The 276732-nt window shown below is 46.5% G+C and overlaps 10 protein-coding genes, 2 long non-coding RNA genes and 6 other non-coding genes across 76 annotated transcripts in view; 13 read left to right on the top strand and 5 right to left on the bottom strand.

The window, feature by feature from the left end:
- SERPINC1 (serpin family C member 1) overlaps nt 1-4376 on the top strand; it is an 11386-nt gene extending 7010 nt beyond the window's left edge. Inside the window, exons 3-7 of the mRNA XM_064427888.1 lie at nt 776-991; nt 1302-1439; nt 1527-1920; nt 2248-2312; nt 2518-4376. Of these exons, the coding sequence (XP_064283958.1) occupies nt 776-991; nt 1302-1439; nt 1527-1920; nt 2248-2312; nt 2518-2691 (987 nt within the window). The 3' untranslated portion in view covers nt 2692-4376. The remainder of the gene's footprint in view (nt 1-775; nt 992-1301; nt 1440-1526; nt 1921-2247; nt 2313-2517) is intronic.
- Nucleotides 4357-25028, bottom strand: ZBTB37 (zinc finger and BTB domain containing 37). 16 transcript variants are annotated; one of them, XR_010366179.1, is made up of 7 exons: nt 24945-25028; nt 23274-23374; nt 20135-21087; nt 18687-18786; nt 12792-16511; nt 8476-8581; nt 4357-6847 (listed from the first exon to the last, which is right to left on the bottom strand). XR_010366179.1 is itself a non-coding variant. In XM_064427882.1 (5 exons), the coding sequence occupies exons 3-5, from the start codon at nt 21055-21057 to the stop codon at nt 16023-16025; spliced, it is 1512 nt and encodes a 503-aa protein (XP_064283952.1). In that variant the 5' UTR covers nt 21058-21087; nt 23274-23374; nt 24945-25028; the 3' UTR covers nt 4357-16022. The 16 variants fall into 16 exon arrangements, 5 of the variants coding, with proteins under 5 accessions (XP_064283952.1, XP_064283955.1, XP_064283954.1 ...); XR_010366178.1 differs by having other exon boundaries at nt 8481-8581; XR_010366177.1 differs by having other exon boundaries at nt 4357-12935; nt 13824-13948; nt 15944-16511.
- Nucleotides 25029-25057: 29 nt separating this feature from the next.
- On the top strand, nt 25058-51532 carry NPL (N-acetylneuraminate pyruvate lyase). 13 transcript variants are annotated; one of them, XM_064427854.1, is made up of 25 exons: nt 25058-25192; nt 26235-26281; nt 26795-26837; nt 27099-27147; nt 27526-27558; nt 27936-28028; nt 28588-28612; nt 29030-29077; nt 29751-29796; nt 30444-30474; nt 30669-30709; nt 36121-36254; nt 41718-41809; nt 42092-42142; nt 43175-43243; nt 44856-44929; nt 45286-45373; nt 46500-46557; nt 46638-46713; nt 47671-47763; nt 48069-48217; nt 48407-48453; nt 49227-49311; nt 49636-49675; nt 50759-51532. In XM_064427854.1, the coding sequence occupies exons 15-25, from the start codon at nt 43179-43181 to the stop codon at nt 50908-50910; spliced, it is 927 nt and encodes a 308-aa protein (XP_064283924.1). In that variant the 5' UTR covers nt 25058-25192; nt 26235-26281; nt 26795-26837; nt 27099-27147; nt 27526-27558; nt 27936-28028; nt 28588-28612; nt 29030-29077; nt 29751-29796; nt 30444-30474; nt 30669-30709; nt 36121-36254; nt 41718-41809; nt 42092-42142; nt 43175-43178; the 3' UTR covers nt 50911-51532. The 13 variants fall into 13 exon arrangements, 10 of the variants coding, with proteins under 10 accessions (XP_064283924.1, XP_064283925.1, XP_064283926.1 ...); XM_064427855.1 differs by lacking the exon at nt 41718-41809; XM_064427856.1 differs by lacking the exon at nt 29030-29077 and having other exon boundaries at nt 30444-30709.
- On the top strand, nt 25828-25906 carry LOC135305539 (small nucleolar RNA SNORD74). Its single transcript, XR_010366658.1, has one exon. It is a non-coding gene; the product is annotated as a small nucleolar RNA SNORD74 (small nucleolar RNA).
- LOC135305547 (small nucleolar RNA SNORD75) lies at nt 26657-26723 on the top strand. The gene has a single exon (XR_010366666.1). It is a non-coding gene; the product is annotated as a small nucleolar RNA SNORD75 (small nucleolar RNA).
- On the top strand, nt 26949-27030 carry LOC135305527 (small nucleolar RNA SNORD24). The gene has a single exon (XR_010366646.1). It is a non-coding gene; the product is annotated as a small nucleolar RNA SNORD24 (small nucleolar RNA).
- Nucleotides 27368-27444, top strand: LOC135305545 (small nucleolar RNA SNORD77). Its single transcript, XR_010366664.1, has one exon. It is a non-coding gene; the product is annotated as a small nucleolar RNA SNORD77 (small nucleolar RNA).
- LOC135305530 (small nucleolar RNA SNORD79) lies at nt 29613-29688 on the top strand. Its single transcript, XR_010366649.1, has one exon. It is a non-coding gene; the product is annotated as a small nucleolar RNA SNORD79 (small nucleolar RNA).
- Nucleotides 30527-30601, top strand: LOC135305538 (small nucleolar RNA SNORD47). The gene has a single exon (XR_010366657.1). It is a non-coding gene; the product is annotated as a small nucleolar RNA SNORD47 (small nucleolar RNA).
- On the bottom strand, nt 31814-35189 carry HEBP2 (heme binding protein 2). 2 transcript variants are annotated; one of them, XM_064427865.1, is made up of 5 exons: nt 35018-35189; nt 33172-33340; nt 32938-33073; nt 32659-32824; nt 31814-32084 (listed from the first exon to the last, which is right to left on the bottom strand). In XM_064427865.1, exons 2-5 carry the CDS (start codon nt 33244-33246, stop codon nt 31910-31912), a joined length of 552 nt encoding a protein of 183 aa, XP_064283935.1. In that variant the 5' UTR covers nt 33247-33340; nt 35018-35189; the 3' UTR covers nt 31814-31909. The 2 variants fall into 2 exon arrangements, with proteins under 2 accessions (XP_064283935.1, XP_064283934.1); XM_064427864.1 differs by having other exon boundaries at nt 33172-33256; nt 35018-35187.
- Nucleotides 51533-53798: 2266 nt separating the features above from the next.
- On the top strand, nt 53799-91403 carry DHX9 (DExH-box helicase 9). 19 transcript variants are annotated; one of them, XM_064427843.1, is made up of 32 exons: nt 53799-54010; nt 55715-55855; nt 56851-56965; nt 57277-57389; nt 57744-57889; nt 61529-61575; nt 61988-62118; nt 62769-62858; nt 62953-63114; nt 64432-64509; nt 64826-65017; nt 65639-65780; nt 66256-66338; nt 67463-67619; nt 67791-67891; nt 68483-68696; nt 68885-68979; nt 69127-69200; nt 69825-69977; nt 71309-71469; nt 73101-73212; nt 73829-73990; nt 74104-74231; nt 75318-75547; nt 76384-76499; nt 77791-77991; nt 78752-78891; nt 81290-82877; nt 85809-85942; nt 87655-87716; nt 89794-89842; nt 91127-91403. In XM_064427843.1, exons 1-28 carry the CDS (start codon nt 53900-53902, stop codon nt 81373-81375), a joined length of 3681 nt encoding a protein of 1226 aa, XP_064283913.1. In that variant the 5' UTR covers nt 53799-53899; the 3' UTR covers nt 81376-82877; nt 85809-85942; nt 87655-87716; nt 89794-89842; nt 91127-91403. The 19 variants fall into 19 exon arrangements, with proteins under 19 accessions (XP_064283913.1, XP_064283919.1, XP_064283918.1 ...); XM_064427849.1 differs by lacking the exons at nt 85809-85942; nt 89794-89842 and having other exon boundaries at nt 81290-81469; nt 81727-81780; XM_064427848.1 differs by lacking the exon at nt 85809-85942 and having other exon boundaries at nt 81290-81469; nt 81727-81780; nt 89794-91403.
- A 4324-nt stretch (nt 91404-95727) lies between these two features.
- On the top strand, nt 95728-161695 carry LAMC1 (laminin subunit gamma 1). The gene is made up of 28 exons (XM_064427828.1): nt 95728-96232; nt 137873-138177; nt 140143-140273; nt 141666-141832; nt 142735-142923; nt 144863-144980; nt 145080-145178; nt 145284-145420; nt 146235-146357; nt 146445-146634; nt 146829-146941; nt 147912-148133; nt 148208-148396; nt 149714-149959; nt 150250-150403; nt 150829-150971; nt 151663-151841; nt 151976-152132; nt 154410-154615; nt 155010-155089; nt 155424-155561; nt 155742-155886; nt 156213-156362; nt 156756-156870; nt 157202-157401; nt 157613-157771; nt 158270-158369; nt 158748-161695. Exons 1-28 carry the CDS (start codon nt 95842-95844, stop codon nt 159002-159004), a joined length of 4803 nt encoding a protein of 1600 aa, XP_064283898.1. The 5' UTR covers nt 95728-95841; the 3' UTR covers nt 159005-161695.
- LOC135304921 (uncharacterized) lies at nt 161372-163647 on the bottom strand. Its single transcript, XR_010366163.1, has 2 exons — nt 162620-163647; nt 161372-162028 (listed from the first exon to the last, which is right to left on the bottom strand). It is a non-coding gene; the product is annotated as an uncharacterized LOC135304921 (long non-coding RNA).
- A 1741-nt stretch (nt 163648-165388) lies between these two features.
- LAMC2 (laminin subunit gamma 2) lies at nt 165389-183388 on the top strand. Its single transcript, XM_064427829.1, has 23 exons — nt 165389-165984; nt 170188-170376; nt 171008-171137; nt 172018-172116; nt 172556-172692; nt 173138-173260; nt 173372-173561; nt 173913-174025; nt 174315-174533; nt 175316-175495; nt 175935-176168; nt 176376-176512; nt 176797-176947; nt 177054-177259; nt 177515-177594; nt 178042-178161; nt 178890-179034; nt 179247-179396; nt 179861-179975; nt 180063-180262; nt 180813-180971; nt 181059-181158; nt 181367-183388. The coding sequence occupies exons 2-23, from the start codon at nt 170205-170207 to the stop codon at nt 181615-181617; spliced, it is 3411 nt and encodes a 1136-aa protein (XP_064283899.1). The 5' UTR covers nt 165389-165984; nt 170188-170204; the 3' UTR covers nt 181618-183388.
- NMNAT2 (nicotinamide nucleotide adenylyltransferase 2) lies at nt 183339-208671 on the bottom strand. The gene is made up of 11 exons (XM_064427830.1): nt 208414-208671; nt 192569-192657; nt 191769-191836; nt 190980-191058; nt 189703-189832; nt 188996-189076; nt 188841-188885; nt 187977-188053; nt 186613-186714; nt 186316-186383; nt 183339-186215 (listed from the first exon to the last, which is right to left on the bottom strand). The coding sequence occupies exons 1-11, from the start codon at nt 208496-208498 to the stop codon at nt 186113-186115; spliced, it is 927 nt and encodes a 308-aa protein (XP_064283900.1). The 5' UTR covers nt 208499-208671; the 3' UTR covers nt 183339-186112.
- On the top strand, nt 198176-213330 carry LOC135304920 (uncharacterized). Of its 2 annotated transcripts, XR_010366162.1 has the most exons (8): nt 198176-198348; nt 198923-199414; nt 199522-199663; nt 206142-206296; nt 207812-208122; nt 210297-210467; nt 210561-210908; nt 211095-213330. It is a non-coding gene; the product is annotated as an uncharacterized LOC135304920 (long non-coding RNA). The 2 variants fall into 2 exon arrangements; XR_010366161.1 differs by having other exon boundaries at nt 198181-198348; nt 210736-213330.
- A 3834-nt stretch (nt 213331-217164) lies between these two features.
- On the top strand, nt 217165-267742 carry SMG7 (SMG7 nonsense mediated mRNA decay factor). Of its 11 annotated transcripts, none has more exons than XM_064427823.1 (24): nt 217167-217337; nt 237777-237808; nt 239058-239175; nt 240207-240339; nt 243125-243296; nt 244091-244162; nt 244751-244901; nt 245233-245368; nt 247162-247324; nt 248406-248562; nt 250755-250825; nt 250984-251044; nt 251434-251553; nt 251788-252223; nt 255846-255990; nt 257194-257334; nt 257452-257579; nt 258327-258692; nt 260174-260323; nt 262697-262777; nt 263343-263511; nt 264770-264940; nt 265050-265204; nt 265668-267742. In XM_064427823.1, the coding sequence occupies exons 1-24, from the start codon at nt 217309-217311 to the stop codon at nt 265779-265781; spliced, it is 3471 nt and encodes a 1156-aa protein (XP_064283893.1). In that variant the 5' UTR covers nt 217167-217308; the 3' UTR covers nt 265782-267742. The 11 variants fall into 11 exon arrangements, with proteins under 11 accessions (XP_064283887.1, XP_064283893.1, XP_064283885.1 ...); XM_064427816.1 differs by lacking the exon at nt 217167-217337 and adding exons at nt 222670-222773; nt 224353-224510 and having other exon boundaries at nt 257194-257579; XM_064427817.1 differs by having other exon boundaries at nt 217165-217337; nt 248406-248559; nt 257194-257579.
- A 98-nt stretch (nt 267743-267840) lies between these two features.
- NCF2 (neutrophil cytosolic factor 2) lies at nt 267841-276196 on the bottom strand. Of its 2 annotated transcripts, none has more exons than XM_064427826.1 (15): nt 275542-276196; nt 275040-275122; nt 274620-274728; nt 274282-274419; nt 273868-273975; nt 272879-272938; nt 272054-272097; nt 271723-271864; nt 271384-271446; nt 270980-271058; nt 270716-270759; nt 270066-270202; nt 269882-269993; nt 269521-269683; nt 267841-269002 (listed from the first exon to the last, which is right to left on the bottom strand). In XM_064427826.1, the coding sequence occupies exons 1-15, from the start codon at nt 275713-275715 to the stop codon at nt 268905-268907; spliced, it is 1554 nt and encodes a 517-aa protein (XP_064283896.1). In that variant the 5' UTR covers nt 275716-276196; the 3' UTR covers nt 267841-268904. The 2 variants fall into 2 exon arrangements, with proteins under 2 accessions (XP_064283896.1, XP_064283897.1); XM_064427827.1 differs by having other exon boundaries at nt 274282-274416; nt 275542-276194.
- Nucleotides 276197-276732: the final 536 nt, after the last annotated feature.

Genomic DNA, 276732 nt, shown 5'->3' with positions numbered 1-276732 from the left:
CCTGTCATTATCCACACAGCCTGAGTGGAGCAGCTATAACCACATCTCCAAAATCTTCACTTGTGTGCTGCCCTCTGGGCAGCCCTTCCCACTGGAAGGGGAACCTTCTCCATTGAGCCACCCACACCTGCACTCCTAACCCCCCTTTTCCCTATGAAATGGCTGGGAACACCAGGAATACCTTACAAGAAACAGTGCCAAAGGAGGTTCATAAAGAGCAATGTGCTGTGGGATTTTCTGTGCCTTAAAGCCCTGAGGTTGGATAGCAGTAGACAAAAATAATTGTCCTTCCAGCTGGCAGCTGGGAACAGATTAAAAATTCCCTGTGCTGCAAAAATCTACCCTCAAAATGATTACTACATATTCCCATTCCCTGTAAAAATAGATAAGATGTGCCAGAAGTACTCAACAGGCCATGAGAATTCCTCCTGGGAAAGAGCAGCCTTTAGCATTTTCACAGGAGGCTTTAGCACATGTGAGTCCTCCCATGACCTGATATGACCCAAGAGCTGCTTCTAGGCCCTGTGGGTGCAGTGCTCATCTCTGGGGTGTGGTAAGGGGTTATGAACACCATGTTCATTTTAACAGCACTTAAAGGTCTTGGGCTGGTGATGTGTTGATTTTCCATAGATTTGGGTTCCCACACATGGAGGGTGAAGCTCTGAGGGCCTGCAGATTTGTTGCTGTTGAGGCACAGGCTGCACCACCATTTCCTCTGGGGCCCAGGAGCACAAGAGCCTTCTCATGGATTCCCTTTGCTGTTTGGCTTGTCCAGGTCTTTCGATTTGACACCATTTCGGAGAAGACATCAGATCAGATCCATTTCTTCTTTGCCAAGCTGAACTGCCGCCTTTACAAGAAAGCAAACAAATCCTCAGAGCTGGTATCAGCCAACCGTCTCTTCGGGGAGAAATCTTTGGTCTTTAATGAGACTTACCAGAACATCAGTGAGATCGTTTATGGAGCAAAACTCTGGCCCTTGAACTTCAAAGTGAGTTTGACCTGCTCAGGATTTTGCTTTTTTTGTTTGGTTCCACCCCCCCACCCCCAGTCCATCCCTGTGTTTTGCCCAGAAGTGCTTTGCTCTGGGTGTGTGGGACTCCAGTGAAAGCAACAGGGAATCTGGGATGCAGCTCCTCTTGCTTCAGCTCACCTTAACCACAGCCATGTCCCCACTCGTCATACCTAAGCTGCTTGTCCTCCCCCAGCACATACCCTTGTGAGCCTGTCTCCTGCAGAAAGGGTACAAAGAGGGGTTTAAAACCCTTGGCTTAACCTTTTTTTTTGGTCTCTTCCTTTAGGAGAAGCCAGAACTTTCCAGGCAGATCATTAATGAGTGGGTGGCTAACAAGACAGAGAAGCGCATTACAGAAGTGATCCCAGAAAATGGCATTGATGATCTCACTGTCTTGGTCCTGGTCAACACCATTTATTTTAAGGTAACAAAAGCTAACAGAACTAGGGAGCAGCACACTTCCCTGGAGGAGACATGGTGCTCATGTTTGTTTTCCCTGTCTCCTTTTTAGGGGCACTGGAAATCGCAGTTCCCAGCTCCAAACACAAAACTGGATGTATTTCATAAAGCCAATGGTCAGACCTGCCAAGTCCCAACTATGTACCAGGAGTCCAAATTCCACTACGCATTCATCCCCCAGGACAAAGTCCAGGTGCTGGAGCTGCCTTACAAAGGGGACGATATCACGATGCTGCTGGTCCTGCCCAGTGCTGGGACACCCCTGGAGGAGGTGGAGCGAAACCTGACATCGGAGAAGCTGCAGGGCTGGATAGATTCCATGAAGGAGATGTCTCTCTTTGTCTACCTCCCTCGCTTCCGCGTCGAGGACAGCTTCAGTGTCAAGGAAAAGCTGAGGAAAATGGGGCTGGAAGATCTCTTCAGTCCAGAAAATGCCAGACTCCCAGGTGAGATGTGCAGGGTAGAGGTGAGGGGCAGCCATTCCTCCCTAGGCAGGGCAGTAGGTGCAGCAGCACACGAGGAACAAGGACAAGGAAAGTATTGATGTGTTGCAGGGAGTTAATCCAGTGATGGATTCTCTGATAAAGTCCCACCATGGACACTCAGCCCTGCTCTGCATTGAAGACGTGGCAGTTTAGCAGTCAGTTGGACATGAAAGAGGATGTTTTTGTTGTAGAGCAGCCATGCCTTCTGCCTGATCCCAGGATGGGAATGTGTTCTTTCTTGAGCTGTCTCTAAACTCAGTTTCACCTTTGTATATTTTTGTATTTCAGGTATCATTGCAGAGGGCCGCACAGACCTGTACGTGTCTGAAGCTTTCCACAAAGCCTTCCTTGAGGTGAGCCTTGTTTTGTGCCAGCATGTTTTGCTTTTTAAAAAAATATTAAAGGAAAAAAATAGTTCTGAACCTACAGTGTTCACTTCTCAGCAGTCTGGGGCTTTGGAGGGAGGCTGCTCTGTGTTCTGTGGAGGTGAAGGAGGTGAGCCCTCTGCATGCTGCATATTGCCTCTATTTTAATCCCATCTTGTCTCTTGGCTGGCAGGTGAATGAAGAAGGCAGCGAGGCCTCAGCTGCTACAGCAGTCACCATCTCTGGCCGTTCCTTCCCTATGAACAGAAAAATCTTCAATGCCAACAGGCCCTTCCTGCTTTTCATCCGGGAAGCTGCCCTCAACTCCATCATCTTCATGGGCAGGATAGCTGATCCTTGCTCCTAAAGGGGCTGGTAGGGCCTCACTTCTCCCTCCTCTGCCTCGGGAAAAGGGGAGGTGGGGTATTGCCACAAAGTGTGGGCTGCTCCTGGGGTGGTTGGTCTTTCTGTTTGGTGCCAGCTGCAGGGAGGGACTGCATCCAGCTGGGCTGTCCCTGCTCCTCCCTGCCATGTCAGGTGAGGGGCTCACAGGTCACCTCACTGTCCTGTCCTTTGTGGCAAGGAAAGCTGAATTTCATCTGGTACCAGTATTTTGGTGGCACCCAAGTCCAGCATTGCTGTCCTTCCTGTGCCCAACCCTCTGTAACTCTGATCACTTGGTTCATTAAAACCTATAGATCTGTATGTAACAGACTGCTCTCTGAATGCACAGCTTACACTGAGCCACTTCCTAGACTTATTTAAATTCTTCTTTTCCAACAAATGGGGCTCCACACCAGAAAGGTGAGTGGGGCAGCAGCAGCCATGAAACTTGTGCTGGCTGGGCAAGGAACAGCCTTCTGCAGCTCCGTGTGGGTGGAAGAGCTGCCAAAAGCTGTGCCCTGCTTGCCAGCAGCTCTGGTGTGTCCTGTGTGCCCAAGAGCTGAGAGTCACTAGTGGCAGCCTTGAACAGCCAAGGCTTTGAAATTCTTTTTGATTGCTAAGACTTCATCTAACAGTTACTGTAGCAGCAGTGCCCATGAACCACGACAGTGCCCAGGTAAGGAAACCAGTACCTGCAGCTTTAATAGAAATAATTTATTTCACCTGCAAGTTTACTCCAGGAGCTGAGGTCTCCTGGCCTGCTGCCAGTGAAATAGCCACCTCTGTAAAGGCTTCTCTTGGCAGGAACTGCTAGAGCAGCCAAGCAGTGAGGGAGTTAACTTGGATAGAGTGGTGTGCCAGATCTTTGGTCACTGGGTCTCTAGATTTGGAAGCTATTAGGTGTTTGACTCTTTCCTGTTCCCAGTAGGATTGTTTGAGCATCTGTGCAAGCAGTGTGACTGGGACATGGAGAGCCACCTCCTCCATTGTCCCATGGGCCATGGCAAACTGTACACATGTGAGAGGTGTCCTTCAGGGGCTCCTACAGGTACTCCCTGGGGCAGTACCTTGAAAGAAACTGTGATGGGCTGGAACCCTGGGAGAAAAGGGGAAGCATTTTGAAAATAACCAAGAGTTCAGAAAGCAGCTCTTCCTCTCCGTGCCCTCCTCTGGCAGTTACCACTGTGGCTTTTCTTGCTGGATCCCATCTTCTGCCTGTGAACATCACAGAGAGACACACAACCTCCTGTAATCACTCCTTTGCCAGCTGTGCTCCAGGCTGTGGAGGTGAACACTGGTGAAAGAGGAGGGCTGAGGCACTGCCTGGGCCTCCCTAGCATGGCACTGAACCAAAATGCTTCCCCTGCCATAGGCAACTGGGAAAACATCCAAAGCTTGGCCTGCAGCAAGAGCACAAGGCTTGTTCCTCCTGGGGAGGCTGAAAAGGGCTGAGCCTGCTGAAAAGGTGAGACAAAACTCAGCCAAAAAGGACAGAAGCCATATGAGCTGCCAGGAACAGCAGCCTGGCACTGTGCAACTTCTCTCAAGCTGCTCAGCTTAAAAGAGTGTGGAGCTGCCCACAGCCAGGACCAGGCAGAAAATCCACATTGGGTAAGGACCAGTCAGCCATAAGACACAGACAAGGATCTGAGTATTAAACCATTTAATTCTCAAACCACTCACATGCATAATGTTCTTTTACACAGTGTTAAAAGAAAGAAGAAAATGCATTTTTTTAATACAAACAGAATTTCAAGTATACATTTATAGAATTTTCCAAGATTCTTACCCAAGTTGCTAAGTTCTCATTCACATTGTTCTTAAAGCTGTCCAACGAGAGCGCTTTTTGCTAAACTGCTTTCAATGCAATTGTACAGTCCCCTCTACCTTGGTTTTATTTCCCCCTTTCCCAACTCTGGTTCCCCTGCCCACCCCCTCCAGCAGTGCTGGCTGTCCCTGGACACAGTGGCCATGGAGCTTCTGTTTGCCAGAGCCTGCTGGAAGAGGAAGAGAAGCAGTCATGGAGGGCCAGTTTGGAAACAGCTTGGAAAATCACTGAAGAACAGTCTGATATCCACAAGTTACAGCAGGCTTACTCTTCAGCCTACTCCAGACTAGTCTGAACACTGACTTTTTTTTCTTGAAATAAGGACTGCAACCAAAAATAAAATAAAATAATAAAACCAAAAGAATAATTAGTACAGCAGGAAATTTCTTAACTGTGAAAAGTAAGTCTTGAGTGTTAGGACACCTGTCCTAAAAAGGTTTGATTTATAGGTCACTAGTTGAAGGTGACAGCACAATTTCTGTTACAAATGGTTACTCTGCAAACCAGCTCAGAGCAGAATCAATGTGGGACACACAAACTTGGATTAAAAAAGAAAAAAAAACAAAAAAACGAACAGAACTGATGAGGGCTCCATATTCATGTTATGGAAAAAGCCCACAACCCCAGCGACAGCTTTCTCCTGGCTTTGCTGCTCAGCTCAGCTCAGCCCTGGGCTGCCAGCTGGGCTGTAACCGGGTGCAACTTCTGACCTGTTAAAAAACGGGGTTTCAATTTTCTTGACAGGCAAGGGTGGGTTTCTCTTGAAAGATTCCAAAGTCTCCTAACAGCCAGCAGCCCCGGCGGGGCCGCTCCGGGCAGCGCGGGGCCGTGACACCCGGGGGGCTGCTGGAGGTAGAGCTGCCATGGCCAGGCTGTGGCAGCATTGCTCCCCCCGAGCTGTGGCTGCCCAGGAGCTGCCTGCCTGTACAGCTGTGTCCCCAGCCAGCCACAGCTGTACTCGTCTGACAAGTTAAAGTGCATTGCGGCAGAAAAGGGTTTGCTTTTTCTTTTTTTTTTTTTATTTTTTAATTTTTTTTTTTAAAGAGGAACCTATTTAAAGTGCTGTTCTAGTTTGGAAAGGGACTGTTTAGAAAAAAAATGGCACCTTTTTCACATGAGAGATTTGCTCTCTGTATGTGTATATATATATATAAATTTGCAGAGTCAGATCTGCTGACTAATGAACAACGTATAAAAGTGTTTGTATTTTATCTTATTGCTTTTTTTTTTTTTTTAACTGCTGCCTGCTGCCTTGGAGGCAGGAGGGAGATGGATTCTCCTTTACCTTTGCCACCATTAACTGATTTCCCAGTGCAGGAATGTGATCTCACAGCTCCGGCCCAGGGGACAGTTCACTGTCATGCAGCACACAGGAGGTGACAAAGTCCCCCTGAACTGTCACAGCCCCATGGCCAACCTGCATAGGGTCACAGTATGGAACTGGAGGCCAAGAAGGACTGTGGACCCCAAGGGACTCCCATTGCTCCTGCCAGATGCCATTTTCATTAGAGTCACTTTACAAAACAGACTTGCATTTCTGAAACAGAGGTAAGGAAAACAAATCTCTTTAAAGTGAAAGCTTTGCTGCTAGAGTGTGTAGTGTGGTAACCTCAGCACTCCAAGAGAGAGAGGTAGTTACTGTCCTGTGAATACGCTGCTGCTTAATGAGACTCCATTTCTGGAGTGATTGCTCAAAAAAAAAAAAAAAAGAAAAAAAAAAGAGGAAAAAAATCCTGTGCTCTTTATTAAGTTATCCCAGTTAAATCTTTCTGGTGAAGATATACTTGACTATTTCCTCTAAGAGGCTTTTGTATTTTAGAAATTGATTGTCAGTTAAGTTTGTTACAAGATGAAATTTGATTAGCAAATTGCTATACAAAGCCACTTCCCTTGTTAACTCTTAATATTCTCTCTCCCACTACTCAACTATCCATGCCCTGTTTGGGGGTCATATCTTGTCTGCTCCTGCAGTAGGACAGCATTTCCTGCTCTGAGCAGTTTTAATGGAAAAAAACCAAAGTTTTAAAAAGAGCTACAGATATCATATTCACAGTGTTGTGCAGGAAAGGTGGGGTGACACCAGGGAAATGAGGGGAGCTCTGGGGACAATGGGGACACAGCTCATGGGAGCTTCAGCTAGTGTTCAACACACTAAAGGCTTGGGAAAACTGCATTCATTCCCTTCCCTTTTCAGACTAAAGCAGTGCTTTGAATACCTTGCTTCCATTTCATGAATTACCATCTGATCCAGTCTTCTCATCCTTCGCTAACTCTCCCTGCAAGTGCGGGGCACGAGGTGAGGAATGTGTTACTGCAAGAACACACAGGTGCATGTTATTCTCCTCCTCATTCAGCCTCTAAAAGACCTTATTCACAAAGGTCTGGTTTGCCACTCAGGATTGCTCTTGCCTGTCCTAAATGTCAGCCATGTTACCCACCAACACAAAAGAACCATGGCTGATTTGAACAACACCACTCCTCTCTCCCTTCCCAATATTCCTTCCTGGCACTTGCCCTGTGCCAGCACAGCCCTGGAAGCTGTCTGGTGTCAGCTTTCTGCCCAGGCCAGTGCCTTAGAGGGGAAGCCCAAGGAATTAGCTTTAAGTAAAGGGTATGACAAAATTCTACTCTCAATGCCACCCAGGGTGCTTCCCCCAACAGCACAACCCTGGCTTAGGAAATCTTCTAACACATCAGAAAAGTGCCTGCATGCCACCTACACCCTGCATCTCTGGTGGAGATCCAGGCTGCTCTGTAAACAGCCCCTGCAAACAAACATGGACTGAAAGAATGCCCTGGGGCTGGGGACAGCCACAGTGGGGCTGGCGCTTCATGCTCCTTCCCAAAATCCAATCTGTCAGCCCAAGAATTGCACTGTCCACTTCTCATTAGTGTCACCCACTGCTGCCACCCTTGTCCCACTGGCCTCTTGCAGGCAAGAGCTGTGTTCAGTTACCAATGCACAGCAAGGAAGGATTCAAGGAAAGCTTCACAGTAATTCAGAGAGGTTCTTTAGACATGTAAACTCTCAGAAAACACTCTCGGAGGCACAAACCCCCCTATCAAACCAATGCCCAAGACATGTAGATGAATGAGCCAGGGAAACCTCAAGAAACAGCTTTTAAAACTTGACCAAATGGGGAACCAATCAATTGGCATCATCAAGTTAAAATTTGTTTCTCTCAGACTGGTTTTGTGACTCCTCCCCCTGCCCTGGACTCGGTAACTTCTATTGGAATTCTAGCAGAAGACATCCCTGCCCATGGCAGGGGGGTTGGAATAGCATGAGCTTTAAGGTCCCTTCCAACCCAAACCATTCTGTGATTTGAGTAACTAATTTAAACTGTATTTTATCTTTTTATACTGCCACTTTCTGTATTTTTTGTCCAGCAGTAAATGAATCAATCTAACTTAATTTTTCATTTCTCATTAGTTTCACAGTTTCATAGCCAATGATATTGGGTATGACTGCAAAGGTAATTGGAAAGTTTAAATAAATAAGCCTCACTGCAGTATAAAAATAATGCAGCCATTTCACCATAGATCTGAGGGGAAGGGTGTTAGGTACATTATCAAAAACTAAGCTGAAAGTCTGCAAAAAAATTAATGCACTGATTTTTTTAAGTACTGCCTTAGGTAACTGCAGTAAAATAATAAATCAGAGTATGTCAGATTAAACAAGGAACTTACACAGCAGTATTTAAAAATACCTGAACATGTTTCAAAAGCTTAACTGATACAAACTAGGAAGGCCAGTAAAGCTGCCAATTTTATATGATAAAACTAAAAAAAAGATAACAAAAATACAGCTTGGCGCAGTCTAATGGAAACAGGAACTTGGAGGCTGCACTCTCCGTGATGGAGATTTCCCAGCCTCTCTGGACAACCTGATCCAATGCTGTTTGACTGTACTCATGGTGAGATAATGTCTTATCATACCTAACCTGATTTTCCCTTGTATAAACTGCTGCCTACTGCTGCTCCTCCTTCCACCGTGTGCCTCCAGGAAGGGTCTGGCTCCATCTTCTCTGCACCCTTCCCTGAGCTGTGGAGTTTAAATAGGAAAAATTATGTAGGTAAAGGAGAAAGCACTGAAACAAAACCAAACTTCAGTCTTCAACACTTGCTAGAAAACTCAAAAAATGGCACTTTGAAGTCTAGTACTGCCCTTTCCACCCTTCACTTGCCACCCTTCAGTTCCTTCCAATGGCATTTTTGAAATGCTCACAGCAAATCTTGCCCCCACAGGGGACTGAACGATCCCTTTTCCTTCTTACTATTCACAGTCCAGCAAGGAAAACACTGGTGCTGCTCAGCTGTCATGTGCCAGAATAGGCATCTTTGGACAGCTGTCTCACAAGGCAGCAGCATCTCCTGCATGCTCCTGCCCCTGTGCAGGTTCTAAGCCCAGCATTTCCCTGCCCACAGCATCCATGGCATGCCAGCTACATGCACTGCCTCTTCCCAGTGATGCTTTGCTGCTGTTCCACCTTTCTGCCCATTCCCCTGTGTGGTTCCAGTGCCACCAGCGCCAGCCAGGGCTGGAAACAGATAAGCTCTCTCCTTATTTCAGCTCTCTTCAGAGGAAGCAGAGCTGCTGCCAAGCCTGTGGGACATGTTAGAGGTGAATTTGTTCTTAGCACTTGCCAATTCCTCAGAAAGGTAATTACTCCCTGGCACAGAAAAACCAGCAAGATCTTATCTTGGAACTCAGTATCTCTTCCCATTGGTGACAGCAGAACACGTGCCTTCACAGAAGTTATTAACAAACCCCCAACCACTTCTAGACACCACTAAATAGCAATGGCTCATTTCCTAAAACTTTAAATTAGACACTAAATACATCAGTGGCTGGTTTTGTGGTTTCCTCCCCAGCTCCCGGCTGTGCCAGGTCACAGTCTGATTTTTTGTTTTCTCCCCTTTTATTTCTGGCTTTGCCAGAACGTCCTTGTTTTACAACAAAACTGTTAAGGATCATGAAGAACACCTTCAGAAGGTCCTACCATCCAACTTTACTCAGCAAGTTTCAAATCCTTTCAAGGCTGCAACTCACCAGCAGCACAAGTTCTGAAGTCTTACTCCTATCCATGTTTTTGTCACCAAAGACCTTTCAGAATTCCCACCTAAGAAAGGTTCCTCCTATTTCCGAGAGACATAATTTCACAAGCTGTAATACTTTGGTTTACAACTAGATTAAAATATAAATTAAATAAGAATAATGCTAAATGAGTTTATATTGAAACACATTATATTTGTTTCTATATATGTATATACAGGTATGTGTGTGTGCACTCCCTAATGACAGCTAGAGGAAGCAAAAGTCATTCTCCAAAAGCTTCTACTCTTCCAACTAGCATGGTCAACTTATCCATTGCAACAATTCCCTGTGCATAAAAGCTAATGAAGCACTGGAAGGTGGTGCTGGTGACCAGCTGGATCACACAGACATTCAGGAACAGAAAGACAATAAATTATAAGAAGCAGTAGTAACTTGTTCACAGTTGGGATGAGGATAATGTTATGGGAAACCTGAATTGTCTACAGTTCCAGGAATAAAAAGCCAAAGCTCACTGAAAGTTACAGATACATTGCAGTTAATCCTAAAAGCAAAGATCAGACACAAAGAAATGGCAGACATCATGTGGAATTTCTCCCAGCAGCCTAAACTCTTGTACCATCAGATTCAGCAGGAAGCTTTCTAATACCTCCATCAAAAGCAGAATTCACCCCAGGGATGCTCTGATCACTGCCTCCATCTCAGCAATGGATATTTTCCCAAGGAGGAAGATTCCTTGAAACCAACTCAATCCTACATCCAAAAGTAAATGCTCCCAGTCCTTTCTTGATTCCATCAGCCCAAACATCACACTCAATCTCTCCTAGTTCACAGCCTCTGTGTTTTTCTATGTTTGCCAAGCCAAAGCCTTTCAGCAGATGGAAATATTTTAGAGATGGTAGGACTCTTCAGATAATTTTATAACCCACTTGAGTGGGTTTCAGGTTAAGAATAACCTACATTTCTAGTAAGATTAACTGCAGCAAAACTTTGGTCTGCTGCATTTTACTGATTATAAAACAGAACAAAAACAAATAAAAAACCTCCACAGCAAGTCTACTCCAAATCTACTCTATTCCAAAATGTTCTGGTAGTTTCAAGAAGCAGCCAGTATTGTTTGCATAGTTCTAACTTCTATTTGGTTACAAATATATATATATAAATATATATACACATATACATACACAGGTACATATGTATTTTATTTTAAAATATCCTTTGAATGACAGTGATTGAAATAAGGATTCTGAGCTCCTCTTTAGGCCCTTTAACTGCAGATATCAAAACTCTGTGCATGGCTCTCACCTTGTGACAGGAGCAATGCTCACCACTATTATTTTGCTGTGGCAGTGGATCCCAGGCAGTCCTGGCCACAGACTCAGCTCCTAGGGAAAACTCAGAGCCCAGACCCTGGCAAAAAGTCTCCTTGAATTATAGCTTCTTGACTTATAGAACAGCATGGGTTGGAAGGGACCTTTAGAGGCCATCTAGTCCAACTGTCTTGCCATGGGCAGGGACTTTTCCCATCTCCAAAATATTTCCAGGACAGCCTGAACAGCATTTCATGTCACTATTCTGCAGAAACATTTGGATGCTGACACAGCTAAACTGGCAGGCATATCATGGATCAAAGAGGAGAGTTTTCTAAAATTTAAATAATTTTAAGGGCTGTTTTTTGTTAGTTTTCAAGAAGCATGATCCTATCTACCTCCCACACCACCTTCCACCCAAATCAGTTTAACCAGCTGCACCTTTGCAGCTGTCTTCCTATTTATATGTTGGATTCTGCAGGAGAGATGAAGTCAGCAGCAAATAAAAGCTGACAACTCTGCTCTTGCAAAGGCCTTGTTAGGGCTGCATCACCCAAAAGTGGCAGGGACTCTACTCCAAAAGCAAACTGCTTGGAATCACTTCCTGAAGTGGGCATCCCACAGTTAAGTGACATTCCTGCTGCAGAGGTGTGGGACGGAAACGCAGCCACAGAGCTGTCACAAAATGAGAGCAGGACAAGCAGGGAGAGCTGTCCTGTCCATGTACTTCAACCTTGAGCTCACAGAGGGCTGAAATCCTGGCTCTGTGCCCTGTGTGCTGAGCCAGCCCCATGATGCCTTTCAGCTTGTTCCCAGTGCTATTCCAGCTCTGTGTAGCTGTCAGATGGGAACGGGGTCAGTCGCTGCCGACCTCTCTGGGTTTAAAACAGCAGCAGAGATACAACATGCTTTCTGTTCTTCCCAGCACCCAAACTAAACTATACAGGTCACAGCTTGAGGATATTGTAGAGAAGATGTAGGAAAGTCCAAGGACTGAACCTGATGGTGGATAATGCTGAGAGGATGAGGAGGGACTGCCCATTTGCACTGGCTGCTCTGGCTCTCACCAGGCTATCCTGCATCTTACTAAGTTAGCTCTAAGCATGTCCTCAGCCTCCTGCAACAAATTCACATTCCACAAAGCCTCTCATTCATCCCTCTCTAGCTGCTGGAAATACAAAGCACAATTTGTTCTCACATCCTCTCACTGCATTTTGGCCTTCTCCTTTTCCCAGCATCACATCAGTCATCCTCCTGAGACAAAGAGGTTTAGCTTTTCTCCAAAGCAGCAACACAGTATTAACACAATTCTTGCTATTTTCACAGCTATTCACAGGTAACCTGGCAGCAGCAGGGAACAGCCGTGGCAACCATCATGTCACTTGGCTGACACTTGGCACCAGGGCTTGCTGCAGGCTTAAGGAGATAACCACAACTCTTCACATTTGGGAGGTGAGTTCTTTGACAGCAAAGAACTAAGAAATATGTCCACCTCCAAGAAAGCAAACTGTAAAACCAGAGTGTGTTCTCCTTGTTGCCTGAGGCAAGAAATCAAATAGGTTAGTAAGCCCTAACTCTAAAGCAGACAAAAATTTTACGTACAGAGGTATTAAAACAAGAGTTCTCTTCACATCCTCCTTAAATCACAGTTGAAATCACAGTTTTGGCAGAACAAGATGCAGCTAGATGTGGGAATGCAAAGCTGTGCCTCAACCCATCACAGAAGCATTCACACTTGGAAAGTTGGCATCTGATTCTCCACAGCTTTGGTGCAAGCGTAAAGAGCCACACCAACGCAGAAGCAACAGGACACAGTATCATTCTGTTAGGGAAAGCACCTCTAAGTAGCTACACCACTGTCAGAAAATACACATGAGGTTTCTCCATACCGTACAGGACCTCCAACCCCTTTTTTCTTGAACCTTGGTCTCATCTGCACTCAGGAAGTCGACCCTTGAAAGAAATGTTCAATAACGCTTCCTTCAGCACTGGTTCCACTGTCTAGTGCGGATGGGCCTGAACTGGTTTCAGCACTGTTCAAGAAATATTAGACATCATGATTCCCACACATACATACACATCCATTAAATGTACAGAAATAATATCAAAATGATTCCCACTACCATACCTTATACTGACTCTAGCTACAAGCTATAAACTTCACCTCAGCGAGGCCTGGGCAAGAATATTGGCTCTTTTGCATGCAATCAGAAATGATCATTTATACAGTGGCAACCTCTGCACAAAAAAAAACAAACAAAAAAAACCCCCAAAAACAAAAAGAAAAGCAAACATAAAGGAGGAAAAAATAAAAACCTTTCACAAGCTTTGTTTTCAGCCTAGTAAGGTATGAAGGACTAATTTCATGGTTTTCACCAGGCCACTTGAAGTAGTGAATCAGCAAACAGGACACGCTGTTGGCATCCTGCACTGTTTGGATGCTTCTCCGTTCACAGTATTGATACAGTAAAATAAAAACCTGCTCAAGAAACTCACAGCTATGCCATGGGAACAAAGGCATTCACCATTTTATGTCAGCCCTTCTTCACTACGGTTGCCATCTGTCTCAGAGAAATGTTGCTTGTGTAGCAGTTACTGCACCTTCACCCTTCTCTTCACAGCAAGCTTAGCAGGGAAACTTTCCCACTATATTTTTATATAATATATGTATATAAATAATTTTATGTTTTTATAGTTTGGTAGTATTATTTTAAAATTTCTATTTTAAAACACTTAAAAATCTTTTAAGCAACTAAAAGTAACTTTTTATGCTCTCTAGTGTGAACAGGATAGGATTTCAAAATTTTTAACTTTTTTTTTTTTTCATTTTTGGTAACTTCAAAAGCTATGACTAAAGCAGCACATCTCCACTCCTCCCTGCACCTTGATTGCAACAAAACCTACCTTGGCCACCCTCTCACCTCATCCTCTGCCACTGCTCTCTGGCAACCTCACTGTTTTGGTACCGTGATGCTTGACCTTGGCCAGGAAACCTGACGGAGCTGGTTGTTTGGGTGGCCAAACCACTCCCTGTGTGATGGATGCCCTTGACAGGAGAGGAGGAAGAAGGCACAGAAGGAAAACGGAGGTGAAATATCAGTTTTCCTGTTTGAAATGGTCAATGAGATGGTACTTTGCAGGTACCCAGCTCAGAACACCTGCAAAGGTTCCTCTTGTAGGATCACATCCCTGTTACATGTGATACTGGCACCGAGCCCTTTCCCACACACAAAAACACATCAGAGCCACATCTCTTTTTGAGAGAGAGATGGGAGGAACAGTGAGACCCCTCACACTTAAAAAATCTATGTATCAAGGCAAAAATACATCACCCTTCTCCAAATTATTCCCTCCAAAGGGGCAGGAAAATGATCCCAAGTACCAATTTGCAGATGGGGAAAGCAAGGGCTGGAGATGTTTCCATGTGCCCAAGACTGCAGTCAGACAGAAGGCCAAGTTTATTGTCACTTGGTCAGTCTCCTGCCTGTTAAGGCCCCACTCTCACCTCTCATCCAGCTTTCTTGCTGAAGCAAGATGAAGTTTATTTCTTTTTCAATGTCTCCTTGTTCCTCCCATCACCTTAGAGTTCAGAACTTCACCCTTCCTCATCATATACACATTATACATCCTCAAGAGAACTCCTTCACCAAACCTGATATGCACAACCTGTCGTCCATTCCCCCCCTTCATCATGAACAACTTGGCATCAGAACTAGAGAAAACTCTTAAAATATTGCATATTTTTTTAGAAAAAGATGTCAGGATATTTGCACTTATCTGCCTGTCCCATGCTTCTCTGGTTATGAACCACGTAAGCTCGTGCAAACACCTACAATACACACGCAGGCATGTCTCTCCAGGTTTGCTAAACTTGCTCTAAACATCAGAGCTACTCAGAATACAAAAATGTTAAGTCCATGCAAGGGGACAGAGTTGTGATTGCTCTAGGAACCATTCACTTTTAAGTCTCCTGAACTGTTATAAGGAAATAGAGTAGGGTTCTCTTTTCTTTTTGCGTTTCATTGATAAAAAAGTTATCAAACTAGTTTGTAGAAACAGGTTTAAAAGCAACCACCTGCGATTGCTCGGCTGTGACAACAGCATTGCAGTATTCCCATATCCCGTATTGCTGTTCTAAAAGATCAAGTGTGTGTCGAGGGGGGAGCAGGGGTGAAAGAGGACTTTGGTAGCCAGCCTCTAACTCTGCAATTCAGCAACTCCAGAAAATCTCTTCCTAATCCTTGGCACTACCTGAAGCATGGCAGCGCTCCAGCCAGGACCTCAGAGTGCTCTGAGCTCTCCAGATCAGCACCAGCAGAGGACAACCTCCTCTGGAAGATCCCTCCAGCCCTTCTCCCAATGCATCAGAGTCTCATGCAAACCTCACAGCTGCTAAATTCCACTCTCAGTAGCTGAAGTACTTCCTTCACATTTTGCTGACCTCTGGAATACCACTTTGTAGCTGTGCCCACTTTAACAAGGGGCACCAGGGCTGCATGCCTGGAACGAGCAAGCCCAAAGCCCTAAAACAACAGTTTAAATAAAAACGTAAGGAGACACACCAAAATCAGACAGGGATAAATACACTCGGGCAAGGCAGGTTCCACCAGGAGAGTATTTTTGTTTTCTTTGCTGTGGCAGCTACCTGGGGAAGGGAGAAAGGCAACGGCCCCTTGCCCCTGCTCTCCCCTCGAGCGGGAGCAGTGGATATGGCTCTGTGGCTGAACCCGGCACCGCCGGCGGGACGCCCTGCTGGGCCACAGCGCTGTCCAGAAATACAAATGACTGCTTGTCCCAGATCACTACAGAACAGTAAAAAAATTTAAAATCCTGTCGATCCCTGAATAAGAAGTTGATTGACACAGTTGTTCTGTTTTTCTCCAAGAGGAGGAGGAATAAGGGAGAAAAACATTTAACACTCTATGGGTGTGTGTGTGGGTGTGTGAGAGGAAGAGAGAGAAAGAGAGAGATTTTTTTCTATTTTGGCAACATCTTGGGAGCTTCTTTCTGTTCAGTGGTGGCATTGCACTAATTACAGTACCAGCCTGCCGGGTGGGTGCTGACTCTTTAGAGCCAGGAATGGGAAGACGGTCCTTTCTCCTGGGGCTCCGCAGCCGCAGTCAATCCGGCCCGGTTGTGGACACAGATCCCTGGGCCGTCTCCCCCACCGCCACAGCCTCCTCCTGGGGAGGAGATTCCTCCTCTGCCTGCCCCCGGGACGTCACGGTGGTCTCGGGGGAGATGCTGTGGGGCCCCTCCAGGGGCAGACAGCCGGGGTGGTTCTTGCGAAAGTGCTGGTTGAGGATGGCCTGGAAAGGGAAGCTTTTGCCGCACACGTGGCAGTGGAAGGGCTTGTTGCCCGTGTGCTTGCGGATGTGATATTCCAGCTGATCCTTGCGGGTGTACTTCTTCCCGCACATGCGGCACACGAAGGGGGTGATGCCCATGTGGAGCCGCATGTGCCGGTCCAGGCTGCCCTTCTGGTTGAAGGATTTGGCGCAGTAAATGCACGTGAGCCGTGGGTTGTAGCGGAACCAGCGCTCTGACACCTCCTGCTCCCGCAGATACTCCACGTAACCGCTCACTCCAAGCATGGCCGATTCCTCCCCCTGCCAAGGAAATGGCACCGATTTAAATAACAAGCAGCCTAAAACGAGTTGCAGAGAAAAATCAGGCCCGGGTCCAGCCAGTAAGGCACGTGCCAAACCTCAAAATCAGCAGCACTAATGTCTGCAACCTCAAGCACACATTTAAGTGCTTAACTGGGGCCTCGGGGCTGAAGACAAACGAGCAATCAATTAGAAACCACTGCTGCAAAGGCCCCTTCTGCCAAGCCATTCCCTGGATCTGGTGAAGAAAAGACAGCCCTTAACACAAGGGCACTTGGCCACCAATTCAGTTGTGGACCACATGTCAATACTTGTTACTTTTTTACAAATTTCTGGCAGTTTAATTAAAACACTTGGGTGTATCATCTTCTCTTTTTCCTTACTAAAGTCAAAGAAGCCAGTTGATGAGCTTGCAGTAAAACAAAGGAGGAGCAAACTACAAATCATATCTGAAAGTCTACAGGTGCCATTTTACACAGGTATTTATTCAGATGTCACTTAGAGTTCACAATGAGTCACGTTTGCCTGCCTGGCTGTGGAACCCATCCCAGCCTCGTGGCATCGCAGGCAAGGATGTGCCTGACCCAGCTTGCACAGCAAAGACTCCTCTGTGTTTTCTGAAGTCACACAGACAAACAGCCAAGAGCAACCTGAGCCACAAGCCTGGTCTCAGGACAGACACTTCTGACCATGGCATTCAGACTGAGCAGAAACACACTGACTCCAGGATGCTGCTGTGCTGGACATGCACTGTCTGCTCTCCCAGTGCTGCTTCCCAGGGGTGCCACATGTGGAGAAGCAACCAGCAGAAGGGCATCTCCTCTGCAAGCCAGGGCTCTACAGGCAAGAGCAGCAGTGTGCCTGTGCCAGGGGCTGCTGAATCCAGCTGTACAGGCATGGGGAAGCTGTTGAGGACTAAAGGAGATACACAAAGCTCTGCTTTTTCCTTTCCACTCCAGGGATCAGGGGCAGGCTATTTTAGTATGGATATCACAATGCCAGGAGAGTGGAAGTTGATGATACTTCCCCACCGTGTGTAAAGCCTAAGGTTCCATGTTTGAGGCTGTCTCACAATGGAGAAATAAGAGCACCTTTTTTTTAGGCAGAGCTAAAATTGCTTAGTATGTCACATTTCCCCTAGAGGGTTGGTTTGACCTGAAATTTTTGCAACGTCTTCTGAGGACACAAAGCTTTGCAAAACAGGAACAAAAAGATATCTGTCATTTTATGGAAGTGTCTAACAAAGTCAGCAGATAGCAATCTCAATTTTCCCCCACCTTGTTTCACTTGGTCTTACTCAAGAGCAAAGCAGCCTAGTACCTCCTTACCCACCTCCAGCCAAGTCCTCTGCTTACACACTGACACATTCCCTACCTGTCAGGCTCACAAGAGTCCTTCTGCACTCTGCTGGCTGACATGCTTGTGCTACAGTGGCACTCTGACCCTAACTGGATGCAACTAAATTAGACCAAAATGATAAGGCACAGGCATTACTGCTGTGTCCCACTTTGCTGCACTCTAAGCCCACTGCCCTCCCATGTCTGTGCATCTCTCCCTCCTACCCCAAAACTGTGCCCAAGAAAGCAGAGAATTCAGAGCTCCTTTATGTTGCAAAGCCTGCTGTGCAACACAAGTCACTTGGAGAACAGACAGAGACCTCTCTAAAACTCCACAGCTCTTTGACACTCCACCCCAAACGTTTTATTGGTGTAGTGCCTGGAGGGCTTTTGGGACTGGTCTTGGTACCGGCATAGAAAGATTCAGCTGCTGTCACCCTTCTTGCACAGAAGCCAAGCCACACCTCCTCCCTCTGCTCAGGCATTTGCTGCCAGTGTTTGAGGGCAGATCCAGCTCTGCAGGCAAATGGGGTTTCTCCTCAGGAGTTGGTGGCCTGCCCAGAATAAGGGTGGATATTTATGCCCTCAAACAACAAGAGAAAATCCTTGTGTTCTCCAAGTATCTGGCCAAAATCCCAAACAACAGCCAGAATCCATTTTAAATCCTACTTGCCCAGCACATGTTCTCCTGTGAGCAGGTAGATCCTTTGCCAAAGTAAAATGTCCTTGTATCACACACATTATTGCTTGCAAATATAAAATATTACACACTTCATCACCACAAAGTTCCCTTCACCTCCAAGCCAACATTTACTTGCAAACACCTTGGTCTGCCTACCTGGGAGCTGGGCTGCTTAGGCTCGTCCATCCGCCCGGGAGACTCGCTTTTCGATCTGTACCGCTCGCTCACAGCAACCATGCTGCCAGAAGGGCTGAATCTGTGGGGTGGGGCAGAGTGCAAACGGGATGTTTAATGGGCATCACGTCACCACTGTGTTTAGAGCAACGGGTGAGCACCTGTACAGCATCATTTCATCCTCATCAGCTAACACACTGGAAGTGGAACAGTGCAAGTATAAAGGAAAAACCAAATCATACCGGTCTATGGCTTCAATCTAAACATCTGAAAAATAAAACTGAATCATCTGGCTTCCAGTTCAGCAAGAGAGAGGGGTTGCTATCATGAATAAACCAATATGGGCCTGGTGACTCAGCAACTGTACAGCAGGACAGAAACCATTTCTCAGAGGACACCTCTCCTCCAGCACCCTCCTCCTCCATTCCCAGTGTGAAACATAAGGGATGTGATGGACTAGAGGTGGGAAACTGCATACAGACTACAGCACAAAAGGAGATGCTAGAGACTAGCTGATCCAAGGAAAAGGGCTAAGGAAGTAGGAAAGATTGCTCTCCAAGGGCCAGCTCAAGATTGCTCCCACTGATTGATTTATTAAGCGACAAGTGACAGAATATCCACTGCTTCCACGTAGCTATTTCCCCATGGGATTGAGCTAGAAGAAAGGCAGATGTGAAGGGAAACCCTAGAATTACAACTCCCCCAAATAAAATAGACCTGCCCCTTATCAAATCCATTCTCTGGCCTGAGCCTAGGGAAAGAAAGGAAATGCTGGAGTGGAGGAGATGGATGGAGAATCCAAACACAGCAGATTTCACCACTCATTTTCAACAAAGGCTTTCTGCTCTCTCATGTAAATCAAAACAACAGTGGAGGCCACTGGGTTCCCCATTTCAACTGCCTCAGAAGATGTAAACCCAGGGCCCACTGCTGTCATGGACCACTGGGAAGAGCTTGACCTGCAGCTGCTGTCTGGCTTGTTTCTCAGGCAGATCTCTGGGCTAGAAGGCACCAGTGCAATGGAGCTATATAACACATATTGTATATGACCCCATTAATCCAAATGCTGAGTCTGGTATCTACTCAGGCTGAACTGAACATCTTTAAAAAAAAAATCTGACCTCAGCTGAAACACTGACAGGTAGAGATCCTAACCTCTACGAGCTAATTAAATAATTTTCCACGCTAGCCTGCACCTGGAGATCCTGGTCTGATCGCTACCCAGCCAAAACAATATTATCCAAACTGGACACGCTTCCTAACACCAGGTACAAACCCTTTGGCTCTTATACTTAAGATGGCCAAAGGAAACAAAAAGAGGACCAAAGGAAATAGAGGAAATGTACCCAAGTGACTGACCCAGCCAGGTCAGAATCTTGCACGACCTCCTCTTAGAGCCAAGGTGAATAACAAAGTTTAAGGAAACCCACCTGTCGATCTCACTGCTGGTGGGCCTGACCACTTTGGCTCCAGAGGAGCCCAAGGCAAAGGCCTCCTGGCCCAGCGATCCGTGGCCCGTGGTGTCGATCACCATGGCCGTGACCTCCTCGGCGCTGCTCCCGTCTTCTCCCGAGGGCTGGTGCTCTGTCCCCAGCCACTCCTCCAGGTTCTCCGTCTTAATGCGCACTCCTCCCAGCACGCGCACTTCCTCGTCGTTCTGCGCCCCGCGCTCTCCCATGCCCGTCTCCACGTACCACTGTCCCGCCCTGTTGATGCGCAGGATGGGCTCCCTGCCTTCCACATCGGAACTCTGCTCGATTATCTGGGGGCTGGTGGACTCCTCGGGCGGGCTCAGCTCCCGAATGTCCAGCACTGTGCTAACCTGGCCCAGGCGGCTCCCCTTGGCGGCGCTGTGCCGTGGGCTCAGGGAGCGGCTCAGGGTTGGCGTGGCCCGGTGAGACTCGGGCGGTCTCTCCTGATGCTTCGTCCTCGTCTGGCTCAATTCCGCCTCCACCTCGGCCACGTTGATTTTGAAGTGAATCCCCTCGAGTATCTGCGTGCATTTGTCTATGATGTGCTGCATCTGCAGGAAACTGGCAGCTGTCAGGTAACTGATGATGTCAGCCAGCTGCAGGCATATCCTGCCAGTGTAGCAGAAGGAGAGGAGCTGCTCGAACACGGAGGGGTTCTTGATGACGGAGATGGACACGGTGCTCATCTCGTTCAGGGACATGTGGTCCCGGAAGTAGGGGGAGCTGGCAGCCAGCACCACCTTGTGCGCACGGAAAGCCTGGCCCTGCACGTTGACCACGATGTCACACAGCCGGCCCTGCATGCGCAGCTGGTTCAGGTGGCTCAGCACAGAGTTACTGAAGTTGGGAATCTCCAGCTGAATGTTCCCACTCTTCTCCATGGCTGTCCCAGCTGCAGGTGCACGACTCTGCTGGAAAAGATCCTGTCATCAGCAGAGCCAATCATTTGAAATTAGGACTTTTTTCACCTGCTTCCACACAGTTTGAAACATTGGAGTTTTTAGAGACCTTCCTCACCCACTGAACTGCCACACACCTGAAAGCAGCTCTGTCATGAAGGAGTGTGTCTGAGATTGCCTAAAAAAGCATCCCAAAAGCTCACTGATCTCTCCATGCTATGCATTCCCCTGCACAAGAGTTCTGCTCAACCAGTCCCTGACAGACCCCCATTCCCTATGGCTTTAGCCTGCAAAACACTTTGTTCTGCCAGCCTCAATAAAAGCACATCTGCATGTGAAAAGAACACTAAAAATGGCACAGGTATTAAAAATAGGCACCTGATTGCATAATGGATTAAAATTCTCACCACTTGTACCTTCTGAGCATCTTGAAAGGAGAAAGTAATAGGGAAAGCTCCTTTGTAAAACAGGAACTGGGAAGGAGACACTGGGACCTGAATCCTCCTGACTTTTGAAAAGTTGGCCAGCACCCATCTGACCTCAAGTGCTTTGTTAACTTGAGGTACCCATCATATGTGGCACTTCTGACACATGCCAGAAAATATTTAACAGGAGAGTGAAAAACAAAGCTGGGGCCCAGGAGAGCTCAGAGGATCCTCACTCGGGATCACTTTTGTAGGGTCCCAAAGACATCACACTGGTCATCACTAAGTCCCCATTCTGGCCATACCCATGGTCAGTAACTCCTGGACTCTTTTCCAGCTGGAGCAATAATGGGATTGTTCCACTTGGGCTACAATTCCCAATGGTGCTGCAATCCAGGTCAATGTTCACCCAGGCTACACATGGCTCATCCCTTGTTTCCCACCTTGGCTGGGATGTTCCTCGTTGTTCCCACCTCTACAAGAGCTCCTGGCAGGCTCAGAGAACACCTCACAGCCCAGCTGGTGCAGTCAGGGGACCCTTCACCACCCAGCTGAGTCCACCAAGGCTTATCAGGAGATCCCAGAGCAGGGCCAGGCAGGGGGACTGGGGGATGCACCAGCACATCATCACATTTCATTTTGGCAAAGTTTGACAAGAAGCCCTGACCATATATGGTAAAAAGTTGGAATGAATGAAAGTGAGACGTAAACTCATCCAAAAAAAAAAAAAAAAAAAGGAAAGTAAATAAGCTTGCTAAAGTCCACTCATGGCATAAGCAGCTTTCAAGCTGGATAGCATTTGGAATGTGGACTGAGCAGAGTCCTGCAGATGTCAGAACCATTTCAGGCAGGCTGGGAATACCAAGGCTCACAGTGCCCACTCTGAGGAGTCTCTGAATCGAAGGGAATGGCACATGAAGAGCATGTCTGCCTTTGGAGGACTTTTTATTTGGAATTTATGAACATTGCAGCATAGCACATGTCCATATGCCCAAGCAGGCTTTGTGCAAACTTGGCAAAGCCACTTACTAAACATGAAGCTGCAGGACAGCCTGTCAATCTTGTGGAGCTGTGCCAAGGGATTTCTGAGTGGTGGGATGGCTGCGTGTCCCTGGGGAAGTCAGACTGGAGTGCTCAAAGCTTCACAAGGTGCAGCTGAACACTGCCAGCTCTTAGGGCCTTTTCCCTCCTTCCCCTATCACAGAATGGTTTGGGTTAGGAGAAACCTTAAAGCCCATCCAGTGCCACCCCTGCCATGGGCAGGGACACCTTCCACTGTCCCAGGTTGCTCCAAGCCATGTCCAGCCTGGCCTTGGACACTGCCAGGGATCCAGGGGCACCCTGTGGCAGGACCTCTCTACCCTCACAGGGAACAATTCCTTCCCAATATCCAATCTAAACCTACTCTCTGTCAGTGGGAAGCCATTCCCTTGTCCTGTCACTCCATCCCTTGTCCTTGTCTCTGCCTTTCCTGTCAGCTCCTTCAGGCCCTGGAAGGCCACAGCCAGGTCAGCCTGAAGCTTCACTTCTCCAGGCTGAACCACCTGATTCTCTCAGCCCTCCCTCACATCCGAGCTTCCCCATCTCTCTGATCATCTTGGTGTTTCCTCTGGACTCACTCCAACAGCTCCATGTCCTTCCCCATCTTTTGGAGAAAGCAACAAAAGCCACAAAAACCAGGAACCCACAGTGCCCAGGTCCGTGTCAGCACAGCACTGGGAGCAGAACACCCACTGCACAGAACAAGGGGAAGCAGGAAACCCAGCATCTTACCTGGAGTGCTGTGTGTTACATGCAGCAGGAAGGAAATGGGGGTGCTGCCTTCTTTTTTTTTCTTCTGATGTAGTAAGAAGAAAACTTGTTGCCCCCTTCCCCTTTAGGAAGTAAAAAGAAAGAAAAAATGAAGGGAGGGGAATTGGGTTCTCCCAAGAGCAGTTGTGAACATGAAGCTGTGTCATTCTTGGTTCTGCTGGAGGATCTAGCAGCAGGATTAGCTCACCACCTTCCCCAACAGCTGTTCCTAAAGCAGTAAGCCTCAGGGTACACTCTCAAGGAAGGCAAGGGTGAAACACCCCTGCCAAGGCCACGAGCACCCAGGGAGGCAACAGGGAGGCTGAGCTTGGGATATACAGAAAGAGAAGGGGAAAAAAATCATCAGACCTTAACTGCTGTGGTGAGAAGGCAGCTGCTCCCCAGAGAGCCCAGCAAATTATCTGTGAGCTCCTGCTCCAGAGGCAGGGAAAATCCATCTGCTCTTTATAACCCACAGAACTCTGCTCACCCCAGTGCCAAGGCATGTTATGATCCACCCAGAGGCTGGGCAGAGGGAATCTCTCTTTTGGTTCAAACTACCCTGTCAGAGGCTGGTTTCTGCCCCTCTGAGTAAGGGATCTCTCAGAGGTGCTGCAGCTCAGCCCCAGGGCAGTGACATGCTGATTTGTCTCTGCTCTGGAAGTCCATCACCTCCAGCCACGTTTAGCAGCAGCTGAGCTGAGTCAGCACAGGGCACTGAGACACTGCTTTGGTAATGCCATGGCTCACTCTTATCTCAGCAAATGCCTTCCAGCCTGGAGGCAGCCCCAGCAGTGGGTGGGACTCCTGACCCACCAGGTAAGAAGCAGAGACAAACCACCCAGCAGATGATGTCAGCCTGCAAGCTGCACTGAAAACTCTCAGCTTTTGGGCTGACATTTACTGTGACTGGGCAACTTCACAGAATATCCTGAGCTGGAAGGGACCCACAAGGACCACTGAGTGCAACCCCTGGCTGTGCACAGACACCCCAACAATCCCACCCTGTGCATCCCTGGGAGTGTTGTCCAAACTCTCCTGGAGCTCTGGCAGCCTTGGGGCTGTGCCCATTCTCTGGGGAGCCTGGGCAGTGCCAGCACCCTCTGGGGCAGAACCTTTCCCTGACAGCCAGCCTAAACCTGCCCTGACAAAACTCCAGCCTGTCCCTGGTCCCAGAGAGAGCTGCTTGGAATCCCAGAATGGTTTAGGTGGGAAGGGACCTTAAAGCTCATCTCACCCCAGCCCTGCCACGGCAGGGACACCTTGCAGTGTCCCAGCCCGCTCCAGGCCCCGTGCCCCTGCCCTCGGGGGCAGCCCCAGCTTCCCAGTGCCAGGGCGTCGCCACCCTCACAGGAACGATTTCTCCCCAACAAACCCTTCTGGCTGCTCGCACATTCCAGCGGGACTCCAGCAGCTCTGAGCCCACGCACAACTCCGGCGCGGCCCGAGCGGCGCTGCCCTCCCGCAGGCCCCGGCTCCCGGAGCCGCTGTCCCGGCCCCGGCGCCCCCGACCCTCCTCCAGCGGGGCCCGCGGCTCCTTCCCCGCTGACAGCCGCCCGCGGGCCGGCTCCGGGGCTGCGGGGGCGGGCGGCAGGGCCCCCGCGGTGCTGCCCGGGCCGCCGGGCCCGCCCGCCGCTCCCGGCCCTGCCTCACCTGCCGGGGGTGGGAAGGGCCCGCCGCGCCGGCCCGGAACCGAAACGCGCCAGCGCGGGCCGCGCCCCGGAAGGAAACGCCGCGCGGACCGTGCGCCCCCGCCCCGCCCCTGCCCGCGCCCCGCGCCCCGGTGGGCGTGGCCGCGCCGCGCCACGTGACCGGTGCTATATAAGGCACGCGCTGGAGGCCTTCTTCCCTTTCCGCTCCTGCAGCCATGGGGGTGCCGTGGTTCTCGTGTGCCCTCGCCGGTGAGTGGGGGCAACCCTGCCCTCGGGGTGCGGTGCTGCCGCTCCGGGGGGAGGCCTGGAGGCCCCGCGGGTGCGGGTCGGGCGCCGATGGGCGGTGGCGAGGGAGGATTGAAGCGGATTGCGCGGCCGGGCCTGGTCCGCGGCCTAGGCCGCCGGGGGCTGTGCCGCATGGCGGCCCTGGGGACGCACACGGCGGGTCCTGCGGAGCCCCACACGGGTTTGGGAGAGCACCGGCTCGGTGTAATGTGATGGCTCGGGCTCTGGCCTGCCAGCCTGCTCCGCGTGAGACGGGGCCGTGCAGTGTGCCGGGGTCACCTCCCCGCTGCAAACACAAGCGGTAGGTTTGCGTGGGATTGGATTCTTTTAACCGAGCTGGGCTCTAAGGAGCGTGTTTTTGCAGGTAAAGGGGAAACGTTGTGTAAAGTGCAATGGAAGGGTTGAGGATCCCTGCAGAGCTGGGCTGTGTGGGAGGGTTAGGGGCTGGCTGCACAGCCCCAGCGCTGCTGCTGCCTTGGGCAAACGTTCCCGCAGTGCTCGGGCACACGCCCTGGCTCTGCCTGTGCCACTGAGAGCTGCACACCGTGGTCCTTGTGAGTCCTGACTCGGCACATCTAAACAGCTCACTTCCCTTCTGAATGCTCAGCACGTGATGAGAACTATGTTGGTAGGGACATCTGAGAGGGTGATGAATGCCAACATATCTGAGCTGGGCGTGGGATACTTCTGAGAGCCTGATCCGGGAAGGCTGGGACACCACTGGGACTCTGGAGCCGCCGCAGTTCGTGCCTGCCCGGCTGCCCCGGTGATAACACCGGAGTTCATGTAGGAAACAAAGCAGTGCAGCAATCACATCCTGCTTAAAAATACATAGTAGCAATTATTTCTGTGGCCTCAGTTCTTTAAAGAGCCAGCATTTAGATTGCATCAGGGGAAATCTGAAGACTCGAAGTATTTGGGTGTTGCTTGGATTTCTCAAAGTAATATTTGTGAATATTGGCTCTTTTTTGGAAGAAGAAAAACTAACATGCTTTCTCGTTTTCAGTTCAGCATGCATCAGCTCCACGCCGCCTTCCTGTGGCTTCAGTGCAGGTAAATATTGCTTCTGAAATACAGAATTAAAATTAGCCAATGTTGGGTTTGTGTGCAGCAGCTGGACCTGAGTACCAGTGTATCAGGGAGCTGCAGTATCAGCAGCTGTAACTGAGGCATTGCCTGCAGTGTCTTGGCAGGCCTCACTTTTCTGCTGGGACAAGTCATCAGTTTATTTGTCCTGGAGAGTCTTGATGAGGCTGCTGTTCATGAACTACTGCTCATGCTGTAACCAGACTGCAAAGAGTACCCCAGGTCCCTTTTTTCTTACTGCTGTTTCTTTGTTCACAGCAGTAAGTAATGTTTTGGGAAAACTGCCTGGAGTATGTTGTAGAAAATGGGTAACTATGGGGGTTGATGCTCAGTAAATCTCAAAGCCTGTGATGGTTTCAGTGTAAGAGTAGTGGACAGAAGTGATTTCTGAAAACTCCATGCTGAGGCTTTCTCATGTGATTGCCAGAGAGGCTCTCTAGTTCTGCAAACATCTCCATGCAACTCTTTTATCTCTTTCAGATCTGCCCCCAAATGTGGAGACCTCATACTTCCTCTTCCCAAGGTAAGAAATGATCATTGAAAGTTAAATATAAAGTTGTGCTTAGTGTTTGTCTAGACAGCATCTTCTGCTCTGATGCTGTGAGCTTAATTCCTTGTGTAAAGTTATCCCTGGTGCCACAGTGATGACACTTATTTGCTACTCTTGACCAAGAGAGTGATGAGCACTTTTACCACCATTACAGTTTTCTGAGGCACAGCAACTTCAAATTCCCCTTGATGCTTTAACTGCTGAATAGACTGTTCACAAGTTTTTTACTTCTAGGATTTGAATCCTGCACTTCAGAGCGATGCAGAAGGAACATCATCACCTGGTAAGAAATGTGTAATTCATGTAGATGTGTCTTCCACAGAGCTATTAAAACACTGCAGTAAGAAGGATGGCATGTATTTTATGATTCATTTCCACTAAGACCAGAAAAAAATTATACTTGCTAGTATTCAAACTTCTAAATATTTATTTTTTAATTGGGAAAATGTACTTGTCAGAGTAGTCCCACGAGGGGATTGCTTGGTACTGTGGTTGCAGAGCAGATACAGTGATGACTGCATAGTTCAGCAGAATCTGCTGTGTTGAACACTCAAGTGCTTCGCCCCTATCTGATGTATCTGGCTCTTGTGATCCCCCAGTAGGGGCTGTGGGCTTGGGCACAGAGGCTGAAGGGACCTGACTTTGTTTTTTATTGTTGCAGGCACTGGGAGATTAAACTGTGAGCTGTTGCAGGGTAAGTACTGCATTGCTGGCATCTGTGAGTGCTCATTCAATCCCTGCTGTCTGCAGAGGCTGCTGTGTGATGAGTGCATAGTTCAGCTGATGACCTGTGATGACCACAGTTAGTTCTGATGCAGCCTCCTGTAGCTTAGGCTAGTTCAAACAAATCATGTGGGAAGCTGAAGGGGGATACACTTTTTTTGCTCTATGAATGTGTTTTAAAAATTTTATCTCAGGAGACCAGTAAGTGGGTTAAACATAAAAAAACTCAGCAAGATGAATAGAAAGATAGAGTAGGATGTGGTTATGAAGTCAAGCACAAAACTTAGCAGAATAAGGTTAATGAGGTGTTAGTGCTCCAGGTTCTAAAAGTTTCTTGTTGGTTTGCAGGTTGCCCTCAACAGAGGAGCCTCACGTCTCTTGTGTGAGAAACCATTGCACCTGTTACTGATGTGGGTGAAGACAAGGCCTTCCTAATTCAAGGTGATTAACAATAAGCCTTAATTTCTTAGATGGATGTTAATTTTGAATGTGCTGCATTTGAGAGTTTGCTTTTAGAGATCCTTGCAAATTTATTTTGTTCTTCAAAAAGTGTGAGGCAAAGATTAGTACTGTAAGCATTCCTTCAGCTTCCTGTATTTCACAGTAACAGCATCAAATAATTGTGGTGTTAGTAATCTCTAGAATTTTGCTGTTGAAACTAAATTGTGAATGCCACATTACTGTGGCATGGTTTTGCTTAATTTGCATGACTTGGTTGCACAAACCTCGAGTCACTGAACTCTGTAATTTCAGCATGCTCTGGTGTGAGGAATAAACTCTTCAACACTCTTCAGTGTTGAAGAGTGCTGGGGATGGCTTTACAGTCTGCCTTCAGAAGGGGGGATAGGAGTGTTGCAGCCTACTGTAAATGATGTTGAATCAGGTCTCTGATCCCCATGAGGAGGAATCTACCAAACCCTGATACAGTACTTCACTCAAACTGTTCTTAATGCTATAACTTCCTGCTGGACACTGCCTAATACCAAATTTTTCTTTGCAGGCTTCCAAATGTTTCTCATTGTGAGGTAAGTACTTGTTTTTACTTCCCAAGTATTAGGATTTCAACGTAGGCCCATAAGTTTTTAACTGCTTGTCAGCTAGGGGGCATGGGGCCCATTGGCCATGGCTTACATCTCAGCCAAAACAGGAGGATGTTTTAAAGGGGAGCCCAGTCTTGACAGACTGGTGTGCACTAAACTCATCACTGTGAGCTCCTCTTGAAGTTGTTATTAAAAGTATTTGCCCTCTTGCCCATAGCAGCCTAGCCCTGTGGCAGGGCTGCACAGGGCTGACAGTGTGAGCTGCCTGTGTGATGAGATGTGACTGCCTTGACTTCAATCATGGAGGTCTGTAATTAGCTCTATCTGACTGCAGGCACCTGACTTGGGTTTTGTCCTTCTGTACTTGTTTCTGTGCTGTCCTAATGGTTTGCTTTGATGCAGGTCTGATGGAGCTGGGACGTGAGGGACCTGGTAGTGCTGCCAGCAGAAGTAAGTTGCTAACACATGATTGTGACTGGTCAGGACTGTGTGATACAGGGAGTGAGGAAGTTACTGCATCCTGGCTGTTACAGGGATGGCTGCAGCATTAAGCAGGGTTCTTGATTTTATTACCTTTTCTAGGTAAAAAGCCTGGATTTGCCAGCAGCCTGCAGGATTCACTCCCCCCCAAGGTGCTGCATATCTCAAAATAAATGGCTTTCTGTGACTAAAAAGAAATAGTGGTGACCATTTTAAATGTGTAACTGCTGTGGACTACTTGAATTCCTATTTGATGAGAAAAATTCTGTGCTGCCAGGTTGCCACACATTCTGGGCTGAGCAAATGCAGTACAATTACCTGTTATTAAATTTCTTGCTGTTTAAATTTAGTGGGCTCTTGCAGGGACTGGCACTGATCTTGTTTATCTCGATGGTTAGATCAGAGCTCTTAGGTGAAGTAAATAAAGATGTGCTTGGGAGTAAGGTCAGATCCCCCTTTAAAGGGTTTGTCACAGAGATAACACCATTTAGCTGCTCTTGGCATGTACTGTTTGTGATGAATTCTAAGCAATGGGAATCTCTCTGAAAGAGGCTGAGGAGAACTCTTGTGCTGAAACAGTACCCGCATTCACACTCTGAAACCACTGCCAAAAGCATGTTAGTACAATTTCCCTTCTTTGCAGGGTGAAGCTTGCATGGAGTTGGAGAAACAAGATTGATGTGCCTGAGGTAAGTGTAGAATACATGGGGTTTGATAATTCCTGGAATATTGTCTTTGTTCTGAATGCTTATATAGTGGTGCCCAAAATTACTCCTATGAAATACCTGATTTGTCTTCCTTTTATTGTATGTGGCTGTTCTGTGGGCACTACTGTAATACTGCACTCTGGAATTAAAATAAAAACATCATGCTGTGGCTGTCACTTCTCAGAGTTGTTAATACTAATATTTATATTGGCTCTACACAAATTTAGCTCAAGTTCTAGATGATTGCTGTACAAACTTGTTTTCAAACAAACTGGAACACCCCAAACACTTTAAGAAATAGAAGCCATTTTGAAAACCTATTGGACTTGTATTTTAGCTATTTAAAATCATGAAATACAACATTTTTGGGACAGACAGTATCACAAAGCAAAGTAGTAGCTTTTTACTTTGCCTGATTCTTTCAATGTTAGTAATTCTGTATTTCCAGTTAAGTTAGGACTTGTAAGCTTTGTGTATGCTATTTGGGTGTTGTAAGTTGAACTTTAAGATGCCAGCTAAAAGTCAGTTTCCTTTTAGGTAAAAGTTTGGTGAATAGAAATTAGTAGATAAATAAACTTTGCATATAGTGCTGCTGTCTGTTATTCTTAAAGTTCTTCTTTCTTCCTCAGGACAGGACTGTGCTGTTTGCAGCCTTATTGGGTAAGTCCACACAACAGATTAATTGTGTTTAAAAACTTCTGGAAATATTTGTAGCCACTGATGAAATTGATTCTGCCAAATGAGTTACTGTGATATTACCCTTTCCGTTCCACTTCTGTCTGAGGTTACAAAGCTGTTGAGGAGCTTTTAGCAGTTGTTCTGCTGCATATGCTAACTGTGTTTTCTTGATTTAGGTGAAGAGGCAACTCAAACTGGCATATGAAGAATTGAGAAGGTGAGTGTAACTGCTGTAATGATGTATTTGTTGGAACAAGTGATGATAACCTTACCTTGAACTCTCTCACTGAACAGAGATGAAATCTAAGGTCTGAGATGTTCCTATCAAGTGTGTTGTGCTGGTTTTATACCTTATAACAGTTCTTATGTCTGTCTTAATAGGTGGAAGATTGCTGATGAATGGGTTACACTTGCATGAACAGCATTAAAAAAGCCAATGTGTTTTTACCTCACTGGTAATGTTTGCCTGATGTTGATTGGAGTGAATAAAAATCTGTAAACTCTTACCTGGTGTTGTGACCTCCTTTCTGGCTGAAACAACTTCATGCAAAATACCTCAGGCTGCTATATTTAAATTTAAAATGCTTAATTTAGAGCAGGGACTAAACTAGGCTAGATGCTAGTCTTGCAAGTGTCAACTGAGGTGTCAAATGCTGCTGGTGTGCAGGGACTGTATTTAGACAAAGCTAAATAACTTAAGGAGTATTTCAGGTGTTCTAAGGAAAGAACTAAACTTACTACTTGTGTATTTGCTACTAAAGTAATAGTCTACCTGTAATCCTGGTAATAAGTGTTCAGGTGCAGATCTCAGAACAAGTGTACAGCTTGGACTGGTCTTTTCCAAGGGTTCTGGATTTAAACAGCACAACACTTGGTCTTCAAGAGGGGGAAAAAGTTGTAGAGGTGGGATATTGTGATAATTCTAATTTACAACAGTTACTGACACTTATGAGTCACTAAAAGATGTTTCTGCTTTCTAATGCTCAATGGAAGCTTGCTTCTCTGAAAAAATCATTTCAATTCCTCCCTGGTCTCAGGGGTCATGTCAGTATGAGGGAAGTCAGTTTATGGAGGTCAGTTATGAGCTCCCTTTCTGTAACACTTCAACTAGTGCTGTAGCACTTGCAATGAGAAATAAAGCTACATAAAATTCAGCAGGCTTATTTTCACATTATTAGTGCTGCTTAGAATCTTTCAATAGGAGTAAGTTTGTTATGTTTCCCACCCACTCCAGCTGGTAAGAGGTTTAATTACATTTTGGGGATGTTCTTATCCAGAAAAATACTTCATCCTAGACAAAATAAATTGGGACCTTGTGTCCACATGTGAATTAAATCTCTTCTGCACTAAAAAGCCAATAATAAGGTCTGTTTTCATCCAGAGCTGATTAGTAGCCTCTTAATATTACCCCATGGTGTTACTTTTTAAAATACCACACTTCGTTATGCCTGTTGAAGAGCTTGAAGGGACTGTCATAGCCTGCAGTGTAGAAGAAGTCTTCGTGGAATGGTTGGCCTCTGTTTCTTAAGGTTCTGGCCAAGGCATCAGCTTCCTCAGCATACTTCTCTGGGGAGGCAAATCCGCCAAAGGACCTGGTACAAGTGAGAAAAGGAGATGTTTTGGCCCAGGCCTCTGGATTTATTTTCACAGAATGCTCAGACTTGGAAAGCAAGTTTGAGCCCTTGTGCTGCAGTTTGTAATTAGTAGATTACCCATGCAGAACTAGCAGTGAAGCAGCATGGATCTTTGTTTTCAAAGGTAAGATTTAAAACAAGCGCCCAAGTACAAACTGCCCTGTATGTTCTGTGGCAGTTTAGAACTATAGATATATAAAATAATATATAAAATTTAATATATTTAAAAGTGCTGGGAGAGCAGTTTACATGTTACATAAAACTTGTCTTCAGAAGATGATTCTGGAGGCTGCATCTCTATGAAACTCAATGTGATATTCAAGCGTCTTTTAAAAAAATCAGTGTTTCAGAACTTGTTTTTGTGGTAAGACACCCAAACATAAGATTGTCTAAGGGGTGGGTTTTAGCAATTCAAGCTCTGAACAGCAGGGTCTACCCACAGTTTATCATCTTTTAAGAAAGTGTAGCCCACTTAAATGAGGGCAGATCCTGCCTGGATTTCTGTGGTGTCAGCTGTGCTGGTTTTGCTTACCGAACAAAGAGAGCTGCTGCCTTCCGCTCCTCAATGAACACATCAGAGTCAGTGGGCTGGGGGGGACAGTCCTGATGTTCAAATGGCACAAAGAAAGAGATCTTGAAGTCTGTGCAGCCTGATTTCACCAGGCAGGTCACTGGCACAGTCATATCAATCTTCATTTCTAGAGGAAAGGAAAACCAGGTGTCTTAAGCTGCATTTCCCAGCTCTATTGTTCATTATTATTTGTGTTCATGAGCTGCTTTTAATTCTTTGTTCAAAACCAGCATGGCCTACCTTTTTCATTCTTTCCCTGGATGTAGTGGAAGAGTTTCCAGAAGCCCTGGCGCATTGCTTCCTTCTGGGTTTCCCCCCTGATGACTGTGCTCACCCACTTGGCTGTCTCGTACTGGCGCAGTTCGTAGTCCTTTGCCTGAAAGGTAGCAAAAGTCACAGTAACCATGAGATGGGTGTTGGCAGAAATTAGCAGCTACTTTTTCCAAATCAGCATGCAAGTATTGCTGCAGTTACCATTGCCTCTGCTGAGCTCCAGCGAGGGGACTGCAGGTCCAGGGACAGAAATGTTTGCTTGAAGGACTTGATCATCTTGCCGGAGCTGGAAGGCAGACACAGTTCATTGCCATCTCTTACATTAACATGGCACCAGGGCTTTTCAGGTGTTGCTGAACTGGTGGAAGGCCTGAAAAAAGGCTGGAGACATTTAGCCCTGAAGGAACAGAGCACCAGGACCAAGAAACTACCTCTACTGGAGTAAATATTCTTTCAGGATACACTTCCCTTTCTTCTCCATGACAAAAAGGTATTTCCTGGCAGCAAAGTGAGATCCTGCAAGTGGGAGTTGTGTGGAAATCTGTAAGTCAGAAGGACTTCAGTCTGTTTGCTCCTGGATGAAAAAGCAGTAGTGGTGTGGTGGGTGATCTGGTGTTGACTGTACTCTTAACTTTATTTGGCCTCTCATGATAGCTGATGGCTTTCTTAAAGACTTTTAGCCTCAGAGTCCTGTGAATAAATGAGATTTTCTGCAGAACTATTTCCTTGATAGCCTTCACATGGGAGGAAAAAAGGTGAAAACTCAAAAACACTGTCCCAAACAAAGCGAGTGAAAATATTCAAAACCAGTGTTGAAATAATCAGATCTGGTAAAATGCTGAGATGTTAGTGGCTTCCATATATGACTCTTGTTGTTAACCAGGCAGTCTGTAGTGTATGATGTACCTTCTGATAGTCTCTGCCTTGTGTTACATTACAATGTCCTTCACCTGTCATGTCGTGAAGAGCACATAATTCAGTGATTATCTGGATTCTTAGGACATAGAATGTCTTCTCAGACTGTAGCTCAATTACCTGTTTCTTGGGTAATGATGTGAGTTTTATAAAATCAACTGCCTTGTGCTATTTCACTTTCTTGGCTGTTACATCTTGCAGTACCTGGACTTCTGTTGAATTCTATTCATCCCCTTCTGTACCCTGCCTAGAGGTGACTACGAAGAGTTCTTGGCATCTGAAGTTGAAAAGTTTTTATTAAAACACACCATTAAAAAAAGGCCACAAACCCTGGTGGTACTGGGTTCCTTTAGAGTCTGTAAAATAAGTAGTTTGTGGAGCCCCTTCAATGCTGAGCTTTTTCTAGCAGCTCTTTCAGTTGTCACCAGAGATCAAGGGAAGGTCAGAATCAAACAGCTGGATACAGCTGCTGGTAGTAAAGGCAGGTGCTGTTTCCCTGTCCCAGCCTGAAGGTACATCATGTCCAGCAGACCTGACCAGAGTGATGGTCACCAGGGACTGCTGCACAGTTGTACTCTATTAATAGACTTTGTTCGTGGTGTTCACAAATCAACAAAGCATCATAAAGCAGGAATCCTTATTGTTAGAAGCAAATATGAGCAATTACACTGAAACTTCCTACAACAATTGAAAGAAAATGCTGCTGCTTCACACTTGTAGTAGCTACTGGACAAGCTGGCTTCTCTTTCCTGGCTATAATTCCAGCTGCTTCCCAATGTACCTTTCCATAGTTACTGGGTAGACCTCACAGCTCTGGATGTTGTAAGTTTTTGGCCAGTGCTGTCAATGACTGCATGTTAGAAATAATTTTTTTAATTACATAAAGCAAACAGAAGAATCCTCCAGATACAGGTGAATCTTTCTAGATGTACAGGAAAGCTGAACTTTGAAATGTCCATCTATTCATATAAATATGTCTATAGGGTGTTCACTTTATTTTCTGCAGCTGTTAACACATGGGCCAAAGGAACAGGCAGCAGGTTACACTGCAGCATAAGTAAGTACAGCCAGAACATGCCACTCCACAAACCACTAGTGCTGTTAAGGAAGTGGAGAAGGTAAACATACTTACAGTTTCAGTCCTTGTCCTTCCAGCTGTTGCAGTGTGTCCTGTGGAGGCTGCACATCCTCATAAGATGCTGCATGTCAGTGTTTATTTGAGTTTGGGCAAGCTCCTCCCATGCCTCAGCCCTACTGGAGGGGGCTGCTGTTATGAAAACCAGAAGGCTGGAGCCTTGTGCTGCTCTGGGTCTCATTGGAGAGCCCCCACGCAAATGCCAAAGGCCCCACCTACTATCCACAAGGCAACACTGGGACTAGTGTGTGATCTGGCTCCATAAACAGTTTTGCACCCTTGTATAACTTCCCCTGTTTGCCATGGCTGTGTGCCCACTTGTGACAGGGTCAGTGGCAGGTTTTGTGCTTTGGGAGAAAGGATTTCACATAAATAATGTGTCTCTTCCCCCCTCCTGACTTGGATTATGGAGAGTGGTGCTGTACAGAATGCCAGCTTTTCCTTTTTACCACAGGGGTGAAGGGTAGGTAGAAATCTGGCTGCACACTCTGCTGAGACCATCCTCACGAGATTTTTGCTGGCATGTTATGAAAGACAGACAGTGTTCTCTGCTGGCTGGCTGTTCTGAGCGGTATTTGAGGTTAATCAGCCCTCTTAGCCCTTGGATATCTGCACAAAGGGGTTACACAAAGCTATTGTGAAATCCTGTCCTGCTCATAATACACACAGCGAAGCTGGGCTCTTCATTTAGCCAGCTGCAGCTCCAGACATAGTTTGGTACCAGCACAATAGGGCAGATTAAACTGCACAGTTTGTGTTCTGAGAACACCTCTCAGTTTGTCGTGGTTTGTGCAAATTCCTGGCAGCCAAATTCAGCTGAGCTCTCGGGGACATTTTACATCAATAGCTGGGAATGACTTTTAACAGGAAACCCACTTTGCTTGCTGAGAACTTCATCAGGATGCTGTGTGATACACTCCTGTTCAGAAAAGGGAAGTAAAACCATGCCAAAAAGCAATTGTGAATTTATCTCTAAAGCCACAAATCTCTCCAGAGCCACAGAAGAAGTACAGTCATTTGCTACTGGAGTTTATTCGAACAGGTTGAGGCCTGAAATGTGTAACCACTTCTCTGCATGCTTTGTACTTTTTATTTTACAGAGTAAAGTATTTCTCCATTTTACCTGTGCTCTGCTTGGGTCAAACAGGAACAGCAGGAGTGTGTTTGGAGGAGCAGAAGCTGCTTGGTCTTTACCCGGGAGCCATAGGCATGCAAAGTCACGGGCTGGGGTGAGGTGAGTTGTCACCTTACCCTGTCACCCCAGGGATGGAAGTGTTTTTGAATACCTCCAGATATGAAAAACAATACCCAGCAACAATAGTTTGGCAAATCTCTACAAATTTACCCCAATGGTGAGCACTGAGGAATATTGCCTTGGAAGGGTGGCAATAACTCTGTAGATAAGACAAGCCCACAGTGGATTCTCATTTGGTTTCTGAAGCAGAGAGGCCCAGAACAAACCCCCAGTGAGTTTGTGTGTGTCCAGCTGATGTCCCTGACAAAGAGTTGACTGTTCCTGGTGGAGCACCCCCAGGCTGGAGAACAATCCTCAGTGTTTTCCCAAGAGGTTGTTTTCCAGCACTCTTGTTTTTACACATAAACATTGAGAGAACATGTCAACAGCTGCATGAGACAGTAGGGCAGGCATGGGGACATGTATTCTGTTTATATACATTCCAAAACTTAGACAATAGGGATGGGATTATGGTGCAGCCTGACAAATATTATACAAAGTATATAAATCTGACACACAGTACCTCCAAACAGAGGAAAATCAAATACACAGCAGCCATCGAGTCTCAAAGGTTCTGTGACTTTTGACCTCTGTGCAATGTCATAAATATGTGTCTGGGACTTGGCTGGCATTTTCTAGAACAGCTAACAAAGCAGTATTTTCCTATTCTCTTGCCTTAAGGAGCAGAGATGGGGGCACAAGCAGATAAAAGTATGTGGTTTGTAGCTTAATTTTGCTGTCTTCATCTGTGCAGGAACACTCTAATGAACTGGTACGTAAATAATAACTTTGATTGGATAAGGACAAGGACAAGCCTGTGATATGACCACTTGTGATTTCCACTTTTCCTCTCTGTAACAAGACCTTAAGCAACATTCTCCACAGCAAAACTGCTTCCATCTGCTGTGTGGCAGCATTACAGCTGCTGCTGTCACATCAGTGCAGTTGTGTTCTAAGTTACCTTTATCCTAGAGGCAAGCACAGATTGTGTGCACAAGCAGGGATCTTTTCCACTGACCTAATTGTGTCAGGACTAGAGGAACCCAGGAAAAAAGTGTGTTGTTAACAGTGTGGTTAATGATAACTCTGAGTCATGTTCTTGTAGCTGGCAAGTCTGTAGTGTGATGTGAAGGGTGGGGGTGTGAGGGGCAGACAGGGATGTGTGGCCACTCACATATTTTATCAAGTGGTCTTAACACAAAGATCCAGGCAGTTTTGCATTGCTGCTTAAGCCTGTCAGAGAGTCTTTGACAATTATTTTAATTGAAAAGAATCGAGTCTCTCCACATATAAATGGCCTCTACTTTTGTAAACACACGCTCATCTGATGGTGCAGAAGCCTCACTTCACAGCAAAGGACTTGAGCATGTGATGTTACTGTCCAGGGCAGCAGCAGTGTCCTTCTGTGTTGTTAGATGAACTGTAGTTTACTGCAAATTCATCTCCCAAAAGAAGCCTCTTACCTCCTTGCTCTAAAGAAAGCCTCCATTTCATATCATATTCTCACTCCCAGCATGGAAAGTGAACAAGCAGAGACACACCATCTTCTAAAGAAGCAGTTGAATGTGCTGTAGGGCTGTTCCAAGGAGGTTCCTTATTATCCTTAGGAACTGTGGAAAGGAAATCTATGCCATAACTGCAGTGAGGTGGTATTTAGCCATTATGCTCTGACCTTCACATTTCATATCAGCAGGGGAATTTGTTGCTATTGGATTTACCTTCAGCCAAAAGTCATCTGCTTTCTGGAAATGTGCATGTGGATTTTGTCCATGTTTTTGCCTGATTTCAGCTAGTTAGTTACATGTGAAACTACTGCATCTTCCTGCCTACTCAGTGAAAGTGTTACCTAAATCTTGCTGAATGAGTGTTTCTGTGCTCACTTCATCAGAGAACACATGGAACTGGCTGCTCTGGCCAAATAAAAAGCTTCCTACACCAAACACCACTCCAGAGCACTCCTGACTTGGCATTTTCCAGGATTTCTCTGCTGAAGCTCACGTTTTGAAACCATTCCAGGTTTGGGGAATTAATCCTAAGTGAATCCTTGCTTCCAGCAGCCATGAAAAACATTCTTAAACCTTCCTGTCTTCTGCATGGAGCCCAGAGAGAAACTATTTCAGCTGTATGTACTGCTGTATTCGCTGGTTTATTTCTACAATAAGGCTTGTTTTTTAATATGGTTCTGTTCTGGGATCTAGCTACAAACTGAACTCCACAAGCAATTGTCTCAGCAAACTTCAGCCAGTGAAAGAAGTTACTTAGATCCACAGAAACTTCCAGTCCTCTCTGAGTGCTGAGAGGAAACAAATTCATCTTCCCCTACAAATTATCCACATTCTGTTATTGACCGATTTTTCTCAGAAACAAGAACATGGAAAAAGGTAAGTTTTTATCTTAGAGATAGGAATGTCTCATAAAGGGAAAGAGGTAACAGTGCTTGCTAGAAAAAAAGTCTTGACACATATTTATTGCATTGCTGGTTTTGCTTTTTTAAATGGTTTTGAAGAGACTTAAGCCTGAACTGTGACAGAATAGACCTTATTTGCAAACACAGCTCTGAAGAGGCAACAGCTGTGTGGGCAGAAACACAGTGGGCTCTGCATTTTCTTTCTTTGATCCCCCTTCCCAGAGTTTTAAAGTGATCTTTTCCTTCTCTTGTTCGTTACCTGCTTTGGCCCCCTCCTTCCCTTCTTCTCTACCTCTGTCTCATTTCTCAGCCTACTCCAGTCTGTATGCTGCATGGACTGAGACCAACCTGGCAGCTCCTCTGCCAAGGACCTGGGTTAAGCTCCTGACTCTGCTTAAGGGTTGTTCTGAAATTGTGGGAACAGCCCCACGTGTCTGAAAAAGACCCTAATATGCAGAAATTGCCCTTGAGAGCTCAGGATTTCCCTGTGTAGTCCCAGGAGCCTGAGAACACGTCCAGACATGATGGAAACAGGCTCAGAGAGAATGAATTAATATGTTAAAGAAATGTTTTCCTTAAAATAATTTCCACTTCCAAAAAGGCATGAAGAGGTAACTGGATCTGAGGGTTTATCTCCTAAGCTTCTTCCTCCTCTTACTGGCATGAGTGTGGTCCACATCAGAACTCTCCCATCATCTAACAGTGGGGATATTGGTAGTGGATGTGGGGTTTTGGTGGGCACTTCTGTTTTTTAGATGATGTGAGTGAGGCTTTCAGAGGTGGATTCTTCAAGAGCCTGCTCTCTCTCCCTGTCTGTCCCCAGAATGAGCCAGTGCTGCACTCTGCAGCAGGTGGCACTGTTGGCTGTATTCAGAGGTGAGCTTTCCTTGAACAGGAACATCCCTGATCCTCTCTTGGGTGCCAGTGGTGACTTCGGCTCCAGTGCACCCTTATAGTTCTTTCTATTTCCAGAGACATAAATTGGATTATGCTCTTGTTGACTGCTAATGGGAAAGCATCTTAACAGCTAAAAAATTAATGACTTGGCATGTTAAGGCATCTTTCATGTGACAGATACAGCAACCTGAATGAGAGAATTACAGAACTGTTTGTGTTGGAAGGGACTTGAAAGAGCTTATAGTTCTGACTCCCTGTCAGGGAATGTCTGTGTAAGACTTTAGGAAAATGCTAAGTTAGGAAAATCCTCCAGGTTATGCTTAGCTCTAGAACAGTTAAACTGGCAAGTTTTCAGGTAGAATCAACAGCAAACTTAATAATTTAAAATGAAAATTTAATATCCAGGAGGTCAGTATTTCTTTTGATTTTTGCACATTTAGATTGAGAGCAGAGTAAATGTAGGTAGCTAGGTAGATACATACATACATAATATCACATTAACTCCCCAGTTAATGTTCTGAATACCAGCCAGCCATGATGGTATTTAACAGAATTTCATCACTTTAACAGGTACTGGCTTTCTGAATTTTTATTTAGGCTTCACTACTTCATATTTCTCTGGAAATAGACTTGGATCTGCCTTTGAAAGAAAATTATGTCTGGATCCATTTGTTTATTGCAGAGAGAAAGAGGCAAGACTGTAGTGTAATTATACCAAACCAGAAGTCCCCTTGTGAGATGTGATAGCTTGGATGTAAAAGCTGTATATAAGTAGAAAGAACTGATTTGGGGAAAGTAGAAGTAAAGGACAGGGGTGCTAAGTTGTGGTCAGTGTATTGGAAAGTAATGGAAAAGTTAATACAGCAACAACAAAAAGTCTGAAGGAAACTTCTCAGCTCTGAGGTGCTGAGAAGACGTTTAGAAATGCTTCAAACAGATCTCAAGCCTTTCTCAGTTTCCTTGCAACTGCTCTAGAACTCTTTTTTGCAGTTCTGGAATTCCTGCTTAGAGACAGTGCTAAAACTTGAAGCCCTCTAAAACCACTCTGGACTGCTCCAAGTTGATCTAAACATCCTACAGAGTGTTCTAAGCAGCCTTAAAGTCCTGTGAAACGTGCCAGAACTCTTGTAAAGCACTAAACCCCTTTAGCTCTTCTAAACCCCTTCTCAGCCCCTCAGAGCTCCCCTAAACTGATCTAAAGCTGCTCTATATTGCTGTAAGCAGCACTAATATGTCTTTAAATGCAACTAAAATGCCTTTAAATTTCTGCTGTACAACTCTCAACTCCTGCAGGCGGCTTTAAAATTCCTCTGAGGAGCTCAAAACAGCTCTAAAACCCATTTATGCCAATCTGTTAGTCCTGCAGGGGTCTAAGTAGCTCTAAACCTCTCCAGGCTACTCTAAAGCTTCTCTCCTGTGCTGTCAACACTATGAAGTAGCACTAAAATTCTAAAGAAATATTGAGGACTTCCTCTAAATGGCTCTGTAGAGCACTGGATTGTCTGTGAACCTCCAGAAATACACTGATGCTTTGGGGAGGTGGCAGAGGTTGCAAGAGATGGAATTACTGAGCCTGGAGAAAGAGGAATTACCTGTGGGAATGGAGGAGTGTAGAGAAAGGGGATTTCTGGAGGAACAAGATGACCCTCTAAGGGAAATATATGTGCTTTGTAAGGAGCTGTTAATAAGGCAAAAACCCAGAGGGTGATCTCTGCATGCACACAGCCCACAGTGAGCATATTTTGACGTGGAGGAGGAATACCACAGCCCCAAACTCCTGAGGTTATTATGTGAATCCATGGAAAATGTGCTCCTGAATCACACAACAGGGGATTGTTCTCTCTGCAGGCACTGGGTGCTCTCAAAACACACTCTAATGGAAGATCTGAAAGTGCGCACTAAAGACAATTTTTAAAAATATTTTTGGAAATTTATTGCTATGAATCTGTTCAGGGCAGTACCTTGTCTTAGGGGATGCTAGTAGTCTGCTGGGAGCAGATTTGAATGGTGGCCCAGCTGCAGTTCTGGTGGGATGGGGAGGATTGTGTGTGCATGACTGCCATGGAGCCCACACTCCACAGTGGACTCATCTGGTAAAACCTCATGTTGGGCTGCATGCAAGGAGCAGGAAGCCTGAGCTCCGTTTGCCTTTCTGACAGGGACATGGATCCGTCTGTGTGTCCCAGAGCAGGGACACTGCACTGTTATTGGGAGTGCTTCCAGCACCTCGGCAGGGCTGTGAGGACACTGGGTGAGATATTTGAAAGAGCTTTCTCTGTGTGAGGGTGGGCAGGCCCTGGCACAGGGTGCCCAGAGAAGCTGCGGCTGCCCCTGGATCCCTGGAAGTGCCCGAGGCCAGGCTGGATGGGGCTTGGAGCAACCTGGGATAGTGGACGGTGTCCCTGCCCATGGCAGCAGGTGGCACTGGGTGACCTTTTAAGGTCCCTTCCAACCCAAATAATTCCAAGATTTTGTCTCCATCCTGTTATTTATTATTATTTAAATATTCATTTATTTATTTTTATCTTTGCAGATAATTACGGATACCTCAAACCAGCCTTATCTCTTGCACAGAGCATGAGCGGTAAGGGGCCATGGGGGCCGCGGGGCAGGCAGAGCATGGGCTGGGCGAGGGCGGGCTGGGTGGGGATGGGCTGGGCGGCGATGGGCTGGGCATGGGCTGGGCGAGGGCAGGCTGGCTGGGGGTGGGCTGGGCATGGGCGGGCTGGCTGGGCATGGGCTGGGGATGGGCTGGGCATGGGCTGGGCATGGGCGGGCTGGCTGGGGATGGGCTGGGCATGGGCTGGGCATGGGCGGGCTGGCTGGGGATGGGCTGGGCATGGGCTGGGCATGGGCGGGCTGGCTGGGGATGGGCTGGGCATGGGCTGGGCATGGGCGGGCTGGCTGGGGATGGGCTGGGCATGGGCTGGGCGAGGGCAGGCTGCCTGGGGATGGGCTGGGCATGGGCTGGGCGAGGGCAGGCTGCCTGGGGATGGGCTGGGCATGGGCGGGCTGGCTGGGCATGGGCTGGGGATGGGCTGGGCGAGGGCAGGCTGGCTGGGGATGGGCTGGGCATGGGCGGGCTGGCTGGGCATGGGCTGGGCATGGGCTGGGCATGGGCGGGCTGGCTGGGGATGGGCTGGGCATGGGCTGGGCATGGGCGGGCTGGCTGGGGATGGGCTGGGCATGGGCTGGGCATGGGCGGGCTGGCTGGGGATGGGCTGGGCATGGGCTGGGCGAGGGCAGGCTGGCTGGGGATGGGCTGGACATGGGCTGGACACGGGCAGGCTGGGTGGCGATGGGCTGGACATGGGCAGGCTGGCTGGGGATGGGCTGGGCGAGGGCAGGCTGATGAGGAGGGTGTGTCCGGGCTGAGCGGGGCTGGCTGTGCAGCTCAGCTGCCGCCGCTGTCCCCGCCTCCTGCCCGGTCCCTGCGGCGGAGGCGGCCGGCCGAGGTGAGGGGAGCCGGGGCAGAGCCCCCGTTCCCGTTCCCCGGGAAGGGCTCGGGCCGCCCTCCAGAACCGCCCTCCTGCCCGCGGGCTCGGCTGCACGGCCCGCGGGGCTCGACCCTTTCACAGAAGATATGCTAATCCCGTTTATACCTTTTTTCAAACAGCTCGATGGCACCCCGAAAGAAGTTAAAGGGTCTCGTAGCTGCTACCATCACTCCAATGACTCCGGACGGGTGAGCTGTCAAAGTTGCACTGATTATTCTTTTCTTCCACCCCTGTTTTCCTTCTTTCTTATTTGGAACTGATCTGCTTGCTTTCTTGCTTTCTTGCCTGTTTTTTTTTATTATTTTTTTTCTTTTATTTTTTTTTTTTAAATCAATCTCTTCTGGGATTGGGGGAACTACTAAATTTGTCCCAGAGTGAGATTCCCCTGTCTCTGCTTCCTTCTGTTGCCAGCAAGTACTATGGCTTTCGGTTTGGAGAGTTTGGATCAATCTCATATCTCCATTTCTGTTGCTTTGTAAGTGCAAATTAAATCATAGTACATGTGTAGAGCATTGCAGTGTTTTCATGTTTGTTAAGGAAAATTACAGTCCTAGTTACAGAGCTCTCAAGAGCTAGAAAATAATTGTCAGAATCTGAAGGCCTTTTAGACTTCTCTCTATCTTAGCTAAGTCATGCATGCAGTCATGTGTGTATGAGTACATAGAATTAGTTTCATTTGAAGAAAATACTGCAAAGACAGCACAGTTTTGAAAATACATGAAATTGAAACTTGAAATTCAGCTTTCTTCAGAGCAGGCATGGCAAACAGAAGCCTCACTGCATTTTGATGTTGCAAGACCAAGTTGTTTGGAATCAGCAGAGAACCCTGAGCTCTCAGGGGGGGTGTGTCTGTACATGCTTTTGAGAGACAGTGGAGATTTGCTAGTACAGATCTCCAAAAGTGAAATTTACTTCAAGAGCTGAAAAATAAGCCTCCATCCCAGTCAGGGAACTTATTCCATTGCAGTCACTGCTTTGATTCTTGCTTTAAAGGAAACTTATTTCTGATTTTTTTTTAAATTATGACTCAAATTTATTGCAACATGGTATTTAGAGAGTGACCTGACCCTCTGCCTGGACTGCATGGTCCTTGTCAGATATGTTCTGGGAAAGCATCTATGTAATTTTGAATGTTGTGTACAACCTATCAAGGCACCAGAATTGACTTCCAGACCATAGGTTTGGTCTGTATTTTTGACAAATTAAAATAACAGTGAAAAATTATACACTAGTAAACTAAACAAATTTGTCTTGCATAGAAGATAACCCAAGAATTCTCCTTCCCCTCTTGCCAGGGAATTCTGTTGCTCTCCTCATCCTTTAATGAGAGAGAGAGGTCAAAGTCACATCCAGCAGATGCCGTTTCCCTCTCTGTATCCAGCAGTTACAACCATCCAGCAGTTTAACCATTTGCCAGCACTTGCACAAATAACTTTGTGCTCTCAAGAGGACTCTTGTTTCCCTCAAAAGAGGAAGAGGTTTTAGTGTCTCTTGTTCTCTCACATCTCCCAAAAAAGTTCTTTGCTGTGACAAGCCTGCAGCAATTCCCAATAAAAGTTTGGAACAGTGAACTACTTGTCAGAAGGAAGAGAAACTGCAAGAGAGAATTCAAGGCTGAGCTGCCACCTTCAGATGTTAAACAGATGTCCAGGGTTTCTTACCTCTGGGTAATCTGTGTGTACAAATTCAAGGCTTCAAAATACATGTTTGGTTTTTTTTTCTTAATCACTAAGTTTAAACTAGCTTAAACTTAGTGAGTGGGTGGGGACTTAATGGCTGCTGTGGTTCCTTTTATTGCAGAAAAATTAACCTCCCAGTGATTCGTCAGTACGTGGATTATCTGGTAAATGAGCAGAATGTGAGGAACGTTTTTGGTAAGGACAAACTGTGTCACAGCCCTTTTACCTGGATGGGAATCCTGTGATATCTTACCTAATAGGAGCTGTAGTGGGAGGGAGTGTGGATGTGGGATCATCCTGGCCATTTTTGCTCACCAATGGAAAGACTGCAGGCATCTGGTTTTGCCCACACCCCATTTCTGTGGGGGAGAAAATAAGGTGCCTTCATAAGGTGACATTCCCAGAGATGAATGGATAATGTTGTGTTGACAGAGAAGACTGGTCTGAATGATTTTTCCCAAACTCAAAAATGTTAATTCTTGTCTTCAGTGAAACCAATGTGTGTAGGTGAGGCCTCAGCCAGTGTGTTGTGTTTTGTTGTGTTGAAACAGTGAATGGCACAACAGGAGAAGGCCTCTCCCTTAGCATCCAGGAGAGGAAGCAGTTGGCAGAAGAATGGATGTGCCAGGGAAAAGACAAGTAAGTAACTGAGAGGAAATGGGGGCTCCAGATCTTATGTTATAATAATGCCTGATTGCAAAACAAAGTGTGCTGATGCCTTTTTTTTTTAAGTGTTGTGTTGCTGGGCTTTGTTCCCCAGCTCCTTTATCACAGAAGTATGTTTTTGCCACTGCCAGTTAGCTGGTGTGTGTTCCTGCTGCTTAGAGAGCTTGTGAGAGTCCTTCTCTTTGGTACTCTGGGATGTGGGGGATGAGATAGGGCTTGGGAAAGAAGGGCTTATCCCCTTTGCTTCCTCTTGAGAAGAAATGCAAATAGAAAGCATTTCTGAACCTTTTAATGTATTACATTATTTGATGTGACTGAAGCTGAGGTGTGAAGTGCTTAACTGCTTCCCTAAAGGTACAGAATTAGTAACAGAAGAAAGAATTCAATCTGGATCTGCAGCTGTGTATCCAATTGCAGCTTCATTCTCCCCTTCTCGTACCAGTCACAGCCTTGTACCCCTCACTGTGCCTTTCTCTTGGATGCTGGGTCAGAGGATGTGCAGAGGTGTTTAGGGGGAGAAGGATAATGAGGAGAAGTAAACTGGGGTGAAGGATCACAGCCTTCAGATCCACAGCCTTTATATCCGTGTCTCCTATGATATAAAGGAGAAAACCAGCAGTGGGGCTGATGGACTGGAGCATGGAGGATTCCCTTTGCAGGAGCAAACAAGCAGTCAAAGGTGCTGCTGTGAGGTTGAACTCTTCTGGTAGGTTTGCAGAGAAATATGTTTAGAAAGTAAAGATATTACTTTGATTTCCTTTATGCTTCCCAGCCTTCCCTTAAATCCCTTATGTCTTAATTTCAATTTGCTCATAAAATGCTAAGATTCATCCCTCCTGATAGCCTTGCAAGCACTACAGCAAGAAGTCCCATGTGATTCATGTTTACAAATGTGTTTTCTTTCTTCCACCACCAGCACTTCTCACTGTCAGCATTTTCTCCATGTTTCTGGTCATCAGGTCAGCCCAGGCTCAACTCTTTTTTTAGGTTCTTCTTCTTCTGTGGCTGCCTGGGCTGAAGCAAGTAATTTTGGCAGCCTGGTAGTTCACCATCATTGAAACCTCCCCAAAATCTTCTGAATTTGTTTTTTTTTGTGCAGATTGGACCACGTGATCATTCATGTGGGAGCACTGAATCTGCCAGAGTGCCAAGAGCTGGTGTGTATAGATTTTTCACTCTGTGTGTGATAAATTGAAGCAGATGTACCCTCAGATACCTTCCACTCTGTCTTTTATAGGCAAGACACTCAGCAGCCATAGGTGCTGATGGCATTGCTGTCATAGCCCCCTTCTTCTTCAAACCCACAAACAAAGGTGAGTAGATGTGATTGATGAAGCCTTTTTATTGCCTTCCCAACATTGGTCACAGATAAAGGATGAATGTAATGTACTTTCTTTGGAATATATTCTGATCATAATGTTTGCACAACTGTAATGGAAAAGCAAAACCTGCAAGAAGCATTTTTTAAAGAGGAGGGATAGCAGAATTGTCCTGGTAAGAAATGGGAAGGATGCCTTTTGGGATGTATTTTGTTAGCCTTTTGGAGGAAGAAGAAGAAGAATTGCTTTTGGAAAGAATGGTCTAGTTAACTAGTCTGTTCTGAATGGATAGTTTGGTGTTCGTGCTTGATCTGGGCCACACTAGGAAGAAGCTGGTTCCATGGTGGCCCTTGCTGGGCACTGACCAAATTAAGCAACTGCTGATACACAGATGTGGCTCTTGTTACTGAGGTGATCAGGTTTGGTTCTGTCTGTCTGAGGTTACCTCAAAACTTGCAAACTGAGTATTTTGTCCTTAAGTTCCTGACAGTAACATAAAAGAACCACATGAAGTGGGGGGTTGTAAAAGAAATATTAAAAGTTGTCTGAATGAATTCTGATTGGAAATGTTCATATGGAAGCACCATACCCCAGGGAGGTGAACATGAACTTGATCCCTTGTCCTCTGTGGCACACAAGGGATCCTGCTGAGGCCACTTGGCACATGGGTCTGGCACATGTGAGAGCATGCCTGAGTTACACCTGTAAGAGAATGAGCAGGAGCTACTGAAACTGCTTTGGTTTAAAAGAAATATCGTCTTGGCCTTTCTTAAGGTCCTCCCCTGATTTATGTCACATTTAATGTTTTATGACATGTGAAGGGTTTTGTATGACTTGCTCTGTGTGTGCACAAGCTGAGGCCTCTCCGCAACCCCTGTGCTGTGAATCTGAACTGTGTCTCCCTATGGATGGTCTCCTTCTCTTATGGGATCCTTGCTGGTTTCCTTCTAGATGAGCTGGTTGCTTTCTTACAGAAGGTTGCATCTGAAGCCCCTGAGGTGCCATTTTATTACTATCACATTCCTCCTCTGACGGGTGTGAAGAGTAAGTACAGAGTACAGATCTTGGGTGATTTGCTCTGGAAAGCAGGTTATATGGTGTTTCTGAAAGCATGGATTTATATTTAGTCTTAAATGTGTTGTTGCTGGTTCATTTCTAAACTTTTTCTGATCTGGTAAAAGAGTCTTACTCTTTGTTGTCTTACTCATTGTTTTAGAGCTGTACACTTTACTGGGCTTAGGCTGAAAGTGAACAACTTGTAAAATATGAAGTCTTTCTCTTGGGGACAAGGCAGGGAACTGTCCCAGAACAGGCCTGAGTTCCCTCATATGAGATTGCTGTTCTCACAGTTCGTGTGGAGGAGCTGCTGGATGGGATAAAAGCACAGATCCCCACCTTCCAGGGTGTGAAGTTCAGTGACACGGACCTCTTGGACCTGGCACAGTGCATCCACAAGAATGGAACAGGGGAGTTTGAATTTCTTTATGGGGTGGATGAGGTAAGAAGCTTCTCTTAAAAGTAATTTCTTCTAAGGTACTCACTTGCTTCAGCTTTGGGGAAGAAGTAACCCTGGATACTCAGTGCAAGGCAGTTTTGCTGCTCCCTCCCACCACTCCTTTTTTTCCTTTATTTTATTACATGAAGTAAATTTTTTTTACTTTTTTTTCCTCCCTCCACCCCAAACTAGCAACTGTTGGGTGCACTGGCACTAGGGGCAAATGGAGCAGTTGGAAGGTCAGTATGTCTTGGACTCCTTCCCCTCACACATACACTGTGCTGTTTTATCTTTCACATCTGTATAGTATTTCCCTGTCTTCAGCCACAGCAGTGGAAGATTTTGCAGGATAGGGATGTACAGAAGCAAACAGACACATAATCTAGCCCCAGTCCTAGTGATGGGACAGTCATATAACCCAGGATCTCAGATTATGTTCCTTTGGGTGATCATTGCTGTGGTTTCTAAGCTGACCCAAAGGTTTCAATGTACTTTTATCCTCATGGCAACTTTTGAAGTAGGTAATCACTTCTGTCTGCATTGGGTGAGGAACCAAATCCCAGAGAGGTTAAAATTGTTAGTTCATATGAGCAGTCTGTGAGGAAAAGGGCTGTGCTGAGTTTAATTTCTAATTTATCCTCTGCCCCTCATATCAGGCTGCTGAGATTAATTACTGTGTGATACCTAGGCAATCCATTAAATGAACAAGCAGCTGGAAAATTAGGTGATTGACTTCCCTTATTGCCCAGTGATGTACCTTTATCTTTAGTTTTGGAAAGCAGTTCCATTTGGAAAGAACTGGGAAGAGAAATCAGCTCTCTTAATTCTTCCATGGAGCTTGGCATACTTCAGATGCTTGACATTAGATTGCACCCCACATAAATTCCACTAATTTCTCTCATAATAATGACAATGTCAACAGCAAAAGCCTGTGATTACTTCTTCTCTTTCACAGGTTTTAAGTTCCTTCTTTGCATTCACCAATTCTATTTTTGGTTGGTTTTTTTGACAGTACATACAACTATTTGGGCCGACAAACCAATCTGATGTTGCAAGCCTTTGCAAAGCCAGACTTTACCTTGGCACAGCAGTATCAGGTACAGCATCTTCCCAGGGAGCAACCTTCTTTCTCTTTGAGCTTTACTGTGGCTGTTCTCCATGTGGTTCTCTCATCCAGACTGAGGCAGCTTTATCAAAGAAAAATTCTTTCATCTCCAACCCCCCTTTTTGTTACTCATCTCTCCTCACTTTTTTGACCATTCCTCACTACCTTTAAACCAAGACCTTTTAACCACTTACCCTTCAACTTTAAGCTAACCCATGCAAGTGAACAGTGATATAAGATATAAATGTAGTAGCTTTAGATGCTTTTACACCTTCAAATTTGAGGGTGTTAATAAATTATTGTCGGTCTTTCCTAGTTTCTCACTGGGGAATTTCTCAACTTTGTCATCAAACTGGGTAAGTAAACTGGGTAAACACTGCCTGTTTCCCTCTAAAAGTGCAAACTTTCTGCTTCTCAAACTCTCATGTTGCTGTACTCTTAGAACTTCCTTCCTGAAAGATTTTGCAGTGAAAAACTGTTGCATCTGCTGTTTCCCAACTTAGTAGCAGTTGGGAGCTCAACAAAGGGAGCTGACCAAGCACCCCTGACAGCTTCCACTCTCCCTTCCTTCCTTCTGCTCTGAAATCTCAGAGGTTTAAAGCTGTGACTCTGTGATTTACCCTTGTTCTTATCCTGACTCTTTCTGTGGGTTGATTTTTTTGTTAGTTTTTTTTTTTCCTTCAGTCTCCAAAAGCTCATTTCCAGCTTTATTTCTACAGTAATTTTTCTGAAATGGTGGTGCCCAAGTAGAAGAACAGCTCTCAAGCTTCTCTCTCCTGCCTTGCTGTAATTAAACAGGAATTTTGTTGAAGGCTGTACAAGGCCAGAACATTTTAAAATTGAATGATTTCTAGAAACAATATCGAGTTTAAATATGAAAAACAATTAAAACCAACAGAGTGGTATAGGGAGACTGAAACAGACAGGAAATGTTTACATTAAATTATATCAGACATTTAATGAAGAGAACTGTTTACTGTGGGTTTCCTGTACCTATGCAAGCCCTGATGAATCTCACCAAGCTTTAGAGCCTGGTTTTATTTGTTGGGTTCAAAGTCAGAAGAATTGCATTATTTTTTAGCCTTTAGATGAAGAGGCAAACACTAAATATCCAAAGGTACATAAGAAGTCATGAGCTGTGGACAGAGAGCAGGATGTTGCTCCTCCCAGGGCTTGGCTCTGTGTGAGTCTGCACTGGGGGATGCTTACACATGAATAAATGTAGTAGGTGGGTGTAGTTTTTACTGCAGTGTCATTCCTGTCTGCAGGCACAGTTACCTCTTTTCAATTGTCCTGTTCTCACCTTCAAGAAGTGCTTGAAGCCTGATTGATACTGGATTTCACAGAAATCTGTACTGCTGCTTTTTTGGACACCTGTATTGAGGCTGCTGTAAGGAAAATGGTCTGCAAGTGTCCTGATTTTGCTTTTGTCTGCCCAGGGTTTGGTGTTGCACAGACTAAAGCTGTAATGACTTCTGTCTCTGGCATTCCCATGGGACCTCCACGGCTTCCGCTTGTTGCTGCCTCCAGTGAGTTCATTGCAAAGGCCAAAGCCAAGCTGGACAGCATTGTGTGGCCTAATGGTGACTGATCATGGAGTCCTGGAATCATTACATGGAGAAAGACCTCTAGGACCACCAGGCCCAACCACTAACCTGACACTCCTGAGTGCACCACTAAGCCACATCCTCAAGTGCCACGTGTATGATGTTGTTCACTTCATGTCCATCTGGAGGTTTCTTTTCTGGGATTCTCTGCCATGTGACACATCCCCCACATGATGGGCAGGATTTCTTTCAGGGAACTGGCAATGTGCCCAAGCCCCTTCCTGTCAGGGCTGGCTTTGCTGGGGCACATGTGCCTGACATTTTACACTGCTCCCCTGGAGCTCTGCACGTTCCAGGACTGACTGGGACTGTTTAATTAAAAAATAGCAAATTTTTCCCAGTTGGAGGAGAATGCTGATGACTTTTGCCTAGAAAGGAGGAAGATCTGTCTCTACTCCCTCTCAGCTGGATGGTGTTTTGTCCTCTCCATGAGGACACTACATTGTGGATTTAAACAACAGTATGACACCATCAGGTTGCTCAGGCTGGTATCTGTTCATCAGAGTCACTGGGACATTGTCTGTGCATGTAAAATCCTGCTTCTGTCTGATCTCTGTGTTTCTACATCTTAATACAAAATTAAAAAAAGAAGTCCCTTTTGTGACAGCAAATTTTGGATTACTAATAAGCAGGTATTTCTCCCATTTTTTTTCCTTAGGACAGAAATAAAGCCACAATTGAGCTGTGCATCTCCATGTGGCAGTGCAGAAAGCTGTCATGCAGGTTAGGAAGGCATACAATCATAGAAATCTAGAATGGTTCCCATTCCATCTCTTGTCATGAGCAGGGACACCTTGCACTATCTGAGGTTGCTCCAAGCCCAGTCCAACCTGTTCTTGGACACTTCAGGGATGGAGCAGCCACAGCTTCTCTGGGAAACCTGTGCCAGGGCCTCACCACCTCACAACAAATATTCTTCCTAATATCCCATCTGAAACTGCCCTCTGGCAGTATGAAGCCATTCCCCCTTGTCCTGTCATGTCAGGCCTTGACCCAAGTCCCTCTCCAGCTCTCTTGAAGCCCCTTTAGGCACTGGAAGGGGCTCTGAGGTGTCACTTGAACCTCCTTTTCTCCAAGCTGAGTACCCCCAGCTCTCCCAGCCTGTCTCCAGAGCAGAGGGGCTCCAGCCTGTGGAGCATCCTCAAGGCCTTCTCTGGACTCGCTCCTGAAAGGGTTAAAAGCACTGTGCCTAGGCATATTTGGGCAAGAATAAGATACAGCATAACCAATACAGAAGCCAGCAAATATTAAGCCACAAGCTAAAGACACAGAATTAAATCTGTCAAGAAATAAGGACCAAAACTTATATAAAATGAAGGACAAAACTTATTGAAAACAGTGAGGAATCGCTGAAACAGCTAAGAAGAGACTGCCCATGCCTGGAGGAGAAAGGTGGAAAGGGCAGGGCGAGGAAGACTCCAGCCTTCATCAAAGGAGCACCGAGGGGGACGCGGAGCCTTCCTCAGCGCGGCCAGCAGGGTGCACTGCGCCTCGCGTGTGCTAATGATAATAATTCTAAGAAACAGTTTGCATAACCACACCTTTTCTAAGGCAAACCATGAATATGTATGGCCTGTAACCATATATTGTAATTTACTGTGTGCCTGGGTGTGCCCCGTTAGGAGGAGTGATCCCCGCGCACCCGGCGCGCTGGGTAAAGCAAATACCACATTTGGACATTGGCTTGCAAATGTCTCTCCCGGTTTGGGGCGATTCAGCAGCTTCATGTCCTGATGTTGGGGCCACAGAGCCGGAGGCAGCTCTGTAGGTGGGGGTCTCACCAGAGCAACTCACCCGATGTCACATTGAAATGATTGAAATGTGCATTTTCTGTCCTGGGCTGATCCTCTTGCTGGCTGATGATCCCTGTGGCTGAAATACAAGGGATCCCATGCCCTGACTGCTCCTCATGAAAACAATGATTGCAAGGTGGCTGGAAGGAGGGAAGAGAGGACTGGTTTGTACTGGGGCACTTGAGTGGTTTTGTCACAACCAGTGGCACCACGGATGACAACAACAGAATTGTGATGGATTGCGTCCAGAATTTCACTTTCAAAATTCTTCACAGGTAAAGCCTCCCTCTCTTCTTGGATCTGGAAAAAATGGTCCAGGACATCTCCAAGATCTCCAAAAATCAGCCTGATCTGCTCCACATCTATACTTTGCCTCACTCCTCTACACTTTTTCCTTACCCAAAGGAAAAACTGCCAAAGAACAGGTCATGGTTTGCACTTTTTCCCGGCACAGCACACCTCACCCCCACATCCACCCCAGGGGAACATCCAGCACTTCTGAAAACGTGCTGTGTGTTGGTGCTGAAATCCAGCCTTTCACACTTGGTGTCACGTTCAAGCCCTTCTGGAAAATGGAGAGCCCAGGGCAAGGATGACAGTCCCAGGACACCCCTTACCCTCTGTAACTCCTGGTCCTGCTCCAGACGGTGCAGGAAATCACTCCTCACATCCGCGCTGATTCGCTCCGGAGTCAGCTGCAAGTGCAAGACGTGATTTGAGGCTTTGTGACCCCTCTTCTATCTACATCCCAACTTCAGGATCACATCAGTCTCACCAACATCGTGACCCCAAAGATCCCTAAAGGATGGTTTCCTGCATAACTCCCTGAAATCAGTTATGCCTCTGAGCTGTTTGATTTCACTCATTCCAGGGTATTAAACATGCATCTCCAAAGAAGTCTCTCAGAAAGACTGCGAACACTGAAACAGAATGATTATTTAAACTGAAACACTTTAACCGCCTGAGAAGCAGGCACTATTCAGCAGGAAGCCCATTAGAAGGCGGTTCAGACGGGGCCTGGTGCAGCGGTGCCGGGGCCGGGCGCGCTCCCTCCTCTCTCCCTCCCTCCTCTCTCCCTCCCGGCCGCCGTCTGGCGCCGCGCAGGCGCTGCCGTGCGGAGCTGCCGCGGCCCGGCGCCGGCTGGAGCGGGCGGCCGTGCCCCGATGCCCCCGGCGCGGCCATGGGGGACGTGAAGAACTACCTGTACGCCTGGTGCGGCAGGAGGAGGGTGATGCCGGCCTACGAGATCCGCGCCGCCGGCGGCCGCGGCCGGCAGACTTTCCTCTGCGAGGTGCGGGCCTGCCGCGCCGGGGAGCGGCTGGCCGCCCTGTGGGGGATGGCAGCGGCTGTGAGGGGGTCAGGGCTGTGCCGGGGACACAGAGGGGACTGGCACCCTCCTCGGCGGGCTCTGGGCGTATTGCCGGGGCTCTGTCGGGTATCTGGGGGTTGTGCTGGAGGCCGTGACGGGAGCCGGGGCTCTCCCCGAGGGAGCTTGGGCCGTGCCGCCAGCACGGGTCCGCTCCGGGAGGGCCAGGAGCTGTGCAGGGGGTCTGAGCACCCTGTCAGGGGGAACGTGGGGCCCTGCCGGGGATCTGAGGTCCGTCACGGGGTCTGGGCTTTGCCGGGGTCTCGGGGTGATGCCGAGGATCGTGCTGGGCCGGACACGGGCTCTGCCCCCGGGAACGAGGGATCAGTGCCGGGCCTGGGAGCAGGGCTGGCGGCTCGGTCAGAGGAACCTTGGGCCCTGCTGGGGATGCTGCCGGGGCCTGGGCTCTGCCAGAAGGGACCTGGGGTCAGCACCGAGGGTCTGGGATCCTGTCTGGGGTCTGGACTCTGCCCAGCCTGGGTGGGAATCACTGGAAGCCGAGGGCTTGGAGAGGACGGAGGCACTTTGAGCCAGAGTGTCCATCCAGGCTGAGTGTGCACTGAGGTGTGAAAGGAGGGAAAGGAGGGAAAAATCTCAAAGGATGTTCTTACAGGGAAAACAGATTGGTTTATTTAAGGGTGGTGTGCATCTCTGCACTGTGCGACCCTTCTTGCAGTTAAAATAGTTGGTGAGGGATATTGTATGTCACCTTTGCCAAGAGCTTTGGTCTGCTCTTGAACTTGAGATGAAGTGTATTAAAGAACTCTTTCGGGAATGGTTGCTACTCTACACTGCTCTGTTAGCACCTTACTCCTGCCTCTAGATACTGCAGATGTGGGAGCTGTGAATTTAGGTTGGCTCTGACAGGTAGCTGGCACTAAGTGTGAGGCCATGTGTAGAACAGATCAGTTCATGAGTGATGCCATGAATTTGCACTAAACACCTTAAATTTGCCATTTTACCCTTCCCTCCCCTATTTGTCTTGTATGTCAGTAAGAAAACAAAGAAACACAGTGGCAGTAAAGCAGTTTTCAAGGTATCATAACTGGTTAAGCAATACTCAGATAGATTGATTGCATGAATAGATACATTCACAGAATCGTGGAGTGGTTTGGGTTGGAAGGGACCTTAAAACTCATCCAGTCCCACTCCCTGCCATAGACAGATACCTTCCACTATCCCAGCTTGCTCCAAGCCCCATCCAACCTGGCCTTGAATACTTCCAGGGCAGCCAGAGCTGTGTAGTTGGAATAACATGGAGCTGTGGCTGAGTGGACACACTGGCTCAAGGTCACTCCTGTCTTTGTTGTCCAAGAGTTTGGGATTTAGGTTGAAGAAAGTGACCTTGTGCAGAGTTTGCTGCCCTGGGTTGCCAGGTTCCCTTCCTACACTGGTTTTTATTCCACAAAGTTTTGGGAAGCCCTTGTGCTCTGAGAGAAGTTCTCAGAATACGAGGGTTTGCTTTTAAAAACTTACAGAAATATATAGGTATATATAATGATATGTAAGAACAGTTAGTAATATTATTTCTCCTGTACTTAGCAGCAGCCAGGATTTGGTGTTCCTGTGGGTGTTGCTGGCCCCCAAGCCCCTTTCAGCTGCTCATGAGCAGTGTGTTGTTCCTTGCAGGTCCGAGTGGAAGGCTTCAACTATGTTGGCATGGGCAACTCTACCAACAAGAAGGATGCTCAGAGCAATGCTGCCCGAGACTTCATCAACTACTTAGTGCGGGTGAACGAAATGAAGAAGGATGAAATCCCTGCTTTTGGAGTAAGCTGCTCTTTCCCCTTACCAAAGACTGCTCTGTTGTTGTGCTGCCATGCTCCCAGGTGTGTTTCATCCCTGGAGTTCAGTCTGGTGCCCCTGTGCAGTGATGAATGTGAGGGATTCTTACACTCCTGGAAGGCTGGGACACACACAGAATATCATGGAATTATGGAATCATTTAGGTTGGAAAAGGCCTTTGAGATTATCAGGTCCAGCTGAATGTTGTCGGGTGATCTGGTAAATACAGCTGCATGTTGTATTTACCAGATCAAATGATGCAAAGCTGAAGAGGCTGGAAAGAATTTAGAGTCCCTGTGAGGTGCAGCCTGGCTTTCAAAGTGCTGAGTACTCACACCTGACACTTTGAAGTCTTTGAGCCATGTTCTAATTATATATATATATATATAATCCTGTGTGCTTTAAAAATAACCAAAACCAAACCCAAAAATAATAATCAAAGATATATCAAACCAGACATTGAAAATCTGGCATTTCTAAACCTTAATTGCTTCAGATGTGTAACAGGATCAGTACTTTTTATGATATTTTGTGAAGTCAACAGTGACTATCACTTAAAGGCTGAGGAAAAAGAGGGTAACTGTCGTTACAGCAAGTTCAGAGAAATAAATAAAATATGAAGTCATGTGTTACCTGTTGAGAGGGAAGAATCTTCCTCTAGTGCTCCATTGAGGATATATGAGTTTTCTGAGTGGAAGCAGCCTCGTTGCCTCATCAGCCTTGGTGGAACCCAGTGGGAGCAGGACTGCTATTTTGGTTTTAATGTGCCAGTTAGTTTCTTGGCAGTTCAGTGTTAAAATATTCACAGTTGTGTTGTTATTGGGATTGCTTTTGTGTAGTAAATATTGCATATTTACTGGGGATAACTGTTGCATGATGTTGCCTGAGGTCTTTAAACTTCCTGAACAGTTTCTAGCTAAATTGTAAAATGACTTGTTGTACACTGCTGTGCTGAGGTTTTCCTTCATTCCCTTCCCTAGCCAGCAGCAGGGGATAACCCCACTGCAGGACAGGAAGCAGCTAGAGGTGTCACTGGTTCCAGCTCAGCTGTGGGGGGACCTCTTCCTCCACATTTGCTTTTAAAAAGTGAAGTAGGTAAGACTGAAAATGGTAATTTCTGTGTATTTGAATGTATTTTGGTGGTGTTTTCTCCCCCAAATTGCATCACTCTCAGACAGGACACTGCAGTCATAGTTTTGAGGCAGAGGTGTGGATGACTGCATGAGGTCTGAGGGACTGGCCATGGCCTGTCAGGATGGCCAGGCAATGCCTCTCCATTGTTCAGAACATGTTTTGGGCAGTTATTTTATTTTATTTTATTTTATTTTATTTTATTTTATTTTATTTTATTTTATTTTATTTTATTTTATTTTATTTTATTTTATTTTATTTTTTCTCTGTGGTAGGCAACGGACCAGGTGAAGCACCTGGAAGCTGTGGCAGTCATGGAGCTCAATGGGATCGGGGTGCAAACTTGCAAGATTATTATTCCAGAAAAGAGGAGCAAGAAATGCAGAAGGTAAGTCATGCAGAGGAATTCTCCTTTAGCTCTTAAAATAGGTATCTTTCATCCCCTTTAATTTGTTATTTGCATTTATAATCAAGGTTGCAGTTTGCTTTTGATATTTTGCTATTATTTAAGCTGCAGATTTAATTGTTGACTTTTAATGAAGTTAATTTGTTTAAGCTAGGGACAAATAAATCAGTCTGGATAGTCTAAACATCCAGGACTTTGTATAGACATTTTATTCTGAAAATAAAGAATTACTGAGGACTTTTTAGCGTTTTCTGTGATGTCTTAATTATTTCATAGCATACAGGTGAATTATTTAATCTTTAAACTGGTAAACAATGCTCTTTTTTTCCATATTAGACCTCAGAGTCAGAAGTGGACTTAAATGCAGATCTTCATGGGGGTTGGACCTTGGAAAATGCCAAGGCACGTCTGAACCAGTTTTTCCAAAAGGAGAAGATCCAGGAAGAATATAAATACACTGAAATGGGGCCTGATCACAACAGGTTTGGTAGTTTTAGTCACTGTCTGTATGAAAGGTTCAAAATATTTTTGGCAGTGGTTGTTCACACTTGCCACACTCCATAGAGCCATAGTGTTCTTTGCCAGGACCAACAACATCCCTGAATATTGATGTGGGGGTGAGGAGCCTCAGTGCAGAGATCTGAGGGATTGAAGAAATTCCTGAGAAATTCTGGATATGCAGCTTTTGAACTGATTTCTGTCTCTGGTCAGCTGCTGGGGTGTCAGTTTCTGTGAAAAGAGAGCTCAATTGCTTGTGGTAATTGTTCTGTAAGTGTTGTTGCCTTTGTGCATTTTAAGTAAATATTAAATATGCTTATGTAGCAATGTGCTTTAAGGACATTTTATTTATATTTTAATTTATATCTATATATTATTATAATATAATATATATCTATTATAATTAACTTTTTTGGCAATAGAATCTTCTTTTGAAAAAAGCAGTTTGGCAGAATTATCCCAAAGGAGTTCTGAGAGTCTTAAGTTTCAGTTAAGACCAGCTGGACATTACTCCTTTTTGACTTATAGTTGTTCCACCAGAGAATTTGCACGTGCTTCTCCCAAATTAAAGTAGTTCATAACAGGTTGTGCATAAAGAATTGATGGTTTTTATTATTTTATCCCTATTAGGAACAGTCTTTATAAATCATCCAGACATTAGGACATTGTATTATTTCTGGTGACATGTAATGATGTTTTGTGGCTGGAAACAAAGGCATGCTGCTGCTGCTGGATTCTCCTGATTGGGTTTGGGATTGGGCTTTTTGCATTATATAAACTTGTGTTGTATGAGAGTTATATTTTTAGAAAGACAGGAGAATTTTCCTATTACAGCCTTTTCAAGAGAGTCTCACATGCAGGACTTATGGTATTCTTTTGTTAATGAGTCTTCCAATCATTTGGAACATCTAAAAGATGTCTGTTAGTACAGAAAGTTGTAAATTCTCATTTAAAACCTGTCTTCCAAGTCGCTTCATGTCAATTTATGTGTCTCAGGCAAGGCCATTTCCTTCACTTGAGTGAGTGACATAAAAAGTTAGTTTGTACAGTACTAGGAATTTAAATTATGCTTCTTGCAGAAGGTTCCTTCTGTCCAGGAGTGTAGGCACAGAGTGTGTGGTGATTGTGAGTGGGGCTGGCCCAGCCCCATCCCCAGCGGGTGCAGCTGTGAGCAGCAGGTGAGCAGCACTGACAGCAATGAGCCATGGAGTGCCCAGGGGCACTGAGCAACACCAAAGGGAGCAGAGGCACACAGGGGCAGGGCATCAGCATGAGGGGATAAAAGGCTGGGCTGGAGAACAAGAAGGGCAGAGGCTTGCAGCCTTCTGAAGTGACATGATGTTACTCTGTATGGATGAATGCTTAAAGCCTTCTGAAATTGTCTAATGATACTCTGTGTATCATGGCTGACTCAACTTAGACATATGCTGTGACATTGTAGCTTAGGGATTATTTGTGTAGCTCATTTTTTGTTGCACCTTCTGCAGCATTAAACCCCATGTATTTAAATTTATCTAGTCTTGAGCAGAATAAAATTATACTGATGGCAGTATGTTTCTCAGCCTGGCTATTGTTCTCCTGGAGTGCATTTCAGAGTTTCCTATATACTTCTTGTTCAGGGAAGCAGGTGTGGATTGCCCTGGATGGAATGGCAGAAGGGGCTATTCACTACCTGCTGCAACAAATCAAACAGGCATGAAACAATCCTAACGTTGTAGGGCTCATTTAGAGACTGTTGGAAGACTGTTGGATTTAATCCTTTTGGTGTGTGTAACAGGAGTGGGATGTTCTTGGAGTTTTGAGGGCATAATAAAGTTTAGGTTGTTGGGTTTTCTTAAAGAAATACCAGTTGTGTATCTTGCTAAACTGTTTTGGGCTTTTTGAGGTAATGATCAGAGATATAGATTATAACAGATATCAGCCATGCTCTCAGAGGTTTGTGGTCAATTAATCATACTCATGGTCTAAAAAGTTAGTAATAGCTGGAAAACTTGAATTTGGCAACTTTAACTATGATGGGAGGGTATAAGTTGTAAATATAAAGATAGCTGTCCTAAAACACAAAGCATGAGTTCATGTTAAGGAATGGGATGTGGCTTTTCTGTGTTGGGATGCCTGTGCCTCCTTCTGTTCCTGCTGCAGACCTACACCACAGACCTGTGCCTGCTCACACACAGGCTGCTGAGGCTGGACTAGGGAATCATGTGGGATTCTGCTGCAAACTGATTTCTGGTGTTGCTGTTCTCCCCTCAGGTGGAGGAGAATGAGATTGAATGCTGACTGTAGGCCTGGCTGAGAAACATACTGTCATCGGTGTCTTAGGTGGCTGTTGTGTCCCTGAGAGCCAGTGGCCTTCGACCCCTGAAGCCACTGTGCCTGAAGGTCAGTTCGCTGGTAGCACAGGAAGGAGGGCTAACCTGGAATTTAAATCACTCACTTAACCTTTTCTGTTGTTTGTTTGCAGCAAAAAATGAAGGATGCAGGTGCAAGGCACAGCCTCCACCTGTACAAATGCTAAGCTCTAGTTTCCAAAGAGGATTTCAGTTCAATAAATTCCAGTCATGCACCTTGAGTCACATTTGCCTGTTTAAATACTGTCTTACAGGAATTCAGCTTTCATATTTCATGTGGCAAATACAGGCTTAGGTTTGGGATTCTTAAAAATATGGATCATGATTTCTATTCTCCTCTGTTGAGGTTTTTTTTTTAAAGCCTGAATTCTTCCCTGTGAGGGTGGTGAGACCCTGGGATAGGTTGCCCAGAGAAGCTGTGGCTGCCCCATCCCTGGAAGTGTCTAAGGCCAGGTTGGGTGGGGCTTGGAGCAAGCTGGGATAGTGGAAGGTATCCCTGCCCAGGGGATTGGAATGAGATGGTCTTTGAGATCCCTTCCAACCCAAACCATTCCATGATTCTATGATGAATATGCCAATTAACCTTTACTGGTTACATGTCTACTAAGAAAACTGTTGAGTTTCCTGCCAGAGTTACCCTTGAGTAACTATTATTGTTACTCAAGTTTTGCTGTTTCTACAATATGGCAATAAGGGAAGGGAAATTCATGCAAATTCAAATATTCTGTCTCCTGTGCAGATAAGTTCCATGTTTTTGACTAAATGACCTGGTTTGGTTTTGTTTATGCTCTGAGCTGACCAAGTGTGTGGCAAAAGCAGAATAACTGTATTAAATGTTGCATCTATTCATGAAACACAGGCTGTTAGTGGGTTACATTAGTGTTATACCACCACTAATGTGGGATACAGTTAATGGTACATTGGGATGCATGTTAATGTTGCATCCCACTTGCTTTATAATTGTTTCCTTAAACTTGGACAGCTCAGAGCATATTTCCTAATGATGTGGCTGTAAATTTCAGTGCTGAACAGTGGCATATTCAGAACTCTTCTTATCAAATGTACTGGTTCTGTTGATGACAGGTCTGTTACATACTACCTTGGGGTTAAAGGGACTAAAAGCAGTAATACTTTACCTTGGTTAGTGGTGAATTGAGAGTTTCTGATTGAGGACAGGGATCTTTGCCTAGAAATATTGGAAAGACTAAGTATGTTTGCAGTGTCAGCTTTTGGTAGTTGTACCTTTGTGTTCTTTCTTTCTCTCTCTTGCAGGAGCTTTAATGCAGAAATGAACATTTATGTGAGGCAGCTGGGCAGAAGTAAGTGCTCCTATTTATTTTTTAACCTAGCAAGAGATGGGTGTTGGTATAGAGGAACATTTGTGGGTACAGAGTTTGTTATAGTTATGTGTTGGAGCCACTTCCAGAGGTAGAGGATCATTTGTGTGATGTTTCTGGGTGGTATTGGGCAATCATACTTCCTTAGGCACTGAATGCAGAAAAACTTCAAAGTACTTTACTTAGCAGTAAAGTAACATCACACAGCCAGTGTGAGCTGGGCCGTGGAGGGGCCTGGTTGGGTTTTATGTTGGAATTCTGGATTTATCAAGATTTGAGGCTGTCCATGAAACCTGGTCTGAGTGTACAGCAGAGAGCCCAGTTCAGAGCAGTGTGTTCTGTGGAAGCTGCTTGACTGCTCTGCTGCTGCAGCTGTGACCTCTGTGTGCTGCAGGGATTTTCAGTCGCGAGCACGGATCAAACAAAAAGCTGGCAGCACAGTCCTGTGCCCTTTCCCTGGTCAGACAGCTCTACCATCTTGGGGTCATTGAGCCTTACTCTGGGCAAACTAAGAAGAAAGAATCGGTGAGTTTGGCAGGAGGGACAGGAATTACTGCTTTCATTTCATAACACAGAAGCACTCTCATAAACAGGAGTGAGTTAAGAGTTTGCTCTCCATATTTAACATCTTACAAGTTAATAATAATTTTTATTCTTTAGCAACTGTTTCTGTTCTGGTGAGTGATTTGCATCACAAATATAACTTCATGTGATTGGAACAGTAACTAATTTTACATTCTATTAAATGAAATAGGATTTGCGACAAATACTATTTTCAGTATAATTTTTCTACAAGCTTGAATATTTCTCTTTAGGCTGGTTGTTTGGATTGTCTGTCACATGATCATTTTCTGGCAATTCAAATATAGATACACGCACATACCAAGGAATTTGGTGTTTTGGTTTATTTTGGTAATTTATTTTGGTATGTGGTTACACGTTTGGGAACGTGTTCCTCTGAAATTAAACTCAGATACTTTAAAATAGCCTACAAATCCTTATTTCAATGAAAAGTTGGCAAAACATTCCAAGAGTGTGAATGCTGAACTGACGATACTCTTTGGCCTTGTTTCACAAGGAGGTGTTTGATGGTTCACCTGTAATAGCCCACAGTTGTGGCTTCCAGTGCCTGTCTTTCTGTGTATAATGACATGTAGTTTTTTAATATTTCCTAGGTGGAACCCTATGAAGTGTCGCTGTCTCCTGACTTAGAAAATCATCTGCAAAAGACTGTACGGGAACTGTCCCTGGAGATCGTGCCTGTGGTGAGTGTGTGGTTCAATGCTCCAGGTATGGACCATCACACCTGCTCATTTAATCATTTATCTGTCTTTGCTCACTCTGCTTTTGGATTTATAGCCTGAAGATCCCAGTAATCCAGTTCTGATCAATGTTGGAAAGTTGGCCCATTTCGAACCATCACAGAGACAAAGTCATATGGGAGTTGTTCCCTGGTCACCACCTCATTCCAACTGGAACCCTTGGACTGGCTGCAATATTGATGAGGGTCCACTGGCAAATGTAAGACAACTTAAAAAATGGATCTGTTGCTTGATTTCCCCATGCTTCCAGAACTTCTAAATGCTTCTCCTCCACCAGGATTTAAAGTATGAGCTGTTTGAAGGGACAAGACAGTCCACTGATAAAATTCATTCCCTTCTTGACCTGGAGGCAGAGAGTTCTTTGTGTTTACTTCATGGGTTATCAGGTCGTGACCAGCAGTGTCTTCAGTGTCCCAATTCTCTGCTTTGTTTCACCTTTTGCCTGCTATCGTGCAGCCCATACAAAGTTCATAATTGAAATTACAAGGAAAGTTCATGGGCATGTCATTTATAATTCTCTGGCCTCTCTTTCCCGTACTTCCATGCTCAGACCCTTGTTCTGGGAGGAGAAACTGCTGCAAGCCAGTGCCACTACAAAAGCAATCAACTACCTTACTTTTTGTCATTTCTAATCCCATTCAGCACAGAAAAAATGAAAAGCAACAGTGTGGCATGATGAAATGAAGGAGAAGGGAAAGAATTACTGGTTTGCCAAGTTCAGAGGGTAATTTGGTCTGACTGGAATAAACTGATTTCAGGGCAGGAACTTGATTCTCCTACAACATTCAGATTGCTTATGGCCAAAATGATAATTTAATTATTTCTCTACTGGAGTTTTTTTTCCATAAATTGCATAAATTTAGTATTGATTGCAATACATTGATTTTTTTAAATTATAGGGAAGTAATGTAAATTTAGCTGTTGCTGCAGGAAACACATAACCAATATGGACATTGCAAATTGAGATGGTTTCAAATCTCTTCAGGATTTACCTGTGCTAGTTCTGACTGGAACAGCTGACTTATTAGTACTAAAAAGAACTAGCCCTTTGGTACCAAATTTGCATTTCTTCAGATTTCTTTTGCGTTGTTAGACAGGGTTTGCCTTATGAATTCTCTTCAAACTTTTACCTTTTCAGCTACTGTTTAAAGGGTAGGTTTGTGTTTACATTAGGTCATTACTTATATTAAAAACTCCTGTTTAAATCATCTTCTTCTTGGCTTGCTGCTGAATAGGGTGTGCTTCTCAAGTGGATAAAGTGTTTCAATTTAAACAATCATTCTGTTTCAGTGTTGTCAGTCTTTCTGAGAGACTTCTTTGGAGATGCATGTTTAATACCCTGGAATGAGTGAAATAAAACAGCTCAGAGGCATAACTGATTTCAGGGAGTTATGCAGGAAACCATCCTTTAGGGATCTTTGGGGTCACGATGTTGGTGTGGCTGATGTGATCCTGAAGTTAGGATGTAGATAGAAGAGGGGTCACAAAGCCTCCAAATCACGTCTTGCACTTGCAGCTGACTCCGGAGCGAATCAGCGCGGATGTGAGGAGTGATTTCCTGCACCGACTGGAGCAGGACCAGGAGTTACAGAGGGTAAGCGGTGTCCTGGGACTGTCATCCTTGCCCTGGGCTCTCCATTTTCCAGAAGGGCTTGAACTGACACCAAGTGTAAAAGGCTGGATTTCAGCACAAACACACAGCACGTTTTCAGAAGTGCTGGATGTTCCCCTGGGGTGGATGTGGGGGTGAGGTGTGCTGTGCCAGGAAAAAGTACAAACTATGACTTGTTTTTTGGCTTTTTTTCCTTTGGGTAAGGAAAAAGTGTAGCAGAGTGAGGCAAAGTATAGATGTGGAGCAGAATAGGCTGATTTTTGGAGATCTTGGAGATGTCCTGGACCATTTTTTCCAGATCCGAGAAGAGAGGGAGGCTTTACCTGTGAAGAATTTTGAAAGTGAAATTCTGGATGCAATCCATCACAATTCTGTTGTTGTCATCCGTGGTGCCACTGGTTGTGGCAAAACCACTCAAGTGCCCCAGTACATCCTGGATGAATACATCAGAACCAACCGAGCTGCTGAGTGCAACATAGTGGTGACACAGGTGAGGAATGTGTGGCCACTGCTGTTCTGTGGTGGATATAAGAAATCACTTATTGGTTAGGATAAAATTACAGAACCATGGAATGATTGGGGCTGGAAGAGACCTTAAAGCTCTTCTTGTTCCAGCACCCTTCCATGGTCAGCAATGCTCCCACTAGACGAGGTTGCTCCAAGCCCTACTGACCTGGCCCTGAAGGGGATTGAAGGATGTGTTGAGGAACCTTATTATCATGGCAGGACATGGTTCAGAAAGATACCTCCTCAGCAATATAAGTAGGAGAAACCTCAGCATCATGTGTCTTTTCATGTGGAATGTTACTCTTGCATGGATTTACAGTTTGGATAACCTAGCTTGAACCTTGCCCAGGTGAAAAACTCTCAGCAGATCAAGAGGAAATGATTGGGGAAATAGCAGCTGGTAGTTGCTATAAGTCCTTATATCCTTCCTTTGTGAAAAAAAAACCTGTGCTGTTACAAATATTATTGTTTAATGATTACTTTGTAAAGAAATCTAAGGACAGGACATCTGTAGCATTTATAATTTCCTCTGTTGCTTTCAGTGGTATTGTGATAAACTTCTAAAACCTCTTCATTAAGTTAGGGAAAACTTTTGCCCCCTCAGCCCCGGCGGATCAGCGCAGTTTCCGTAGCGGAGCGTGTGTCCTATGAGAGGGGGGAAGAGCCCGGGCAGAGCTGTGGGTACAGCGTGCGCTTCGAGTCTGTGCTGCCTCGGCCACATGCCAGCATCATGTTCTGCACTGTAGGTCTGTATTGCTTCCTTGTGTTTGGGTCTGAACTCCGAGTTAGCAGCAAAAGCAGAAATATGGTTAGATTGAAATTTTTATGAAGTCTGCTTAGAAGATTGAAAAGGTTTTTTTTGGGTAAAAGTTTGCTGACATGGCATTGTGACATGAAAAATTAAGATTTTTGATCAGAAGTTTGATACTACAGGTCTGATAGCACACAGAAATAATCCCATTAAGAGATCAAATTGCCATATATTGATTGTCCTTAAAAAACAGAAAGGGAAACAACGCTGGGTGGGAAAGATGGAAGAGTCTCTCTTGTGTAATGCTTCGTGGCCTTGCCGTCACTTGTACAAAGGAAAGGATGGCAGTTAGAGATGGGGTTGGAAAAGGGGCTGTGCAGCCTGCACACTTCCTGATTTTTAAACCAAATGGGCTGGGAGGGGGAAGGTTGAACTGTTGCATGAACATTTACCTTCTGTCTCTGGTTTAGGTGTTCTTCTGAGAAAGGTGGAGACTGGGATCCGTGGCATTAGTCACGTTATTGTTGATGAGATCCATGAGAGAGACATTAACGTGAGTTAGCTGGTGATGACAGTCCTCATCTTTATGATTCTGTTCTGTTTAACTTCTGTGTGTGTTTGTGTGTAGTAGCCAGCATGCAAGAGGAAACTCTGTCTTAGTGAGTGTCAGATGTGTGAGTTTTCCTTATTTGATAAGACTTTTAGAACTCTTAATTATTCCTTATCTAAGTAGCAGGGCAAGGACCTGTGCTTCCTTGCTGCCCTCTGATTTTCTCCTGTTAGGATCCCCTGTGTCCTGGTCCTCTCTGGAAAATGGAACACCACAGTACAAGCACATCTGTCCAAGTGGGGGAGCACTCTGAATGACTGTTATTTTGGAGTGCTGTTTTTACTGACACTTGTATTACTGGTGGTGTTCACAGAACCTGCAATCTTGATAGTGATACATTGAAATTCAGGGTTTGCGTAAAGTAAAATACAAGTTGATGATAGAATTAGGAGAGGTATTGTATATAATTTGAAATGGCAAACATTTTCTGTTCCCTTGATTATTCTATATAGTTTTCAGCTTTGTCACATCAAGAGTGAGAGAAACTGTGAAATTCTGACAGGTTGTTTAAGGTTGTTTGGACAGAATTTGGGGACTCATTTGAATAAAATTGCAACACACATTTTTCTGATGCATCTCTTCATCTGTTAAATGTATGTTAATGATGTAAAATACGAGTTTTGGAAATTGTGAGTGAGATTGGAATTTTGTCTGTTGACCTAAGTGCATGCGTAACTGACTGCATGGCAGAGCTAGATAAATGCCATACTAGATGAAAGCAGAACTACAAACATCTTACACACTTACACTGAGTAATTCCTATTTATTTCATGAATTATGGCTGAAAAATACCTGGGGTTGTAATGTATTATTAGGAAGGAAGCAAACTATTTTTGTAGAAAAGAAAAACCCTTATTTACACTGGAAATCCTAAAACCCCAGGCATGGCAGTAGTTTCAAAATAAAGCACTGACAACAAGTCAAGCACTCTTTCTGGTTTTAGAACACTTGTGTTCTACATGTTACATCTCTTGCTCAGTAAGTGTGTAATTCCTTCTGGTTTCTTGGGAAAATACTGCTTTTTATAGCTGTGAAGTTAATGATACTCCTACTCTCTTTCTATGCAGACTGACTTCCTTCTGGTGGTGCTGAGGGATGTCGTTCAGGTGTATCCTGAGATCAGGGTTGTCCTCATGTCTGCCACCATTGATACCAGTATGTTTTGTGAATACTTCTTCAACTGTCCCATCATTGAGGTCTATGGCAGAACCTTTCCTGTCCAAGGTAAATCCTTGGTTGTACTTCCAGAAACTGCTTGAGTTTTTATCAGCCTTGCATTCATACGCTGAAATATCCTGGTTTATTTCAGGAGACTCTTGAGAAGTGGTGTCAAGAATTATGTACCCTTGCACCAGCTTCCAGCAGTCAGTCCTTATCATCTGTCTGTCCTTGCAGATTATTTTCTGGAAGATTGTATTCAAATGACTCAGTTTGTCCCTCCACCAAAGGAAAAGAAGAAGAAAGAGAAGGATGAAGAAAGTGGTGAAGATGATGATGTATGTTTGAATTTTAGTATGAAAAATTAAACAAGGGCCATTTTTAGTACTCCAGCTTGAGTGTAATTAATTTGGCACTGTTGAAGTGAAACATCTCTAGCAGCTTTCTTATTTTTAATATCTGAAATTGCTGTTAACTTCAACAGTGGAACTAAATTTTCTTCTTGCCCCTGTAAACTGAAAAATTTCTTTTTCGTTGAAGCTAAGGTTCTCATATTGTGTCAAACTACTTCTCTTTAAAGCTAAAACTGAAATGCTTTTGAAAGTGAAGTTTAGTAACCTTGGAAAAAAAATAGAGAAATATGAGCTTGGTGGTACCTTCTTAGAGTGAAAATACAGATTCTCTCCCTTCTTCTCTTGCAGTTGATATTGTCAATGCTTATGTATATTGTCAAGAAAATAACTGTTTTATTCAACTTTTAATTTTGAAACTTTTGTTTGGGCCACTTAAATGAAATCTCTTTTTAATGGCCATTTTTTCTTGAAAGACATCTACCCACATTTCATTTTCTTATTTGCCTGGCCAGCCAGTCTCTGTAGTTTAAGTAAATTAATTTATATTATTTCCTTTGTGGTATTTTTCTTTTGTAGGCCAACTGCAACCTTATTTGCAGCGATGAATATGGCCCAGAAACAAAGCACTCCATGGCTCAGCTGAATGAGAGAGAAACTTCTTTTGAACTCATTGAGGCTCTGCTGATTTATATCAGGACTCTGAATGTCCCAGGAGCTGTCCTTATTTTCTTGCCTGGCTGGAACTTAATCTATACAATGCAGAAGCATCTAGAAATGAACCCACGCTTTGGTACAAGCAGCTATTTTGTAATATTTCTTTTCCCAAGGAAACTACTGACTGTGTGAAGGTGGGAGTTGGATGAGTGGCTTAGGGAGCTAATTTGTTGTTAGAGTGAATGGCCAGAAATTTTTGTTGTGGAAAGAAGAAATGAGATTCACATAGCAGTAGTTACTAACCTTTTTGTCTTCCTGTTGTAGGAGGCCACCAGTACAGGATTTTACCTCTGCATTCCCAGGTTCCTCTGGAGGAGCAGCGTCGGGTGTTTGATCCTGTGCCTCCTGGGGTGACCAAAGTAGGGAGCCTTCTCTGTGCTCAGTTCACTTGAGCTTTTGGGGAACGTATTGCTGACTTCTTTAATAAATTCTCTAGTTTATCTTGCTGGGCATTATCAGCTTTTTCAAACCAAATAACATCCCTTTGCATTTCCTGGTCTTTATAGGTGATTTTATCTACCAGTATTGCCGAGACCAGCATTACCATCAATGACGTGGTCTTTGTTATTGACTCTTGCAAGTGAGTTATGAAGCAGCTTTTTGTTTCATAAACCCCTTGGGAATGCAAAAGAGGTTTTGGGAGTGCACAGAAGTGCCTTGTGTTCCCATGCTCCCTGAGCTGAGTTTGAGAACTTTAACTCCCTCAGGACAAATCAGCATTGTCTTTAGCTGGTCAGCACAGTGACACGACATGCTGGCATCTCAGGGGCTGGGTTGGTCACGCTGGCACTATTCATGGGAGGTGTCACTGGGTCTCCACACCAATTTGGTAGACGTCATCTGCCAAAGGAGTTTTACAAACTCTCAGTGTCTGGCTGATGATAAAGAGGAAGGTTTTTGTAGTCTGTTACAGTTCCTGCCTTGCTGTGCATGCTCTCTGAGAAAACTACACAGAGAGCTCATGAATTCATGAGAACTTTATGCTTTTTGGACAGTTGTGAGAGCATTATTCTGTGCAGTAGTTTGGGGCACTGCTTTAGAAAGAGTGTGATGCTTTAGTTTCCAGACTGATGCCTGACTAACACAAACAAGGGATGGTTGGCTTCTTAAAACCAGTGTGGCTGCAAGCCATAAAATATGAACTGATTTGGCAGGGCTTAAGATGAAGGCCACTTGATCTTTAGTGGTGTTTTTCCTGTGACAGGCAAAAAGTGAAGCTGTTCACTGCTCACAACAACATGACAAACTACGCCACGGTCTGGGCATCCAAAACCAATCTGGAGCAGCGGAAAGGCAGAGCTGGGCGCGTGCGAGCCGGGTTCTGTTTCCACTTGTGCAGCAGAGCTCGCTTTGAGAGGTGAGGCTGTGATCTCCAAAAATACCTCAAGGAATTCTCCCAGAGCTCTTGGGTGCTGCTGTGGGTCAAACTGGGGAAATCATTGCAGAAAGCACAGAGAAAAGATGGATGATGTTGGCTCAAAAAAAATGTACATATGTTATGTTTTTACCCATAGTATGAGGTGGATACATAGTTCATGATTTTGGTATTAAGAGTGTCACTGCAACCTACCAAACTTCTCAAGAAGAGGGTAATACTGCTTGGGAACTGAGGCAAAGGAAAGAGTTTTGTAATGAGGGCAAGGCTCTAGTCAGCCTTCAAACACTGGGAGGACCTGGCATTGCCATGTAACAGGCCGTTTTGTCATGAAAATGGTAAAAAGCAGGGATGGCAGATGTTAGTTTGCTCTCCATCCCCATTCCATGGACAGGAAGCCCCTTCATGGTGCTCTAGCACATTCCCTGTTGCTGGAACTTTTGACCTCTCTGCCAGACTGTTTTTCCATTACTGGAGCCATGGAAGTCTCTTTGCGGAGATTGGAGGTTGGAGAAGGCAACACAGCTGTTAGTTACACTCTTATCTCTCTCCTGGAAGTTTCAGTGCCCCTTTCTGTGGCTGTTACAGCATAGCTGTATTTTGATGTTTAACTTCCTGTAAACTCTTAAAAGCCTCAGTTGACCAAAAACTCTCATTGAATTTCTCAAATTTATTTAGATCTGTTTTTGAGCACAGTGCAATGATTCTAATTAATAATTTTTGACAGTGATCTGATTTTAGGCTACTGAAGTAATCATGGTTTTAAGGTTCCCTTCCTTCAGAGAATATAAACTCAAAATATACAAGTTCCTTGGTGCTTAAGAAAGCATGTGTGTGGACTTGTACAGATAGGTTTTTGAGAGAAATCATCTAAATCTGGTGCCAGCTGCACCAGAAAAGTGCTTTTATGTAGAGCAGGCTGAAAGCAGGTTGTCTCTCGGGAGTATATAAGCACTTCCTTATCAGAACAGGAGAGGATTGTAAAGAACAAATGTGGGGCTGGACACAGCCATGCTGCTAACTCTGCTCCAGCCCTGCAGGCTCTCTGTGGTCAGCTCATGCTAGAACCACAGTGGGCAGGGTAGATGTGAGGACTATTCCCTCTGCATTCCCAGTGTAAATTTGCCCCAAAGGAGAATGGAGAAGTACAGAATTTTGTGGTAGAAGAGCCCAAGTTCCAGGAGCACAGCGAGCCGATGGGTGGGCTTGGAGACAGAGTTTACTTTGGAGGGTAGTGTTTTCTGCTGGTGGAATGACCCCTCATGGTGATCAAAGCCTGTGTTCACAGAAACGAGACTTTGTTCTCATTCCAGACTTCAGACTCACATGACGCCCGAAATGTTTCGGACGCCGCTCCACGAAATCGCTCTGAGCATCAAGCTGCTGCGCCTGGGCGGGATCGGGCAGTTCCTGGCCAAAGCCATCGAGCCGCCCCCTCTGGATGCCGTGATCGAGGCGGAGCGCACGCTGAGAGGTATCCCGTGTGCCCACGGGGCTGGCCACTGGTCCTGGGCTGCCAGTGGAACTGGCTCCAGGTGGTCTTCCATGTGTGTGAGCTCAGAAATGGCTTTACCACCTCGGGGTGGGTTGGTGGAGCAGCGTATTGTGGCTGACACAGCAACCTGGAGGCATCGTGTGGGTGGCAGTGGCTTGTGCAGCTGAAGAAATACTTAATTCCCAGTGGAGTGTCATTCCTTTAAGAAATTTGAGCCTTCAAACTTCAGGCTTGTTTTGTTGTTTTACCAGTAAGTTATGTTAGCTTCCAGCTTCCTGTTTTCCAGCTGTGGCACTGCTGTGTTTGACATACACTCAGTCCAGTGCTTGAGGCATTTACAAAGCTTCTATAAAAGTACTGGAAAACAGAGGTTGGTAGTTTATTAAATAATTACCACTTTGTACGGTTTGCTGACCCAGTATCTCAGATTTTGTCAAGAAATTAAATCTCCAGTTTTGAATCTGCATCAAAAACAAAAAAACTGACGTGTGGGTTAGGTTGTCTCTCCACTCTCTTCATAAACTTAACTAGACTATGAGTAAAATAGAGCAGGGAAGAACTCTAAATTTGTGCTTTAGATGTAAAGCATGAAAGTGACCTCAAATCTCAGCACACTTCATAAATGTCACTAAATAAGCACTTCCTACAATTTTTAACAACGGAAATATCTATTTCATTGTTGATTTTATGGAAGAATTGTGTGCTGAGCCTGCGTTGCTTGTATACAGGAGGGAGACCAGGATGAAAAAATATTGCTGGGGATACGTAGTCAGGTTTAATGACTTTCTGTTCTGAAAATTATTAGTACTTTTCATGTTGTGCAGCTGAGAATTGGAGAGCCAGGGGAAGAGGCAAATATTTTTGGTTCTAACAACAAATAGATGTGTCTTCAGGTGCTTCCCTTTTCTGGATGACCTGTGATTTTTCAGTGTAGGTACACTGCTAGTATGTTCTTAGGGAGGTGAAACATGTTATTCTTCAAAGTATTCTTTAAGCTTTTGGGTTCAATAGACACCAAGAAAGATTGATTTATGCTTTCCTTTCCCATTTAATTGCTGAGACTACAAAGCTTCTTTTTTATTTTATGTGAAAAAAACTTTGGTAGCTTTGAGGATGAATACAGGTGATAATTCTTAGGTAATGGGAGGAGGGCAAGGCAGGTAAAGCTTCAAGGAAGAGAGCCTGTGGTGTTCTCTTTTTGATGAAGAGGGTTCTGTGATTTGGCAATGGCAACAAAGACTCCACAGCTGGTTGTGACAGGCAGAAATTCTGAGGCTGAAATTAGGTTAGATTCATTAGATAATAGATGGTTTAATAGTGTAATAGTGGTTTGTACAGAAGCAAACTAAAAAGGAATGGGAAATTATGTATGTGAATTACATTGTGATTATTCTAATTGCAGAGGAGGTAGCAAAAATTCTGTAAAGCTAAAGTAAAACTTGTCTGACCTCAAACCAGTTTTGAAAATCAGGTTGGCAACAGTGTAACCACCATTAAACTTAAATATGATTGGGGTTCAGTTTAAGCACAACTATTAAAAGTGTGAAATTCTTATCTAAAGATTTCTGGGGTTAGTTAACTCTCTTTGATAACAAAGGATCTTGTTTCAGAGCTTGATGCCCTGGATTCCAATGATGAGTTGACACCTCTTGGAAGAATCCTGGCCAAACTTCCCATTGAACCTCGTCTGGGCAAGATGATGATCATGGGCTGTATTTTTTAGTAAGTTGAGTGGTCTCAGTGGTCGTGTTTTTGTTTCTCTGAGTTCCTGAGCCTCTTGCAAGAGAGTAAAACCAATATATCTAGATGAGCAATAAATGCTGCAGCTGGGGAGAGGTGACTGAATCTTCATGGGAGCAGAGAAGAAATAACTTCCAGTGTAGGCCATAAAGTGGTCATGAAATTCAGTTAAAGGCAAGACATCAGTGGGGGCTGAGTATTTCTGAATTAGCAGTGGGACTTGAAACACTTAGGTATAACAGTCAGCTAGAAGCGGGGAGGTATGGAATTTAACAATGAGGTAAGGAGAAAAATCAATATCAATCTCCATGTTTTACTTTAGTAGATCTGTTCTTTGTCACTGTGATGGCTATAGGGTCCTGTGATTACTGTAGGGACCTTTCCACCAGAAGAAGGTGGTGTATGGATGATGGGGAGGGCAGATAGAGCTAATTTAGCATCCTCTTCCAGGGAAGTGTTTCAGTGAAGAACTCTAGCAGATAAAGGCCAGATTCCTAAGGTCTCTAGCAGAGAAGTTTCCCCTGGTATCTGCAGGCTGCAGCAGGTGCTGGCAGCACTAACTCTGAATGATCCTGATCCCTTCTGTGGTTCCTTTCAGTGTGGGAGATGCTGTATGTACCATCTCTGCAGCCACCTGTTTCCCTGAACCTTTCATCAGTGAAGGCAAACGCCTGGGTTATGTCCATAGGAATTTTGCTGGGACCAGGTATTCAGATCATGTAGCTTTGCTCTCTGTCTTCCAAGCCTGGGATGATGCAAGGTATGTTGTCTGGCACAGCAGGTGATGGGGGGTTACAGGTGAAGAACACAGGGTGAGCTTTTCCTTGCCTTGGTCAGGCTTCTAATTCTCTCTGTTTTTTTTTTTTTTTTCAGAATGGGTGGTGAAGAAGCAGAGAAAAGATTTTGTGAACACAAAAGACTCAGCATGGCCACTCTTAGAATGACTTGGGAAGCAAAAGTCCAGCTAAAAGACATACTTATTAGTTCTGGCTTTCCTGAAGGTGATTCTGATTAAGTTCAATAGTTTAATGATTGCACTTTTCATTCTGAGAGGATAAATAAATAACCAGGATAATCTGTGTTGAGCACCCAAGCACAAGGGGAGTATAGTGGATTTGCCTTAATACCACTCCATTTTTACAGCTGCATTCAGGTGGAATTTTAGTGTTCTCTCCTAGGGTTGTGATGGCTGTGGTGCACCGTGAAGATTTTGGAGGTTGAGGTTAGAGCTGCAGGATTAAAAATCTATTAAACAGATGTCCTTAGAGAGTTACCTCTGTGACTTTCTTTCTCCTTCACTTGTTGCATCTCCAAAACGTGCTGTGCTGTGCTTTCCCCCTTCTTTCCATAGACTTAGTGGGGAGTCTGTGTGATCTGAACAGTGTTCTGTGACTTCCTGGGTTTGTGCTGCAGGAGGGATGTGCAGCAGTGCCAGATTATTCCATTTTCTAGAGAAAAAAATTCTTAAACTTGACTGGATTCTGAAATTTCCTGATGTTGCTGAGGAGCTCAGTGAAATGGCATGACTGCCTGGATTAAGCAGATGTTTATCTCCCTTCCTTTACTTTTTTTTTCTCTAAATTCCTTTAATTTTTTTCTCCTCATGCTGTTAGGATCACTGCTGCATTTATCCGTAATTTTTTTCTGGGCAAGATGACTTGAAAACAAGCCACCAGAGACCCTGGGGGAGATTTGTAACAAATGAACTAATAAAAACATCCATTTTAAACCTCCCCCAAAAGATCTGTCTCCAAAACAAATGCAGTAAACACACTGTGGTACAGCACATTCTGGGCAAACGCATCTCTCCTTGTTGTTGAAGAGTTTGGGAGAGGAAAATATCTCTTTGTAGTAGTATTTTTCAGCTTTTCATTCTCCATTAAGAAATAAAAAATTGAATGTAGAACTTAAATGCTCTGAGTTCAGAGGTCATTGGAGATAACATCTAGCAGTTGATTCAATCAGAAAAGGCATTGATCCAGGCTCCTAAACAGTTTTGCATTGATCCAGGATCCTAAATAGCTGTGTTGTGCTCTCCTCCTACGTGTCCCATGGATTTGAGCCACTCTTCTGTTCTCTGCCAACAGAATGTTTGATGACTCAGCCGTTTAACAACACTGGCCCTGATAACAACCTGGATGTTGTAATCTCCCTGCTGGCTTTTGGGGTCTACCCCAATGTCTGCTACCACAAGGAGAAGAGGAAGATTCTTACCACTGAGGGGCACAATGCTCTCATCCACAAATCATCTGTCAACTGCCCTTTCAGCAGCCAGGACATCAAGTATCCATCACCCTTCTTCGTTTTTGGAGAGAAGGTAGAGACTTTGGGTTTATTCTTGACAGGGATTTTGTCTTGATTCCCAGTCCATAGTTCAGAGCTGTGGTGAGACTTTGCTGCTTCTTCACAAGATCCCAGGAGGGTTAGACCACCTTGACCATCTCTCTCAAGTGAGATTCCCCTAAACCCAGCAAAGAACTTTTGAGCTCAAAAGGTTTTGCTTTATTAAATGAGAAATACACACAGCAAATGAAGAGTGACTAAGATGGTGGCTTAAGAGTGGCTTAGACAGCACCTGGCTGAGGCTGGGATGCAGGAAGGATTTTTGTGCAGCTCTCTTCCTGCCCACTAGGTACCTCTTCTGTTCCTCTTTAAACTGAGGGCAGGAGCCATTTAGCAGGGCTGTTATCTCTGGCTTGATGTTGTTCAAGTTCAAGCTCAAGGTCAGTGTAACATGATACAGCATGGACATCTGGCAACCTCTTGAGTAGGAGCCCACTAAAGCTTTTCATCACAGCCTCAGTAACTGAAGGGAGGGAAGAAAACCCAGATGTGTTCTGGTCATTTTAAGGTTAGCAAAGCATGAGGTGTTTCTTGCCAAAGCTGCATAACTGCAGACATGGAAAATGAATGTTTTAAAATGGAAGATAGTTTTTGTTGAGGTTTTACACCAGCCTGTGCTGAATCCCTGTAAACTTCTGCCTGGCATTCAATTTTGTATGTGCACACACTCTTGAATTTCCTAACATTATACCTGGCTTTGTTGTGTGTTGTTTGGGGCTTTTTTTACAAAATTCTCCAGTTTCAGTGTTCAGAGGAAGGTGCAGAGCTCTGTTTTCCATTTCAAGAGTAATTTTCCTCTTTAACTTGCAGATTCGAACACGAGCTATCTCTGCCAAAACCATGACCTTGGTGAGCCCACTGCAGCTGCTCCTCTTTGCTTCCAAGAAAGTGCTGTCAGATGGGGAGCTCATTCTGGTGGATGACTGGTATGGATCTGCTTGGTGCTCAGAATCATGGAATCATGGAGTGGTTTGGGTTGGAAAGGACAAAGCTCATCCAGTTCTGAGCCCCTGACTGAGGGGACGTGCAGCTAATGCAGACCAAATGTCTGTAGGGCAGGGATCCAGAGCAAACTGCACCACAGGTGTGTTGGGAAGGCATCACCTTTCCTTCCTGTGAGGAAGGGACAGGTTAATTTGAGCCCTGTTTCATGCAAATTATCTGCTTAAACTGAAAACAGGACAAGGCAGTTTCCATAAAAATTGCTGTTTTTTTCCTCTAACTGCAAGGAAGGCACTATGTGGTTTTGACCTCCTCCTCAGGCAAAGACTGAGGAAACCTTGTTTTCAAGGCACAGAAACACAGCTTAAGGAGAGAAATAGAAATGTCTCTGCCAGTGTAAATTTTATGGTCATCACCAAATAACATCTGGATGGTTGTTTTGGTTTTTTTGCTTTTACCCCCTAGTTAGTAAAACAGAGCCAAAGAAATCCTTTAGCTTAATTTGCTAACAGTTTGAGGGTTGGACCTTTCAAAATCTTGGAGCCTAATGTTTTCAGTTTATTTTATATTTTTGTATCTTGCTGTTTTGATGCAAGAAGTTACATGTTGAATTTATCCCAGTATAGAATGATAGAATCACAGAATGTTTTGAGTTGAAAAGAACTTTAAAGTTCATCTCTCAGGTGGACACCTTCCAGTAGACCAGGTTGTTCCAAACCCTGTTCAACCTAGCCTTGGACACTCTCAGGGATGAGGCAGCCACAGCTTTTCTGGGAAACCTGTGCTGGGGCTCTCACCACCTTTATAAGGAAGAATTTCTTCCCAATATCCCATGAAACCCTGCCTTCCATCAGTTTAAAACAATTCCCCCTTGTGCTATCACTATCTGCCTGTATCTCCTTTTGAAAGCTCTCTTCAGGTACTGGAAGAGGCTCTAAGGCCTCCCTGGAGCCTTCCTTTCTCCAGGCTGAACACCCCCAGCTCTCCCAACCTGTCTCCAGAGCAGAGGAGTTTCAGTCCTCAGAGCATCTTCATGGCCCTTTGTTAAATTTCAAGAGCAGACTTTACCAGAAAAATAATTATGTTTTAACAATGCTAATTTTAGGGATCTTTCACATTTGCCTCCTGAATTTTTCACCCCTTCAGTGACAAATTAGAACTTCAGAGATGAGAATGTAGGTTTGTGTCTCAACGAAAAGCCACTCTGCAGAACCTCTTCCTTCCCAGGTGCTCCCCTGGAAGCCGTGGCAGCTCTAACACCTCTTTGTGCTGCAGGATCAAGCTGAAGATGCCGCACGCGGCGGCCGCCTGCATCACGGCTCTGCGCGCTGCCATGGAGGCCCTGGTGGTGGAAGTGACCAAAGAGCCTGGCATCATCCGCCAGCTGGAGCCCGCCTACGAGCGCATGCTGAACGTCATCCGGCAGCTGTCCCGCCCTGCGGCCGCGGGGATGGCGCTCACGGCCGCCGGCACCAGGTGAGAGCCCGGAGGGGAGGGTGGGGACTGCCGGCTCTGTGTCAGTGCCGGTGAGGATGGGGACTGCCGGCTCTGTGTCAGTGCCCGTGAGGATGGGGACTGCAGGCTCTGTGTCAGTGCCCGTGAGGATGGGGACTGCAGGCTTTGTGTCAGTGCCCGTGAGGATGGGGACTGCAGGCTCTGTGTCAGTGCCCGTGAGGATGGGGACTGCAGGCTCTGTGTCAGTGCCAGTGAGGATGAGGACTGCAGGCTTTGGTGTCAGTGCCCGTGAGGATGGGGACTGCAGGCTTTGGTGTCAGTGCCAGTGAGGATGGGGACTGCCGGCTCTGTGTCAGTGCCCATGCTCTGAGATGTGTGAAATGCTTGCACTCAAAGCCTGATGCAGAGGCATCACTGCCTATTTGCACAAGGACACACAGCTCTCAGGAATGAAAGCTGTCATCCCCTCTTCCAAAACACAAAATGCAAAATATCTTTTAAAGAAAAGATAATCCATATTTATTTTGGGCCAACCTTTTGCTGGAAAGCAAACACATATTTAGCCGGGCTTGCACCCCTGTTTCCCCTTATTTCCATCCCTTGCTTCTGAAGCAAAGGAAACTTTCCTGAAGTGGAAAAGGTGCAAAAGTGCAACTGTAGTTCAACCATCGTATTGTGCTCACAGGAAATCGAGGTGGCTTAGCTGAGGATCATGCTCTTTCCCATCTTTTAGAGGTGCAGTTTGTAAGCTTGCCTCAGGTGTGTGGTGTTGTTCTTGCAGGTTCGGGGACGGCCCCCGCCCGCCCAAGATGGCTCGCTACGACAACGGCGCCGCCCTTCGAGGCTGGGGAGCTCACGGCCACAGGGGCAGAGGCTATGGCGGCTACTCCAGCTGGCACTCGGCAGGAAGAGGATACCCAGGTAGTCCTGGGGGAGGCTATGGAGGTGGGGGTGGCTGCCGAGGAGGAGGAGGATACCGAGGAGCAGGCAGGGGCTACCGAGGAGGCTATTGGGACACGGGCAGGGGAGGCTGGTAGTGATAGTTCAGTGGAGTCTTTCCACTTCAACAAAAGTGTGTTTCCTTCCCAAATTCCTTTCTTGCTCTTCCCAGTTTGCGTTTTTTGGTTCCTTAGTACAAGTACAGCTCTGTAATATATCATGCCCTTAGGGAATTCCCTGCAAGTTGTATTATTTTTAATAAAGAGTTTGTTTCTGAAGACTTGAATGCTATACCCTTGATTTTGTGTTTGGATTTGAATTTCGAAGGCTTCTGTTGCTAATTGTGCTTGTTGGAGACTCAAAGCATTCAACCTTTTCAGTGTCTAAGACCATTTCCTCCCAAACAGATTCCAAACCACATCTTAGGCTCAGTGGGGCTTTCACTTCGTTGTCTAACAAGCTGTGCAAACAGTCTTTGCTGCAGTGGTTTTCTAACCACGCCAGGCAGCTCTGGGTTCTTTTGCAGCCAGCCTCCTGCACACTGTGTGACCCTCCGTGGTGAGTTGTTTGGGTGATCCAGATCATGCAGGAACATGGAATACCTTTTCCAAGACATGCTGGTCTCTGCAGAACCTGGAGTAATCTCAGAAGCATGAATTGCTCCTTCATCCAAGACAGTGTTCATTACTATTCCCAAACAGTCAGGCTTCATTCCTCCACATCCATGTGGAAGAGGACAGTTCTTTCATGGGAACACACTGGATTCCAGACACTGGAAGCTCAGCTGGCTGCCTGGTGCTCACAGAAGTATTGACACAGAGGGGGTAAAAAGCCTTCCAGCCCTGTTCTGTTGCCAAGTCTGACAAAATTAACCTCCCCACTAATGCCACTGCAGAAGCAGTAATTATTTGTGCCTGCTGGGAGATGGTTGTTGCAACACAAATCCAACATTTTTTGTGCTATCACGAAGAGTTCTTAAAAACTAGGTAAGGGTGAAGCAGTGCTTCCTTGATCCAGCTCTGAATTATAGAGGATAGATATTAATGTCCAAATTTAATTTAATGTGGAGCGTGTATTATCTCCTGCATGCTCTCTTCCTTCTGCTGATGCAGACTTTTCTGTAGATTGAAGAGTGAATTAATGAAGAATTGTCACTCCATGTCACTGTTAAAAAAAACATAATCATTTTTCTTTTCCAATTTGGGCCCAGGAACAAGCTATGGGGGAGTCAACAGGGATGGACATTGGAAGATGTGCTATAGCATTAGCCACCTTCCCTTTGCACATTTGGAGTCACTGCATCCAGAAAAAATTTGCTTTCCTTGGCTTGCCCTTCACACATGGTGTTCTCAGTCATTACTAGCACCAAACTGGAAGCATGAAGCAGAAGTCCAGTGGTTTTAAAGATGACTGCTTAATTTTACTGTCACACTTACAAGTCTGGACTATGATCTAGTATCTGTTAAAGCTTTGTAATTTCTTCTGGCTGTAATAGGTCAGCATTTAAACAGGAAGCAAGAACTGGATACAAGGTGAGGAAGTAGAGTAGGATGCCAAGGATTATCAAGTATATGTTGTACAATATTCTACAATACCAGCAAAAAATGGTTTTACTGGGGTATCTGATGTTAAGTCCTAGCTAAAGGGATTAAGTTGATTTTTCTCTAGTCTATTTACAGGATTGTTTCTAATTTGTAACTGTAAAGCTATTATTTACTATTACTGGGAAGAAAATATTAAAAAATGTTACCATTAATACCCTACTGGTTGTCCTGGGAGGTCTTGCTCATTCTGTTACTGATGCAGTGATGAATTTTATAGTTCCCAAGCCATCTGTGCATCTTGGGTACAGCTGATCACCACAGCCCTGTTCATTCCCATAAAGATCTAATTTATGTGATTCCTGTGCAAAGCCAGGAATTTGGCTCAGTGATCATTGTGGGTTCCTTCCAGCTCAGGATACTCTATGATTCTAATTTCATGTTGCTTTCAAGAACTGGCAGAAAAGTTAATGAGCTCTTAAGGGAACAGCCAGGTGTTTAAAAAAGTGAAAGTGTGCCTGGGAGCTCAGCTGCAGGTTGTGAAGGGAGAAGGAGTCACGGACTTCTTAGAATCTACAAATGACAAGTTGTGGTTTTATTTATGTGCTTAGTGCTTTACATATTAAGGAGTGTTGAACATGAAAGTACTGCTTAACAACATTCAGTCTGGTTTTTAATATCTAATCCATCATGGCCAGTTAAGTGGGGAAGCAATAATCCTTGCCTGCACTTGATGAATGGCACAATCTAAACAGGGATTGACATGCTAATGAGGAGCTTAAGCAGCCGGGATACAGAAGACTGAAAATTAACCTGAAATGACATGTACATTTTCCCAGTAGAGACAGAGCCAGCAGTGAGTTTACTGTGCCAGTGCATGGATCTGTGTTTCGCTTCAAAAACCCAGAGTGTCAGAGCACTATGAGTCTTGAGCAACAATACTGAATTACTGAAATTCAAGAAGAAAGAACTGCCTGAGCCACGGTGCCGTTGACTGCTCTCTGCTGCACCCACCTGAGGCATCTTGGGTTTGTATATCACATATATAAAATATTTTTGGCTTTTGATATCACAGAGTTCTTATAAGGGGATTTGGAAACAATAATGATTTCTTCTGGTTTTCCAGTTCCAAGTGGAAGAGGAGAAAAGAAATATTAACAACAGCCTCACAACCATAATTTGAAGAATAACACTTGACAGTTATTTGAATTTTTATCTTGAAAATTAGGCTTGCAACTCACTAACTGATCTGTTTTTTCTGCCTCCAAATCAAAAGAGTGAGGAGTGCCAGCCAGAGGAAAGCTAATGTCACAGGTACAACTCGACCAAGGTGAGTGGCTTAGCATGAAAGATCATGAGGCTTTATTTATGTCTGAAAGCCATATGTTTGAGATGACCCCTCTAAATCTGGAACTGGTCTGCTCACCTGCAGCTTTGATAGGAAAAGTTCTGGAAATGGCTGTCTGGAAGCACTTTGTCAGTTCAAACATGGTCATAAACAGATTATTTGTTAAATAATCTAAGATTCTAATTTCATGTTGCTTTCAAGAACTGGTAAAAAAGTTAATGTTAGTTAATGTTATTTGGTGCTAATGTTAGTATCTGTTATTTGAAACAGATTTGTCACTGAATTCCTGTTCTCTGAATTCTAACAGAAGTATTTTTTGCCTAGGCAGTAGCTAAGAAACTCTCCTCTGCTGTTTATTTTCTCACTGAAAGTTTTTAATCCCATTAAAAGCCCTGGGGAACTTAGCAGTTCTCTATCATTTACTGAGAACCATTAATCATGACTGTGTTGAGCTATGGTTTATAAAGGTAAAGTAGAAGAGAACATAATACCAAGGCCCAATAATAATGTGTTTAGTTAACAGGGATAAGTTTACAGCCTCACATTCCCCTGGGAAAATGACCTCATGGTCTCCACTGTGCCACTTACTAAAGCCACATTCAAATTATGTTGCAGAAATGGAGGGTCTGCAGGAAAATCTTTCACCTCACAAAGTTGAGCATGACTTCCTATATTTGAACAACTTAAAAAAAAGAAAAGTTTCCAATTTAAGAGCAATCTATAAATCTGCCCCACCCTGTTTCCTGCAGTCACTTCCTTTTGCAAAGAGGTTTTAGATACCAGGACTGTGTTATAGAATTCCAAGTTTTCCTCCTGCTATCTGCAAAGAGATGTTCAGACAGACTATACTGGAAAATACATGGAGAACTGTTTTTTTTTCCCCATAACTACTGGTTTCATGCACATCTCAACTCCTAACCTATAGTCAGTGCTTGATGTGTATTTGCTCACTTTTCCTCTTATTTTCTACTAAAAGAATTCATAGCCATCTGGATGTTTTGAGAGAAAGGGAGTAAGAGTTGTCCCAGCTGCATCAGTGCATTTTCCAAAGAAGGCAAGTGGAGAAAATCTTCATTTTGGTGAGCAGAAAGAATAATAATATCAATATATAAAGTCATGTGACTCTATTGCTATAATGATGGCCAAAATTCCTACCTATGGATGGAGAACAGGATGCCAAAGGTCCAGTCATAATTCATAGAATCACAGAGTGGTTTAGTTTGGAAGGGAGTTTTAAAGATCATTCCATTCCACCCCCTGCCATGGGCATGGACACCTTCCATGACCAGCAGAACACAGTCACTTCCACACAAAATAAGCAAAACTCTCTTAAAGAGAAAAATTTGATATCCAGTCACATTATTAGCTGTTCCAAGGCATCTCTCAAATACATCCCTGCAGAGATAAAGGTGAAGGAAGTGAGAACCTGTGAACTCTCTGCAAAGCCCACTGTGGAAGCAGAAGGAAAGGCCTGCTAAACTCGTAATATAAAAATTAAGCACAGCAATGGAAACTGCCTGGTTTTGCTCTTAGGAGAAGCCAAATGAGAAGTTTTCTAGTACATCCCTGAATGTGACACAACTTTAGACTTCCAGATATTTATAATCTCCTGGAATGCCCCCATGCTTATAAACAGAGAAAGCCCCAGGGCTTGCATGGATTTATGCAGGAAAGGCAGAATGTGTACAATCAGACAAAAGTTTTCAAGTGTTACAGGTCTTGAGACCCATCTCAAACAGAATAACAAGTCTCCCACTGGACAGAACAACCCCAAATGAAGGAACTAAATTTTGCTAATTCTTTAGTTTGTAATGTGAACCTCACAAAGCCAGGAGAGAGCTTTGAATCAGTGACTCTCATGCAAACAACTCACACATCCAAGCTGCTTGGATCACTGGGAGAGCAGATGAGCAGCAGCGCAGGTGTTTGCTCTGTGACCTTTTACAGCTGCCATGAAATGGTTCATCCCCCTCCCTTATGGCTAGTGCAGACATTTGCTTTGGCTAGTGGAACTGGCAGGCTGCTCACAGGAAGCTCAGCAATGCCTCAGGAATGGAATTTGGCTTTGCTCATCCTTTGGGCGTGGCAGCAGTCTGCCACAAGAGGAGAAAGAAAGAAGAGGGGGTAAAAAATATCACCCTTGTGTCTGTAGAGACCAGTTCTGTGCAGTCATATGGGAGAGATGCTCCTGTATGAGCCCAGCAGCAGCACAGTGGCCCTGCTGTGCTGGTAAAGGTGAGCAAGGGCAATGAAGTTGAGGGGCTAAGCCATGCTGACCAGAAAGAACAAACCAAAAATAGCCAGCAGTGGGTCAGCATCTTCATCTTGCACCAATTCTGCCCACAGCAGAGACCAGCAGTACATTTCCAAGGGCTTCCTAAGGAACTTGAAACTTTCCTATGCTAGGAGAAGCACTGGAGAGGTTGTGAGCCTCAGGAACATCTTTAGTTTATCAATTATAGAAGATACCATTGTTATATAAACAAAGATAACTTTGCTTCCAAAGACTTTTCCTTGTTTTCAATCGGAATGCCCATGGTAATGGTTCACAAAGCATCTACACCAGGACATGGATAGTAGGTAAAAATTGAACATGCAACACACATTGATATTGATTTGATAGAAATCAGGATAAATCATGCAGAAAGATATTTCTCTGCACATGGTAATGACTGCTAAGGATCATAGTCATCACCAGACAATGGGAGAATCAGAGCAAATCTCTGTATCAGTTTGTCCCCAAAACACCAACACCTCTCCATTAAACAGGTGAGCAGAGGGTTCTGTAGGGCTCTTACCTGCTCTGCTGTGAGGTTGTGCAATTTTTTAAGCTGGCTATAACACATGACAAAGAGAAAAACAAAACCAAACTCTGAGCAGAAACAGCTTAAAAGTTTCAGGCAGCTGTTTGATAGTCTTTGTTCAAAGGGTGCAGCACCAATGAGCAAAACAAATCAACAGCTGAATGTGAAAGCATTTTCAGGTTTGCAGACGCTCAAGACCTTCAGATTAAGATTTCTTCTTCTTCCCTCACTCAGGACAAAATCCAAGAATAATTTTTTCAAAACTCAGAAATTTTGTGTTTGAGTGTTCGCAGTCACATGCACTCAACAAAGTTTTAAAACAATTTAGTTGTTTTTTTCCCCAGAGAAACATGTCTGGGATTCACACTGATTGTGTCACCTTAAGTGACTGTAAAGTCACTTTAAACTGTCACTTTAAATTTATCACTGGGACAAAGCCAATGTTACAACAACCTTTATCTCCCTGACTGGCTCTCAATCATGAGATCCATCAGGATCCATGCCAATGTTGCCTACTTAATATTTTTGAGCAAAAAGATGTTTTAAAATGTCCTGTCAGCTCTTGAGATAAATTGCTATAGCCTTAAAAATGCCATGCATGGAGAATACTAAAGCAACATGGAACAGTTGCCTGTGGAATAACAAGAGCAAGGTGGGAAGCAGAAACACAGCTGGAGTGAGGAGACTAAGGTCAGAGATTTCTGTACAGCCAAGACTGTATTATCTATCTACAAGATAGATATTTCTGATAGATATTTCTGCGTGAGGTCAGCTGAGCCAGAGAAGTTTCTGAGCAATGTGACATGAACATTTCCAGGCATATGAAGAACCAGAGAGCTGGACATAGCTGTATGGTCTTGTGATTCAGCTCACAAAGCTACTTAGATGAATGGTCTGTAATGTAAACCAAAATTCAGCACTTGTAAGAACAGCACCTTATCCTTCTGCAGTTCTTTCCAGGTAGAATACTTGCCCAGACTCAGAAGTATTAAAAAATATACATGAAAAAGAATGGCTACGTCAGGTAGCCATAGTAACCAACATCTAGAAGTGGACAACAAAGAGCATTGAAATGCTGGTTTCTGCATTTACCTTTTAAAGGATGGCTCATTTTCTCATTGCCCACGGCTTCATCTATCCAAAGCTGTCTAAATAATGCAAGTAACTTGGCTTTTTCCCACATTACGTAACTTACTTTGCTTCCAGCTTCCATGGAGCCTTTGCTTTTGGACTGAAGATTTCCAGGTTCAGCCTCAGTAAGGTGACCTTTAAACTGAGTAGAGACTCTCCAGCACAGACCCGTGGAGGAGGAGTTACTGTGAACTTAATTACAGACTCAGGTCTGGTTTGTAAATGTCAGTGATCTTTGTCAGGAAAGCAAGTTTAGTAAAACCACATCTTCAGAAAGCATTCCCTGAAAAGGGCTTAGAAATAATTGTAAATAAATAAGGGAAGAAAGAGACCTGAACACATAGTGTCTGCAATGACATTTGTATAAAAAACATTTATATTATTTCTGTGAATCCCAATGAAAAGATTACTTCTAAATTGTATCCAAATCTCACATCCAGCATTTTTACACTGTTAAAAATTTGGAGAGAGTTCAAAGTGGTAACAAAGTATCTAAATTGGCAATCCCCACCACAGGATGCAGAGGGAGTAACACACTGGGAGAACATCTGCTATCCCAACTGTGACCTGGAAGGGAATGTGAGTGAGAGTACTTGGGTTAAATATAAGAAAAATGCCAAATATCTGCTGCATACTTCAAGGGACTAACAAAGTCATGTGCCATCCCTTTGTGCTGTGTTGTTCATTTTGTTTTCTCTGGAAAGCCAGATGTTGGTAAACTGGAACCTGGCCAGATGGCTTCCAGTTAGGGAATGGTTGTTGTTGCCTCTTGTCCTGAGAAACTGAATTTCTTAAAACTGGGGGTGACTGTACTTGCCCACAGGTGAACTGGAGATGGGGTGAAAATGAGCAAAAGCTTTCCAGCCTGAGTTTTACAGGTTAACAAACCAGCAAAGTCTCCTGCTGCTTAGCTCCCTTGGGACTTGTGGTTCTCATATTGAGGAACAGCAAAGAATGACTGGGAGACATAAACACGAGGTGGGGCAAAAATGAAATAAAGAAAACTTTAAATATTGTAATACAATCATATAATCCTTGAATGGTTTGGGGTGGAAAGGCCCTTAAAGCTCATCTTGTTCCACCCCCTGCCATGGGCAGGGACACCTTCTAGTAGACCAGATTGCTCCCAGCCCATCCAGCCTGGCCTTGGACACTTCCTAAATTTAGGTGAGCTGAAAAGAACTCTTGGTGATTGCCTGGAAGCTTATGATGCCTTCAAGTACTGTGTGGGGAACTACATTTTTATTTGTGTAAATTAATTGGAAGGGAGCCACCCTGAGAGTTTTTCCTGGAAAAACTCATTAAATCAAATTTACCTGTTATGTGATCAACTTCATTGTAAGAATAAACATGGGTAGCTCAGCAAAATGAGGGAGAGCTGAATATCTCTGTGGATTTATAAAGCCCTCAAGCAAGGGTATAAAATTAATACAGTTGTTATGTGGTGGTGTCAGCTAAATCAATAACATTCAGTATGGCAGCCTTCCCTGCACACGGGCACACCTGGGGAAATTTCTTAATTTTAACTATAGGAAAATGCAGGACAAACACATATATAAGTTTCCAATATGATTTTGGAACTCTGGGAGTTGCACTGAAACATTGGTAGCAATGGTATGGTATGTATTATTGCATAAAGATGTTCATGTTCTGGACCCTTTTTGTTTTCTTAACCTTTGAAGTCAAACAGTTCAGGTGGCAAAAATTTGGTTGTCACAAACCACTGGCTGATGGGGAGGTGTGAAATGTGTTTTGAGAATGACTCAAGTCAAAAAGTAGTCCAACAAAAACTACATTCTAGGTTAAAAAAACACTGGGCAGTCACAGTGAGATGCTATTTTAAAGAGCATTCTGGGATTTAAAATAGTATCTAAATCTCCAATGTTGATTCAATGCTACTTAAAATACCTTTCACTGACAGGAATCTGAATCTTTGTGAGAAAACAGGAGCAGAAGAGATTGACAGTGCCATTCTAGAAAGAGGTAGGTTCTCCTCTGCAACCTCCCCTGGTGTTTATTGTAAGTTAACTCTATCACAAAAAATTACAATTCATTGTTTAATAAGTCAACATGCTAAATCTTGATTTTGCTTCTTCATGTGATTTTAAAATAATGGGCTGGAGGTAATTTACTGTATCAAAGATGAATGTTGCAGTTGATCTACTCAGATGCTTTTAATACAATAAATATTCTGCTTTTAATATAATTAAACACATGATGTAAAATTTTTCCAGAGCTCCAAAATGGAAAAAATTAATAACACTTGCAGAAGCTACAGATTTCCTATTCTTTAAAGATCTGACATGTAAATAACAGGATACAGAGTATAGAATTTCCCATCCCTTTAAAACCACTCCATTTTGCTGAACACTTGACTTTGTTCCTCTGATATTTCCATGAACTGAGTGTCAGGGATGAAAATGTGGGTAATATGCTGAGGTTCCCAGAAAGCAAAATGCAGCATACAGCTATAAACCCTGTGATTTTTCTTGCCTACTGAATTCTTATTTTAATAATAATAATAATTTTAAAATCTCCTCCTTAAGTAGTTTGGTAGTGGAACTTTAAAAAAAAAAAAGATACTTTACCAGGAAACAGTCTATTTATAAAGTATTTTATACATTTTCCCACTGTTTATGGTATGCAGTGATGAGTTTAAAAATATCATTTCCTTTCCAACAATCTTGATTTTCCTCTTTGCTTTGATGATCTGTAAGTGGCCATGTGAGTGTTTAAACAGCATTTTGCATACCTCAAACCATCAGGAAAAATCTTCCTGTTATTAAAAAAAAAATATGGGTACAGAAGGAAACAGGGATTCAGTTCCTCCCAATGAATGAGGTTCCAACATTCTGCCTTATGGATCAGGATTAATTGTAAATTAAGTGCTTTCTTTTATTTTGCACGTGCAATTTATATCTAAGCCACTGCACATATTTCACGGTGACTCTGTTTGATCTGAATGGCCATTTGACATGGGGATGGTATTGATGTTAAGAATAAGCTTTCAGTGTTCTTGCAAGCATCTACCTAAGGATGGCTGAGTTAGAAACCTCTGAAAATTGCAGTTCATGTATGCTCTATAGCTTTGCAAAGACTCTGTAGAGCTAATAGCTATATTTTAAGAAGATTCTGTTCATTCCAAGTATTTTTTTTTAATTTTGGTTCTTGGCTACAGAGACCAGATAGATTTTCCCTCAATGGCTTCTTTTGTCTATTTAGTCTTGGTGGCATGGGGGCTTTGAGTTGAGAGAATGTCTCTGCTGTCCTCTCAACTGCTAATTGTCTGAGAGCAATGCAGGGGAGGACATAGTGAGCTGGGGGTACCAAGACTAGAACTGGGCCATGCTGACAGACAGCCAAGGACATGGGTGTGTGTCCCAAAAGCAGCCCTCTAGGTCAGATTCCTTGAAGCTGCTCACCCTTCACTGTATTCTTCCTGTCATGTGTCAGGGAAGCAGCTCTGCCTTAGTCCATGTGGGAGCAGAGACAAATTGTTGAGATATGTGGGGAGGGACAAGCAGCTGGCACAGATCAGTGATCTCCAGATCACAAAATTACATCTAGTGTTCCCAGCCTCCAGGTGGACATCCAGGTTTAACTCTTCTGGCAGAAGAGCAAACCAAACTGCAGCCTGCTTGTCAAGACAAACCATTTATTTAGCAGGAGAAACAGGAGCTCTGCTCATTCAAAGCTGGTCATTGAAAAGACTGGATTTCTCCATCGACTATCAGAGAAGCACAGGGTGGTTTCAGCTGGAAAAGAACTTTAAGGTCATCTAGTCCACCCCCCTGCAGTGAGAAGGGACACTGTCCACTAGATCACATGTTTCAGAGCCCTGTCCAGACTGACCCTGAATGTCTCCTTGAATGGCTCCTCTATTAGATGATTGAGCTGACCTTGGCTAAGAGTCATTAATCATAGGAGTCCAAAGGCTAAGAGGGATCTTAGGCTAAGAGCATAAAGTATACAAGGCATTACAGGTTTTTTACAGGAAAAAAATATCTAAAAGAAAATGGTGTTTCTCAGAGACTGTTTTTTTTCTTTTGTTTTTGAAAAGCAAAGGAAAGTTCATGAAAACTAGGCTTAAAGAACACCAGACTGCAAAGGTGAGCTCTTGTAATGAGGGAGACACTTGAACCAAGGTTACTCTCAAGAGCCATCTTATATGAAGAAACAAAGGGTTTTACAAATGATAGAACATCACAATTCCCTGGTAATGAAATTATAGTCATGGCATGACTGATTGGCAGATGATGCCATGAAAAGACAGGCTGTGACCATAAATTATAAAGAACTGACTGGGATGAAAATTTCATCCTTGTTGTTATCTGGCAAAAGAAGTTAGCTAGCTTTCTGTTGAAATAATCTTGGGAATTCTGCTGGAAAGCCAGGAAGTTGTTAAAAAACTTCATTGTGGTCATGCACCCTATATGGTGAGATTGCATGACCACCTCCAATACACACCCCACTTTCTGGGATGCATTTTATCAGGCTTGGAAGAGAGCTTCACTGAGAATGTTTGGTGTAGTGTAAACAGGCCCAGCTCATGTATTCGAAGGATTTGTGTAGCCAAGCAAGTTGGTGAAGAACAGGACACAGGCATTATCCAAATGGATTAGGGTGAATGTGTCCTGCTCTTTACAAAGCAAACTTCATTGGCATGTTGGAAACCTAAATATTGCTGGAATTTTTTGGTGGCAGAGAATCCATCAGCAGACCCTGCAGTGCAAGGATGATGGTGGCTAAATTCTGAGAGAATTTAGTGTCTTTATACTATAAATTTAATACCATACAGAAATAAATCTAATCAAGTCCCCTGGTGCATATTCATCCATGCAGTGCTGGTGTACTGTCTGAGAATGGGAGTGAGAAGGGAAGGGAAAAGAAATGCTGAGGAATGTCTCTTCTCCAAGAGATCCATTGGATGTTTCAAGGCTGAACACACCTATCCATGCATGTCTCTTTCTCCATGGGAAAGGTGTGGGACAGGCAAGGGAAGAACTCAAAGAGGGGATGGGAGTATAGTTTGGGTTGGCTCCTGATGTTACTGCCACGGTCTAATGTAGATTGCAAGATGTGTTTGATTAAATTCCACACAGGGTACACGGCAGAATAAAAGCAGGGAGTAAAGATAAAATATACAAATCTTATCTGCTAGGAATAAAAGATTACAAATTCAATTTATATACATGAGAATAGTTAAAAGGATGAGCTGTGCTTGAATCTACAATAGGAAGATAGAAAGCTGCACAGGCCTTTCATGTTTTATTTTTGTTTTAGCACATTTTTTCCCCAACATTACCAGTATCAAGAAGAAAAAATGAGGCTACATCCCAGACTCACTTGAGAAAAGAGGTAACATTTTCCACTTACATCTTTTATTTCTCCAGGGTTTGCAGAAACTTGTCAAGAAGGAGCTTACCTCACGTGAACAGATTCAGAGATATATTTTTATTCACCTTTACAGCAACTACCCACAGTTGCTGTACAAGATTATTTAGGACATTCTGCAAAAGAGTGATGAAGAAAGTCAATCCTAAATAAACAAACCATTTTATGAAACACCTTCTGCTTGCATGGCTAATAACTCTGTTTTTCAGTTCTATTAATAAGATTAACTTTCTGCTTCCATAAAATCATGATGAGATATGAATATTTAGTAACTAGTATGGTTGTCTGACTTATTCTGTATTTGTACTGATTGTGACTACCTTGGGCCATTTACCAAAAAAAAATCACATTCCTTTCACACCTGTCCTTGATTGTGGAAGAATTTCTCCTAAGCAGGATGGCTTTAAGACTTACTTGAATATAAAATTGTGTATCTCATACACTGTGACATCAATCCTGTGCTGTGTTAGTCCCCAGGACACTGCTGGAGACTGCAGAGGGGTTTCTTTTTTATCCACCTGTAAGAGCAACTGAATTGTCACCCAGCCTTTCTGAGTTTTGAGTCATCCTCACCAACTCTTTGGTGGATCTGCTGACTCACTTGCTTTCTTTTAAGTCCTTTTGGCTGTTTGGTGGCCAGGGGGTGAATGTCTGCTGTGATTACTGTTGTTTTTATTGGGTCTGCCAAGAAAAGTGCTGGGGCCAGCGGGAAGCCCCCTGCATGACAGAGAGCAGGGCAGGAAGCTGCTGGAAACTTCTCCTATTGCCCAAACCAGCCAGATTATGACAAGTGACATTTCCTAAACTTGCTTGGGTGGCTCCTCCACTGGCTGATAACTGTATGAGGCTGATGGTGAGCATGGGGCTTGTCTGTCCTTCGGTTTTTAGTGTAAATTGACATCTACTGGTAATGAAATGTTGTGGTGTACAACAGTTTTAATTTGGGGATCCTAAAACTATCTATTTACTTTTATTAGCAAAAGAAGGGGCTTTTTTCTCTGTGGGCATTACTCTTACCTGTTTTAATAATTGACAGACATGGAGCACCCAATATCTGCTATCACAGTCTGAAATTTATGGGTTTTTTTAGCATTTTCCTTTCCTATCTGCACACATGTTGTCCTTGTACAAATGCTGACACTAAATCAGTATGGGAAAAGTGAAAATTAAAATGAGTGCTGCCCTGTGACTCTTGTGAAAAACATTCTGGACCTCCTAAGCCCCAAAGGGGTCAAATATCTTGGTGCATAGGTGTGCTAGCACTTGTTTTGAGCTCCTGTAGATGGAGAGGCCAACAGTGCTCCTAATTAATTATTTCAACTTGCTTTTGGGCACACATAACATTGTTGCAATTTATTTTTTTATCAAAAGGAAAGAAAACACTGCTTTTCATTTTCTCCCTTTTTTTTTTCTTTTTCCTAAAAGGGTCTATTCTAAGAGGGAGACTGCCAGCCTTGGAAGTTCTGGCCTTCTGAGAGCTGACAGAATTTCCTGTAGGAGTTGCCTTTATAAAAGCTGTTTCCTATCAGGTTTTTATGTTGTTTTTCCTCTTTTGCAATTCTTCTCTTTGTTCTTAGTCTCTCCCGACTTTTTCTCAATCATTTAACCAATATGTATATGTCAGAAAAGAACTGAAGTAAGAACATACCCATTTAGACAACTAACTTACAGTAACAATTACCTTACAGTCAATGTGTGTGTCTGAGCCCAGCACAGTCATGAACCTTATCCACAAATACTCTTGTTTTACAGCTGGTTAACTGTGATAGGTGTCCATCCTATGAAATAGGATGTCACTTCCTTCCAGGCCACTTCTGCCACACAGGATGACTCACTCTGCATCAGGGGTGTTGCCAGCTGTAACAATTATTTACCAATGTATTTTTAATATTATTCACCCTGTAAGCATTGCAAAGTCACAGAAGTTCTCTAGGTTCTGTGCTTTTAAGGTGCAGTTATTTTACACGAGGATGCTTTTTTTTTTCTGTGTTGGGAAGAAAATGGGTTTAAGGGGAATATGTCACAATGCTTTGATAGATAATTTCAGTAGATAAAAAAGGAAAAGGAAAACACAAATCATGTCTCCACAGGGATATGAGATTAATTCTGGTTTCAGTTAAATGAGTGTAGATTTACTGAATGAAATATAACTGCATCACTTGATCTGTCAGTGTTTTAAGGTGAAATTGTATTAAGAGTATGAACTGGATTTTGATAGCAAATAGTAAATATTAGCACATACCTCTTTGTCAGGATTTATTACAGTCAGTACCATTAAAATGTCAGGGAATACTTTAAATAAACTGTGGAGCATGGTCCTATACAGGTACTTTAAAATGTTGGAAAGTGAATAGTTAAAAACCCAAGTAAGTTATTTGGTTTAGGTACTAAGACTGACTATCTCTAAACCCAAGAATGTTGTGTGAAGCTGAGTTTTTTCCATTATCTATGGGAACCTTCTGCATATAGACAGATGATCTCATTGCATCCCTGATAGGGATTTGTGGCAACACCCTTTGATCCTGCTCGGAGTCCCTGCCCCCTTCTCACCTCTATCCTAATCCTTCCCTTGTTCCCTAAGCCTTGTTCCCTGTGCCTTCCTTGCTGCCCGTCCTGCTGTGTGCACCCTGAGCTGCAGGCACCACCAGGCTGCTGCTGAACCTGAGGAGCTCCATCAGCACGTTGTTTTCAGAGCTCCTGCCCTGATGGCATCAGCTCAGCGCTGCTTTCACAACACACGGCTTGTTTTCAGAAAGGGAGGAAAAGTGGGGGAAGCAGCGGAAATCCAACTTTCCACTGGAGATGTGTCATCCCAGCCTGAACAATAGCGGGGCAGCGGTGACTGTGCTGCACTGCCTCTGTTCTGGGGGTGCTGGGGAACCCTCAGCACAGACATTCTCACAACAGCTCTGTGGGGAGGCAGCAAGAGGAATCACCCCACTGATGTGTAATAGCAGCCACACATGGAAAAACAGCTCCCAGCAGCAGGAGAATTTCCAGGCGTGCTGACCAGTGTGTGCTGTGCAGACCCTGTGAACAGCCTGGCTCAGGCTCTTAATGCAAGGATTTCTGTAGGATACACGTGTTTACTTTAAAACAACAATGTGCATTTTTTCCCAGAACAGACTGTATTTTTTCAGTTCTTTCAGCTACAGGCTGTATTCAGGCTTTCTCGGGATATAACCAAGTTTACAAGGCCTTTCCTTGACTCCCCTATCAATTTTTTTCTCAAGGAGTTTCCTGTTTACTGAGAAGGCTTCTGGAGGCACTTTCTCCTGTAAAAGCAGTTTTATAGATTCACAGAATGGCTTGGTTTGGAAGAGACCTTTTAAGGATCATCAAGTCTAACTTCCTGCCATGGGCAGAGACATTTTGGCTTTACAGGATTTCTGGATATTACACAATCTTTACACAATTCCTCAACCTGAAAGTTGTGGGGAGATCTTAGGATAGCTAAAAACTGTAATGCAGTCTATGGCCAGGTCTGGCAGAGCTGATGCCTCTAAGCAACAGAGAGATCTGGATTATGGTAGGGAAACAACCAAAAGTTTATGAAAAATTACAGTAGCTGAGGTGTGTCCTCTCAGATCTGCTTAGGAGCATGTCTTTGGGATGGCACAAACCATCCGGGTTTGGCATAGCTTAGCTGGGAACCCACAACCAGTTTTCTTGCATTTCTCAAGAAACTTTTTAAACATTTGAATGAAAAAAGGACCTGGTGGTGGTGGTGGTGGTGGACAGCTGGCTGAACATGAGCCAGTGTGTGCCTAGGTGGGCAGGAAGGCCAGCGGCACCTGGAATCAGAAGCAGTGAGACCAGCAGAAACCTGGGAAGTGATTCCTTCCCTACAGCCGCAATGTTGAGAGCTGTGTCCACTTTTGGGCCCCTCAGTTCAGGAAGGACCTTGAGGGGCTGGAGTGTGTCCAGGGAAGGGAACAGAGCTGGGGAAGGGGTTGGAGCACCAGGAGCGTCTGAGGGAGCTGGGAAAGGGGCTCAGCCTGGAGAAAAGGAGGCTCAGGGGGGAAATTCGGCCTCTGCACAACTCGCTGATAGGAGGGGACAGCCGGGGGCTCGGCGTCATATCCCAGTAAACAAGTGACAGGACGAGAGGACATAAGGACGAGAGGACATAAGGACGAGAGTCCTAAGCTGAGCAGGGGAGGTTCAGGCTGAACATTAGGAAGAACTTCTTCGTAGAAAGGGTGATTAGACAGTGGAAGGGGCTGCTGAGTCCCCATCCCTGGAGGTGTCCAGGGAACGACTGGAGTGGCATTCAGGGCTCTGGTCTGGTTGACAAGGCAGGGATCGCTGAAAGGTGGCACTCGATGATCCTGGAGGTTTTTTCCAACCCAGCGATTCTGTGATTGTGTACAAGGCGCAGCCTTGCGGGGAGTGCCGGTGCGGAGGCGCTGCCAGGCCCGGCGCCCTGCCGTGGTCCCTCTCATGAGGGCGAGGGCCAGAACCGTGGCCGTCCATGGGAGCGGGCCCACAGCCGCCATCGCCGCTTTAAGCCGGCACATTCCGCGAGGCGGGGGCAGCTCCAGCCCTGCTGCGCCGCGGGACTCCGCTCCCGGCCTGCTCCGCGCCCGCCCCGCCCCGCCTCGCCTCGCCCCGCCGGGCCTCGCCCGTCTCAGCCCGCGGCCGGCGCGGAGCGGTGGCACCCGGCGAGCGAGCGAGCCCCCTCCGTGCCCCCGCCGGCTCCCGCAGCCCGGCCATGGGGGGCGGCGGCGAGCGCTGGGCGCTGTGGCTGTGGGTGCTGTGGCTGTGGGTGCCCGCGCGCTGCGGCGCTGCCATGGACGAGTGCGCGGAGGAGCGGAGCGGGCGGGCGCAGCGCTGCATGCCCGAGTTCGTGAACGCGGCGTTCAACGCCACGGTGCTGGCCACGCACACGTGCGGGACGCCGGCCGAGGAGTACTGCGTGCAGACCGGGGTCACCGGCGTCACCCAGTCCTGCCACCTCTGCGACGCCGCCCAGCCGCACCTGAGCCATGGCGCCGCCTTCCTCACCGACTACAACAGCCCGGCCGACGCGACCTGGTGGCAGAGCCGCACCATGCTGGCCGGCGTGCAGCACCCCACCGCCGTCAACCTCACCCTGCACCTGGGTAAGGACGGGGAGCCACAGGGGGAGGGCACATGGGGAGGGGTTAGCCTGGGCAGCAGCGCAGGCTGGGGCTGAGCTGGGAGTCCTGGTGGACAGAGCGGTGTCCACGAGCGTGTCCTGTGCGCAGTGGTGTCCTCCGGTGTGTTAGGATCGATGTGGTCAGCTCTTCCAGGGCTGATCCTGCCCCTGTCCTCAGGCTTAGTGAGGCACATCTGGAGTGCTGTGTCCAGGTCTGGGCTCCTCAGGACCTGGAGCAGGTCTAGCAGAGGTTTTGTGGAGATGATGGAGGGACTCGAGCATCTCTCTCACGAGGTGGGAGTGTTCAGCTTAGAGGAGATGGCTGAGAGAAGCCCTGTGTGTCCCTGTGTGCAGGGAGGGCTCAGAGCAAGGACCAGGCTCTGTCCCTGGGGCCCAGCAATGAGCAAGAGACCATGGGCAGAAATGGATGCCCAAGAAGAACTTCTTTCCTGTGCAGTGACCAAGCACTGGAACAGAGACCAGAGAGGCTGTGGAGTCTCTCTCACTTTATTCCAGAGCTGTCAGGACACAATCCTGTGCCATGTGCTCTGGAATGACTCTGCTTGAGCGGAGAGGTGGGACCCAATGACCCACTGTGGTCCCTTCCAACCTGCCCCATTCTGTGCTGAAAGGTCACCTGCACACCAGGCATTGCTGAGACCCTGCCTGGGTGAGTGCCAGTAACCAGGCCCTGCGTGGTCTGGTGTTCAGGGAGTGTCATTGAATCCCTGCTCTGCAGGTCCTCAGCCATGTCCACCAGGTCTAAAGGAATGCTGCCTGCTCCCCATGGTTGTGTTGGGATGTCCTCAGCCAGGGGTCTGGCCCTGCGCTGGTTCTTCACCCCTCAGCTGATAGCTTACATCTGCTCAGCAGTGCTTGGTAAACTTGATTTTCAGCATTCTCCAGTGAATATTGCAGGGGTAGCTCCATGCAGTCTGCATTGGAGGTGATGCTGGTTTGTGAGAGGGGAGGCCTCCCTGCCAGAGGCAGCTGGAGTGGAGCTGTTGCAGTGATCATGTCCCACCCCATGCATTAAGGATCATACAGCCATTTAGGTTGGAAAAATAGTAGAAAGAATTGTTCTCTGTGAGGCTGGTGAGGTACTGGCACAGAGAAGCTGTGGATGCCCCATCCCTGGAAGTGTCCTAGGCCAGGCTGGACAGGTCTTGGAGCAATGTGCTCTAGTGCAAGGTGTCCCTGCCATGGCAGGGAGTGGAGTGAGATGAGCCTGAAGTCCCTTCCGACTCAAGCCATTCCATGACTCTGTGAAAAGACCTTTAAGATCAAGTCCAACTGGTAACCCAATGCAGCCCAGCTCAGAATTGGATCATGGAGTTCTCCAGACAACAAGCTTTGGATGCAGGTGGGAGATGTTGGTTTGAAAAGTGGGAAATCACGTGTGCAAGGGCACATCTGCTGTGTATCCTCTCATCCCCGGGGCAGCATTGTCCTTTAATTGCTGGGTGGGTTAGTTAGCTTTGCTGCTGAACTGTAACAGCCAGTCAAATAAAGAACCTGAATTTTCTGATTGGTTGTCAATTCCAGAGGTTTCTTTGGGATAAAGTATTTTAGCCTTCACTTTGGTTTGTGGACGAGCTTTTCTTTTCTGTTCATTCAGTTATTCAAACTGTCATGACATGGAGGAAGAGTAATCATTTAATAACTGGAAGAGAAGCCAGCCAAGAGAAAGTTGAAACCACAACTTATATCCTCATGTCATTAAATCAAGTAAATATTAAAGAAAGCCCCACTGCAGCCATTCACAGCTTCTAATCAAGAGCAGCTGTTGAGCATTGTTTAGTATCAATAACAGTCTAATTCAGGGGGAAAATGGAGTTAGGGCTTGGAGAGCTGGATCTTGTGAGAGCTTGCACCTGCACTGGTGAGATGTGGTTGATGGCACTGTCCTGTACCAGGGTCACCTGATGAGAACATCCCTGTGCCCCAGAAGCCTCTCTGCCCTAAAGTGTTCCCTTGTGTTTGGAGCTTCAACATAAATATACCACATAAGCATATCTAATAGTCCCTCTTTATTTTCTTTTCTTTGTACATTAGGAATTTTTTTTTTCAAATTCTGGATAGCAGAAATTTTATTTCAACTTCTTTCTTAATAACAGTCATTGTAATTCTCATTATCAAGGCCAGACTTACAGACCCATCTGTACTACTGCTGTCCTTGGTTTTGTGTATCCATGTGTATATGGGTGTTCTCTGAAAAACAGTACTGGGAGCAGTGTGCTGTGTCCTGGGCTTTGAAGAAGTGCACACATTTTGCTGAAAACATCTGCATCTTCAAAGTACTGTAGCACTGCAGCATTTTCACTTGTGTTCCAGGTTTGTTTGCAGGCTCTTGGAGCTTTGGGAATTTGCTTTGCCATGTTTTTTTGAGTACAACTTTAGAGCAGAAGCTGCCTGACTGACTTTGATGTATTTGAGTGGGTTTTTTTGGTCTGATTTTTCCTAGTTAGGTTTTTGGGTGGGATATTTTTAGTATAAAGCCTTTTAAGAATCAGAAGCTTGTTGTGGGCATGGTGGTGGTGAAGTTGGTTTTAAGATGACAACAGCAAAGCATTTATCTCTCTGCACATGTGCTGTGTGATTGTCTGCATTGCTGAGTTCGGGGCAGGTTGAAGAGCTGTTGAGTACTGACAGTGCCTTTTCAGCCTGAAATGCCTCAGACTTCTCTGCAGCATTGCTCTTCCCTACTTTTGTGAGGTCTTAAAACCATCTTTGTTTGAGTGAGCTGCTGGGTGCTGCCTTTGGGTTCTGTGTGCCCGCAGGCACTATGGTCTGTGGGACACTTAATTATTGACGTCACTAAGAGAAAGAGGCACAGAGCCTGGCAAGTATTTATGCACTCGATAGGACATAAAGGCGTTCTGGGGCACAAAGCCCTTTCATGCAGTTAGTTCTGCCTGCTCTTTGAGGATTAAGCTCTGTGCTCAGACCCACATCCTTATTTGATGCTGCAATTGCCTTCATTTCTGAGAGCGTTGGTGTCCTGAATGGTTAGTGCTGTTTTGCACCTGGTCAGGACCAGCTGCACTGACTCTAGGTTTCATGTACATGCTGCTCTGTGCTGAGTTTTTTGGCAGTTTGAGATGTCTTGATTAACATCCAGCGATGTTCAGTCCGTGTAGAACAGCATTAACATTTCAGAGGGGCCTGCAAGAGGTCAGTATGAACTGCAGGTCTGTTGCCAACATGTGAATGTGGATTTCTTTGAATCTCCTTACAATGTGTGGTTCAAAACAAGATAAAAAACCTTTAGTTTTGGGACTAGGTGCCAGCACAAGGCCTGATACAGAAAAATACAGCACAGATCACTACTACTGAGTTAAAGGCTCAGATCCTGGGAGTGTTTGGAGATTACATCTGTGTCCAGAAGATAGGATGCTCCCTGGGGAGAGGGGAATTGGGGTAATTACCACTTCTTGCACCAGGAACATCTGGAATTACAAAGGCTATTTCTCTTTGTATGAGAGGGTATTAAGACCCCCTAGGTAAGGGTAGGTAAGAGGCCTGGAGACATGAATTTGCAGCTGTAAGGAGAAGGGGGAGCTGAACCTGTTCATAGGGTGGTGTCTGGATAATTAGGTTAGTGAGTGAGAGGAGGGGACATTGCTGTGTCCTTTCTTCTGCATTTCTTAAAAGTATCCCTTGGCTTCCCCATTTTCCATTTCCTCAGAATTTATTACTTATTTAGACTTGACCCAGCCAGTCTTTTTTTTTTCTTACTGCTCTCTCACTATGTTCCCATGTATTCCCAAAAAAAGGAACTTTGAGGCAGTGGTGCCAGCTTTCAAATAGAAGATGGGAGCCAAGGCCTTACAGTGCGTTTTCTGCTTTGTTTTTGAAGCCAGGGTGTCACGTTATTTTTACTGTCTGCTTGTCCTGGGAGCACTGGGATAGTTCTGGCATCTCCCCAGTGCTTTGTGTGCATACGCTGGAGCACAGCATTGCTGTAGACCCCTGACACACAGAAACAGCGCTGTGTTGTTGAAGATGCTCCCTTGAACACTAGAAGAAGGGGAAAAGAGACAGCATGGAGGTACATGGAGTATTCTTGGTACTGGGTGCTCTTGCTAGGGCAAAGGTTTGCATTTTTTCAGATGTTGTATCATTTTTCAGAGCAGATTCTCACTATTTCCTTCCGCAGCTCTAATTTCTGTGTGCTTTCTGTTGTTCCTACACTTTCTTTTTAATCTACTTCTACATGTACCTTTGTGTTCCCTTCCCAACCAGCTCTGCTGGAGCCACCTCTCATTTTTCCCCACCACTTTTACTTTCTGGCCAGATCTTCTTGGTTTCAGCTGTTGTGATTTGTGACTATCCCAGGGTTTTGTTCCTTGGATAAAGAGGAAGGCTCCTCAGCATGCTCGTGGCTGTTCCGTGGTGGGGTAACTCCATCTCCACTGAGAGCAGCTGTGCTTTTATCAGCTGTGAACTCAGGGCAGCCCAGTTCCTGGGGCAGGTGACTGTCCTCTGCATCTCGGCAGGGATGGTGTCCAGATGTGTTTGACTGATGATGCTGGTGGCTTCAGCTATGAATTCAGGACTATCAGGACAGAAAAGATCAATTCCTTCCTCTTCTGTTATTGCTTCAGGAGAGGAGATTGGTGCTGGAAGCAGCCCTCTGGTAGGCTGCCTTTCAGGAAGAAAGATGAAATTGCTGGCTGTCTTGGTTAAAAACATGTTGGCTCCTGAAATCCTTGCTATAGGCTAGCCTGGAAACTCATGTCACCAAGCTGGGTGGTGTCTTGTATACATAAAGAAAAACTTGTGCAAGCAGTTGGTTGCTAAAGAAATGAATTGCCCAGCTCCTTCAGCTCCCCCTTTCCTCCCCGCTCAGTCCTTTATTTGGCTCTGAGGAGAGCGATGATGCTCAGTATATATAACTGTGCCGGCAAAGCATGGTTTGAGGCATGACTGCCATTTGAAGGCATTTACAAGGAAACCCAGGCAAGTTGCCAGTTCTTGTGCTCAGCCCTGGCTTGCTTTGCCCGTTGTTTTTAGCAGACCAGAGGTTTTTTTGAGTACAGAAAACCAGTGGGGTTTTTTTTCAGAATGGATTGCTATAAAGTATGACTTAAATCAAGTAGATAGTTTATAGCACTGGGATGCAGTTCCTCTGTTTTATTCAGTGCAGTGATGCCCTCAGTTTGCCAGTTATCCCATTAAAACTTTATGAGGCTGTGGTTTGCTGCTTTCTTTAGGGAACCACCGTGGTAAAACCAAGTGCAAGTAAGCAGGGTGTGTGCACGTGAAGCTTTGCCTAGTGCAGCTGCAGTTTAAAATCTCAGTGGTAATTGAGGCGTTGGGAGGGCATTTCCAGCTCCAAGGCCGGCGTTCAGGGCGTGTCGGCAGCCCGGGCTTTGCCGTGGTATTTGTGGAGCCCTCGGGGAGACACTATTTTAGTTGGTCTCGCAAAGGCTTGATTTACATTTTGCAGGTTTCAACACGAGTACTGAAGAGATCGGGGCTTTTAGTGGCCAGCAGTTACTCAGTGCAGTTATATAAAGGTATCACTTCCTGCATACACTTCAAATTCCACAAGTTTTTCTCCTGCTGTGTCTCGGGATGCTGATGACCCTGCATGATGCCTTTAGGAATACTATACATGGCAGAACACTTACTTTGAAGGGTGGAAAGAGCTGGAGCTGTGTGGTATTTTGCTGCAAAACCAGCTGCTGTTTGTGGTGCTTGTCCTGAGTTGGTAGAAGGAATAGTCGCAGGTTTTTCACACACTCGGCTCCTTTTGTAGGTTTAAACCTTCAAAAGTTTGCTGCTCAGAATTGTTAGCGTGCTGAAAAGCTTCTGGCTTATTAGGTACTGTTTCTCTTGTAGCCTGAGGCTTTGGGAGGCTCTGGTGGCCTCTCTGAGTCTGCAAGTGAAAATCCCAGGCTGCCTCTTCCCACAGAAATGAAAAATGGGATTGCTCTGCAAACACCACTTAGAGAAAAGAATTTCCAGTGTAGATGGATGGGATGGGAAACTTGGATCTTGGGTTCACCATAAGAAGGGCTGTGGGTGTTATGCTTACCACCTTTGTCTGGCTGAGACCTCCTGCTTGTGTCCTGGGGCCCTAATTCAATGCTCACTGCCACTGATGAGGCCATGCTGAGTGATTTTACCCTCTGGCTGCATGTTCTTCCCATGGGTTAACTGGGATATGGGATCTGGCATGTTAAACATCACATCTAAAGTCACCTCTCTGGTCTGTCATAACCTTTGGAAGCTCACCCTGCCCCCCATGGAAGCTCTGGCATGCGAGGAGCCATTCTAGCCTGCTATTGCACATCTCTTAACCATGGGGTCTTGCTTATTGGTGGCTACCATGGTGTGTTTTGATCAGAAAATAACATGAATTTCATAACGAACTGCACAAATCTTGCTGGGTCTGCTGTCCCACCACACAGAAAGGAATATGTTTCCCCCCCAGATGCAGCATAGCCCCGTGTGTCTCAAATCAAGTTTTACAGCCTTTAAGTCAGGGATGAATGTGGCTGCTTGTGTTGAGGACATCACTAGCTGTGTTTGAAGCTCTTTCTAAAATTAGGATAATCTCTTAGCCATTTCCAAAGGGCATTCTCGGGATTGCTCTCGTTATCCACAGCATTCCATGAGAAATGTTGGGTTTTTAGCAGTGTGCTGGTGATGTTGCTTGTCACATCAGCATTGATGAGAGCTTCACCACAGCTGCTAGCAAACCATGAGGTCAGAGAGCTGCTGCTAGTAGGCATGTGCAGTTATCAAACAGAACCAGGAATACTGGGAGGAGAAGCAGTCCAAAGGTGCAAGCTGCTGGTAGCCTTGGTGGGCTTTTAGGTACTTTTGAGGTAAAACATAATTTCTAGGAATTATTCTCATGTGGAAGCTTGGAAAATGGTGAAAACTCATCAGCTGTAACAGGATCTGAAATAACAAGGTAATTTTATTTAAATTTAAAGAAAGCCTCAGTCTTTTTTTTTCCTACCAGCCCAGCCATATTTGAGAGATCTTTCACAAAGAAAAACCCCAAATTCCCACCACCCCCCTCATATATTATTCAGTGGTCTTCAGCATTCTGTTTGAAACTGGGTGGCAAAGCACTTTTTGTTTCCATGCTTCTACTTGTTTTAGATATTCCAGTGTGATAGTCATCAAAGAGCTGTTTCCAGTGGTAATCATGCCTGCAGTTCTGACACAACACAGCTGTGTTCAGCAATGGAGAATCTCAAACTTTCCTCATTTAGAAACATTATCCAAAAACTATTATTGGACTTTTTTTTTCTTTTTTTTTTCTCCTTTGGTAGGTAAACTAGTACCATCTTGTACATGGGAGGTACATTTCCAGGGAGCTTGAGGCCTTATTTGTACAGTTATTTGGGGGTTTGGTGGTTTTGTGGGGGAAGGGGAAGACTTTTAAGAAGTTTGTAGAGATGATATATTGAGAACTTGAAAAGGCCCAGGGTTTGTGGGTTCTTGGCTCAGCTTTCTGCAATGTTCTCATTTCTGCTACAGACCTTGGTGTGCTTGGAGAGCTGTTTCTCTGGCTTGGCTTTGTAGTGGGTCCTGTGTTTTACAGGAGAGCAAGGAAAATGGCTATTTCATCCTCGGGGGCTTGAGATGCTCCTGTGGGAAGGCCAGGGTGCAGAACCAGGGTTAAACAGCTTCAGGAGTGGCACCTGGCCTGAAGTGGAAAGCAGGCAGAGCTGACCCTTCCATTGCTCTCAACCCTCTGTAATGGAAAGATCACCTCTTAAAAAAACCATCCCAAACCCCCTTAAACTGCTGGGTATACTGAATACTGAAATATACTGAAATACTGAAACCTGCTTGGTAACAGAAATTGTTCATCACATGTGGGCAGTGGCTGGCTAAACATGGTAGCCCTTGGTTTCTCACTGAGTTGCCTAAAATGCTCATTCCTTTTGGTGCTCCAAGGCTGAGGGAATGCTGTGGAGTTGGGGCTTGGCACCAGCCCAGTTCTGAGCACTCTGCTTTCTTCTTACAAGCTGTTTTTTTTTTTCCAAAGTCTGCTTTATAGCTCAACCTACTTGGCATCAAAAAAGACCTTGCTCCTACCACAGTGAGCAGCTGCTTGTGCAACATGTTGCACTTGGTCCAGTTTGGTTTATTTTTGTGGAGGGAAAATATCAGGGCTGCTCAAGAAGTTGTTTTTTAATTTTTTAAAAACTTTTCTGTTCCCTGTATACTTTGTTTCAGGAAGGTGAATCTTTCTTATCTTTGAATGAAAAGATTATGTGTCTTGGAGTCTTTTTAAGGAAATGGTTGCATTGAACCTCTTTAAGAGGGATAAAGGGACTGTTTTCTTGATGCTGTCTTATACTCCACAACCTTGTAAACACAGTATAAATCATGTACTTTGAAAGGCTCAGTTTGTTTTGGGTGTATCTCTTATTGAGATTAGTGGAATGAAAAATCAGTCTCTTCTGGAAAAAGTACCATCAAAATGCTTCTTGATGTCAGTTTTGTGTGGGACTGTTTGACTGAGAGAAAAGAAAATGTTCTTGTCCTGGGTCAGCTCTGATTGCGATGATTATTTATAGTCCTTTCATCTGCAGTCCTTTGCAGGCTCCCATCTGGTGGGATATTGCAATGGGATTTTCTTCCCAGCAGCTTGCAAGGCTGGTCCCTGGGGAGCAGCCCTGGTCAGGCTGCCCTTGCTTCTCAGCTTCTGAAAAAGCATGGGTTGTTTGTGAGGATCCAGCGTGTCTCCCTCTGTCCTGCTCCTGCCTGTGGCTGTCAAGGTGCTGGGCTTGGCCCACAGCCTCCTTTTCTTGTGTGGCAGCAGCTGATGCTTCCCTTCCAGCTGCTGCTGCCTCTGCTTCTGCTGGCTGCCTTCTAGTCTCGTGGTTCCTGCTACCCTCACTGGACTTACAGAGGACAAGGGATTTCTCAACACTGAATCTACTTGATGAAGTTGTTAAGAAGCTGTTGATGAAGTCTGTGGTTGCTCAAAGTTTGCAGATCTGTTTACTGTCCCCTTTCTCCCTTTTTTCTCCTTCCTGAAGCTCCTTGCAGTCTTCCTGGGTTTCCCCTCCTCCCCACTCCTGTTTTCCTGGTGCTGAGATGTCCCTGGGCTGTGCAGGTTGGGAAGGTAACCCCCTTCCTGGGATGAGGTTTTTTAGCTGAGATCTCACACAGTTTTATCCCTGGCAGCAGCCTCGGCTTGCCTGGGTAGCACTGCCTCTGCCCTTGTACGCTCACTGCTTTATACATGTGTACAGACAAGCATCATTTCATTTTGGTGAGACTGAGAAACACAGTGCAAGTTCCAAATTCATAAATGCTATTCCATAGTTTCTTGTATAGTATTCTCAAATAATATTCCATAGTTTGTCATCTTGCACGTGTTAAGGACTGGGTGGGGATGGGAGCCCCACATCAAAGGGCTGTTACAAATTTTCCTCAATTGAAGCCATTTTTTTGGTCATAAAACCAAATGTTTGTCTCTGTTGATTCCCAGCAGGGTTGTGAAGAAGTTACCAAAAGCTTGGGGTGAAGAGAGCCGGGGCTGCAGGGATGGGGCAGCTGCTGCAGAGCTGGTGCCACTGCCAGAGCAAAGTGTGAACTCTGAATAAAGCCATGACCCACTATCATTGTGCAATGTCTACTTAATGAAATCTACTTTTTGCCCTGCTTGCCCTCCCTGCCTTGCTCTTCTGGGGTTGCAGGTGGAGCTGAGAGGGTTGCTGGGCACTGGGATGGCTCCTGTGTGCCCTCCATCCGTGCTCTGCAGGCATGAGTTCACCGATCAAGTTACGGCATTAGACGAGTCACTGCCCTTCTGCTTTCTAAGCAGAGTGACTCTGCACACATCCCTGTGTGCTGCCCCTTTCTCACAGCCTCCCTCCCCACGGCCAGCCCACATTGCAGGACAGTCCTGGGGCAGCTAAACCCTGTTTCCTTGTGGAACAAAGTACAGATTATTTTGGAAGCGATGATACAGAGATGAGCTTTTCCAAAAGCTTTGTAGCACTTTCAGGAAGTAAGGGCCTCTTTTACTGTTAGAGACCTAAGATGTATTTTCTCTGCCATGTATTTCCTTGTAGCCCTATTTTCCTATGCTTCTGTTCCTTGTAAGATGTAGGAGCTGTGTCAGGAGAAGCCCACAACGTTTTGGGAGCTGCTGGAAAGGCTGTGAATCATGAACTTGGGGCGCTCCTTTGTACCCCACATTGGTTCTCTCAGTTCTCTGGCAGACTGCCACCAGTTTTTGAGTACGAAGCACACAATTTCTAAAAAAATCCAAGAGGCACTCCTAGAAGATCTTTAATTTGATATCCAGTGATACATTTAGAACTCTCTAGGAAAATACATTTTTCTGTGGCTCTGAAAGGGTAGCCTTGGGAAAGAATATCACACGATTCCCAAAGCCAGGTTTGCTGCCTTTCTGTGCTTTGATCTTCTTCAAGCAAAAACGTGGCAGTAACATGGTTTTTTGATGGTAAGTCATGTTTTGCTCATAATTCATAGCTCCATGGTGTTGAAAATTGCTAGGAGCAGCTATGGTGCAGCTGTGGCATTGACAGCTCATGAACACCACAGTCACCAACTGGGTACAGGCCTTGTAAAATCTCTTGTGTCAGGGAAGGCGCTGGGCTAGTTTTGTGATGCATTTGAAGCGGTTTGCTCTGGTTTTTGTTGTAGTTACTCAGCAAATTAATGGTTAATTTATCAAGGATTTGGATATGCAGTTAGAGTAGTGCTGTGGTCTGAACACTGATCTCTGCCTGGACAGTGACATGAACTATTGTGTGGAAAAGGTTAAAAATATTCAGAGGAATCTCAGTTCTTCCTGTTGTGAAATCTTGAACTGAATATGTCTCCTCATTAATTTGTCTGTGAATTTATCACCTTCTTCATATCAGCCATTCAGTCTGTTTTGTAACTTCGGGGCTGTGGTATGTTCTTTTGTGAACTGCATGTTGGAACATTAACATGCTGCTCTGGTGGGTGGGAGGGACCCTGTCTTCCAGCCTTTCTGTCCTACAAATCCTGACTTTCTTTATTGCTATTACCCAGAAAAAGTCGAAGTTGACTTGAAAGCAGTGGGAGGGAATGAAGAGTTTTGAAAGGGTGATGCCATCGATGGGAGCGGTATTGAATGCTGGGGTACAGAGATGGGCTGTGGGAAGAGAGGTGGATCAGCCAAAGGCACAGAACTTGGAGTTGTTAATCTGCTTCGTTAGAGCTGTGTACCGGAAAGTTTCAACTGTGCCTGGCTAAAAATCGCGTGCGGCTTTGAAATTCACAGCGGTGCTGGCAGCCCGCTGGCGTTTGTCCTTCCTGCAAACAAACACACAGCTGTGGCACCAGGCGTGCCCGGGGCTCCGCCGTGCCCTCCCTCCGGGCCCCACAGAAAGCTGCTCTTGGCTTCCAGGAACCCCCAAGAGACCAGAGGGAAGAGACCTCAGGAAATGAGGTGGTGTTGCCCCTGGAGCCGTGGAGGACAGGAAAGCATGAAGGGTTTGATTCACATCTCTGCTCTGTGTGTGTGATTTGCGTCACAGGGCAAAATGTTCTCTGTTGCTCCCCTCTGAGGAGTGACATGAGTGCTGGCTTGCTTAAAAAATTTGCTGGTAAGAGTCTGAGCTGTTGTTGTGGTTTGACACTGGCCAAAAGCCAGGCACTCATGAAAATAATGTACTTCTTTTCCTCTGCTTTAGTTGAGCACAGGAGGGGGAAAAAAACCTGAAAGGCTAAATGATAAGGATTAGGAGAAAAACACTTGAAGGGCAAAACAGGTTCAAAATGAAACAGTATAAAGAAAATCTATTATTAACAGAATTAAAAGTGGGTAATGAGATCTAAAGAAACCTTTAGAATGCCTTTTCCCCCTTCCAGCCCCTCCTTCCTTCCCACCAACCATGCAGGGGAACAAAACATGGGGTCTTCAGTCAGTTTGTCACTTCTAAAAATCTTTCTTCAGTTCACTTAGGGTGAGGAGTCTCTTTTGCTATGCCATGGGGTCCTTCCCATGGGAGAGGAGTTTCCTGTGAACTTCTCCAACATGGTTCTAATTTTCATGAGTAGCAGTCCTGCCTGACCTGCTGGAGTCCCTCCCATGGGCAAAATGGTCTTCCCAAACTACGTGGCATGGGTCCTTTTACCACCATCCTCAGAAAAAGAAGAAAAAATCTCCCCATCCCTCAAAGAAAGAAATAAAAAACTGCACATGTTATTTTTTCCTTCTTAAATACGTCATCACAGAGGCATTTCCAGCTTCTCTAATTGGGCCATCAACATGTCCATGGTCAGAGCCTTCAGAGATTGACTGCTGGACACAGCAGAAGCTTTGAGCAGCTTCTCTCAGAAGCCTCCTCTGTGGCTTCCCTCATCCACCAAAAAAAACCCCAGACTGTTTTAAACTAAGAGAAGTTGCCTCAGTGGTACTACAAAGTGTCTTGTCAGGTGTAAAATAAGAATAGCCTCAAAAACAAATAAGAAAAAATCCATGGTGGCTTTCCACATGTCCTGCTTCCTGAGGTAGATGCTGAAGCCACTTCCTTATTCTTGCATGTGCTTGCAGAGAAGAAAGAGCCTTTAGGCCAAGTGACCGTGATTTGCAGAGTGGAACATCATAGGCTTTTTATCACAGAGGTAATGATTAATTAATTAAGTTCTAGTAGGAGAGGTTTGCTTTGAAGTGTAAACAAGCATTAGGAGTTGAAAGAGTGTGGGTCTTTGTGCTTTCTTTGCATCCTTTAGAAAGGCATATTTAAAGATTCCGAAGGGGAAGATTCATATTCTTATTGGAAAAGATTACTGGTCATTCTGAATCAGTAATTAAAAAAGGATTAATAAATAATTAGTAAGGAATTCCTGAAACATCTTAATTTACTGTGCCTAAAGAACACATGCCACTGTTTTTTGGTTTTTTTTTTTTGAGGTATGTTGTCAAGGTAAAACAGTCAAATCATCATTAAATTTCTTCTTTTCAGTGCTTAATGGGAACTAATAAGAAAGTTGGGGACAGACCTTTTAATAGTGATAGGACAAGGGGTGATATTTTTAAACTAAAGCAGGGTTGATGCATTTAGATGTAAGGAAGAAATGAGGGTGGTAAAACAGTGGAACAGGTTACCCAGAGAGGTGGGTGGAAACAGTCATGGCTGGGTTGGATGGGGATCTGAGCCACCTGCTCTAGTTGCAGATGTCCCTGCTTGTTGCAGGGGGTTGGACTGGGTGGCCTTGAAAGATTTCTTCCAACCCAAACCATTCTATAATTCTCCAGAAAGAAGCATAAGCCACAAGGATGAGCTGGTGGGTGCTTGGTTTTCTGTCAGGAGCTGCTCCAAGACTTGCCACGTAACTCTGAACTGTATCACCAGGCCATTTTTGTCCTGCACATCTGCTGCTTCCCCTCTCTTCTTCACTACCCAAGGCTTTCATGCTGACAGTCATGCTTTGTGCTCAGTTGCTGTGACAACAGAGTGCAAGGCAGAAGCATTTAGTGTGTGTGAATGTGCAGTGCCCTTGCAGAATAGCTGTCCTGGGGCTCAGTGGAGTGCTTGAAATCTGGGCAGCAAGGAATGAAGGTGTGACTTCACAGCCTCTCGGGGTGTACTGGGTCTCCCAGCCCTGTCCAACTTATTGCAGCCTTTGGCTGGTAGGATGAGTTTGCTTGCTTAAGTGCCAGCAGTTAATTTGATGGAAAGATAACCTTTTGGTGGCCTTGGTGACACTGAGGTGTGCCTGGGGCCAGGTAAGTGCTGGCTGCTGGGAAAGACACCAGGATGCACACCCAGGGATGGGGGACATACTTACACTAGTCACAGACAACTTTGAAAACATCCTAAAACTTTTTTTAGAAGAACTTGTGTGATGAGAATTGAGGAAGAAATTCCTCCCTGTGATGGTGGTGAGGCCCTGGCACAGGGTGCCCAGAGAAGCTGTGGCTGCCCCTGGATCCCTGGCAGTGTCCAAGGCTGGGTTGGATGGGGCTTGGAGCAGCCTGGGATAGTGGAAGGTGTGCCCATGGCAGGGGGTGGAACGAGCTTTAAGGTCCCTTCCAACTCAAACAGTTCTGGGATTCTCTGATGCTAAGACAAATTCAGAAGTGTGGTCTTTGGAGTTGAAAGCTTTCAAAACTCAGATTTCTATAAAAGGAATTTGAAATTTCCACTTTTATGTCATGCACATGGGAGCAGCTCATTAGGTGAAGCAAGAAATGAGAAAAAGGTTGAGAGAGACCAGAGAACATTTCTGGGGGAGCGTTTTCTTAGAAAAGACATTCGTGTCTGTATTTAAGTTAAAAAACTGAATTCTTCTTGAGTTTTACTTTATGCAAAACCTCTTTATTTGGAGATCGAGCTGTCCTAGCTTGTTTTAGCTGACTTTGCATAAGGAATAATAACGAGATATGTATTTTTAAAAGAATAGCCCACTAAGTGGGCCAGGTGATATTTATGCATTTGCTTGACTAGGCTGGAAGCAGATTCAAGGGCAACAGATGGATCTAGACTAAAAAGATAACTTGATAGATGGTCCACTTGTTTGTCTTTTTAAAGTTTTTCATCACAAAGAGCTGTTAAAAAATAATGGGAAAGTAAAAATCTCCCATGAATGATGCTGAACATGAAGCTAGTGGATTCCAGTGCAATTAAAATTATAGGCTCATTCATTTTAGAATTAATAGCACCACAATAACTTGCTTTTCATTTGGCCAGTTTGAAGTTCTCATGGTGGTGGATGAGATAAAGCTCATGAAGGAGTTTTGCACCTCTGATATTCGTTGCATATCTAAGAGTTAAACGTAAGGAGAGAGGGAGGCTGAAGTGATTTGGTTAATTACTAAACCAGCTCTTGCTGTTGCGTCAGCATTTCTTTCTTTTCATCTCTTAGGAAGCTTTTCAACAAAAGTTGGCATATGTGTCTCCTAGGAGAAGGTTTTCTTGCAAGTCACCTGCCACCTGTACAGAGCTGCTCTTCAGAGGCAGCCAGTGAATGGTGATAAATCTTTGCAGTTTATAGTTATAAAAATGGTAATGCCTTCTGGTTTTGGGGACAAAAAAAAAAGTGTTCTTTGATCCTGCAAATGAATTGTATTTATTGGTCCTAGAGAGAGGATTGAGGTTTTTTTATCCAACTTTCACCTACTTGCTTAATCTTCCGGGTGCCTGGAGGAATGGAAAACAAGTTTAGCATACCTGAGGGCTTTTCTTACTGAGGTCTCCCTTGAGTTTGTGTCCTGCCCACACAGAGCTAAAGATGAGCAAGAAAACCCCCAGAGCAATGCATTTTTGCATGGGTATGCAGCAGTTCCTGCCCAGTCGTCTCTTGCTGGAAAGATCCAGCCCATCTGCTGACCTGGAGCTGCCTCTGATGTGCTGGGAAGAGGTACTGAGATCCCCAGTGGGGTGTTCAGGTTCTGGGGTGTTTGTGTAGGGTGTGCACCAAGGGCATTTCTGGTTTAATCCTGGTTGGAAGCAGAGCATGTGGACAGATGCTCCTCCATCAGATCAGGGAAGGCTCCTTTGCAAGGCCAGGCACAGCATTGTAGTGCAACTTCATCTTTCCCTCTCACTCACATTTGGGGTGAAGAGTCAGCTCCCTCCTCCCCAGATAAGGCTTGAAAGCTGTCCCCAGTGGGCTTGGTTTCAAAAGCAGTGTGAAGTCATGCAAGATGTAAGCTGCAAACTCTTGCTGGGGCTTTTGGAGTGCTGACCCTTTCCTTCCTGCTGGGAGAGACTGAAAAACCTCTGGATCTTTTTATTTTTGATGCTGAATGCATCCTTACCTCCAAAGGCAATGAGTTTGTGACTGCTCTGGAGCAGGGTGTCTCCAGCTCCAGCACAAGCTGAATCCTGCCAGCAGGGCAAGCAAGGGCTTGTTAGCTAAAGATAGTGTGCACACATGCACAGGCCAGGGGGGTTAGAGAGCTCTGCAAACACTCTGATTTACAGTCATCCTAGACATCCTCAGGAAAATTAAAGGAACCAGATGCATCCAATAAATAATGAGCCATTTAAGGTCAGCTTTATCCTTTATAGCACCTATTGTCAATGGCAGCCATACCAGGTGACACTGCATCACATGAGCATATAGGAGCATATAGGGCACTGACCTTTGCATCAGATTCAACTCCACCATGAGCCCCCAGGAGACCAGGCATCAGTTTTTGGCATCTCTCCTGTCTTTGAGGCCAGTATATGTTTGTAATTCAGTAATCCCTGCAAATCATTTGGGCTGCCTGCAGTTGTGGCTTGTGCTCATGGTATTCGAGCTGGCCCTGAAGAAAGTTCTGTTCAACTCTCCTTTAGTTATACTTCCTTTAGATTTATTAAGTTGCTGTCTTTTGCGTGGATGGAAAATGTTAAAAATAGAGCACTCAGGGCGTGGCTATTGTGTTGGTGCTGACAGGTTCACTGAAAGCTGAAGCATGTCTTGTATTTTAAGAAGCACCAGGTTTTGGAAGGAGTTGTGCTCGCTGATGTCCTCTTGACCCCATACTAAGGAGCTGCTTTTCTGAGCTAAGGAGAGACTGTCTCTTGAATAAATTGGGGTTTTGTGTGCTACTATTCACTAGGTCATGTGATTATTTTAAGTAATTGACTGAGCTTGGGATTTCTGAAGAATCGAGTTTTTTTCTTGTCAGTTGCTGTGCAGGCATATATAAGTGAACAAGGCACAAGGGATGATACAGAGGAAGAAATGACAACGTAGTGATCTGTGCCATACAGAAAATAAGTTTTTGCAATTTTCCTTTCCCCAGTAGTTGTAACTGCTGTAAAGAGCAAATTCTTTGTTTTCAGGACCCCTAACTTTGTTGGGGCTTGCCCCAAACCAAAGCCATGCCTTTCAGATGAGGAGGTAAAGGCAGGCAAGACCTTTATTTGGTGGGATTCTTTAACTATGAAACTATGTCTGTCCCCAAACATAAACCTGAACTGTGGCCATCGTGGTTGCAGAGACAAGATTCCAGATGTAAATAGTGCATGGAATGATGGAGAGCGATTTCCTGATTCTCCCATCTCAAGCTGTTTCTTTACAACAGCTGTCAGCTGTTAATATCTGCCTTTTGTCATTGTGGAGATCTCAGCAGTGACCACACAGCTTTTATTGCACTGTGCCTGGCTGTGTGAGCAGATACCAGGCTTATGTCAGGCCTGTGTGGGCACTTGCCAGGTATTGGCCTGCATCCATCTGTCTGTCTGTGCAGCTGTGAAAGTCACCTGTAACTTGTGTGGAATTGCAGTTCTGTGGGAAACTGGGGCATGGAACAAACAAAAGGGAAAGGTAACAAGCTGTGGGGTTGTGCTTTTTTGTTTTTCTTTTTTGTTAGCCTCCCTAAAATGGTAGGAATAAGGGTAGGTTTTCTGAAGTTTGGGTTTTGGCAACATAGTGATTGCTCCCTTCTGCCTTCCATTGCACTGCACAGATTTTTTTTGCCTCCTCGTCCAATGAGGATTCCCTCTGATTTAGTAGGATCATCTAATCTTGATAAAAAGAACTGGGTTACTTCCTATTGCTTACTGGTTGTGCCTTTGTTCCAAAAGTGCTGAAGTTTATTGCTTTGTTGGCCGTGGTTGGTGTGTGGCAGTGCTGAGGCTGGAGCTGGTGGGAAGCACAGCCAGACTTCAGATGGAGCACAGCTAAATGTGTTCAGAGTGAGTGCATACATGTATTTTCAATCTTCAGAAGTTAATTGTAAAATTATTTTAATATATCTGGAGATTTTTAGTTGAAGACCTTCAACTTTCTTTTGAAAAATATCAGGGACTACAGTTTTTTTATGAGAAAATGCTGTTATGCTGAGGCTTTTTTTGGAGTTCAAGTGAGTAGCATGCTTCTGTAAGCCTTTTTTTAAAGCTTCTATTTATCCTTGTGATCGTAAGCTATGAAATACTCACTGCCATAGGTCACAATATTTCTGTGCTAAATTTGGGAATATAACTGGCAGCCTGCATTTTCCCTGGGAACTTTGTTGTCAGGTTGGTACAGCAAGCTTTAGCTCCTTAGCTGTCGAGGGGAAAGAGATTCTTCATTCCATTCCTTTTTAATATTTTTCTTTTTTGCTTCCAGTGCATTTCTGTTCACCACCTTTTCCATGGCTGTGGAAGATGCAGAGACTCAAAGTGGTAGAGCTGTTGCAGCCACTTGGTTTTAGTGTTTGTCTTGCCTCTTGTGTCCAATGTTACCTTTCTTCTTTGTGGTTTCTCATTGTGTTTTGCCAAACCCCTGTATTTCAGAGCTGCTTCCTGCTTGTGGCTTTGTACCAGCTTGGGAATCTCCACATAATTGTTCTTTGCTTTTAGTGTGTGATAGAAGCAAAACTGTGCAGGAGGTGAACGTGTAGGAAGCAATGAAAATCTGTGAAAGAGATCCAGGGGTTTTCCATGTTTCTTTCCAGCTTTTTGCATATGATTATTTTGCATTTAAAAATCAACAACACTATCTTATTTTTTTCCCCTGTGGTATTATAGCTAGTCAAATTTTTATTAAAAGAAATAAAATTTAAAAAGGCAGACCCAGAGATCAGTGGTCTTTACCTGGCTGTAAGTGCCTGGACTTCAACAGCCATGGCAAATGATGTGGTTTCTCTTGCAAAAGTGCAGTAAAAAGCCAAGCTGCTCTTCATGCCTTCCTCTTTTGTTTACCGGTGTTTTTCCCAAAATTAAATGCTGCTGACGAAAGGGATTGCTCAACACATGGGAGTCTGTGTCCCCCTGGGTCTGTGTATTGTCTGTCCTGCTGGCAGAGGCAGTGCAGGGCTCTCAGTGGCCAGGGCTTGGCTGGGCTGCAGCTTACAGCTGGGGCGTGTTGGAGGTGACACGTGGTCCAAGCACAGGCAACCAGGGATGCTCAAGCATGAAACCTCTTCAAGGATACTGCTCTGGTGAAAAGGGTAGGAATGGTACTGGAGCAGTTTAAACCTCAAGGCCAGGTCCATGCTATGAGTAGGTGGTGGGTGGAAAGCCACCATCTCTGGCTTGGTGCCCAGAGTGCATAGTGTTGGAAATTCAAGTGTGCTGCAAAAAGTCCTTTACATTTTTTACTTATTGCTTTCTGAAGGTCTCATCGTTTGGCTGCTGCCTGCACCAGGTTGGACACCTGAACAAAAATGCACTCAGCCACCCCAGACTAGGTTCACTTTATCCACAGTGACATAAGTGCTGTCTCTTAGCTGGAATACCCCTTCCCAGCCTCACCATGGCCCTCACAGGCTTGTAGGGTGTGTTCCAAGGGCCTGGTCCCCAGCCCAGCTGCCCTGTGGTACTCCAGCACACTGTTGGAAGCTAAGAGGCTTTTCCTGAGGATTTCTTAAGCACACAGGCATTAAAATTCTCTCCTAAAACACAGGGAAAGAGTTCAGGGTAAAATCCTAGGAAAGGAGCCTGGCTGATCCTCTTGTTTCTGGGATCTGCAGCTTTCCTGTTTATTCAGTCAGGCTTTCAAATTTTTGTCCTGCTGCTTAGAAGCAAAGTGCAACCCAAACCAGTATTTAGTTCCTTCTATTTTTTCTTTTTATTCTAGGGACAGCACAGCCCCTTGAAAGGAGGCTTTGCAGAGCTAGAAATTGCCAGGTGCTCATTGTTACTGTGTTTTCTGGAGGCTTGCTGCCTTTGAGGTGAATTAAAATGTTTAAAAATCTCAATTATATAATTATAAAGTCTTCCATGTGTATGTATTGGGAATTGACATACCACTTCATTGACTGACCCTGCTCTAAAAGATTTCAATGGGCAATGGAGAAGTAGAAGACCAATTGGACAAGACTGAATGTTCTTTAGGGCTGTCTAGTAACTGATCATCAAAATGGCCTTTGCCCCTCCCATCCCCTTGGTCTGTGTGGGTGAGGAGAAGGTTGTGATTTCTGGGGATCTGGGAGTGGCAGACAGCTCTGAAGTTGAGGGTTTTGTCAGCAAGCCGAGATTGCTGGGGGCTCTCAGCTAGATGCTTCCTTCCTAACCTCTTCAGCAGAGCACTCTCAACTAAATGAAGTTTTGCCAAAATAAGCATTCCTGCTTAATAGCAGTATATCACCAGGAATGACTCTGACTTTAAAGCCTTAGGAAGAGGAGTTGTCTGGACACTGCAGCAGGATGACATTTTTGTATATTTACTTTTTAAAGCACAAACCTGGATTGCAGAGACAGGGTTTCGAGTTCTTGATCTGAAGTGAACCAGTAGGGAAAATGCCAAATTATTTTTCTGGAGTGAGAAATGTTTTGTGCCTCTACCCAGCCCACTCATGGGTGATGCCCCTGGAAGGAGCAAGGTGCTGATCTACAACTGTGATAACTCATTACAGTTCTGTTCCTGAAAAATGTCAGGGACATTCTGTTTCTGTCCCAGAAAAAGAACAGAAACAAACTTCAAAACCTTGGAGGTTGCTATGAAACAAAGTGTCTTCCCCTTGGCTCTGTTAATAAAGCCTTTAAATATACTCAATGCTGAATTCCCTTGCCATTGCTGGTGAGGTACAGTGTCATGTATGGCTGGTAGGTATGTATCTTCTCTTGTCACCAGACATGCACTTGGTTGTGGATTCACTGAACTACCTCAGGCAGAATTAGGGTCCTTTGTGCTGCTTGTCCTGTGGTACTGGTACAGAGGAGGGTGGTTTTCTGTTTCTATTTTGTGCAGGTGGAGGAATACTTTTAATACTTCATACAATTTTGAAAATATACTTATTTTAGAAAATACAACTGTCCCGCACATAACACTTCTGGTTACTTATTTTTCTTTCTGGCTTTCACAGTTTCCTTAAAAGGGTTTGTGATTTCTTAGTGACTTACCTATGGAAAGCTTGATGCAGTTTGCAGGAAGGACCGTGTTACCCCAGACTCTGTGTTTTCCCTGCCAGACCCAAGGTAGCTGGCACTGCCTTTGCATCTGCTGCATGCAGACTTCCTGCAGGGGCAGGTTTGGGTTTGTGGAGCAGAGATGAGCTGAGGGTCGTGGAGCCAGCTCAGAGGATGCAGAGTCTGTTTCCATCTGCAGTGCTCAGGAGCAGTCCTGTTCATTTTGGATAATTTGGTGTAAAAATCAGATCTGAACAATCTGTTCTATGAAGGACAACAGCCCTAATGAGGAAACCTCTCTGTGTGCTGCTGAGGTGTTTTGGAGCCCTGTGTACCCAAATGTTTTTGCTCTGCAGAGGACTGTGGCACTGAAGCACATTGCCCTGCAGCTGTCATGTGCTCTGGCTGTGTTGCTTGGGCTGGATCCCTTCCCAGGGGTGGGTGTCCATGTGGAGCTTAGGTTTGCTTTTGGTCAGTGAACCCCCAGACCCCTTCAGCTGACTTTGTGTGGTTGCTCTCCAAAGTCTCCTGGCTGCTTTAACTTGAGTGCCAGTGATTCTCACTGGAGATCAGCCATGTATATTCTCAGTTCATCTGTCTGCAGCCGGGATCTTAATCCCTTTCTGCTTCTCTTCATAGTAGAGGTGGGTTTAAAAAGGACCACAGACCATTCTGGACTTCTAAACAAGACTTCTGCTTGGAGCAGGGTCAACGTTGAATTCAGGCCAGTTTACCCAGGGATTTGTCCAGTCTTACTCTGGAAATAAGTTCTCCTGACATTTGTTCATGAAGCGATACAGTGATCATGAAGTGATACATCAACACTCACACTGGTGTTGATGTCAAGGGTATCTCCCTGTGTAGTTGTGCCTCTTCGGATTTGTACAATTTCTTCTTCATGACAATCATGATTTTCCAGGTAGTAATCACAAAGCAGACTGCCGAGCCCCTGCTTGTTAAGCATCAATTATCAGATGACTTTTCAGATTAGGTTGTTTTGGGTTCTTTCATCTGTTTTACATGGAGATACTGCCTTAAGAAAAAACACTTAAGTGACTGGAAAGAAGGAAAAGGAATTGAATTGGTGACCTCTCTGCTGGGTCACTTATTTCTGTAGCTGACTTCTTGGGAACATGTCATTCAGTGGCTGTGCAAAGCACGTGCTGGGCAGGGCCGAGGCATGGCTTGTTGGCCATACTGGTCCCCTTGGTGGGGTGTTCTTGCTTTGAAGGTCTCTGGTCTTGATGCTTTCCTACTTGAAGACTTTCTCGTCAATTTATATTTTCTGCAGAGCTCTGTGCATTCTTTCAAGGAGCAAACACCGAACTGATGAGTTTACAAAGCCGCATTAAGAAATGACAAATGTTCTTTAAGTGTTCCCTGAACCTCAGTTGCAGTAACTGTAGCAGTAAATGAAAAGTGTGAATTGTCCTGGTCTCCCCAAAGGGAGAAAGACAGCAGTGGTGTTTGGGCCCTGGAGCTAGGGAGTGCTTCTGACGAGGCAGAGACTAACATGCAAGGTGAGCGTTGCACAACTGAGTGCTAAGAAAGAGTAGATGGAGCTGACCCTTCTCATAGGTGAGTGTGGTGGAGCAGCTGTTGCATCCTGTTACTGGAGCTTGGAAAGGACCTGAGCTGTTTTGAGGTGTCTAAAAAGCTTTAATTCTGAGTTTTCCTTTAGAGCTTTGAAGTTTTAAAATGTTTGAAAGTAAAAAGATGTGGCTAGAAAAAACCTGGAATGAAGTTTCTCCTTCAGGCAGTTCAGAAGCCCTCTCTTCATCACATCTTCCTGGGCTGATTTCTGCTACTATTAGTAGCAGGCTGATCTCTGAATCTGAGTTTCTCTACTGTTTTGGAAAGCAGAAACTGAAGTAGAAGTAACATCTCAAGAACAGTAGGAGGTGTGTATGGAGTGTTGGCTGAACAAGCCTATACTTTGTGTGTGTGTGTGAAGGTGAGGGTGATGCAGAAGGCATCTCTCCACTGCACATTGCTGGAGCCTGCTTCAAAGAGCTCACCCAAGCTGGAAGAGAGGGCTGAGCAGCCCAGAGGAACAGATGGTGCTCATTTCTGAATTTACAGTGTTCCCTCCTCTGTCCCCACCCCCTGCAGACATATGAAATGGCTACCTTATTAATTCCAGAGACTTTAGTAAACAGAATGTTTATATGTAAATACATATAAACATCTACTTGATCTGCTCTGGTTTGCCTGTCTAGGAGCAGTGTTTTACAAAACTTACCTCCCAACCTTGGGGGCAGAGGAGGAGGAGTGGGAGAAGGAGCTCAGGCATGCACCTCTTGGCTTTGCTCAAGTCCACCTCTAAAGCAGCCCCCTGAGCTGGTCTGGCAGCCTTTACCATGGGCAGGGTCACCCCTGCTGTTTCAGCTGGGCTGGGAGGCTTAAAGCCCATCCACCCTTTTAAGCTTGGAATAAAAATGGTCTGTTGTGATGGAGTGGGAATGAGCCTTGGCCATGGTTTCATCTGCCTTCTTAGCATCCTCAGGGTGGATCACTGTGTGCTAGTCTCCCTTTCCAGGTCACTATCCTTGTTTTTGCTGATGTTTTGGTTATAGTTGGTGATGTTGAGCTCCTGAAGAGTGGATGTCTGCAGTTAAATGGGTTTGTGCCACTCAACACTGCAGGTGACATTGGGTCACTTTGGTGACCATCTAGTTGGAGGCTTGACTTGGTGTAGAGTAAGTGATGCAAAAGCTGTTTTCTGCTCTTTGTTGCTGAGCCTCAGGTGGTAAAGTCTGTCAGATGCCAAGTGTTACCAAGGGAGGGCAGTCACTGTCCTAGTGAGTTTAACAGGTTTTGGGCACAGTTATCCATCCTGGGACAGAGGTAGTAGCACCTCAAGTTGTTCCAGTGATCTTAAGGGTTTTTTAAATGAAAGGCAAAAAAAAAGTCCATTTCCTTCCTAATCCTTCTCTGCAGCCAGGAGGGTATTTTGGTGAGCAGCAGGGTTTTTAGGAGAGAGAAGGGAGAGACTCATGGCCAAGTTGTGCTGGGAGTATGGTGTAGAGCAGATCAGTGCAATGATGCTTCTGAACTTAACTTGCCCCTTTTCAGTGAAATTAAAAAACCAAGAAGTTTTCTAAGGTATGTTCTGGGTTTAAAAAACAATTATGAGATTACTTGCTACAGCGTGGAGTAGGCTTGGAAAGCTTTTACACTACAGGTTTTGCTTGTGGTGAGAGGGAAAAACTGGTGCAGTCACTCATTAGAGGTTAGAAATAGGTTTCTCAAGAACCTCTGTTGGCATCTGTGGTTTTTAATCTCTTTAGAAAGTGAAGAGGTAATATTTTCAGGTAATATAGTTACTGAAGTTACTGCTAATGAAGTTGGTTACACGGTTTCTGAGGAGCATAAAAGGCTGGAGCAAGATGAGATTGTTCAGTAGCACCTCAGCAGATAAAAATACCCCATGGACCTGTTTTGTATGGCATTCTGGAAAGGAAACCTTGGAGTTATTAACTTGTATTGATCTGAATTAACTCTGGGAGAAACACTCAGCCATGCCTTATTTGGTGTAACTCCAAGGGTAAGTGGGTTTAATGGTATCTCAGCTCTAATTTTAGTAATTTCCAAGTGATAATGGGAATGTCCAGTGGCTCCTAACATAGTACCACTGTGGCTGCTCCACAAGCTTTGTGTGGAATCTGTAACTCTAAAGAGCTCTCTGCTGGTTGGATTTGGTGATTGAGTTTAAGAAGGTTTTTGGGGAAGTGAGGGGGTTGACAGCATGGATTAAACTTTAAAAAGTTGAAGAAAGGAGGGAAAAAATAGAGCAAGGGGAAGACCTGAGATGGAAAAGTTGGTATAGGAAATGGCGTCTTGGATGCTTCTGGGATTACCACAGTGATGCTGGATATCACTGGAGTCTCACTTCTGAGGTTATGGGGCTCTGGTAGCATTTGGCAGAGTACCTGGTGCAGAATACCTTACTGCCCATGGACCCCTGCTGCAGATCATTTAAACTCTGCTGACTTCACTTGAAATACCAGTTAAAGCTCTTGGGACTGACTCTTTCTGAGAAGACTGTATGTACCTGTACAGTCTCAAAACTCCTTCCTACCTTTTTCTGGAATTGGGATGGAGTGGATGGTAACTCACTGAAAGGAGCAGAACATCTTAAAACACTGAAGTGCTCCAACTGTTAAGCCAGCAGCATGATGCTGTGATATGCTGGATAGTGCCGTGATGTTAAACATAAAGTGCTTGAATGAATATGAAGTCTTCTGCTGTTTTTTGGGAGTAAAAAAGTAACCACCACTGCCCCCTATAAACACTTCTCAAAGGAGATGGCCATGTGGTCAAAGACAAATCTCTCTTGGCTGTCCTGCCACTCCTCGTGGGGAATGTGTAAGTCTGGAGCACACTGACTGCAGCACTGGCTGTTCTCCTGTCCCTGATCCGTAGCTGGAATTGGCTCCAGCTCCCTGCATGTTTGGTAAGGGCCTGCAAGCTGAAGCTAGAGGAAGAGGGAAGAAGCAAGTGCTTCTCTTGTGCAGAAGAGGGATGGGGCATGTCCTTTATGGTGACACCTCTTTCATTTACTCAGATTTGAAGGACAAGGGATTTATCTGTTGCTCATGGCACTTGGCAGTTGCCCTGTGGAATGTGGTCCTGCTGTCAGGATGGGCTCTGGACCCTTGGCTGGAAGTTCTGGATCTTGTGCTCGGTGGGGTGGGGTGAGCTGTGGCTTTGGAGCTGACACGTGGGAGCGGCGATGCTGGATTTACTCTACGTGCTGTTCTGCAGCTTGTGGCCCAGTGGGGCTGCTGTGAGGAGACACTTCCCACTGCAGCTGCAAGTTTAAGGGGTAAACAGGAGGAAAACCAAGAATGTTAGTACAGTTTGTGCTGGATTGGGCTGTCCAGACTGTGAGTGATCAAAAGGGAGCAGATGTGGTGTGTCTGAGCGGATTTGGAAGCCCTGGTCCTGGAGCACAGCCCTTCGTGGGCTTGCAGACTCAGCTGGATGCTGGACATTAGGCTTCTGCCTCTGAACCACACTGCAAACCTGAATTTTATTCATTTTTTCCTAATTTTTAATACTTTCTCTTTGGGAGAATGGTGACTGTCTTGAGGAGTGGTAGTGATTTGTCTGAGCAGACCGAAGATTAAAGGAGCTCTTTGCATGCAAGTTCTTTATAAAGCATTTGCTGGTTTATGATTTCCTTTTACATAGGTTTGAAGGTACTTTTTTTCCCCCTTCTGAATGATGTTTTATTTGAGTACACTTCTAAGATCTGTGGCTAGTGGCGGATATTAGGCTTGAGGGATTATCCAAAGAGCTGTTGGAGTGCTTCATTGTTAGACTCACAAGTGGGAACTGGGTGAATTAGTTGTTATAAAAGGATTTAATAGCAGTGTGAGAAAAGGGGGAGCTGTGAGTTTCCTCTCTGTGCTGGCACTCAGCATCCACCCAGTCCTGGAGAACAAGCTCAGAGATCTCATAACCAGGACTCATTGGTAATTTTTTTTAGTTTAATGCTAATTTAAACACTATATGGAATCTATCCTGTGCAAACAGAATTGGCACAGCTTCATATTTGTTTGCTATAGAGATAGAAATAGTTAGGAAAACTTTGCTTAGCAAATCCACCTTTTTCAGTTGTAAAAGTGTCTGTGTCAGAGGGACCTTGGAAACTCAGTGTGTTTTGGAGAGGAGTTGAATCTTGAGAAGAGCTGATTACAAAAACCCAACAATTACAATTATTTTCTGAATTGCACTGTAATATATGACTGCAGCTAGACAGCACAATGATTTTCCTCTGCATCTTCATGCTCACAGATTTATCTGCTGAAGTTCATCTTATTTCCAGAGCTTATTGGTGTGTCCATGAAAGGGCTGGGAACAGCCTGGCTGTGTTTTCTCAGGAGCTGTGGGAGACTGAGCTGGGGGAGCATAGATTACTTTTCAACCAGCAAGTCTGGAGGAGGATATGCTCATGTTGGGCAATGTGGTTTAAATTTGCAAGCTGTTACTATCTAGTCACTTGGTTAATGAAGCAGTGAATAATTTGTGTACTTAATGTTCCTGGGAGATTGAAATGTACTTAAGAAACCAATCTGTCCAGCTGCCTTGTCTTTCTGCAACAGAACTGAGCATGAAAAGTAAACAGACCTGGTTAGGTGACCAGCTCAGTAATACCTGAGGAAATGAAGCAGTGTGTAATCAGCATAGTAACATATTTCTTTATCAGTGACCCTGACATGGATGAAAAATACTTTGTGTACAAATTTTTAGCTGCACTCCCTCAGACTTCCATATTTCTTGGTTTTTTTATGATTTTTCCCCCCACTCATATTTACTTACCTTAGGTACTTAGGGGGTCTAAATAATTTCCGCTCTTGGAGCTGAAGTGAGAGGTAGGAGGTTAAGCATGAATGCATCCTAAAACTCCCTGAAGGTTTCTTCCAATGTTTTCCAGAGTAAGCTCTGCTTAATCTAGCAGTATTTTACCAGAGTGCTACTGCTCTGTGAAGTATATGGACAGCTGTTCCCTTATCCTCAGCAAAATCAGCTATTCCAGGAAAATGCCCCCAGTTAAATTGTCAGCACTTTCAACTTCTTGTCCTTCATCTCCACCATCATCACTGTCCTTCAGAAATCAGCAGTGCAGATCTGGATCTCTTTATACACTTGTTAAAAGAAATGTTAATTGCTTGGGTTTAGTGGACTGAAAATTAACTTTTTACTGCTATCCTTAGATTGCCAAAAGTAATTGAAATAAAAGTTCAAACAATTTCTTGTAAAAATAAAACAATGTGATCTGGAAGTGATTAAATCATTGCTGGTATTGACATAAGGCTTTCTTCTTCTCTCTTTCTTGTTATTTGTGTGAAATCTAGTGTATCTAATCACGGGCCCAGAGCTTCTTTTTTCTTTTAATAGCAGTGCTTTTCTTTGCATTGGCTTGTATAGGGAGATCTGAAGTTAAACTAGACTGTACTTGAGTCTTTTTGTGTGTGTGTGTGTGTGTGTGTGTGTGTTAAGAAAATTCTGCAGGTATTGGGTGGTACTATGTGCTGGTACTGGAAATGTTGAATGACCTTCAAAATTACTTTTTTTTCCTGACTTGTAAAAGAAAATAGAATATTTACTTCGTAAAAAGGCTTTTTGAGGTAAAATACTACTTTTTTTTTTTTTTGTAGTAATACAAATAATCTACAGCAAATATAGGGTCATCACACCTTGGTGGAGGGAAATCTGAGCATACATCTTGTCCACGCATTTGAAGTACTTGAAACCTTCTTTTTTGGAAACTGGTAACAAATCCATTCAGTAAAACTGCTCTCCAAGTCTTTGAAGGAATGAGACATCCAAGAAGGTTATCACAGTCCATTTACTCATCCAGAGGGAGGCTGCTCTATCTGATATTGCTGCATAACTTGGTATGTTAAAGCTTTTTTCCTGACAGTGCCCCTGAGAGGTTTGTGGAGTTATTTGCAGTGACTCAGGCAGGCATGGCTGTTAGCTGACTCTTTGCAAACAGCTGTGTTCCTCTTGCTGGAATGCACTGCCCTATGGAAGTAACACTCACCTAAGAATTTGGTCTGTGCCCTGTCATGTCTTGCATAGTTTCTGAACCCTTTGCTCTTCTGCTTCAGTGGGTAGAAGGAAGAAGCTCTCCACAATAATGACAGTTATTTTTAGATTTAGGGAAAAATTCAGCCAAAGAGGGAGCTGGGATTAAACATCATCTCTCACAGCTTTTGGCTTCTGCAGTCAGATGTGACTCTGAAGATACTCTTGTGAAGTTGAGAAGATGCAAGACTTGCCTCCTAAAACTCAACCAAGAAGCTGACACGTAGGATGTTATTAATTCCTCTGCTCCCAGGGTTCCTTCTCATCTTACTCCTCCTGTTTTACCAAAACTGGGAATTCAATATTATTTTGGGTCATTGGCTGCAAATGTCTCGCTTTACACACTTGGATGATGGCAGTCATTAGTATTTCTTCTGCTTGTCTTGTGTCCATCTGCTGCCTTGCATTTCAGGAGTCCTTCATAGGATTTTAATCTCTAGCAAGTCTTCTTTTCAAACTGAAGTAGAGCAAGGCTTTTCACTTTTAATTTGGTGTGGAGTTCTATAAGGAGAAGTTTGAGGGTAGAAGGGTCAGTGTTGGATGTGTTTGTGGTGAACCAAGATCCTTTCACCACTGGTCCACTGCATTCACAGCATTGCCTTTACATGGACAGACTCTGGGTGTGACTCATTTTTTCCTTTCAGAGGCTCTTGCAACTGATGAATCTCCTGTTTTGGCTCTAAATTTTATGTCGTTGAAGTAGAGACCCAACATGAAATGCATTCTGCCAAAAGAAGACAGCTCTCTACTATGGCTGATGTATGCTGCTCTTAAGGGTTTAAAATTAGCTTTTAAGGTTTTTTGCCTGTGAGTGCAAATTTTGCCCTTTTAATTGCTTTAAGGACAAGGACTGATGTTCAGTTGAAATTAGAAGTTTACTGGGAAGTGGTAAACTTTAAAAAATAATTAGCTAATCAGACCATCAAGGAAGCACCCCTCTAGAATTTACACTGTTTGATGTCTTTTGGATTTTCCTCCATTTCTATTGCACTGCTCTACACATATTATTTTTTTTAAGTGATACTGTGAAGATTAACATTTGGGGTTGTGTAGTAGTAGCTTTCTGTGACTCCTGAGTGAGGTGCCTGTCTAGGCAGCTATAGAGGAACAGAGACATGGAATATTGTGGAGGCTTGGAAGTCTGAGCTTTTGGAGAAGCCAAACCCTCAGCAGCAGATTGAAGAGCGTGATGATCTTCATCTTTCTTGGGGTGTCTGCAGATTGAAGGACCACAGGTAGGTTGGTTTGGGTTTGACTTACCAGTAAATTTAAGAATTTAGTGCAAACAAAGCCTTGAGAGCAGGCTATTGTTTGCGACTTCACAAAGGCAGAGGCTTTACAGATGTGACTGTTTGTTTCTTTCCCTAAAAATACTATCAAAAGTGTCAGCATGCAAACTCAGGACCCTGAAAGGAGAGGGAAGAAGAATTTGCTTTACCCCTATTTTGTGGCTTCTACTGATGGGCAACAAATTACTTAAAATTTTAATGCATGGTATTTTACATTACTGAGTTATGAGAGTTGTCATCTAGCTTCAAATAAAGCTTTTCTGTCACCTAGGGATTCAGTATTTTTTAAATGAATGTTCTTAGCAGTAGTAATAAGAAAATGAATTCTAAAGTTTTTCTCCTGAGAAAAATATCTTCCCTCTGGTGAAGTTCCTTTGGCTTCACAGCTGTGTGGTGTGCCTGAAGAAAATCTCATCACTTGGCATTCGGTGCAGATGGTTAAACTCACTTTCTGTGCAGTGACCCTGTTTTGGGCAGTGCAGTGCTAAGGAAATCCCTGCCTGATGTTCTGCTTGAAGAACGTGTGCAGGACTGGGGAGGGCGTGGTGTGGTCCAACAAGCTGTGGCACGTGCTCAGGGATGTGGAGTTTGTCCTCCCATGTGCACAATGGTCCTTGGTGTTTGTTGGGAGGCTCTGAACCATCTGGGCATGAAATGCATTGCTCTGCATAGCTCCCACCAGGCTGCTCAGCTTGTTCCTGGCAGCACAGCTGCCTCACTGCTTTGCTGCTAACAAGGTGAATTAATTGCACATCTGGAATTCCCAGGGTCTCATTGCATTCCTGCCACTGGGAACCAGGTGCTAACATTTAGCTTCCTACCACTGTATGGCCCAAGTTTCAACACCACCACATAAGCTCAGAAAATTAGAAGTTCCTGCAGAAGGTCTTCAAATGCATTAATGTTTAATTTTCTTCTATCTGCTGGGGCTGATGTAGGAAAGCACTTTTCCCAGGAAACTCACTTGATGTTACACTGTCTCAGCAGTATCCCAGGCGGTGTTTGGTCCCACTTCAGCAACTCTGTTGCTATCTTCTCAATCCTTCCTTTACAAAGCAGCAAAGTAATATCTCAGTCTGGAAATCTCCCTCATACAAAACAGTGAGGAAAGGCTGTTCATGTACCCCTTATTTTTCACAGTTTTCTCTGTTCCTGGATGGGCAGCCTTTAGCCTGTAGAAGGAATTTTGATCTGTAGGTAGCTTTCCAAATCAAGGTCTGATGTGGATACATTGAGATGTTTTGGAGCCTGATGTGAAGCAGATCTTGATCTCTTCTAATCTGTCAATTAAATCAAGAGCTGCAGATCTTGCAGCTGGATGTATCAAGATGTCTGGACTTAGCATTACCTTTGAAGGGTCAGCAGGGAAACATCCAATTTTATTCTCTCTGTTCGTGGTATTCCAAAATAATCTTACAGAATTGCTTCTGTCCCTTCATGCTAAGCTGTGCTGCCTTCTGGAGTACTTGTGTTTTTTGGCTAAACTCTTTTCTCAGAAATAGCCACTGCATTAAGTAGTACTTTGTCCTTCATGTGTCTCCAGATGGGATGTGTGGGTGAACATGAACTCACACACTTGTGTGTTGTGACTTCCACAAGCACTGACAGTGTGTACAAATTATTCTCCAGAGGCAAAGTTGAAGGCATGTTCTGGCTGTTACGTGGGAATCAGGAACTGGAGTGCAGTTCCTTCTCTGCTTCAGTAAAAATTTGGAAGATCTTTGCTTATAAATTCCCAAAACATATTTGAAACATAACTCAGTGGCAAGCTTTGTTTTGGAAATGACCTCGCTCCAGCAATGGTTTTGTCAAGTCTGTTTATCTCAATTTCTTACCCAGCTTAATAGGCTGAGAAAGTAAAAACATTGTGTGTGGGTGGCTGAAAATGGGCTCTATGGATATTGCTGCAATTTGTGTTTCATAAATAATGGTAGCTTGTGCATAAGCCTGTAATTGACTGAAAATGCATTAAAAGTTAACATGAAGGCAGGTCAACTGCTGCTTAAAATCCATTGCTGGAGTCTCTTGGAGGAGGGGAAGATGGAGAGGCAGGAGATATACAAAGTGTACAGCATTAAACAGCACGATTCAAATGTACTCAAAGTCAGTTTTCTTAAATGTTTGCTGAAGAGGTCAAAACTTAAATACTTGAGGAAAGAAAGCTGTTGATTCTGTATCAGGCCAGGTGATGGATGCTCACAGCCACAGTATTATCCCCAAATAACAGTGCTGTTAATTATGGCCTGTGTCTGAAAAAAATCTGGGGCTGGTGAGTGGGAGTTGGAAAGGCTGGAGGGAGAGTAAAACATCAAAATTCCAAATATTCAACGTTCTGTGTGAAGAACATTTCTGGCCTCTCTGTGGCTGTACAGCCAGCAGTGCGTGAGTCAGTCTGGAGGGTCATGTTACTCCCAGAGCTGCTGAACTTGCTGCTGCTTAGAGCACTCATTGTGTATAGACATATCACTTAATTTGTTCTTAATTAAGCTCAACAATACGAGCTGTGTGTTTTTGATATCTAATTCAGATAGGAGCAAAGCCAGGTGTTGGAGCTGTTGCAGGCTGTGAGCACATGTGGGTCAGGGGTGAGTGGGTAAAGTGCTGCCTTTTGACAAGGGAAAAGGCTTCAAAATGTTATTTAATAGAAATTAGTGGCTGATTATCATAAGTGATGGAGCCACTGAACTGGGTGGAGCAGCAGTGCTCCAGTGGGAGCTGGTGTGCCCACCTTCAGCAGGGCTGGGCCTCGAGCTGGGGGCATCTCACGTACACATATGGGCAATACAGAATAATTTTCATTCTGCCTTTGGTCAGGACACCTTTGGCTCTGATCACCTGGATTTGTTGAACTTCTGAGACTGAAGCATCGCATGCTTTTGACTTTTAGGTGTGCTGGTTGAAAGAGCAGGGGGAGGACATTGAGCTGCAGAAGGGTGAGGCTCCTGGGAGGGCATGCAGAAGGAAAACAGGCCTCAGGAAAACCTGCTGACATTCCTGCGCTAACAACATTCACAAAATGCTTTTGATTTCTTTTTTTCCCCTCAGAAGTCAGTAAAATCTAGTTGTCCTTTAAAGAAATGGTTTCACAATTCTCACCAGATTATCTGATACTACATTTCTTGCAAGGCACTGCACTACAGTCTAATAGACTTTTTTCTTTTTACAGGAAATTGTGTTTTTGCCAATTGGCTAAATACCATTTTTAAAGAAATTGTGACCTCAGTTTTCTTTAGCTATTTAAACTTTTGGAATTTGAAAGTAGTTTTTAGTCTCTTTCTTCTCAGCTATTCTTCCACCCCCATATCTCCACCTGTGAAAAGGTACAGTTGGAGCTGAACATCAGGAATATTCCTCCAACACCTCCTACTGTCAAATTAAAATTTCTGAGGGGAAATTATTGAAATGATTTGATCTTTAAGTTGAAAACTATGAGAATGACTTGAAAGTGGGTAAGACTTGTTGCTTTCTTGTTATTCCTGTGGAGGTGTGGTCTTACACAAGAAACATTCATGAGAGATTCCATGTTGCTGAGGATCAAGGATGGAAAGTGGCCAGTTCAGTGGAAAGCTTTTGCTGCATCTTCTGTGGCCTGCTGCTGCCACCAGCTCTGATCTTTGTGGGGCTGTGGTACTGGTAGTTGCTTGCTTCAGATTTTACTGTTTGGTAGTTGTATCTCCAACATGAGAAAAACTCTTCAGAAAATGTAATCTTGCTTGGTCACCAAGGTCCCACAGTTTTTTGGAATGGATGGGAATTGTCAGTTTTCAAGGGTTGTGGTTACTGCAGGCACTGTTGGTGTTGTCATTGGCCTGTCAGTAATGAAAGGAAGGTAATAACTGCATTCTTCTGCCAAGAATAAAAGCAAAAGACAAGTTTTGTCTTTTCTGCATATATACTTTTTTCTGGGTCTTTTTTCTTCTTTTCTTTCTCCTGTTTTGTGAGCGTGAACTCCCACTTTCCTGTGTTCCTTCAGTTGTGGGAGTGACCTGTTTTCACCCATACCTATTGAGTATGGATTGTGGAGGAGCTTCTGGACCTTTGGCACAAGCAAATGAACTTTCCAAGGATCCCAACACACAGTAACACCAATCCAGCTTGTTTTGGTTCTGATACTGATGGCAGGAGGTAGCTTTGCAGTCCTGATACGTGAATGAGATGGAGCCCTCCCCAAAATGGCCCATGGCATCCTTGATCATCTGTGATCTGCTGCGCTTGCCAAGCATAAAGGGCCTTTTTAAAATGAGCTTTTATCATTTGTGCTGAAAAAGGACTTTGAGGCTTCCTGTGCAGCTAGGATTTTTGTGTTGGACATGGGATCTTCCCAGTCCCCAGTGAATAAACACAGCTGGCTGTTTTGGGAAATGGACTTAACATCTTTGCATCAAAGCTGTACAAATAAGGCATCAAGCTGTACTGAATTAACAGATAAGGTTTTCTGACTTTTACACTGACTTAAAAGTGATCAAATAAAAACATGCATTTTTCGCAAGGCTGCCTTCAGCCCAGAGCAGGGGGAAATAAGCCTCCCCCCTTTGGATACATGACTGAAACAAGCAGCCTCGATGACCTATCAATGTTGGATTATCATGCAATAATTTACTGGGCAGCCTTTTGCTGTCCAGAGCCGCCCACGCTCAGGAGTCAATGGTGCCTTTGTTTGGGAGCGCTGGAAGAATGCATGATCTAATGGAGTGGTGGGAGTTTGCCTTCATTCCAGCATGCTCCAGGCTGTGCTCATTCCCCCAGTGTCCCAAACACATTTCCTTCCTCTGTCCCCATCTTAGAACAGGCTCCCAGAAAAAACAACCCATGTTTGTGTCTCTGTCAGGCTTTTTTAAAACCCTGTCTGTGTTGGAGCTCCACATGCCAGAATCTTTGGTTTGGTAGGGCATGGTTTAAGAAAAGGCTGTTAAAATCCTTCAGGCCTTTCTTGTTCATTATGTATGCTCATAAATCTTGAGGCTCTTCAGGTGAGGACAAGAAAATAAACCTAAGATTTATTATTACTAGTTTGTGTTCCTGTGAAGGCCACAGCTCGGAATGTGAGAACTGTTGCCTGTGCTTCTGCATGGTTATTTCCCTAGTGGAATTCCTCAGAAAGTGGAAATCTTTTACATTCCTTTTTCAAATGCTGGATATTCCATTTGCTTGGGCAATACCAATGTTCTTGTCTTCCTTCTCCTCTACAAATTTTCTCAGAAAGCTAGGCTGTAGTTGTAAAAGGACATTTGCTCTAGAACTTCAAAATTTTCTTGATTTTGGTCGTGTGTTTTTTTCATGTACATGTGATGCAAGCAATATAGCACCACTTACGTGTCTTGCAGGTGTTGGGCTGTTGTTGTTTAATGAAAGTACTTTATTCCAAAGGACCAAGTGTTTCTCACTCTCCTCCCCTCCTTATAAACTCTGTCCTGTTCTTGTTACCCATCTGCATGTTGAAAAATCCTATCCCATTGCCATTAGATGGGACAACTCATTTTCCTTAAATACTGCTCTGTCATTTCTGCCCCTGTGATCCAGGAGGGAAGGCTCTGGCAGGGTTTCTAGCATGAGAGGCCGAACAAAATACTGAGATAGCTGAGAACTTGGAGTGGCTAGTTGGCTCAAGATGCAGTGATTGCTCTTGAAGAAGACCTTGTGAACTTGCTGGCCTCTGTCTGCTGACATCCAGGTTTCTGTCCCCTGCAGGGAGCACACTGCTTGTGTTGGGTTCTGGGATCTGTGTGTCTGGAAGAATTGGAGCCAGTCTGTTTTGCTCATGGATGGTTCAGCATTGTGCTGGGTGCTGGGGGAGCTGATGGTTCAAGAAGGGCAGAGTTGAGGCAGGAATAAGGGTGAATGGCATGGAGCACATTTTGATCTAGTAACTGGGAAAGCTGGCATATGTTCCTGGGAATGATGGGAAAACAGGTCGGAAGAAAAAAGCAAAATGAAATGCCAGTTATATTTGATTGCTGTCTGCCCTTCACTGCCAAATGGAAATGAAATCCAGTCAAAAAGTACTAAGTAGGCTCTATTTGTTACTGAGTTTGTTTTCAATTATTTTAACCTTTACTAAGACATAGGTTGTCAGCAAGTACCTGTGTGAGAAAAGCTGCCTTGGAAGAGGAGCCAACCAAAAGAGAAACAGTAAAGTTTAACCATTTCATTACTGCTCAGTGGATTTTTTAAAAAACAAATCTGCAAAATGTAGTCTGCCCAATGCAGTCTTCTCAGGTAGATTATTTTTTCCCCTCAGCAAAGCTCAGTGGCTGTATGCAGGAGAGGTAGCATTGATTCTTTCCATGTGCCAGTCCCATGTGCGGGGGATTCAAGTGGACTGATAATGAAGGAGGCTGAGTGTCCTCTGGGCTTATCTCACCCAGGCATCTGCTCACAATTCAACACTTGTAGTCATTGTGCCAGCTGGCGGGACAGTTTTCCTGGTGTAAATTATCCATCCGTTCTGAGGGGCCTGAATACAAGGAGGTCTTTTGTGTGTAGAACGAATTCCTAACTTCAGGGAAAAGGGAGGAGTTTCTGAAGATCTAAATGGCATTGGCTTGTATGGGTTTTAGCATGGCACATTTCCTGGTGGACCTTGGGATACTGAATTTGGCGATGACCCAGCTGAGGGAGGGCTGTAATTGCTGATGACAGCTGGCCAAGCCCAGCAGTGTGAGCAGGCTGTTTGGGGCAGTATCCCCTGCATGAAACAATGCTGAACATTTTCTACTGCCTCTCCGGGCACAGAACTTGCTCGTTCCTTTGAATCTGTAATTGCAATATTGTCTTGAAAGCTTGTATGTGTGCTTGCTTACAGTAGAGAAAGGGATTAAAGATTTCTTTCGTCATCCTGAATTGTCAGAGGGAGCTGGTTATCATGTCACCTTGTCACTTGCTGGTGAACAGCTCCATGCCTTAGAAAAGATGCATTTTTAAAATGTGTGGCTCATGATTTTGAGCTCTGGATACTTTAAACACACATCAGGTTGCACTTGTGAAGCGCTAAGCTCATGGTCACTGATTCCAGCATCTGGAGTTCTTCCTGCAAAACAGATCTGTCACTTCTCAATACACCCAGGGAAATACTACCTGACAGTGGACACTATCAGACAGTTCTAAGCCAAACTGAGCTCCAAGTCAGTACTGGCTTCTAGGAAGAGGAGAACAATGTCTTTTTGTCTTCTGAATGTAATGTTTAAAAGTGCCTTTCACCTGGTTATTGCTGTCACCATTTCTTAGCGTAATAGCTGTATATGTTTATTCAGCCTGGCAAGACATGAAAGCAACCTGGGCTGCTTATCTTTGCTAGAAAAAGTCTCTGCAGCCTCAAAGAACTGCCAGGCTGTTAAGCACAGTATTTATGTTCAGTGTGAACAGTGGGGAAACACATTTCCACACTGTGTCAGCTGGTCTTGGGTAAACTCCATTGTTCCAGCAGTATTTACCCAGCAAGGCACTGCACAGCCACTCTCTGTGCATTAACTGCATTCCTCTTTAATGCCATTAACTGCACTGCTCAAGGAGTTACACTGCCAGCTGCCATAAATGCCTTTTTCACGTGGGTTGCTCAGTTGGGAGGGATTTGAATGCATTTTCTTAGCCTGCCATGTAAAACTGGAGATGAAAAAGGGAGGGTCCTTGCCATTTAGCAGAAGGGGTTCCCAGGAATAATGTTTTCATGCTGCCTAGGGTGCAGTTGGCATGTGCTGTGCCTTTAGCTGAGCTGGGGCTTTCACGAGGAGCAGTAGGAGACCTTGTCAGGAAACAGGGATCATAATTCAGTTATAGTGGAGATTGAAAAAAGTAGTTATTTTCTGGGGCAAGCAGCCTGTGACCTGGCCTTTCATCTAGAGCAGAAAGTTGTGTGTGTGAGTGAAAGCACATGCTCAGCCCCCTCATCATTCCCAGGATTCTTTTGAAGCATTTCCTCCCCATCTTGATGAAGCCTGAACACCAGGGGTTTTGCCTCACACCAGAGGAATGCAGTACTAGTAGAAAACTAACCACCCCAATTCAAAAGAGCAGGGTATTCCTGACAATTCAGCTGACACTGTTCAATGAAGTGACTTTCATTGTTGTCTCTGGCTTATTTTTTATCCCCTCTTGACTTAGGGAATGGCTGCTCTTGCCTTGATGTTGATATTTTGCTCTTGATGCCTTGCTCTTGATGTTTTCCTATTTTTACTTGTCATTAAAGTTGCCCAAAGAAATCCCACCAGGGCTGACTTTCAGTGTTAGATTTTGCTTTATCTTACCGTGTGTGCTCTCTCATTAAGCTGATGACACTTTTACTAGTGATAAAACTATGATAGTAGCTGTGGTTTTTAGTTGCTCTCCATCCAAGATGTTGGTGAAGTTCTGGGATAGGCTGCCAAGTTGCAGGTCACCACACTGGGGTATTCCTGCAGAAGAAGGAGGTAGTATTTGCTTCCTGGGCCCCTTGTCTTTTACCTGGAAAAGCTGTGAAATGTATCCTGAGTTTGTTTACTGTGGACCTGAAAAAGATGTTTGTGTGTCTCCAGCCTGTTGTCTTGTGTCTGTCATGAGTTCCTGCATTTTATTCCTACCTCAATATTTTGTCTTCAGTGAGGCAAAGAGAAGAGCCCATGTAGTAAGAGAAACAGGAAAGTTGGGAGGGTCTGATTTGTACACAGGATGCCTGCTTCTTACCTTTATTGCAGTTCATGAGAAAAACACTCCAAATGCACAGGAACAAGATTCATCTCCTGTATTGGGCAGGAAGAGGAGAGAATGCCTAAGCTAAGTTAGTGCTGAGTGTCAATCCTTTGGAAGAAAGCAGTTTGGCATTAATGGTGGTGTTTGCTCCTCGCTTGTCTTCTGTGTGTAAGAAAATCTCATTAAATAATCAACCCAAACCAACAGGGAGCTGGTACCAAGCAAGAGCCATGACTGTGAATGTCTGGCTTCCAGTCTTGTGCTTAGGTCATCCATGATCCGTGCACACGTGATATAAATAGGAAAGGGTATTTTATAGGAAGTGTCAGGGGGCTTGTATCTGTATAATGTCCCAGCTGTCCTGCATGTCACACACAGACAATACTATTTGGTGGGTAGTTTAAACATCAGATTGGTCTTTTTCTATTCTTGGGTGTCATGGTTTGATACTGGCCAAATGCCAGGTATCCACATAGTTATAGCTGAGGAGAGGGAGAAAAAATTGACAAAGGGCTCATGAGTTGAGATAAGGACTGGGAGAAAACACTTTAAGGGTAATAGTTACAAAAAAGTTATAAAGTAAATTTATTATTAACAGAGTGAGAGGAGGATGATGAGAGATAAAAGGAGCCTTTTAAAGTACCTGTTTTCCCCCAGACCCTCCTTCTTTCCCACTGACAGTGCAGGAAGACAGGGCATGGGTGTTTTAGTTAGTTTGTCATTCAAGATCTTTTTGTTTTCACTCAGGGAGAGGAGTCTTTTCTCTGCTATGCCATGGGGTCCCTCCCAATGGGCAAATAGTTGCCCCAAAACTGTTGTGGCGTGGGTCATTTGTCCATGAGATGCAGTCTTTTAAGGGCAAGCTGCTCTAGTTTGGAATCAAGGGCTTTTTCTCTCTATCTCTGGAAGCAAAGACCCTCTCTTTCTCTAGTCAGTCTCCCACTAGATCACAACTTTCCCTGCCATCACTTTTCCCATGGGCTGCAAGTGGATCTCTGCATCCCCTGTGGACTTCAGGCATTACAAGGGCACAGTTTGTTTCAGTATAGTTCTCACCATGGCCTGCAGAGGAATCTCAGCTCTGATGTTTGAAGCACATTCTCCCTGTTTCTTTTCCGCTGATCTTTGTGTCACCACGTTGTTTTCCCTCACATGTCCTCATGTCCTCCTCTTCTCTGAGTAGAAGAAAAACTGCTGCTTGTAGGTACCATTGCCAGCAAGTGCCACTGATTCAAAGATGGTTGTAAGACCCCACAGTGCCAAGAAGCTGATCTCGTCTAGGTTGATCTTGTCTAGATCTTGCTGGGAGTTGCTCACCGTGTTTTCACTGCTGACCATGCAGCCCCATTGCCATTGCACAGGCAGTGGTGGCTGCTGTTTAACACCTCTCTGTCACCAGGAGGAGAAGCTGCCACCCCTGCCCTTCTGCCTGTGGCAGGGGTGGCCAGGCAGGCAGGGCTGGTGTGGCTGCCCCGAGGTGGCGTCGGCTGTGGTGCATTGCCATTGCCATGGGCCACGCCAGGGCTGGCCCCCAGCAACAGCACTTTCCCAGCCCTGGAAAAAAAACTGTGTTGGCACTGTTCTGATTTTCTTCTTCAATGTGTCATCACAAAGACGTTACCAACCTCTCTAACTGGGCCAGCAGCATGTCCATCTCCAGAGCCATCAGAGATTGGCTCTCTGTTGGACGTGGTGGAAGCTTCTAGCAGCTTCTCACAGGAGCTACCCCTGTGGGCCCCCCTGCTACCAAAACCCAGGCTGTGCCAAACACATTGGGGGATATAATTTTTCAGGTGCTGTATAACTTGATTTTTACTTTATTTTTCTCAGGTGTGTTGGTTTCAGGACCCTTTGCTGTGCTTCTCCTGCTCCTCTGGCTCCTCCCTTGTGCCACACGGGCTTTGGGTGTGACATGCCTAATGCAGGCTGGCCCCTGGCCTAATCACGGGGGCCTGCAGGGCAGCTCCGTGGTTCGTGACCTAATTCATGGCTGTCGGGTTGTGCGTGTGCTCTTTGAGAACACTCTGTTCTTGCTCCGTGGTGCCTCTGCTCTGCTCTCACGTGTGAAGGAGGTGAACACTTCAGCAAGTGCCAAGCCTTATGTTAAAATTTAACATGGTACAGTTCATTCATTTTACGAGTTGGGGTTAAATCTCTGTGACTTTTGCAGGTTGAAAAAACCTGTTTCTTAATCAGCTGAAACGCTTCTAGTAGCTTTTTTTTTGATCAGCAGAAGAACCAGTGATGGCTGCAAGTTCTGCTTAGAGCACTGTTTTTCTTGGAAGTGGTGGGAGCATAAAAGAGCATGGCAGGGACTAAACACCCGAGGTTTTATTCCAAACAAACTCAACGTTGTTTTAGCAAGCTCCCTACATGCTCCAGGATGTCCTAATTGTACACAGTCTGCTTGCTGCAGTGGAGCAAGAACAGCTGGTACACAGCTGTAGGCCTCCTCCTGGGAACCCTTGGCCAGTGTGGATAGCAGATGAAGGTGGCTGGACAGTGTTGTGGTCCTTTTCTCCTTAGGGGTTCTCTCAGGGCAGCTGGTTTATGTGCATGGGGGTAGAGTCACGAGGGAGGATGATGTGCTGATTGCCACAGACCTAATAGGAGAGGCAAGGAGGTGGATTTTCTTTCATTCTTCTAGGAAATGGAGAACATGGGTAGCTTGGAAATCATTGCACTCTGATCTGAAAAATGCCTTGGTGACTTTAGTCAAATGATGTGGGAAACTTAAACCTCATTTTGTTTTTCCCAGGGAATGAGTAGAAGAGGGCTGTAGTCGGTAGGTTCAATGCTGGGGGAAAAGCTTTGTGAGCTGTAAAAAGAGATTAAGTTATTGTCTAGGGAGGAGGCAGAGGTACAAACTAGGCTCTACAGTGTGACTTATTCCTCTCTGGTTAATACTGTTTCTCCCGTGCATATATTTGGGAGAAATATCATCAAATGTCGTTAACTTGGGCCTGGCTTAAATACACACAAACTACTCATGGGTCAGATGTAGTCTGTCGTCTGTTAGGGATGTATGTGGAAGAGAATTGCAGCTTCTGAAATGTGTTTGGTTGCACAGAAGCTTGTAGGTTTCTTTATCTATTCAGCCTGCCCTCCGTCTGCTTTCACAGTTCCTTCACCTTGTCTTTGTTTGGAGATACAAAGACAAGATACCAGACTGGAAAAGATACTTCTGGTGTTGCTGGACATGCTCATCCTTCTCCATAATGCTGGGAGATGTTTCTCCAGAGAGAGAAATGCAGCGCAGCTCTTTCCAGTCTCTCTCAGCTTTGAGTCATCCTCACAGGTGTGTCCTCTCCCCCACAGGAAAAGCCTTTGACATCACGTACGTGCGCCTCAAGTTCCACACCAGCCGGCCCGAGAGCTTTGCCATCTACAAGCGCACGAGGGAGGACGGCCCTTGGGTGCCCTACCAGTACTACAGCGGCTCCTGTGAGAGCACCTACCACAAAACCAACCGCGGCTTCATCCGCACCGGCGAGGACGAGCAGCAGGCGCTCTGCACCGACGAGTTCAGCGACATCTCGCCTCTCACCGGGGGCAACGTGGCCTTCTCAACGCTGGAGGGGCGTCCCAGTGCCTACAACTTTGACAACAGCCCTGTGCTGCAGGTATGTGAGCAGGACTGTCAGTCAGGTGGCCTGAGTTGAGTCTTCTGTTGAGTTGCTGTTCATGGTGGATTTGTGCCAACAGGGCTGCACTACAGCCCTTACTCATAGTGAAAGGCCCTTGCACAGCTGAGCTGGGGTGGACAATCCACAGAGACGCTTTTGAAGGAAGAGTTGAACTCTTAAGTCTGTTAATAGTAAGTTTATGGTACAAAAATGCAAACCTGGTGGCATTAAGGGTGATTTGTCAGTTGGCATCGTGGAAGTCTTCAGAGAGTAAATGTAAATCTCTGCCAGCTTAGAAAGCAGCTGTGGACATTCTGCTGTTGTTTCACATACAAGGACACAGAGAAGGTAAAGTCTCAGTCCAGTTAATATTTGAGGTATCTGCATGTATAGTTCAAGCAGCAAAAAGTAAGAAATACAAGATTCTTCTAAATACATAAAGCATTACAGGAATCCCTACCCTGTTCTCTTACATGTGTGTTGAAGCAGAGAAGTTTGATTTTATCCCTGGTGTTTTTCTCTTACAAGTGGCTTGGCAAGGGGGTTTTGGCAGGGGTTTTTTTGTTGTTGAGCATTCTTGAATGGTTTTTTTTGCATTCACAAGAGTGGTTGGGCAGTGGTCAGAAGTATACTAGAGCACCAGTTTATCTGATTTACTTGTCAGTTTTTGTATTCTGCTTGATGACTTCTCCAGTTTATATGGCAACAAGGAGCTGAACCTGTGGGTTTTGCCTCACTGGGGTCGTTGTCTTCCTTTCAGAGCTGTAATTATCATCACTTCCCTTGGCTCTTAGAGTAGCAGGAGTAGTCTGAGACTACTCAGCAGGCTCAGGGCTTGCCTGTTTCCCATTCCCAGGCAGGAGAGCAGAATTTGGTGGGGTTGCTTCTGCAAACTAAAGTGAAATGAAAAAATAAGATTAATGGGAAAGGACAAAGAACTTCTGAAGTGGAAAAGAACCAGTTTGGCCACCTCATTGGTGTAGCCAACCCTTACAGAAAACCATGTCTTATCGTTAAGGTGAATAAGGAGATTTCAAGTTAGCAATTTTCTGATAAGTGTCTCTATGTAAGGAATAGAGATCTGACCACCAGTTTCCTAAAATACGTACCAACCCCTGGTGTTGCTTTTTAGAACTGAAGTAAATGTATATATTGTGATTGGTATTTCCAAGTGTTTACATCAGTGTTTGTAATTCAGTAAACAAACACTATGTTACTGGCTGAGCAGTGACACAGGTGCTGCACAGTTGTACATACAGGGTTGTTTCTTTGTGTTCTTTTTTATGGTGTTTGAAGGAAAACAGCTTTGTAGAGGGTATAATAAAACCAAGGAGGTGCCAGTGTCAGTGGCTGGTGGAATGTGATATGAAATTTGGCAACAGGAGCTGTGTGTGCTGGCTGCTGCTGCATGAGGGCAGGGCAGTGTGTTACAGACACACTGTGTAAATATTATTAAAAACTCTTGTGTTGCAAGTCAGATCTGTCTGTTTTTCTTCCTCGGCCTCCCCCAGCCTCACTCATTTGTCTGTCTGTATCTTTTAGTCTGGTGCAATATGCCTGCAGACAAATGTACACTAAAGATTTTCCCATTGGTGCTGCATAGCTGTGCAGGAAAACTACAGCCAGACAGATGCGTACAATTAGCAAGCTGGCATAATTGCCTGCCCTGCCCTTTCTGCTGGAGAGGTTATTCAGTGCTTCCCAGCTGAAAGCAGTCAGGATGTGAAGAGGCATTGGAAAGGGTCTCCAGAGAGGAGAAAGTGTCAGGAAAACCCATTTGAACCAAGAGGATGTGGCATAAGGCTTCTGGGGCAGGAGCATGTGAGCTCCTGAGGTGCAGAGGGGAGAACAATGAGGAAGGACCCAGCTGCTGAGGAATGACTTCATTAATAGAACTGCTAATGACTGCTACTCTCTCAAGGGAAAGGGTGTTTCATCTGATGGGATTTCTGTCTGCTCTAGGAATGGGTGACAGCTACAGATATTAGAGTGACCCTCAACCGTCTGAACACATTTGGAGATGAAGTTTTCAATGACCCAAAAGTTCTCAAGTCTTACTACTATGCAATTTCTGATTTTGCTGTGGGTGGTAGGTGAGTAGACAATAAAACTCTGTTCTTACTAAAGTTTTTGGTTAGTTTTACTAGACTGCTTTAAAGATACTAATTGTATTCACATCATATCAATAGGCTCTGGTCTTTACTGACTCTCCTAAATCAAGAATGCATTAGAATGAATTTTACATAATTTGCAAATATTGTGTATAAGCTTTTGTGGCTATAGCTTCAGAGCTGTCAGAGATCAATTTTTTTCCTTGATTAGATGAAATATTAAGTGATTTGAGAAGGCAAATAGTAAAAAGAATTAACTAAAATGAAAAACAAAAGAAGAATTTTTTTTCTGCTCTGTGGTCTGTGTGGTTTTTAATGTGTTTTTAAATTGTTCTCTCCTGTGTCCGCACTCTCGAATAACAGTAAGTAGAAAATCTCTGTCTCTACTTCACATATATTGAAGAAGCGATCTCCTTTGGAGGTCTGGAACATGGTACAACATGGTTGTGGTTGTCCATTCCTTTTGCCAAAGTCTCTTATGGAATGTTTTAACCTTAAGTAAAATGTTTTACTGAATAGAGATGAGACCACTGCAGGGTTTTGGACTGTTAGCGTATGGCAGTCTTGAGACTGGGATTTGGCCACATGGGGATTTGTATTGGCTGCACAAGCAGTCTGGAGGTCCCTGGGCTTCTGTATTAGTGCCCTTTGTGCTATTTAATTTCCTACTGATACCACAATAGCCCATGCTCAGTGAACATACCGTGTTCTGGCCTCTCACAGGAGAGAAGTTGTGGAAAATTTACTGACATAAAGCCAGCTAAATCTTTGCTTCTCCTGCTCAGGTTAGTCTGAAGACTGCAGAGGAGTTAGTTGACTTTCTTCCCTTTCTAAATGCCTACCTACAGCAGGCTGCACCTCTTTGTTCCATAGTGTGGTTTGGTTTGGAAGGGACCTTCAGAGATCATCCAACCCCCATCATGGGCAGGGGCACCTTCCACTATCCCACGTTGCTCCAAGCCCTGTCCAGCCTGGCCTTGGACACTTCCAGGATGGGGCAGCCATAGCTTCTCTGAGCAACCTGTACCAGTGTCCCACCATCCTCATTGATTCCTTATGTCCAGTCTAAATTAAAATTTGAAAGATGTTTAAAATTACTGCCCCTTGTCCCATCACTACAGGCTCTGATGAAAAGTTTCTCTCTGTCTTGTAAACCCCTTTTAGATATTAGAAGGTCTCCATAAGGTATCCGTGAAGCTCCCTCTTCTCCAGGCTGAATCATAGCAGTTTTGTTCTCAATTTTGTTGTAGTCATTTACCTTCAAATTTCTCTCATCTCAGATCCTGAGATCTGGGCCCTGTTTTTTGGTGTTGCTTTGCTAGTGACCTGGAGCGCTGGAGTTTCAATACCTGTTCCTTACCTCTCCTGAACCAGGTGCAAGTGCAACGGGCACGCGAGTGAGTGTGTGAAGAATGAGCTTGGGAAGCTGGTCTGCAACTGCAAGCACAACACCTTCGGGGTGGACTGTGAGAAGTGCCTTCCTTTCTTCAATGACCGCCCCTGGAGGAGAGCGACCGCCGAGAGCGCCAACGAGTGCCTGCGTATGTGCGGGGACAGCAGGGTCCTGCCTCTGCTGGCAGCCACAGGCTGGCCCTGCCTTCTTTTAACTTCAGCCACAGCCAGCATTAAGCACAGCTCGTGGGGCTGTTGGTCATTCCACTCCTGTCCTGTGGGAGCTTTCTGGTAGATCCCTACAAATGGGCATCTCGTTTCTGGAGAAGGATGGGGACTACCCATCTTTCCTAAAAAAAAGAGGTGTTCTGCAAAAGTGTACAGGCTTGTACTTTATGAGACCCATGGGGAAAATATCTGTTTACTATGCTGGAGTATAATTGGCCTTTCAAAAGCTCCTCATTTGGCATCAGTTGATTTTTGTGTTTGGGTTATTGGTTTTTACAGTTACTTGTTGATTATTTAGCCTAATTTCCGGACGGCAAATGCAGGTCTCTGTCACAGAACACCAGTGTGCTTGGTGTTTTGTCCCAGACCACAGCTCCTGGTAGTTTACTTTATGGGGAAGCTTTGTCAGACAGAAAAGTTTTCTTCCTGTCTGACCTCTGTGTGTCTAGATAGGTCCCAGCTGTTTGTGGCTTCCCTCAATGGGGTGGTGAAATTGGGATGTCCTGCTGTCTAGGGATTTGCAATCTAGGGGAGAAGCTCTCATTACAGCACGGAGTAGCCTCATGTTACCTTTTCATGCTTGTTTGCATGACAGGGATCAGTGGTGCTGTGTGGGAGGACAATATTTTGGCAGCCTGATGTTGAAAGAAGTGGGGTAGCAAATGCTGGTTTTCTTCTGGGCATTGATGAGCATGGTCTCAAGTTTGTTTCAGGCCTCAGAGCGGTTAAAAGCTCCTTCCCCAGCTCATCTACAGCTGAACCATGCAGGGTGGGATCTGTGCTGTGGGACAGGACAGTCACTGACAGTGCCGTGTCTTTGCAGCGTGCGACTGCAGCGGGCGGTCCCAGGAGTGCTACTTTGACCCCGAGCTGTACCGCGCCACGGGCCACGGCGGCCACTGCACCGGCTGTGCCGGCAACACCGCCGGGCCGCGCTGCGAGCGCTGCCGCGACGGCTTCTACCGCCTGGCCAGCGAGCAGGGCTGCCTGCCCTGCAGCTGCAACCCCGTCGGTGAGCACCGCTGCGAGCACACTTCCACACACAAAACCCACCTCTTCTTTCTGTCATGCAGCTCATTGCCAGCTCCGGGGTAAAAAGAGGGAGGGGTTGTTTGGGTTTATTTCCTTTTTTTCCGTGTAGGAAATGTTTATTGGGTTGTATTTTGGGTTAAGTTATCCTTGGATCTAAGTGGAGTTAGGGTGGCAGGGCCAGATAGGTCAGCTCTGCAGCACTTACTCCTTTGAATGTATTCTGAAATAGATTTTTTTTTTCCACTGTGTATGTGTTACCCTAGATGCTCCCAGTACTAAAGAACTCATTTAAATTCTTAATAACCAAGATGATGTGAGTGGGTATTTCTGGAAGTTGTTCATGCTGAGAAATTGTAGTGAACTTTAGCTGCTGCATCAGTTTCTCCTACCGAGTATCCAAGCACTATAAATACAAACCAGTGAAACATTAAACACAAAAGGGGGTGGGGTGAGATAAAACAAAGTAAACTCAAAATATGTAGTTAAACTCCTTTTAAAAAAACGGGGATGAGGGTAATTCTGGCAGGAGAATAAATCTTTTGTTGTGTAGGGAACCACTTAACTTGTAAGGAGTGATCCCATAACTACACCAGCCCACAGCAAGTAAGGTGGAAGGAGGGAAAAGGGTAAGATATAGTCAGATATGATGTGAGGTTTCAAAAGAGTAGCTGACATAAGTAATTGCTTGCAGCATGCCCTAAAAGCAGCCAGGGAGAGGTCTGCCAGGGTGCATCTCCTATCTAATTTTGTCAAGGAGTCATTCAGTTATGATATTTTTGACCAATAAAGGCCCTTTCTTCTGACTGCTTTCCTGAATCTTTGTGTTAGACCTTATTTTAAGAGGGGTGTGGGTTGGTGTGAGCTGAGATGGTTGAAAAGATGCAGGGAGGTGACTACTCAGGTCTTTAAGGACAGCTTTCAAAGGCTTTTATAACTTAGCCATTATCTTGTGTGCCATGACGCACTGACACCCAGGGTGTATTTCAGTCTCCTGGATATGTTTGGATTGGTATTTTTTGTCAAGTACTCTTTTTTCCTAAATAATCTTAAGTGGGAGTGCAAAGGGGATTTGAACTTTGGCTGTATATGGTAAAGGTTTTGTGAGTTCTTCTGTCCCGCCCAGCCTAATAATCTTATAACTCTTCACTTTGCTGTAATCTTCTCGTGTGGATTGAAGTGGAAACAAGCAATTATTTCTGTATATTAAAATATTTTTCTCCCGCTGGTTAACTCTTACAGTGCTGACAGCTCCAAGGCTGGCAGCTACATGGATGCTTGGGAGAAAGCATTTTGTCCCCTATGGATTAAAGAAACCTGCTGCTGCTTTTTGTGCAAGACCACTTGAATGCAGCAGTACTGAGGAAGGCATCCTTCCAAAAATGAGGGTTTTGCTCATGAGTTTACTGGGATTCATAGTGGCACGTGCAGCCTTGTTCCAAAGAGGCAGTTTAGTCTTTAAATGCAACTTAGGAATCAAGGAAAGAAATTGGAGTGTGAAAGGGAGAGGTCAGGGAAAAGTGAGATGCTTATTAGGGGGAACACAAGGGATTCAGGGAATAAAATCTTGGAAATTACATACAGCAGAGTAAAACAGATGTAGAATTGGAGGCATGTAAATGTAGCACTGAGGATGAAGCAGGAGAAGGCAATTTGAAGTTAAAATTATATTTTGTATATAAAAAGGTTGGTTGGTAGGAGTAAAAGGCTGAATATCATTTGGGAAGACGAGATAAACAGTTTATCTGTCTAGAGCTGCCAGAGGGAAAGTCCCTGTGGAGTAGAGGCAGTCTTTAGGTAAGGTGTCACTCATCAGCTTGAGACTGTGCTTTCTGCTTTCTTCTTCCTATCTCTTGGCTGTTTTGAGTAGCTGATGGAGCCGTGTGTGTGTGCTGAGGTGCCTGTCCCTGCTGTCCCCACAGGCTCCCTCAGCACACAGTGTGACAGCTATGGCCAGTGCAGCTGCAAACCCGGCGTGATGGGGGACAAGTGTGACCGGTGCCAGCCAGGGTTCCACTCCCTCTCCGAAGCTGGGTGCAGGTAAGGAGGGTTGCAGCTCTCTGAAAGGAAAACTAGGCTTTTTTTAAAGCTTTCTCTGTGTGGCTCTTACTGAACTAACCTGTCTCTTGACTCTCCCAGGCCCTGTTCTTGCAATGCTGCAGGCAGCACGGGGGAGTGCAACGTCGAGACGGGGCGGTGTGCGTGCAAGGACAACGTGGAAGGATTCCACTGTGAGAGGTGACTTTTTCTTCCCATGGCTTTGTTTCAAGAATGAAAAATATTTGAGCGAGGACCTGGGGTTAAGCATCAGGGAAATGAATTTTCTTTCCTTTGCATCTTCAGATGCAAACCTGGATTTTTCCATCTGGAGTCCTCCAATCCAAGAGGCTGTACCCCCTGCTTCTGTTTTGGACACTCTTCAGTCTGCACCAGTGCTGTGGGCTACAGTATCTATAGCATCACCTCCAGCTTCGAGTTTGGTAAAATTGAGCTTTTCTTTGTTGGGCTGTAGGCTCAAGTCAGAAGCTGTTAAAAAACCCCACCTCCTTTTCTGTGCAAGACCACAAACCGTGGGCAGGCCGGTCTAGGATCCCTCTTTTGGAAGTGCTGAAGCTTCCATGTCTGCAGCTTGTTTGTTCAGATGGGAGGCATGAATTCACAGCTCTGGCCTCAGGCACACAGTTACTGTACACCGTGCAGGTGCAAGTGGGAATTGCAAATACAAACCTTTTATAGCCTGAGAGGTGTGCTGACAAAGCAGAGTTTCTTCAGTTCTAGAACCAAGTCAGGACTTTCTGATTGAGAGGATCAAAATCACTTTAGATTCAGGGTTTACATGGCTCTGGATAAAATACAGTTGTGTTTCCAATGAGTCTGTAAGCCCAGGAAAAATCAGTTTCTTTCATGCAGTCAGTTTCGTGTGTGTAGTCTGAAAAGAACATATTTTTAATTAAAATTCTAGTGGAGAACAGTTCATACAACGGCTGCAGCTCTCAACAAATCGTAGCGGCCTGCAGGTTTTTCTGTCTCTGCTTAAGCTCCTTAGAAAATAAGGTTTTGGACAAGTAGTCATCAGAGGGTTTAAAGTTCAGAAGTTTCAAGTCAGCACTTGAGTCAGGGGCTTAAATTGGAAAGATGGTGTTTACTGACTAAATTCTTCTGCACAGCTGCTTTCTGCAGCCTGTCAGTGCCCATGCACATTAGATTAGCTAAGACACCAGCAACGTGATGCAAGAAGTGTGTGCAAATCTCAGTCTTCCAAGGGTGTTAATTCTGGCCCATCTGATTCTTCAGGAGAGGATGAGTGGCGTGCTGAGCAGCGTGATGGCTCAGAAGTCTTGCTGCAGTGGAGTGCTGAGAGCCAGGATATCTCCGTCATCTCTGACACCTACTTCCCCATCTACTTCATTGCACCACGTAGGTCGTTCCAAAAGCATGGCTTTCTGTGCTGCTTGTGCCCTTTGTGTTCTGTCCCCTAACTCTAAGGATTTCTTCTCCTTTCAGGCAAGTTCTTGGGCAACCAGGTTTTGAGTTATGGGCAAAACCTGACCTTCTCCTTCCGTGTGGACAGGCGGGACACGCGCCTCTCTGCAGAGGACCTGGTGCTGGAAGGGGCTGGGCTGAGAGTGTCCGTGCCTCTCATTGCCCAGGGCAACTCCTACCCCAGTGAGACTGTGCAGACCTACACCTTCAGGTACAGTGGGAGCAGCTGTCTCCTGGCCTGGGCTGCCTTTGGCCTCTGAGCTCTTGAGGAAACAGAGATTATTGGGTTTAAACTTATGTGGGTGATGTTGCAATAGCACAGCGCTGTTGCAAAGGGAGCTTTTGAGAGGGTGCAGCTGTTAGCAGCTGAAAGCTGTGCTGATGATGCTTGGCCCTTCTCCCCAGGCTCCATGAGGCTGCAGATTACCCGTGGAGGCCTGCTCTTACGGCATTTGAATTCCAAAAGCTTCTCCACAACTTGACTTCCATCAAGATCCGTGGGACATACAGTGAGAGAAGTAAGTTGCTGAGCAGAATGTCACAGAAGAGGGGGCAAACTCATTTGTTTAGAGCTTGAGTTGCTTCATTGTAGGGCTCAGCCATAAACAGCTGTGGCAGCTTATTTGGCAAAGCTTGTGCCAATGGCTTTTCACCTGGCTTTCCTATGTAGCATTTTCTCCCAGGCCTCCTGAAGAGGATATGGGGGGAAAAAAAAGTGTCTTTGAATTAGAAGCAAAACCAGATCCTTAGTTATTGCTGTGTGAAGAATTTTTGCAGAAAGATGCAAATGGATGAATTTGCATTTGGGAAAGGTGGGAAAACTGCAAGTGTTTTCAGAGGCGTGGCCCATAATGAAGAATGTGGGGTTGTGAAATGGAGGGGATGAAAGATGTGGAGCAAACCATTCCTGAGTGCTGTAGCCACTGCTGATATGTAGGAGCTGAGGCTCTGCTCAGTACACTGGGGATGCTGCAGTGGTATAAGTTAAAAGTCAATTATGTTGTGTCTGGGCTCTGTTTTGCTCCAGGGAAGGGGCTGGGAGTAGAGGAGCTGAAATGCCAGAGGAAGGAATGGCTTGAGAGGAATAGTTGAAGAGCTTGTCCTGAGGCATGGTTTGCAGGTGTATTAAAATTGCTAGAGACGTGGTCTGTTCTGGCTTGAAAGCCAGGAATTGGTTTTGGTATTTGATTTGGAAATGGAAACCATACACATGTAAAATATAACTTAATTTTAATTGACTGTACTTGCTGTTCTCAGATTCTCCTCTATATTGTCATTCTCAGCTTTCCTACCCTGCATGCTCCCCTTGGTGAGCTCTAGTGCATCTTTGTTCATCTCTCTAAACCTTCCTGGAGGGTTTTGCATCTTGATTTATCTTACCAACTGCAAGCACCCCCTGTTTGCTCCTCGTACCGTTCAGCTGTGTTTGGGGAAGCTGTGATGATGGCCTTTGTGGTTACAGAGGGTTTGTCCCTTGGTGCTTTCTAGGTGCTGGTCACCTGGATGATGTCACCATCACAAGTGCTCGCCCTGGACCCGGCGTGCCTGTGGCCTGGGTGGAGAGCTGCTCGTGTCCAGTGGGGTACGAGGGGCAGTTCTGTGAGCGCTGCACCTCTGGGTACCGCCGAGAGACCCCAAACCTCGGGCCCTACAGCCCCTGTGTGCCCTGCGCCTGCAACGGGCACAGCGAGACGTGTGATCCCGAGACGGGTAAGAGAGAAACGGGGTGGGTCTTCTTTTCTGGGTTGGACAAGGAAGGAAAACTCACGTCCTCTCTGTTGCAGGCATGTGCAATTGCAGGGATAACACGGCAGGGACTCACTGTGAGAAGTGCAGCGATGGGTATTACGGCGATGCCACGGCCGGCACCGCCTCGGACTGCCAGCCCTGCCCGTGCCCAGGCTCCTCCAGCTGTGCCATTGTGCCCCGCACCAAGGAGGTTGTGTGCACCAGCTGCCAGGCTGGCACTACAGGTGTGTTCCTACACAAAACGTCTTTTTCTACAGGCACACACTTGTGGAAATGTGTCTCCTGCTAGTTCTTGTTCTCTGATCCGCAGTGAGTAGCTCTGAAAGCTGCTGTAACTTCTGGTTCAAATTCTTCTCCCTTCCTCAGCCCTATTTTTTGTCCTCTGTGAGGCTTGAGACTTCACATGTTTTTCATGCCTATTTCTTGAGAGCAAATGGCTTGATCTGCAAAGTCTGACCATTTCTGTGCTGTATATGAGAACCATACTGCCTTCCAGTAGAGCTCTGATGATGGCATGGTGTTGGGCAGAAAATAGATTTAAAAGAGCCAGGAAGGCAGGTCAGACTGAAATAAAATTAGAAGGTGCAGTTTGCCAGCAAGTGAGGCACTACAGGATGCTTCCTAGGAAGAGCAGGAGGGCTGCAGTGACTCATGAAACGCTGCCCAAAAAAATAGAAGATCAAGCAAGTGCTCAGCAATTTTAAGAGAAATATGTGAACAGATACTGATCTTTTTTTCTTAGCAATAAGCTGTGAAGTCCAAGCATGTAGCTGAGTTGTTGAGCAGAAACTTTTGTTCTGCCTGCAAACAGCAAGGAAGCCATTGGATGATTGGCAGCCTTCATGCTTCTCTGCTGATTTCATGCTTGGCATGGCGGAGTCCAAAGTACAGAATACCTGTACATTCTTGAGTGCTTAGGAAAGCCTCTGACCAAGAACATAAGCAGCTCATGGGGGTTCCTGTGGGTGCCTGCATTGTGAACCAAAGCAGAGTCCAGGTGCCCTTCAGCTCAGGTGTCTGTAGCAGCTGATCTTGTAGCTACGTGACTGCAGAGGAGTTTCTCCTGTCTCACACCACCTTTTTTGGATGTGAGGAAAAAGGGGGTTGGTTTGTGCAAGAACTGCCTAAGAAATGGAGCTCATAACTGGCTGGGGAGGTCAGATCTGCAGTAAGTGTAGGAAGCTGCTGAATTGGATGCTTCAGTGGCTGCCTGTGGAGGTTTGGCAGGTCTCATTGGCAGAGGAGCTTCCTGGAGCAGTGATGCCCCACGGAACTCTACCTCTTGGGATTCTTAAATTAACAACAAATTGCAGTGAATAGGTTTGGCTTAAAGGGATAGAAGGGGAAGGAACAATGGAAATAATTCATAATGCAAAGTTCCAGTGAAAAATCAGCTTGAATTTAGAGATGAGGAGGGATTTGTGTCTGGCCCTAACAGAAGAGTGAAAGAGAAGAAGCTGAAGAGTTTACTTTTCAGAAGGGATTGCAAAGGGGATCCAAGGGCTTTCTGCTGCAGCACCCGTGTCTGTGTTGTGTCCCAGGCAAGAGGTGTGAGCTGTGTGATGACGCCTATTTCGGGGACCCTCTGGGCAGAAATGGTGCCGTGAGGCCGTGCCGCCTGTGCCAGTGCAACAACAACATCGACCCCAACGCCGTGGGCAACTGCGACCGCCAGACCGGCGAGTGCCTCAAGTGCATCTACAACACTGCTGGCTTCTACTGTGACCGCTGCAAGGATGGCTTCTTCGGGAACCCGCTGGCCTCTGACCCCGCAGACAAGTGCAGAGGTGAGACCTGCTCCTTGTTGCATTTAAAAATGGTTTTGTCCCCAGGAGCTGCTGTTGGGCTGTCACTTGTGCCCGTCGGCAGCAGTGTGTGGCTTTACCCTGATTTGGTGGTTTGAGCTTGCTATAATCCTTGTGTTTGTGGGCACTTAGTGCTGTCAAAGCAAAAGCATGGTGTGATGCAGGGGCTGGGTGGCCATGTGGTGTGTATCCAGGCCCATTAGGGTAAGTACCAGCACCACAAGGGATTTCTAACTTTGTGCGTGTTTCTCCATACCTTTTTATTTTGGCAGCTTGTCACTGCAATCCCTACGGCACAGTGAATCAGCAGACGGTCTGCAATCAAGTGACTGGGCAGTGTGAGTGCTTGTCTCACGTCACTGGGAGGGACTGCAGTGCCTGTGAGCCTGGATTCTTCAACCTCCAGAGTGGACGTGGCTGTGAGAGGTGAGGTTTGGCTTGGCTTGGAGCAGAGACGCTGCTTTTGGAGGGTCTGTGCTTACATTGTGCAGGAATGTGATGTTTGTCACAAGTAACAGGTGGGTGGGGAGGAGCAGTGGTCAAGGAGCAGCTACTAAGGCTGTGCAAAAAGCCTGACTTATAAATAGCTTTATAAAGAGCTCTAAATCAGGGTTTTAAATAGAAAACTGCCACATGACTTCATGATTGTAGCAGAGGCTCTTGGGTTCTTTTTTTAGTGCAGGCAGCAAATGACCTTGCATGGTTCAAAAGCTCAGTGCCTCGCCTGCTGCATTTTCACAGCAAGAAAAGCGGCTTTTGGCAAATGCAAATGTCGAGCTGTGCTCTTCAGAGAAGCACTTGGCCCCACGGGTCCCTTCTGTGTCCCATCTGACGTGTGCCTGCCTCCCCAGGTGCAACTGCCACGCGCTGGGCTCCACCAGCGGGCAGTGTGACATCCGCACGGGGCAGTGCGAGTGCCAGCCCGGCGTCACCGGCCAGCGCTGCGACAGCTGTGAGGCCAACCACTTCGGCTTTGGCTCCCAAGGCTGTAAACGTAAGTCTGAGGGGCCACAGTGAGGCAGATGGGAAGGATGTTGCACACCCAGCCCTGCCTTTGCGTTCCTTCTGCCTCTGGGAAGGGATTTTGTCACTTTGCTCCTCATCACAGCACTTTTATGTCCACACTGTGCGTGACAAAATTTGATTTCTGTGCTACAGCTTATCCCCTTCTTCTTTTGTTATTTTTTTTCTTGTCTGACCTACTAGATATGCAGCTTAGTAGATATCTTTCTCCTTGGTGTAAATGTATTCTCTGCATCTTGGCCTCCAGCAGCCATGTTTCCTAATGTGTCCCTGCACAGTTACTCTGCAGGTGGCCTCAGTGTCCAGGTTCTGCCTTGAGGAGCAGCTGATCTTGTAAACATGACTGCAAAGCAGGTTGATCCAAACTTTCCTCATTGATATCCCTGCCTGTAAAGAGCAGCAAAACTAACTGCAGCTGGTTAAAATGCAGTGGGGTAGAATGATGCTTTGTGGGAGAGGTAATGGCAACACTGAACACACACAGTGAATGTTGGATCCTGCTTGTGAGAAGAAACACTGCAATCAGGAGGGAGGTCCAGCTGTGGGTTTGTGCCCCATAGCTCTTGCAGATGTTTTAGGGTATTAAGCATATCCTCTCATCCTGTGAGTTTAGGGTATTTCTGCCTGTTCTGCAGTCTGACTGAGGTTTAACTCCCCTGCAGCCTGCGACTGTGATCCCGAGGGCTCGCGGTCCCTGCAGTGCCGGGAGAACGGTCACTGTGAGTGCAAGGAGGGCTTCGTGGGGAGCCGCTGCAACCAGTGTGAGGAGAACTACTTCTACAACCGCTCGTGGCCTGGCTGCCAGGAGTGTCCAGCCTGTTACAGACTGGTGAAAGATAAGGTAAGGCCACAGACACTGCTCAGTACCACTGGAGATGGTGCTTGTACAGCATTCTGTTTGTTGGTGGATGCTGAAAGCAGAGCGGCTCAGGGTGCTTTGCTGTGTCATAGCTGTGCTCTGTCCCTCTCGTGTAGGTGGCAGAGCAACGTCAAAGGCTGCAGGAGTTGGAAAATCTCATAGCAAATCTGGGTGCCAGAGAAGAAGCTGTAACTGATGAAGCCTTCGAAGAGCGGTTGAAGCAGGCAGAAAGAGAAGTTACGGAGCTGCTCCATGAAGCACAAAAGAGCAAAGGTGAGTTGACCTCATCAGACATGGACCAACTAAATGAGTTCTTTGCCTGCTGTTCCTGTTCCCTTTGGACACAGCATGTTTTATTTCAAGCCAGTTCTGTGCTCCAGGATTGACAGCAATTTCAGGCAGCACTGAGCCAGTGAATGTTATAACAACAGTGGCTGTGCTTTTATCCATGTTGTTCGACCAGTGGTCTTTGTTGTACATGGAAGTAAAGATCTGCCTCTAGCTCTGTATGGATGGAAGTGTTTGTGTGTTACCCTCTTCTCTTGATGCAAAGGAAGGTTTTATTTGTTAAACAAGCAGCAAACTTTCCAGTACACTTACTATGCTTTAAATTTGCTCAAACATCTTGAGTTTCAATCAGTTTTTGTTGTTCTGGTCATCAGCAATCAGAATGAAGGCTTCAAAATTCTGATGGCAAACTTAATTATCCCACCATAAAGTGTAGAATATTCTGAAGAATGCTGTTTTTCCTATTAAACTCAGTTTCAAATTGATTCTTGTGTTGTTGCCACTAGCAGGGGATGTCTGTGAGCAGGGTGTTTGTCATGTCTGTGACAGTGGTTTGTCCTTAGGGTCTCTTTAATGTATAAGATGATGTGTGTTTTGGAAAAGAGAACCCTGAAGAAGACTATTGACTTTGCAGTAAAAGATGTTCCCCTGGGAGCTGGTTCAGTGATTTCAGACCATTTTGGGAAAATTTGTCCCCTTTGTGTGAAGCTGGGAAAAAGCTCACACGCAGCTAATGCTGGCATTTGCTTGGGAAGATTCCTGCCATTGAGAATGGTTGCTTAAGCTTTTCTCAGCTTTAGCTGAAGTAGATTTACACTGCCTGCTTGGCATCCATGCCTAGATAATAGTCCCACGTAAGGGGGGTAGCACGGTGGGGATTGGAGAAAGATGAGGGAGTGGATTTGGTTTTGTGGTGGAATTTTTGATTGCTCTGTCTGTCTTGGAATCATAGATTCATTTATTTGGAAAGACCCTTAGGATCAAGTCCAGCTGTTCCCTGCCCCCCAGCACTGCCAAGGCCACCATTAATTCATGTTCCCAAGTGCCACATCCACCCAGCTTTTACATCCCTCCAGGGATGGTGATTCCAGCATTTCCCTGGACAGCCCTTTAAGTGAAGAAAATTTTCCCACTATCCAACTAAAACCTCCCCAGGCACAGCTTGAAGCTGTTTCCTCTCATCCTGTCCCTGTTCCTTGGGAGCAGAGCTCAGGGGGGATCTTCTGGTGCACCCTCCTCTCAGGGAGTTGTGGATAGACAGAAGGTCCCCCCTGAGCCTTCTTTTCTCCAGGCTCAACCCCTCCCAGCTCCTCCTCATGAGACTTGTGCTCCAAACCCTTCCCCAGCTCCAGGTTCTTCTCTTACTAAAAGGGCAAAGTAAATGCAATAAAAACTACCCTTGCAAAAATCTATTCACACCTGAAGAAGCTATTTCAGTTTTTCTGTGGTGGTATGTTTTTGAAATGTGTCAAATGTTCACGTTCAATACTTAAGATGTGCTGCAAGGTCAAGGTATTTGACCAATCTTAATTTTGGAGTTCTGTGGGCTTCTGCATGCACTTTAATTCTTGGTAACACTCTCAGCTTTTCCAAAGTAACTGCTTTGGTTGTGAGGCGAGGCTGTGATGCCTCCATTATTTAAGATGGTGTTGTGGGGAGTTACCTGATGGCACAAAAATTTGGTGAAGTGCGGGTGCCTTTTAAGTCCTACATATGTGAAAACCAAGGCTCTGTCCTGCCAGCTTTTGCCAGCCCTTTGGTTTGAGGAGACTTTGGAGTGGGTTTGCTATTCCACACAGCTCCTGGCTGCTCTGTATGAAGCTCCTTAGGTCTTTCTTTGGAGTAGCCATTGTTGCCCTGAGTGTGGAAAAATGTATGTCTGCACTATTCGTCCATCTCTGCTCAATTTCTAGGAGATAAGCTAAAGAGAATTCACCAAACAGACATTTCATACCTATTGAGGAACAGCTCTGTTGTCATTTCAAGTCAATGAGAGAGGTAAAATGTGATTCTGAACGCAAAATCTCCCATCAGAGTCAGTTCCAACACCCAGCGGGATTGTCTTATTAGCAGTTAATGGCTTTTCATTTCTCCTGTTTGGTGCACATTCTGATTATGACTTTGATCTCAAGCTAAGTGACTTGTGAAATCTCTTCCAGCAGGGGATTAACCTACCAACATGGTGCCTGCCGTGCTAAGCTGCTGCTCCAGCTTCTCTTCCTGCTCTAATTAATTTTGCTTCCTCTCTTTTTTGTGTTTCAGACGTAGATCAGGGCCTCATGGACCGTCTCAAAGACATCAACAGCACCTTAGTGAGTCAGCTCAACAGGCTGAGGAACATCCAGGGCACAGTGCAGGACACGGAGAGCCTGGCAGAGCAGGCCCGGGTGCGGGTGGAGGACACTGAGGACCTGATCAGCATGGCTTCTGATATGCTGGAGAGGGCCAAGATGGCAGCTGACAACGTGGTGAGTGTGCTGCTGGCATCCCACACAGCTGGGAGAGGCTGAGGGCCTTTCCTTCTGTGCCTCTGGTGTGTTTCTCCACTTGCTCTCTCCCTCAAACAGTAAATTTGCATCGAGATCGTGGGAAATCAATGAAGGAAGTTCACCACTGTCAGTCACAGATAGTATCTTAGCCCAAACCAACATAAAAGTCTTAAATAAATATAGCACCATTGTTTTTCAAGGGGTAACCAGTGGTGGAAACTGCATGGACTTAAGAAAAACATGCAGAGAAGTGAGAAGTAGATTAGACACATCTCAAGCATTTAGATCATGACAATAAATATTTAAAGCAAAGATGAATTAAAGATGAAAAAAGGAGCTTTAAGAGGTTTTTTTCTTTCTTATACTCTTCCAGTCCATTACACCTCCAGAGCAAAGTGGAGACCCCAACAACATGACTCAGCTGGCAGAAGAGGCCCGTAAGCTGGCAGAAAGGTAGGCTGTGGCAAGACACACTCATCATGGCCTGTGTCAGGGCCCTGCTCTTCTCTGCAAGGGGGAAGCAGAATTTCATTTGCTGGCTAGGAAACACTTTTTACTGCTTAAGGGACTGGTGCTGTGGGATGATGGCTGTGAAGCTCTGAGGGCAAACATTGCTCACGTGGATGACAGACATGGCAACCATCTTCCATTACAAATGTTTCAGCATCTCCCAAATGTAAATCTGGGGGAAGGAAAGAAGGAAAAGTAAGAGAGAATATAATCAAGAACTGAGGATAAAAACTATTGGGTGACAAATGTAATGGCATTGTTTTTCTTTTGTCATCAGGCACAAAAAGGAAGCTGATGAGATTGTTCGCACAGCCAAGGCTGCAAATGATACTTCCACAGAAGCCTATCAACTGCTGCTGAAAACCCTGGCTGGAGAAAACCAAACTGCAATTGATATTGATGAGCTCAACCAGAAGTGAGTCAGTAACAGAAAATTGTTTTTATTTCCTGACTTTAGAGCAGTGCTTAAAACTAAGACAACCCTCTGTATGCTTTGGATTTTGTGGGAGGTGATTTTTGATTTCTTAGCTTCTCTTACTAAGTTCAGTTCTACAGAAAATACTGTTGCATAACTGGATCCTTGGGGATTTTTTAGGTACAATCAAGCAAGGAATATTTCTCGAGACCTAGAGAAACAGGCCACCAAGGTGCTTGCGGAGGCAGAGGAAGCTGGAAACAGAGCCCTGCAGATATATGCTAACCTCACCAGCCTGCCTACTGTGGATTCCACAGGGCTAGAGGTACGTGTGGGCACCATCATCTGCACTGTTTCCTGAGGATTGCTGGGCTGCTGGCATACCTTACATGTGCTCTGCTAATGTTCTCTGCATAAGAATGCTCTGTGGGTTTCTTGTCCATCTAGGCTTTTATGCAATTGCAACATTTATGCAGGAGATGGAAATGCAGAAAACCATCTACATAAACCCCACCTCCCCCAGTTTCTGAAAGACAAAGATCTGAAATGTTTGCCAGACGTCTTGGCTTGAATGTAGAAGTGGAAAAATTTGCCACCTGTTCAGGAATTCTTTAACATTCAGGAATCTCTGTGTGTGATTTCTACCTGCAGAATCAAGCAAATAAGATCAAGAAGGAAGCAGAAGAACTGGATCAACTAATTGCCAGGAAGCTAAAGGATTACGAGGACTTGAGAGAAGACATGAAAGGAAAGGAGCAGGAAGTAAAGAACCTCTTGGAGAAAGGGAAGACAGAGCAGCAGGTCAGTTCCACTTTGTGTAGGCTTTTGCTCCTGGTGGAAAAAAAAAAAACAAGGAAGACAAGTAACTGGCCAGATGCAAATGATTTTGTCTTAGTCTTAGTGTTATTTATTGATTATAAGAATGCTGAAGAATGGCCCCAAAAAGGAGATGCAGAGGGAGGTTAAAAGCAGTGGCTTTGAAGCTGTGTGGGAAAATAGGAGATATTGCCAGATGTGGTGTCAACTTTGTGTTCAGAACAGTATTCCCAAAGTACATAGACTCATCTGGTCTCAGAGGAAGCACTGCTCTCCTGGATGGTGTTGTTGTTTGAGGCTTAACAGTGCTTTTTCAGACACTTGCATGATTGTCCTTGAGAAAGTGGGAATGCATTGGTACATGTCATGTCTCCTCAGACTGCAGACCAGCTCTTGGCTCGAGCAGATGCAGCAAAAGCCCTGGCTGAAGAAGCTGCTCGGAAGAGCAGTGGCACACTGCAGGAGGCCAATACCATTCTCAGGAACCTGAAAGGTAAAGAGGAAGCACTTCAATTCCAGTGTGATAAGTCACTAGGCAGTAGGATATTCTGGTTAAAGAGGCCCTGCTATTGCCCTTATCTGAGTGTTGGGTGTGTTCTTTTGGCTCGTTTTTCTTTAAAGAAAAAGTGTAAGCATTTTCAGGGACTGGAAACTTCCTTTAAACTTCCTTATTTAGCATCAGAAGATGTGCAATAGGGAGAGCTGACCCCAGTTTGCTCTTCATCCCTCCAATGTCAGGGCAGCAAAGCCTTGGGTAGCTTGTTCAAAGGAGCATCCCCAGGCTCTTCTGGAGCACATGGTAAGGATCTGCTTTGCCCCCTCAGACTTTGACAAGCGGGTGAACGATAACAAGACGGCGGCCGAGGAGGCACTGAAGAAGATCCCTGCCATCAGCCAGACCATTGCAGAGGCCAACAACAAGACTCAGCAGGCAGAGCTGGCACTGGGCAACGCTGCAGCCGATGCCCGCGATGCCAAGGCCAGAGCAGATGATGCTGAGAAGATTGCCAGCTCTGTTCAGAAGGTGGGTCTGCTGCAGCTCACCCCCTCTGAGATCCTGCTCTGGGGATGCATGAACTCCTGTTGCAGTATTTCCCGTGTGCTCTCTGCTGTATTCCCCACTGCAAATGCAAAATATGGCAAGATAGGAAATCAGGGCATTTTGATGGGAAGGATTGAAGGAAGTTCTGGCCCTTCACCACCTCTTTCCATCCTCTCCCACTTGTTGGCTGCAGAGTGCTGCTGCTACCAGAGCCGAGGCCGACAAGACCTTTGCTGATGTGACAGGACTGGCCAGGGAAGTGGATGACATGATGAAGCAGCTGCAGGATGCAGAGAAGGAGCTGAAGCGGAAGCAGGCCGATGCTGAGCAGGATATGAAGATGGCCAATGAGGTAAGTGCTGCTGGCAGGGAGAGCAGTGGCTAGGAGCTGCCCTCTCCCTGCTGTCCTGGCAGTGAAGGCTTTCCTCCTGCTCTCCTCTTGCAAAGACAGTGCTGGGTCCAGCCAGTATTCTGACTGTTCCAAGTTTTAAGTGGGACTGAAAAGGAGACAAGTTCTGGTGCATTAGCATAGGATCCCTGCTGGGATTTGAGAGCTGCTTTTCCTTTTATTATAGCTAAAATCTCACTGTATAGCCCTATTGATTCCACCCTGCCCTTTACTGCAAAATCCTGCTCAGTTTTCAGGGGTCTCCACCCTGAAATACTCAGAAAACTGATTACTTGAAGATTGTCAGTCTTCTCCCCAGCACTGTGGTAAAGATCTTTGTGCAGGATTGTTATCCTGAGGAGAGAAAGCAGCGATGTGCTGACTAACTGCAGAGGAGAGGCAAAGTTTTGTAATCCCTACACCTTTTTTATGCTCTCTTTTTTTTTTTTTTATATCCTACAGGCCTCACAGGCTGCCCAGGAGGCAGAAGACAATGCAAGAAAAGCTAAGAACTCTGTGAACAGCCTGCTCACTGTCATTAATGACCTGTTGGATCAGCTAGGTAGGACTATCTGTAATGTGCTGTGTGCCTTTGAGTGTTTTCCTGATGTGTGCTGGGTTTCCTGCCAGTTGTGTTTGAGGAACCAGATGGATCTGTTGATCTCTTGAAATGGGGTTTGTGTGTTTTTGGCAAGGACTTGGGGATTTTTTTCTTGCCCAAGTAGCCTCAGAGCTTGTTTGGCAATGCTCTGTGTTGGTTTTCAGCAAACTGAAGGCTTCTTGAGACAGTGGAGATGTCACCCTTGTGGTTGTTCCTGTTTCAGATGCTGGAGATGGCCTGATGGAGGTCTGCTGTGGGCTCAGCTCTGTGAGCTCCCTGTGTCAAAGGGGTTTCACTGTTTGCTTCTGTTTGTTTCACTGTTTGCTTCTGGCTTTTCAGGGCAACTGGAGACGGTGGACTTGAACAAACTGAATGAAATTGAAGGTACCCTGAACAGTGCCAAAGACCAGATGAAAGACAGTAACCTGGACCAGAAAGTGTCTTTCCTGGAGAGAGAAGCCAAGAAGCAAGATGATGCGATACAGGCCTACAACAGGGACATTGAAGAGATCCTGAAGGACATTAGCAACCTGGAAGACATCAGGAAGACCTTGCCATCTGGCTGTTTCAACACCCCGTCCATTGAGAAGCCCTAAGGGTGTGCTGGGGGTGGGGGGAATGGCCCTGGTGAGCGCTGGTTCAGCCATGGAGTGCCTTAACACACATTACCTTCTCCAAATCCCCAACTCTTCGCTGCTCGCAGCCACTGTTTCCTTTCAAATCAGGATAAGTTGAAAGTTTTTTTTGTTGGTTTGGTTTTTTTATTTTTTTGTTTTGTTTTGTTTGGTTTTTTGGTGGGATTTTTTTTTCATTTGTTTCTTTGTTTCTTTTTTTGGGGGTTTTTTTTGAGAAGCAAATTAAATATCCGTCTTTGGGCATCAAAGGGGTTTTTTTATATAGATTGTTTTCCTGAGCACTCCACCTTTGCCCCTTCCTCAGACACAGTTTCCCTTTGATTAGTGCAAGGATGAGAGATGCTTTGGACTTTTTATACTGTGGTTCAGAAATAACCATGTGAGCTGTATACAGCAAGGCAAAACTAACACAACTTTCTCTCCTGTCTTCTCCCTTTGACTGTAAAATCCTCAGTCCTGGAGCTCTTTGTCCCTATGAAGGAAGGGGATGGCTACCAAAGTATTACTGTAATGGCCAGTATAGCTGCACTCAATTCAGATCCTTCTTCCCAACTTCTAACCCTGTGAATTTATTTTTTTCATCATTAGGTAGTGGCCAATCCAACAGTGTTGGTAGCCTTTGGCAAAATCGCTGAAGCCTCTTTCTGAAATGCTTTGTGATGATGCATTGCTATGAGAAAAAGGCAGCCTCTGTTTAGGGCTCTTTGGGAAGATGGGATACTGGTGGAGTGGTGGATTGTGCCAGCCCCACTTCTGTTCTCTGGAGAAGTTTTGGGTCTGGTCTGAAAGCTGCTGCCTGCTGGCTAGTCCAGACTGTCAGGGTGTGGAAGCCATGAGCTGCATTCCCATCTGTTGCTACTGAATTTCCAGAAGATCTGGTTTTCTGGGCTTGGAATGTCAGACTGACAAATGAGTTTGTTGAAGCAGCACAAGTCTTGCTGAAGAGGAGAGCTGCCATCAGAGAGTTCTGACAGCTGCACTGGCCTCCATGCTGAATGTCTTTGGGTGGGGAGGGAAGGGGGCACATGAATGGAAATGGAAAGGTCCTTTTTTTTCACCCCATCTTCTTCCTGAAGGAGGACAGTGGGATTTTTATCTCTCCTGCCATTTGCCTGTTTTAAAGCTGGGAGGAAGACCTGGAATTTCCTGGTGCCCTCCTTTCTTTTTGCCTCCCAATCTCCCAGTCACCACAAAGCTGCCACAGCACAGGGACCTCAGGCCAGGCTCAGGTGGCAGCTGTGCCTTTTACACCACTCCCACGGCTTCCCTGCAGGCTCCCTCCCCAGGCACTGGGTGGGAGTGGCAGGGAGCCCCTTGCTCCCAGACAAGAGCATCCTCTGTAGCTTCCTCCTTGCCTCCAGCCTGGCATCCCCCCCCTTTCCCTGAGATCCAGTATATATCTATCTTTAAACACTATGCAACTTTGTACGTTTGCGTAGCGGGGAAGAAATTATTATCTGACACACACTGGTGCTATTAATTATTTCAAATTTATGTTTTTTGTGTGAATGTGATTTTTTTTTCCATTTTTTTATCATGATTATAGTGTGAGGAAGTCTCTCGTGCGTGTGTATGTGTGTGTAAATATACTCAGCCAGATTTCCAGAGTGGCACAGCCTGGCCTCCTCCATGTGCTTTCCCCTGTACACTGGGGCAGGTGCACCGTGTATTGCTTCTCTCTGTATCATTCCCTTCAAACCTGGGATTTCTCCTGGCTGGGCTCCTGCTTGCTTCCCTCTACTGTATCCCAGCACCCATCCATAACCACTGCCTGTCGGGTGGATGCTCTCCAGCCCTGTCTCCAAAGCCAGCCCTGCTCCCCATGGTGCCTGCAGCCCCCAGCTCTGTGTCCCTTGTCCCCTGGGATGCTGTACCAGGAGTGGAACAGGGGCTGTGGCTTTGCAGCTGAGCTGGGAGGAGCTGTAGCACTGTTGGGAGACCAGTCCAGCACTGAGGTGGTCAGAGAGCTGCGTCTGGGGACATCTTGATACCACTGTGCAAGGCAGGAGGCTTGGGGCAGACAGGGCTGCTGGGCAGGGGCTGTTCCAGCAAACTGCATGGCTCTTGTATCCCTTCCCTTAATGGCTGTGGGATTTCCCTCCTGCCTGGAAACACCTCTGGAGGAGAGCTCCCTGTGCCTGCTTGCACAGGGACACTGGGTCGCTCTGGGAAGATAGCTGTGACCACATCACCTCTGCCAAGGCTGTGAGAAGAGCAGATGTGTGCATGCCCTGGCTGACCTCAGGCCTAAGGTTTCCTGCTCTCTTGTGTTGTTTTTTTTTTTTTTTTTTCTTAAGCCGTTTTTAACAGAATTTTATTTTTAAATAAAAAAAAAAATCTTTATAAGCGATCTGTTAATCAGTACTGCATTACAGCCATTATTCATTGTATAAGTCCAGTTATTTCTTTACGTAATGTGATGATGTGACAGCTGCTGGTGGAGTGCTGGGTGTCATGGGTGACACATGACATCCCTTCATCACCTTATTCCTGACTGTGGCCCCCTCAGTATGTGCCTTCACTCCAGCTTTTTTTGCCTTAATCTGTGGTCTTGCTGTCTGGGGCGGTGAACAAAAATGCAACACTTGCAGTTTTTATGTATAAAACAGTATTTCTTATTTATAATAAAGTCTGAATATTTGTAACCCCTTATACCTGGGAATTCTGTTGAGTATTGCTTTATTTTTGGTGGGTGGATATTGATGCTGATGTGTCTCAGTTGCAAGATTCACCTCTTGCTCCTTAGACAACCTGGTTTGGTATGGAAAAAAGGGAGAAGAAACTTGGAAATGCATGTGGTGGGATACAGATGACAAGGATGATGGTTTTTCCTTGTGTCCACTGCTCCATTGCCTTGGCTTTGATGGAGTTTAAGCTGCTGGTTTTCCAGGGCTTAAAAACACACTGTGTTGTTGGTGCTGATGCTGTTGGAGTAGCACTGTCTTCCTGGAAAGCCCTGAGGAATTGGGCTGGAATCCTGGAATCCTGTAAGGGAAAAATCCTTTTTACTAAACAGGTAGAAAAGGATAGGGCTCCTGGGAAAAGAAAAAAAAATAAGCTGAATAAAGAAGCTGAAATTACTGGGAACTGCCACAAATCTGGGTGCTCTGTGTTGTTCCTGGGTCCTGTCTGCCAGAGCCTGGCCTGAATGAAGCAAATTTTTAAGGGCAGATTGCAGTTATAAGAGACTAGACTGTTTTCTGCATTCACACTTGTCTTACAGCTCCAGCTGGATTTCTGTTATTTTTCTCAGCAGAGGAAAACACACAGGTCTCATTAACTTGCATCAGAGCTAATCCCATCTCAGCTGGTAAATTCTTATTATTTTTGCATGTCAGTTTGTGTACTTTCAACCTTTCATTCTTCAGTTGTCACTAATGAATTTGTTTTCTAAAATATGTCTTCTTTTTTATTTTATTTTATTTTTTCCTGCCAGTGTTTTTGGGAAGCAAATCCCAGCTGGTAAAATCTGGCTGAGGTTTCAGCTGGATTGTGGGGAGCAGTCAGGGAGCAGAAAATTGGGTGGTGGGACAGTTCTGACCTTGCATGGGCTGTAGGTTGACATGAACCTCTTACCATTTTGAGGTGAAAGTGCTTAGATTAGGAAGCAAGTCTGTGTCCTTTATTTCATCTTCAGGATTTTTATCTCCAGAAATTTTTTGTGGGCGTTGTGCAAATCTGTCTCAGAGGTGGTCTTGAAGGAGGATGAGCCTCTTCTTCATGTGGAGGAGGCAAGGTAAGAGTAACCTGAGTGGATACTCAGAAATTTCTTACAGGGAGAAGCAGACCAGCTCCAAGGGACCATGATAATGGCTTGCATGTTGCCAAACTGTTTTACCAATATTTTGAAGCCCATGTAGAGATGCCCTCCTTGGATGCTGCCTGCTCAGTGTAGCCAGTAGCTGACATCAGGGTGGGTGGGGAGGCACCTTGCTGAGCAGTGGCCTTAATTCTCCTTCAATTTCCTGTTCCCTGTTGGTTTCTCACTGCCCGGGTTCAAGCTCCATCTTCTCTCATGTGCTCTCTGCAGAAGCAGGAGCCTGGCAGGGGCCAAGGGCCTGGTGAGAAGGTGGCAGTGGGGAGGGCTTGGACAGACCTGAGCTGGGTTCCCCCTCATTTCTGGGGAGGACAGGATATTGTTACAGGTTATAATGTGCTGGGAACAACTGCCTGGAGGGAGATGTCTCTGGTGTGTTTGTGTGGATCTGAGGAAGTGGAGGAGGTCATAGAGCTGTCACATCGAGCTGGCAGTGTCCTGTGCTCCCCATCTACAGCTGTGACATGTTGGATCACGTTCAGGTTAGTTATTTTTTGTAGTTGGCTGCTGGCCTGATACCATCAGTGCAGCCCCCATCCCAGAAACATCAGGAATGCCATGTCAAAGTAATCCCGCAGAGGCTGGGCACAGGGCAGAGAGGGGAATGGCAATTCCCCTCATTGCAGTTGGATGGCAATGCCTTCTTCCTTCATCCTTGTTTGTCTCAGCCCTCCCTGGGCTGGGCAGGGCCAGGCAAGGCAAGGCCAGGCATGACAGCACTTCCTTGCTGCTGCCCTGCCCTGCCCCGCTTGCTCACTGCCGGCGTGATCCCTGCCTGCCTCTGCCCATCCCGGTGCCGCTGCTGCCTCACTGGTCTCTGCTCCAGCTGCCTCTGGCTGTCAGCAGGATTCTTCCCAGGGCACCCAAATGTCAGAGCAGAGGCTGAAGGCCAGGCTCCATCGCTGCACGGGTGTTTGGTGATACCAGCACATCATGGTCTCTGATTTTCCACACTGTGAGGAAATCCCAGAGGATTTCCTCCTGGACGATGTGGCAGATCAGATGGGCCCTTGCAGGAGGAGGCTTGGGGATGCAAGGGTTGACCTGGGCTGCAAGGGCTCACAGCATCCTGGTGTTCATCTGGCATAAGTCACCAAAATGGGTTTTCTCCCTTGGTTACATTAATAAAACCGTCATTCCAGAGTTTTTACACATCCATCACTTTTCACCAGCAACCATCAGAAAAATTTAGATTACTGTGTTGTTCCAGACTGGTTTTGGAGCAGTTAATTCTGCCACAGCCACATCCTCAAGGACTGATGGACATGTGAGCCTGCAGGAGCAGCTTTTTTAGCTCTGTTGGGAATGAACATAAAACATTTTCAAGAAGGACTTTTCTTGTGTTGCAGATTGAAAGGCAGGTTTTGCAGTGAAACAAAACTGCTTCATTGCAGTGGCTGATGAGCCCAGCTTCTTTATGCCTCCCTCTGCTTACACTTTTGCTTACTGTAAAAGGTAAAACATCTCTGGTAATCCTGTTGGTGTGAGACCTTTTCTAAAGGGTGCTGCCATAGGTTGCAGTGGGACATTTGCTCTGTGGAGGGCGGTGGGCAGCTGCTCATTCCAGATCTGATGTGTTTAGAAAATCAGGGCCCCAGGAAATACATTCCTGGTAGTCTCATGGCATGTGGTTTCCAGAGGTCCTGTTGAAGCAGAGTGGCAGATGGCAGGGTGACAGCAATCTGAGTCAGTGAGCAGAGATGACTGAGGAGCGAGCTGTCGCGGCCTTGTTTGCACAAGTGGAGTGAGAGGTGGGGTGGCAAGGGTGAGATAAATGGGGTAACATGGGGGAGACATAAGGGAAAACTTCCTGCTGAGTAGGGCTGGTTTTCCAGGAGAGGAGTCAGCCAAGGATATGGTCTGGGTGAGGTCTAAGGGAACTGGTTATGGACCACACTGCTGGAGATGACCTTCCTGAGCAGAGGGGTCTCAGCAGGTAGGAAGGACACAGCAGTGGTGTTGTGGGCAAGTGATCTGCTTAAAAGCAGAAGGCATTGTCTCCTCAGAGGTATGAGTGGATCCTAAGAACTGCTGAATTGATGGGAACACCATAAATAATGTTATCTCACGTGAAAACTAGTAATGAAAGCCAGATAAAAGAACATCAGATGCCAAAACCCACGAGGCCACTACTGCGTCTGGGAAGCCGTGGTCCTTGTTGGGAGCTGTATTAATATCCAGCAAGTGAAATGAAAAGGAAACCTCCTGTTTATAAAAGTGAGTTGAGTCAATCAGCAGGGGCAGGTACAGTTGGCAAAGGGAGGTGCAGAGATGTGGTGTGTTTGGGCTGGCTGCGCCCATGAGATCAGCAGGAGCCACAGAGGAAAGCCCTGTGAGTCAGCCCCAGGTGTCTGCAGTGTCTGCAGGCTCTTGGGCAGTGTAAGAGGCTCAGACAAGGAGCTCAGTGTTAATCACCCTGGTCTGTCAGGCCTGAAGTGAGCAGCATGTCACGCCTTGGATTGAGTTTGAGTCCCTAATGCAGATGGGGACCTAAAAGGCAACTTGTCTCTCTGGGGATGCACTTGTTAGGGGTTTTCATTCTGTTCAAAGGTGCTCCTGGACCACTCGCAGTCACTTGTGACGTGAGCAGTCTCATGGCATTAGGCAGGGAGCTGCTGTGGTGCAGCACGAGGGCCCATCCTCGCTGTGCCCCTCTGATGGGCTGCTGTCACAGGGCGGGTGGATATGCGGGGGTCCTGCTTGTCCTGGCATGTGCAGGATGTGGAGACCCCCTGCCTCCAGATTTCTCTATTCCCCTGTAGAATTGGTCATGCCCTCCTGCAAGGCAAAGGCAAGGAGTGGTGTGGAAGGATGTGGAAGGCCTTCATGCCCTGTGTGGCTTGTCAGCTACCCTTGAGAACAAAGTGCTAATGGGCCCGGGGCTGTGGGGCCTGGCGTCTTCCTGGCGCTGTCAGCAGCCTCAGAGAAGCCTTTCTCCCCTCTCCGTGTCACTCCTCATCCTTCCTCTAGCATAAAAATGGTGTAGTAGCTGAGGCCAAGGACCCATCTAAGCTCATTTTCCATCTCGGGAGCAAAAGCAGACAAATGTGTGTGATGATTGTGATGATTTCCACCTCCGCCTCATTTCGAGGTCTGGGGATTTCCTGAACTTGATGATTATCTGGTAAATCCCAATCCATCTGCTTTCTGGGCATTTACTCAAGCTGATCTTGGGTCTCTTTGCATCTCCAGTCCTGCTAGCCACCTGAAATAGCCCTGCTCCTGCAGGTTGGCTGGCTGGACCTGCCCCATCCACCCTCCGCAGGCTTCCCGTGAGCTCATCCTGCTCCGTTTTGTTCCCTGCAAGCCTGTGGCGTGCCCGGACAGCCCGGCTGTCCCCAGCCAGCCCCAGCAGGGCTGGGCAGGGAGCTGGGCAGAGCTGCAGCCGGGTTGGAGCTCCCTGAGGGGCCGAGCAGCAGCTCCCGGGGCTCTGTGCCGCTGGGCCAGGGCCCGTCTGCGCTGCCTGGGCTGGGCCCTGCCCGTGAGTCAGCCCCGGCACCGCGCTCTTCCTGCTGTGGGAGTGACTCAGGTGGGGCAGCGATAAAAAACGCCCCAAAAAAAGGCACCAGGTGCGGAGCCCGGCGGAACGGGGCCTGCGCTCGGCGGCAGCGGCGATGGCCGGGCGCTGGCTGCTGGCCCTGGCCTGCCTGGCGTGCCTGGCGCCCGCAGCGCGGAGCCGCGGAGAAGGTGAGCCTGGGGCCGGGAGCTGGAGCCCTGCCAGGGCACTGCTCCCCTCCCGCCCTCGGGATTGCTGCTGGAGCTGAGGGCTTCCTAGTTTTCCTCCGGGGTTAAATATCCCACGCGCAGCTGGGCTTCGTTTTGTGCCTTGCTGCTGTCGGTCAGAGCTTTGCTGCCGGGGCGGGATGCGGGTGTGAGCACCAGCATCGCCCGGCGGTGGCTGATCTGCCCATCCCCGCTGGAACCAAAACCTTCCCGAGCCTGAAGAAGAGCTGGAAGCATCCAGGATCCCGTTTGCTGTAGTAACGTGGTGGTGTTTGGGTTTTGTGTGGGTCTGTGGGGCTCACGGGGTGCCACAGCCCTGCCGCATCCTACGGGAGACAGGAGTGTCCTGCTGTCCACAGCTTTAAAAATCCAGCAGGTCCTCTTGCACATGCAAAGCTCATGTAGTGCAGAGTGTCGTGGAGGGAGATTTGAACATGTTCAGCCCAGTGGTAATTCAGCTATCCAAATTTCTGTTTCATTATCCTGTAGTCTGGAGATGGGTATGTTTGGGCAAAGTCAGGTATTTTGTAAATACTGAGTGATTTAAATTTCTTTTTGTTTCTAGTACTGATGTTCTGAAATAAGCTTTCTGAGCTTGAAGTTGAGTTTTCTGGGCTTGAATTTATCAGTTTTTTAAGTTTTGGTGCAATGGGAAGTAAGTGCTGAATAAGTGTTTTGGTTTGGTTTTTTTTCAAAAGAAAAAAAAAATACCTGCTTTTCTGTACATGTTCATTATTGGGTTCATTATTACATCACCTTAATTGCATCTAAGTTTTTAAATACTGATATCAATTCTTCCTCTGCTCCTTCCTAACAGTGTGTGGGAAACTGCTGCTTTCCCAGGGACTCTTGAACCTGTTTCTGTGTGTATGTAAAGCCAGTGGTCTATACCAGCTGTGATTTTATGCTGCAGCATAAAAATTTGAGTGTGCTCAGTGGTGTAACTGAGTCTGCTGATGGAGCCCTAGAAGCCCCAGGCAGGTCTTCCTGCAGTGAGGATCTGTGAGGCTGGGCAGTGGGGATGCCAGCCTTGGAGCAGCAGGTGGGACAGCCTGGTGGAGCACAGAGCAGGGAATGGCTCGTGTTGACACGGAGCCTTCACTGCATGCAAAGCTCTGTCGTTCCCCTGATGGAAGGAGGGATCTTTGCAGGCTGGCTCATGAGTACAGGGCTTTCGGATCCTCACAGACCCAGGGCCATCCTCATTGCCTGGTTTTGTGAATTTAAGGAGCCTGAAGCTGCCTTTCTCATGTGAGAATCCATCTGAGCACAGCCATCAAGCATTTTCCATGCTTTCTTCTTGGGTGTGAGCTGGGGAAATGGCATCCTGCTGGATATGTGCTGTAGATCTCCTGCATCCTGACGTAGCACTGAAGGAACCCAGCTGCAAAGCTTTTCCTCCAATGGAGCCTGCTCTTTTCCATGGATGATCTCTGAGCAGAGCCTCGGGGCACCTGGATACAGAAGTGATCTCTCCTCAGTTGGTCCTCACCCTCCAGCAGCTCCTTCCTGCTCCATCTCGTTATCCGTTCCAGTGCCTTGCTCTTGGTAAGGACTGGCCTGCCTGAGCTCCTGGGTTTCTGGGAGATGACCAGGAGCAGACACACCAGTGCAGTGGTGGCACTGACCCACCACAATGCCTTAAATGGCTTTGAATCAGCGAGACAGGAATTTGTTCCAGGGCTGGTTCCTGACATGCTGCAGCAGTAGAGAAACACTCAAAGAAAGGTTTTCATTCCCTGGGGGAATGGTGCTCATGCCTGTAATTTAGCAACCTAGTAAATCCTCTGGATTGCGTAGACGTGGGGCGATGCATGGGTGGAGTTCAACTCAAAGATCCTTACGGGTCCCGTTCCAGCTTGGGATCTAGCTGGAGTGTGGAGGGATGGGGAGTGGGATCAGCCTGAGTGAGATCTTCCTGCTGTGAAGGCGAGCACAAATACTGGAAGGCAGTCTCACACCACTGCTCTCCATTGGTCCTTTGTGTTGTCCATGCCCTTTGGTCACTGGTGGTGCTCTCTGAGGCTGGAGTTGCTTTCCCAGACCCTAGAGGCAGGAATTCTGTGCCCACAGGTCCCCTCCCAGCAGGCTAGGGTGGCAGAAGATCTCCTGATCTCGGTCTCGGGTTCCTGGCAGCCGGGTTGCGAGGGAAGAGCTGTGCTTGCTGAAGTTGGAAATCCTCTCTCCCTGTTTGCTGGCGCATGAGGTCATCTCTGCTCTTGGCAGGGGCGCTACTGAGTGCCTCCCTCTGGAATGCGGCGCTGATGGGTGTGTGGGAGGGCGGCGCCCAGGTGTGAGCACAGAGCGGGAGGCTCTGCCTGGTCCCGGAGCCACAGATGCAGAGGACAGGGACGTTGTGCCCTGGGGCTGAGCTGTGCCAAAGAGAGCGGAGGAGGAGGAGGCTCAGTGTGTGCGAGTACAAGGCACTTCTGCATCCATGCAGCACGTTTCTGCCCGTTTTTGGACTCCCTCCACCTCCTGTGCTCTCAGAGGTGGGCAGGGGTTGTGTAGCTGAGGATGGTCAGCAGTGAGCAGAGGTCCTTAGAGGGAGGTCAAGGCTCCCCTGGCAGCATCAGGGTAGTTTGGAGCAGTTCCTCAGCAGGCTCTGTGCCCCCGAGGACCTGGCTTTTTCCTTAGGATGTTTCTTTCTCCTGCCTGTCTTTGCCAACAATTCCCTCAGCTGTGCCTGCTCTCCCCAGTGATCCTGTGGAGCGTGTCTGGAGTAAGTGCTCAGGATTAAATGCTCCAGTACTGGCCACTGAGGATTGCCAAGTAGGTGTGAGGTGGCTTCAAGAGAGCAGCTGGACAAGGCAGTGGAGTGCTGGGGAAAGCATATCTGGTCAGATGCCTGAGTCTGATGTCCAGAGGGATCATCTATCTGTCTTGGCTACGGAGGAGTGCAGAATCTCATGCCTGTTCTTCCTGCCATCCCTCATGCAGCAGTGTGGGCAGCTGCAGCTTTTCTTCACAATGAGGGAGGGTGGGGTCCAGTCCCACCCAAACCTTTTTTTGTTAATCTCCCTCGTGGATGGCACACATCCACCAAACTCCTTGGATCACAGACCACTCCTCATCACCCTGCCCTGCAGACCTGGGTGGGGGGACCTGGTGGAAGTTGGTTGAGCTTTTCCTACTCAACTCACTCCTGGCCAGGTGGAACAAAGGACCAGGAGACTTTCCCTTTTCCCCGAAGTCTCCAGTAAGGTTACTCATGCTTTTCTCAGGACAAGGCTGGGGTTTTTTGGGTTTTTTAAACCATCTCTGCTTATTCAATGTCCTGGTTGTGTTGCAAGACCTGTGAAAGAATGGAGAACAGCCCTGGCAGTGCTGTTGTGTGGACTGTGGCTGCTTGGCTTGGGTTTGTCCATCCTCAGCAGTGAAATGGGGCATTCCTCCCCAGTGTGGGGATGCAGAGCACGGTGTGGACATGGTGGTACTGGGGTGGCTGATGGACACAGCCATGGGGACAAACACAGAGCTGTGGGGAGCAGCTCGCTGTTGGCAGGGCACAAAGGGGAGGTTTGCAGCGCCTGCACCCTGCTCCTTGACCCTCAGGGGGGATTGCTGCATCATCTGAGACGTGTCTCTGCTCTTCTCTCCCCAGTCTGTGACTGCAACGGGATGTCCAGGCAGTGCATCTTTGACTGGCAGCTCCTGAGGGAGACGGGGAACGGGTACCGCTGCCTGGGCTGCCTGGGCAACACGGAGGGCGCGCGCTGCGAGCGCTGCAAGGAGGGCTTCTCCCGACGGCGCGGGGAGCAGTGCTGCCTGCCCTGCCTCTGCCACCCCTGGGGTACGTGCACAGTGCTGCTGGGCTAAGGGGGCCGAGGGCACCTGCTGAGCACCTGGCAGGCCAGCCTCTGAGCCGCTACATGCCAGAACTGCAGGTTTCAAGACCCACCTTGTAGTAGATATTTTTGCCCCTGACAAAGGGGAGAGAATGTTGAGGAGGACTCCATCTTATCAGAAGGCTAATTAATTACTTTATTACACTATATTATTCTATATTATATTACATTGTATTACATTACATCTAAACTGAATCTGCCAAGCACTCAGCTCTGCACCCAACTGCACTCCACTGCCCTCATCTTGTGACTGTCACCGACAGTCCTCACACACACACACACACCTGGCCCTGACAGACCAAGGAAACAAAACACCATCACTTTGGGTAAACAATCTCCATATTGCATTCTACTTTTGCACAACACAGGCACAGCAAATAAGATAAGAATTGTTTTTCCTTTCTCTGAGGTTCAGAGAATGTGAATCTCAGAAATCCTTGGGAAGAATTGTGCCTTGTTTTTCTCTGTGAAGAGAAATGCGGCCACACCACCTGCCCTCTGAAATAATCACAAACTCTCAGAATGATTTGGGTTGGAAGGTGCCCATCCCAACCTCTCCCTCCTGTCTTTCTGCAGGTTCCCTCGGCCCACAGTGTGACAGCGATGGCCGGTGCAGCTGCAAGCCCGGGGTGATGGGGGACAAGTGTGACCAGTGCCAGCCAGGCTTCGAGTCCCTGTCCGAGGCAGGCTGCAGGAGGAGCGGGCAGTGAGTGCTTGCCACCATCGTGCCATGAGGCCAGAGGGAGGGCCAGCCTCCAAAGCTCTCCTGGGGCCTGTGCTGGCTGAAAACAGCCCCTGCAAAGGCAGGGCTGGTTTCATAGCAGCTCATGGACAACCTTAAGCCAACCATGCTAGGAGAGAGTGGGTTTGAGTGAGGCTGGACCTCCGTGCCAACCTGCAGGGCTTGGTGTCCTGCAACACCATCAAAATCTGAGCTTAGCCACTCTCTGAGGTGATGGTTTCATTACCCAGAAAATGCCCAGCAAGCTACAGCCCTGTAAAACAAAACTTGCCCATTGTGGGGCTGCCTCGTGTTGGTGCCACTCACGAGGAGATGCACATGCAAAGATCAACCCCTTCCTTTTCATGAAGCCCTGTTTAAACACCTTTAGAAATGTTTCTGATCCGCCTTCCTCAGCTGTGTCCTCTTCTTCCTCACCTCACCCTGCCATTGCTCCTTTGGGGCTGCTGACAGGCAAAGGGTGTTAGCAAGAGACAGCTGCCTGCAGTCCTGCTGCTGGGCCTGGCTCCTGCCCAAGCCTCACCGGGGTGCTGCTGCTTGGTGGAGCTCAGCCAAGGTCTATTAAACTCAGCCAGGGTTTATTGAGCTCAGTGGAGCTTCACTTTGCACTTGTGGGCAGGTCTGATGCTCTGGAATGCCCTGGAGCAGTAGCAATGGGCACTGGCTCAACCTGGCACCCACAGTGCTGCAGATTTTGGAAAGAGGTGGCTGTGCAGCTTATGTCCCCACTTGCATGGGAATGGTAGCTGGGAGGGTTCTCCTCTGTCTTGTGTGGTAGCAGAAAGCACTGAGCTCCCAGGCCAAGCTGGAAATCCAGGTAGAGGTTGCTGCTGTGCCTTTGCAGGAGCCTGCAGTGTGAGTGTGACCCAGCGGGCAGCGTGGGAGGCTGTGACTCTGGCCACTGTGTCTGCAAGGAGAGCGTCACCGGAGAGCAGTGCCAGAGGTGAGGGTCAGCAGGATGTGCTGGACACTACTTGGCACAGCCTCCTCCTCTCTGCAGTCACTTCCCTGACAGTTCATCAAGTCTTAGTTAGAGCTCATCTCATTCCACCCCTGCCGTGGGCTGGGACACCTTCCACTACCCTGGGTTGCTCCAATCCCCATCCATCCTGGCCTTGGGCATTTCCAGGGATGGGGCAGCCACAGCTTCTCAGGGCAACCTGGGCCAGTCCCTCACCACTGTTACAGGACAGTTTCTTTCCAGTATCCAATCTAGCCCTGTTCTCTGTCTGGTTGAAGCCATTGCACACACCCATCTCGCCATCCCAGCCCAGTGATGACCTTAAACCCTGCTGATGGCTGTATTGCATCAGAGGATGGTTGTGTGGGCCAGTAAAAGGAGAAAACAACTTGAACATTGTCACCTTCTTGCATTTTCCCAGGTGCAAGCGACACTTCTATAACCTGGATGCCAGAAACCCTGCAGGATGCTCCCCCTGCTTCTGCTACGGGCACTCGGACACGTGTGTCAGTGCAGACAGCCACAGTGTCCACAACATCACCTCTACCTTCCAGCAAGGTGAAGCCCAAGCAGGACATCTCCATGGCTCCTGAGCGTGTTTGTTTGCCATGCCTTCCCTTCAGTGGGCTGAAGGAACCACGTGGTTCACAGCCCTGCAGGAAGTCAGCCTTGGGCTGTGCTTGCTCCTTGGGTGCTCATCCAACCTTCCTGTGGCTGCAGCAACCTTGCTTTGATGGGATGGCTTGGTCATAGGCACAGTATAGTCCAAGGGTTGAGGGGAGCATAGGATTTCTTCATTATGTCTTTCCTGCCCCTTGGAAGGAGGCCTCTGTGCCCAGCCAGGCTGATTTACAGGTGTGTGTGCACAGGGATAACTGTGCTGCCCCCTCAGAGGTCGGGGTGGGAAGCTGGAGAGTTTTGATAAGACACAGCTCAAGAATGTTGCTGGAATCCTGGAAACACCTTCCCTATCCATGCTGACTGCTCCTTGTTTGTGCTCCAGGTACTGAGGGCTGGCGAGGTGTCCATGAAAGCGGCTCCCCAGCCCAGCTCCAGTGGTCCCCACGCCACCAGGATGCCTTCATAGCAGCAAGGACATCGGAGCCAATATACTTCATGGCACCTGGTAGGCATGGGATCAGTGGTGGCCAGAGAGAACTCTTTGCTTGCTCTGATCCCATGGACTGAGCCTTTAGGAGGAAGGAAAGATTGCAAGCCTTTAATTTTCCCTTTGCAGCAAAATTCCTTGGGAACCAGCAGCTGAGCTATGGTCAGACGCTCTCCTTTGGTTACCGCCTGGACCGAGGGGGACGCCAGCCTTCTCCACACGATGTGGTCCTGGAGGGACATGGCCTGAGAGTCACTGCCCCCTTCCTGCCCCAGGGAGAGGTCCTGCCCTGCGGTGTCAGCCAGATGTACACCTTCAGGTAAAGTGGGAAGCTGGGGTGCTTGGGGCAGGGGGAGTAAGAATGGTTGAGGCTTCAAGGAGGTCCTGGTGTCAGCTGTGGTCCCTTGGCGGTGACAAATGGCTGTCTGGTTTGGGCTGGGTGCATCTCAGGTGCTTCTGTCCTGGATGAGGAGGTTACTTTGTGAGAGGGGCAGCAGAAAATGTGGTTTGAGTTTGGGTTGGGTTCTTGGCTCTGCATCAGTTGCATGCATGGAGGTCATTCCCAAAGCCTCGAGCTCCCAGGAGGGAGATGGGTGAGGGCTGTTGTCTTTTTCGAAAGAGGCTTCTCAGTTTTTAAAACCAACTCCACTTCCTCCCTCTTCCACGGCAGGCTGGATGAGCACCCAAGCAGCAAGTGGAGCCCAAGGCTGAATCACTTTGAATTTCGCAGGCTGCTGGGAAACCTGACAGCCCTCTGGATCCGAGCCACCTTTGGGGAATACAGTAAGTGCAGAGAGAGCTGACAAGGCTGGCTTCTCCTAGTTGTTGGAGACAACAAGTCTCTGGATGGGTACACCTTTGCTAAAATTTATTAAAAGATAAAAATAGTGAGTGCTCCAAGGGGGCAAAATTAAATAGCAAAGAGACTGAGCAGCACAGCAACCGATGTGGCTGCTCCATTTGCCCACGGGCATTGCAATAGAAGGTGTGACCTGTGCAGGTCCTGGCCGTGGGGGCCGGGCAGGGGGAGCCGCTGTCCCGCGGGTGACTGCCCGTCCTTCCTTCCCCGCAGGCACCGGCTACATCGACAATGTCACCCTGGTGTCAGCACAGCCCGTCCCCGGTGTCCCCGCGCCCTGGGTGGAGCACTGCCAGTGCCCGGCCGAGTACCAGGGGCAGTTCTGCCAGAGCTGCGCCCCTGGCTACCGCAGGGACACCCCCGGGCAGGGACCCTTCAGCATCTGTGTGCCCTGCAATTGCCAGGGGGGAGGAATCTGTGATCCCGACACCGGTAAGGGAAGGCAGCACCACGCCGTGCTTGTGGGCTCTGTGGGAATGCCGGGAATGCCTGTGTGCCAGGAATAGAGCACAGACCGCTGGCTTCACAGAAAATTCTTCATGGAAGATATTGTAAGGGGCTGCCCAGAGAGGTGGTGGAGTCATCATCCCTGGAGGGGTCCTGGGAAGGACTGGATGTGTCACTCAGTGCTCTGGGCTGGTTGGCAAGGTGGGGATCTGCCACAGGTTGGACTCAATGGTGTTGGAGGGCTTTTCCAGTCTTAATGAGTCTGTGGTTCTGTGGGTCACCTGTGATTCTGAGATTCTCTCTGTGATCATGAATCTGTGACTTGGGTCTGGAATGTGGGAACCATCCAAGACAAAACATCCCAGAGCCTAGAAGCACTGCAGTCAGATGCATTTGGAACAAACTGAATGCATGTTAGAGAGAGAAAAACCATCTCCTGCTGCCCAAATAGCAATATTTCTTCACTTCTGACTTCTTATTTGAAAGTTAAGCATGGCAGTGCCTCAGGTTGGACAGAGCTTGAGCAACCTGGTTTAGTTGAAGTAGTCCTTGCCTATTGCAGGGGAGTTGGACTGGATGACCTTTAAAGGTCCCTTCCAACACTAACCATTTCATGATTTTATGTGGTGCATGATGTGGGCATGCTGGGGATCTGAAGAGATCTCATGGAGGTTTCTGGTTGCTTGTGTTGCTGTGGCTGGAGTGGTGGAGGATGTCCCACCAGGAATGTGAGTAAACTGCCCTAAGCCCTTTCCTTGCTCCTCCAGGTGAGTGTTACTCAGGAGATGAAAACGTGGGCAATGGTGCCAGCTGCCCCTTCGGCTCCTACCGAGACCCCCGGCAGCCCTCCAGCTGCAGGACCTGCCCCTGTGGGCCTGGCCAGGGCTGCTCCGTGGGGCCGGGCGGTGAGGAGGTCGTCTGTGACCACTGCCCTCCTGGAGCTGCTGGTAATTCCCTTCTTGCTTCTGCTCTGCCTTTTCATACAGGTGTGCTTGGAGCTGGGCAGACCCACACCATCCCCTCAGCCCAGCTTGCAGCAACACTGCCCCTCCTGCCTGCGGTGGGGTGTTTGAGCCCCAAGGGTTGGGTAAACACACCAAGATCTCTGGGAAAAGTTCTCATCTAAATGTAACGTGGATGGAGAAAGCACGGGTAGGAAAGGAAGGGGAACAAAAAATAAGTAAAAAAAAAAAAAATTAATTGTGGAAGATCAGTTGTGGCACCCAGTTTTCAAGAACGTGTGTGGGGCATTGGTGGTGATGACACCAGAGCAGCTGTTGTGCCAGCCCTGATGGGGCTGAACACCCCCATTTCTGTGGGACACAAGCCGTGAGTCAGCCTCTGCCTCCAGGCACAATTAGCTTCTGCTCATCCCTCTGTTCCCAGGTGCCAATTGTGAGTACTGTGCCGATGGCTATTTTGGAGACCCAGCAGCTTCCCAGCCCTGCCAGCTGTGCCGGTGCAATGGCAACGTGGAGCCCAACGCCGTGGGCAACTGCGACCGCCGGACCGGCGAGTGCCTCAAGTGCATCTACAACACTGCTGGCTTCCACTGTGAGCGCTGCAAGGATGGCTTCTTCGGGAACCCCATGGCCCCTGACCCTGCTCACAAGTGCAGAGGTGAGACCCAGGTGCTGTCTGAGCTGGGGATGAGTAAGAAAACCCATGACTGACTTTGGAGTGGTTTGACGGGAAGGAGGATGCTGGAAAGTGCTGGATGGGAATGGTGAGCAGGAACCAAAGCACCGGGCTAAATGGTGGGAGGAGATGTGCTGTGGCTTGAGGTGGGGCCAGGCCCCCCTGAACCTGTGTTGCTCTGACCTGCAGCCTGTAACTGCGACTCAGTTGGTGCTGAGCCCCTGAAGTGCAGGAGTGATGGGAGCTGCATCTGCAAACCTGGCTTTGAGGGTCCCCGCTGTGAAGAGAGTGAGTGCCCAGCTTGCTATGGCCAGGTGAAAGAGCAGGTGAGGATCTGTGCCAGCCCCAAGCCCACTGAGCAGCAAGGAGTGCTGTGATTTGCTCACCCTCAGGGTCTCCCCCTGCTCTCCTCAAGCACTCCTGGTGTGGGTGAAATGTGAATTCAAACCTTGGTTCTGTACCTGATTCAACTGATCCTTTGTGTCCCATCCTAAAATGAGCCTTCATTTTGGTCTCTGTCCTCGAGCCTGAATGTGGCCCTGGTTCCCTCCTGGTCTTTCCCCTGTGGGTTTGGTGTGCTGCTGGCTGATGGCCTGGTCTGTGGTTGCAGATGGAGCTGTACCTGCAGCAGCTGGCAGAGCTGGAGCTGCTCTTGTCAGAGGTGCGAGCTGGCGGTGGGACCAGCCAGGAGCTGGAGGGGAGGATGCAGGTGGCTGAGGAGATGCTGCGGACCATCCTCAGGGAAGCCCTGAGCCTTCAAGGTACCACCTGCCCACTGCCCTGGGATGGGGCCATCTGGGCTGTACCAGGGAGGGTTTTTGCACAGCAACAAGTTTTACTTCAGCCTTTGTCTTTCCTCCTCCCCAGCCTCCGACAGGTCTCTGGAAGGCCGTGTGGCCAGGATGAAGGGGCAAGGGTCCAGCTCCCAGAGTCGCTTGGATGAGGTCAAGGCAACAGTGGAGAGACTGAGGTCTCTGGGCAGCCAGTATGAGAGGCAGGTGCAGGAGACCCGCCAGCTGCTGCAGAGAGCCAGGCTGGACCTGGATCGCAGCGGCGCCGCTCTCCTTCGGGTGGTAAGAGCATCCCATGTGCCACACTCCTAGTTCAGCTCAGGGCTGGGATAGCAAGGATTTAAGGAATTACAGACATTGCTTTGTGAATGTAGGTGTTCTGGTGGTCCTTCCTTTGGGGTCAGGACCTTGAGAGGAGCTGGCAGGGGTCTTTGGGGGCGGTGGAGGTTTAACGTGCTGTAGTTGCTTCTTTCACTGCCAAATTGGATGGAGAGCAGGGAGGAGCTCTCACACCTCTCTTCCTTCTTCCCTCCTCAGACCATTCCTGCTTCAAGCTTTCCTGGGGGTTCTAATCAGTTCTTGCTGCTGGCCCAGGAGGCTCTGAGACTGGCCGACAGGTGAGTTGCTCCCACTATTAGCCAAGAGAGAGGGGAGGAGGATTGAGATCCTGCTAGGTGCCCAGAAGGTCCTTTTTGGAGGGCTCTGTTTGACACCTGCCAGCCCTGCAGCAGGGGAAGATGCAGCTGCTGGGCTGTCTTTGCTGCCCTATAGACTTGTCCTCAGCTGTCTTTGAGGATGTAATTGGATGTGATTTAGAAACATCTTTGGGATCAGTTTTCCCCTTGGATATCCAGTTAGAACAGAGAGCTTGTGCTCTCCCCAATGCTCCTCTATCCTTGGGACATGCAGGAGGAACAAGCAAAATGCGGGTCGCCTTCGCAGACGCGCTGTGTTTCCCAAGGGGGTGTGTGTGATCCACCATCAGTGAATGCATCAATAAAGGAAGCTGGTGGAGCAAGCGTGGGTGGGAGCCCTTTCTGACGAGCCCCCCCTGTGCCCTGCAGCCACAGCCAGGCAGCCAGTGCCACTGAGCAGGCGGCGAAGGCGGCGCGGGACGACGCGCGGCAGGCGCTGGAGCTGCTGCGCGCGGCCGCCGTGGGCTCCCTGCCAGGGCTGCCCGGGAGGTGAGCACGGCCTGCCCTGGCCCGAGTCCTGTGTGCACCTGGGAGGGAGCAGGGGGATGGCCAAGAATCCGAGCTGCACAAGTTGGAGGCAGGGAATTCGCTGGCGTGTCTGAGGGGTGCAGATGGAGGGTCAGCAGCTCTGTGGAGGGTTTGCTTCCCACAGAGCTCTTCCCCTCACAGCCCTCAATGCTCCTGGGGTCCTGCCTGCAGCTGGGCAAAGCATCACACCACATGTGTGAACAGCTTCTGGAGGTGATTTCCACATATGGTTGGAAATCTGGGCTGGGTTTATCCCAAGGGTGAATTTAAGCCCACAGTTTCTCCTTTGCTTAGACTTCACTTCTCCGAAGCCTTTCACAGTGGCGCTTTACACACCATGGGTGGGATGTGAGCAGCAGCCTTGAAAGAAGTTAAGAAGTTGAACAGGGATGTGCAAGAGAAAACATACAGTGGTAGGGCAGGGATTAGCAGAGCCACCATGGAGCCTGTGAGGGTTCAGCTGTATGAAATAACCTCTGATTTTGGAGTGGGAGGAAGGAGCCAGAAGATGCTCTGCTCATTGGAGGGACTGGGATGCAGGGAATGTTTGTAATTGATTTTTTACATGGATAAATCTGCATGGGGCCTTGGAGAATGTGAACAAGTCAATGCAGATGGTAGTATTAATGCTGGGGTGGCAGGCTGGCAGCTTGGCTGGTACCAGGCTCTCTGACCTCACATCTGTACAGGTATGAGGAGCTCAAGTCCCTGGTTGGAGGCCTGAAGGCTGATGCTGATGGAATGGCCTCCAAGGCAGACATGGCCTATCAGGGCAGCCTGGTGCTCCTCAGCTCCCTGTCCCGCCTGGCAGAGATGGACATCAGCTCCTTTCAGGTGAGGACTTCCTGCCTGTCAGACCAGGAGATCCCCTTTTGCTCTTCCTGATGCCCTCCCTGCTTATCCCACCACCAGCTTGGCCCTTCCCAGGGCTCCATCCCTGTGGGAGAGCCACTAGATTGGCATCTTCCTACCTTTTTTCCCCTTTTGCCTCTGGTCCTGGTGGGCACTGGGGAAATGCTGGGGACCTCACTGTGTCTGTGTTTCAGGAGGAAGCCTCAAGGCTGAAGCAGGACTCAAGTGCCCTGCTGGGCCTGGTGGACACCTCCCTGGCCCAGTACCGGAGCCTGCAGAGCCGCGTGGGGCAGTGGGAGGAGGAGGCCAAGCAGCTGCTGCAAGGGCAAGAGGGCGAGAGAGCGGTAAGGGGCTGGCTGGGGAGGGCTCATCCCCAGCAGGAGCTGCAGCCTGGGGGTGCCTGTGGCCCTACCACTGTTCTTGCCCAGCTGTCAAAGGTAGCTCTGCCTGCCTGGTGTGGGACTGGACCCTTTCTTGGGGCTGGTCTCAGAGCTCAGTGTGTGCAGGGAGCTGCTGGTGCAGGGTCTCGCCTGCACAGCTCCTCCATGTAAGGCAGGATGAAGACCTGCTCCTGCAAAGATTGGAGCTAAGATGACTTGGGATAGAGCTGGAGCTGGCTGAGGAACACCACCACAAGCTTCTGATGGCAGATCAGCCTGTGGTGGTCTTGATAAGGGACAAGAGCAAGCATTTGGGAGCAGACTGATGGGTCTCTTCCAGCCCAGCTCCTCCCACACTGCTCTGGGACCGTGTGATGCTCTCATACCGTGTCCTTCACCCACCCTTTGTGTCCCTTGATACATTGCAGAAGCTGACACAGCTGCTGTCCCGAGCCACCCTTGCCAGGAGCACAGCCCTGCAAGCCGTGAGCGCTGGCAATGCCACCTTCTACGAGGTGGAGCAGATCCTCAAGAGCCTCAAGGGTAGCACCCCAGAAACCCTTCATGTTCCTTTCCATGTGGGATCTCACAAAGGTAGTGTGGTTTCATTTCCACTTGTCTTCCTTCCAGAGTTCAACCTGCAAGCAGATGAGAAGAGGAGGCAAGCCAAAGATGCCATGAGGAGGCTGCCCATTATCAGCAGCATGGTCACCACTGCCAGGGAGAAGACAGACCGAGCCAAAGGGATCGTGGGCAGCGCTGCTTCTGAGTCCAAGGCAGGCAGCAGCATGGCAGAGGAGGTGAAGGAAATCACCACAGGGATCCAAGAGGTGAGGACAGACTCTGGTGCTATTGCTGTCAGAAAAGGATTTGGAAGGGGAAAAATATGGAAGAAGAGGAGATGGTTAGCAGCCTCTTGGTGGACCTGATGGGTTGATTTTTGAGCTGAAGTTTCTCTACAGTGGGTCCTGCAGATAACAGTTTGGCTGTAGGTGATTTCTGCAGGTACATTTCTTCCATGAGGACCCCTGTGGCATCTCACGGCAGCCACCTTTCAGTGACCAAGGGGATTTTTTTTACTCCTGCAGCCAGAGTCACTGGCAAGCTTGTGATGTCCCAAAACTGGTGTTTGTGGATTCACCTCCCAGATATGTGTTGTAATTCCCCAGGGATTTGCTGATGTATGAGGGAGGGATTGAGCCATGAGCGTAGAAACATCTCTCTGGAGCAATTGGTGGGAGACCATGAGGACAGCTTGTGATCTTGTGCATCCCTTGTAGAAGGAACCAGTTTCTATCAATTCCCTATTAAAGTGCAGCCAGCATGATTTTGGTTGTGTTCTGCCCTCTAAAAGTGCCTTTTCCTGTCCACAACGCCCAGGAGATTGCCCGGCTGAGGGAGGAAGCCAACAAGACAGCTGATGGTGTCCTGGCCCTGGAGAAGGCAGTGGCCACCCTGCGGCACGAGGCCAAGGAGGTGGATGATGCATTTCAGAGGAAACTCTCGGAGGCCGAGGCGGATGCTGCTGTGATAGAGAAGGTGGGTCCCCATCTCCCTTGCCTTTCTCCTTCCCTGTTGACTTGTGGGCTTGGTTTAACCTTACAGCTCCTGCCTTTCCCCCTTCAGACAGCTCAGGAAGCTCAGAGGGTCCATGACAAGGCTGGCCAGGCAGGGGCAGCTGTGCAGAAGATGCTGAGTGCCCTGGAAGAGCTGCTGCGTCTCATGAGTAGGTTTTGTGATGCCACTGTGGGGTGTGGGTGGAGACAGGTCCCCACTGGGGTCTAGGCAGGGCTTCTGGGAGTTTAGTGGGAAGCTGAATTACGTGATGCCTGTGAACAGGCTGGGCAGCAGGGTGGAGATGAAGTATCTAGGAAGATCTAGTCCTCAGCCTCCATTCATGCTTTCCCATGCCGTGTTTTCCTTCTGTGCAAAAGACCAGCCTGGTGCTGTGGATGAGGACGGCCTGAGGCAGCTTGAGGCGAATTTCAGCAAAGCCAAAAGCAGAAGCAGGCAGCTGAAGGCGGAGATGTCGGAGCTGGAGCAGACAGCTGCCCTGCAGAAGGCCCGGGTGCACATGCTGGAGAGCAGCATCGATGGCATCCTGGCTGATATTAAGAACCTGGAGGATATCCAGAGGAGTCTTCCTCCAGGCTGCTACAACACAAAAGCCATTGAATTGCCATGAGCCAGCTCCAGAAAGGCTGCAGCACCTGCCAGGAGGGCCTCCCCAAATCTGGCAGAACTGGTTGTGTCAAACTGATCCTTACCCTCAAGATCAGTGGGGCAGATGACGTTCACAATGTTCCTCTGGCTCTGGAAAGTCCCTAATTTTTCAAAGTGCTCCGTCCCTTGCTCATAGGAGGAAGGAGACTCCTGGTTTGTGAAGGTGCTACTGTCTGAAGAACAGCCCATTCCTACAATAACATATCCCTGAGGTGCAGGGTTGGGTGTCAGCCTTGTGAGTTTGCACAGTTTGCACCCAAAGCTCATAACTGATAGGTTCTCCATCACCTGTGGATACCCTGTCCTGGTCCAGCACACACAGAAGGACCAGGGTCTCTGTCCATACTTTTGACACTGCCACCACCAGCTCCTCCTCCTGTTCTCCATGGGGTTTTCCTCAGCAGCAGCAAGGAGCAAGCAGCATGAGAGGCTGCTGGGGCAGATGAGTTCTGAGTTGGGGCACTGGTGATGCTTCATGAGGTGTCTGCTCCCAGGCTGGCAGCCCTCCCCTTGCTGGGAGTGGTGCTGGCATGCTGTGGCTCTTGTACCTGAGAACCCCATCCCATTCTGCTGCAGTGCCTGTAACACGATTTCATTACCTTAAAACCGGTGAAGATGTCTTGAATGCATCTCCACCTCTGGTTTGGTGCTGCCTGTCCTCCTCCCTCCCTCATGCTATGTTCCTCAGAGGCCACCATCACCACCAAGGTAGCTCTCCACAGGGTTTCCCACTGTTCATCCTAACAGAGCTTGGATGAGACACAGTGCTCCCTTCACCCTTCACTGCAGCTGTCATGTGGGTCCAGCTGCATTCTGGAACACGGCACACTGCTCCCACCTTCCTTCAGATGCCATGCAGGGGAAGAAAGTTTCAGGGGAAATAAGTGCCACCAGGTGCTGGAAGCTGAAGCTCTGCTGAAGCCCTTGCCCTGGGTGGTGGTGAAAGAGGAGGTCCCAGATGGAGAAGGACACTGGGGACTCACTCCCCCCTCCTTATCTCTCAAGTCTCTGATAAAGTGGTATCTGATAAAGCAGCATCTGTGCTTTTGCTTCATGATATACTATTATGTCTGCTTTACACTTTTATTTAAGTGAGATGTATTTTATCCCCTGGCATGTGCCTTCTCCTGTTGTACAGCACAGGGACACCTATTAGGGAACCTGTTTTTCCATGAGTTGGCTTTTTTGAAAGGTAGGTGTAGGCACAGAGTGTGTGGTGATTGTGAGTGGGGCTGGCCCAGCCCCATCCCCAGTGGGTGCAGCTGTGAGCAGCAGGTGAGCAGCACTGACAGCAATGAGCCATGGAGTGCCCAGGGGCACTGAGCAACACCAGAGGGAGCAGAGGGCACACAGGGGCAGGGCATCAGCATGAGGGGATAAAAGGCTGGGCTGGAGAACAAGGAGGGTGGACTTTTAAAGCCTTCTGAAATGATGTTACTGTGTATGGGTTGAAGCTTTCTGAGGTTGTATGGTGATACTCTGTGTACTGTGGCTGCCTCAACTGCGACAGGTAAGAGGTCAATAAATGATGAATACTCTTGGCTAGATCTTGCTTATCACTTTCTTTTTTCAGGCTTCCTCATTTGGGGGGGCTTTGGCCATGGGTTATCCCAGCAGGGCAGGTATTTGCTCTCTTGTTCTGACTCAGTCTTGGGGCTGTTTTAAAATCACACCAGTAACATCTCTGTTTTGTTTTGTTTATTACATAATTTAAACATTTTGCTGATAAAGTATTTTTTGTCAATGACTGTTCTTTCATATAGCAACAGAAAAAAAGAAAAAAAAGGCTCCAAAACTTTTGACAAAGGTGAAATTGGTGGCATGGCAACTTCAACCCCTTTCCCTCCCCCCTTTATTTATTTTCTTTCCCCAAAAGACGTTTGAAGTTCATTTCACTTTCAGCAAATTGACTGTTAAAAAGTGGCGGTTCAAAGACCAAAACCCACGAGCTTCTTCCCATGCCTCTCCTGCACCCTGGAAACTCCCATCCTCACCTCCCCAGCGGTCACATGGATCATCACAGATGATTATTTTCTTCCCATGCCCACCCAAAGACATTTTTCCAAACCAGTCCCAGAGCTGAAGGCCCATTACAAACCCCCATCCCTCCCCCCATCCTGTGAGTTTTACTGAGCGGGTACACAAAGGTAAAGAGCAGCAGGACAGGACAAACTCCTCATCCTCACCACAGCTAAGCTTCACCATCCCAACCCCATGGATCAGGAGGCCATGGCATTCCCAGTCCCCTTCTGTGTACTGGAGGGAGGATCAGAGATGACTTTCACACATGACTCTTTCTTTCTTTCCCCTCTCCGTTGTTTAATTTTCTGTCTTTCCTTGGGGAATAACCCGCTGTCTTTGCTCCCCCCTCAGAGGTGTCGCTCCCCAGGAGGGTCAGTCCCTCTGTGTGTTCTGGAGGCTGGTTGCCACCATTGCTGTTTCTCTGGCTTGGGGCTGAGAAACACAGGGGACACCTGGAAAGGAGGGGAGTTTGCTGTCTGGGATAACTCGTGTGCTGGGGTGCAGAGGGAAGGGAGGTGGCAAACAGAGTGTGTGAGAACAGGGGGTGGAGAGCAGCCCAGCGAGTGGCTGGCACACTCTGGGTGTCCCAGGGCACCCGGAGGTGTCACTGCCAGGGGAGCTCACTGGGGTGGTGGTGGTGACCTGGCTGAAGTCACCTGGAGCAGAGTCCCACACACACTCACCACCTTCTCTGCCTTGGCATCTCCATGTCTCCTCATCCTATGGGATACCTACCCTACCACCTGGAGGTACCAGAGCTGGCACTGAGGGACTCAGCTGCCAAATCTAGAACAGTTCCCAAACCCATCTCTCTGTGCAGAGGGAAATCCTTGGCAAGGAAACACCTCTTGTGGCCTTTGGGTGAGTCACATCGCTTCTGCATTTCTGGGAAGGGCTGTGCCTTCCTGGGAAGTTGTCAACTACTGCTCCTGGAATCCTGTCTGCTGCAAGGACCCCGTGGCTGTCTGTTTCCTTGTTTGTCCAAAGCGGCTTGTTTTTTCCAGGGAAGCCAGCAGCACCCAGTAGGTCACCAAATTTAGCACAAAGTCTCACCTTTGGAGCTTGCTTGAGAGCTACTTGTGACCCTTTATGGACTTCTAAGGGACAAAATAAATGAATTTTCACATCTTTCCTTGAAATACCTTAGAGGACTCTCAGCCACAGGCAGAAGGACTGTACCCAAGGTGATAAAATGTTACAGGGAGTGAAGGTGAGGGCTAAACCTTCCTCATGGCTGTGACCCTGCCAGGAGCTGTTCAGGGTCCTCGTGCCCCAGGGATGATCAGCAGGACAAGGCTCTGCTCCAGCAACCCTCCTCTCCACAGGACTTCAGAAACTGCTCCACATTACCTGTCCTGCTTTTACTGTGAGCACCTCCACTAGGATCCATCCCTGGCATCAGGGTGTACCAGAGGGAGGAGCAGGAGCCTGGCCTGTCCCAAGGGATGTGCAAAGTAGCCGTGGCTGGTTTGGGAGGGGGAGGTTATCATGCATTTAATGAACTCTTCAAGGAGAGGCAGAGAGTAGGGGTGGTGGGAGAAGATGGATGGAGCAGAAATGGAGATCTGGAGGGTAGAGGATGGGGATGGACATGGCCAGATTTGGGGCAAATTCTCACCAGAGGCTTTGGCTCACCACCTGCTTCTTTCTACCCAATTCCATGGCTCCATAAAAGGCAGATCCCTTTTTAGGTGCTGTGGGATGCCCCCTCTGACACTGGGTAAGAGTAGAACATCACCCCAACTTCACTTTCTTAGGGACTGGCTTCGGTTCTTGCAGCTAGGGGAAGGTGAGATGTGCATGCTCTCCATAATGCTTCAGCAGCAGTGCTTACCAAGGCTTCTGCTGCCTTTTAGAAATGCCTTCTCCATGGTTTTCAGGGGCAGGAGGAGGATTTTGTTAGCTGGGGTGTCTCATGGCTGGCCTGAGGAGGTTCCCCTGCTGTGGGGCACTGAGCTGTTGTGTTACTGCTGTCTGCTGCCAACCAGGGTTTGGTTGGTCACTGGGCTGAGAGGCCCAAAGGGCTCACATGAAAATTACTTAATAAAAAAAAAAAATCCACCCCGATTTATTGAGCTTAGGTTGTGTAAGATGATGCAGAATAGGCAGCCCCTGCTCTGAGCATGCTGGGAAGATGGACTGAGGGGACCATTTCCCAGGGACATGCTGGGAGCACATGGAGCACGTAGCTCCCTGACCACCCCTCCTCCCTCCCCATGCACACAGGGCAGGGCAGTACCCCAGAAAAAGAGACCAAACCATTCCCTGGACATGGCTGCACAACAGTGTTGGTGCTGGGGGTGAGAGGCAGACACGGGCAGGAGGCCATGGGATGGGGAGAGAGATGGAGACACAGACTGAGAGAGAGAGAAGAGTGATGCAGAGCTGTGGGCAGGCGGGACACCAGGGCGGTCTCGCTGCGAGGGCTCGGGCACTTAGCCAGAGGCGTTGATGTACAGCTGGCTCTTGAGGATGTAGTCAATGACAGGCTGGCAGAGGTAATCCACAACGTGTCCATCCCCATGCTGCAGGGCCAGTCTGGGGGCGTGGGGAGAGAGAAAGGTGTCAGAGCCCACTTGGGTGACAGGCTGGCTGGGGACACCCTGCTCTGTAGTGGGAGTAGCCCTGCTTCACTCACCTGCTTTTGGTGGAGCTGACAACTGACATGGGGTGGTTTGAGTCGTCCTTCACCACCAGGATGTTGTTCTGCAGGGGAAAGAGGAAAGCAGGAGTGGAGGGATGGCTTGAAAGCAGATATCTGCTGCTCCAGCCTCCCCACCTTTCTGTGTGGTGACCCATTGCTCATCCCATCCATCAGCTGGGAGCACCTGACCCTGAGAGGCTTTGTGTCCCATGACAAAAGTGTCCCCCTGGGTGAAGAGAGACTGAGTTCTCTCGCAGCCTTCCCTGGCCACAGGTGCACCCAGGGACTCACTTTGTACTTGCGGAGTATGGAGGAGTGGTTCATGATCCGCTCGGGGTCTGCTCCGTCCCGGGGCACCACCACGATCCCGAACTCCCCGACGATCACCTCCATCTGTGAGCAACACAAAGTGTGGAGAGCTCTACATCCACCCCACACCAAGCCTGCCACTGTCTGCCAGCCCCACCCTGCCCTGTGAAAGCTGGACCACGGTCTGCAGGGAGATGGTGAGTGATTTTGAGGCTATGTCAACAATCTTTGGGAGAAACATGGAATTATGCAGGAAAATGGTCAGCAATAGATCAAATAAAAGGCACAAGATTAAATCCTCTTAGTAGACATTGAGGTCAGGCTTTGAGGAGAACTTGTGGCACAAGGAGGTGAGAGCAGAAGAGGTTGCCCAAGGTGAATGTGATCTCTGCCTCGCTGGAAGGGTTCATGAGCAGGATGGATGTGTTGGTCCTGACAGAGGTCTGGGAGGATTGTTCTTCCAAGCTTGTTTGGCCAAATTTGCTGCTGCATGAGGACTACTCCTAGTGCTCACACCTCTCTCAGATGAGACAAATCAGGCTCATCCAAAAGAGCTTTAGGTCAGTGAGTTCAGGCAGCAGGAGTCTGTGAGGAGGTGCTGCTGCAGAATGCATCTTCTGCCTGTGCTTTGATGTCATTTCTGCATCCTTTGTGCCAGGCTCAGGGTTTGGCTCGGCTTCTTTCAGTTTTTCCAGCCCTTCAAAGGAGGTGCCTGCTGCCTAAATGCTTTAAAAAGTTAAGGACTGAAGATGTGGTAACTGATTTTAGAAGGTTGAGAAGTTCAAGGAGGGAGGTTTGTTTTGACTGACTGATTTCAGGGAGGAGCTGGGGGGGCCCTCACAGCCAGCATGGCTCCAACCAGGAGCAGCTGATGGGTCAGCAGCCCAGCCCCTCTCCAGGGCTGGTGTTCTCCCATGAACATGGCTTCTTCCAGCAAGGACCAACAGTGAAAGATGTTGATTTGGCTCTAAATATGTTTAATTCCTAACACCTGGACCACTCCTGTAAATAGCTTATTTCCTACCTGCATACCTCACTCTGCTGGGATTGGCATCTGCTTGACGCTGGCTCCTTCCAAGGGACAAGGAGTGGGAGCACAGCCTTTGGGATGGGCTTACCCTCCACCCCAGGTGACATCCTCTGCTTTAACAGGGTACAGGGCTTGGGACCAGGGAAGCCCTGTGGAAATGTGTAGGGGAGAGGAGAGTCAGGGCTGGGATGGAGGGGGCAGTGGAGATGGTGGGCACAGCTCCTGTCACCCCAAGGGATCTGGTGGCTCCAGGAGCACTGGCTGTGGGAGGCAGAGGAGGAGGAGCATGGAGGGGTGCCCAGCAGTAGTGACTCACATCTGCCTCGTTCCAGAGGCCAGGGATGCAGAAGGACTCCAGCAGGTCGCTGCCACAGAGCAGCAAGATGCGAAGCTCTGGAAAAGAGAGGAGAGAAGCCCAGAGGTGGGAGCTGAGAGGGGGCTGAGAAGGAACCCCCTCTCCCCCCACAACTTTGAGGGCTGGCTTTGCAGCTCAGCAAGAAAATTGTGCTGTGGGAAGTTTTCTGCTCTGACAGGCCCATAAAGATTAATTTATTTGCACAACTGCCCCATAAAAACCATAAAACCATCCCCAGAGGGGTGAGAAGAGGTGGCTACATGGGAAAATGCCTCCCTGTTTGGCATTCCCAGGTGGCCAAAGCCTTTAGCCATGGTGCTAGTGCCAGGATGGCTGTAGTCCCAGGCTGTGTGTGAAAAGGGTCTCAAAACCACCAGCCAACTCCCCATGCAGAGCTCTGGGTGATGTCTGGCGGGGCTAAAACCCCTAAAAGTCTTTAGAGCAAGGGGAACTCTGGCTGGTCAGGCACCAAAAGCTCTTCTGCTGCTGTGTGAGGCTCTGCAGGGCTGCAGGCAGTGTGGGCATGACGTGGCACCACCATGGGAGGCCAAGTTTGATGGCACTTGAGGGGACTCTCAGGACAGGGTGCCATGGCAGGTCTGTGCCAGTGCTGGGAGCTGTGTCCCCACTGCACTCCCTTATTTCAGGCTGTTGTCTGTCAGCAGGACTAGGCTTAGCCCAGTTAGAGCTGTTTCTGTTGCATTCCTGAGCCCCAGTAGCTGGCACCAAGGTGAGATGGTCCTGTGTGTGCCAGAGCTGTCATGCAGATGCTCCCAAGCCCACCCAGAGGAGTGGGAGCGATGTGGAGAGGGGCTGTGCACTTACCAATCTCCTCATATCTCATCACTGTCCCCAGGTTGGCGTTTTCATCTGAGAAAAGGCAGCAAAAGAGAGGTGCTGGTGCCCAGCCTCAGAGAGGGGCGGGGAGGAAGGGTGGGGAGTGGGTCTCTGGAGGTGATGCTGGACCTTTCTCTACGTACCCACAAAGGTGAAGCGCTCCATGGGCGGGCGAACGCAGCAAATCCTGCTCAGGCTTTCTCCCACCTTCCCCAAGATCTTTGCTAAAGGGGGAGAAGGGAAATTCATGGGAGAGAGGCTGTGCAATCAACCTGTCCACGTGCTTCAGCCACCCTGGTTCTGCAAAATGCTCCTGTGCCTGGGTGTGCAACTACTCCCAGCATCTCCCAACAGCTCCTCTCATGGTCCTAACTCCCAAGAGTGCTCCACTGTGCCTTGAAGGGACCAGCTAGACAGATAAAGTCATGAAGAAAATCATAAGATGTCCATTTTAACGGGATTTAAGTAATGTTCCCTCTTCTCAGCTAATACCTTTATGGTGTGCAATCCTCTGTCTCGTCCCACAAGAGAAGGACTTGTCCTACAAGTGAATCCCACTACATCATCTCTCCTGCCAGCATCCCTTGGTACCAGGCAGCCTTTCCTTTTGTTGCTCTCACTGCCTAGACACCATCCAGCTGATGTCCAAGGAGATTACACAGCTATTTTAAGCTGCTCTTGGCTTCTGTGATGCTGACTCCTGCATCACACCCCTGCCCCACCCCGACTTGCTGCACCAAGACAGCTGTCCAAAAACAAGGTGATGGAATACTGGTCTAATGTTTGGCAGCCCTGGCTGGAGGTGGGGGTAAGCAGGCATGCCTCTGTTCCCTCCCCCAGGGCCACCTACCCGCGGTGGGCTTGCTGGAGACGTTGTTGTTGTTCTGGTAGATGCTCTGCGAGGACTCGTTCTGGGGCTGGCCGATCACAGGGGTGATGGAGGGTGTGTTGACATTGGAGAGGATGCAGCCAGTCACTCTCTGCAATCAGGGAAGGATGGAGCTGTGTCACTGTGAGATTGTATGAAAATCTTTTGCTAGGATTTTTCTCCTATTCTAGCTGAGAAGCCTCAGAAAAGAAATGTAAACAATGACTATCTGATGGCTGTGGAATGTGGTCTGGACATTGTTTACCAACAGGTGCATCTTTGATTGGTCCATGAGAGTTGTTTCTACTTAATGACCAACCATGGTCCAGCAGTGTGGACTCTCTGAGAGTCACAGGTTTTTGTTATTCATTCCATTCCTTTCCTTTTTACCTTTCTGATGGATCCTTTCTCTCTATTCTTTTTAGTATAGCATTTTAATATAATATCATAACATAATAAATCAGCCTTCTGAAACATGGAGTTAAGATTCTCATCTCTTCCCTTGTCCTGGGACCTGTGAACACAACCACATAGCTGGAACAGTCTCTTCAACCCAGCACCCTTGCAAAACCTTTCTGACCCTATAACAAGCCTCTGCACCCCTGGTTCAAGGTTACCTTTTGTGATAGGTACATCCCAGCTCACTTTAGGGTCTCTAGTCCCATCTGACCTCACCAAATGGGCCTGGGGCTATCAGGACCCTGTGGATAATGACTTGTGTTTAAGGTTGTAGCAACTTTTTTGTGTGGGCTAGCAAGGAGCATACATGTCCTCTTCTCCTCCACCCACCCCTGCAGGAACAGGAAGGTATCACCAGCAACTGCCTGGCTTCAGCCCCACAGTCCCTGGATGCACTGGACATCCTGCTGGGCTGGCTAATGCTACTCCTGTGCCTCCTGTCTGGGCTGTCCATGAGTTTGTACAATGCTCTTTCATCCATTTGGTTTTCTTCCTATATCTGAGTGTACCAGCAGCTCTGCTACCCCTGTCACCCAAGGGCAGTCACCTTCCTCCTTGGCTTTCAGGACTGCCTGGAAGTTTTCCTCCTGGGGCAATGCTCCAGATGCTGAATTTTCCTGTCAAATCTCTCTGTCAGGTTCACACAGTAGTTCTGGCTCAGCTGGTGAGCAGGGACTCCCTCCCTCAGGGAGGAGGAAGCAGGGTGTCACTAATGATGTGGCTTATGCCCAGCCCTGCTCTGAGGCTCCTTAAGCCCTGCTGCCCTCCTGGTGTTGCTGAGTCCAAGCTGGCTGCCTCACCTTCATCAGGTCGCGGTGGTGCTCCAGCACGCTGCAGGTGGTCTGCCAGGTGTCCTGGTAGCACTCCCAGGGGTCCACCCTGCCAGGAGCACAGCAAGGCAAGTGTCACTCATGGCCACTGCCTGGATGTCCTGCCCATGCCACCTCCTCCCCACTGGGCTGGCCAGCAGGGCCATGAGCAGCCATCATCAGTCCCTAGCCCTGGCATGGACATGTCCTCCCTCCAGCCCTTCTGCACAGTGACCCCTAACAGCTCTGGGGACCTGAACGTGTGCCTGGTCATCTTCCCATGCTTGGTACCCAATAACCAGCTTTTTTTGGCTTGGATGTGACTCTGTGTGCCATAACCCTCTTTCTGAGGGGAGCCCAAGATGCCTCTGGTGTCACTTCAAGCACCAGATGCCACATGGCAGTGCTGGGTAGGTGAAAGTCTGCGGGCTGGTGCTACATGTGTGGACAGGGCAGGTGCCACAGCACAAGGCTGGAGTGAGCCGAGTGACTTTGGGTATCACCCAGACACCACAGGCTCAGTGAGGGGCTTGAATGACTCCCCTGATCCTGAGGGCTCCCCTGAAGGGCAGTCTAACCACCCCCCTTCTGTTCTCTGCTGCACTGGGAGCGGAAGGTCTCTGATTTTCAGTCAAGCTCAGGCTGGGAGAAAATTCATCCTGGAGCTCTACCAGCTGGTGGCATCTCCACTTTGCATGCAGGACTTTGCCCCCACGGTGCAGGGAAGGGGCAGGGGCTGCAGGAGCCGTGGCAGGAGCCAGCTGTGCATCAGCCACCCACCTGATCCAGTCGGAGGACTGCACGGCCAGCTGGCACATGGTCAAGCGGTGCCGGCTGGAGACCAGCCCCTGCACGAGAGGGGGAAGGAAGAACACTTATGAAGCCTTATGCCCTGGCCAGCCTGGGCTTGCAAACCCTCCTGGGGCAGAACATCAGGCTCACTGATGTGAGGCAGGCCAGAAGGATTCCTTCCTGCCCACGGGAGTTTGGTTAAGCTCCTGTTTGCTGGCGGGGAGGAGTCTCTGCTGGGCTCAGCCCTGGCTACGTGCTTGGGTGGTGAGATTGGCTCAGCAGCACCACTGCCAGACCTGTGCTCCAAGGGGGCCAACTCAGGGGGTGGTTGCTTGATGAAATTCCTCCTGCTTTCAGCAGACAAGTGAGCTCGCCACTCCTAATTTGACAAGTGCTTCTAAAGGTCACTCATGTGCATAATTTTGATATTCCTGCACCCAACCCCCTCAAAAACCCCCCCAATTTGCTTTGAAAAACCCCAAATTGCTTTGAAATAATTCAAACTAAAAAACCCCCACTTAAAGCATCACCACCACTACTGTTTTGGGTGGGAATGTTTCTCTTTGCTGTCTAGTGCTTTGGCTCATTTTAGGGTCTCACTGCAGTTTTTATCTAAGCAGTAAAATGTTTCACCCTCTCCCTTCTCTCCGAGACTTTCCCAAGGCCAGGAGCTGCCCCAGGCAGAAGAGGGCCATGAAGGGACACAGGTGAGGCAGTGCTGCCCAGTGCTGAGCCCTGGTTTGGGTGACAGCACCCCAGAGGGGGGGCAGGAGGCGATGGGGACGCACCGTTTTCCCGTAGGAGTCGTGCACGGGCGAGACGATGCCGCCGATGACAATGAAGCGTCCGGTCTTGTGCAGGTAGTCCCGGGCTCGCTCTGGAGGGGACACAAGGAGAAGGGTGGAGGGGGTTTAGCAGGAGCCACTGAGCCCTGCACACCATGGCAGCCCCCAGCCGTGGCCCAGCCAGGCCCTGCACAGCCCCTCCCTGGCCTGTGCCAGCGCCGTGTCCCAGCCATGCTGAGAGATGTTCCGTTTCAGGTATTTCCTAAAGGTGGCATTTGAGGATAAAAGTGCTGGTGACAAACTGTCAAACTCACCTGGTCTCCTACATATCTACCCCAGCTGTTGAGACAGTAGCAAGGGAAAGGAAGATATGAAGGTAAGAGCAAAAAGGAAGATAAGATTGGTGAGTCATTAGAAAGTTAATTTTTTTCTTCAAGATCTACAAAATATTTTGGATTTGCAAATAAAAGGAGCATTTCTGAAGTGGAGGTGGTGATTTCAGGATGCATCAGCCATCCCAAGATGTCACTGTGCATCGCATCCTTCAGACACTGAACTCAGTGTCTGGCACTGCCCTGGGGGATGGTGAGAGGTCCTTCCTGAAGGGAGGGTGTTCCCAGTGGAGCAGTGGCTGCCACATCCCTGGAAATGTCCAAGGCCAAGCTAGATGGGGCTTGAAGCAACCTGGGTTAGTGGAACGTGTCCCTGCCCATGGCAGGGGCTGAAACAGGATGAGCTTTAAGGTCCCTTTCAACCCAAACCATTCTAGGATTCTAAGCCCCTTGGGCAAAATTCTTTTCCTCCAAATTTTGAAATTTCTGCTAGGGAATATAATTCAGCTACTGTCAGTTAAAATAAATTAAGGAACTATAATTGCCATGGACTTTTTCCCCCACCCTTGAGGGCATTGAGCAGCCTCAGGCCTCTGTGACAGCCTGTGGGAAATTTGCCAGCCTTAATATAGCCTCTTCCTCAGACTTACCTGAAATCCTCACTCTGGCTGCCTTCCCAGCTCTTGTGCCTTGGACACACCAGTCTCCAGAGAGGGGAAAGTGGGCTTAAATTATTTGATTGGTGCAGGGAGTAAAATTTGATTGCCTGAATTGGATGCACCAAAATTATCCTTCCTGCCCTCAAAATCCCATGAGAGCACATGCAGCAAAACACAGTATGGTTGGGTTTGGTTTTTTTGCACAGGTAGGGAGAAGCAAAGATTGATGGATCAGCATTTCCCTTTTTATCATAATGCAAATTAAAATGTAAATTAAAATGCAAATTAAAAGAAAAAGGAAATTCCCTAACAAAAAAGATACCATTGAATTTTAAATGAACACATCCTTTCATTATTTCCTGATTTGCCCTGACTTGATTTTCCCTGCCAAAGGAAGATTAAAAACACTGATCTGTCCCTCTTCACTATGACCCCTTTATAAAGTTCATCTTTCAGAGGAGCTGAACTCTTTGCATGCAAACTCTGCTTCAAGCTCTCAAGGGTAGCTGTTGTTATTAATTTGCCTTGAGTTCTTTGTGGCAAAAGCCAAAGGTTTCTCTGGCTACCAATATCTCAAGGTCTGTATTAAAGAGCCTGGCAATGCTGTTTAATCTGCAGGCAATGTGACTGTGCTGCTGGCATGTCATCTCAGCTGCAGCTTCAGCTCACACCAAACATCCACCACCACCTTCTGCCCTAACAGAGCATTTCTTGTGCAGAAAACAGGCACTGGCACAGGATGCCCAGAGGAGTTTTGGATATCTCATCCTTGGAAGTGTCTGAGGCCAGGTGGGCAGGGGTTTGGAGCATTCTGCCCTAGTGAAAGGTGTCACTGCCCATGACACTGATCTGAGGGGTTGCTGGTGGCCTTGCAGCACTCAGGGAGGGCTCTGCTGCTGGCAGGAGAGGGGTGCTGCTGCTCTGTATTGCCATCAGAAGTACTCACTTGGGTTTTAAGCTGCACAATCTGTAAAAATGAGGCTGCTTTCAAGCTGGGATCTGCATTCCCAAGAGCTTGTTGTCTACCTCAGAAACACCACTTATGATTTAAATATGCTTGGGAAAAGGAACATGTTTATTGACAATTAAATTCCTGCAAGGGAAGTATTTGGGCAAATGTGGGCCAAGAAGCAGAAGTACAGTGTAGGGAATGGGAAGACCTGCCTTCTGGCTCTGGCTTGCCCACAACTTGCAGAGCACCCTTTCACATCCCAAACTGGCCTGCTCTCACTTGGTTTTGGGGCAGAGCACATTGTTTGCTTGCAGGGCTGTGTCTGTCAGGAAACTCTGCAGCTTCACTTGCTCATACAACCATCAGCTAGGCCAGTCCTCACAGCCATCCACTTCAAAACAAAAGCCTTGGAAAAGATTGCATTCTCTTAAATAACACCTCAAATCCTGTTTGGAGAGCAGCTGTGTCACTGGTGGGGCTGGCATGGTGGCAGGAGCAGCTGTCCTCACTGCTGGGATGGTGGCAGAGGATCTGGGGCAGGAGGCAGCGTGGCTTCAGGGTGGCACAAGAAAGACTCTGAGGTGCTGGAGCAGGTCCAGAGAAGGGAACAGAGCTGGGGAAGGGTCTGGAGCACCAGGAGTGGCTGAGGGAGCTGGGTGGGGGCTCAGCCTGGAGAAAAGGAGGCTCAAGGGGGATGTTCTGGCTCTCTGCAATTCCCTGGCGGTGGAGCCAGGTGGGAGTCAGGCTCTGCTCCCAGGGAACAAGGGACAGGACAAGAGGAAATGGGTTTACATGGGATATTGGGAAAAATTTCTCCATGTAAATGGTTGTCAAGCCCTGGCACAGCTGCCCAGGGCAGTGGTGGAGTCCCCAGCTCTGGAAGGATTTAAAAGCCATGTGGAGGTGGCACCTGGGGACATGGGTTAGTGGTGGCCTTGGCAGTGCTGGGTTAAGAGCTGTACTCAATCTAAAAGGTATTTTCCAACCTAGATGATGCATGATTTTGTGATTCTAAAATTGCAGTGTTAGTTTGCAGCATCTACACGTGTCCTCTCTGCAATCATGCTGCTGTGTCTAAAGCTTATTTTTATTTTTTTACAGTTTGAATCTCCTCAGACTGATGCACCCTTCAGTGGCTAAATGGAGAGGACAAAAGGCAGTCATAGCTAAGCCTGTCCTGACGTGTTAGTTATCAGGCCTTGATCCTGCCCTCTGCACAAGGCCAGACAAAACTGCTTTAGCTCTTGTAGGAGACCCCAGGGATGCTGGTGGCTCATGGCCCCCCTGGGCTGAGGGGCAGTGCCTCCTGCCGTGGTGTGTGCCCCAAGCTGGGGGAGTGGATCCCAGCAGCAGTCATTCCTCTGGCTTTCTGGAGACAGAACACTGGATTTCATTGCTTCAAATGCTCTGGCTGCTTTGATCTTGCAGGGCTTGCTCCAAGCCCTCAAGTCCATGTTCTCAGAAAAGACCTTTTTCTTTCACAGAATTTGTTATGCCTTTCTTGAAAAATATGCTGCTTCTGGGGGTCAGGCTCATCTCCTTGTAGACATGGCTAGTGCCAAAGACACTGCAGCAGCTTTGTATTCCTGCTCTCAGGTGTATTCCTTGTGGTCAGCTGTCTGCAGCTCCCAGCCTTCCTTCCCTGCTTGTGCAAAGATTTTTGCCTGGGGAAAAGTAGATTTTGGCCTGAAAAGTCCCAAGTCTTTGGGATCTTAGTTCCACTCCTCTGACAATGAGTTTGGTATCTGGCCCATTTGTTGTCCTTGAGCTCAGCCCTCTGCCACAGCTTCCCATCCCTTTCCCAGCCCATTTCTTGCCTGTTGAATACCTGTGATGTGCAGAGATTACACCAGACCACAGAAAACCCCTCCAGTACTTTCATTTCCTACGAGCACTTTGTATCCTGCCACACCAGTGCAGGGATGTCAGCTCATTCCTTTTCTGGAGTAAATAGTCCACGATGCTCCAGGCAGCCTGGATGGCTTTTAGACAGTGTTGACATAAATAAACTCGGGGCGATGGCTCTGCCAAGACATGCATTAGCCCCCTGGCAGCCTACTTGTGGCATGGGAAGCTTTCAGCCATGGCTCTGTGCCTGGCAGCTGCTGGGTGACCACAGCCTGGCTGTGCTGGGGAGGGAAGGGACAGGGGCGACACTTGGACCCATCCCACATGGACCCAGCCCAGCTTTGCCTGCCCTGCAAGTGCACTTCAGGTATTTTCATCTCTGCTGCTTTCCTGAGAGATGGTGATAGGGAAAGCCCAGTCAGAGGATATGCTCCAGGGCTACAAAACTGAAAAGCGATGGTTTTGTCCAGTTTGAATGAAAAAATAGCATCCTATTTTCCCAATAGGAAATCAGTCCTTATTTAAGAGATGTTTCTTTTTTGAAATTCTCCCTGAGAATATTTAATCACAATGTTTGGGCTCCTCTGGCAGGGCTCCATCACCTAAATTGACGTTACTGAAATCAAATATTCCTCATGCTCAATTTTTCAAGGTGTAATTTCAAGTTGTATTTGCTTTGCCTTTGCACCTGGTTCATCTGCACCCCTAAGACTTCCTTTTTTCTATTTTTGTTTTTCTTACAACAAGAAAGTAAAGCCACAGGCCAGCTCTGATTTATGCCCTTCCCCCCAGAGAGGATTGAAGCTGCAGCTTGCTCACACTGTGCCAGCTCTCTGAAAACACACACAAAGTAGCAGGGAGGCAAGAAAGCTCTGCACAGCCTTCACTGCACAGCCCTGAGAGCTGGGACAGAGTAGCTGCAGAGCCACAGGTGATGGAGAAGGCAAAACCATTTCCCAAGTGTCTCATTTTTATTTTCAGCAATTTGGCTTCTGACATCCTTGAACAGGAGGTGGGACATGGCCATTAAAATCCCTTCTTCTGCAGGAGAGAGTGACCCAGATATGCCAGCACACTTTGTTTTATTCTCAAGCTAGCAGCACTTGCAGGACCTAAATGGTGCTTCCAGAGCTCAGTGTGGGCAAGGAGCCAGCAGTTACTCTCAGTCTAACTGAATGATGTGTATGTATATATATATATATATATATATATAGATATAGATATTTTAAAAGAAAGCTCCTTCTGAATGCCAAATCAGGGATGCATTCATCAGAGGTGTCCTTCTCCCAGAGCCCAGCTCTCCTGCCTACCCCAGAGCCTTGTCCTGGGTCCCAACAGGGTCCTCACCCGCTGTCAGAGCTTGCTTAGAGCTGGGGAAACTACTGGCATCTCCCTTCCCTGGGCTCCCAGAAGAGACATTCCTACCAGAGCAAGCCCTGGCTGCTCTTGAAGAGAGGTCCCTCCTTTGGGAAGAAGCAGGAGACTGATCCTTCACCGTGGGGTTGGCTCTTCCCAAGGCAAGCCTGGGGAGATCCCAGTGTCCCACTGACCCAAATAACCTCGTGCTCAGTGCCTCTTAGACAATTTCAGTCAGATTCTCAGGAGACTTCTAGCTGGTAGAAAAATCCCATTAAGCCCCCTAATGATTTTTTAAAAAGATTTTACTCTCTGAGCTAATTGTTCTGTTACACTTTCCCCCACCCCATTAGTCCATAGCTGTACCCAGGCACTGTGGAAATAATAAATATGGGAAGGGCTTTGTAGGCACAGAGTGTGTGGTGACTGTGAGTGGGGCTGGCCCAGCCCCATCCCCAGTGGGTGCAGCTGTGAGCAGCAGGTGAGCAGCACTGACAGCAATGAGCCCTGGAGTGCCCAGGGGCACTGAGCAGCACCAAAGGGAGCAGAGGGCACACAGGGGCAGGGCATCAGCATGAGGGGATAAAAGCTGGGTTAAAGAACAAGAAGGGTGGATACTTGCAACCTTCTGATGAGGTAGGGTGTTGCTCTGTGTGGGTTGAAGCTTTCTGAGGTTGTATGGTGATACTCTGTGAGCTGTGGCCATCTCGACTGGCATGTGCTGTGACAGGGCTTCAGGGGCTGCTGCACATTCACTTTATCAGCTTTTCATAAGCACAAAGAAAGCCCTGGCCACCAAATGTCTCAAGGTTTGTGGTGGAAGTGGAGGCTGTGAAGGGCCCTGAGAGGTGAAGCTGCAGGACCTGACCCTGCCAGCCCCACCTGTGTCCAACTCAGAGGCACACAGGTGATGGCTAAAAGAGACTCATGCTATGACAATCTGTTGACCACTCCTGGCTTCAAGCAGCAAAGTGAAACTAAGTGTTTAAAACAAACTAACTAAAAATAATAAAAGCAGGAGACTGAGTCACAGTAAGCTGACCTAGAAATAGCAGAGCATTTCCTGGAGCTCCAGCTAGATGGGGCCTGGGCAGGGGACCTGGCTGGTCCCAGAGAATCTGGGTTTCCTCTATGAAGATGTAGAGGGACAATCTATTTGTTATAATTGAAATAGAAAGTGAAGACATCCTATTTTTCCCCCTTTTATCAGAAGTGAAGTATTGCAAGAGTCAGTGTGTCTGAGAAGTTACACAGGAGTCCAGGAAGAAGAGCTCTCAGGCCCTAGAACTTAAGAAGGAGCACCTGAGGAAAAGCATGGCAGAACAACCAAGATGCTTTTCCCTGCTGTAGCTGCTACTCCTGCTGCTATGGAGTGGGAGGGAGCAGGCAATGCCCATCAGGTGAGCAACATAAGAAGTACAAGGAGCTGCTTGTTGAGCTGCAGTGCCACCAGCTCCTCCAGAAAGGGACTGAACCTACTTTTCTGTGATCAGCACAGTGCTGCCACTCTCTCCACCTGTACAGAGAAGCAATAGAACTTCTTGCTTGGAGACCTCACTCTGCTATCACAGGGAGAGCAGGAACATTCTCAACACCGTGCTGGATCTCACCTGAGGTGAGGGCAGCTGAGTGGGTGGACATGTGAAATACCTCCAGGAGATGTTCAACACCTGGGTATCTCAGAGCTCTTGGGGCTAAAGATGTGAGGGAAAGCATCTAGTGAGGTCAAAGCAATTCCTACCAGATAGCTGGATGGGGCTTGGAGCAACCTGGTCTAGGGAATGATATTGTAACAAGATGATCTTTAAGGTCTCTTCCAAATTATTCAGTGATTCTAAAAATGGATGAAGAAGAGGCCTTTACCTAAAGAAGGTTTTTTGAGCTGTCATCTGCAGGACAGCACTGAAACAACATGCTTAGAAGCCCTTGGAGAAGGGTGAAGCCTCTCTAGGTAAGATGATTTTTTCTATGTGTGGTATTGAAGTGGAAAGTGAAAGGTCATGTACCTTTCCCTGTCTGGTGCATTAGCTGTCACCCCACCCAGCAAAAGGGTAGCAGCAAAAGGCAAGATTTTCACTATTCTGCCATGGTTTTATATTTCACTGTAGTCAAAATGTGGATAGCAAATCCAAAATAGGACAGGCACCTTAATGCACATCCCTGGAGAGGTCCCAGTCCCCCTCTTGCTCAGGGAAATTGGTGTCACACAGTGCCTTGAAAAGAAAATGAAGGGGAAATAAAACCCCAACAGATTTTCACACTTGTTTTCCAGTGCCCTAATTTCCCTGTGGAAGCACTCTGTTTGTTTTCATTTCCAAGCTGTTGTAGCACATCAAAGGCAGTGCTTTTTACGTCCTGGCATGTGTGGTGCTGCTCCTTCGGGCTGACACGTGGCAGGATCACAATCCTACCGGGAGCAGAGGATTTATGGTTCTCAATTCCCCGTGCAGCAGGGATGAGGAGCCTTTGTCCAGCAGCTCTTGGCTGGTCTGGGCTGCCTCCACGTGGAACTGACCCCCGTGTGTCTGACCCAGGCTTGCCTTTGCTGGCAAAGTATCTGAAGGTGCTGACCTTGTCTGGGATCTGTGTTGGCTGAAGCAGGACTCTGCAGGCAGAAACATCCCAGCTACAGAGAGGCAGAAAGGCTGGTGAGGGTGTGGGGTGACAGAGCCATGGTAGGATTCCAGAATTTTCAAGGTGACACCAGAGGGATGTCACATTCCCATTACAGCAGCTGTGTAGCAGTGAAACCCTGTCTCTTTGCAGACTCATTCCCAAGACCCCATTTTCCCCAAACAGAAACATCCACCGTGTCTTTGCACAAAGCAGAGGTGCCAGAAGCACAGTTATGTGTTTAAGCATCCCCAACCCAGCTTGTCCTGGGAAAAGTGGATTTTCTGCTTTCCCTTGCCAATGAACCACAGAGAAACGTCATCTCCTCAGGGAAGGCTTAAGCTCAATTAGGGGCTGTTGGATTTTCAGAGAAAATAGAAACCTTTGTGTAGCAGGGGCTGTGCAAGTTCCTCCTTGCCTGGCTCGGAGGTGGGTTCTCCACCCATCCCACGGGGACCTCCTCTGCCTGTGCCTCCTATTCCAGCCCTGAAACAGGCTTATCTCAGTTAATCTTCTCCTGGGGCAAGCCCTAGAGTGGCTTTTGAAAATGCATACTTCTGAAGAATCTAGGATTTTCTGTTCCCAAATATTGATTTAGCAAATTTCTGCTGTTGTGACCAAGATACATCCAGTGGCTCAGGCTTACTGAAGAATACTAGTTGATGCTGAAAAGGGGGAGGGAAAAGAAGTGTTTCTGAGCCAGGTTGTCTTTTCCAGCAACAACAGTGTTTCAGTGGAATGAGAGCTTGGCCCTGGTTTATTTTCAGGGTTGTCATGGGCACTACTGACTTTCTCCACACAGGGCATCTATCCCTGCTTGGCTGGGCACTGGTGGCATAATGGAAGTGCTTGGATTAAGGGGTTGTAGATACCACAGAGGGCATGCTCATGTCAAAATCCAGAGGTGCCCTGGCTTTGTCTCTATCTGATGCTGATTTTTCAGTCTTTAGAGGTTGTTGGGTCTTCCCAGAGCTGCTCTGGGCTCCCTGGTCCCAGGTGGAGGCTGAGGTTAGGGTTAGGATTAAGGGTGGAGGTACTTGTGCTGCACTTGAACACAAGTGGACTTCCTTGGCTCAGAGGACCTCTTGCAGCCCCCCAGCCTTGCTGCCAGAAGGGATTTTGGAAGCCAGAGCATTCAGAGGTCAGGATGCCCATTTTGGGCCAGTTGCCAGTAGGAAGATCAGCACAGTCATGACCCACTCCTACCCCTGGGCCCCTTCACTGGGGTACCTGAGCCACAGCAGCCTGGCAGCAGAAGGATGTGGCTCCCCCCACTGCAGCACTCAAACAGGTAAATGAGCTGCCCAAGGTTACATGAGAGATGTGGGCTGCTGGTGTTCAGCATGCAGCTAATTGATACCCTGGCACTGCACAGGCTGATGTTAAAAAGCATCAGAGAAGATAGTGCAGGAGGTGAGAGCATCACAGTGAGTGCAAATGGTTTTTAAATAGAAGCAGAGCCCCTGTTTCCTTCCTGAATGGGGTTGTAGGGCTGGATTTCTCACTGCCAGGTTTGTTTATAATCTGTGGAAGTAAAAGAAGGTATGTGGCACATTTTGGGAGGTGGCATTATCATAGAGCCAATGTGATGTCTCAGAGACTGTAATAAATACTGCTAAATATTTAATAGCTTATAAATGTTTTAAAAGAATCCCTGAATAGTTATTGATGGAGTTTAGTCACATGCTCGGGAAAACTCCTCACTCTGGGTCACAGAGAGGAGATGCTTGAGATGCAGGAGGCTGATGATAAAGGCTGTGAAAAATGAGTCTGTGTGGGGTGCAGTGATGGGAATGGGACATCAGCTGATAGAAAACGGTCCCCAGAAGAGCCCTGCTTTGTGCTCCCAGCACAGCACCGGGTACCTGCAGTTTCAGTGTGTCTGGGGCAGGTGCTGGGCGTGGAGGTGTGCTGGTGACACACGGTGACACCAGGGCTGGCGGGCGGGTGTCGCTGAGCCGGGGGCACCTGGCGCTAGGCACAGCTCACCTGCCCAGACCCCTCGCACCGAGGCAAGGCTCCGGCTGCTCGCTGTGCTTCCAGCGGCTCGGGGGTCACAGAGGGATGAGCAGGGATGCCGCAGTCTGACACCTCACCCCGGGTGTTTTAAGGGAGCTCTGCCCTGCTCAAGCCGTCTCCATGCTCTCTGCCAGTGCTGCTGAGCTCCAAGCCGGGCAGAGCTCAGCCAGCCTGCCCTGTCTGTCTGTCCGTCCGTCCCCCCGGAGCCCCCCGCCCCATCCATGGATCCCTCCTGCTCATCCCGCGTTCCGATTTCAGCCGGGAGGAGATGGAGCCATGGGGCAGCCTCAGAGGGGCCCGCGCTTCTTCCCCGTGTTGCACACAGCAGAGCAAAGTCTCTCTCAAGCTCCTAAAAACCTTTCTTTAGACGGATGGGGAAGGGATTTTGCTTCTGGCCATTTGCCGACGTATTCTTATTGAAGCAAAGGGGAAGGGTGAAGCTGTCAGGCCGCTCAGGCATTTCTGCCAGCTCTGTCCCAGGCAGCGACGCTCTCATTAAACTGCTCTGCAGTTCAGTCATCTCAATCAAATAACAAAAAGTGATTCTTGAAATTCAGGATATTAAAACAATACATCATTAACAAAAGCCTCAGCTCCTGCCTCTTCATCCTCTTTACTTAGAGACTCCATCCTTTCATCTCAAATCCCTTGCTAAGGGATGCAGCAGCCCTCGGTGCTGCTCCTCTACAAGGATTGCAGTGGATAATCAAAGAGCAGCCTGCTGAGAGTTTTAATTGCTCAAGTTTTCTTAAGAACCAAGCAAGAGGGTTTTATGTTTGATAGCAAAGTCCTCTTTCATTGTTTTCCACCAGAAATGTTTTTTACCCAACTGTTGGTTGGGATATTAACTCTCTTCAATAACAGATGTGCACAGGACCTAAGAAAAATTTAATTAGACAAAAAGGAAAGAGTAGTGGGGATTTGCTGACTTTCAGGATTCAGGCTATTTACTGGCAGTGTTTTTCTGTGCAAGTCCAGGTCCTGGGCACTGTTTAAAATGAGGTAGGAGGGGAAACTCCATGGTCAAACAGGTTTAAAATATCTGAGGTACCAAAATTCCCTATCAGAGGGCCATCTCACAAATCTGAATGACATCTCACAAATCTCTTCCTCCCAGAGAAGCTCATCTGGAGCAACGCATCACCCCATAAATCCACCTGCAGGAGATGAGGCAGTCTGATACAGGCAGATGACACAGATTTGATTAGAATCCTCTATTTGCCATCAAGTGCTTCATAGTACCCAAACCCTGGCTGTTAAAAAGCCAAGTACCTGTGACTAAGTCAGATAATGTCCCATGTTTTAGGGGGGTTACCCAACCTGCTGCCTCTGAGACCAGCTCTGAACACGCCCATGGATCTCAAACTCTACATTGCTGGGCTCTGTGCATCCGGAAGGAAGGAAGGAAGGAAGGAAGGCTGAAATCTTCCTGTGCAAGAGCAGGGAAGCTCCAGTGAAGCTCTGCTCCTTGCAGGCTGATAAGCAGAGGTGGAAAGGGGAATCAAGGGGTCATCCAGTCCCTGGAGAGGAAGCTGTTCTTAGAGCTGGGCAGAAATAAAACTGTGGTTGATGAGCAAGGCTTTGTGAATGAATGAAGACAGAAGTTTGCACATGCAAAGAATGGATTGTGAAGAATTTCAGAACTTTAAAAAGGCAAAAAAATTGTCTAAAGTGCCAAAATAGGGGGTGTGGGCAATTCCAGAGGGGCCTTTTCCTCTACAATTGAAGAATAATTAATTAAAGAAAATAGAGAAAAAAAATCAGTATCAAAACACAGCATGTTGATCAACCAGATGCCATTTTAGTCCACCAAAACCCTCATTTTGGTTTGAAGAAATCATCAACAATCCTCCAATTCTCACATATCCACAGGACAGTACAAGCCCTTTCCACTGCAGAACCTACAAAGAAACTACTCTCAGCACCTTCCTTCCAAATCTGGCTATTTTTTGGCTGTCTCCAACTCTGAAACACCACGACAGAGAAGAACCTGGAGCCCCTGATCTTGTCTGGTGGTGCCTTTCATCCCAGCATTTTACCCAAGACCATCTTCAAAATGAACTATATTTTTTGATTGCAAATTTGCTTTCTGCCTTGCTCTACAGAGCTGCCTTTTGGTTTTCAAGATCTGCACGGTTGTGTTAGGGCTCCCTGAGCTGGGGCCACAGGGGGAAGTGATTTAATTGTCAAAGCAAGCACGAGCTCGTTGTCTGGCAGAGTGCCAGCAGGGGCTGTGTTGGGAGAGCTGCATGGATTAGGTTTTGCTTTTGACGTTGGTGCCTTGGCTTTTGTCCTTTGGGCAGCATTGCTTGCGTGGGAAGGGGAGAGGAGGCCAAGATGGAGAAGATGCACTTTGGAGAGCAGCTCCCACTGCTGGGTGTCTGTGCCACTCAGCGTGCCCCAGGGCCTCGTGCTGAGACCCAAAGGCAGCGTGGGGATGTCTCAGAGGTTCCCTCCTGAGCTGGCTGCAGGGAAAAGCAGCAGCCCATGCTCAGTGCTCCTCTGATGGCAGCAAAAAATGGAAGGGAGCAGCTTGGGGCTGGTGTGTGCTGGCTGGGGTGAGCAGGTGGGCTCCCTGCATCCAGCATTGGTGGGGGTTTTATGTGCCTTTAACGCAGGACTTGGTTCAGAATTTTACTTTTCTTCTATTATTAAGGCTTTTGATTGGGCTCTGCTTTTTCTTTTCCATACCTCCTTAGGATATAAATGAAGTTTCATTTTGGGTTAAAGGCCACCAATGTTTGTGTCAAGCTTTGGAAACAACCTTTGCTCTCTCTGTCCTTCTGTCTTTCCTCCCCACCACAGTAACACCCCAAACTTTTTCTCATAGCCCCATAAAGCTAGAAAATACAACTGAAAATTGTGATTCAGAACACCTCTCAAAGCACAGCTGATACCACAAATAACTCAGAGTGTTCTCAGGACTATGTGGGTGTTTGTCTCAACCCCTTGGTAGGGATGGCTGTACATGACTGTGTCTCACCTACTTTTCTGTTATATGTCATATATCTTAGGCAAAGTATTAATTTATATGTATGATATTAATTTTGTGTACACAGATACGATTTGGGGAGCCCCAGTGATGCAGAATTTTAACTGGCAGATGAAGCAGGGAGCTCTGTTGCAGTGAGTTCAGCTGCTCACAAGGTTCAGTGGTGGGATGCAGTTGCAGATTTGGGGTTGTAAGAAGAATCCCAGCTTTCTGGAATCCCAATGATGAGTCTTAAATTCATATGACTGATGGAAAGAATAACTCAATGGAAATCTTTCCCCCACTAGAAGAGACTTCCACATAATTAACTAATCCCCTATTCAGGCAAAAATCCTATGGGAAAAGGTTGGGTTTTGATCTGAATAAAACATGGTAAAATCCACACTGAGAAAAATGATGGTTGACATAAAATGGTGTGTTTACAGTGACATAATTGAGCAAATATTGTTCTTCATTTTGGCTTAATTAGTGCCATTTGTTATAGAGATAAATTGTCTTTCTCTATGCTAAGCAAAAAATCCTCCTATTAGGTTCTCAAAGCCCAAATATTTGAATGATGATGACAATATTTTTGTCCGAATTCAGCTGTTTGAAATGCATCATTTACAGGATAGAGCACTGTTTTGGTTGGACTCTATGGTGCAGAGCTAGAAGAGCAACACAGACTTCTGGCTGAGATTCCTATGGCTTCACAGGATTACACTTTTAGACTTGTGGAGAAGTGTTCCTCAAACAAAAATGGTGATGGATTTAGAAGCTAAATTCTGTGTCCTTTACTCATGGAAGTCTCATTTGTCCCTATCAGGTATCTCAAGTATTGTATTCCAGGAGCTCTACAAGACGCATGCAAAGAAAAATTCCACATCAAACCACCCTACCTGAGCTAAAACCTCTCTTCCTGAAAGATGTCTAGTATTCATTTACAGCCTTCACGTGACAGAGAATGCACCAGGCACCCAGGTACTTTCTCATACTGCTTGATTACCTTCACTCAAAACCACACAACAGATTTGTAGTTTGAGGTGGTTGTGTGATCCACTCTGGGCACCTCACCTGTACTTGTTCTGCTGAGCAAAGTTCCCCACTTTCATCACATATCACATATCCCTCCTCTAAGCAGATCAAGATACCCCTTAACATATTTAAAGATGGATCTAAACTGAGCCTCCCTAGTCTCCTGCCATAAAATCTGGCCTCCAAAACTGATGTAATTCTTCTCACTGTTCCTCAGAGAAGGGTTTTGCTAATGCTGTACATGAAAATAATACAACTCTTCTTTTTCTGCTTGATATTCCCCTGCTGATATCTACAAGGGTCACATTTGCTGCTTTATTTACAGCACCACACAGAGTTTGCATTCAGTGGGTAGTGCACAATCCCCCTCAGTCCTTGACACCAGTGCTGTGTGGCAGAAGACATTTGCCTTTTGTTTATATTTGAAGTGTGTTCTTTCCTGCTGGACATATGACTTTGCCTTTGACTTTGCTGTTGAACAAGCCCTTTTTATCCAACAACCAGAGTTAGGCAGCACAACTGACTCATTACCAGCAGGAATTGCTATTCTGCCCACTTTGGGGTCATGGCCACTTTTTACCATCGGGGATTATATATTTTCTTTCACATCTTTGATAAAGGTACTGAGGAGTACTGAGCAAAAAGAAAATCTTACTGCCAGTCTATAAGAACATGCACTGCATACTAATATCTCACTGATCCTTATTTTCTAAAATACATTTTGTTGCTTGTTGTTAGTCCACTGAATAAGGGCCACATGGATAGCTTTACTGTTACTTAATCAAAATAAGACTAAATATGAATTACAGAAATATTTTTCGTCAGTGGTTGCTTCTATCAACCAAGTCCTTGTAATTTAATTTAATAATTGTTTTTATTTTTAAATAGTTCCTCTTTGTTGGCAATTTTTTATTTTGCTTAGGGAATAGGATTTTTTAAATTTTAATTTCAAGCATATTGATGTCCAGGCCTACATTTTGCTGGCACTTACGAAATGGAATAACAATGTGATCCTTTGCATCTAGAAAACCATCCTTTTCTAACCCGATGTGCAACTCGTTATGTTCTACAAAAACAAGGTCTGATGCAGAAATACCCCCAGCTGATTTCAAGCATTTTTATATAGTTTATATATTTAGAAACTTATATGCAGCTTTTAGAAACCCCTGGGATGCTCCTCCACTGGTATCACACGACCTTCAGTATCTGCTTCCCAGCCTTAAATCTCCTATCAGACATAAGGGCTGAATAGAAGGCTGGATCCTGTCTGTGCACTCCGAGGTGGTCTGCAGTGGGCACTTCACCCTCCCAGGACTCCTCCCCAGCCAAGCGAGCCACTGTTTGCACTGGGATTTCCAGGCATTTTGAGCTTTACCCAAACAGTGTCTCGGGCATGTCAGACCGCCTTTGATGGAGACTGCCCTTCCTCTCTCCCTGCCTCCCTCCCTCTTGTCTTGCCAGGCTGTAGCAGCGATTCCAGCATCCCCATCCTCTGTATCATCGCAGGGATGCTCGGCAGTATCCATCATCTCACACAAACGTTTCCCGTTCCTTCAACCAAGTATCAATCTAATGGTTGAGCACTCCAATATCTCCATTAAGCGTATTTTTTGACTCTTGCACCTGGCTGTGGCTGCTTGGCTCTATCTCCTCCCTGGTCAGAGGAAATGGAAGTGCTGCAGCGGCTGCAGTCTCGCAGACCCGAGGGCGAGCAGCAGCGGACAAACAGCGCCAGGAGCGGCCCGGGGGCTGCGGGGCGGCAGCGAGACAATGTGAGTGCAGAGAGGGGACCCCTGCCAGGGGAGGGGACAGCCCCAGAGGGCTGGGGACGGCTGCCAGCGATGGGGAGCAGGTTCGGGAGGCCGCGGCTGTCCCCGCCCGCGGCGCCTTCAGCACCAGCGGCCGCGGACAGCGCCCGGGAGCGGAGCGGCGCCCAACGAGCCCCGAGCCCCACATCCCACACCCCAAAACCCTCACATCCCCACATCCCCACGTCCCCACCCCGCGGTGCAGCCCCAGCGCCCTCCCAGGCCTCCCTCCCTCCCGCCGCCGCGGCCACTGACCGAACATCTGGATGTGCCCCTTGGTGATGGGGTTGAAGCTGCCGCAGGCCAGCAGGATAACGTGGGTCTTGGTGGTCTCGGTCATGGTGCGGCCCTGGCCGGCCCCGCCGCGGTGTGAGGCTCGGTGCGGCTGCGGGAGGCAGGAGGGCGGAGGATGGAGCGGGGCCGGGCGGCTGCGGGGGCGGCGCCGCGGCTGCGGGAGCCGGGCCGGGGCCGCCCCTCGGCTCCGGCACACGCGTGTGCCCCCTGTGCACGGCACAGGGCACACGGCACAGGGCACACGGGATGGGCACGCATCCCCTCTGAGGGCACCCACGCTGGCGGAGGCGCTGCAGGGACACGCTGGCATCCCCAGGAGTGAGGAGAGCTAGCGGGAGGTTTAGCCTGCGGATGAGGAGGCTGAAGGGTGACCTTATCACGCCCTGCAACTCCCTGAAAGGAGGGTGTAACCCGGTGGGGAGTCAGTATTTTCTCCAGGCAACCAGCGGCAGGACAAGGAGACAGTCCTAGCCTGACAGACAGGAGGAATTTCTTCACAGAAAAGGTGATTAGACATTGGAATGGGCTGCCCAGAGAGGTGGTGGAGTGACCGTCCCTGGAGGTGTTTAAGGAAATGCTGGACGTGGCACTCAATGCCATGATGCAGTTGACAGGGTGGCAATCAGTCACAGATTGGACTATGTGATGACCTCAGAGGTTTTTTCCAACCCCACTGACATGCACAGCTCAGTGCTCATGAGCAGCTACCTGTGTTCCTCCTGCTGCTCAGGTGGTCCCTGCATAAGTCTCCCAGCTGCTCCAGCCCCAGCACAACATTGCTGCAGCCCTTTTCTGGGGTTCTACAGGGACAATAACTTGTGGGGCTTCAGCTTCACCCAACACATCCATTTCATTGCCTGAAAGAGACCAACATCAAACAGATGCTATGCATTCACCAAAAGGCAGTCTTTACTGCAAGGCAAACTAGTACCAGACTATGCAACTGTCTAATTCTCTAAATGTCTCATTTTCAGGACTGCAGCATTGCTGTTCTTCACTAAAGAAGCTCCTTGCCCTGAGCAAGGGCCAGCAGAGCCCTCTTTTAGTGGCGGTAAGCAGAGAAGGCTCTAAGAAGAGCTGCATGCAGCTGCCTTCATCCTGAAGGCTGTCGGGGCCTTATCTCTGGCTCCTACACACAGATTTTCCTCTCAGCAGGGAGTTTTTTACCACCAAGAGGTCTCCTTGCTACCTTCATCTGTCTTCCTCCTGTGTCCTTAAGAGAACACTCCCCAGACATTTATTTCTGCCTTCTCATGGCAGAGGCTTTTAGCCCTGTGCTGTGCTTCTTCTTGTCCTGCTAAGATTAATTATTCACAGTCCTTTTCTTGAAAACTTTTCCCCTCTCATCTCAGCCAGGTGCTGGGATACTCGTTAGCCTGAGTGATATGAAGGAGCAAGACCACTAGGGAATGAACCTGAGATGATGCTGGATCTGCTTGTTCAGGGAACCCTTAAATCCTTGTTGTGGAGGCCCTGGCTGCTCTCACACTCTCAGAATCACACACTGATAGCAAGGGGTGGTCTGTCTCACTGCAGAGGGGTGGGGTAACACCTCTGGGGTTATATTTCTATCCTGAATTTTAATTCAGACTAAGCTGGTGTTGAGGGAGAGAGATGCTGAGACAGGTGGTGTGCTCTCCCCCTTGTTCTATCTTCTTACTGGCTCTGTGTGGTAATATAATAATTCAGTGGGATTCGATTTTGGGGTTGTGTTGGGCTCCTTCCTCTGCTGCTCCTCCAAGCTTACCCTGAAAAGGAGGGACTCATGACTTTAGGAAAAAGAAGTGTCTCTGCAGTTTACCACTGGTACTGTGCACAGCATAACTCTGCCTTTCAAACCACAGGTGTTGCCAGCAGGGAAATGGGTGCTCCTCTCCTGCACACTCCCACTAAGGATGGTGTCCTACCCCCTTTCCTTGGGGTGGTACAACTGCCCTGATATGAAATATGGGAGTGTGCCCTTTATGAGAAGATTCTTCACTGATTCCTTTTATACAGAAGAGGCTGAAATTGAGGTGAGACAGCTGAATTTTTCGTTAATCCTGACCCCATTCCCTGCTAATTTTGCACAGGAAATTTTGCAGGGGAGCATGTTTTCCCTTCTGCAGCTTATACAACCTGCAGCTGTGGGAGCATTAAGTGCTGCTGTTGCAGAAGGCACAAGTGGACAAAACTGCCAGTGGCCAAGTTCCCCCACTGCCTGGTGATGCCAAACACATCCCACTGGTCCTGACAGCTCCTGCCATGCAGCTGAATCCCTCTGCCTGCTTTGTTTCACTCCAGAGTTTGACCTTAAACACCAGTGAAAGATCAAGCTCACCTGTCCAGACGTGGGTTACGCACTGCCTGGCTGTGGTGGGGACAAGGTCTGGCCAGCACTGCCAGGCCACGGTGAGGATGAGGACTGGGCAGCCCTGTCTGTAGCTCTTCCCTGGTTTCCTGCTGCCTGCTGGATGGTGAGTGATGTGGTAAATCAGCTGTCACTTAGCAACGCTGCCGGCTGGGGAGCAGCGGCAGGTTTTGGTGCAGGAGCGATGCCTGCAAGGCTGTGCAGTGGTTATTTCACCTTTTCCCCCTCAGTGTTTTCCAACCCAGCATGTGTTTTCTTTCCCTTGCTGCTTTCCCTGAACGTGTGGGTGCAGGTTTCCCACGGCTGAAGACAGCAGCCCCAGCTGCAGCAGGCAGATGTTCCCTGCCAGCCCTGCCGGGGTTGTTGTGCAGCGCTGGAGCACCCCGAGACCCCCAGAGGATTTGAGCTCCAACCCAGCCCATGGTGGCAAGCAGCCCTCTGCCACCTGCAGAGCTGGTCCAGCAGGACACAGAGGGGGCAGAAGGATGATTAGCTGGGGTTTATTCTCTGAGGAAGAAAACAGCATGGACAAACACAGGGACCTGCCTACACAAGGAGCTCATATCAGCACTGCAAAATCGTTGCCAACGGGACTCGAGGCCCGTGGCTCACACCAAGATATTTCTGCACATGGATTTGTCCAACTCTTCACCATCTGCACAGCCAGGCCTCAAGAGCAGGGGACTATGCAGCAGAAGGCAGGAAGATCATGGCTGTGTTCACTGGGGTGAGGGATGGGGACCCCCCAGCTCTCCCAGCACTGCCTCTCACCTTGTCCTTCCTCTTGGGAGCAGGAAGAGCAACCTTCCAGATTATGGCTTTTAAACTGACAGTCTGCAAACTCTTCAAAAGAACTCAAATCTATCAGAGAAAAGGACAATAAGAGGGGCTTAAACCATTTTTGAACACATCCTGGCACACTTTGGAGCCTTTTCTGATAAGGGCTAAGAAGCAGATTCAGTTCTGCTCCACACATGCCAGCCTTATGACTCTAAGAAATTTTTGTAATGCAACAATGCACTTAAAAAAAAAAAAAGAAATAAAGAAGCCTTTCCTTGAGAATCAATGAGCAAAAAATCTTGAATAAGGGTGTTGCTCACCTGGTGGCCCAGTTGGAATAAAACCCCTGGTTCTCACAAAAGCAGGTTTTTAGTTTATACCCATTTTTGAGATATGATCTGAATGTATCTAGCCAAAACTTAGGCTTGCAAACCCAGCCCATGGGAGTGAAAGGATTTGCAAATGTAAGGAAGCCAGACTGAGCTGGCAACTAGGCCAGGCTAGACAGGCCAAGCTGACCCAGTTGCTCATGGAACAACAGCACGGGGCAATAAATGGAAGCACTGGGAGTAGCTGCTGTGCTGGGAGCCTTGTTGAGATGGAGGGAACTGCCAAACCCATGGTGACCAGTTCTGAGGCCACGTGGGGTGGGACAGCCTGGCCCAAAGGGAGAAATCTTCCATTTTGGATGACCCCTTGTAGGAGCAGACATTCAAACAAAGAGGGAGTAAGCAAGGCTGAAAAGCAGCCAGTGAAAGACATGACTTATAACTGAGGTTTGAAAATTTATAGCTAGCCTGGGGAGCTCTTCTCAGGGCTTGGTTCATCATGCACTGGAAGAAGATGCCAAATGAGATAAAGCTGGAGATCTCTCATGGTTGAGGACTTAACACCCTGGTTGTGGCCTCTGTGAAGGGACCCCAAGTGCTGTGCAGTGTTTCTGGGACACTGGACTGACATTCGAGGCAATCTCCTGGGGAAGGTCAGCCTGGACACCAATTTCTCTCTTGCCCATACTCAGCAACACCAGCTGAACACTGGCCACAGATGCAATTAGCTTGGCAGCCCTTTTAATGTTTCTGAGGTTACAGCTGGGATCAGTCTGTGCAGGTGGGATCGTAGCTGGGTTTTTGGGATGGGCAGTGAAGCCAAAGCACTCAGCATGGGTCCCCAGGAATGGCTGCTTGCTCTCTCCCTTCCAAAAGTGAGCTAGCTTTTAGTTAGTATGAAAGGGTACTTCTGCCCAGAATTATTCTCAAAAGATTAAAAGAAAATCCATTACTTTATGAATTATAAGGATTAGAAGGAATTTCTGTAAGAAATTAGGCCAATTTTATAACTTTTTCTTTCTTCTGGGTGATATTTGCAAGGGAATTATGAAGGCTTAACAAACCTCTACACAGTTGAAATTCCTGAAGTTTTACATACAGGTTATACTTGGGGAAAAGAGGTTATTATTAGGGTAAGATGAGGCTTTTGTCGCTAACAACTCAAAATCTAAGTAGGATAATCTGGGATGACAACAATATACTTTACTCGTGATAACATAATTACCGATCAGGAAGAATAGAGGACAAAATTAGGATTGTTTAGGTGTCTTCATGCTTTGTTTCTTCCTTCAAATGCTGTCGAGTGCTAATTCCCCACAGCACAACATTTAGATTGAAATAATCACCAAACCTGCAGAGAATTTGATGTTTCACCATTCAGCTGTTGAGCTGTTCACTCACCTTTGCTTGACCCCAGGTTTTCAGGCCGAGCAGCAGGAGAATGTGATGTCCCAGAGACACAGAAGCTGAAGTTTGGCACAGAGGGCAGTCCCGTGCCACCTCTGTGTGTGAAAACAGGGGCAGAACATCCACACACAAAGGAGAGACCTTGGACTCAGTGAGCCTCACAGGACAATTAAAGATGTTAGTGTTAATGAAGAAAGATGGAAGAAGCTCCACATGGTCCACCTCTCCACTGTTGTCTTAAAGGACCTGGAAGCAATCTCTTCTGTTCCCCTGACTATCTGGTAAAGACCATCTGGGAATGATGGTCCTTGCTCACATCTTAGAGGTGTTTTGAGGATAGATAAATGCATCCAAGGTCTGTGAAATGGTGACAGAGGCAGCTGCAGGATGTAAAATGGATTCACGTTTGGGACTACAAGACTTTCCCTCTGGAGAGCAGAGCAGATTCACCCCAGGGCATTTTGGCTGCATTGTGGCTGAGGGCTGGGATTATTCAATGAGTTCACAGTGTCTCTGGTCTACCCTCCTTCTCTGGGCACCAAATCCTTTCCCATGCTCTGATATTAATAAAATTATAGACTACAGTTATTGACCCATAAATAACAAAGAAGATAATACAAGTTGACCTCTATGAGAAATCTTCTTCTTTTATCACAAATCTCTTGGAACAAAACTAAGGGGAGATTGACTTGGAAGTCCCCCTGAAACAGAAGGGAATTATCCCCTTGTTGTGTGCAACAAAAGGCTTGAACTAGAATTTCATAAGGAATAGAGCAGAGCAATCAGCAGCAATGTAAAGCCCCCAAAAATGTTATGTGGGACAAACTGATGGCAAATCTGGGGTTGTGAAAGAGACTTCTGAGAGTCAAGAAGAGAAGGTGTGGGAGAGAAACTCATGTACACATTGCCCTAATGGACAGATGTATTTCAACAGTGCAGAAACTCAGAGGGAAGCAAAAGACCACACAATTCAGAGAAAAAGCCCTGAAAAACAAGGAAAAGTCTGCAAAGATTGTGACATCCTTTGCTTCTTTGTCTGGAAGATATTAAAGAGGAGTGAGAAAAGGGGAAGGGAGACTGTGACTGGGCAGGTTGTCCTGATGGACCACAGGTTTCTCCGTGCAGCTGCCCTTAGGTGCAGCTCTGCTTGGCAACTTACATTGGCATTAAGCAAGTTAAATAGCACTGGCAGTGACACCCAACAGGTTCTCTTGGAAATATCCAGGGCTGCCTGTTCTGGCCCCTGGGAACCTCTCTGGTCTTTTGGAGCGGCTCTGAAAGTGCTTTGGACCCAGACAAGACCAAACAAGGCAGCCACTGAGTTGATGCTGCCACTCTTTGCTTGTGCCTGACCCAGCACGAGCGTGATGCCTCCAGGGAGCACTTTGTGGTCATCAGGAAAGGATACAGGAATTGGGATTGTTCACCTGGAGAAGAGAAGGTTTTGGGGTGACCTAATTGTGACCTCCAAGTAGCTGAAGGGAACTGGTTGGAAAGATGGAGAGGGACTTCGGGCAGGGGCCTTGAGCAACAGGACAAGGGGCAATGCCTTTATTCATACTGACAGAGGACAGGGTTAGATGGGATATCAGGAAGAAATTCTTTCCTCTGAGGGTGGTGTGACACTGCCACAGGGTGCTCAGAGAGGCTGTGGCTGCCCCATCCCTGGAAGCATTCCAGGCTGTGCTGGATGGGGCTTGGAGCAACCTGGGCTAGTGGAAGGTGTCCCTGCCCAAGGCAGGGGGGCTGGAATGAGGTGAGCTCTGGCAGTTTGAAGCCATTCCCCCTTGTCCTGTCACTCCAGGCCCTTGTCCAGAGCCCCCCCCATCTTTCTTGTGGGCTCCTTTGGGTACTGGAAGGCCACAGTCAGGTGTGAGATGCCCTGGTGGAGCCTGCTGGATGAGGAGCAGAAGGACAAGGCTCCCAGCCTGGGGAGAGGCCTGGACAATGCGCCCTGAGAGATGCAGCTCCTAAGAGCACTGATCCAGGACATGAAATCTCAGAGCAGGAACTCAGCCTGGTTCAGCCCAGGACAGGCTCCAGGCAGGCAGGAGCAGCCCCAGTTTGCCCGGTGCTGAGCCAGTTTGCTCCTGCTGTGCAGCTGAGAGGCTGCAGGGATGGAGCTGAGCCCCAGCCCCTGCTGCAGCACCTGCCTGAGGGGCTGCACAGCATTCCATGGGAGCTTTCCCATGGCTCACTGCCCAGCCCTGCTTGCACTGAAACCAGGAAAACCATTCTGCTCCCGTTTGAACACGTGGGGCCTGAAAATAATTTCCTTAAACACGTTCCTTTTTTCAACCTGTAAAAATGTGGGGGATTTATTTTCAAAACATTTCATTTTTTCCTCAGATCACTTACAGACTCAAATGACACAACTTGTATTAGCCAGCCACCTCGTGCTCATCCCAAATTCTCCTCTGCCTCATTTCTTCAGGCTGCCTCATTTGCTCAAATAGACACTGAACTTAGTGGGATTTTTCCTGCCATAAAAAACTAAATTGGAGCACAAATCAAGTCACCAAGTCAGCATGGGAGGTGGGACACATGGGATAAATGGTGGAAATACTGTAAATATTGAGCTGTGATAGAATGTTGCACCCAGGTACAAGGTTACTGCCTGATGTGCCCCTGTCCTGGCTCTCTGCCGAGGTGACCCTGCCTGGAGCACTGTGTCCAGCTCCAGAGCCCCCAGCACAGGAAGAACATGGAGCTGCTGGAGCGAGTCCAGACAAGGCTACCGAGATGATCAGAGGGGTGGAGCAGCTTTGTTATGAGGAAAGGCTGGGGGAATTGGGGTTGTTCAGCTTTGAGAAAATACACTTCAGTGTGACCTAATTGTCTCAGGACAGGAGAGACCTGGAGCTCCTGGAGCAGGTCCAGCAGGGGCTGGAGGTGAGAAGGGCGTGGAGCAGCTCTCCCGAGGGCCCTGTGGCTGCTCAGCCTCAAGAGCAGAGCCAGCTGAGAGGGGCCCTCATCCCTGTGTGTCCCTGTGTGCAGGGAGGGCTCAGAGCAAGGACCAGGCTCTGTCCCTGGGGCCCAGCAATGGGACAGGAGACCATGGGCAGAAATGGATGCCCAAGGAAGAACTTCTTTCCTGTGCAGTGACCAAGCACTGGAACAGAGACCAGAGAGGCTGTGGAGTCTCCCTCACTTGGAGGTATTCCAGAGCTGTCAGGACACAATCCTGTGCCATGTGCTCTGGAATGACCCTGCTTGAGCAGAGAGGTGGGACCCAATGACCCACTGTGGTGTCTTCCAACCTGCCCCATTCTGTGTTTCTGTAATTCTGGGACGGGGCTCCCGCCAGTGCCAGGTGTCTCCCGGCAAGCTGTCCCTGCCAGCAGTGACCAGGCCGGTGGCAGCGGTGACCAGGCCGGCTGTGGCTGCAGCGGTGACAAGGCCGGTGACCAGGCCGGCTGTGGCTGCAGCGGTGACAAGGCCGGTGACCAGGCCGGCTGTGGCTGCAGCGGTGACAAGGCCGGTGACCAGGCCGGCTGTGGCTGCAGCGGTGACAAGGCCGGTGACCAGGCCGGCTGCGGCGGGGCCCGGCCGGCGGATGCAGGCCCGGGATGCGCCGCGGTTGCCATGGCGACGCCCCACCGCCCCCTCGGTTGCCATGGCAGCGGGCGGGGGAAGGGTTTGCCGGTGGCGCCGCCGGAAGTGCCGGCGGGGGCGGGGTCCGGCCCGGAAGCGCGGCCGGCGCGGCGGGAGGGCCGCAGCGGCTCGGCGGGGCGGCGGAGCGGCGGGCGGGCGCCGCCGGGGCCGGAGCGGCGAGGCCGGGGCTGCCCGGGCCGCCGAGGGGCCGGAGCGGCGGGGCGCGGGCGGTCCTGCCCGCCCGGAGCGCAGAGCGGGGACACCCCGCCCCTTCCTCCCCGCGGGCCCTGCACGGGAAGATGGCGGCGGCGGGAGGCGGCGGCGGCGGAGGCGCGGGGGCGGCGGGCCGGCCCGGGCTGTGAGAGCCGCGGCGGGACGGGCGGCGAGCGGCGGAGGATGAGCCTGCTGTGCGCGCAGTATCTCCGGTGGGTGCCTCCGGGGCGCGGCGGGCGGGCCGGGCCGCGGCCGGGCGGGCCGGGAGCGGCGGGCGGCGGGCGGGCTTGGAGCCCTCGGGCCTCGCCGCGGCGTGCGGGGCAGCGCGCCGGGCCGGGCCGGGCTGCGGGACACGGCCGCCGCGCTCCCCAGCCCCGCGGGCCGCCGGGCTCGGCTGCCGCATGGCCCAGGGCTCCCCAGCAAGGTCACGGCGGTGGGAGAGCGCGGCGGCTTCCCTGCCGGAATTCCCCGCCGCTGGCCGGGCCTCGGCGGGGTAACCCAGCGCTGCGGAGCGAGCGGCGAGCGGAGCCCGGCTGTGGAGCGGGAGCAGCGCCCGCAGCCCCGGGAGAACGGGAGCAGCGGGAGCCGTGCCTCGGCCCTCGCCATCGGCTGGGAGTCCTCGGTCACGGCTGGCACAGCGGGCACGGTCAGCGGAGGGCTGGGAGAGGAGCGAGGCTGCCGGGGCTGTGCGGTGAAACAGAGCCGCTCCTGAGTCCCTCAGGTGAAGAGCACAGATAGCTCCCGTTGGTACCGGCAGAACTTTGATAGGCTTTGGGGTGAACTTATACCCAAATGCTGATTCTCTAGTGTTTTTGTAAACCAATGCCATGAGCTACAAATGGCTTTTCAGTAGCTGTAAAGTACTGACTGTCCAGGTTGGTCGTGTTGTGTCGCCCCTGATGCTTCCAGAACACCTCCTGGAAGAGGAGTAGGTGTGCCAGAAGAGCATGCACATTCCTTCTGAGGAGCTCAGGGCTTGGGAACGATTTAGAAGGAGTGAATTCAGTGAGGATTTTACATTTTGAAAGCACTTTGTCTACAAAGTTCTGACACACTTCAGCAGTCTGCTGGTCCTCCAAATTCCTCCCTTCCTCCTCATCTTGTCTTTTACCTCTGCTTCCTTCTGTTGTCCCAGATCCCACCTCAAGCTGATTTCTTCAAAAAAGAAAAAAACGTAATCTTTTTTATCTCATAGTGCATTTATGTTCTTTTGCCCTTCCAGGTGAGTACAGCTGTGCTGTCATGAAACTTCATCCTTTCTTTCCTCTTACATTATGACAATGCTTTATTATTATCAATCTTCTATCAGTAAAAGACTTGTTTTTTATTATAGGACGTGTCTTAATAATATTGTAGCATCTGGCTGCTGTCCCTTCTTGTGGCTGCAGGTGTCCTTTGGGTTGTGGGAGGCTGTGCCATGCTGCACATGGCCCTGCTCCTGTTACCTTCCTGCACCACCAGGCTCTGCCTTAGCATTGTGCTGTGCCAAGCTGGAAATCCTTCCTGCAAGCTGTGGGCAGGAATCACCAGTTTCTCCTCTCTTTGTTCCTCCCACACTTCAGCTCATCCTGGGTTGTTCCTGCTTTTTCCTGGCTGCTTTGTTTATATTGTGCCAAAGCAACAGGACTGAAGCCTGTGCTCATAACTAAAGTGTTACAGTCAGTGTTTCTGTCACCAAGAACTTCTCTCTTCCTAAAACAACAGGGCAGTCCCCCTGCTAAACTTCTCAAGAATTCTTGAGATGTAGCAGTAGTCCATCATCTTCCTCCTGCCTCTGAGGACCATTTGGGTTTGTTCTCTGTGCAGAAGGTGTGCTTGGGGAAGGTTTCCTTGGAAAGCTGTGAAATGCTTCTTGCACCCACAGAAGGTACATTTCAATTGTTTGATTTGCATAGGGCAGAAATGCAGCTGCAGATTACTGCAGCCCAGGCTCATAAAGGGAACTGGGAATTAAGCCTCAGACTCTCAGAGCCAGTTCTGTTAGTCCTCTGTCTTAAGGAGGAGGGCATCCTCCTTTTTCCTGTGGCAGGACAGGCTCAATCCAGCTGTAATGAAGAAGGAATAGACCAAAGGGTCACAATGTGAGAGGGCAGCTTAACAAAACGTTGTGCTAAGTGAAGACATGAGGCAGGTAGTCTCTGCTGTCTTCATTGTCTTAACACTAAGGAGACACAGAAAAGTTTCTGCACGAAATAATTTTTCTGTGTATTTGCATTTTAGACAGAAATGAGACAGATTTCTGAGGTGACCATGTAATGATTGAATATCTAGTGAAATAATGACTCTGCAAGAATCAAGCTGTTAAAAAGGTGAGCAGGGAAGAATGGACTTTTAGCTGGACTACCTTAACTCTTCCACTTCTGGGTTCTTGCTGTCTGTATGTGTGTGAATCAGCTATTTTAAAATGCTATCCTTGAGGGACTGTGCCCCTTCAATCAACCTGTGAGAACTGAGGAACATATGAGCCCCCTACAGAAGCCTGCCAGGAAGAGCAAATAAGGTCAGGCTTCATGTACTGAGTCTTTGAAAAGTTGCGGGACAGTCTGTTTTTTAGTCATGTTCCTATGTTGCAATAGATTCTTGGAATTTTTGCTTTTCCAGTTTTATCCTTTTGAAAGTCACCTGTCAGGAGTGTTAGAGGGTATTCTCTCCCATCTGGTTTCCTACCTACTTCATTGGAGTCATTGTTTGAGTCACTTCTCAAAGACTTGCACTGCATCTGGTGAGGTGAGTAGGCCTTTCAGAGGGTTCTTTTAGGAGACAAGAACATAAAAGATGTTTTAGGAAACAGGGGCACTGTTCAGTCTCCCTGTTCCTGGGAATCTGTTCATTGCATCTGCCTGAAAATTTGTATCCATGCTATTTGTGCTGCTTGGGGGATCTACAAGTACCCCCCACAAATCAAATTAATCTCACAGGGCACTTGTCTTGAAGTAGACATTTCATGTATCCTGCTAGATGTAAAAGAAGTCCCTTTTAAGCAAAATATCACTGATAGGATTTCTAACACAGTAGCACAGAAACTTCTGAGCTCATCCATTTTATAAGCCAGTGCTGAGCTTTAGTCCATGTTTATTCACTTTAGAGAAATGATCTTCAGTGCCAATTTTATGTGTTAATGTTCAAAAGGAGTTAACTAGGATTCAGAAGTTTAGCAGTTTGACATGTGATTGTCTCAAGTGCATTTCAAAAAGATGGGAGCTCAGTTACCAGTTAAACGTGGCGTTGCTCTGGTAAACTGGCTTTTAGCACAAGCACAAATGTAGAACAAAAGCTGCTTGAATTACAGGGCTTGAACATTGCTTAGAAATTCCAGTGCTGATGAACCAGTAGGTAGTTTCCTGTAGCCTTATGACGAGGCTATAACCAAATTCATTAAAGGTTTGGCTGCTTTAATAATTCAAATTGTGGGTCTCTTTTTCAAAGACTCATCAGTAGCTCCATTAGCTGCTGTGTCTCTTCATGGTTACTCCTTTGCTGTCTGCCAGCCTGTGACACACCTCTTTGCAGTGTTTCTTCTCTGTTAAAGGAGGAGGCTAGAGCAGAGGTAATTGCAGTCTGTGTGTGAGCATGTTCTGGTACTCATTCCTGCTCAGGATGATGTAGAGGTGATGCTTGTCCGTGCTGGAAAGGCACCAGCCAGCATACTGCTTGCATGAGTCTCAGCGAGACTAAGTCAGTTATTTAATTATCTTGGGAGTATATGAAGGAAAAAGTTAGTAAAGCAACCTCTTAATAGAGAACCCTGTGTCCCTGCAATGGACTTCTTGGACTTGGCAGGGTCACAGGGCTGGAGGAGAGGCCTCAGGAGGCTCACAGCAGGGACAGCTCTGGGCTCAGACCAAGTGCCCAGGGCTTGAAAACCTCCAGGGATGGAGACATTTCAGCCTTTTGGGGCAGCTTGAGTATCCCTGTGGTGGAAAAGATTTTCTGTACATCCAGTCTGAACCTCTCCTGTTTTATCTTCTGCCCATTGTCTCTTGTGCTCCCACACAGAGAGCCTGGATGTATCTTGTCAATCCCCTCCCTGGAGGCATGTGGCCTGTGTGGGTGCCCTGGAGCCTTCCCTGCCTCTGACTGACCTAGCCTGGCCCACAGCCTCTCCTCCAGGCCCAAGTGCAATTGCTCCAGCCCTGACTGGAGCCTTGCTCCAGTTGTTACACTGCTCTCTTGATTTGTCTTCCCTCCAGCTTTTTGTTTTCTGAAATGATTAATGCTACTTTCGTACAGTGTTTACTCTTGAATTTTAAGCAGTGGAGACATAGTGGGGCCTGCTTTGGCCTTCCAGGAGAGACCTTGATGTTTTCTTTGGGGAACATAGTCTCCCTTCTAATTTTGTCTTTTTTTCTCTATACAAGATGTCTCTACCATTTGATAACTAGAATTTCTGCCAGTATTTATTATGAGCAACACTTCTTATTCTTCTTTGAAGGTGAGAATAATGATTTAAAAAGGCAATGATTGGTGATGGCTGCTATTTACTTAGGATCAACAAGCTTTTAGTGGTGACCTGTAAAGTAAAAAGAATCACAATCAAAAAAGTGTCAAGCAATTCCCCACTGAGGTTTCTGCTGAAGGAAATACATCTTGCTGAGAGCCCCAAGACACACACCATACTCCTCAGGTGTCTGGGCAGCAGTTACTTGTTCCCTTTATGCTATCATGGGCATCCAAATGCCCATTCCTAGGAAGGCAACAAGGCTTGTTTCAAGTCAACAAGTGTGATGAAGTTGATTACTGACTTATAACGTGGTTATTAATAAGTTATTATAACTTAGTGAAAGTTAGCTGGCTAGGTGATGATGTTTGTGTGATCCAGATGAGTGAGAGAGAAGCAGGCAGAGCCCAAGTGGGGTACAGCAGCACTTGCAGAACTTCCCCTCAGCTGTGGTGAGCTTGTTTCTGTGCTGGGGTTTGAGCAGGCTCCTCTGTAGGGAGGTGACTGCAGGGATGGCAGTGCCTGTGCAGGTTTGCAGGTGCTGGGCACGTTTTCCTGCTGGAGGGACTGGCAGGAAGGTGGACACGTGCCAGAGAGAAGAGGGCTGCAGTAACCAGAGAATGTGACTTGCTTAGCCCTTGGCAGAAGCTTGGCCATGCGAGGGTGGGTTTTAAACTTGAACAGCTCTTGATGGAAGTTTGTCACTCTCCCTCACCCTCAACCCTGATGTGATGGCATAAGTTTATAAGTTTATGGCCAAGTCTAAAGAAGCTGAACTGGGGAGCCACACTTTGGTTCTTTAGTTTTGTTTTTTACCCATGGGGTTTGGTCCAAGTTGGTTTCCTGATCCCATTCTGTTACTACAGATGTGCTGACAAAAAGGGTGAAGTTGTGTGCAACGGGATTGAAGCACTGATGGTTAAGAGTGGGGTGGGACTGCTGGAGTGATAGTGCTCATTATCAATAAAGTGCTCACTGAGCCACAACCCTAGTAACCAGTGTCCTGTTTGCTAGCATATGGCTGTAGCTGTATATAGAACATCATCCTTATAGAATGTACCTGGTCTCACTGTCAACAAACCATACCCCACTTTCCAGTCTGGACTGAGTCTCCCCTTGCTGCAGAACACAGTGTATGCTCTTACTGCACTCTTGGTGCTCTGCTGTGAGGTTACTTGCACCACAGTGTTCCAGTGACCTAGAAGTGCAGGTTAGTGTAAGTAAAGATACAGCTTTATTTATTTATTTAGTTGTATATTTTTGATGGCAGGCATGATTCCTGTAGCAATTAGTTCTTGTTCTAACCTGCATATTCCTATGTAGCTTGATCTTTATTGGAAAAGAGGAAGTTCTGTTGTGGCAGTTAAACCAGGTGATGCTTGTCTGAAGTGTTAATGAGGGAGGGCACCAAAGCATTTTAAGAAGGCTGCCCCCATCCCTGAGTGTGGGGGTTGGAGGAGTTTTTTCCCTCAGTTTCTCCATTTCAGTGCATGGTAAGAAGGTACATTTTCTTGGTGAATTAGTATTCTGGATACTTGTAAAGTCTCTTTCTTCTATCCTAAGAAGTCGTAACAAGTAACCATAGCTTGGTCCAGTGAGATTTTGGATTCTGAATAAGCTGATCTGGGCACTGAATTGTATCACAAACTTTTAAGTTCAGCAACTTAAATCTGTTTAAATAAGTGTATCTGGAAACTGAAGTGTCCCTGCTTTTTTTAGTTTGCCACATTGGCCATTGTGGGCATTTCCTGTTGGAGAAATAAAGGTTGGGTTGATGGGAGAAGACAGTGACTTGATGAATAAATGCCTTGGCATGTTCCCTGCCCTCTCAGCCAGCAAAAATGAGTATGGAAGAGGAGTAATTGCAGTTCAAGTGCATGGTGGCTGGGGAGGGAAAAGAGGATAATTTGCTGATTTTGTTGGATGAGAGCTGCTGGGGATTGTAGAGGTTTAAGGGTTCTTCATCTTCACAACATTAGCAGAGATTCACTCATAGCAGCGGGCTGGTAGAAGAGCAGTTAAAGAATGAAGCTATAATTTGTAAGGAATATATGTGGGAGGACACTAGTTGTTGCTTTCATTACTTTAAACTTGAGGATTATCCCCATCTTACTGGAAAAACTGTACAGCTGCTGTCAGACAGGAGGGGAATAAACCCACAGATTTTTTCCTTAAAATCATTAGCAGAGATGCATACTTTGATTCTGTACTTTTTAATGTATTATGAGGGAGGTCATAGATTTCAGTGGTGTTTGGGAAAACAGGTTTTCCTGTGCTCAGGGAGGGATATGGTATCTTATTTCTGTGGACAGAATAGAGGAATAACAGATTGTTTGTTGTGAAGTGATGTGAGGACTCTGGGCTGTCGTTTCTCAGGATTCCAGGGTGGAGGGCTGGTGGCTTTGTTTGTGTGTGCCTGCTGAGCACTTGAGTTGTTGCACTGGGCAGAGTATTGCTGGAAGCATTACAGCTGTTCTGGAGTCGTCACCAGCTGCCACTTGTGCAGCCCTGCTCCAAGTCCTGCCTTGGGGCCACATTTCTAGACTTGTCTGCCCACTGCTGCTCTTCCTTTTTGAATTTCAGATGAATTTTTCATTGTAAACTTGGGCACTTCCCAGATGACCAAATGAGGGGGAAATGGCTTAAACAGTGCTCTGATGCTGGGTATTTAAATTCCTCTGAGTTAAATCAGCAGGTACTTGTTCAGATCAATGTAATCCTGTGAGCTGGGGTGGAATAAACTTTTTGGAGTGACATTAGGTGTGCTTTCTCTTCTTTCTGTATTCCAGTCGGACTTCTCTTGGATGATTCACACTGGCTTCTCCACTCAAGGGATTATCATAAGGAACCAGAAGGCTGAGGAGTCTGAATCTCTTGGGATTGTTACAGAGCTGTGGGTGACACACTGAATTTCACTGATGGGACTCAAATCAGAGATACCCTTGAGGTACTTAGGAGTCCTGCTAGAATTAATACTCTCTTCCATCTTCAGGGAAAACAAAGATAATGTTTCTGAAAGTACTTACGATGTCCTGAATACATCAGCAGTCTATTTCTCTTTTTTTAATTTCATTGTTTTTTGTGCTGAAAGTGTCCTCTGGTGCTCAGCCTCATTGAAGAGTTTTCTGCTTCATCTAGTGGTGGTATGGGTAAAGCTGAGTTTTATTTTATTTCTCCCCCTCCTCTCCTCTGAAGCATTGTCTGTTTTGAATCTGCAGGCTCTGCTTGGCTTACAGCTAAATTATCTGAGAGCTACTCTCTAGCTGTTAGAAAATGAGAAATTCATTCTGAGTGTGGAACCTTTAAGACTGATTCTGTCAAAGTAGTGTGAGGAACATTTCTTGAACTGCTTAAATGAAGCTACTTTTTTTTTTTCCTCTGGAAAACAGAAAAACAGGCCTTTTGGGCATTAAACATCTTTATTTCAGACTTTGGTGTTTCATGATATCTTGATTTAATGAGGCCTTGAGAGTAGTTCCTATTTGCTCAGGCTATGGCAAAGGGCAGTTTGTTTGGAGCCTGCCTGTTTTGGGCTCCCTGGGCCCTCCTGTAGTCTGTGCTATGTTATTTACCACATCTTAACTTCCCTACACATGAAGAATAAACGAATTTTTGATTAGTCTGTTGGGAAGATCATTTTCTCCCTTTGTTTTATGATAGTTCTGTAAATTTCACTCTGTTGCAGTGAAATTCTCCTGGTATTTGATTTGCCATGTCGTGTGTTGGTCTTGCCATGATGTGGAGAAAGCATGTGGATATTGCTGTGTGTCAAACAGCTGTGACTCTGTGATGATCCTTTTTTAACCTAAACAGCCTTTGACAGCTTTGGTTCCTTCTGCAGACAGTTCTGGTTTTGGCAGGGCCTTTGGGCATTCCTGCTCTTAATTCAAGGTACGCTTGAGCTGTTATGAGGGATCTTAAGGGCAGATTTTCCAATAACTGAAAATGGAAATGCTAATCCTCTATACCTATGGAGGAGGAAGAATTGGACAAGACTTCTGGCTGTTGAAGTTGTCTGTCTTGAAGTAGTGTAAATACTTGTTGATGACAATGCCATGACCAAACTTGTCACCTTGTGAGCAGAGGGACTTGATCCAGACAGATATTCCCAGGAAAAAGCCAATCTGTTGGTAAGAATAGTTTTCAAAGGATTTGAAAGTTTGCATTTATAAGTATTAAAGAAAGACTCAGACCCACCAAAAGTGTATAAAAATGTGACAACTGAAGCAGCTCTTAGAGCTCAAAACTACTGCTTCAGTTACTAGAAAAATAAAGGAAATATTATTTCAATTTTTAAAAAAGTTGAGATCTCTATATTGGTTAATGGTTGTAAATTCAGTTATTAAAATATGCAGAGTAAACTTGCAGTAAAAATCTAGAAGGATTTAAATTTGTCTTAATACCATTGAAAGGTGTAATGTTGAACATATATGTGAAATCTTTAACTAGAAAAAAAGTGATAAGCCTTACTATTCATTGTTGACATGCATCTGAATTATTTAATCAAGACTTAATTTATGAGCATGTCACACAGATTATGCCAGGGCATGAAGGTCTGGCAGATATTCCACCCAGCTTGAACATACCATGGCTATTTAACTTAGAGATTCATTTTGTTTTGAGGTAAATGGTAGGAGATATGGCAAAGATGTCTGCAGGGGATTGTGGCTTGCTCTGACTTCAGCTGGAATACTTGTTTGCTGGTTTTGACATCAAGGACTAAAATAATCTTCAATACTTGAAAGTAACAGAAAAATATTTCCAGTGTGTTTCTAATGAAGATGTCAAGTGCTTGCTGGTGCTGCTTGTGCAACTACAGACTGTTTTGGTCCCTTCCATCACAGATGGCCAGTCAGAAGTCAGCACTGAAACAAGTGCTGTGTCTGCCTTAACATTATGTTACGTGCTAAGAATTTGGGGATCCTCATTCAAGATCAATTAAAATTCTGTACTCTTTCATTAAAGATGATTGCAAAAATGTATCTTCTGTCCTGCATAACTGGTTGTGTCAATTCCTGAAATAATTCTTTGAGAACTGCTATGCTGGAGCATTAGGTGATGTGGGTCAAGAGTGTTTTGTCTTCAGGAAGGACAGATCCAAAAGACATGAAGATCTTTGGGCCTTTAAGGACTCAGGTACAGGAAATTTTTTGTGTGTAATGGAAAATGCTCTTGAACATTTGGATTTCAGATTTTGGTGTTAAAGCAGTATGATTCACCTCATTTCCCTGCTTTATTGTCGAATGTTGAAGCGCAGTGCCAAAATCATTCTATTTTCAAACTTGTTTTGGACATGCTGGTGTACTACACAAAACAAATCACTATGAAATCCAGTCTATAGTTGATTGCAAAGTGGAATGCATGGGCTGCATTGGCTTGTGCAGCCTGAGTAACACACAAATGTTGACTTAGTAACTGGTAACTATGTAGTCACATGTTGAATCTTTTGATGGCATTGTGTCTTCTTGCTTAATATGCCTCAAAGATTCAGGGAATGCCCTCTCGGAGTGAGGACAGCCACTACCCTTCCCCATGTTGCAAAAGCAGCAGTGGGTTGAGCAAGGCTGGTGATTTTTGCTGTGGGATTTGGTGGTAGGAAGGAGCTGGAATGGGTGAAGCCAAGGCACAGAGCAGCTCCTGAAGGCAGGACATAGTGCCATGTGGGAATGGTTTGGCAGTGTCCAGGGTGCTGCTTTGGGCTGTGGAGGTGATTTGGTAGGACTTCAAAAACAAGCAACTAAATGGTTGTCAGAAATAGTATCAGAGTGATGGAATGGGCTGTATAACCTTTTGAGGGCCTTTCTAGGCTTATGATTTGATCTTCAGGTGGGATGTGTTAATCCATTGCTATGGAGCCTTTTCTTCAGCCTTTGCAGAAGATAATGAAGTCTGGTCTGACTGCTGAAAGGGAGAGTGCAGTCTGGAAAAATGCACTCATGTTATTCTTTTCTACAGTTTATGTTTAGTAAAGGTCTGCTAAGCTCCCACGTTTTTCCATATATGATTCATAAAGCAGATACTGATTTGTAGTCAGCTGAACATCATGTGAACTTTTCTGACATAGAATTAGAAAGGACTCTGTCTTGAGATTTAAATTTGAAATAATTTTTTAAAATAAAAATATTTAGGCCTTACAAGTAGATTTAACCTTGGGAGTTATAAATTTACTCAGATGCTTGCTCCTAACCAATCCATTAGTTTTCAAAACAGGAAAGGAGGTTACTGGTTAACTGGGAGTACCTGGCAGCACCCAGTGGAGCAATGGATGGTGGCAGCAGACCTGTTCAGAGGCAGTTTGGGCCTGCTGGAGCAGAGCTGCACAGGTCAGCTGGACTGGGGCCATGGAGCTGCTTCTCTTCAACCAGGCTGGATTTCCTCCAGACCTGTTGGTGTTTGACAGGCCTCAAAAGCTTCAAGCTGCACCTTTCCTGGAGAGGAGAAGTCTTGTAGTAGTGTATCCATCTGCTTCCCTCCTTCTGTGCTAATAACATTGGCTAGATCTGAGGTGGTTGGATTGGTCATAGGTTGCCCCTTCAGCTGAATACAGAACAGAGTAACTTCCCATATTCCAGGGGTACCATGTGTTTTGGGGATGGACTTGGGTATTGTAGCCACCAGCCCTTCTGGATGAGCCACTCCTGAACTGAGGAGAGCCAGCAGCAGAGGACTGCGGGTGAGTCGTGTGTTGCTAAGCCAGAAATTATTTGAATATTCTCTGCTTGGAAAGTAAGTTTATCTCAGAACAACATTGCTATGTGTTTGTGATAGAGAATGGGGAGCAGCTAATGAGACTCCTGTAAATGATTGGCAGTGATGTACTGAGTACCCATTTAATTATCATAAATGGAGGATATAATTCTTCCTGACTGGTGTTCAGCCTTCTGCCATTGCTGTGCTTTCAGAGTATGGTTTGCATGTAATTTCAAGATGGAGAATTGAAAATAATTTCTAAGACGCAGTTTGCAATTAGAATCATACCCAGATGTAATCAGGGTGTGTTTTTTCAAGGCTTGTGTGTACCATGTGGTGTCCTTCCAAACCTCTTAATAATGAAAAGCTTTTTAAAACTTTTGGGTATGTCATATGTTTGTGCATAGATTTGTGTTTTGTGTGATGTAGACGTGATTGGGAGTTTATAAAATGAATGAGATTGGCAAAAACCAGTTTACAGTTACTGAATTACCACAATATTTAAATATCAGTCATTTTTTCTTTAAGGTTTATGTTTTGGAAGGCCTTGACTATCTGGGCATAGATCTTAGTATTAGGACTTGGAGAGCACCTGTTGAAACTGCTGAACTCCACTGTACCTGTCATAGCTAACTTGGTACAAACACAGTATGAGGGATTACTTGTGCTCTATTTCTGCCACCTCTGGATGGCAGAAATCTAATGGATTTGTTCTTTATCCATCTGCTGCTTAGCAATGAAGACAGTATCTCAAATTCCCAGTAACTAACACCTCTCAAATTATCATTTCTTCTGTGTTGGAGTCATTCCAGCCTTACTGAGCATAAAGGTCAGCATTTGCCTCTGTGCAAGGGCAATTTGAGGCAGGGATTGAGAGGAAGGGGTTCTGTAGGGAACACCAAAAACGAGCCAGAGATCTGAGTTTTAGATTCAAAGCTGTTAGTGGAGGTTGGAGGCAGCAGGAAACTTGTAGAGCTGAGGGTCAGAATGTAGATGCTGCAGTTGTTGCCCTCTTGATGCAAAGTGGAGTGGCCTTTCAGAGGGAAGTGTGTGCCACTGCTCTCCAGCTCTGGGGGCAGGTGAGGTGGCACATTGTGTCAGCATGGCAATGTGGCGCTGAACTGACTGTCATTTCCTGCCTTTGAACTGGATTCTCTGCACTTGTCTGGGAGATCCCATGCAGTGTCCAGGGAGGGCTGGTATCTGCTGCCTGACCTGACTGGGCTTCTGCAGGGCTGACTTGAAGAGCAGAACTTTCTGGAACTGATTTGATGACACCCATGTGAAGCTGATCTCCGTCCTCATATATCTGCATTTTCTGTAATTCTGGAAATGGTTTTCATTGGAAAAGTGATTAAAAAAAGCAGTGTTCACTTGTTCTAACATCTGTTGTCCACAGTTTCCAGCCCCTTAACAAAAGTGGTTTTACCAAGTCAGGAACTGTAATGTAGCAAATTACTGCTGGTGTTACTATAGATTTGTCACCACTGAGACCTGATAGTGTACGCTCTCATCAGGGTTTGAAAGAGAAAAAAAGGGTGTGAGAAGCAGCACCTCACTTCTTAAGATTTTAGAATGTTTATTGAACCACAAGAAGGGACTGAATAAGGAAAAAGGGGCAGTGCTGGTGCTTAGCTGCAGCCAGAGGCACACCACCCACACCCATAGCAATCCTTATTTATGCTATTGATAAGCCAACCCTCCCCACACGCACACTTGTGCATGGGTCACTGTTCTGACCTAGCTCCTCCTTCATCCCACCTCTCACAGTCTGTGCAGTCCTTCTTGCTTGGACTTTCCCAATGAACAACTTTCAACATTACAAAGTTTATATAAAAAACCCACCAGATCATAACAGACCTTCTTTTAGCCTTATACATTTAACATTCGCGAGAGCCAACACCACACCACGCATTTATTACGAGGGCATAGTTCAGGGGGTTTTGTCGTTGTTCAGAAAATAATTCTGTTGCTTCTTCTTGCTCAGTCTCAAAACCTTGTGTGAGTTATCATGGCAAGTTCAATTGTAAACCTCTCATATCCCTCTTAGGGCCATAGTCCTAAGAACTGGTAACCCTTCTGTGTGCTTCCCCAAAGTTCCTTATTGTGGGTGGTGAGGAGCAGAGCTTTGGTTTGGTGTCTGTCTTCCTTTAAGGGAGAGGCTGTCAATGACTGAGAGGATTGGAGGGCAATAATGAAGTTTTTGTGTGCTTATACCTTTAAGATTGCCTTAGATTTGGAAAATCTGTTTATCCAAGGAATGGTGTAAAGATTGGAGGAGATATACAGATGGATTATGTATTTGATCTTAAATGTTTTGCCTTTCACTTGTTCTCAGGTCAGCTGCAAAGCTGACATCTTGTCAGCCAGTGTAGCAAATGTGGTACTGTATGGATGGATGGATGTGCCAGGGTATTCTACAAAAGAAACTTTTTTACTGTTTCCTATAAAAGTTTTCTTTTGAAGGTATTCCTTAACATGAAAATATATCAATGTCTTGAATCGCCATACAAATTAAGTATCCATTTATTATTTCCTGAGCATGCTTTTTTTACAGCTAATAAATTCTTATTACTGTTCCTAAACCAGACTTTTTTTCTATACTGAAAATAGTGTCAGGGTTACTTTAGAGCTACACAGTCAGGTCCTGGAAGGTGAGCAAGGTAAAGGTGACAGGAGTTTTTGTGCTTGCTTTGTTGGACAGCATCCATTTAGAGGTTATTTTTATCCCTGCTGTCTTTAATAAAATTCCACATAACTAGTAGGTCAAGATGATGGGTTAAACAACAGCATAGTCAGTATTTTTTAAAAATTACTATGGAAACACAGCTGAACTTTCCTGAGCTAGTCCTGATGTTATATTTATTGCCAGCTGTTCTTGCTTGACTTGGAAAGTACCGGTTGTTAGGTATATAGTTTTCAGGTTACTCTCCTAGCTTAAATTTTGGGGTTCTGTGGAACAGATTGAGGTATTTGCTGATCCTGAATGGCTGGACCCATTTCTGAGGCACTTAGCTCACGTTCTGACTCCAGCTCGTGTAAGGAGGGGGAGAGCGGAGAGAGTCCGGTGGAGGCACTGGGATGCTGGAAGCCTGAGCAGTGTAGGAGATCTGTATTTCCCTCTCTGTGGATTAAATCAGAGATTAAGAACACATTAACTTCCCTTAGGAGTGCTTTTACCTTTGAGGCACATCATTTTAAAATCTGGGGACAAAGAAACTGACTTTGATGAAACTGGAGGAAGAAAATGAGTTTGAATGAAGCTGACTGCAAGGGTACTTCTGCCCTTATCCAGGGAGGAGGATTGTCAGCTCTGATCAAGCTTGGAAAGAGTTGCTTTTGGTGGCTGTGTTTTGAGGATGATTGTTATGACTTGCTTCTAGTAGAGGAGAAGGAGGGAAGATGGGATTAAGGAAAACTGTGCTCTGTGTCCCCATTTCTCAACATCCTCCTCAGCTACAGTGACAACACAAAAGGGATAGAGCAGGATTCCCTGTGGAGGGGGTTTGTATTCAGGTAGTGATTGCTTTACTATAATATCTGCTTGCAGAAGTGTAGGTTTTGGGGTTTTTTACTGTTGATGAAATACTTGTTTCTGTGGCTTTGATCTACAGCTATAATCTGATTAAACTGCAGGTCAAGGAAATTAGCTGTACCCTGGCTTCAGCTGCCTGTAAGAGGAATAATAAGATTTAAACTACTTAGCACATAAAATTGACAATAAGATGATTCTGTTAAAGGTGTTTTTCATTGGTGTGTGTTAGCAGTGGCCTTCCAGGGCACATGGAACATTTAATTCCATGACCCACAGGATGAAGATCCCTTGCTACCTCAGTAAGAGCTGACATCACTCAAACCTGCCAGCTCCCAAAGCAAGCAATTCCAGAACTTTGTGCAAACTATGGTCATTTAAATTAGGTGGCAACACTTGAAAGTTTGGAACAGTAAGAACTTGTTCTATAGAGGTAAAGCTGTTAAAGTTGTTTAACAGTACGTGTCTGATGTATGAGTAGGTAGAGTCTTTACACAAATTAATAAGTAAAATCATTGTTGGATGCTATATACCCCTGCAAAATCCTGATTCCATCCATTTGCCCTTTCAGGAAAAGGTATGTGAGGCTCTTAACAGGAGCTGTTGTCTGAAGCCTGTTGTATTCAGGTCATGTTGAATTAATGGGTGGAGGAAAAATAAAAGATTATGTTTACCCACAAGTTTGCTATTACTGTACTTCAGGCATAACCATCTAGGTTTATGGATAATCCTGAGATTGCTGTAAAAATATTTCCTTGTGATGGGTCATAGTTAGAGATACAATTACTGTCTACAAAACAGTTTAGGGAAGTCAGAGTTTTGTTTTAGAATGCAACCTTTAGCAAAGTGTACCAGCTGTAAAGGATTAGTAGCCAGAGAGTCTCTAAAAACTGAAAAGAAAGCTTTCAGTTTGGGCAAGTATTAGTGGTAAATCTTATGGATTGAAGGAAAAATACTTATTTTCCAAAAAACTAGCAACCACTTGTATCAGCAAGTTTTCCTCACATGTGAAGTGCTAAACTCCAGATGTGAGTGATGTCTTGGATACAGTGCTTGGGGGCTTCTGAACAACCAATCTCCCCTAAATATGGCATGGAATATTTAGCATCCATACTGTAAGTGTTTCCTACTGCTTCCATCTGCCCTGAATCAGCATGGGTATGCTTAAATACAGACAAATAAAGACAAAAATCCCACTGAGCATTAAAATTTTTGTTGAAGATGGCTGTTATTTTGAGGAGAATCTAAAATGGCAGATTTTTGCTTTGAAGTTCCTTCTGCTGTGACCCTTGCCAAATATTGAAATAATGAAATATTAAATGTTTGACTTCTAGTACGCTAGTATGGAAAATCACCTTTTTTACCCAAAATGAAACATTTCCCACATTTATTCTATATATTCTCTGTATTTTTCAGTGGCCTTTCAGAAGAATTAAAGCTTTCTGGCAGTGCCCTTGATGAGCCCTGGGGATCAGCCACCTCCTGCTAAGGCACATTAGGCTGCAGGTGCTTTTCATTGTGGTACAGTTTCTGCACACACCTCCAGGAAAAAGAACTGCAGGAGTTTAATTTCTGCTTGGAGTGAAACTCCTGACCACTTAATGTTTTTTAGTTTTTAGTAATGAGATGGGATTCTGATGGCTTTTATAAGCCCAGCTGCCTGGCTTCATTGCCTGTTTTAGTCATGTAAATCCTCAATTCCTTATGGGGGGGCTGTGTTACTGAGATTTGATGAGGGAACTGATACAGCTGCTGGTGCTTAGGGCTGTCAGGGGAAAACCTGGTGGAGTTCCCCTTCAGGAAGGGTGAAAGCAGTGCTGTGTTCCTGTTGGCTTTGTGAGGTCTGGGGTTTTCCACGGTTTTGTAGAACTTGTCGTGCCACAGCAGGTCATGCCTGGTGGATCCTCACTGTGAAAATGAGAGAGGTGTGGTGTGAGTGAGGCTGGACTTCCAGAAATAGAGGATGTTAGCTGGGTAACACAAAATTGCTGCTTTGAGAAGTTGGGCTTAATTTCATTGGCTTATCTGTGCTTTATAATGAAGCTTGTTAGCAGACCCTGCTTCTGTAGAATGGATACAGCCCTATTAGAGATGCAGGGTGGTGTGTGCAGAACTGAAAATCTGTGATTGAGTGCTTTGAATTATAGCTGTACTGAAGACAGCTATTGGAACAGAAATGAGTGCTTTTGGGGACAATGGTAAAATAGATCCATTTGTTCAGTGATATGCAAATAGAGTTGGAAGTCAGATGGTAGCAAGAGGAAACTTGAATAGAATGGTTAACCAAAGAGGCTGTATGATCTTTTCTTATGTGATTTTAACAGCAAACTAAGCAAAGTTGCTCTAGTGTTAAAGAGAAGGTGCCACTGCATGATCTTTTGATGTATCTTTCAGTGTGATAGGGTAAACTCTTCAAAATATATGTACAGGAGAGACATTCCAATATTTGCGGGATTTTCTTTCTGTAATACTTACCATCTTAAGAGAAACAATTTGTTTTCTTATTCTGATCTGGAAAACTTAATTGATCAAGAGTGGTAAAAACTTGGAAGAGGGAAAACGGAATGTGTCTTATTTGTCTTTCTTTCCCAAATCCAGTGGTTCATTCCAGATTAAATGTAGCCTCTGAGTTCCAGCAAAACAGAACTTTATATACTCTCAGGTTCTTAAGAGAAGCTTCTTTTGTCTCCTGTGGGAGCTTAAATTTTTATTTATCTTATACCTTGAGAGAGGGTCCTGACTACTGTGTTTTAAAGTTTTGAAACTTTTAAATTTTATGAATAAATGAAAATTCCTTTAGCTATCAAATGTTTTTACTGAATTGGATGGGAGGCTGTTGTATTTCAGTTTAAAGTTTGACTAAAGCACAGAGCTGAATCTACGTATTTGGTTAGGAAATTATAAAGACCAGCTATTATGATATATCAAGGTGGTATATGGAAATACTTGAAATATAATTTTTTGAACTATGTCCTTATTTGGTTTTGGACCAAAAAAACTTAGGGAAGCTTGACTGAGCTGGTGAGTTCAACTGGGCAAGGAGGTACCTGAGATTGTTCTTGAAATGATATAATGTGTAAACAAGCCCTATCAGGTTTTCTAGCAAGCAACCTTTCTTGCCCCAGAATGAGTCATTTGATGTAAATTCATTATGAGGTGGTGCAATAAAATATATGGCCAGAAAAGCTTGTTAGAAAGGCTGGGTGATAGAAGGAGCCATTGGCACTGTGAGAAACTCTTATCAGTTGTTACCAGTGAACTCCAGTCACTGCCCACTAGGAGTCCCTGAGCACCAGCACCAGCCTTTAAAAGGCCTATTTTAAAGTTGGTTTAGTGAACAGGCAGTGCATCTTCTCTCTGTCCTCTCCCTCTCTCACTGCTAATATTTTGCCACTGATGCAGAACAAGTTTTGTACCCAGGATGCCCCCTTATCTTGGCTTAGAATGCAGCTATTTGAAACAAATTGTTTCTAGCTGGAAATGAGAAGCAGCATACTAATGTTAGGTCAACTCTCCTAATTTCTTTGGCGTTTAGGAAGTATTGAAATAATTTCTATACATTTTATTAAAAATTACAGTGATAATCTCTTCAGTATTGCTTGTTGCAATTTTATAAATTATACAAGGCAGTCTGTGCTATGGCCGGGAAAGCAATTGGTGCTAAAGTCCCTTGTTCTGTGAGACCATGAGTCTTCTCTTCCAAAAGAAAGTGTTTTTAAATAAGTGGTTTTGGTAGAAGCTCAGGTCTAGCCATATGATTAGGTCTGTGCATTTACAAAGAGTCTGTCAGCAGTTGCGCTGATGCAGAGGCTGAGGCTCACTTCACCAGAATTCTCTAGGCAGCAGTGGGAGCAAACATCTGGTGGGGAAAAAAGGGTACTTTGACATTTCCCCTTTTAAAGATTGTACTTAGTGGAAGGTAGTTCTGCACAAGTAATTTCCAGAGGAGCAGTTCTTAGGCCTTTGTGCCTGGAAGGGAATTCTGGGCTGGTGTCTGTGGGTGCAGTCCTGCGTGTCCTGCTGGGGCTGAGCCTCTCAGCATTCGTGCCTTGGGCAGCACAGATTGTGTTCTCAGCTCAGAGGCGACAGCACTGGAAGATGTTTGAAGCGTGAGCCAGACTGTAGGAACTTGGCTGGCTGTTCAGAAAAGCGAGATTCCAGCACCTGAGCAAGTCAGCTTTTCCTTGGGAGCAGTGGCATCGCTGGCTGCCAAGTCCCAGCACCACAGCTCTGGCTCAGCTCTGTGCCTGACTGGACTTGCAGGTCAGCAGTGCAGGGGCTGCACAGCCTGCAGGGGAGATTGCTGTCCCTCCTTGTCTCTTCTTGGCTCCCTGGGGACAGGGTTTGCTCATTCCCATCCTGCTGGCTGCAGCCACAGGGAGCCATCACTTAGGTGCCTTCCCTTAGGTGTTTGTTACCTCTGTGTGGATGAGGAAGAAATGTTTCTTGGGCTTCCAGCTTTCTCCTGATAACAGTAGCTAAAATTTGCATTGCTTGTCTCTGTTATCTCTTCTTTCAGACAACTGAGAGTTGTCTTAAAATCATTAAATTTGGATCAGATGAGGAACGTACAGGTTCACTTCTGATATCAGTTAAGATGTTCTTGACTGTTATTCCTGACAATTAAAGCTTTTGGAGCATCCCATTGCTTTTTAGATGGAGGTGGCTATGGTGAGCTGTTATAGATAATGCTTGCATTGAATAAACAGAAATTTTGCAAAGGGACTTAACAATTTATATGTTCCTAATGTATATCCTATTTAATACCTTTTTAATTCTTATGTGGACCTTAAAACCTTCCCTATAATTTAGGGCCAGTAGGTAGATCCCAGAACAAACTGAAAAACTGTTTACAGTCACCACAACTTCACATTGGCAAGAGAAAGTGTATGCTGATTTCCACAGCCCCTTTAGGGATTAGGTGGTGCGTTCTCCTGGCTCTCCATTCTGTTCCAAGCTGGCATCTGACACTCATGTTAGGCACAGTGTGTCTTTCAACTGTGTTTTTAGTTTTTTTCTGAGGCAGGTGAAGGGAGCATTTCATATGCATGTCCAGCATGGAAAGCTGGCACTCTCCAAATCTGCATCACCACCTGAGTGCATCAAGAGCAGAGGGACATGTCTCATGCAAACCCAGCCCAACCAGGCAGCCTGGTGTCCCCTCTGCCAGCCCTGGGTTAATTGTGTCCATCAGACAGGCCAGCAGGGCTGCTCCTAAAGCTTTATGTACTGCTGATGCAGTGCTTAACTGTAGCACCTCCATTGCCTGCTCCAGCCAGATGCTGACCACTCAGAAATATTTATTTATTTCTGCTGCCCCAGTGTTCCTCTTTTTGGGAAGCTATTTGCCAGCCTCCACCAGCAGTGGGGATTTGCAGAGGATGCTCAGTGCAGGAGCTGTAGGTAGTCACCTGTAGTTGCCATCCTGTCTGTGTGTACTGTGTGGGTTTTTTTCCTTGGAAACCTGATCAAAGCATTACTTAGGGATGCAGTTCAAGGAAGAGAGGCAGCTGGGGAAGCCATAGTCTTATCCCCTCTCCCTACAAAAACTTGTGCAGCATGGCGGGTAGGAGGGCTGTACTAAGGTGCTGACAGACGCTGATGGGAGTTTGTGTTGCTCTGACTGTTGTCTCCTGCATTTCACGTGTGACAACTTAGAGTTGATATCAGGTTCCCAGGCAATTATCACTAATGTTGGCAGGACACTGCTGCCACATAAAGCTTAAAATATAAACCATAATGTAAGCATTATTAGGGGTTTTTTTTTGTTCAGAAAGAGGCATAAGCAGGGAAAAGTGAACAGTTGACTGCTGTTATGGGATGAACTAAAAGCAGTCATGCTGTTGAACAACAGTAGCTCAAATCCTGCATGGGGTGAACTACAGCAGAGTGAGTTGTAAGCAGATTCACCATTGTATGAATGTGCTTTGGCAAAATTCAGTTACTTTGATCCTTCTGTTTCTAATTTATTGTCATATTGCTTTCTTACAGGCAGGCAGAAGTCCTGAAGGCTGACATGACAGGTAATTACCTTTATTATACAATTGATCTAGCTTATTAATAATATTTGATTCCTGGTTCTGTTTTCCTTTTGCTTATCATTCCTAAGAATTTTCTGTAAAGTGTGTGACCTTATGTTAAAGGCTTGTCCTCTATATATAAATAAATGGTATTTTAACAACTGTGCCCCTTTTGCCTGTACCTAATACATATTTTTGAAGTAGACTTTGAATGTTCTAAACATTTGGAGATGAAGGTCATGTCTCTAGTTCTCTCTGAGATTCTTGCCCAGACTAGCACAGGAACTGCTGTAGTCGAGATTAGCCAGGATTTGGGTGGTTTTAAGGAACCTGGGTGGGGAAATGCTGATCTGAGGCACTACCATGTGTTGTGAAAATGCAGCCCTAGATGCAGTGAAATGCTGTGAGCTGTGATTTAACCTATATATATTAATGGGAAATGGAAATGGTGTATATTAATGAATCAGCCCTGCAGTACAAGTAGCTTGTTTCATGAACCTTTGCTCAGCTGTGCTTGCCACCTGGGTGTAGTGAAAGTAGCAGGCTGGTGTAGTCCCCATAGGACAATAAAACCACCTGGATCCACCTAACCCAGCAGGAGTGGCTCCACCCTCAGCAGCAGGATGGTTTCCCTGGGGTGAGGCCCTTCCCTTGTGTCCTGCAGCCCCAGCCCAGGTGGTTGTAGGAGCCATGGGAAATGGGGCTCTGTAACTCCATAGCAGGGAGCAGTGTTTGCACTCACCTCTGGGATGGAGAGCACATAGCTACTGAAGAGTTAGGAAATGGCAAGCATGCAGCAGTACTCGCCCACAATGTTCTTTAAACACCAGCAGTGTGTGTCCATGCACTGTCCTAGTTAGCATCCCTCCATGGATTTATTGTCTGATAGTTATTTTTTGGCTACACTGGAGATTTTTCCAAGTTCATCCAGTGGCAAGAAATTCTGCTGTTTAATAACTTATGGAGAACCACATCCTCCTATCTGTTTCCTTTTTTAACTTGCCAGCTGCTAACTTTGTTCACATCTAGGTCTGGAGTTGTGGGAGACTGCTCAGTTAAGCAGTGAGCCCTCAACCTCTCTGAAGTTCTTGTATTTCACTATTCTGAGGAAACTGATAAAAGCAGATGTTTGGTGGTGCACATCTTAAACTGAGCTCTGTTCTTTCATTTGGTAAATGAGTGAAAAATCAGATTAACTCCATGAATTTATGTGACTTTGGTTTTTGTTTTTTTTTTCTTTCTTGTTGCTCAGATTCAAAGCTGGGTCCAGCAGAAGTCTGGACATCCAGACAGGCTCTACAGGACTTATATCAAAAAATGCTAGTGACTGATTTGGAATACGCTTTAGATAAAAAAGTGGAGCAGGACCTGTAAGTACCTCATTGAATTTGTGTGTATGTATGTGATCTGGGTTGGGGAGCAGGAAACCCTGAGACTTGCAGAAAAGCAATTGTATCCTATGGAATTGTTGTCTTATTTCCTTTAAAATGAGATCTGTGCTGTGGGTGAAACATGAGAATGCATTGCAGAGCTGATAAAGAACATTCAGTAGGTTAGTGTTTTACCTCTGGCAATTCAGAGGCAGCCATGTCATGCAGGACTGGGTTTTGGAGAGCCAGATGGAGGTGGAGAAGCTAAGGAGCACCAGTCTGCTCTGCTCTCAGGGTAGGGCTGAAGTCTGCATTTTCCTGAAAGGAGGAAATTTGCCTGATGTAATCACCTGGAGCTCTGAGCAAGGTCTAACAGGAGCTGAGTAGCTGCTGAAGAGCAGTGTTTTAAGCCCTGTGAGGTAGAGCTGGGCAGAGGGAGGAATAATCAGGGTTGCTCATGGGGTTAATTAATGGGTTGCTCATGACACCTTACAAATCAGGGTAAGATCCAGCTGGGTTTTCTCCATGCCCTGAATCCATTCCCTGTTATTTAAGGTGCAGACATGGGTTGTAATAAGTTTAGTTAACAGAAGCATGTGGTTCTTTCAGCATTGAGGGAGACCAGATGAGTAGGGTGGCTGAGCTCTCCTCTCCATGCTTCCAGTCACTGAATGATTTTTAACCCTCATTTCTGTACCTCACACCTTGTTTTAGGGAGGGACTTCTATGCTGCCTAAAATAGAACATTTGGAGGTGAATATTAATGATGTTTGTATTAGTCATATACATATCTATACATTTATGTTAGCTATATATATGTGTGTGTATATATCAGGATCTGTTTTCTTAGATGTGAGATGTGCAGAAAGGTGGTTATTCCATATTTAACATTTGTTCTCATCTGAATGTTGCCTGAATTTGAATATTCTTCATGTCTGATGCTATGTGATTAAACAGTTCTTTCCTGTTATTTATGCCATCTGCATAAGACACTTCCAAAGTAAAAAGACAAATGCTTCTTTTATTTTCAGTTGGAATCATGCCTTTAAAAATCAGATCACAACACTCCAGGGTCAGGCGAAAAACAGAGCAAATCCGAATCGGAGCGAAGTTCAGGCGAACCTTTCTCTGTTTTTAGAGGCAGCTAGTGGCTTCTACACACAGGTGAGTTGGACAAAGTGGAGGATGGGTGGAGGATCAGTTTTAGCTGGGTAAAATCTGTTCTTTGCCCTTAGCTTAGGAAACTGCTGCTGTACTGGATTGAGCAGTGCACCTTGCTGACCGTGGTGCTCTCAGCAGGAGATACCTGCAGAGCTGCTGAGGGGCTTTCTTTTCATCAATCTTGAGCTGAAACTTTTGTGTATATGGTAGTTGTTTTTGTTAGAATTTAGGTTCCTTTCTAATAGAATCTGCTTTAAAGCCTAAACCCCACTGTTTTGGGTAAGGTCAAAGGTCCATTTCTTACTGTGCTCTGCTGTGCCTGCTCAGAGCAATCATAAAGCAGCAGAAAAGGGTAGTATGATGGTTCTTTGCACTGTCTCTTGCCCTCTTGCTGTGCATCTATTCCCTTCTTGAACTACCATGTGTGTGAATCCTCTAACTACTAGAAGGTCTAGCCTTCACTGGCACTCCAGTCCCTCTTAAAGCCATTTACTCCATCTCTGCAGTAACCTGTGGTGAAGAATTTTGTCTTCTAATTGTAATGACTTACAGAAATAATGACACAAAAAACCTCAAACCCAGCAGATGAGTTAGTCGATGTTCTCTTAGTACTTTTTTTCCTGCTGTTTCTCTAAAAATTCACATTTGGCTTCTCATTTCTATGTATGTCTTTGTGGGCCATTGCCTTCATTCCTTTTCATTTGCTGTATTAGTGAAGGATAAGCAAGGATGATCAGTTTCTTCTTAGATTAAGTTACTCAGGAACAGAAATATGTGCAGAAAATGCAGATGCACAGGATATGTTTGATGCCCTAATGTTTTGTTCTTTGCCTCTTCCTTGTGACTCCTAACACCAATGATGAGCATTGAGGTGTAAGTCTTTATTTTTTACAACAATTAGAACAATTAGTTTACTTCTAGGAACTTATCTTCCCCTAAAGCAAAACTGTATTGTTGGGTGCTCTTGGACTAAGAATCTTTTGCAAGGTTTTCAGTTAATTGCCAAAGGAGTGTGATTCCTATTCGTATACTTATTTCTTACTGGCATTTTTTTGCCTACACTCTTTCCTGTGTTAGATTTCATTAGATTTAAATTATGAAGAATGAGAGTCAGTGTATGATAATGGCCTTAGGAAAGATAACTTGCCTTTCTTTCCTTTTTCCCCTCATTTGGTGTCTGTTTCAACAACATAGTGGTTGCTGAGTCCTCAGTGTTCAGAGTAAACTTTGTCATGGCTAATTTACACTGTCTTCAGCTTACAGCACTCACAGTAGCTCATTTGTACTGTATCATTTCCTAGTTGGATTCCAGACATCTGCAATGCCAGTCCCAGGGTACCCTTGTGTCTCCCCTTTTTCCCTTCAGCATTGTTTTTTTTGTAAAGCTGCTTGTTGGAAGTAGCCAGTTTCACAGGCTGTCATGGTTGCCAAGGGCGTTCTCCCTCTACACTGTTTGTCTTGCAGAAGCCTTGTTCTTTCCTGCAGTGGATCAGGGAATTTTACTCTTTCTCAGCCTGACACTACAGTCTGGGTCATATTTCTCTGTTTGCTGTGATATTAATCACTTTTTCAGTCTAAAGCCTTGGCTCAGCCAAGGTACCTGTTCTCCAGCTGTGAGGCCTCCACAAGTGACATCTTTGAACAAGAGCATGAATTTTCTTAATTTGGCATCTTTGAAGATGTCAAGATGCTCTCTTTTATGCAGCTTTCATCTGTGAGATCGCTCTTGTTTGAGGATTTTTTTGTTTACTCTATAAAGACAGACCCAAAGGGGTGTGAGGTGTAACACAAACCTCTTTCTGCAGCAAGCAAAAGCATCATGTCACATCTTGCTGACAGAGTATGTGTCTCTGTCAGCCATGGGCTTTCTCTGTGCCTTTATCTGCAAGTGCAGCCCTGCTGCAGGTCTGTTGTATTTGGAGACTGAGCATGTTCCCAGCTGGGAGAAAGTCTGTCACTTCTTACCTGCATTTTTTATCCTAGTAATCAGTCCAACAAACACTCTTCACTCTCTGGTTGCCATTACTTTGCAGAGTATTTGCTGGACTCCGTTAGGAAAAACTTCAGAAGCACTAATTAGAATGGCAGACTTGAGGTTTTCTTTCAATCAGCTTTTGAAATATTTGATCAAGTAGCTGATGCCTTGTTCCTTGAAAGAGTCTCAGTGTTGGCTTAGTGCAAATATTTGCTGATACCTCAGCCCCTGGACTGTTAGCATTGCCTTGTGTTGCTTACAAACTTGGTTATGTTCCAGCTTCTTTCTAAAGTTAAAGTTTGTTGGGATAGTGTGGCTTCTTATGTTGGAACAAGCTGCTTTGGAGGGTGAGGGATTCCTTTCTACTATTTTCAGAGAACACTGTCACTTCTTGAAGGTATAAAACCCACTGTGTTCCTCTTGAGTGTCCTACTGAAAAAAAAAAACCAAACAACAAAAAGACAAAGCAAAAACATAAAACCCAGCAATATCTGTAGACCTCCCATAGTCTCCACTGATAAATCCTTGGTGATTTAAATGTAATGAGGATTGAGTTGCTTACTGGTTTGGGATGCAGAGCTTTTTCTTACTGGGCAGATGAACACAGTGGACATAATGGAACTCGGTGAATTCCATATGAAGAATGTATTGTAAAGTCTCATTTTCAGTAGTTTGAACTTGTTCACCTCAAATACGTTTGGCTCATCTGTGGTGAGCACACGCCTCTGAGTGGCACTCTGTTAGTTTTGTGACTTGTGTTGATGCCTTTGCAAAGCCTGTGTGGAGCTGCCACTGACTGCCCCACTCTTGCAGTTACTACAGGAGCTGTGCACAGTTTTTAACGTGGACCTGCCGTGCCGTGTGAAGTCTTCCCAGCTGGGGATCATTAGCAATAAACAGACGCACACCAGCGCCATCGTGAAGCCGCAGTCCAGCTCCTGCTCCTACATCTGCCAGCACTGCCTTGTCCACCTGGGAGATATTGGTGAGCTTCTGAAGGAAAGGGCTGGCATGTGGGGTTCTGTGTTCAGCTTCTAGAGAGGGATCTGCATGTACCACAGCAAGTGTGCTCCACTTTAGTAGCTAGCTGCTGATTGCAGCAGGGGGAAAGACCTGGAAAGAAACTCTGTTCAGACTTATCTAGTGTATGTTACACATTAACACACAGAGACAGTTAATCACTGGCTTGCTAGTGATCTGCTAGAGTCTGTCTCCTAGCATTTTAATCATGTTCTAGCTGGTAGGCACAGGGAAGTGCTGAAACTGGTAACTATTACAAAAGCTTGTTGCAGCAGGCTAGCACACTTCTCCATTCCAGAGCGCTAATATCTTGTGTACAAGGGCAGTTACACATTCAGACTTTCATAAATGGGCTTTCTTTTTTACATTTAGTTCAACAGGTTTATTTCTTTCTTGATTTGAATAAAACATTGTGCTGTAGAAAGTTCTCTTTTCGCAGGAATCTGCAGTTGCTTTTTAAACAAACTAAAAATAGTCTAGTTGGTGATCATGCAAAGAGAGATGAAAAACATTTTTAGGTCCCTGTATGAGGTGTGCTTAGCACTGTTGTCCGTAAGACAGTCCTAGGTCTGAGGCAAAACAGCCACCTCAGAATTGAATGTGTCAAATCTTGCTGCTGTTTGGTGTAATTGTACATTCTTCTGATGCTTATTTCTGAAATACTAGTGAAATGCTCTTCAGCTGAGTTGCATTTTATGGAAGTAACTGCATGGGAGTGGAATTTTGTGCCTTAACTTGGGTTTTTTGCTGTTTTCTTAGCTCGCTATAGGAATCAGACCAGCCAGGCAGAGTCTTACTATAGACATGCAGCTCAGCTTGTCCCTTCTAATGGTGAGTCTGGGATACCTTTCAGTTCGTAATTCCAAAGGAAGATTTGGGGTATTGTTATCTTCTGTGGAAATTGGAAACCTGGGCTTTTATAAAAATATCCCTCTCCAAATTCTCCACACAACCAAATTCAACTTTTTAGCCAGTTGCATTCTAACTGAACAAAACAAAAACTCAACCCCCTGAAAGAAACAAACAAAATCAGAGACCCCCATACCCAATCCTTCTCCGTCCAAAGTAAAAAAAGAGGAAACAAAAAACCGCAACCAAACAAAAAGACAAAAACCCAAATCAAAACAAAAACCAAACTAACAGCAACAAAAATGCAACACAAGTAAACAAAACAAACAAATAAAAACACAAAAAACCCCAAACAGCTGATGCACCACAAATTTAGAAGTTTAGAAGCTTTTTCACTGAAGTGGTGCAGATCCGAGGCTGGGGTGGAAGGGCCAGCAGATGCATCTGAGCCTTGTCTGTTGAAGAACTGAGGACTTTATGCTCCCTTTCCAAATGACCACGTGTACTCTGAAATCTAGCATGTTTTCCCCCAGGACAACTTGTTGAACAGCTTGTCTTTTTCTCCCTTAGGTCAGCCTTATAATCAGTTGGCTATCCTAGCCTCCTCCAAAGGAGACCACTTGACCACAATTTTCTACTACTGCAGAAGCATTGCTGTGAAGTTTCCTTTCCCAGCTGCCTCCACTAACCTACAAAAAGCACTTTCTAAAGCACTGGAAAGGTGAGACTAAGTAAATTATTGCTGCTCAGGTGAGTAGGAAGATACTTTTAGAAGAACTGTCTGACTTGCTAGAAGTTATTTGTATGTGGCAGTGGAAAGAGAAATCCCTCAGCCCTTGTCTAGTCAGAGCATCCTCAGAGGTGTATGGAGCAAAGAATAGTTTGTGATGCTCCTGACTGTGATTAGTGAGTGCAGGAAATAAGCATATTGTGCCAACATGATATGTAGCTTTGCAGGACATTCCTCCCTAATTTTGGAGTAATTCTGTGGTGTTGTGTGCAGCTGTGTGTAATTCCAAAGACTGAATCAGGTCTTTCTGTTCTACATGCAGTCGTGATGAGGTGAAGACTCGATGGAGTGTGTCTGACTTCATCAAGGCATTTATTAAATTTCATGGCCATGTGTACCTGAGTAAGAGCTTGGAGAAGCTGAGCCCTCTTCGAGAAAAGCTGGAAGAACAGTTCAAGGTTAGTTCTAACAACATATTAATTAGTATATTGAGGAGAATCTTTTTAGTAGCTGAGTTCAGAAATTACAGTCCAGTAATCATTCTTTCACATGATAAAATACAGGAAGCTCAAGCAGCCAGTTAGGGAAGGTTTGCATTGCAGCTAACATTGGATAGTTCTGGTAACTTCTGCCAAGAGTAGGGATTTTTCCCACGTGACACATGGTCCACTGTTGGTAGTGATACAGGAGAAATCAGTGACTACTGTCAATTCTCTGCTCTTTAACCTGGGTAATTCTTGGATACCTGTGAAAAGGACTTGATTAATCTGTGAAGTCTTGGCCTGAGGAATTTAGAGAGCTTCATGTTTTGGATGTTTATCATTCACTCCCTGTGGTTTTTAAGGCTGCTTTTAATCTGCCTTGGGAAACCTGCCTCTCCTGTTAACAGTTTGCCCTTGAAAAGTGTCCCATACAACCTTACTTTGTGCAGACTAGAACTATGCTGAACATGTTTTCCATGGAAAATCCAGGAGTCCCATTGGTTAAATACCCAGCTTATTATGTTGGACAGTTCAGCCAAGATCAAAACAAATGAATTTTGTAAGGTATTTATGCAAAATAATACAGTTTCAGAGAGGACATAGTGTTAACTGGTAAATGCCTTTTGGAAACTGCTCTGCTTCAGCTTCCTAATTTGTGGAAAAGCATCAGGGAGGATGGATATGTTCACCAGAGCAGTGGATGCTTTTCAAAAATAGGAAAGGGGAGTGTGGTCTGAGCGATATAAAAAAAATCACAAAATCAGAGACCCCTATACCCAATTCTTCTCCATCCAAAGTAAAAAAAAAAGTGTCCTTCTACACTTTTGTGCCTTGAATTGTGGTGCTACAGTTAAGTTCACACGGTCTTTAAAATAAATTCATAAAACCACAGAACGTGCTATGAATTAACTTCTGATGTGGGCTGCTCCAACCCTGGCAGTTTGTTATTTCAAAATGAAATAATTCTCTCTCTTTCCCTGTGTGATGCTGGCTGTTGAAAAAGTACTGCTTTTTCCACGGGGCTTATAATCAATAATTATCAGCATTGCTCAGGTATGTGGAACAGTCTTCATTTTCTGGACTGATCCAGGGTGTTAAAACAGCTAATTGAGCCTGCTTTATTGCTTAGATTACCTTTTGTTGTTTATATTGTGCAACACAAGGTAATTAATCAGAGAGCAGCTCTTATGGCTTCACCAAGTTGAATGTGGATGTGAAGTTGGCTGTATGGTAGTGAATCAGTTTAACTTTGTGGCTCATTTTAACTCTGAGAAAGGTGTCTTTTCTAGTATAGTTACCGTGACAGACATTTGTAAATAGCTCTCCCCGTTTTAGTCCACTGAGGCATTCCATGACCCATGAAGTCAGGTGTGGAATTAGTCTTTAATGCATAACCATGCAGTAGTTAAATTTTCTTGGGGTGGTTTTTTTTAATGTCACCTTCTCCATGCTGGTTCTTTGAAAGGCAGACAAACCCAGTGGATGTATGGGCCTTTGCAGTGCTGTCAGTGCACATTCCAAGCTGCTCTTGCTCTGGAAGAGAACTATATGCAAAGGGGATGTTGGTTTGTTGTGTGTCTGAGCTGGTCCAGTGGGGTCCTCCTGGGAAGCCCAGTGCTGTGCTGGGAGGGACCACCTGAAAATAAAATCCAGAATAAATGTTGTGTAAGAGCATAAATATTAGTCAAGCAGTAAAGGAGCAGCTACCAATCCATTCAAGCATGTGTTTTGCCATCAAAAAATATATGCGCCCTGTGTCTTTGTTGCAGAGGTTGTTGTTCCAGAAGGCCTTCAACTCTCAGCAGTTAGTCCATATTACTGTGATCAACCTGTTCCAGCTGCACCACCTGCGGGACTTCAGCAACGAAACAGAGCAGCACAGCTACAGCCAGGATGAGCAGCTCTGCTGGACACAGCTCCTGGCTCTCTTCAGTAAGTGTGGGAGCCAATTGATTTTTGTAGTTCTCTTGATTGTAATGTGGAATCCATTAGTAATTTCCTGTCAGGATCTAACTTAATGGCTGTCTGAGGTAAGTGCTGAGAATAGACATTAGGGAGAAAGTTGTGAGAGATGATGGTCACCACAGGATCACTCATGTCAGCAGTGCTGACTAACACGGGATTTCTGTGTCCGGACTTACTCTTGTTTGAAGCTTTACAGAACTCTGCATCATTTTCCTGGTTCTGAAAGAGCATTTTAACTTGGGTTCAAAACTGGATCTAGCTTGGCGGTGAGTAGTACCCCTCTTGGGGGCTGCTCCCCAGTTGGCTGCATACAGTTGGAGTTGCTTTGAATGGAACTGGTTCTGATTCAACAGGACTGAAGTTGAAGTTGAGTCAACCAGGACCTCAGCTACTTCTTTGCCTTTGGTAATATCAATCAGGAGATAAGTGAGAGTGCAGAGCATTTTAGACTCTAGCCACATAATGCTGATTTGCTTAACCTGATTGAGCCTGTTGTCAGCTTGGCCTTGTTTGTCAGCACCTAAATTTCTGAATAGCTGGATTTCTCCAAATCCCAGCATGGAGTTGATTCTGAAGGCACCATGGTCACACGGGTGTGGTTACTCTTTCTCAGCTTCTGTGCTCTGAAGGGTCTGGGCTGGGTGCCTGCCTGCAGAGCTCCAGTGCATTTGTGTGCCTGCTGGTTGAAGTGAATAAAGTGGAGGTAGGTAGCTGAGTTGATAATTTCTGATAAATAGTGAGTGATTGTTTTTGCACTGGGCTTGTCTCAGCTGATTTTTTTAACTTACAAAATTACTTGCCATGACAGTTGAAGAGATAAACATCAAGATTCTGCTCCATAGTAGAAAACTGTTAAAAAGCCCTGTGTTGTGATCTGTTGGTGGACTGTTTAAGATGAGGTAGCTGGGCTGCCTTGTTTTAAAGAACTAGCTCTTAGAATAGTGGTTCATGGGGTGGATATGTTTGATTAAGGTATTTGGTCAACTTTGAAGTGTCATTCCCACATAATGGAGTTTTTTCTTTTGCTTTTTCCTCTTACTGTTTCTAGTGTCATTTCTTGGAGTTCTGTGCAAGTGTCCTTTACAAAATGACTACCAGGAGGACTCTGGGGCTGCATATCCTCTTCCAGCTGTGAAGGTTTCCATGGACTGGCTGAAACTTAGGCCCAGTGTTTTCCAGGAGGCAGTGGTTGATGAGAGACGGTAGTGAGTGTTAATCTTTCTCTTGTTACATTTTGTTGCATGAAGGTCCTAATTACTGTTGATCCACAAATTAGTCATGGGAAAAGTGATCATACAACTCATCATTACAGATACCAAAATGACAGAAAGTGTATGTGCTAAAAAGTTCATAAAGCAAAACATGAGATTTGTTGGTTACATGAGCAGATTGATTCTTTTAATTGTCTTTAGGTTTGCTGTAAGTTTTTTACAGTCAGGGAGGTCTGTTGTAAAATGTCTATCTTGAGCATAAATACTAAGTGTTTCTGTAGTCTTATCTAGTATAATGACTTCTCAGATTACTGAGGGAAGTGGCAGGAGAATACTTGCATTAATTTTGTGCACTAAACTATCACTTGGGCAGTGATGGAATGTAGTCACCTTAGAGTTAAATTCAGTTTAGTAGAGGGGCTCTTTAAATGTCAATGCAGGCATAACTGTTCTGGACTGTTGCTCTGATTTTTCACTAGTCTCATAAATTAAGGCTTAAATTGCTCAAAACTCACAATTTTTTAATAGTGTGTTAACTTTTCATGAATTACCATGATTCAATAAAGTGTTTCTGTAAGGTGATTCTTAGGATCAGAGTGACTGTTACTGATGCAGCTGGATGAGTATTGTTCCTAAGATGGGCTCTCAAAGAAAGCAGTGAGATGCATGGGGAACAGGGGTGCCTATAACTTTGGTTTGTTAAATAAGAAACAAAAAGCCCTGTGGAGTTTTGGGAGCTTAAACCACAGAATTCCTAAAGGCAAGATTAAGGAAAAGAGTTCAGATATGGTTTTGAGATGGTGATAACTATTGCCATTCACACATCCTGAAGGAAGATCTGTGCCTGTATTTTAATAGACAAGATACTTACTTGATGTCAAGCAGTCTCTGCAGAGAGGACATGCAGGTAGTAATTCATGGAGTAAATGGCTTCAAGCTGAAAGAGGGTAGGTTTGGATTGGTTAGAAAGAAATCCTTCCCTGTGAGGGCAGCGAGGCTCTGGCTCAGCTTGCCCAGAGAAGCTGTGGCTGTCCCATCCCTAGAAGTGTCCAGAGCCAGGTTGGATGGGGCTTGGAGCAACCTTGGGGTGGTGGAAGGTGTCCCTGCCCATGGCACAGCCCAAACCATTCTGGGATTCTCTGAAGGAACCAATTTTCTGGACAACATATTGACTTTACTTGCCTTATTGAAGACCTCCGGGGTGTTTTTTCTTTCTTTTGTTCTTGTCGGTCATGGGAAGGAGCTGTTGCTCAGTGTAGTGTAGAGAATAATCATGAAGATCATGCTGTCTGTGCCTGCAGCCATGCAGGAGAGCAGCTGAGGGTGTACAGTGCTGTTGGGGGCACAATGTGTTCTCCAGGCCATGTGCTGGATGATGGCTGAAAGCCCTGCTGAGGAGGACACATTCATTTCTCCTACACTGAGCACAGTGGGCATCCTAAAATAGTTTTCTATTGTTCCTGTGGTGCCCATCAGTAAAGCAGAAAGATTTTTGGACTTTTGAGTGGGAGCTTCTAGCAAACAGGAGCAAGCAGCGTGGTGGTAGCAGTTAAACATTAACACAATGATCAGTGTGATTTTAAAATTGTTTGCTCCAGGGCCCTTGGGAAGAATTTCCAGTCATTGCTTGTTACTGGTATTGTGAGGGCAAGGCAGGGGACTGCAAGTTCACCTCTAGTGATCTTTCTTGGTGCAGCCCTTACTTAGAGTCTCTTCCCTTGGTGGTAAATGCTCCAGCACTACAGTACAGTGTTCTTGTTCATGGAGCAGAAGTACTTCTGCACAGCTGTGTCTGGATAAATCCTTTTGCTGCCTAAATTGATTTATTGACTATGCCCTGAGACCATCAGCTTTGGACTGCAAAGCATGAGTTACAGACAGGTGCTTGTAGCACTTGCTCATGCTCTGGTTTTATCTGGTTAAATTCACAACAGGCTCTCTGGCATGCTGGATAATGAACACTGTGCTGTGAGAGCCTGGCTTCCTTGGGAACTTTAGGTTGGCTTTTTAGTAATAGTAATTCTTTCAAGAAAGTGGTCTTTTTACTGACACTTTGTGAGAAACTTCTTGAGAATCAGAGGATTAATGTAAACTGTGATGATAGCATTCAGTGGTGTTTTAGTAAAGCAAACACATTCCATGTTATGCAGTTTTCACTCAGGGTTTGCCTGTTTTCTAATTTTTAGCATATGGCCCTGGCTGATCTCTCTTCTAAATAGTTTCCAGCCTCATGAAGAAGATCTATCCAGTAATAATGGTAAGGACACTTACAGTCTGTGCTGTAAAGAAAAACAATGTTTTTCCTGCTGATGTGGGGAGTTACAGTTGAAGAGCAAATAAGGAGCAGATAAGCAATAAAATACTGTGTTCAATGCTTTCATGCTTTCCTTATGCTGTTTACTGTCTATTTGCCAGCAACCCCACTTCCAGAGGAATTTGAGTTGCAAGGATTCCTGGCTCTGAGGCCCTCGTTCAGGTGGGTGACAGCTGAAGGATCCTGCACCCTTGCTCATGTCACGACTTCTACAGACATTGGCCTGTTCCCTACAATATCTTATCTCTGTATGTTTACTGCTGTATAGATTGATGCTGGTCTCTTCAAAACAACTGCAATGGATGGTGTAGCCATAAGAAATTCTTGAGGTTATTGCTCATGACCCTGGTGAACCTCTTTAATGTAGATGCATCTTAGCAGATGAGAATTACATGTGTAAATCAGACATCTCTTAACAGCTGTGTTTTGAATAATGGCTGGTGAAAGTTCAGAGCTCTTAATAGAGCAATGCTGACACGCATTTCTAGAAAAATAGGATATTGCAGAGGGTAATTGTGTAATTAATATTCCCTCTTCTGCCTCAATACTAGGAACTTGGATTTTTCCAAAGGCCACCAGGCAATTACAGGGGATAAAGAAGGGCAGCAGCGTCGGATACGGCAGCAGCGCCTGATCTTCACAGGCAAATGGATTGCTGATAACCAGCCAAGGTAATTGCAAGTACTTGGTGTTTCCCATGCTGCTGGAAGCTGAGGTGACATGGGAGCCAGTATGGAGTGTTATTTTTCTCTCTTCAACACAGCAGTTAGCTGTAATGTGAGCACAAGATGCTGACAGCACTAATAATATGTTCTGTGGGTCAGCATGCTATTCCTTCACAGACTGATTATGATAAGTAATGTAAGGTATGTACTTACTTTTTAATTCCTTGCTGTCTTTTTCAGGTTGATTCAATGTGAAAACGAGGTAGGAAAGCTCTTGTTTGTGACAGAAATCCCGGAGCTCTTACTGGAGGACCCTAGTGAAGCCAAAGAGAGTCTCGCCTTGCAGGAGGCATCCATGGCAGAGCCACTGTGTGCTGATGGGAGCCCTGGACTCAAATCTGTGCTGTCCTCTGGCAGAAGCCTGAGCAACAGCTGTGATGCAGGAGAAAAACCCATGGTGACCTTCAAAGAGAACATCAAGCCCCGGGAGATGAACAGAGAGCAGGGGCGCATCTACCCCCCAAAGGACATAGCGAGGGAGAGACGGGACTTTAGCAAAGGAATAGTAGCAAATAAGAATGATGGGAAGAAGGATAACAATAAAAGGAAGAATGAGACCAAGAAGTGCGGCTTGGATAAGATGCAGGAAGCAGGAAAGCAGAATGTGGCAGTTCAGGTAAGCCTTTAGCTCGGAGGGATGCTGTGCCTGAGACAGTGCCATGTTGTGTCAGGGCAGTCACTGCTTGTGTGGAGTATGGTAGAGCTGAGGTCTTGCTGTGGGCCCTGCAGCTAATGCTCAATAATATAAAATATTTCTACCACAAAGACCAGGTGATGGTGATCTTAGCATCTCTTTGCTTTTCCTTGAAGCTATCTCAAAAAGGAGAGAGAGGGAGAAAAATAGTGCAATGAGAGGTGCTATAATTGTCCTAAAAACCAGATTTCTACCCATTCCACAAATTATTTAGGCCAGCAATGCAGTTCACATGTCCAGGTCATAGTCATGCTCTTGCCATTCTGGGGTCTGTTGTGAAGGAACTGGGTACTCTGCATTTTCACTTCAGTTGACTGGTGCACATTCAACAAACTGAACATGTCACAAAAGCACCAAATGTATATATGTGAAGTAAGATCCTCTGTAGTGTGGGTGCAATCAAGTGTCTTTCTATCAAAGTAAGGAGAGCCACTGTGCTCTTAAATCATCAATCTGTGCTCAAGCACTTGGTCAAAATGATTTGTTTTCACATCAGCTGCTCTCTTACCAGTTACATTTTTAGGGGCATGCTTTTTTATCTATTTATTTGAGCATTACATATGAAATACATCAAGTAAACAGTGAATTTGCTGGTCTGCCTTCCACTGAGTCATAGTAAATGAGGGTAGAGAGTATCAGGGCTGATCTGTACCTGGACAATTTGGCTGTGTCTCAGTCATTCCCTGGTGATGACTGGAAGCATTCAGTGATAGTGATGGAGATTTCTGTTATTTCCCTAGAGAAACTGTTAGTTCTTCGCTGTTCTTGCAAGTGAAATTGCTTCCTAATGCACCTTATGTCCCTTGCCTCTGTGTAAGCCCATTACTGCTGCCCAGGACAGGTCTGCAGAATAACTCTTCTTCCTCTTTGCAGCTGCTCCAAAGGCATGTGCAATTGAGGTCTTTTTCCCCAGGCTAGACAAACCATCTCTTTCCATTTTTCCAGCTTGTGTTGTTTAGGAGCCTTGGATTATTCTCCCTGTTTTCCTCGTGAGGATTTGCTGTTGAACATCATGGTTATGAAATGGAATGTCTGAACTGGCAGCATTATTCAGTTGGTTTTGCAGGGGAGCCCTACCTCAGGGTACAAAGGGTTTCTGTAAAGACTACAGAAAGCAGGGGGCAATAGTTTGTGAGTCATGGAACATGATTCTGGTATCTGAGAACCAGCATGGGTGAGTTAGAACAGCAGGTTTCTTACTTATTTGTCAGATGGACCTGGAATGTCATTGCAGGTGTGAGCATAACTCCCAGTTTTGATCTTTGTGCTCCTGTCTTGCAAAATAAGGACTTCAGGTGGATAAAGACCTGCCAGATCTGAGGATGATGTGTAGCTTTCTGGATAGGGAAATAGCTTATTTATCAGAAATTTGCTTGATTTAGTCTTAAGATATAACAAAGCCAGGTGTAGCACCATCTGCTCTGATGTTGTCTGTTATTGTTTGTCTCTTCTTGAATAGAGATTGATTTTGGCTTTTTAACTCCATCAGCTGTATTTAGGGCAACAAGTCCAGTGAAATACCTTTTGTTTTGTATAATTTGGTGGGCTTGCTTATCCAGACCTGCTCCAGAATAGAGGGAGGGCTTGCTTCCCCCCACGCTGAGATACCAGTGCAGGTTTCATACCAGTTGATGGGCTGTTTGTGTTCTGCTTTGGCACTCCTGACAATTTCATGCTTTATTTCCTGCATAGCTCATTGCCTTCAAAAGCTTAAATGCTGCAGTTCCTACTTTGCAAAAATGTGAAGAATGTGGTGCAGAAGTGATCAGTCCTGTTTGCAGATACATGGGAAACTTGCGTGCTCAGGCAGGTTGTGATCTGGTTGAATCTGCTCTCTAGGGAAGATAATGTTAGGAACCAAGGAAGTTCAGTGCAGACTAACTCAAAGTGGAGCATACTCTTAAGAGGTCCCTGTGATAAAATGGTGCCTCTCCCAAGCACTGTAGGAACACTTAGGGCTGTTGTGGGGGTTAATATTTGGTAGCGTTGACACTTCTGAGGTGATATCAAATAGAAGCAAGGAAGGAACTGAAATTTGTCTTGATTAATCAATTTTAGTAATTTATGTTTTTATAAAGTTAACTGTAAATCATGCAGGGGCCCTTTTGGTAGCTGTCCTCTGGAAATGTGTCATAGCAATACTTGAGTTTTTGATGGATAGAGCTTGAGTTTTAAAACGCCATGGCAGGAAGAGTGTCTTTGAATTCTCCAGCATTTATGTAAAAGAATGCATAGTGCTTGATATGGGTTATAAAAATATTTGGTTTATTGTGGAGGGAAAAGGGACAGTAAGTTAAATATGCTGAATGTGATGGAGAGTGAAGAGATGCAGCATGAGCAAGGGCCTGCATTGTTCATGGTGCTTAGCATCAGCCAGAACCTTGAGGTGGAGCTCCCTCCAGACTTTTTCTAGTGGGAAATGAAAAATCCACCCAAATCTCACCATTTTACAAATGCAGAAAGAACCCTACACTCCCATAATTTCTAAATGGGGAAATTCAATTTGAAAAGGGACTCAAGAAAGGATATGAATGCATCTATCCCTTTACTACTGTAATTTGGCAGAAAACAACTGTCCTGTAATGCCTTTCAACTCAGCAGCACTAAATGTCTAAATAAACCCCACACAGTTATGGTGTGGGGGTTATTGTTGTTGTTTGGTTTGGATTTTTTTTAATTTGATCCCTGATACAACCCTTTCTTTCACTCACCTTTGAGGCTTGGTGTCAGGTCTGCTCCTGGGCCCTTTCTGTATTGCCCGGGTTCCTTGCTTGCTGTCTTTTTCCTGCCTGCTCCATCTTGCATTCCAGGCAGTTCTGCCGAGCTGAACAGAAAGGGAAAGTAGTCTTCCCCTCTGTCTTCCTCCCCAGGAAGACCCAGACCGCGGGAGACTCAGAATAAGGTAAACATTACATTACATTCTTCTCTCTGCCTTTAACTGGTGCAGCTCTTTTAACATAACACCCCGCAGTTACACAGGAAACTGAATGAGGTGAAGCACTTCTGCTGTTTGTCTTGTATGCTCTGGGTCAAAAGAATCCCACAGTGTGGAGTTTGTGCTTATACATCACCGTATGGATTAGGCTGAGAGAGCTCCCCAGGAAGAATGTGGCAGTGTTTGTTTTTTAAGGTGCTGCAGGTAAGTAGCATAACTTAGGTTGAAGCAGTGCCCTAGGAGAAGCATAGTAGCATCTGCACTTTTTGTTTTTAAACACTACAGGTGAGCAGCGTGGTAAGTTCCTTGGATGGTGTGAGATACTATGTCTGCTTCTCACTCTCATGCTAGAGAAGGAGCCTCTTGCATCTTCTGAGTAAATATCCTTGAGTGCTTTTGTGAGGTGAGAAGTGCCTGAGGACATGCAGGGTAATCTGCCTGAGGTCAGTGAGGAGAGCTCTGTGTTCCAAATTTCTCTCAGTTACTTAGGGAGAAGAAAACAATTGCTCAGACAATCTGAGAGTTTAATTTTTGGCTTGAGACATTATTTGCTTAATGTGGAAATTTGGGACAAGTCATTTAATTTCTTCATACTTTCTTTTGCATCAGGTGAAATCCCAGACGGAGATGAGGAAGACTCCGGTATCTGAAGCCAGGAAAACACCTGTAACTCAGACTCCAAGCCAGGCCAGCAGTTCCCAGTTCATCCCTATTCACCACCCAGGAGCCTTCCCTCCCCTTCCTAGCCGGCCAGGTAATTTGCATCATTCTTTTGAAGTGTCATTTATTGTTGACTGAAGAAAATCCTGTAGTTATGGTTGGTACAGCCTCTGGAAGGTAGGGGCTCTGTTAAAGAGCATGAATTTTCCAGTTGAACATCTTATCAAGCAGTAAAAAGGGGCATAGCAGAATGAAAATGAGATAAATAAGATTCCTTATGCTTTGGAATCAAGGTTTGTCATGAAATCTGCCACCTGCCTTCTGGTGTAGTGGGTGTGAGATCAAGGAACTTCACGCTAGGCCCTTCCTGTAGTTAGTCTGAACATGACAAAGCTTTCTGCGAGCACTGCTTCTGAAGCATTCCCTGTGCTTCAGACTCCATTACAAAAGATCAATCACACTGTTTGCTTTAAAACTCCCTTTCTTTTGTAGTGGTGCTCATGTTTGAAGCTGTAATTTGTGTGGTCTTGCTTGTTGCTGTTGCTGTGTGTCCTATTGTGCTGTGGAGTCTGCCTGTCATACCTCGCTATCCATGTTTGCTCTTGGAATAACTGGAAGCTGTGTCTTCCCTGCACGTGTTACATGGAGCTCCTCAATAAAAGCCACATGGGCATCTTTCCTGTCCAAAAGTCAGCATAAAATCTGACCTGAGAGACACAGGATTAAAGCTTGCCCTCCAAACCTGGCTTTTCAGTGTGAGCTACAGGGAAGGAATTGATCTTACAGATATGAGGGTTTGTTTGGTTACCATCTGTCTCTCTCTAAATTGATCCAGAGACTGGTGATCGTCTGAGAGGAGGCAGTACACTTACTGTATTGATTGCTTCTGTTTGTTCCTGCAGAAGTTTAGTCCCTGAAAATGTGTTTGAAGGGGAGGAAATTTTGGGAGTAAAGCATCAAAAACCCAAGAACAATGAAGGGAAAAGGTAGTGGGGTCAGAAAAAGCAGGGAGATTGGGGGGCAGGGAACACAGGGATGTGGAGACATATGACCCTCAGATACTGCCATACTGACCACTATCAGTCCCTGGAATATTGCAAGGAAACTCCAAAACAAACTTGGAATTCTTGTGTGTTCATAGCCATGCACGTGCCAAGGTGAGGAATGACGTTGTAGTGCATGTGTGCAGACTAGTGCCTCCTTTCCTCAATGAACAGCATAGGAAGAGAAACCCCCACTAAAAGTTTTCTGGAGGGAGTTCAAATTGTGTAAAGATGCATTTTTTTATCTTTTCCAGGATTTCCTCCTCCAACCTATGTTGTCCCCCCTCCTGTGGCTTTCTCCATGAGCACGGGGTACACCTTCCCAGGTGGTGTTTCTGTCCCAGGAACCTTCCTCCAGCCCACAGCTCACTCGCCTGCAGGAAACCAGGTGCAAGGTGGGAAACAGTCCCACATTCCTTACAGCCAGCAACGGCCCTCTGGACCAGGGCCAATGACCCAGGGACCTCAGCAAACACCACCTCCTTCCCAGCAACCCCTCTCATCTTTACCAGCTCAGGCAACAGCACAGTCCGCAAGCCAGTTACAGGTCCAAGCTCTGGCCCAGCAGCAGCAGCAGTCCCCCACGAAAGCTGTGCAGGGCCTGGGGAAGAGCCCGCCACACCATTCTGGATTCCAGCAGGTAAACTTGGCCTGTGCTCTATGCTGGGCTTTATTTAAAACTAAGTGGCAGTGTTCAAGACTTGTCTTCCTGGATTACCTTTCAAAATTGTCATTAAAGAATTTTTTGATTGTGAACTTCTGGGCAAATTTGAAAATGAGCTGAAGTTTAGTGGGTGCGAACGTGTGATGCTGTAACTGAAAGGAAGGTATGTACTGGAATGGAATGTGTTTTCTGTCATCTGTTTGCTCTGTGTTTCTCATATAGACAAGGTATGGAGGCGTTATGTCTGTCCCAGGCCTTTCTAGTTTCCTTCTGTGAGTGATGAGGACTGAGTGTGAACCTCCACCTGCACTCTCCTTTTGGCTAACTGGTTGCAGTGTCAGTTCCCTTACAGCTCTTAGTTCCTTTGCTCACCTTGTGCTGGAGAAAATCTCCCTTCTGGCAAATCTGGACCCAATGGTGAGACCGTGCTTGTGTTCTGGGCAGCAAAATGCTGGCTCAGTACCTTACTAAAGGTTTAGTTTGTAGGCTTTTGGGTTAAAAGGTACTGGATAGAATAAGGATTATACTTGGCTGTTGGTTTAAAGCTTGACTAGAGAGCATTAGATGCCTATGGAAATGGCTTTTGATGAATAACACAGACATTCCACAAACATTCTGATTTGCTATCATGCATGAGCCAGGCTGACAGCTTGGATGGAGTTAGGCATTCAGGTAACAGGAATTGTTCCTCCCTGCTGGTGAAATCCTGTGTCTCTGCCTCAGTATCCACAGACAGACTCGTCAAAGCAGCTCTGGAACCCCCCTCAAGTCCAAGGCTCCCTGGGGAAGATCATGTCTGTAAAGCAGCCCTATTACCTGCAGGCCCAGGACCCTCTCAAACTCTTTGAACAGTCATTACAGCCTCCTGTGATGCAACAGCAACCTCTGGAGAAAAAAATGAAGCCTTTCCCAATGGAGCCATATAACCAGAACCCCTCAGAAGTCAAGGTGCCAGAATATTACTGGGACTCTTCCTACGGCATGGCGGACAACAGGGTGATGAGCCAGCAGTCGAGCATGGACCGCAGGGGGAAGCGGCAGGGAGTCTTCCGCTCCGAGCAGGATGCTGTCTCCAGGATGACCTTTGAGGTAAGAGCCATGCTGCAAGCGGGGAAAACTGAAGCTCTGGTATTCCTGGCAACTCTTGGCATTTCCCTGTTTCAGGAATGCCCTGTGGTCCCAAGTAGGTCAATGTAAATTTGTTTAGAAGAGACCTGAGCGTCAGTACCTGGGGTTCCAGGACAAAGTAATGAGTTCTCCGTTTTAGTAGGCTGTGTGTAGTATGAGCCTCTTGAAGATTTGGTTTCAAGTAGGTGTAAGTCTTGTTCAGTATGGATGCGACATCCATCCCTGTGCTGTGTCTGCCAGGTTGAGAAACGTGGCAGTTGATAGTTTTGGGGAAGGTTCTTGTCTGCAACTGGTGAAAACCATAAAAGCCACCCAAATAATTGCAGTTGAATTATTGCACTTTAGGTGAACTACTAACACTGCTATAATGAATTGAGTGGCTGAGGCTGCAATAGGCTGAGCAATCAAGGATGGTAGCAGTGGTCTTGTCTTGGATTTTTTTGTTTGTTTGTTCTTCCTGAAAATCCCACCACACTGTGAGAGAGCTAAATGGCTTCCTTAGCTCCCAGTTGCAGTAAATGGAATACTTCTGTTCATGTGATCGTGCTTCATGTTGGTGTTTATAAACCCACCAGTCTCTGTTATTTATTAACAGTGCTGGAGTCATCTGTGAGTGCTTTGGTGATGTTTATAAGGAGGTTTAAACAGAGGCCTTTTAAACCTTTGCCTGGGTGTGCCTCTGTAAATGCACTCAGCACATGGAGAAGGTCAGATGGTATCACTTGGCTCATCCTTCCAAGAGAAAAGCCAGACAATGTACAGGAGTACAATGTACAGACAATGTACAGTGCTACCCTGCTGTCAGGTTGTGGTTTTCAGATGGAGACAGGGTCAAAGCCTGGTCTTCTTTCCTAAAAGGGAAAGCTTGCCAAGGTGCCAGCACGTTGTGCTGCAGAAAGAAGGTATGCCTGTGATGCTTGTGCTTTAAGCACCCCTCTCAAAAGTGAAGATGTGCAGTCTGACCAGCACTGAGCAGATTTTACTGGCCTGGGGGGTGATCAGCTGTGCGTTGGCATAGCAGCTATCACCAGTGGAAATAAGTCTCATGGGATTTAAACTCCACAAGCAGAGAAAAGAAGATGATGCAAACATAATTCTGCTTGAAACCTGAATTACTCACAGGTCAGCTGTAGAAGAATGATTATAAGATTTCGTTTGTTTCACGTGGGAGCAGGTTCAGTGTGTGGCACGGGTGCAAGGGGAAGCACACGCTGTGCTGGTGGAGGCTCCCTGCTGTCCCCTGGATGCGTGGTGCTCTCCCCGTGCGCGTTTGGCCGCGTGGCTGCAGGCTGTGTCTGCTCAGAGTTCTCAGCGTGTGCCTCAGCACCATTCTCACCTCGCCCTCTGCATGCTGCTTTCTGCCTTCCTCTTGCTGTTCTCTCTCCCGCTCTGGCTGTTCTCTCTGCCTTCTGTTGTCTCACTGTGCTCATTTCTGTCACTAGGACCCCAAGAGCTCCCCTCTGCTTCCTCCGGACCTGTTAAAGAGTCTGGCTGCCTTGGAGGAGGAGGAAGAGCTGATTTTCTCTAATCCTCCTGATCTTTACCCAGCTCTGCTGGGGCCTCTCGCCTCTCTTCCTGGACGAAGCCTCTTTGTATGTATTTGATGCAATACTGCTGCTTCTCACTCTTAACTGGCATCTCTTTCTTCTGTGAAATTATAAGAAATGTGAAATTCCTTTCTCTCCCCCATATCTCCTGTCTACTTTCCTGCCTCACCTTTGAGCTAGTTTTCACAGGGCTGAAAACTACAGCTTTTAGGCTGAATCCTGGCCTGCTAATCTGTTCAGAAATCAGAGTAACTGTGGGGTATTTAAGTACAGTCCACAGGTGTTGATGCATTATGACACATCATTTAATGCACTTGCTCTTCTGCAGTTGTATGGGTTTAGTAATAAAGAGTGGGGGGAGGCACTGATAGGGCTGTGGGGAGTCATCAGAACCAGGGTGTAGTGACAGGACAAGGGGGAATGGCTTCAAACTGACAGAGGATAGGTTTAGATGAGATACTAGGAAGAAATTTTTCCCTGTGAGGATGGGGAGAAGCTGTGGCTGCCCCACCTCTGGAAGTGTCCAAGGCCAGGCTGGACGGGGCTTGGAGCACCCGGGGATAGTGCAAAGTGTTCCTGGGCAGTGGGGCAGAATGAGATGAGTCTTAAGGTCCCTTCCAACCTAAGCCATTCTGCAATTCTGTGATAGGATTCTGTGATTATAATCTGCACCTAAAAATTCCATAGAGGCAGGGGGATGCTGCAATACAGAAGAGATTCTTAAAAAAGAAAGATGTCTTTGGAAGAGAATAGCAATTGACTGGATAAATACACAATAACTCTTATAGAAATACAGTAATTTTTGACAGAGGGTTTTTTTCCCTACTTTCTTCTGTATTAAAACCTTCCTAGTTCACTAGCTGGGGGGTCTCAGAGCTGTTGAATTTTTAAATTGCCTCTGAAAGTGCAGCATGCCTTTCTACTATGGCTACAAGCATGTTCATTAAATCATACTCATTCAGATTAGTAGCTGTAACAAAGAATTATTTGAGACTACTCAAAATCTCTGATTAAGTCTCTTCCTCAGTTATTTTAGCTGCCATCCCAAGGAGCCAGTCGCAAAAGACACTCACTTCTGTCTCATTAGATAACTTTGCTAAGAAACTAATAGCTGCTGCTTTAGCAGCTTCCTTTGAAGCTCCTGCTGTTGTGTCTGCTGACAAATGGAAGGAAATCCTTCGCTGTGCAAGCCGTGTGGATATGCAGAGTGGGAATTTTGTCTGTCTTTTAAAACCTGCTTTCAAAGTAACGAGCTGTCACTTTGAAAATCTAACAAGCTAGGGGCTGCTTGCCAAGAAAATGAGGCTGTTTGTCTTAAGTTTACGGGATGAAAGCAAAAATATTCCAGGTACTGTGGCTGTGTTAAAGACAGAGAGATGCTAGATCTGGTTTTTGTGGTTTGAATAATAAATTTTTAAAACATCTGACATGCTGAGCGGGTGAGAGTGCAAGAGGGGGTTTATTTGTAACAAGGCTACAGCTTTTATTTTGGTTCACACACATTTTTACTTAGAGTTTTACTAATTCTGTGGCTTGGTGATGCAGATCCTAGATTTGGTGATGGTCATTGTCCGCCAGCCAAGCTTGGTAATTTTTCTTTGGCTTCTGTCAATGATAACTTAGCTATTTTTTCTCTGAATAGGCTTATTTCAGAGACACTGTTTTTCACTACTTAATCATAGTAAGAACCAAACAGACAAGAAATATTTTGCTGGAAATAACTGTGTGAGAGGGAGGTGGCATAGGTGATGGAAAAAGGTCATGGTCTGTAATATCTTTACATGGAAGTAAAAAGTCCAGGGGGAGTTTTGGAACCTTTCTTTTAAACATTTGGGTTGGATTTTTTTTTCCTTCCTGTCTACAAGTAATTTATAATAGAAATGAGAGAGTGCTAAATGATGCTTGGACTACTAAACCTAATTTTAAAAACCACTTAGCTGCTCTCGCTGTCTAAGAACGTCTCTACAGCAGGGATGCTCTTAGAATTGAAAAAATACTCTGTCAGTAGCCACATACAAGAGTCTAATCTTGTTTGAAGGAGTCCTTGTGTCACTGGGAGGGATCCTGTCTCACTTGTACAAGGTTTTACACAACCATAAGGTATTTTTGGCAGGAGTCTCCCCTTTAGATGTATCAGAAAATTAGACTTTGCATTTGAAAACCTGTTCTGGGTCTGAGACTCTCAGCTGTCATGTTTGTTGATTTGTAGATTATTAATTACAGGTAGTAGGAAAACTACTGATTTTTTGCACTTGTTAGCTTGCCTCCCCTGTCCTCCAAGGTGCTGGAGCTAAAATGGAGCTAAAAGACCAGTTGTAAATGTGACCAAAGCCACTTGGGCAGTTTCTGATTACACACTTTCCTCCTGGTCCCTACACTGAGCACTAACTGTGCTTTTCCCCTTTTTTGTTTCTGAAGAAGTCCCTGCTGGAAAAACCATCAGAACTGATGTCTCAGTCATCATCTTTCCTGTCCCTCAGTGGCTTTTCTCTAAATCAGGTGAGTGAGAACCAGAGTCCAACACCTTTTGCTGTTTCAGCTTGTGGTTAAGCCAGTGGAAAACCTGAAAGAAATCCACATTGATGTGTAATTCCGCTCTGTATCAACCCTAATCTTTGCCTTTATCAGTTTTCTTCCCAAATTCATCTTAGCTGTATCTCTGCAGATGTACTCTTGAATCTTGCTGTGTTCAGGGGCCCTTTGCTCTTAGTGAAATCATGAAATTGACTGAAAAGGTGCATCTCAGGGTGCTGTGGTGTGTAGGTTTTTATTTCCAGAGCAATGAATTACCTGTTCCAGAGAATTGAGCAGGGTCTTGATAGAACTTTTCTGAGTACTGGGAATCTGAAGATTTTGTGAAGTCTTTGCAGTCCAGCCAGGAGAAGTCTGTCCTGATTCAGAATGTGATGCACTTAATGTTAAATTAAATGGTCAAAGAAGATGAGGCTGGGAAGTGAAAAAGGAATTAGGAAATATTTTGAACTATAATTGTTTCCTTTGTACAGTCTCAGTGTTTGAAATAAGTCTAATGCCTAAGCTCTTACATTGTTTGTTTTTTTTTCAGGAAAGATATCCAAACAACAGCATGTTCAATGAGGTGTATGGAAAAAACATCAATACCAGCACAAAAACAGAAGTCACCCCTTCAGTTGCCCATCAGGAGACTTCACTCTATTCTCTCTTTGAAGGGACTCCGTGGTCTCCATCCCTTCCAGCCAGCTCAGGTAATCCTGGTATGGCATTTCTTGTGTCTAGTGCTTTAAGAGGATTTGAGTTCATTCTAAACCAACTGCAAGTTATATGTAACTGGAAATAAAAAAAAAAAAAACCAAAACCCCAAGCTTGCTTGGCAAGGTCTCTGAAGGTTTCTGTTTTACTTTATATATCTGCAGAAATACGAGGGGATTTTGTCATTAATACAGTGTAAGAACCTGGATTTTAATTTAAGTAGTTGAGCAGGATAAATGTTGTAGGAGGTGATAAATCCTGAAATCTCTTTAACTTGGTTTTCTGACAAGTAGTGCTTTAACTTGGACATCCATATATTTGCATTGCTTTTTTTTTTTTTTTGGAAAAGCAGGAGGAACTGGATTTCATAATGCAGATATTTGTAAAAGAAACTGTATGAGGGAAGAGTGGAAAATAAAACAGTAGTGGGTTTTGTTGTGTTTGTTTTTTTACTGTTAAGCAGCCCATTAAGCAAACCAGCTTCTTTGTTAGTAATTATCTTAAAGGCATAAACCATACCTAATTTGTCATAATTTTATTCTCACTAAAAATCCAGAAGAGTGTGAGAGAGGAGTTAGCTGAATCTAAGAAAAGAGTGGATTATAAATCCACTGCACTGGATGAGATGTTTGGTGGGACTTGTGCAACCAACCAGGAAAAGCTGTTGTGGGTGAAATGGAGGGAGTTGCAAAATGCTTTTATTCTAACAGGATTTTTGACTCACATGGCTTCAACTCCCTCTCCCTTCACCTCTTCATTTGTTCTGTTCTGCCTGTGGACAGGCTGCTTCATGCTCTCTCTCCTCTTTTGCTCACTATTGGGTTCTGGTCTGAATTGTTTTAAGACGCACATAAGTGTAAAATATTCTCAGACCTGGGAGTTGAAGTTGTAAACTTGCAAACTACTCAAGGTATAATCTAATTTTTCTATTGTTTGTCAAGCTTGGAGACAGTTACTCTTTTAGTTTGAGACAAGTTCTTCAAGAGACACGGGGGAAACTGGCTTTGCCTAGCCAGCCCTCATGAGGTGTCCTGGGTTTTGTTTTTCTTGTAAGTGTTAAACACAGTCATTCTGTTCTTGTAAATTTTTCACTCAGAATTTAGGAATTTACATTACACTCCTGTAATGGAGGGAATAAAACTGACCTTCAGCATTGTAGCAAACTGGGTGATGGCAGAATTTGCAGCAGCACTAAGAAATTCAAAACTGGGAGGCTCCTGCTGTCTCTGCTGACCTTTTTTCTTCTTCCATTGTAATCCCTAGATCATTCAACACCAGCCAGCCAGTCTCCTCACTCCTCCAACCCCAGCAGCTTGCCAAGCTCCCCTCCAACCCATAACCACAATTCTGTTCCTTTCTCCAACTTTGGACCCATTGGGACTCCAGACAACAGAGACCGGAGAGTTGCAGACCGCTGGAAAACAGATAAGCCAGGCAAGTGCTGGGTTCCAGGTTGGCATGGAGCTAGACACCATCATCTGATGATGCTTGTTTTGCACTGGTTTTGCCATCTCACTTTGAACTTTTCTTTCTGCCATTTTAGCAATGGGAGGGTTTGGTCTGGACTATCTCCCAACAACATCATCATCCTCTTCGGAGAGCAGCTGGCACCAGTCCAGTGCTCCCAGTGGTACCTGGGCAGTGCAAGGCCCTCCTGCCATGGAGGACTCCTCAGCTGTGCTTATGGAGAGCCTGAAGGTGGGTTTGGCTGGGGCTGTGCTCAGGGGTGGGTCTGCAGGCTGGATGATCAAGTGATGGGCATTAGCCTGTTGGAAGTGTCAGAGTTCAGTGCCAGAAGCCCAGAATTGGAAGCCCAGAGTTTTTCCTGCAGATTCACTTACACGAGGCAGCGTGGGAGGTGTCACCAATGCAGGAAGATGTCACAAATTTACAGTTCTTGCTGGTTTTGAGATTTTGTGGAACAAGCCCAGGCTGGCAGAACAGGAAAAAATTCTAACATTAGCTTTGACTAGTCTAAAATTAGTAATAGTTAATATGGGATGAATTTTTATGGTAATGAGGGTTCTGGAGGAGGATAAAGTTCTTCCAGGGAGCCTCTTTTTAGAAGGTCTTCTTTGAACCTGGTTAACTTTCGTGATAAGCCAGGTATGAGTGATATAGAGGGAGCACACACAACATGGTGTTGGCTGTTTGTTTTTAGTCCATCTGGTCCAGTTCCATGATGCACCCCGGCCCCTCGGCCCTGGAGCAGCTGTTGATGCAGCAGAAGCAGAAGCAGCAGCGCGGACAAGGTGCCATGAATCCGCCACACTGAGACTGAGGAGGCAACCCTTGCAACGACGGCTCCATAAACCATGGCATGTTGGGTCTGTGGGACTGGCACACACAGTCCTGTGCAGGTGGCAGCCCTCTCTTCTGTTCCTTGCTGTCAAGAGGGCGTAAGTGCTCCACCAACCCACTGAGTGTGCACAAAACGTCTGCAGTGCAAGCAAACAACATCAGGAACTCTCCCATCCCCCGGGCCCTTCGGAGGAGAGAGGAACTGCTGTTTGGCTCACTCAGTAACCCAATATCACCGCCTCTCACCTTCTCCATTGTGCATGTCCCCAGCCACATGGGAAGTAAAAGCTGAGAGCAAAGGGCAGATGGGAGAAGCCAGTGAGAACTTCTCAATCCTTTTCCTCTCTTTGGGGAGATACAATAGGAATCCATTAATGATTGCTTCGCTGACTGAGAATGTAGTTGAAATTACTCCTAAACATCTTTATTACTATCTCAGTAGTAAGATCACACTGAATTCTGTACACAGACGTGCTTCATAGTCAGTGTGTAGCAATGAAAGCCCCAGTTGCTGCTCCAGTCACAGTGGGTGGTGATGAGGTGGGGCTCTGTATCCCGGACTAGCAAAGGAGTTTCATGAAAGAGAGTCTGGCACTTGGCACTGCTTCACCCGAAGGCTTTGGGTGGGTTAGAGACTCCAGCATGAAATGTCCTTCTCTCAGTAGGTGTTTGAGCTATGAGGGGTGACATGGGGCCTCGCAGCACTTTGCTGATGAGCAAGTTAACTGCTATGGGGTTTTAAATTAATGTGTGATTCCTGTACATTTTACTGTAGCATAGTGGCTAGCCCCACAAAGGACAGGCTAGTCTGTGCATTCACAGCCTGACTCATTTTAATAGGTAGGTAGAAAGCTTTCAGTGGGGTTTTTTTTTTGTTTTGTTTCGGTTTGGTTTTGTTTTTTCTCTTTCCATCCTCCCATCTTCGCTGAACGCTCGTAGTTTCATTACCATGGCAGAAAATAATCAGGGGTCCAGCAGGGCTGGGTGAATCCGACAGCCAGCCCAGACAGCGTGGGGCATCCGCGCGCCCGGAGAGGCACAGGTCAGCTCTGCAGAAACCTGTCCCAGCTGCAGCCCCAGGCTTTCAGTGCCAGAAACAAATCCAAGGCACCCATGGACACACGGAAACAGCACAGTGCTGTTCGTAGATGAAAAGGTGCAGAAGGGAAAAGGAAAAAAACGTTTTATTTGCTATTTATTAGGGGGAAGGAAGACTGGAAGTTTTGTTAAAGAAAAGGACAGCGTTTTTGTTAGATTTCCCAGGGAAGTTACAGAAACAGACTCAATGTCCATTTGCTGTTTTTAGCAGTAGGGGTTTGTGTGATGATTCAGGATCTCTGGGCTAGAATTCAGCTGCAGAACAAAGCACATGCAGGAGCCGAAGTGATGCTGGAGTCTGGGCAGCCCCAGAGAACACAAAAAGGGAAGGCGGAGGAGACCCAATACCCTCGGGGGTGCGAGAAGCTCCCTACGAGCTCCACCTGAGCAACATCACTGTTCCGTGTTGCATTTCAAAGCTGTATTTCCTTTAACAAGTCCAAAAAGTGAAGTTCCCACCTGGTGGTAACCCGGCCCACCCTGTGTGTCCCCTCCAGCCCTCCCCTCCAGCTGTGTGTCCAAGCTGTGTGCCCAGGCAGCTGCGGCGTTGCCGTGTCCGCGCCGTCACTGACTCTTGCACCCCAGACGAGCTAACCAGGAGCACCATCTCACTCCCGGCCAGGGCCCGCTGCACCCTGCCACTTGTGCATGAGCACCCGGCCTCGGGGCTGCGTCCGACCCCGCCTGCCCTCCAGCACCTGGAGGAGCAGGGCAAGGGGCCCCCAACAGAAACTGGTTTGTGTTGTAAGCTTTTTTTGTGTTTTCTGTCTGTCTGTGCAAGAACTGCAGCTGCCGAAATCAGCTTTGCCTTTAATTAAACCATGTTCTCTCCATCCAGGTCTGTGTGTAGCGTTTATTTCCTGTGTGACTTGGCGTCAGGCCTTTAAAAATGCATTACGTTTCTGCAGAAGCCAGAAGAATGTTTGAAGTTGATTTTTTTTTAAATTTGAAACAGACCTAAATGAATCACGGCGATTCTGGCTTGGGCTTGGTACAGATAATTTGGTTGTGGTTTTGTGCTGCCTGTGTAGTGTGTTTTACACGCTGAACTAAATATGTGGGATGGGAGCAGCTTGCAAAGCTCCTCCCTAGTTGCAGACTCATCCTGGTGCAGCGTGTGCAGATGGAGGGCACAGATCCTTCTGCCAATGACTTGCCTCAGAACAGTGTTCACTGTTTCCATGCTTCCAGGTATATGACAGGAAACTCCAGAGGTGTTCTGATTTTGAAATCAGAACACAGGTTTCTGGTTTTGAAATTACAGGTGTTTATTGTCTCCAGAATAAGTTCCTTTAAAAAGAAATGTGATATATAGGCGAATGGGGCAGTGAGGTTTTCTGAACTTGTGTGATGGAATCCAGAGTGTGGAAGCCCCTGCCCCCTCAGCACCTTTGGAGTAAAGCTCTGGGATTCCAGGCTCTGTCTTTCAAAGTTACTGTATCTTCCGACTGATCAGGAAAAACTCTGATGCGTGGGTCCCAGTGCTGAAGATGATGTGTCTGCTTTTATTGGTGAGAATTTTAAAGTCCCTGTACATTTGAATTGTGAGTTGGAGCAGGGTGAGGCTATGTGGTGTCTTCTGAGTTCTTGGGGTTGGCACTAATGTTTAAGGAAGCAAGTGCTTTCCTGGTCTGTGCTCCTGAACTTGCTTCCCCTTGGGGATCTCCTGGCAGGGCTGTCAGTGCAGGTTGCACCACCCTCTTGTGGGTATTCCCAGCTTCTGGCATGTCTGTGTAAAAGCTTTTTTAAGGATGGGGGAACATGGCCAGTCTCTTGGCAAGCACAGGATTTAGGGATGAATGTATCCCTCACAGGAATTAACAACTTCTTAACAAGTTCCTTTTTAAGACAGCAATGCAAAAGGTAAGAGAAAATAGAAAGCTTTTAATACAAGTAGCAATAACATTTAAAGTTCATTTTCAGATGCAGGGATTAATATGCAAACTGCATAATGGCAACAGTTGAATTCTTAATTTCTCTCCACAACTTCAGGCTGAGATCACTTCTCTGGGTGTTCAGTGTTGGGCTGTTGAACAAATGCAGATGGGAAGATACCAGTCCTCCCCTTGCACTGGCCTTCGAACCAGTCTTCATTCACTGGAAGGGAAATTGGCACACTTCTTATGACCCTGGGAATGTGCAGGAGCATAATGTGCTGCAGACAGGCTAAGATCATGTTTTATGGTGTTTCTGCTGATAAAACTTGGAGCTGTGCGAGACCCAGCAGGGAGTGGAATGTGGAGGAAAGGGAGGAATGAGGAAGAGAGTAAAGTGGTCAGGTAAGAAGGAATATCACATGGGGTGGGAAATTGGATCAAAATAGAGACCAGGGGCTTGGAAACTGCCTTGAGTGGAAACAGTTGGCTTAAATACACTTTCACACGAGTGAAAACACTTGGCTTAAATACAGCCCAAGTGTAACTCCTGTCTTAGATGTCTGGGGGGGCTGTGGTGGAAACAGGAATGATGAAAATATGCTGGAAGAAGTGTAACAGGGATGTGTGGATGGGAATCCCAAGGCAGAGATGAAGGGGCTCTGCTGCTGCCACACCACCTTCCCTCTCACCAGAGCTGGGGGTCCCTCCCCTCTCCTGTCCCAGGAGGAGCACAATTACCTTTGGATAAAACAAGGATCGTGTCTCCTGCCTGAAACTCCAGGTCTTCAGGCTGGGTGGCTTCATAACTGTACTGAGCTACAACATGGTTTGGCCCCGTCTCCCCAGGTGCTGTCTCCTGCAGTGACTCCTCTGGTTTGCTGTCTGGTACAAACCCCTCTCCCTAGGCAGGAGACAAGCTGGTGAGGACACGGCCTCTCTGTAGCAGGGCAAGAGAGATGAGCTCTGCTTCTCTCCACTCCCTCTTTGCTCCTCTGCCTTTCATGAGGTTGCTGGCTTCTGTTGAAAGCCACAAACCTGTTCTTGTGGCAAGGAAAAGAAAGGCAGGAGGGAAGGCCTGCCCCCTGTAGCTGTCACTGACCTCTGTGCCATTGCACCAGACTGTCAGGCAGTTGTCCTTGCTCTGGCTCCAGGCTGCCTCCACATTCTCTGCACTCAGAATCACCAGCTCCTGGCCCTCCACAGGCTTGTACCTGGCGTGCAGGGGGTGCAGGTGAGGAGTGCTGGCACACAGCCCAGGCTCACTGGGGCTGGCAGTGCCTCACCTCAGCTCCGTGTGCTCGGGCTGCAGCTCCAGCTTCCTGCAAACCAGCTCCAGGAGCTCCCTGTGGGGGAGGCCTCGATCCACTCTCAGGGCCACTGTGAATTTGTAATGCACCTTGAGGACAGTTGGTTCAGCCTCCTGCAGGCAGGAAATGGGATGTCACCTTGTGTGGCTCGGCAAGCACAGGGATGTGGAAACTAAACTGTGGTTGCCTGAATTAGATTGTGCCTCCCAAGCTGTGCTGGACATCGGCTGGTTGGCAGAGCCAGGCTCGCCCCAGGAGAGAGCTCAGTAATTGATTAAGGACATGGCACCAAATAGTGGCTTTGGGGTGATCAAATCAGAGCTGTGTCCACCCTCCAAGCCCCTCTTTTTTTTTTTCCTTAGTTGAAATTGCTGTATTTTCCCATCTCTTCCCAGTTTCCCAGTGTGACCTTCTGATGTACTGACCCTACCCAGGAGCATGTGCATTCCAGTCAAGCTCTCTCCTATTTCTCCCTTCTCATGTGCCTCAGGTTGACTTAAGATGAGTCATCCAGTGGTCCCCTCGCCTGGGGCCTGGAGGAGAACTCCCAAAAAGCAGCCCTAAATCTGGTAAATGCAGGTTTGTATCAGCAGCAGGACCCTGGGTCTGTGCTCGCAGGACCTCACCTTTGCCGTGTCTCTGGGCTGCACCACAGTAGCAGGAACGTAGTCTGGGGAGGAGAAAAAGGTGGCTCAGGAGGTGGGATGGGATAAACATTGTCCAAACACACAGCCAGACCTCCTGCAGCCCATCACGATCTCCAGCAACACCAACCAGCCCTGGAGCCAGCAGGAATGCGATGGAGATGAGGCCTAGCCCTGCTCTCAGAGGGGAGGAGGTGGCACCTCAGCCTGCTGGGGCTGATGTCACCCTGTGCTCCCCACACTGACCTGGCGCCAGCCGCCGCGGCTTCTCCGGCACGGTGGAGGTGGGTGGCTCGGAGATCTCCACTTCCACAGGGATGTCTTCCTTTGGCACGGGAAGAAAATAGTGCTGTCAATCCCACCCTCCCCTCCAACCTGCTTTTCCCAAAGTCTGGAGTCTTGAACAGGGGAGGGATGACCTAGCTCTATCCATTATCTCCCCAGCACTGCCAACCACTGCTAGGGTGCCACCAACACAGATTCAGCAGAGCTCTGAGCTCATGATAAGGGGACCATAAGCCAGAAGAACCAACCCAAGCATCATGAGGGGGAGGGAGTCACATATATGGGTCCTACTGGGAGGCAGGTGTTGGGTGAATATTTTGAGATCTGCCCTCCCCAGGACACCGTTTCCTTCTGGGCCACCTCACCTGGATATGCAGCTTATTCTGGAGCTCCACGGGCTCGAGGAAGTTGCAGGGGACAATCCCTTTCTGCAGGGGAAGGAGAGATGAGTAGTGATTGCTTGGCAAGAAGGCAGCCCACTGCTGCAGGACACAACTGGATGTGTCCTCACCCTGCCCTGCAACCAGGAGGGTTCCTAGGCTCGAAGTTCAGTTTCTGCAGGTTGGGTGGATTTCACTGAACCCTGTGGCCTAAGCCAGGGTGAACATAAAATACCTCAGTCAGAAATTTACTTAATTACTGTTGGCAGGCTCTCAACCATAATCTGCTGTCTGCCCCTCCTGTCCAGCACACTCCTGGTGTACCTTTCCATTGAACATCACTGTAGCCCAGTTGTCCTTCTCTTTCTTCAGGACAAAGACAATGTTTCCTGGCAGGACCTGCAGCTCCTCAGCGGTCTCGGGAATGAACTCGTACATGACACGGTGTGGCTGCCCGCTGAGGGCCCTGGGTGAGGGAGCAGTGGACAGGTCAGGAATGCTGGTGATGCTGTTTCACATCTTGGGGAGAATCCAGACCATGTTTCCACATCCCCCTTCCCCCTGAGTTCTGGGTGCCAGCTGGATGCTCAGCTGTGTGAGTGCAGGATGGGGTTGTGCCTGGCTGCATGGGTTATCCATCTTTCATCCAGCTTACCTGAGGATTTCTGGGGTCTTGGGCCTGGGTGGAGGACCAGAGGCCTGCCAACAGGAAGACAAAAAGGAAAATACCAGTAACCCAGAGGATGTTGTTTGCTTTGCAGCAATGTCCTGCAGCCTTTTACCATGCCCTCCCCCCAGCACTGTTCCTTCCTCCACATGCAGGTCTCTTAAGTGCCATGAGGAATACCACTGGCTTTGTTCCTTCTAAGGAACAGTTTCCACATTCTTCAACATACAGTTGGTTTTCAGAGGTACAATCCTCTTTTCACTCCTGATTTTCGTTTCAGTTCACAGAGGATTGAAATTGTCAACGCTGCCTGCACTGAGAAGGTTGCCATTTATCTTGTGCAGTGGTGCTGTGCTGTGTGTCCCCATATCCACCCAAAAACCTCCTGGAAAAACTCTTGCCATGTTTAGGAATGGGAAGATGCCATTACATCATCTGGAAATGGCATGGGATATGCAAAGGAGTTGTGGGATGAGCAGGAGGGTGCAAATCGAGATCAAAACTGCCATTGTTTGTTTCCCCTCTTGGGCTTAGGCAGAGGATCCCCAGTGAATCCTTTGGGGAGGGTCAGAGATGTGCAGAGAGCCCATTACTGCCCTGTGCAGGGAACCAGCTTAACCTCAGCCACAGCTGTGGGTGGGTTTGGGATGAGCTTCCCCGAGGTGGAGGGAGCAGCTGATCCATGGAAGCAGTGCCTGCCTCCTCCCCACGGCAGAGTTCAGGGTGGTGAGGGTGCTGCTTGCTCCTCACTGTGAGTGACAGCCACCCCATGGCACCCTGCCCTGAGCCTGCTGTTCACTGACAGAGTCTCACCTGTGGCTGTAGGGGAGCGAATCCTGAGAAGTCATCCTTGTCCACCACAGAGGCCACCACCTAGAGCCAGAGACAAATAGTGACTTGGTGCCCACAGACCCCTCTCAGACCTCTGATGCCCACCCTCCTCCTTTGGCCAGGCCAAGCTGCTCAGGATGCTTTAAGCTCAGGAGAGGCTATGATTTTAGGCTAAGCATCTTGAGCTAAAGGCTGTGCCTCTGGTTCCAAAGCTTCCCTCTCAGCTGTGGTAAGTTTTCTGCTCTTAGCCTTGCTGTTTCTGTGGTTTGAGGCATTAAAACCTAAAAGTTTCCCATTCTGTTTTAATCACAAATGTTGAAGAGAGCCAAAGTGTCCAGCTCAAGCCCATACCTCCTACAGGTGACCTTAAATGTAATTTAGAAAGTTGGTACATATTTTTGTGCATGTTTCTGGCACTCAAGGAGCTGCCTGGCTCTTGGCTGTCCCAAGTTCCTGGTTCCTTTTCTGGACTAGTGCTGCCTCCCAGGGCCTGAACCCAGAGGTAGTATCCCAGTGACTGGATTTTGCACTCTCACAGGAGGAAAGCTTGCTTGCTTGTCTGAGCTGAAAAGCCCTTTTCAAACAGAGTGGTGGAAGGACTGGAGGTTGGTTGTGGGTGTCAAATGTTAAACAGCTCTGTTCCCCCACCCCTGAAAATGCCTTGGCTTGAGTTGAAGCTCCAGTGGGATCTTCCAGCTCATTTCTGACTATCCCTCATGTCTCACTAAAGAGACAAACTAGAAATAGGCCATGCTCAGCAGGAACGTGCTTTCAGCTCTTGTATTCTTTCAGTCTCCCTGTGTGCCATCCCTCTCTCTGTGTCTGGAGGATCCCTGAGGCAGAGCCCAGCTCCCTGGCTCTGGCTGCCTACTAGGCAGCAGACAGCAGCTCAGAGGGATGATGAGAAGGCAGTCAACAGCTCTTCCCAGCCCACAGGCTTGGCCTGAATAAATAGTATAGATCTTTCTTACCATTGCCTTTCCCAGGTAGTCCTTCTTCTCCAGCTGAGCCACTTGCTTTTCATTTGGCCTGAACAGTTTCCCTGCAGGAATGGCCACCAGCTCACAGAGCTTCTGCTTCTACAGCACAGATAAGTCATGGAGACTTTGGAGGTGAGAGCAGGGACTGATGAATGTCCCTTCTGCTCTGGGCTTGGGGGCTGCTCCAGACCACCACCACGACAGCCCAATCCCACCCTGGGTATGCTCCATGGGATCCCACCTTCCCATCCCTGCCTCCCCAGTGACCCAAAGCTCTTCCCACAGACTTGTGTCCCTCTCCAATATCCATGGCTACAGCATTTTAATCCTGCCAAAAGGTGGATGTGCTGTCAGTGGGATTTGCCTCCCTCTCCCTGTGGGGCTGTGAGACCTGCTCCTCCATACCAGGATGGCTTCCATTGCCCTGTCTATCTTGTTGTGCTGGGGCTCACTCTTCATGCTCATGGCCAGGGTCAGGTGCTCCTCAGCCTTCTCCCAGTTCTCTGTTGTGGCATACACCAGTGCAATGTTGTAGAGAATCTGCTGGAGGGATGGGAGTAAGGGAAAGAGCTCTTAGAGCAGCCAGAGCTGCCAGGAAAGGACAGGACAGCAGGGCACTGCACCCGCTTGCTTGGTTTGTGCAAGGTACAAAAGAGGCTGGCTGTCTCCTCTTTGGGTTTCTCATGCTGGAGAGTGCTGAGAACAGACCTTTGGGCTCAAAGAGGTGCCCAGGCATGTCTCACCTCGCAGGCAAAGAGGCAGTAGCGTAGCCCCAGGATCTTGTAGTCGATGAGCTGGTTGCCTCGCAGCTGGGCCAGCGCCTCTTTGAAATCCTCAATGGCCTTTCCGTGGCTGGGGAGCAGAGGATGAAGGTGTCACCAGCTTGTGGTGGAACCTGCCTGCCTCTCAGCCTGTACTCAGACTTGGTGAGTTCAGGGTCTCCCCTCTATCCTTGCAGTGTTTCAGACACCCCAGGGGAGGAGAGAGGTTTTGAGGCTCATGTTAATCCCAGGACTGCAGTGCTGAAGAGCAGGAGCCTGTTTGACCTCGACAAGTTTCAGTCTGGGCTCTGGGGCGCCAACCTGCCTGGGGCCTGCCATCCTCAGGTGAAGGCTGGCATCTCTGTCAGTGGCAAAAAGGAAACTTGAAACCCTTCCACTCACTTCTGCCTCCGGTAAAACACGGTCCCCCGCTGGAAATAAGCCACAGCCAGGTGCTTGTCGCAGCCGATGCTCCGGGTGAACGCCTGCAGAGGTAGGAGTGGGGCAAAGGGGGGGTAAAAAGGGGACACCCAAAATAACTGAGGGCATAGAGCAGTTGTGCCTATCCTGCCTTAGCTGAGCAGCCCAAGCTGGGCTCTGTGGGCTGTGTCTCCCTGCAGCACTGGGTGGGGGAGAGCCTGGACCAGGCTCCTGGGGTTTTTCTGAGCTGGAGCCACCTGCCAGCATGGTCACCTCCTGGAGAGGGGAGAGTGAGCAGCGAGCCCTGTACCGCTGCTGTGCCTCACCCCTGATTCACTGCAGAGCTGGTGTGGCAGCCTAGGGCTGTCCCCGTCCTCACAGCTTTAAAATCCATCCTTTAGACCGTGATCCTGCCAATTCCTTCCTTGCCCACCAGGTCCATGTATCAGGGAGAGGATGAGCGGCCCCGGGGGCTGTACCTTACCTGCTCCGCCTCCGCCAGCTCCCCCAGGACGAGCTGGATGCAGCCGATGTTAAAGCAGATTTTGGCAGGGGGGTTCTGCACGGCCGTGAAGGCACCCAGGGCAGCGCCCCACTCCTTCCTGTCCGCAGCGCACACCCCTGCTTGCCACAGCCGGATCGTCTCCAGCAGGGACATGGCGGCAGCGGGATGCGGGATCCCGGCGGCGTGGCTCCCGCCCCTGTCCCTGTCCTTCCTTGTGGCGCAGCTCCCTGCTCGCTCCCGCTGCACTTCTGCCTTCCCCGCCCTGTCTCGGCCCTGGCAGGAAGTGGCCCGGGATGGGGAAGTGGGGCACAGGCTGCCCTGACACAGCGCTCCTCTCGGGCAGCCCCTCCTCGCCTACAGCTACTCAAAGATCTCCCGGGGTTTGCATTAAAAGCCCTGGAATTGTCAGCTGGGTGGTTCATCAGGTCAAGTTTGAGGGTGCAGAATCCCAGGCTGGGCGCTGGGCTGCTGCTGCTGGGCTGAGCCCTTGGCGCCCTGCGAAGCTCAGCCTCATCATTGCCAAGGGCTCCTGCAGACAATTCCCGGCAGGAACAACCGGGCTGCGGCTCCCCTAAGTGGGGAGATGAGGAAGAGCCCAAGGCACCGCCTGGGAAAACCCTGCTCCTTCCCGACCCACGGTGTTGTCCCTGTGTGAGTTCCACTGCTGCCCATGGAGGCTCCTGGGGCAGTGGCCGTGTCCCTAGGGATCAGCCATCATCACTTCTGTCCAGGTGTCTTAGGGCCAAGGAAGCACAACTGGCTCCGGAGCACTGCTGGGAGCACAGGTCCAAGATGAGCATGGGGCATGTGGTGACAGCAGGATTCTGACCTGCTGCTGACTCCTGCTGCTGACTCACAGGTTTGGAGCACATGGTTTTGAAGCATTTTTGGAAGTACTTTGCCTCTGCCCCATCTACCAGCAATGTGATGTATATTTTGTAAGAGCTTAAAATATGTCAGCAAGAGTCAGCCCTTGTGCCTTTACCGAAACTTCCCTAGCAAATTACATAACTCCAGCAGTGGGAGGGAGGCTGGGGAGGTGACTTCTGAGTACTGCTGATGGAGAAACCTGAGCCCCTGAGCAGCAAAAACTGGGGTTTTAATCCAAAGTAGGACCAAACAGAACTCTGAGCCTGGGGCTCTCTGGTTCTCCAGCTGTGTGTGTGCCCT

This window comes from Passer domesticus, chromosome 7, assembly GCF_036417665.1.
Source record: "Passer domesticus isolate bPasDom1 chromosome 7, bPasDom1.hap1, whole genome shotgun sequence".
Classification (NCBI taxonomy): domain Eukaryota; kingdom Metazoa; phylum Chordata; class Aves; order Passeriformes; family Passeridae; genus Passer; species Passer domesticus.
This window is presented reverse-complemented; position numbering and strand designations above follow the sequence as displayed.

What these genes read in the sequence shown, in the direction of transcription:
- SMG7 (XM_064427815.1), top strand. Translation starts at nt 217,309, where the DNA reads ATGAGCCTGCTGTGCGCGCAGTATCTCCG. An exon ending in AAAAAAGTGGAGCAGGACCT is followed by an intron (nt 239,176 to 240,206) that starts GTAAGTACCTCA and finishes TTTTATTTTCAG; the next exon opens with TTGGAATCATGCCTTTAAAA. An exon ending in GTGGCTTTTCTCTAAATCAG is followed by an intron (nt 262,778 to 263,342) that starts GTGAGTGAGAAC and finishes TTTTTTTTTCAG; the next exon opens with GAAAGATATCCAAACAACAG.
- NCF2 (XM_064427826.1), bottom strand. Translation starts at nt 275,715, where the DNA reads ATGTCCCTGCTGGAGACGATCCGGCTGTGGCAAGCAGGGGTGTGCGCT. An exon ending in AAGACCCCAGAAATCCTCAG is followed by an intron (nt 271,865 to 272,053) that starts GTAAGCTGGATG and finishes TCCCTCACCCAG; the next exon opens with GGCCCTCAGCGGGCAGCCAC. An exon ending in GCCGCGGCGGCTGGCGCCAG is followed by an intron (nt 270,760 to 270,979) that starts GTCAGTGTGGGG and finishes TCTCCTCCCCAG; the next exon opens with ACTACGTTCCTGCTACTGTG.
- NMNAT2 (XM_064427830.1), bottom strand. Translation starts at nt 208,498, where the DNA reads ATGACCGAGACCACCAAGACCCACGTTATCCTGCTGGCCTGCGGCAGC. An exon ending in ACCACCGCGACCTGATGAAG is followed by an intron (nt 189,833 to 190,979) that starts GTGAGGCAGCCA and finishes CCCTGATTGCAG; the next exon opens with AGAGTGACTGGCTGCATCCT. An exon ending in CTCCAGCAAGCCCACCGCGG is followed by an intron (nt 189,077 to 189,702) that starts GTAGGTGGCCCT and finishes CTCCCCCTTTAG; the next exon opens with CAAAGATCTTGGGGAAGGTG.
- LAMC2 (XM_064427829.1), top strand. Translation starts at nt 170,205, where the DNA reads ATGTCCAGGCAGTGCATCTTTGACTGGCAGCTCCTGAGGGAGACGGGG. An exon ending in GCGCCGCTCTCCTTCGGGTG is followed by an intron (nt 177,260 to 177,514) that starts GTAAGAGCATCC and finishes TTCCCTCCTCAG; the next exon opens with ACCATTCCTGCTTCAAGCTT. An exon ending in GATCCTCAAGAGCCTCAAGG is followed by an intron (nt 179,976 to 180,062) that starts GTAGCACCCCAG and finishes TCTTCCTTCCAG; the next exon opens with AGTTCAACCTGCAAGCAGAT.
- HEBP2 (XM_064427865.1), bottom strand. Translation starts at nt 33,246, where the DNA reads ATGATCAAGTCCTTCAAGCAAACATTTCTGTCCCTGGACCTGCAGTCC. An exon ending in GGAGCTCAGCAGAGGCAATG is followed by an intron (nt 33,074 to 33,171) that starts GTAACTGCAGCA and finishes GCTACCTTTCAG; the next exon opens with GCAAAGGACTACGAACTGCG. An exon ending in GCAGCAGCTCTCTTTGTTCG is followed by an intron (nt 32,085 to 32,658) that starts GTAAGCAAAACC and finishes CACTTGTACCAG; the next exon opens with GTCCTTTGGCGGATTTGCCT.
- NPL (XM_064427857.1), top strand. Translation starts at nt 43,179, where the DNA reads ATGGCACCCCGAAAGAAGTTAAAGGGTCTCGTAGCTGCTACCATCACT. An exon ending in TGCCAGAGTGCCAAGAGCTG is followed by an intron (nt 46,558 to 46,637) that starts GTGTGTATAGAT and finishes TGTCTTTTATAG; the next exon opens with GCAAGACACTCAGCAGCCAT. An exon ending in CAACTTTGTCATCAAACTGG is followed by an intron (nt 49,676 to 50,758) that starts GTAAGTAAACTG and finishes TTGTCTGCCCAG; the next exon opens with GGTTTGGTGTTGCACAGACT.
- ZBTB37 (XM_064427882.1), bottom strand. Translation starts at nt 21,057, where the DNA reads ATGGAGAAGAGTGGGAACATTCAGCTGGAGATTCCCAACTTCAGTAAC. An exon ending in ACCAGCAGTGAGATCGACAG is followed by an intron (nt 18,787 to 20,134) that starts GTGGGTTTCCTT and finishes CCCACCCCACAG; the next exon opens with ATTCAGCCCTTCTGGCAGCA. An exon ending in CTAAGCAGCCCAGCTCCCAG is followed by an intron (nt 16,512 to 18,686) that starts GTAGGCAGACCA and finishes TTTCCTTGGCAG; the next exon opens with GGGGAGGAATCGGCCATGCT.
- DHX9 (XM_064427832.1), top strand. Translation starts at nt 53,900, where the DNA reads ATGGGGGACGTGAAGAACTACCTGTACGCCTGGTGCGGCAGGAGGAGG. An exon ending in TCCATGAGAGAGACATTAAC is followed by an intron (nt 66,339 to 67,462) that starts GTGAGTTAGCTG and finishes CTTTCTATGCAG; the next exon opens with ACTGACTTCCTTCTGGTGGT. An exon ending in CTCATTCTGGTGGATGACTG is followed by an intron (nt 76,500 to 77,790) that starts GTATGGATCTGC and finishes TTTGTGCTGCAG; the next exon opens with GATCAAGCTGAAGATGCCGC.
- LAMC1 (XM_064427828.1), top strand. Translation starts at nt 95,842, where the DNA reads ATGGGGGGCGGCGGCGAGCGCTGGGCGCTGTGGCTGTGGGTGCTGTGG. An exon ending in AGTGGACGTGGCTGTGAGAG is followed by an intron (nt 150,404 to 150,828) that starts GTGAGGTTTGGC and finishes CTGCCTCCCCAG; the next exon opens with GTGCAACTGCCACGCGCTGG. An exon ending in AAGGGAAGACAGAGCAGCAG is followed by an intron (nt 156,363 to 156,755) that starts GTCAGTTCCACT and finishes ATGTCTCCTCAG; the next exon opens with ACTGCAGACCAGCTCTTGGC.